We start from the raw sequence: 280392 nt of genomic DNA on the forward strand, positions 1-280392 counted from the left end.
GCAATACCTCACCTTAGAGAAAGCAGAATGCCACAGGAGGCTGGAAAACAAGACAGCCTGTACCATCGTTAGCAGTGGTGTATCGGTGCGGATCCTCAGCAACCTCAATTCTTGCGTCCTCAAAAGAGAGAATGTGACTGAGAGGCATAAGGCAGAGGGAAAGACCATGGCAGGTTTTAGAGCAGGAGTGAAAGTTTATTAAAAAGCTTTAGAATAGGAACAAAAGGAAGTAAAGTATACTTGGAAGAGGGCCAAGCAGGTGACTTGAGAGTTCAAGAACATGGTTAGACCTTTGACTTGGGGTCTCATACACTGGCATACTTCTGGGGTCTTGCATCCTTTCTTTCCTGATTCTTCCCTTAGGGTGGGATGTCTGCATGCACAGTGGCCTACCAGCACTTGGGAGGTGAGCATGCACAGTGTGTTTACTGGAGTTGTACACATGCTCACTTGAGGAGTTCTTCCCTTACCAGTCAAGGGTTCCTAGAAGAAGGTCATTTACCTGTTAAACTCTGCCATTTTGCCTCTTAGTGTGCAGGCTTGAGCCTGTTCACCCAGTTCCTGAGATCTTATCGGGAAGTTCCCGATCACCAGTTTCAGGTGTTTCTATCTGTTGGGAAACTGCCTTTTCTTGGCATTGTCTGCAGCAAATCATTATTTTAGAGAGATGGTTAACAATGGCCTGACCATTACCTGATGGTCGCCTGACATTCCTGGTGCAGGGCCCTCTCCTGACCTACTTATGTCTGCCTGACTATCTGCTGTAACACCATGGGGCAGTGAAACATTTGGGCAAAACTATCGTTTTTGATGACTAAGAAGGCAAAAGGTGTTATCTAATGAACTTGCACTGGGCAAGGAGATTCTGAATCCAAGTGTTGATAACGTGAATAGGCTGCAATTCTCAGCATTTGAACAAGTACCACAAGAGATAAGCTCAGAAAAGAATTGGCCAGTTTTCAAGCAAAATTGATAGGGAATGTAGCAAGCCTAGAAATTCCAGAAGCTGTCGAGTTGACGAATAAAGCTGTTTCTCATTTTCAATCAGTAAAATATAAAATTGAAAAATAACTTGCATTTGAAAGACTCATGAAAATAGCCTCAGAAAAATGACATAATCCAGGCGCAAACTCATCACAACAAAACCAACGTAGGTACTTTTCCCTGGACGTAACAACTTTTAAGTGGCCCAGAAAGTGGGCTCACTGATGCCTGATGCACCCAAAGTACTTGCAATTAAGTTTAGAGAGAAAGAGATGTGCCTCACAAAGAATTACAAGTGTGGCTTTTGGTACATGGAAATGTCTGGAATCAACTGCATCAAAACCCAACAGGCTTTTGAGAGAGCTGTATTTGCAAAAGTGTTGCTAGATTAAGAGACTGACTTTGAGATGAAAAAAAGAACTCTAGGCTCCTAACTTTCTATAGGTAGGAAGTGGGTGAGAGAGCTGCTTTCCCATCCTCCAATACAGTTGGCCCTCTGTATCCATGGGTTCTGCATGGGTGGATTGAACCAACTATGGATCAAAATTATTTGAAAAAGAAAACATTAAAAATAATACAACAATAAAAAAATACAAATAAAAAACCACCGTATTGTTTCCAGAGCATCTACTAGGTATTAGGTGTTATACAGAGTAACATCTATTACATAGCATTTACATTGTATTAAGTATTATAAGTAACCTAGAGATGATTTAAAGTATATAAGAGGATGTGTGCAAGTTATATACAAATCCTAGGGCATTTCTATCAGGGACTTGAGCATTCACCGATTTTGGCATCCAAAGAGAGGGTGTCCTGGAATCAATCCCCTATGGATACCGAGGAATGATTGTACTCTTTTCAGATGTGGCCAGGAAAAATAATGGAAAAGGAAGGCTGTGCCAGAGACAGAGCTGGAACATGGAGAACAGTGGACTGGGGCATTGCTCCAAAGAACAATCCCTGCCCCAGTAGGGAAACTGGTCAATACTTTCATAGCAGGATTTCAGAATTCCTATGGCCCAGTAATCACTATATATCTTCTCAGTCTTCTCCTTTTAAAAGAAGGGCATTTACTGTTATTCCTCAACCCTGTTTCACCATTGTATGTTGGGAACATAGACTGACAGATGCCTTGTCTTTTTAGTTTATGAATATCTGAATCAAGAAGAGCCACATCTCAGTGAGGAGCACAAGATTCTGAACTTTGAACCCCATGCCATGATTGGTTAAGGCTTGTGGTGTGTCTTGAGGGGCGGGGGAGCACATCACATATGGGAGCAAAGTGAATAAGTATAATCTTTTTTTTTTTTTCTGAGACAGAGTCTTGCTCTGTCACCCAGTCTGGAGTGCAGTGGCCCAGTCTTGGCTCACTGCAACCTCCGCTTCCCAGGTTCAAGCGATTCTCCTGCCTCAGCCTCTCGAGTAGCTGGGATTACAGGCGTACACTACCATACCTGGCTAATTTTTTTATTTTTAGTAGAAAGGAGGTTTTGCCATGTTGGCCAGTCTGGTCTCGAACTCCTGACTTCAAGTGATTTACCCCACCTTAGCCTCCCAAAGTGCTGGGATTACAGGCATGAGCCACCATGCCCAGCCGTGAAAAATGATAATCTAAGAAAAATGTGGATTGAACCATTGCTGCCAGTCCTTCCCTTCCTCCTGTTACAGATTTATACCGCCATGATCTTTGCCATGCATCTTTGCAATACCTCTCCCAGAGTAAGCAGAGTATACTTCCCTGACCCATTAAGGCTGGACTTGGCTGGAATATCAGTTAATGTGACACAGGAAGAGACTCTAAATGTGGATTCATAATTTGACATGGCCTCTGCGGTCTTGTGATACATCATCCAAAACAAAACAAAACAGCTATGCCTCACGTAGCCTCTGATCCTGCGACGAAAACAGAGGAAGCAGAACTGAATCTACCTGCAACCTGGTGCTAATCCTCACCTGGCCCAGCTGAGATCAGCCAAACCCTACTGTGAATAGAAAACACAAATATTTGTATTTGTAATTTACCAAGATTTCTGGGGTTGTCAGTTATGCAGCATTATGTCCATAGTAGTCAATGAATATAATTGGTATAAGAAGTTAAAATAAGCATAAAGAACTTATACCTGGATTTATGTCTATGCATAGCTCAGCAACATTAAATCAGAAAACACTTTGAATCAACACTCTAGGCATCTTTTTTTCCTTAAAGTTTCCATATATGAATAAAGTTTTAGAAATTCTGCTTTAAATAGTCCCAGTTAACCCCATTTTAGGGATGAGCAAACCGAGGCAATTCCAAGAGGTTGGTGGCTCCTTTAAGCCATAGGATCTGACTTGACATGCCGGACTTCAACATGAAGATTTTTCCACTATATGCCTGGCTGTCTTTGAAAATTAATTTTAAGTAGTTTCTCTTTTGTCTAGGTGATAATTAAATTAAAATTCTATAAAAGCATACAGAGATCAAAAGATAGAGAAAAAAAATTTTTTTAATGAAAGAAAAAGAAAGGAAAGATAGAAAGAAGATAAACTGCCAAATTCCGATGATGAAACCTGGCAGAATAACTACAAGCAAAACTGTGAGTGTCCAAATCCAGTCAGATATTTTCCCCATCAAAGGATTGACATGCAAAGCTCATGTGTCTGTGCTATTAACAGGAAACTGCTTTCAAAATACTTCAAAAACTTGTGACTGTCCACCAATAAGATTGATACTAACATCAAAGTATGCAGGACTTGAAGATCCAGCAGAATTAGACCTGGAATGAAAGGGCTTCTGGGAATAAAAGTGCAGATTACAAAACAAGTGGATTCTTTTAATGTTCAAGGGAGCTTTTTTTGTTTAAGTTTTCCTCATTGGAGTATAATTTGAGTAGTTTCAGATGTTAATCACATCACGGAGAGGAGGGAAAAACCCTCCGGAGTATTATTTTTTCATGTGGCTCAGTGTTAACAGGCCCTTTAAACCTGGAAGAAACTCATAAGCTCCCTGGGATAGTTTTCACAAACCGTCCATAAGGCCTGCCATTCAGAATCCCGTCATCCATCCGGGCAGGATGAAGGCTTTCCATTGCTTAAATCATTGCCTCTTTTTGGTGATCAGAGACCTTAAATGTTGCAGAGCCCTTGACCCTTTCCTCTCTGTCTAGGTGGATCTGTCGTGACTACACCATTTGCTTTCACAGAGACCAGTAGGTAACCAGAATGTGCCTTTTATGAGCATGACTTCCTCGAGGAATGTTGTGGGAGAAGCATAGTGATAAAAATAAGAGAAGGAAAAACTAATAAGAAAAAGAAGTTAAATCTTCTCCCTTGGCCACCGATACGAAATTTCCTTGCTTTGGAAAACTCCCGCTTGATTTCTGAAATGTCTCAAAAGATGCCCACCTGTTAAATTGACTGACCCATTTTGTGGGTAAAAGCACTCCCCTCTTTCGTAGGACACACTTAAACACATTGCTCTGGAAGAAGTTTTGAGTCAGAGAAGGACAGTTACCCCACGGATATGGGTCTCTTTGAAGAATAAAAGCAAGATGGTTCAGGCCACTGGGCTGGCTCTTGTAGACTCAGTCTCAGTCGCCTGGGAGGGTCACTGTAGTTTTGGAGGCTCTCTCAACAGAGACAGCCTGTGTCCAGGGTTCTCGGTCATTGATAGCCTTGGGTGGGGGGCCATACAAAGAGAGCAGCTGTTTAGTAAGAGCATGTTTTGCTCTGGAACATTACGAGGAAAACAGCATTTACAACAAATCAAATTAGCATCAATAAAAGTCACAGATTTTTCATCAAAATTGAGATGCATATAGATATTATTGTTATTGATTAACTGATTGGCTACTCTTTTTACAACCATAGGTGAGGCAAATTCATTTTTGTCTTTTCCTAGTTTTACATTCCTCCTACTCCTTTTCTGGGAGTACTAATCTGATCCTGCACATCATGGGATAGAGACAGAGAAAAGGGAAATAGCCACAATTTTTGGAAGGAGTTGGGGTATCAGTCTTGGTGAAGTTCTTGCAGTAGACTTTCTTTAAAAGCCATGTTTAAAACTACCATCAGAGTGAACAGGCAACCTACAGAATGGGAGAAAATTTTTGCAATCTACTCATCCGACAAAGGGCTAATATCCAGAATCTACAAAGAATTCAAACAAATATACAAGAAAAAAACAAACAACCCCATCAAAAAGTGGGCAAAGGATATGAACAGACATTTCTCAAAAGAAGACATTAATACAGCCAACAGACAGATGAGAAAATGTTCATCATCACTCGCCATCAGAGAAATGCAAATCAAAACCACAATGAGATACCATCTCACACCAGTTAGAACGGCAATCATTAAAAAGTCAGGAAACAACAGGTGTTGGAGAGGATGTGGAGAAATAGGAACACTTTTACACTGTTGGTGGGATTGTAAACTAGTTCAACCATTATGGAAAACAGTATGGCAATTCCTCAAGGATCTAGAACTAGATGTACCATATGACCCAGCCATCCCACTACCGGGTATATACCCAAAGGATTATAAATCATGCTGCTATAAAGACACATGCACACGTATGTTTATTGCGGCACTATTCACAATAGCAAAGACTTGGAATCAACCCAAATGTCCATCTGTGACAGACTGGATTAAGAAAATGTGGCACATATACACCATGGAATACTATGCAGCCATAAAAAAGGATGAGTTTGCATCCTTTGTAGGGACATGGATGCAGCTGGAGACCATCATTCTTAGCAAACTATCACAAGAACAGAAAACCAAACACCGCATGTTCTCACTCATAGGTGGGAACTGAACAATGAGATCACTTGGACTCGGGAAGGGGAACATCACACACTGGGGCCTATCATGGGGGGGGAGGGGGGAGGGATTGCATTGAGAGTTATACCTGATATAAATGATGAATTGATGGGTGCTGACGAGTTGATGGGTGCAGCACACCAACATGGCACAAGTATACATATGTAACAAACCTGCACGTTATGCACATGTACCCTAGAACTTAAAGTATAAAAAAAAAAAAAAGCCATGTTTAGTGTCTAAGATGTCTGCAACAAACTGACATGAACAAAATGGATATAAACACTTATTTTTGCCAATGTTGTGAAATATCTGAGTTTATTAATTAAATGAAATGTCAAAATGCTCTCAAAAGCTTCAAAGCACATGTCTCACATCTTTTGCATTGAATTTGACATTTTGTTTTCTCTAAACTTAGATGTGAAGTGATTATAATAACTTATGTATATCCGACAAAATACAACCTATTACTGATACATCCATCTGAAATTAACATGAAGATTAGATATAGGTATGTCTTATGTAGATCACTGCACATATCCTTATTGTTAGTCATTCATTTTGGGTGGCTATATTAGACCTTTGTATTTTAAAATCAGGAAAATTGTTCTTTATCCATCATTTTAAGAAATGTATTTTATTATAAAATAAAACTTTCTCACTGAGAGATTTCAAACTACACAGAGGTAAATACAAAACCACCCAGTGTATGGGATTTTATTACGGCAGAATGAGGAGACAAATACAAGAGTTTTCTTTTTGAATCCCTGAGAATGCTCTCACCTGCAAGCTACAGAAAGCCCAATTAAAAGGAGCTTAAACATTAAAGGCATTTAAAAAAATCTTTCTTGAGAATGTCAGAGTTTCAGGCAATTCCAGGGCGAGGTAATTCAGTGCCTCGCAGATTCATCAAGGGCTTAGGTTCTTCATCTTTTCCCTCTCCAGTTCCATTTAGATATTTCTGCCATTTGTCATGATTTTGAAGTTGCTGTCACAGTTGCCGGTGTCTCATTCAGACAACAGCTTTTGGAGGCAGAAATGAGAATATTCGTGACTTTTTCAAAGTGAGGAAATCTTTCCAACCCTCAGAAGCATATTTACACTAATGTTTTGCCGTCCAAAAGTGTCTTAAGCAATGAGATTGCCATAATTAACATGCTTCAGTGAGGATTTTCCCTTGGGTAGATAGGAAGAGTAAATTCAAGAGATCTGTTATACAACATTACACTCTGATTTCCAGACTGGAGTGCGGGTGTGCAATCCTGGCTCACTGCAACCTCTGCCTTCCGGGTTCAAGCCATTCTTGTGCCTTAGCCTCCCGAGTAGCTGGGAATACAGCTGGATGACACCACACTTGGCTAATTGTCTTATTATTAGTAGAGATGGGATTTCGCTATGTTGGCCAGACAGGTCTTGAACTGCTGCCTCAAGTGATCCACCCAGCTTGGCCTCCCAAAGTGCTGGGACCAAAGTGCTGGTGACTATAGTTAATGACAATGTATTGTATTCTGGAAAATTGCTAAGAGAGTAGATTTTAAGTGCTCTCACCACAAAAAAGATAAGTATATGAGGTAACACATAGGCTAATCAGCTCAATTTAACTGTTCCATAATGAATACATATTTTAAAACAACACATTGGTTGGGTGCAGTGGCTCACACCTATAATCCCACAAGAATGGCTTGAACCTGGAAGGCAGAGGTTGCAGGGAGCCAAGATTGCACCACTGCACTTCAGTCTGGAAAACAGAGTGTAACTGTGTCCCCCAAAAATGAAATGAAATGAAATACATGCTGTACCCAATACATTTGTACAATTTTTACTTGTCAACTTAAATAAATAAGTAATAGATTTATCCTCAGGGCTGAGAAGTCTAGCCTTTCCCAGAAGACTGTTTTAGTTATCTATTGTGACACAACAAATTACTCACATATCTCCAAATTTAGCAGCTTAGAACAACAAACTTTTATTACTTCACTCAGTTTGTGACAGTTGGAATCCAGGAATTGATTATTTGCATAGTTGTTGCTCCAGATCTTTGATGAGGTTGCAGTAAAGGTGTCAGATGGGGTGGCTGTCATCTGAAGGCTTGACTGGGGCTGGAGGATCTGCTTCCGAAACGGTTCACCAACATGGCTGTTGGCCAGGGACCTCAATTCCTTGCTGGCTGTTGGCTGATGGGCTCAGTTCTTTGCTGCCTGTTGGTTGAGGGCCACAGTTCTTTGCTGTCTATTGGCTGGGGGCCACAGTTCTTTGCTGCCTATTGGTTGGGTGTCTTAGTTCTTTGCTGCCTACTGGTCAGGGAACCACAGTTCCTTGCTACTTATTGGCTGGGAGATTCAGCTCTTTGCTGACCATTGACTGGGGTCTTCAGTTCTTTGCTGTTGGTTGGGGTCTTCAATTCTTTGCTGGTTATTGGCTGGGGGCCTCAGTTCCTTACTGTCTATTGGCTGGGGGCCTCAGTTGTTTGCTGCCTATTGGTTGTGTGCCTAAGTTCCTTGATAACTGTTGGCCGCGGTCTTCAGTTCTTTGCTGACTATTTGTTGAAGGCCTCAGTTCCTTGCTGCCTATTGGCTTGGTGCCTCAGTTCTTTGTTGGTTGTTGACTGGGAGCCTCAGTTCCTTGCTGCCTATTGACTGGGGTCTCAGTTCTTTACTGCCTATTGGTTGAGTGCCTCAGTTCTTTGCTGACTGTTGGCTGGGGTCTTCAGTTCTTTGCTGACAATTGGCTGTGGGCCTCTGTTCTTTGCTGCCTATTGGTTGGGGGGCCTCAGTTCTTTGCTGGCTTTTGGCTGGGGGCCACAATTCCTTGATGACTATTGGCTGGAGTCTTCAGTTCCTTGCCATGTGAGCGTCTCCATAGGGCTGCTCATAACATAGCAACTAACTTCCCCTAAGGAAAGCACTACAAAAGAGATCCAGGAGGGGGCTGCACTGTCACTTCCACTTGATTCATCAGAATTGAGTCACTAGTTAGGCTCTGCTTCTTGAGAGCTTGTCTGGAGATTCTAGCAGGGGAGTGCAGCTACTCATACACCCTTGACCGAAGAAGGACCTCTTCTATCAGGGAAGGTCGTCCTCTTTGATCAAGCATGCAATCCACCTCTTGAACAGAGATGTGGTAAACAATTTGTGGACATGTTTCAGAACCACCACAATTGCCGTCAGAGGAGAGTGAATAAAGGTGGGGTTCTTTTAGGAAGAAGTGAAGTTGACTGATGAGGAGACACTCATTGTTTTTTCTCTCTTCCATTCCTAATTTTCTAGGTTTATTTATTTTTAATTATGCACATTTGAATTTTCCCAAAAATTTTCTCAATGATAGAAGTGTTTTTCTACTTTAATATTTTAAGGTGTTTGATCACATAATTAGGTTTTTTTTTTCTAACATTGAAACACCTTATTATTAATGGGACATACTCTTTAATGTCATTCCGTATGAGTATTTCATACATTGCTGATTTGATTTTGCATCTATGTTCCAGGGTGGGACTAGTTTCTTCTTTACTCTTCTATCGTACTTGTCCAGTTTTGGCTTCAAGGCTATATGAGCCTTGTGAGATATTTTGGGTAGTTTTTCCTCTTTTTCGGGCTATGCCTAACTGTCTCTCTTGTTCTATGTTTTTGTTATTTTTGCTCAGCTTTTTTTGGCTAGTGGGTATCTTTTTATCTGAAAAATTTGTCTTTCTTAAGTATGGAATTTTCTTCCACTACTTTTTTCCCCGAATAACCATTTTTAGCCTTTGGCTCCACAAGGAACTCACAGTTTTCGTCCCTCTGCTTTATTTAGAGAACTGTTTTTTAGGCTTCATTCTGGTGAAAAATGCCACCATTTCTGTATGATACTAGCCTAGTACTTCTGCAACATTTTAATCAGGTATCCATTCAACAGTGTGTGGCTTATGTTGGATCCATGGCCCTGCTGACTGTAGCCTACAGTTCTTGATGGGAAGATGGCAACTTGGTTTTCTGGTGGTCCTCTGCTGTATGTGATTGGAGTTAGGAAGGCTGGGCTCTGGTTTTCCCGTAAATCCAATCGTGTTTGCTTCGTGTCCTACAGAAATTGTTCGCAGTATTTGGTTTCTTGATGCTATTCTTTGTTGGTTTGTAGCACTGTTACGGATTCATTCCTTCTACTGTTTATCTGTTTTGGAATTTCAATGAGATTTGGGGAGAAAGGGTAATAAATCCACACGTAGTTTTATTCAGTCTGCCATTTAGACTGAAAATCGCTTGCTGCTGCATACTGACCACATAGAACTTTACCTGTGTACAAGCATGTCCCACAACAGTAGCACTTAGAAACCATTATTTTTAAAAATATATGTTTTATTATGGGTTTCATTACAAAAGTAATACATGCATTTTATAGAAAACTTGTAAAATGTACAAACCTAAAAAGAAGGAAAAAAAAGATGCATTGGCCAATCACCTCAATACAATTTGATTTATTTTATTTTAATTTAATTTAATTTAATTTAATTTAATTTAATTTTATAGATGAGGTCTTGTTATGTCACCCAGGCTGATCCCAAACTCCTGGGCTCAAGGAATGCCCCAACCTCAGCTTCCTGAGAAGCCGGGATTACAGGTGAACTCCACTACACATGGCTAAAACAATTAGTTTTATCAGGCTCAGGAATTTCCTTATAATTCTATTAAATATATATCTGTAATCCTATAGTATATATGTTTGCATATCTTTCCACTTAGCACTAAACTAGAAGCCTCTTTTAGTGTTGTTGCATATTTATAATGTACTGTCATTTTTGGAATCATAATTTCCATGGTTCTAAAATATTGGTAGTTTTCCTGATCATGTCCTTTGCATGTTCTTTATAGCACATAGTCTTATTTTATACAGTTTTCTTCTGTATTGGTATTGTGTATTTTATAACCAAGGATGGCTCACATGTTATCTTTATATAATCCTTTCTATTACTTTCTTTGCTGTAGGGTATTTCTATGGTTGTGATGTTATTCCTTTACCACAGGCAGCTCCAATAAGGCTTTCTCTTTCATCTCAATGTTGGTGTGCCATCTTGGGTCTCTTCTTACTTATCTGAGACCTCAGAATGTGGAGGGCTGGGCCTGCCGTTCTGGCTCTATTTGGAAGCCCGAGGCTCTGGATGGCAAGGAAGTGCTCAGGAAGTACAAGGTTAGTCGGATTTGGTGAATGAGTTCTGACCTTTCTTCTATAATTTAATGTAAAGCCCTGTGATGGGGTTACTTATGTCTAAGCAGTGGCCTTTCTTATTCCCTTAGGTAGTTTCCTCAAGCTTCAAATTCTTTCCTCAATTCAGGATGTAGCACTTCAACTAAGAGTCACTCCCATCACTCGTGCCAGCAATCCCAGCAATCCTTCAGACGCTTCTCCCTCTTCTTCTTTTCAAATAACAGTTTTATTGTGATATAATTTACATATGACCTAGGTCATCTTTTTAAAGTGTATAATTCAGAGGGTTTTTTCCCCTATATTCACAATATTGTGCAAGCGTTACCACTAATTATTATTATTATTATTTGAAATGGAGTCTCACTCTGTCTCCCAGGCTGGAGTACAGTGGTGTGATCTTGGCTCACTGCAACCTCCACCTCCCGAGTTCAGGTGATTCTTGTGCCCCAGCCTAGGGGCTGGGATTACAGGTACCTGCCACCACACCCAGATAATTTTTGTATTTTTAATAGAGATGGGGTTTCACCATGTTGGCCAGGCTGGTCTCAAACTCCTGACCTCAATCAAGTGATCACATGCCTCGGCCTCCCAAAGTGCTGGGGTTACCAGCGTGAGCCACTGGGCCTGGCCACCACTACCTAATTTTAGAACATTTTCATCACCCCCAAAGCAACTCTGCCCGTTAGCAGTTCCTCCTATTGTCTTCTCTCCTCCAGGTCCCAAGAATCTCTAATCTACTTTCTCTCTATGGATTTGCCTATTCAGGATATTTCATATAAACGGAATCATACAGGATGTGACCTTTTGTGATGGGCTTTTTTTTTTTTCCACTTAGCATGATGTTTTCAAGTTTCACCCACGTGTAGCATGTATCAGCATTTCACCTCTTTATTTCAAATAATATTCCATTGTGTGAATACACCACATTTTGCTTATTCACCCACCAGTTAATGGGCATTTGAGTTGTTCATACACATCTTGGCTATTATGAATAATACTGTAATATCTCAGGGTTTATTTATTTATTTTTTAGAGATAAGTTCTCACTCTGTTGTCCAGGTTGGAGTGCAGTGGCATGGTCATAGCTTAATGCAGCCTCCAACTCCTAGGATTAAGCAATCTTCCTGCCTCAGCCTCCTGAGTAGGTGGGACTACAGGAATATGCCATCATGCCAAGCTCAATTTAAAAAAAATTTTGTGGGGAGCGGTCTCAAATTATTGACCTCGAGCCATCCTCCCACCTCCACCTCCTGCCTGTTGGGATTACAGGCATGAGCCACCTCACCCAGCCTCAACTCAGGGGTTTAAAAGGGAAAAATTCCACGGCTTTTGCTCCAGGTGGTCTTTTATGGGAATGGAGTGGGGCAGGAGGGCAGGAAGTGGCAGAGATTTCCCTTGGCCCCACCGCTCTATCCTTCTACTCCTGCAAACGGTCTTGCCTTCTTTTTCTCTCTTCTTTGCTTTCTGTCCTGGCAAAGTGTTGTTTATGGCTGAGCTAGTTTTCTGTGCCTCACTATTGACTGCTTACAGTCCCCTCCATGTCTTCTCCTAGTCCAGAGCGGCAAGCCATGTCAACGCTCTCTCTTCACTAGTGAGCAGCAACCTGAGTGCAAGAGACTTTCTTTTTGCAGGAGTTTGCTGCTTTTCTTTCTCCATCCTCTCCTTTTCTATCCCTATTTGCCTCTCTCCAAGCTGAGTAGGATTATCGAAGCTGCTTAGGAGCTTGGGCAACATAGTGAGATTCTGTCTCTACAAAAAAAAAAAAAAAAAGTAAATTAGCTCGGTGCAGTAGACTGAATTGTAGTCCCAGCTAGTCCTCCAGAGGCTGAAGCAGGAGAATGGTTTGAGCCTGGGAGATCAAGGCTGCAGTGAACTATGATCACTCCATTGCACTCCAGCCTGGGCGACAGAGTGAGACCATCTCAAAACAACAAAAAACTCCTTAGGATTTCATCTGCTCACCTTTCTCCGTCTCATCTCCACTGCTTGGGGATGAAGAGTTAGGAGCTAATCCAAACGACTTTTTGATTTTTCTCTCACCCTGATGCTTCTTTTCAAATGCTATTATAAGAAGTTGGTCTTCTTTCTGGGTACTGGGGTTTTGTTCCTTCTGTTTTTACCTATTTTTGCTCATTTCTTTAGTGTTAAGGGGAGGGATATTTTACAATTTGGTTTCACTCTTTCTGGGAGTGTCTTCAGTGATTTTCTAGAACCTATTACAAATTATTTATTTAATTGCTATAAATGGTCCATTAAGCGAATGTAACATGATTTATTTAAGAACTCTTCCCTATTTTTAGACATTAAATTTATTTCCATTTTTGGCTATTATAAATAATGCTGGGAGGAACAATTTTCACAAAAGGCTTTTTTTTGTTTTTTTTTTTTGCTTTGAGATCATTTTCTTAGGTCAAACTGCCAGATGTGTAAATTCCCGACTGAAGAACAGGAATGAAGAAAAGGATGATTTTAAAGTCCTTGAAACAGCTATGCCAAATTGTGTCCCCAAAAGATTCATTTGCATACCCAACAGCATGGGGTAAATGTCCCTTGCTGATCCAAACTTTCTTTTATTAAATAAATTAACCAAGCATAGGATCATTAATAACTTCTTATTGTTAGAATTAATAGCACTGTGGGTTAGAAAGAGCATAAAATCTTTGCAATTGCCTTAAAAGGCACAGAAGTGTCACAATGCTATTCGCATTTTTAAGAGACTCTATGTAAATTTTGATTGCTAGGGTTTATTTCAATCAAAAAAGTGGAAAGACACTTGCATTCGTGTGATCTTAGCAAGTTTGCATATAATTAAGCCGATTTTTTCAGAATTTTGACTAGCTGGGCCACTTTTTATTTTCAACAGTTTTATCAAGGTACACGAACATATTGAAATATGTAATATGCTGGATGATTTAAAGTGTACCCTTTGATAAATTTTGACATGTATATACATATGTGTGATGTGAAAACATCACTACAATCAAAATAATGAACATTTTCATCAGTCCCAAGTTTCCTCTTGGTCCTTTGTAATCCTTAGAGACCCTTGCTGCCTTCCCACAACTCCATCTGCTTTTTATCACTAAAGATTAGTTTTCATTTTCTAGAATTTTAAATAAATAAAATCACAAAATATGTACTCTTCTTTATCTGGATCCTTTCAATCAGTGTAACCGTATTGAGAGTCATCTAAATTGCTGCATTTCCAGGTTAGGGCCATTGCAAAAATGTCGCTAGGAACATTTGTGTACAAGTCTTTGTATGAATATAAACTTTCTGTTCTCTTTGGTAAATCCCGAGGAGTGACATGACTGGGTCAAATGGTGGGTGTATGCTTGATATTTAAAGAAACTGCCAAACTTTTCTAAAGTGGCTATGCCATGCCCCACCCTACCAGCAGGATACAAGAGCTCCATCTCCTCCACATTCTCGCCAGCACTTGGTAGGGTCAGTCTTTTTGAGTTCAGACATTCTGATTCTGATGGGTGCATAGTGGCATCTCATTGTAGTTTTAATGTCAATTTCCAGCTGGGATACTTTGCCATTATAGAGGTAGAATAAGACACTGTTATGTGTCTTATAGCTTAGTGCCTGTGGATACGTTACTTAATATCTGTATACCTTGGTTTACTCATCTAAAAAATAAAGGTAATGAAGACTGTACTACATAATTGAACATAGTTGTTAAAACTAATAGACATTATGAATATAAAAATGCTTTGTAAACTACGTAAGTACTAGATATTATCATGATGGTGGTTGAATTGCTGCATGATTTTGGGAAAATCATTTCAACTTTTTTGAGGATTCTTTTTCAGTTCTATAAATTGAGAGCTAAATAAGGTAACCTCTAAGTTTCCTTGAAGCACAAAATGTTCTTGTTTAAAAAATATACTGATGTTCCAATATCACATATATATACACACATATATATGTGCACATACATATACACATATATGTATATGTGTGTATATAACCAGCTCTTGATCTGAGTAACAAGATGTAGTTTTTTAACTTTGCAAAAATACTTTGAACTGGCTGCAGGACATTTAGTGAAATGATTGCCTTATTTTGAGGTTTGGGAATACAGAAGATGGGTTTCTGTGTAAATATTAAAATTATTTTTTCTTTGGATCAGACTACTTACAGAAACAAAAGATTTATTACTAACCACTTCCACATATAAGACACAGAAAATAGAAATCTGTAGTAGAAGTCTAAAATTTGGAGTAGCTGAGATAATAAGAACTTACAAAGTACTTTTTTTTTTAATGTTTAGCTCTCATTTTTTTCACATTAAAGAGTACTTTTCCATAAATGTGTTTATATATATATGTATATATGTGCACATATATATGTGTGTATATATATGTATATATGTGCGCATATGTACATATATATATATAAACACATTTATGGAAAATATACTCACATGTATTTACTCCCGTTTCCTTGAATAGCTTATAATTTGTCCACACTCCATAGGCTTTAACAGTTACCTTTTAGGTAGAAGAGCAATAGTAAAAAGTAGGAGGCCAGTTCCTCCCCTCATATTCTCTGGCATCTAGCCAATTAAAAGTTAACAATGCCACACCATTGGTCTCCTATTTCTGTTTAAAAATTTTATCTTTCCAGCTATTTATTTCACCATATTATCCTCTTTCTTTAGTCCCTCTACTCTATTTCAGGGTTTGATGTTATAGTGTTTTCCCAACAGTTCTTGAATTTAAATGATGGCTCCAGTTCTTTCCCCCTCCCCGTGTTCACACCTTTTGCCCTCCCACTGCAAGTGGGTGGAGTGACTGCCATCCATTAACACTGGGCTCAGCCAGGTGATTTGCTTTGGCTAATGGGATTCTAACTGACCTGTCATAGGCAAAGCCTTGAAAAGGGTTTCCATATGTGTCTTGCTCTCTGGCACCTCTGCCATCACATGAGAACATCTCTGGGCTTGCCTGCTGGAGGATGTGAGAAACGCAGGCAGAGTCAAGTCACCCCAGTCATGCCTAGTCCTGCCAGTCATTACCTGGATCAGAAAATGGTTAGCTGACTCCCACTTGAGCAAACTAGTCCAGCCAAGATTAGCAGAGCCACCAAGATTAGCAGAGCCACCAAGCCAATCCTCAACATACTTCAGACACATGAGCAATAAACACTGCCTATTAGGGTTTGCGGTTTGTTACACAGCGTTATTGTGGCAATAGATAAGGATACATTAACTAAATTCCCACTTCTAGGCAACTTCCCGTCATGTACATCATTTTTTTAATTAAACAGAATATGAACATATAGTATCTAGAACAAAAAGGCATAGCCATCATTTCACCAAGCTTTGCAACAATACCAGGAATCTGCTGCTCCATTGATAGTGAATGGGAAAAAGTTTCACGCCCATGTTGTTTGACAAGGTGGACTTACTGATACTATCAGACCTGGAAGGATAAAAACCAGAGGCAGAGTTTGATGCTTTTCTGGCTGAAAAACAAATCAGGTAGGTTTCTTATAGAAAAATGGAGTTTCATTATTAGTTTGAAGTGCAGTTTGATTGTATAGTTCTTAAGCAGTGCTTCTCAACCCTAGTTGCATATTAGAAGCACTGGGGATTGTTCTAAAAATATTCATGCCTACGCCCCATCGCAGACCAACTGAATTACCACCTCTGGGAATGAGGCCCAGACTTATATACTGTTTAACAGCTTTCCCAGGTGTTCTAATGCACAGCCTGGGCTGGCAGATGCTATTATAAGATGAACGATTCCATTATATAGGAGATAGTTCTAAATATTTCAATCTGACCTCAAAAAGCGGCTTGTTATCAAAAAAATAGCACTGAGTCACTTCTATGGTACAAGGCCTTTTCTTCCAACATGTGTAGAAATATATTCAAGCTAAATATCTTGTGACCATTCTCAGCATTATCTTATACAAACAGTGCAGCACATAGTTTGACAATCTCTTCACCTTCCAGAGCTTCTCATTGACCACTGCTCTTTAGAAATCCCAGCCTCTGCTTCCTCTAAGAATCTACTAACCAGGGCTGAAACAAAGAAGAGTACAATACCTCTAGAATTCAACAGTTGAAACCAAGACTGCTACTAGGATAAGAATTCTAGCTCCAAATTCAAATAGTCCTGGGTTCAAAATCTGGCTTTTGTGATAGGTTGGTGCAAAAGTAACTGCGGCTTTTGCCATTACTTTTACTGTTTACTAATTTTACTTTCATTATTTTCAAATGAGGATAATAATGCTCACTTATTCATGAGGCCATTGGCATATTAAATAACATAATGCAGAAAAGTGCCCTATACAGTTCTTGGCACATAGTTGCATTCAGTAAATGCTAGCTATAATAAGGATAGTACTTGCTTTAAGACAATTATAAGGTAATTCATTCCATTATAGTTATGGGGCAGCTTTTTATTCTTTTTAGACCATTATGTATTTTCTCAGAACTTCCAATGTCACTAATTTCTTTTTTTGGAGTAATATGGAATAAACTTAATCGCTCTTCTAAATGCACAAGCTTCAACTATTCTGAGAGATGTATCATGTTTTCTGTTTTAGACACATTTTCTCCTTCTTTTTGCTTTCTTTTAGTAGATTACCTCTGCTTCATTGCATGTGGTCTTAAGTAAAAAGATAAGCCAAGCTTATTTGTTTGTTAGGGTAGCAAAGTACCACAGACAGGGTGGTTTAAACAATCGGAATCTGTCTTCTCACAGTTCTGGAGTCTGGAAGTCTGAGATCAAGGTGTCAGCAAGGTTGGTTTCTTGTGTGGCCTCTCTCCCTGGCTTGCAGATGGCCATTTGGATTCACATTCACCTGGCCTTCTCCTGCTGTGTGTCTCTGTGTCCAAATTTTCTCTTCTCATAAGAATACCGGTAGGATTAGGGACCACCTGAATGACCTCATTTTAACTTAATTACTCCTTTAAAGACCCGATCTCCACATATAGTCACATTCTGAGGTTCTGGGTGTTAGGACATTAACGTATAAATTGGGGAGGACACAGTTTAGCCCATAACATCAACTTTCAGAGTCTCCTCCTAGGAGGCTGAAGATCTTAGAGCACAGTGATGAGGACAGAACATGCCAAGGGCGGATTCACAATGGCAGGGCTATTCTAAGGGTCTTTTCCCAGGGCTACCTTGCCATGACTTCTGTCCTTCCTGACACCTGGTCCTTTTGCTTACTTTTCTTTTTCTATGAGCAACCCCCATATCATTGTGATAAATTCCCTTCTTTTTCCCTTTGAGCTAGCCAGAGTCCATTTCTGTTGTTTGCAATAAACAAAAACTCTGATGTGTAGCCTTAATCATGTTCCCCAACTGGTGCTGGAAGCCAGCAGCCCCCCTTGGATGTCCTTGGTATAAGAACTGCCAAGTTCCCATTTGGTTAGACCTAAAAAAAACTCTAATTGTATATGCATGCATGCTAGCAGATATTCTGCTTTATAATTGCATTAAAGTATTTATGTGTTTACTATTAATCTGTTCAAGGAATATGTGCTGTGGAAGTATTAGGAGAAAGTATTCCATCATTTTGATTTTTTCCTTGTTCTGTTTATTATTGAAAACCTTTTGATACTGTTTGGCTGTGTCCCCACCTAAATCTCATCTTGAATTGTAGCTCCCATAATCCCCATGTGTTGTGGGAGAGATTCGGTGGGAGGTAATTAAATCATGGGAGTAGGTTTTTCCTGTGCTGTTCTAGTGATAGTGAATATATCTCACGAGATTTGATGGTTTTATAAAGGGCAGTTCCCTACACTTCTCCATGCTGCTGCCATGTGAAGAAGGACGTATTTGCTTCCCCTTCCGCCATGATTGTAAGTTTCCTGAGGCCTCCCCAGCCCCTTGGAACTGTGAGTCAATTAAACTTCTTTCCTTTATAAATTACTCAGTCTTGACTATGTCTTTATAAGCAGTGTGAGAATGGACTAATTTGCCCTTATTAGAGACAAAGTATTTATTGTCAACTATCATGATCTATGATAAAGATCAGAAAAAAAGTTGAATTGGAAACTGTTCTGATGGAACACAAGCACTATATATAAGACAGGTGCTGCTTGGGAATAAAAGGTGACAACTGAAAGTCAAACCCATTATACTTAATTCACAGGAAACTGTTGCTAGCTCTGGCAGAGACTGCTGATTGCACTCAAGAGCCATTCTTCCTTTCTTTTATGGTATTAGACTATTTTAGCTGGGTGCATGGCCACTCAGAATAAAGGCAACATTTCCCAGCATCTCTTGTAGGTAAAGTGTGGCCTATGAATGTGCTCTAATGGGTAGGAGACATGTAAAAGTGAGATGTGCAACTTCTAAGGTTTGCACCCTCCCTTTCCGTTTTCTTCCTTGCCACATAACCATGGGTCTTGTGAGCTGTTGTGGAATGTTGCAGACATGCAACATGTTAGAATGGCACTAGACCAAAAGAGAAGGAACATGGGCACCTGATAATTTAATGGAACAGCTTGGAAGTTTATGCAATAGAGAGAAATAAGCTTCTCTCTTGTTCCAGGCTCTGTATTCTGGTTTGACCTGCAGCAGTACTTATGGCTTAATTGATATAGTCACCATTAACATGCTTCCTGCTCTTGATTAAACTTGTGATCATGCTGGAAATGGGAATATAATCAGGTAATACCCAGTGGTCCTAAGCTGTATTCTGTGTGCTTAGTGAACAAATGAACAACATGTATAATAATCAGCTCTATCACATGTTAAAAGTGAGAGAAAAGGCCTCAATTTAATGAGAAATGTTGTATCATATATTTCAGTTTCACTAAAAAAGTGCCAGCAAAGAACATCTCCAAGATTCCAAGTGACTTGCTAAAGTAGCATGTATTGGAAGTATATTTGGTTTTGTTACTTGCTTGATTCTAACACATTAGAGCTAAAAAAAAAAAAAAAGAAAAAAGAAAAAAAGAAAAAAAAGAAAAAAAAAAAAAAAAGAAAAAAGAAAGAAAGAAAGAAAAAAGGAAAAAAAAAACCCTTGATTTTAACATTGGAGAGGACTTTAAGACAATCAAACTGTGTGGAAACAGCTGTATCACTGTGTGTATGACTCTCTTTAACACCAAATCTCAAATTTCTTCCTTCTTTAGAGAAAAAATAATAATAACATCATATTGAGTATATTATAAAACCACATGCATATGCTGTTAACAGAAATTATAGAACACTCTCTGGAGTCAAATGCAACCAAAAAACGGAAAACATTTACCCCACCTTCCAACTCAAAGCATACAAGAGTCCAGCTTTAGAGTGTATAGTAGTCTTCAATTGGAAATTTCTTCCTAGCTTCAATCCAAATACCCAGAACCATTTGTCAGAGCCATAAAACATTTTCTTCCAGTTCTGATGATTTATAATGTGAGTTAGAATTTTCTTATCTAGTAGAATAAAGAAGAAAAAATAAAAGCATTTGGATATGGAAACTGATCTAATGCTTTAGCTATCCATTTTTGAGATGCATGTAGATTTTTGGTAAAAAGACTGCAAAGGTCAAAATTCCTCTAAAAATTATGTGTTTTTTTCTTTAAAAATCTTCCTAGATCCTTTTTTATTCTCTTCCTCTTTCTTTCTTTGCTTTCTTTTTTTCTTTTCTTTTCTTTTTTCTAAACTACAGAGATGGAGTCTCACCATGTTGCCCAGGCTGATCTTGAACTCCTGGCCTCAAGTGATGCTCCCACCTTGGCCTCCCAAAGTGCTGGGATTATAGGCACAAGCCACTGCAGCTGGCCTAATTCTCATAAATCCTTTTTCGAAAAAAATGTACTTACAATGGATGGTCCCTGTGTACAATGAAGTTTCAATAAAAGGATTTTACATTCCAAACTTTGAAGAAAAAATACTCTTTAAGTTACCTTTTCTCCAGGGTTTGCATTATCAGATTCCTTAGGGTAAGAGTTCTCAACTGGGGTCCATGAGTGAATTTATGGGTCCATGAGTCAACTGAAATTATAGTCAAAATTTTGAGGGTTATATGCTTTGTTTTGTATTTTTGTATATAGATCCATACTTTTCATCAAATGCACATAAGGATCTATAACCCCAAAATAGGTTAAGCGTCTATAAGGTACTGAATAATAGGTACTAAATAAGAGTATCTATTATTGGAAGTTAATATAGCATTGGAAGATTAAAGCAGCTTACTCCAATTGGAAAGACAAAAGGAGAACATCTGTTGTAACAGTCCATGGTTTTCAAAACCTTGTTATTTTTTCCTCAATTCTACAGTCTTGCCTGTCCTCTGTGATTGTGGAGCCAGAGTCTTACAAAGGCTGCTTAATGGAGAGTATAATTCAAGACTACAGTAAGAGTTTGATGTTTACTGCATCAGTTTCCAAGTCCAGCTGTAAATATACTATAGTTGAGAGATGGAGCACTATAATCTGTTTGAGCTTGAAAAGACAGTGATGCATAGCCAAATACTTTGAACTGTTTGCTTGTTTAAGGAGAAATCTATTTCAAGATTTGATTACCACGAAGTCAGACAACTTTTTCATCACTAAGTCCTTTCAATTCCATATCATGTGTTTCAAATTTTGTCTGCATAACTTATTTTTGTTCTACTTTTCTGTCAAAAACAATGTGGAAATCCCAGGTTATATAATTGAGGTCTTGGAGAGGCAATATACATCTAGCCAACCAAAATAAAATGAAAGCTATTATCATGAAACATGCTTAAGGAAGTCTATCCTTTGTTCGGTTAAGAATGCCAGCATTTGTGATCTTAGGATGAATTCGAAAGGAAATAAAATGGGTTTTCCTTAATGCAACCATGTGCAAAATCATTCTTTACCATAACAGATGATCTGTACAAGTATTCATGCATTTTAACTACTCATGACAAGAAATCAACTTTAAATAAAATAATAATGTATTATTTGTATAATTAACCTGGAAGCAGAAATCTTTCTATTCATCTTTCTTATTTGGGTTTACTATCATCCCTATGAGACAAATCAAATGAAAGCTCTCTACAAACTCTCTGTACACAGGGCAGGCGGTGAAATGTTCAGTTCTTCCTCCCTCTGAATCAAGTTGAGCATGCAATTCATTAGAGTAAATGGTAAAAGAGAAATTTTGCATAGCTTTGGATTTTGAAATTCACAGAAGCAGATGTTCTATCAATAAGAGGTTACTAATGTGCAGAGTTGTGAAACTAGTGACAGAGTCCACAAGGAGATGGCCAGGTTAGCAATACTTGGAGCAATTTAGATTTCTTTGTGGAGTGGCCAGAGAGGGCAATAAGAAACTCCTCTGATAGCCACCTTACTAGCGTAAGGAAAATGTTCCCCAGTGGAGCGGGAGTGTAGAAAGGCTGACCGTTACTGGTCTGGCTATTTGAATAAAATTGCCACAAAAATGCTTAATAAAGAGAAAATAAATGGCATGTGGACTCTAACTGAGACTTCATGAAAACACTCAAGGAAAGAAAGAACAGAGGGCAGTCTTTCCAAAATACATGGAAGAAGTATAATGTTTTCCTAAATTTTCTGTCAATGTCAACGTTTTGGATGGAAATATGTTATTAGAAAAAAGACTAGCCTCAGTTGTCTCAGAAAGAATTTTCCCTGCAAATAATCCTGCATTTGTTTTTAATACGTAGGGTTTCTATTGCCAGTCAGTTCTGTTTTACAATTTTCAATATGGTTTCTTTTTTGACCCATGAATTATTTAGAAGTGGGTTTTTAAATTTCTAAATGTATTCGTTTCATGACTGTCTTTATCTATTGATTTCATTTGTAATTTTACTGCTTTGATTTTTTACTGAGTTGCGCTTTGTGGTCAAGTATGTGATCAACTTTTATAGATATTCAATATGTGCTTGAAAATATGTATTTTTTTTTGCTTGTAGCACTGTATACATACACAGTATATATATACACACACACATATATCAATTATATCAAGCTTAGTAATTCTGCAGTTCATAATTTCTCAGTTCTTACTAAGTTTTGTTCTGCTCAATGTCCTTGGAAAAAGTATGTTAAAAATCTTCCACTATGACCTAAAATTATATAAAATTATTTATATTGCCAGCTGGGTGTGGTGGCTCACGCCTGTAATCCCACCACTTTGGGAAGTTGAGGCAGGCGGATCACCTGAGGTCAGGAGTTTGAGACCAGCCTGGCTAATATGGTGAAACCGCATCTCTACTAAAAATACAAAAATTAGCTAGGTGTGGTGGTGCACTACTTGGGAGGCTGAGGCATGAGAATTGCTTGAACCTGGGAGACAGAAGTTGCAGTGAGCCAAGATCGTACCACTGCACTCCAGTCTGGGCAACAGAGAAAGACTCCGTCTCAAAAAAAAAAAAAAATTGTTTATATTACCTTATATTTCTGCTTGCTTTTTGCTTCATGTATTTTGAAGCTATGTTTTTAGGTGAATACAGCATCAGAATAATTTGTCTTCCTGGTGAATCTATCATTAAGTAAAGCAGCCCTTGATCCTTAATAATGCTTTTATGTCCTTAAGTCAGTTTAGTATACATCAACTTTCTTTTTGTCAACACTGATCTGGTGTTGTGATCATCACCGCTGGCCTGGCTAGAATGCATTTATTCCCCTTCCTTCCTAAACCTCAGATTTGTTTCGGTAGTCACTTCTTTCCCAAATAGCTAAGTGTCTCAGGCAAAGATTTGATTGGTCAAATGGTGAGTCCATTATGCTTTCCACTTGAGTGTTTATTGGGCATGAGGTCCAGTCCTGGCCAAAAGGAAGTGTGCTGGTAGCTAGGTAGCCTCTGGGAAAGTTTCCTTTTTCTGAGCAAGAGCCAGGGTCTCTTATCTCCACCTGAATATTGCTATTTCTGCCATGACACTCGAAATTGCTGCAGCTGTCTTGCTACAAGCCAAAAAAATGAAATCAACATAGAGGAGAAGGAAAGAGCTCAAGTCTTTCATGCAACCATTACCTAATTTATTTTTGCGTAGCCTTTTATTTTTATGTGTAGCTCTTCTTTTAGTGCCTTGCTTAAACTGAATAAAATTGAGTTGCTTTGGACCTAAATACAGAGGGTTGTTTTTTTGACCTCTTAAGAGGTGCATTCGTTCATTTGCATTCATTTGCTCTTCCATTCTCGTATTTTGCTATTTTCAACTTCCTTGCAGTTTCTTTTCCTTTCAACCTTTTGTTATATAGATTCGGTTTTATTTGCTTTTTTCCTTGTAATTCTTGAAAATTATAATTTTCATTCTGCAACAGTTGCCTTTGAAAATAAGATTTTTGATGTTGAATGACATTTTTGTAAAAATGAAAATGGATGCAATCTAAATATTGGCAAGAATTAAAATATTATGCATACAAATAATGAAATATTTATAAGCAATTGAAGTGGTAATATTGATATTCACCTGAAAAAACTTTCAAGTCATGCTGCTAGATGATAAAAGCAGTTTGTAAAACTGAATTTACAGTTGACCCTTCATGACTTCCTTAGTCTGTTTCCATTCCCATTATATTTAGCAGAAATTCTGTTATGTTTCTGATATGTAAATGCCACCTTTTACTATTTTCCACAGCTAGTTCAGGCTTTCTCTGATTTTTATATTCCTTTTGTCATATCATTGACCTCAGTGGTGGCGTGAGAATTAGAGTTTCTATCTTTCCTGTAAGCCTTTGTTTTTCTTTATAAATCAATGTTGTGCTTCATTCCTTCCTTCCTTCAATAAATGTTAATGACTACCTACTACGTGCCAGATGTTTAAATCTAACTGTAAGGATAGATGTTTAAGCCTACAGATTATGTAATCTGTAAACTAAACATAACAAAAGGAAGAGACTGGAAGACAGAAGTATCTGGAAAATAAACACCCAGTAGAGTAGTGTTGACCATGAATGAATAGCAGGGATAGTGTCTCATGTATGCATTTGCTGAGTTTCAGCTGAATTGGTTCAGTAACCAGAAGAAAGTTCAAGGAAAGTGTAAAAGAGATTAGCAAGTCTGAAGTTATTTTTAATGTGAATCTTAGTAACTTATGATGAAAAAGTTACACCATTTCAATACCTTGGAAACCCAATGCCTTATTTATCATCTCTTTGTGTCTCCTCTGTAAAATGTGGTAATAAACACCAACCTCCTAGGTCTAGCCTGAACATTAAGTGAAAACTAGTAAAATGAGGTAATAATGATGTTGTTATATAATAATCTTGCATATTACATATATAATAATGATATATTAGATGTGTCAGACACTGTGGTACTTACTTTTTATATGTTAAGTTCTTTTATCCTCATGACGTCCTATGAAGTAGGTGTAATTATTCTTATTTTGCAGATGAGGTTTTGAGGTTCACTCTAGACATTTCTTCTAAGAGATAAAAATGTTTTTCTAGAAATTTCAAAGACATCAATGGTAGTAATTATAGAGAAAAAAGGGCAATTATCCTTTATAGAGCAAAAATCACTTTTGTTCATTTAAGAGCATAAAAATGTGCCTGGACATTTATTCTGACCAATTAAGTTTCATTGAAATTAAAATTAAATTTATGCAGATGATAATTACACATGGAAGAACTTAATTTACTTTGAAATATTTTCAGCTTTATCACAAAGTGAGGTGTAAGCATGAGAATGTTTGACTTTTCAAAGATCCAATGTGAGAGAAGGGTATTCACGTTTCTACAAATGCAGTGGTTACAATAAATTAAAGACGGCTGCAGAGCAGCTATTCATGCTTTTAATACACAGAGCTGGTGCTTTTCTTTCAGGCAGATGTGGGATACAACCAGGCTGACATTCACCCCCTGAGAATGTTGTCTAACCTGCCATGGTTTGCTACATGTTAACCTTGTTCTGATTACGTGCCTATTAAGTCACCCAAACCAGAAGAGAATGTAACAGAGTCCTTTTCTGCTCAGACTACCTGAGGCAGGCATTTTACTGGCTTCCTGCACACTTACCCCATTGAGTATCAGCCCTGTGGGTTGGATGAGATGGAGTCCGCCATGTTCCAGTCTACACATGACCCAAGGAAGTCAGCATAAATCCATCTCCTTACCAGTGCCTGGTTCTTCAGGGATGAACACATCTAGGATCAGCCAATCCACATGGTAACGACCTGAGTCAGTTCAATCAGCATGAAGCCCAGACAGTTTGCTTTGTGGTTGGAGGAAGAGAAACTCCTCTGAACAGTGCAATGTGAGGATATGAGATTTGGAGTTGCTAGCCATTTTGCAACCATGAGGGAAACCAGCTGAGAATGAAGCCAACGTACAGAGGAGGGCACGGCCAAGATAATTTCAGACAAATAGAATTCAAAACTCGATCAAACTTTACCTAAAGATCACTGTATCTTTAGACTTTTTGTTTACATGAACCAACAAATTCCCATTATTTAAAAAGCCATTTTGGCTGGGCATGGTGGCTCACGCCTATAATTCCAGCACTTTGGGAGGCCAAGGCCAGTGGATCACCTGAGGTCAGGAGTTCTAGACCAGCCTGGCCAATATGGTAAAACCCTGTCTCTACTAAAAATACCAAAATTAGCCAGGTATGGTGGCACATGCCTGTAATCCCAGCTACTCGGGAGGCTGTGGCAGGAGAATCGCTTGAAACTTGGGAGGCAGAGGTTGCAGAGAGCCGAGATGGTGCCGCTGCACTCCAGCCTAGGTGACAGAGGAAGACTCTGTCTCAAAAAAAAAAAAAAAAAAAAAAGTAGCCGTTTGAGCTAAGGTTTTGCTATTTGCAATCAAAAACATTTTAGTCAGTGCTGATTATGGAGCCAGGCAACAGGCCAGCAGAGAAATACTGTATGTGAAATCCAGGGCTGGTTGTTTAGCCAAATGGTAACATGGTCAGGAATAACTTGGATTTTATTAATGCAGTTGATTAACAGCTTCCTGATGTCTTTTATGTCTACCCACACTGCAGTGTCTTTCTCACTTTTGATGTGGTCCCTGCACCTCCCAGTCCCTTCTTTTTGTTCTTCTTTGGTGATCTGGCTGGACATCATTTCACGGTTCTCTATTCGCCTTTCAGAACTTTGCACAGTTCTGCCTTGCCAGTTTGGCACCCTGTTCCCTGTCCTGCATTTCCCATACAGTTTGTTCACCTGTCAACATTGTTTGTTTAAAGAGTATCCATCTCTTTTGGATGGCTTTCTTCCCATTAGGTTTCCAAAATATGTATCTATTTATTTATTTATTTCGCCAGTGCCCTAAAGTTACTGAAATTTGCTTTCCTGGAACAAATTATTTTTTCCTCATCAGTTTCTTTCCTTTTCCTTAGGAAAAGAATGCTGTGCCTTTTCCCCCCTAATATATTACTTTCACAGAAGGTTCAATCCTCTTTTAGTTCTCTGTTAATTCTGCCGTTATTGAAAATGGAGTTAGAAAGGATCTTTGTCTTATGATGTATTTTGTAAAAAGTAATTATCTCCAGTGTACTTAAAAATCAGTTTCACAGTTGGTGGCTGACCCATTTTCTTCAGCAAATTTCAAGGTAGCTAGAAACTGTCTGAACATACCATACTGGGGTGTTAGGACACTTGTCCTCGTGTAATTTTGGGTGGGATGTATTACAATAAAGCAGGAGTAAATATACATTTGTATTGTTTGCTTATCTTAAAGTCCTCATAATAAAAGTTTTGAAGATAAAAATTAAATTATTACCCAGGAGCAAAAACAATTACTTTCGTTTCTTACAACTCTCCCTGTTCCCAAAACACACTCACATACTGATGTTATTTTCTTGTGATCTTGGGAAGAAAAATCACAGAAGTTTAAGAGGTGGCTGCAAAGTTCTTCCAAGAGGAAAGAAATGTATTTTAAGTAAAAACAACTTAAGGACTATTTTGATTGTGGAAAAACAAGCCCTTGGATTTGTCCTATATATATGTGTCCCCCACCCAACCCCTCCCCATATACACATCTCTTTACAAGATGACTTTGTAGCCCCCTATCAAGGGGAGACCTTGTGACTTGCTTTGACCGGTGGAATGCAGCAGAAGAAATGATGCACCAATTGTCCCTAGGTTTCAATGATCCTTACATGCTTTTGGGTGTTCTCTTGAAACTGACTGCAACCTCCATAAGCCCGGGCTTGCCTCCTAGAATGTGAGTGGAGCACATTCAGGTCAGCCCAGCTGTCCCACCTGAGGCCCCAGACAAGTGAAAGCCCGGCCAAAACAGCAAAGTCAACCTACAGGTGACAGCAGATGCATGCAGGCGCCCACCTGAGCCCAGTCCAAATTGCTGACCAGTGAAATCACGAGCTCAACAAATGGTTGTTGGCAACGGTTTGTTAAGCAGCAAAAGCGAATAGATACAGAAGTATTTAAGTTTCTGAGGATAGCACCTGGTGGGGGGTGGCGGTTCTGGAAATGGGGGGAAGTCATGGGAGAGGAAAATAGATGGTGAGAAAGAAGGAGCCCAAGGCCAGTGATGCCGGTGAGAGGTTCTCAGTTGTGAGAACAGCTGGGAGACAGAACCTAGGTGTGGGTTGACAGAGTAAAGCTTTCTTCAGTCCTGTCCTCTCTCATGGATCATCACTCCACATCTCCTACTTCTATTCGCCTGAGGCCAGTGGTATTTTTCAGAAATCAAAGAAAAAGGGTTGCGTTACATGTCTGAGATTACAAGGGCGTGAAAGAAGAAGGAAACGGGAATAATTGCAAGAGGTGAGACTAGAGAGACCTGAACATGTAGATGTGTAGATGGTCAGCCAATCATCAGGATCATGAGGTAATGTGGAAAAACAGGTCCCACTCGAGAATTCCTGGAAATACTGGAAGAATGTTGAGTTTTCCCCTCTCTGTGTGTTCAGCTGATTTTATCAAAATCTTAGTGGATAAGATCACCCCCACCACGCAGAGAATGCTCATTGACAAGGAGCTGACATCAGGTTATCCAGAACTTCTAACCTTCATGTATAATGTTTTGTCTTTTCGTCTGTTTCTCAGTGGTTGCCAGAGAAAATGTGCGGCCCACTGGTTTGGCTCTGACATCAGTAACAAGCCATTTTCACTGCTAATTTTCCTTTTAATAAATCAAGAATGAAAGGAGAAATCATTCACAACAACTAAGGCGAAAAGCCACGCAACAGACAAGCAAGTGTGACGTGAAAACTAACCCCCAGGCCTTATTCGAAGTGATGGGATCAACACAGACAAGATGTGGAAACAGCACAGTCCAGCATATTCACGGAAGAGAAGCCGTTTAGTTTGGCTGATTGAAATAGGCAATATTTTGAAATACCATATGATGTATTTTTTTTCTCTTTAGTATTTCCAGGGTCGGGTTTGTTTGTTAGTTTGGTTAGTTGGTTGTTTTTAAAGCTTTGCAGCCTCCCCTCTATTTAAGCCAAGATGCTCGCAGAAGATAATTTTCTGCAGGGAAAGGGGACAAAATGCCACCCAGAACAAAAAAGTCCTTGCTCGGCTGTGAGTTTCCAACTAGATTTTCAACATAACGTCTGCAAATAAATAATAATCTCCAAAATTAGGATTTCAAGCAGGAGTCGATGGTTTTCTCAGAACTCTAAGAGCAGGTTTTATATAAAGAAAGGAGGATTGGAGGATTGAGATCAGAAAAAAATGGAGAATTTGATTCCGAAAAAGCTCCTGCTACACAGAGGAGAGTAAAACTCCCCTGTGTTGGGAGGACAGCTTGGAAGTGCAAGAAGAGAAGGGAAGGAGGTTGCTTGGAGAGCTTGGCTTACTTTGAAGGAAATAAAAACTGGTAAAGTCAGCCTGGAGGGGTTTATGCCCCTCAGGGAAGGTCCAGTTTCTGCAAGGCACCATGTCTGGCCCGGCTAAGGGAGATTTCTAAGCCGGTGAGCTTAGGGCAGCCTTGAAAGAGCCCATGCATGATTTTGTGGTGCAGGGAAAGTAGCTAGCAGCTCCCAGCCTCCTGGGAGAGCCCAGCAGAGCTGAGACGACCCAGACACCACACAGGGCCAGGGGTTCTAAGGAGAGGTGCCAGAGGTGGAGGCTTCTTGACTAGGATCCACGAGAGACTCCGTGCATCATCAGCACAGGTGCCGGCCTACCCTGTGACCAGGACACTCAAAGCTACCCGCAGCAAGACAAGGAGGAGGCAGGCTGGGGATAAAGGAACAAAAGGGGCGTGTAACTTTCCTGGAGATTCTTACACGTCTTCCCAGAACTCAGCTCACAGGCACCCAGGAGGGCAGAAGGGAAGGAAGGGGAGAACACTTGAGAAGGGGGAACAACTTTGAGAGATGTCGCAGTGAACCAAGAGGAGCTATTTTTAATCAAAAGAGGCTAGACACTTCTAATTGGCAAAGTCAAGCTTTTCACCCATCAGTGGAAAGACATGTAAAAATTAAAGGAAGTTACGTAAATTTTTTCACATCTGAGTCAACATATGTGATTTTTTTTTTTCTGGACCAGACTACATGTAGAATATATTTGAAGGAGAATAGTGGGAGGTAAGAACGGGGAGGTAGATTGAAATTAGAATGAATTGAATTGAGGAAAGGGAAATCGAAGACATTCATATCAATTTCCTTTGATTGGCTCTGAATAGATTGGCCAGGACTACATCTGAAGAACTAAGAATAAATTGAAGGTTTTCTAGGGCTTATAAGGCATTCTTCATTCCTTCTCTGAAGCCTCAGTTCTCTGATGAAAGGGTATAAATAAAAACAATCTCCTTTCCGAGGAAATTATTAACAATATTATCCAAAAAAATGGAAAACTGAGAGGCCAAGGAGGGAGGATTCCTTGAGCCCAGGAGTTCGAGACCAGCCTGGGCAACATAGAGAGACCTCATCTCTACTAAAAATAAACAAATTTACCTGGGTGTGATGGTGCACGCCTGTGATCCCAGCTACTCAAGAAGCTGAGGTGGAAGGATTGCTTGAGTCTGGGAGGTCTGAGTTGCAGTGAGCCATGATCACACCACTGCACTTCAGCCTGGGTGGAAAAAAAAAACAAAGAAAAGAAAGAAAAGAAAAGAAAGGGAAACCTCATACAGGCACAGTGCAAGAAAAGTCGGGCTTCTATAGGCCCATGAGCAGATTCTGCATTAGAACTCCAAGCAGACCAGCCACACATCTTGGTTAAAGCACATCTGTCTCCAACATCTGTCTTGCACATTCATGACACTCATAGGCAGAAAAGCAAAGACCCTCCTTTCCTTTACACCTTCAAGTTTGTTGTTTTAGCTCATAATTAGTTCCGTTTAAGAGAATAATCTAAATAAATTGACCTCACAGATTAAAATGCATTAGCTGGTCTTCTGTTTTAAATCAGCATCAGCAGCTGTTTATTGTTTCAAACAGGACAAAATAATCAAGATGATCCCTTAATGTTTTACGCCTTGCAGTTGAAGATTAGGAATGATCATCGAAGCTTGAAAAAGCAACACATCTCCTTCAAAGCAAAACCTGGTGCTAACCGTGAGATTCTCCCCATGTGTGCACAACATTTAAAGCAAGATGAGGTTCGGCTGGAGCTACAGTTTCTCTGCAAATGAAGGGAGGGGTTATAGAGAGAGAGGGGAAGACTATGCAGAAGCAGACATTTGCAAGCAGTCAAAGAACCAGTCTCGCCATCTTCACGGGCCTGTTTGTGAATATGAATTACATCCACAATGCAAATTGAGCAGATTCTCATGGCAGCATCCCACCCAAGAAATCTTTCTCACAGCTCAAGCACAACCTTTTCAGAGGACTTCTGCCTCTTTTTCTCTCTAAAAGGGCTTAATTGCACACAGGAGTTGCAGAAAACTGACATTTGCCTTTTAGCACAATCTAAACATCACACAATAGAACTTAAGAGAGTTAGTGTCATTTTTTAAGGTCATCTTGGCACTCATAAGTGGCACAGTTACAACACCTTACTGGCGTTTCAAATGCATGACTATACCTCCTCAAATGCCTAACTTGCCAAGTTCTTACACAGCGAAGAGATGACTGTCTGCAAGCCAGGAAAAGAGGCCTCCCCAGAAACCAACCTACTGGCCCCATGATCTTGGACTTCCAGCCTCCAGAACTGTGAGAAAATACATTTCTGTAGTTTAAGCCACCCAGTCTGTGGTTGACTTTTACGACAGCTCTAGCAGACAAATACAGCTGCCATATTTAAAATGTGGGAGATTGGCTATGAAAAAATATGTATTTCTACTGAATAACTGCAAGATCTGGCAATGGTTGTCCAGCAGTGAGTAGTAATTGTCTGTATTCTCCAGTTCTCCACGGTCTCCACCCATCCCTTTTGTCTCCCAGATATGAAGGCTAAAAGTCAATTGGCAATTGTATCAGTATTATTATTATTTTTTAATCTAGCTATTTTCTCTCATTTAGATTACTTGCCTGGTGCTTACGGACATTTAGGTTTGAAATTGCTCATGTAACTAATCTAATGGCAAACAACAGCTTTTTTTTTTCTTCCCAACAGTGAGAAAGGAGTTGCACTGAACTATTCGTACTCCTTTGTCTGAACTTACTTTTCGATACATATATAGTCTTCCTCAGTGGAAAAGCCAACCAGCTGTAGAGTCTTCAAGTCTATAAGAACCACACTGATATGCACGAATGTATCTTTCAATCATGAAAATAAATTAGGATATAACTCTAAATTGTAACTACAAATCTTAACTCTGAACATCATGGGGCAATTATGTAATTTATGAAAGATGTCTTTTATCAACTAATAAATCAGAGTGGCATGAATTGGCAAAAGAAAAGCTTCCTTTTGTCTTGACAGATGCAAATAAAGAATAAGTCACTTTTACTTGAAAATTTGAAAATAATGGGTTGAGAGTATAAGGATTCCATCTGTTACACGATTTCAAGTCAGCCATGACAATTATACATCAGAAACATATTGAAATATCAACTTTACATCTTGCATTTATAGAAATTGAAGCATAAAATATTTTAAGAGCCAGAAAATGTAATAACCATTTGTCAGAGAAAATGGAAGTAGAAGCTGGAAACATGGAGATTAGACTGGAGGGAAAAAAAGAAGGGAAACAAATGTTGGAATGAGGGGAAATTAATGTAACAATCAGAGCATAAAGAAATAGCACAAAGGAGAAAAACATAATGCTTTAAGAGAGAACAGAAGTCTAGAAAACTGTCCTATATTTACTTATTGCTTGGCACAGTTTGGTTGAGAGTATACTTCTGTTAGATTTATTCAGGCAAAATATATCAAGAGACTTAGTAAATCACAATATTATTCATCTTAGGCATCTACAATGGAGTAAACAAATAAATGGGCCCAAATCATTCTTTCCTTCTCAAAACTACATTGTATGAAGCAATCTATTAATGATCTTCAGAATTGTTACATCACTTGTGTGTTTTCTATACTCCTGAGGTAGAATTCAGCTGCTTGTAATGGACAAAAACCAAATAAGGAAACAGTGAGAATTTACACATGGGCCACTTCAGCACGTTTCAGTTTGGCTGCAGCATTATTATTTGTGGGTTAAGGCTATTGCAAATACATATTTTGTAGATTATTTTTATGGTGTTTCAGAGGTTGGAGCTACTTTGCTTATATTTCCAAAAAGTGTTTTGTGTATTCCATTTGTAAACTGAGAACTTGTCTTTTAAAATTAGTGCTAGAAAGTAGCAACAATGTCTGGTTTAGAAGTTTCCAAATGATTAAAAGGTAAAATTAATTGATAATGGTTTCCCTTAAAAAAGCAGAAATTCATGTTCACTGTGAAATAGATCAGAAAACACACAGATGAGCAAAAGAGGAAACAAAAATCAATCTTATTTCAGTATTCAGGAATACGTGTGGATAACTCAGCTCTTTCTTTCATTGTAACTATTTAGCTATGTGTATATAATTTTTTAAATGTGCTCATACTGTACATACTATGTCAGAACCTGATTTTCAATTTAACAATATATTCTGAAACGTGTTTTATGTCATTAGCTATTTTATTATCCTATAATGTTTTCATTGCGTAATTGAACCATAACTGAAATAAAGCAATAGTGTATTGAGCATCATTGTAGATAAATCCTTAGACATAGCACAAAGGTATACAAAATTGTAACACTTCGGGTATGCATTGCCAAATTCACCTTGCAAAATGATTCTGCCCATTTAAGTAGGCCCTAGTCAGATATGAGAGTGTCTGTTTTATCAGTTCTCCTGTATTTTAAATGATATAATGAGTACAAAATACCTAATACAATGCTTGCATAGAGTAACGTCTTATAAAAGTTGGTTTCCTTTCGACTCCATTCTCACTTAGAGAGAGAGTTCCACTGTTTACGCTTAAGTTCATGGGGACCATTGGTTTTGGGGGTCATTTAATGAATGTGAAGCAGTGAGGCTCTTAAATAAGTGGGTGTCCTTATTTTTTTCACTGAGTTATAGGAATGAACATAGACTATTCCATTCCCAAATCTTCATGGAATGAGATTAAATGCTTTAAATTAGCTGGACTGGAGAAGTTTCTTTATTTTTGCTAACCCAATCCCACTAGGTAAGAGAAGAAGGATGGATTTACTTACAGCTCTGGTCATCATCTGTTTATCAACAACTGAGATACTTACTCTCCTGAGTAGCAATAAATTTTTTAATATTTTTAATTATAGTCTCTCAGTTCCATGCAAATGCCTTAGGGATGTATAATGGTAACATCAAACTCTATCAAAAATAACAGAATTTTCAATGCCAGGCCCTATGAAAACTATCCTCGCATTCACTTTCAGAAGCTAGAAAAGTTTTTGTAAGAAACAAGTCATTTTCAGTACAAGTCATCTTGATATTAGCAAAAGAACATTGACTGCAAAAAGCAGAAGGATCAAAGCAAGGATTTCTAGGAGGAACCCTTGCAAACTAAAGAGACTAGAACATCAAAGAATATCTGCTTAAAATTCTTTCCACCTTAAACCCCTCTCAAACTGTAGCAGCCATCAGTTACTAAGAGAGCATACTGTATTCCCTCGATGTCCTGGGGGAGAATAAAGTCTAAAAAAGAACCTTGTCCCCCAAAACTTACAAAGAATTAAGACTGTCAGCCATAAATAGCGCAAAATAAATATAACACAAAATTCCCTCATACAAAAATGAATGAAAAGGAAAAAGAGTACTTACACAGTATGGGGTAGCAAAACAATGGTGCGATCATCCGTACCTGTGTTCCCTGAAAGCTGGGGGTGTTTCCACTGGTTTTGACATTTTTCTAGCAATACTAGAGTTTTCTGTGATGCCATTTCACAACAATAAGCCAAAAATGGACCTTTACTTTCAACTTCTCATTTGTTTACTCTGAAATTACTGCATTTCTGGTGTTTAAGAATTAAAAAAAGAAAAAAATCCTACTTAGAAATATACAAGACAATCTTCATGTTAATTTTCTCTGTTTCCAAGTGCTTAGTCTTTTTTAAAACGGCACTGTTACCTTTCTTTTATGCATTTATTAACCATAAAAACAGAAGCCCTAAGTTTTCCTCCAAGCAAGCACATGGTAAAGAAACGACCCTTCCTTTCCAACATTCATATGGTTCTTTTTGTTGTTTTACCTGTTGTTTTTTTCACTCCCAGGACCACTACTGATTCAAGAACATTTTAAAATCTGAGAACAATGGTAGAAATTTCCTCTAATAATATTACAACAGCAATGTGTTTATTCTTTTCCTGTCGCTGTCATAATCCATGGCTTCTAGAAGTATTTTTAATGCCTAATGAAACAAAACTAAACAGTGACTTTAACATTAGAAATCTCTGCTGTTGAAAGTTAGGGGATTTCCTCTATTATTTACATTTCAATTTTTAGTTTGCATTCATATCATGTTCTTGTTCTTCGCATTATCCTTTTTTAGAACCTCCTTTGAAAAGTCATGACGATGAACTGGTGTTTTATAAAACCTTAACATTCTCAGAAGGGCTTTATCTTTTTTATCACAGTATCTATCCCTTGTATGATTTTCATCCTGTACAGGCTTTTCATTTCATACAAATAATTTACATTTAATTCAATTAAGTTTATGATCTTGAAATGATGACACACATATCCAGTACCTAATATTTTTCAATAAAACCTCCTTGACTGCTTTTTTAAAGCATTAGCTGAGATTGTCAGTTTATGGTGCTGATGAATACAAAGCAATTTTTCTGGCGAGTGTTACAATACTAGGGACAGTGAGTTCCCAAACATTTCAGCACACCGAGCTTACATATGTGATTCTTCTAAGTGGGTTCTAATGTTTCTATAACCTGATAAAATGCTATTATTTTTTTGTAGCCACTTTTTAAAAAGTACTTCGTGTGCTGAAAACAAGTTCAGAAATTCAAAGCAATTTTATGTGAAGTCGTATTATCCTTACATCAGTATCAATTAATTTCTTTCAAGAAAATGTTGGTAAATCTCTGTGAGAAATAAAACATATAATTGTTTATGCTCTGTAAGTCCAAGTGTAAAGCAAGAAAACTCATTGCTTACTTCTTGTGATTTGCATGATATGGTACAGTGACAGTTATACGTTGTCCTTTCAGATGTTTGCTAGTATTTAGGAGAAATTTGGGATGACCTTGGGATGATCTTTCTAAGTCCAGCTGCTTGACGCTAAATTCTATTTAATAACAGTTTGTGAAATCAGCATATCTCCTTGGAACTCTCCCGTGGGTTGCAAGTGATCAAACAGACAAAGCCGTAATGACAGGACAATTAGATTGGTTTAGCAGAAAGGGAACTGTAGAGGCGTTCATGAACAACTATGAAACTGCACATTGGGAGGGTCATATCCTTTATTACAATCACCACAAATACAAAAGCATCACTGAACTCTCTCTATATATATACTGTATACGTATATTCTCAAATTCTTAGAAACTTATCAGAGGTTTATTGGCTTTCCATCTTACTACATGCCATATCTCTAAAACATTAAATGGAAACAAAAGTCTCTATGCAATTTTCAGATGAAAAACATTCTGTGCATTTTCAATTTATGTGTTTTCATTTAAACGGTTGAAAGGGTTTGCTAATAAATGTTTCCCAATTTAGGCTTTCTGGCCATGGGAGTGACATGTCCTGTGTCATGTAGAATTTGATAGCTTGTAATGTCCATTTCAAGTGTATCTTGCCTTCTCTGTAGCAAGAGCCAGCCTGCGGATATTGGATATACAACCAGCTGCAGCTTCCTGGAGATCCTGGTCAGGGGACCCAACCATATCCAGTAGAAGCTGTCACACATAAGGAGGAGGAGAAGAGACACAAGAATAAAAACATTAATCTAAAGACATAAAGTTAGGCTATGAAAATAATTTTCAGTAGTAAATATTTTTTAAAGCCACCAAAAAAGCATAAGAAATTCCATTTAAGCAAATGTGAATATAAACAGTGCTTAATCAGATGCAGGAATTCCTCATGCACTTCTTACCATTCTGGAGCTGAATTAGACTCCTTCATCCCCACTTTCTCTGGGTATCTAACTGCTATTTTGGGGTTCTGCTTCTGAAATTTTTCTTGCATCCTTTCTGGCTTTTCCATCTCTCAGAACAAGCCAACAGCACACCATGCTTAGAGTAGCAGGGCATCCGATAAGATTAATCTCTCTGAGTCCCAATCTACCTGTTCATGTCACAACCTCATTATATCAGTCACTTAGTAGGGACTTTCAGTGACTTCCAGTGCCAACTAACTAGAGCGGATCTATTAACTGGTCCTTGAAGGGTTTGTGCACTCTGGCCTTAATGTATTTCCAGCTACTCATCTTTCTCCTCTTCTCCAAGATCACACTCTCCCACTTCTCTTGACTTTATTGATGCTCTCCCCCATCTAAAATGCCTTCCCATCCCCTTCTCTGGCTTGGTAAGTTTTATCCATCTTTCAAAACAGACCTAGCCAACTTTTCCATGAAGCCTCCAAGATTTCCATCAAACTAAATGCCATTTATTCCTCATCAGGCTCTCAGTAGCAGTTTACTCAAATGTCTGTCGCTACATGTATTTTTTCCTTTTCATAAGATAATTGGCTTAATGCTTTCCGTCCTTCTTTAGATTCTAAGTGCTTAAAAATGTACGGTATCTAATGCATAGAAGACAAATAAATGAATTAGAACATTTAAAATCTAGCAATTATGATTCTAATTAATAGTCTTGGTAAAATATTTTTAAAAGTAAATTTGAATCACATATTTTTCTACCCCATAGCATTTGAGTGAAAATGTAGATAATGCCAAAATATGAGGATGATTTGATAAGCAAAGAAATATTATAAAGAAAAATACTGTGAGATGTTTTACGTATACCAGGCTTAGGGTGTGGCTTTTACTCTATAGGTAACAAAAAGAAGTTATTTAAGCACTTTAATCAGGGGAGTGACAAGGTCATATTTGTATTTTAGAAAGGTAACTTTTACAGCAAATTATAGAATATAGACTGTAGGGAAAAGAGGTGGAAGGGCACCGTATTACTTCATGTAGAGGTGACAGGATGGAATAAAAGGTAAGGATAGTGAGGAAGGAACATATTCAAGGGATATTTGGGATAAAATAACTATTCGATAAATGGCCCCAGAACAACTGCTTATCCAAATAGAAGAAAATTAAAATGGTAATCTGACATCACACATAAATATCAATTCCAGATGGATTAATGATGTTGTAGGACTCTCTTCTTAGTTCAGCTAAAGACAGGGTCCTTTTTACAAGCCCATGAAAAATTAGGCTCACAGACAATTTGAAGGGGGAGAAAAATGGAATTTATTGGGCAAAATGGGGGAAAAAGGGAAACAGGGACTCTCCACAAAACCAGAGTCCCTGTGGGTGTGCTTCCTGCCTCGCAGATGGAATCCCAGGTATCACCTGGGAAGAGGAGGGGCCAGGCTCCTGCCTGCTGCAAACATCACGAACTTCTGTGGCTCCACCCCAGTGCACATTCCTCCACCCCAGTGCACATTCCTCCACCCCAACGCGCATTCCTTCACCCTAGCGTGCATTCCTCCCAGTGCCCATTCCTCCCAGTGCACACTCCTCCACCCCAGTGCACATTCCTCCCAATGCACATTCCTCCCAGTGTGCATTCCTCCCAGTGCACACTCCTCCACCCCAGTGCACATTCCTCCCAATGCACATTCCTCCCAGTGCGCATTCCTCCCAGTGCACATTCCTCCCAGTGTGCATTCCTCCCATTGTGCATTCCTCTCAGTGTGCATTCCTCCCAGTGTGCATTCCTCCACCCCGGTGCACATTCCTCCACCCCGGTGCACATTCCTCCACTCCTGGTGCACATTCCTCCACCCCAGTGCATATTCTTCCCAGTGCACATTCCTCCCAGTGCGCATTCCTCCCAGTGCGCATTCCTCCCAGTGCACATTCCTCCCAGTGCGCATTCTTCCCAGTGCGCATTCCTCCCAGTGTGCATTCCTCCCAGTGCACATTCCTCCCAGTGCGCATTCCTCCCAGTGTGCATTTCTCCCAGTGCGCATTCCTCCCAGTGCGCATTCCTCTCAGTGCACATTCCTCCCAGTGCACATTCCTCCACCCCAGTGCACATTCCTCCACCCCAGTGCACATTCCTCCCAGTGCACATTCCTCCACCCCAGTGCACATTCCTCCCAGTGCGCAGGCTGTTTGAAGTTTCTCTGGGGACCCCTTTCCACCTGGCTGTCTCAGTGAGATTCAATAAGAAAGGGACAATGCAAAACATTTAGAAGGTTGTGTATGAGAATATCTTGTTCAAATTGGGGCACCGAAGAATGTCTGTCCTCTCAGTTCCTTGACCTCCCATTGTCACTGATCTTCACACTTCAACCTTCCACCTTCAGGGTCTCACCTGGGCCCTGATTTTTGATCACTGTCAACAGTCTGACCTCCAAACTCTCTGACCACAATGTCTCCTCCCACAATTTGGCTATGCAACCATCTTACTTGTTTGTTCTCATCATGACCTTTTGTCCATAGGCTCACATACTTTTTCTTTAACCATCTTCTGTCTTTGCTTCCTTCATAACCAGCTTAGATTGCATAGTCCATCTTTTGGATCATTCTCTTATCAGTTTCTTAAACCTCCTTACAACATCCCTCCAGGAAAACCATAACTGTCCATAAATCCAACTCTGTTCTTCCCTGTGCCTTCACCAATAACTGAGTCCTGTGGGAGACCATATGTCAACAAGGCAAATCAATCCACTATCAGTTCAACCTCAACTGGATTCTCATTCACTGCCCAGCAATTGAAATTTGTGTCCCTCTCATTAGGTTACTTTCCCTTTTCAATGCCTATTTTAAATCTTCCTTCTTCTTCAATCTCCAGTTCTTCCTTTTAGCCACCATTTCCAGAAGATGACCAATAAGGTCTCCTTCATAAACTTGATAGAAGCCTTTAGATAGAAACTACTCTACCTAAAACGGCAACCATGCCAGCGTCTTAGCGGATCTTTTTATCCTGCCTTCCAGTTATAATGGCTCTCTCCTATCACAGGCCCACCATCCACTTGTATTCTTCATTCATTCTTCTTCTCTTAGGACATTTTACTACCAAATATTCCCTGTCTCTCTTCTACTTTAGCTTTCACCTCTTCCTTTCTAATGATTCCATTATCATTTAAACACATGTCTTACACATTAAAAACAAAACAAAACAAAAAGACACCACTTTGACCCCATTTTCTTCCCTTCATAGCCAAATTTCTTTAAAGAGTTGCTGTCTGGAATTCCTATCTCCAGTCTTAGATTCCTCCCACTCACTCCAGGCTGCTGTCTGCCTTCAGCTCTCCTCTGAAATGACCCTCTCAGAGGATGTCGGTAACTTCCTTCCATGTGGCTAAGAGTAGTGGACACTTAGGAGTTCTCATCTTATTTGACCCCTTAACAGCATTTGATATAACTGGCAACTTCCTCCTTCACTGCCACTGGCTTCTTCTACCCCTACTCCCCGACTTTTCCTCGTATCCATTCATTCTCATCTTCTCAATCTTCATCCATGGCTCTTTCTGTTTCTCCCAAACAAAAATTGTTGGAGTTCATCAGAACAAATTCCTCTTCTGCTTTCATTCTGTTCTCCCTCCCTAGATGACATCTTTCACTACCTGAATTCAAATGGCATTCATATGGAACCATCTTCTAAATTTCTGTCTCCACCCCAGAACCTTCTTTGGATTGGAACGCTTCATATCCAACACTTCTTAGCCATCTCCACTTGGAAGTCTCACAGCCACCTCAAGCTTAATAGATTCCAAATGAAATTTTTTACTTTTTCTATATAAACATGAATCTCTTTCCAAGAATTTTCCTGTATCCATAATAGATGTTATCACTTAGTTGTTCAAGACGGAAATCTGCGTGCCTCACACTCACTCCCACCCTCATCTCCCCTATGCTGCATCCAACCTATTATCATATTTTTGTGATTCAGCTGCCTACACATCTTTCAAAGTCATTCACTTCTCTTTATTGCTGTTGTCATTCACCCCAGTAAAGCCCACAACACCTTCCCACTGTCCCTGCACCCTGTCTTGTCCCCTGATTAACTATTCATACTGTATCTAGAGTAATTGCCTAAATTGCGAAATTCACTAATAAGATACAATGTTTTTGACAAACAGGAAGGAACAAGACAGGATCAATCTTCGGAGATTCAAGAGAAAGGAAGATTCTGTTCTGCATGAGGGAAACAGGGAAGTTTGGAGGGGCTCATGCCTTGGGAGTTTTGTATTATTCTTTTTCTCCAGCATTGTTCAATATCCTAGGCATAAGACAGAGGAAATAGATTATAGGAGTGTGATTCATTTGAACAGCCATATGGTCCGTGCTGGGCCGGAAGGGAAGTGAAAACAGGAGGCTACTGATCACTGGGAGAATTAGGAACTGAGGCCTCAACAATGCAGGAAAACAGTTTTGGTGGGACCAAAGCATGGGAAAAGGGTGAAAATAAGACATTCTCATCTGAGAATGAGAAATTTGGAGTTTAAGATTTTACAGATGAAGTTGCTTTGAGTATTGACAAGATCCAGGGTATGGCCATGGGAATGTAGGTCAGTATAAGATTGTTAGGCATTTTTTGTTTGTTTGTTTGTTTAGACAAGTCTCACTCTTTTGCCCAGGCTGGAGTGAAGTGGCATGATCTTGGCTCACTGCAACCTCCATCCCCCAGGGTTCAAGCGATTCTCCTGCCTCAGTCTCCCAAGTAGCTGGGATTACAGGCGCGTGCCACCACACCCAGCTAATTTTTGCATTTTTAGTAGAGACGGGGTTTTGCCATGTTGGCCAGGCTGATCTCTAATTCCTGACCTCAGGTGATTCACCTGTCTCAGCCTCCGAAAGTGCTTGGATTATAGGCATGAGCCACCGTGCCCGGCCTGTTATGCAGTTTTATACATACACACAGATGTATGCATGCATGCATACACACTTATATATTCTCATTCTCCCTTTCTCACTGTAGGAAAAGGAAATAATGGGAAAATAATGAGCAGGAAGAACAAAGTAGCCACTCTCTTTGGTTATCCTAACACATGACTTAGATGTCTTTGTATAGCTATCCACACTTAAATCCCTTTCCTAGCTTGCAACTTTTAACGCATGATCTACGGTTCAGAGTTTTTATTAATCTCTTCGTTCATACCTCACTTTACTATATAGATAGTTATAATTCTTTTCAAAAATTTTGGATGTATTTCAAGGGTACAAGTGCAAATTTCTTACATGCATATATTGCACAGTGGTGAAGTCTGGGCTTTTAATGGACCCATCATACAAAGAGTGAATATTGCACCCAATAGGTAATTTTTTAACCTTCACTCCCCCTCCCCATTTCCCATCTTTTGGAGTCCCCAATGTCTGTTATTCCATGTGTACTCATTGTTTAGCTCCCGCTAATAAGTGAGAACATGCAGTTTTGACTTTCTGTTCCTGAGTGATTTCACTTAAGATAATGGCCTCCAGTTCCATTTATGTTGCTGCAAAACACATGATTCATTCTCTTTTATGACTGAGTAGGCATTCCATGGCATATATATACCATATTTTAAAAATCCAGTTCTCTATGGATGGCCACTTAGGTTGATTCCATATCTTTGCTATTGTGAATAGTGCCACAATACACATACAAATGCAGGTATCTTTTTGACATAGTGATTTCTTTCCCTTTAGGTATATATCCATTAATGGGACTGCTGAATCGGATGGCCATTTACACACAGTTTTTAAAGCAGATACAACTTTATGAAATTTAGACAATTTCTTCTAGATACATACTTCACACCATTCACCACTTTCATACTCACATGGCTTTCACTGATCTCTTTGTAGCCCACGTCCACCATGGTAACCTTTGTTATCCTGGAGTATGGAGTGCCAACTGTAAGCCTGGAGATTTTACTCCTCCACACCACTACTACATCACTGAATGTGAGCACTGCCAGCCTGGATGCCAACGGATCCTGATATTAATATGTCTCTATGCCCAATGGGCCTGTTTTTTCCTTACTTCTGCTTTCTGATCTTTAAATTATTTCTTATATCAAAACAAAACATTCCAACGAATTTCTTGGTAAATTATATAATCAAGGGATTGACTCAATCCCTTGATTACATAATTGTATAACCCCTTGATTATAGGATTTTAAAGTTATTAATTTCCCTTTACCTGAGTTATTTTCTCACTCCTTCTCCCAAGTAGATGATTCATAAGGGTTCGTAAGTCCCCGTGTTGACTCCATTGTTGTACAAAATATAGCAGAAAAACTCTCCCAACAATCACTTTAATAGACAACAATTATTACTTTACAAATTTTGTTATTACAGCCAGGTCATCACAACGAATAATGCCAGTTACCTGTAGGTGTTTCTGGGCCCTGGATTAGAGGACCTAATGCTACACTAAAAGCTTGATTTCCACAAGCAAATGAGATTTAGAAAAAAAATCTAGTCTCCAATTGCCCTATATTTGTCGTTTAGGTAATAGGAGGAGAATAGATTGCTGGCTACAGCAATTCCACCTAACATCGACCTCCCACAGCCACCCACCTTGCTTCCGCTCCAGTCCTTGGCCTCTCCACTCATAGTTCTGGTCATTGTTGCTTTTTAAATCTGGAAAGAAGTGAAGTAAAGTCCTAGTCCATAGCTCAACTACCTGAGAAGGAATCTAGATGCCTTATACTGTTCACTCCTTCCCAGAAAAATCACTATCAAACCATAGTCAAGGGTATGGGTTTTGAGGTCACAGCATCTTGGATCTGTACTCTGACTCTCCCAGTTACAGGGCACATCACTGAACCTCTTAACCCAACCTTCTCATATGTGTAAAGGGATCACGTACCTCTGGGGGTCACTGCAAAAATGAATTAAACATACATCTTTAATAGATGTTTGAACACCTGTATTCACAGCCTCTTCCTTTCTTTATGTCCTTTGATATTTCCCCTTCCTATTTCATCTGGTGATTCCCCCACCTTCTGCAAACCCAAGTCTGCAGTGTGTGAGAGGAAAGAGTGGAGGAGCACAGGTGGGGGGAACTTACACTGGCAAGGGCAGAGGACTCCTTATGGGACAGAAAAGAGCAGCAGAAGGAGAAGGAATGAAAAAGGGGGAAGGAGAACTTCATCTTGTTTTGAAGAGTTTGAGAGGTTTGGAGTAGAAAGGTTGTTTTAAAAGCAACTCTGAGATGAGAGAATATACTGAGAAAGATTAAGAACCTAAAGCTTAATAGTGCATGATTGTACTCTCTATCTTCAAGAGAGTAAAACTAGGATTGAAATTACTTTCAGGCCAGGTGCATGCCCGTAATCCCAGTGCACTGGGAGGCCAAGGCAGGAGGACGGCTTGAAGCCAGAAGTTCAAGACCATCTTGGGCAACATAGTGAGACCCCGTCTCTAAAGAAAAAAAAAAAAAAATTAACCAGACATAGGTGTGTTCGTGTGCACCTGTAGTCTGGGTAGCTGGGTGGGTCTGAGAGGCTGAGGCAGGAGGACTGCTTGAGCCCAGTTCTTCAGGACTGCAGTGAGCTATGATTGCACCGTTGCTGTGACCTCAAAACTCATACCCTTGGCTATGGTTTGATAGTGATTTTTCTAGGAAGGAGTGAACAGCATACTGTATCTAGATTTAAGAGACCTCATCTCTTAACAAAAAAAAAAAAAAGAGAGAGAGAAAGAAAGAAAAAAAATACTTTCAAGTGCGATTGGGTTGCTAGGCTTCTGTTTCTCCGACTGCATTTTCAGGTCAGGACTGGACCATGAGGCAGCCTGGTTTCATATGGGTTACACATTTGAATCACATAGTCCAGTGTCCAATACAAAGCAAGTGCTCCATGAATGCTATTCATGCCCATGGTGATTATTTTGCCAGTTCAGAAGTCTGGTTCTGGCATTATTTCCTGGAGGCCTGGCCTGGTTAGTTTGGAAGGAAGGAGGAATTTTGGCCCAGAGGTCAGTCTAGCTTCTGTCAGCACCTGCTCCAGGCCCTGCCTTGATGCTGGTTGACCTCCATGGACACCGATGGCCCAGGCTCCACAAGGCACTGGCTGCTGCTACCCAGTACAGCTGCCTTGGAAAGGAAACCCTTGACCTGATGCCTGTCAAAATCTAGCCTGTGTTTCGCCCATCCTCCCTCAGATCTGTTCATTGTTCTGTGGTCTCTGCTTGGGCTTTCTAAGAGTCGGTTGTATTTATTCCCAACTCTTGATTCACTTACATAATTTCCCATTGCATAAACCAATGGACTGTGAGTGTCAAGCATATGAGTCATAATGTTTGGCACACAGAAAGCTGCTGTGTGTTGGCTATTCCCGGAGTCAACAGATAAGGGTTGCTGGAGGCAGCATCTCCTGTGTGTTCACAAGACTTATGTTAGAAGAAAACTTGTAATCTAAGCAGGTACCCTTTTTATGACTCTACTCTATAAATTAAATTTTTCTTTACCTGAGTAACTTCTAGTCCTGAATGTACCAAGAGGACTGCTCTTTGTTGAGGGAATTTATTTTCCCTTAAGTTTCTTACATTAACCACAAGGCTTCATTCTATATCCCATATGCTGGTTGGTTAAATTTTAGCTTAACAATTAAACCAATGAAGCCCAGCAACACTCCCCCCCTTTTTTTTTTCTTTTTGACAGAGTTTTGTTCTTGTTGCCCAGGCTAGAGTGTATGGTGTGATCTCAGTTCACTACAACCTCAGACTCCTGGATTTAAGCCATTCTCCTGCCTCAGCCTCCGAGTAGGTACGATTACAGGCATGTGTCACCGTACCCGGCTAATTTGGTATTTTTAGTAGAGACAGGGTTTTACCATGCTAGTCAGGCTGGTTTCAAACTCCTGACCTTAAGTGATCCGCCCACCTTGGCCTCCCGAAGTGCTGGGATTATAGGCATGAGCCACCGGGCCCGGCCAGCATCCCACTATTTTAAAGAACTTTACTGCTGAATTTAGCCTGCTCTGTCCATTTTACTTAGCTAAGTACAGTCTCAATCAAGGGTATAGAATTGGAAGTCTAGAATTTTCTGTGTGCTCAGGGTCTGAATAGCTTATTATTTGAGATGTACCCCCAGAACCCTCTTTGAGTTTTGCTGCTAGCTAACTGTATTGTTTTCCCGAGTTTAACTTTATTGTCAGTAAATGTTACTCATTGCTTTGTTATACACCCAGAGGCTACGCATCTAATGCTGTTTTACAAACTGAATAAGGTTATGCTACTGTCCCAAACCACCATCTGAAAAATATGTAGCATATATGTGTCTTGGTTTTGAATTGGGTTCAGGAATATGTTTTTATTTTCCTATGACCCTCACAAGCAAACTAAGGCATTAGTTTTGTTAAAACTAACAAATACTCACACAACAGAAAGTTGGTACAAAATCCTGAATTTGATGTGCAGCTAACAGAAATGAAAGGCAGTGCATGTTTTCAAATCACTAACACACGGAGCAAGGTGAGGGCGGTTTCTAATCTTTTTGTCACAATTACATAAAAGGAATAGTTTTCTTAGGAAAGAGAAATACAAATTTGGTACAAGTAAGTATGAAATTGGTATACACTTTTTCAGTGTCTATTTTTTGATCTATAGACTTTCTTTCCAACAATAAAGACATTTTTTAATATTCTAAGGGGATTACCTTTTGGAAGTCCTTGTTTCTTTCCAACTTTTCTCCTTTTAATCCTCTGCCTCCCCCAAAACACACCTAAGGACTTTAAATTTATTGGGAGTTTCATATATACACTGCAGGAAAACTAGCCCCCACGCTTTTGAAAACTTAACTGCACAGAGCACTTTAAAACAGCATTCAAACAAATAACTTTTTACAACGTTGGAGTGAACAAGAACGTGGGGAAAGGCACAAGGAGTGGTTTGTAGATTGGGTTAACACCAATGCTTCCTCCGGTGTAAAAGGCTTTGATCTTAAGGTTCATGCCCTCGGCATGCAGCTGTGACCCACAGTTCACATCTCCTGGAAGGTGTGATAAAAGTAGCATGGGAATTGGGTCTGAATTAAATTTTTACATTTCCATTTAACAGTTTATGATTTTATATAATATTTCAGTTGTATGAAAAATATGTACCAATTTGAGTGATAACAGATTTTCTTGTGGTTTGACTTGACATTGTTTGGATGAACACAGCCTGGAATTATGAGTTTTAATTAGAGCCGGATGAGCTCTGGAATGCATACCAGGCTTAGGGGTTTTCCCGAAAGATCTTAAGTCCCCAGAGCTGATTTGAACTGGGAACCCTTCTGACATTCTCCTGTTTACAAGGCATTGCAGTGACGTTGTAGCACTCATGCACAACCCAGTAACAAGAAATGCCTTTGGACTGTGTCTGCCTATGGAATGGTTTCCCAACTATTTGGGTTGGCTGGGGTTCTGCAGCTCTTCCAACAGAGAATCCACCGCAGTGTCTTGCACATCCAGACTCTGAGCCTCAGCAATTCATTTCATATGACAGCTCACCAGAGCTAGGGGCCTCAAAACATATTTAACATTTGCTGGTTGGAGCAAAACCTTTGGTTCTGTTTGGTCAGTGAAAGGAGTCAAGGGGCTTGCCTTTATTGGTATCTGTCCTCCTCAAGGTGATAGGTGTGTGTGTGTGATCTGAGGTCCATGTCTGGAAAACTTGGATCTGCTTATTGGATCCAGTACTCTTTCTGTGTGGACATTCATAAGTTTATCTTCTGGGTTTTCTTCCATGTTTCTTCACGAACCTTCTAGTAGAGAGCTTTTGTGCCCAAACAGACAGACAGGAGATTCGCATATTGGGTTAATAGTATTGGGAGTAGAAATGGGATATATAATAGAGAAAGCCCTATTGACTTTCTTCTAAAAATGCTAGAAATGAAGAATGACTTGATGACTGGTTGGTCAGGGGATTGTGGAACATTGCTCAGCACCCTATATCAGAGGAAAAGGAAGTGATAAGTTTCTGTCTGCCCAGGGCAGAAGCTCATGGTATCATTTGGAATGACCTCAAGTTGCTCTTGGATTTTTACTCCTATTAAATATAAAGAATATTGGCACACATAGGAGCTTCCTACATAAGAATGCTAAAGAAATAATAGGATAAGGATGGATTTAAAAGATCTATGTGGACAAGATTGTTCAGAATTGCATTTTGCTATTGGTTAGATCAAAGTGTAGATGGCAATTCTCTGGGAAAAAAAAAAATTCCCATAGATTATGCAGCAAAGTAGCTATGAGTTTATGCTTTGAGCTCAGACAGTCTGAATTTGAATCCTGACTTTACGTCCTCCTAACTGTATGTGACCTGAGGTAACTCTCTCTAAACCTTAGTTTTCTTATCAGTAAAGTTAGGATTTTTAATAGTACTTTCCTAATAAGATAGATGTGGGATTAAATGGGAAACTTAATGTAAAGTCCTCATGCCATGTGCCCCTAAATTATAGTTGTTATTATTATTACTCTTATTATCTTGACTTAGAGATTGTTGTTGACCAGAGGCAATAATATTTACTGTTAGCTCATTTTCTCTGCTACAGTTCCTGTTGGATTGATCCAAATAAGCAATTTTAATCTAGTTACATTGAAAATTAATACATTAACAGAAGGTTCATGGTTTCCCATTAGATGGTCAAAAACAAAAGTCAAGGCATTAGAACTAACACATCTCTATGTTCATAAAAATAGATTAATAAGTTCTTATTCAAATTACTGTTTTCTCCTGTATCAGTCTCTAGTCTAGGAGAACATCAAATCCTGCTGTGGATTGAATGTTTGTCCCCTTCTAAACTCATGCTGAAACTTAATTGGCATTGTAACAGTATTAAGAAGTAGGGCCTTTAAGAAGTGAATAAGACCTGAGGGCTCTGCCCTTATGAATGGATTAATGCTGTTACAGGGTGGTTGGGCTCCTAATAAATGGGTAAGTTTGGCCCCCATCTGCTCTCTATCTCATGTACTTGCTTCTACCTCCTGCCCTTCTGCCATGGGATGAAACTTGACAGATTCTGGTGCCATGCTCTTGAACTTCCCAGCCTCTAGAACTGTGAGAAGTAATTTTTTTCCCTCATCAATTACCCAGTCTATATAATTTTATAGCAGCAGAAAGTGGACTAAAGCCCCACAGGTAAACAAAGACATGAATTAAATTATCTGGAACAATCCATAGATCTCTTTATTAGAAACAATCCACAGGTTTCCTCCAGACTCTAAGAAAATTGCCCTCTTGATATAAACTCTGAACATAGTGCCTGCATTTAACTTGGGTTCTCTCCCATTGGTGTGAGATTGAAAGTCTGTTGGCTGTCTGTATTCTGTTGTTAGATCCATTTTTTGAGAGACTATTTGGAAATACATTTCTTGGGGAAAGGTTGTATATATAAAACGGTCAAACAGTGAAACAAGCTGGGTTTCACTGACTTCTCTGGAATTTTAAGTCTCCAACCCTGACCTGAACTCTAGACCATTCAGCTTCCTACTTGACATCTCCACTTGGATATAAAAATGGCACCTCAAAAGGGACAGAGTTGAACTCCTGATCTTCCCATTTCAAACCTTATTTCCCACAGCCTCCCCTACTCAGCTAATGCCAACTCATCTCTCTAGTTGCTGGGGCTGAAAATCTTGGCGTATCCTTGACTCCTCTCTTTCTCTCATAGCCTTTATCCAAGCCATGAACAAAAATTTATTGGCTCTACCTTCAAAAGAAACCCAGAATCTGTCCTGACATCTTCTCATTACCTTCACTGGTCTGAGCCACTACCATCTCTTGAACTGAATTTAATGATTAGGCCAAGTTTTCAATATGCAAAAAGATCTGAAGCAGACTTTAAAGGTTCGGCCTAGTGAAAGCAAAAATGCTCAGATTCAGAACGTATTAAAACCTTTCTTTCTTTTCAAGGGGAGACAGCAGAGAAGAGAAAAGACAACTTAGCGATCTGGGAGAATGGTAGCCTCATTTAGAAATGGCCATGAGTCTTTTTAAGAACTGACATGCCTAATACTCAACTCGGAAGTTGCTGGAATTGCTGCAATGCATATGTCCTTCCATCACTCCAAAACGTTGACTATTTTTGCTTTGTACATAACGACATTACAGAAATGTTTTGGTTTGGTTGTTGTCTTCATGACTAAGCTGCTAGTGAGGAGGACAGGTAAAAAGGGTTGAGTTCCAAATCTAGGTCAGCTCCACATAGGACAGGGACAACATGTGTACAGGAGTGAGACAATCCATAGCCTGGATCAGATTATCAGAAGCTGCAGATGTCTGTGGCAATATTTGGAATCCTTTACAAATCAGACTTTGCCGAGGGTATGGAAAGCAGAAGGAGACTTGAGCCAATGTTTCCTACACAATAAGTGGAATAGCAGCCCTTGTTAACACCTGAGCTACTGAATCCATGTTTTTCTAATATATGAATAAAATCATGACTGAAAATGACACCTCATCCTCACAGTAAACAAACAAGACAAAAACATTTTCCTCCAAGCACCTCACCTCTAACATCAGACCCTGACCTCCTCAACTCCATTGATCTTCACTTCAATTCCACATTAATTAATCAACCATTCTTATGGTCATACCTGGACCTTAGTAATACCAGTGACTACTTCATCTCTGCCTCTCATTGCTGTCTATCAGAAATTCTAGGTTCTGGAGAAGGCAGAATGGGATCAAGAATATCAAAAGGCACTGATCTACCAGCGCAATCTCCCTGCTCTGGTCCACTATGTCACCTGCTTTACTGTCACCAGGTTTGACTCTCTGTTCTCTATCATTCTTCTCCCATAGTGATATTACAAATTGAAATTCTGGCTCTCAACCAGGCTTCCAGATCATGTACATCCATTGCAGCAATGGCACACATATTATGATCCCTAATTTCCATCAGCTCTCCATGTTGCCCGGTCATCCACCCAGGTGTCTCTCTCATCAACTTTCTCCACAGCAGCTATTTAAAACCATCTCCACTCTCCTCAGATTACCTAACCCACCACTTCAGTTCTCTCACTCTCAAGCATATGTCTTTGCCTCCCACTTGGTGGGGAAAATAGAAATCACGAAAAGGGAAGTGGCCCAACTCACTGCCACCACACGCACAGATTCCCCGCTGCAAGTGCACGCGTCCTTTCCTCCTCCCATCTGTCATGTGGAAAAGGTGTCTCCTCCTGCCCAAGCTCATCTCCTTGCCCTCGTGCTCCGCATCCTCCTGCCTCCCTCTCCACCTCCTCTGGAACCTGACTGTGCCATTAGCCCTCTTTTTTCCGGTATCTTCACTACCTCTTTCACCCTTCTTCCTGCTCTTGCCAATTAACATTTAAACATATCTGCTATCTCAGAACAGAAACATAACAAACAATGGAAAACCACCAAGACCTCCTTTACCTCCCCTTCCAGCTAGCATCCTCACTCTCCAGCTAGCACTTTCCAGCTAGCATCCTCACTGTGCTTCTCAGTCAAACTTTTCCAAGGGTGACCTCCACTTGCTGCCCCCATTTCCTCACTTCTTATTCAAGGTATTTGTAATCGCTTTGCTATGCATCCAGGGGACACTTTTGGTTCTTGTCTTACATTACTTTTCAATAACACTTGTCCCATCAGTCATGCTATTGTGCTTAAAATATTCTCTTCTCTTGACTTTGTGAAAATAACACTTTCCTGATTGTTTGTTTGTATTTTCACCTCTTTAATATTTAATTGCTTCTTTCCAGGAATCCTCTTTCTTAACCTATTATGATATGACTCAGGACATCATGGTATGTCCTTCAACCTCATTTTTTGTCTATACACCCTCCAAAGCAAATGTCATTCACTCTCATTATTTCATGAACAACTGCTCTCAAATCTATGTCTTTAAGGACATATATACATAGCAAACACACACACACACTACATATATGTGTGTGTGTGTGTGTGTGTATATATATATATATATATTTTCTCCATGTCTCTGCTTTATGTTTTCCAAGATGTTCAAAGCCATTGTGTCCCAAATGAGCTCTCACTTCCCCCCACAAGCAGATTTCTTCTCTCCTCCTTAAATCTTGTTGTCCCAGCCAGACATTTAGACATCATCACTCTGCCCTCTTTCCCAGGCATCACATCCAAAAAGTCAAGTTGTTTTTACTTGTCAATTATCTCTTGAATCCACTCATTTCTCTTCATCTCCAGGGATATCATTTTAATTGCAATCACCATTCTCTCTCCCTGAACTACTGCCTAACTCATCTTCCAGCCCTGTTCCCATCCATTCTCAAACCAGAGTAACTTCTGAAGGGCCAATGGGACCCACTGATTCTCCAACTCAAAATATTTTAATGGCTCCCCAAAGCCAAATTTCATTCCCCAAAAAGGTTCACAGGGGTCTTCAGCAGGCTGCAGTTGACATTGTCCCCTTCTGTTCATCTTTAGCTTCTGTTCTTTTTTCTGTGACTATATATTACTTGTGCTATTTTAAAAGTTCTAGTAAGTGGATTGGCCAGAAGGAGATGCAGAGGAGATAAGGAGTCATCAGAGAGGAAGGGGAGGACCAGGAGGCCAAGAAATCATAGAAACCAGTGAAGGGTGACACTTTAAGGAAAAGGGGATGTCAGTATTGTACTATGCCTCAGGGAGGTTAAATTCCTTGAAAGATGAAAAGAATCCCTTGAATTCAGACATTTGAAAATCCTCAAGTCATTAATAGGGAAGTCTCTGAAGTTTCTAAGGCAAAAGTCAGGAGACAGTGAGCTGAAGAGCTAGGAGCAGCTGGGGAAAAGAGGCTCTTCAGAGAATGCTACTTCTTTGATATGATGATTTCTGCAGTGGGCGTGATCAATTGATAGGGAGTTAGGAAGGAAGATTAAGACTAACTACGCAGAAGTGAGAGGGAATTGCCAATGTCAGAACTTACAGCTTCTGGAGAAGTCAAAATGAGATCACCATTACAGAGGATGGGAAAGGCCAGGAGAAGGAATACTCAAAGACCAGAAGGAAGATGTTTAGACTGAAGGTAACTACGGGTAAGTTTGTAGGTGTGCGACAGGAAGTTGAGGTTTTTTCTGGCTTTAACTTCATTTTTTTAAATATCAAAGGCAAGTTCATGTGAGTAATATCCCTACTTAATGCAGACATAGGGTTACTGTTCATAATTTAACATGGAAATATTTTTAAAGCAATAAAAGATATGCACCATCTATTAGAAAACAATTACCTTAATTATATAAATAAGCTTTCCATGAAATAATTTTGTTTTGGTTGATAATTTTACTTTGGGAATGCTAAGAATTTGTGTAATCTGATGCAAAGCTGTTAAATCTTAGCAAGTAAGAGAAATTCAAAATTGTTGAATATAAGAAAAAACTCAAACAGAGAATTATCTAAATTATACCCATATTAAAAATGAATACTTAGTTCCACGGTATTCCTTAACGTTAGAAAAAGTATAATTTCTTAATGTTATGTTTGCCTTTATATTTATCTATCTTCCAAAATGGGCACATTATTAGAAGAAATTTGAAACCAAAGACAAGCCAATATTTAAAATACATTTTTGGATATAGAATTCATCCCTCATGTGGATAAAATTAGAATAGATATTATCCAGAAGAGATGAAGCCAAAGAATTAAAAAGGAAAAAAAAAAAAAAAAAGAAACAAAATCCTTTTGTTAAGCCATTTTCCCAATTTTATTTTGATTTTGGTTCGGCTTTCAAAAGCAGATTAATATAGAAAAAATAAAGTACAAGGCTGGAAAGAAGAGCACAATTTTTCTTCTTCGATGTCAAATAAATAGCTTTCCCTGCTCCTACTAAATTGGAACTAAGCTCATAAGGACGAAAATAAATGACTAATTTCTTGGGAAATAACCTTAAGTGAAAGATTCTTTTGATCCAATAATTGCTTTTTTCAAACTCCCGTTGACTTAACCTCATTCTCAAGGCCTCCTCGGCCTTTCCTTCCATTCACCCTGTTGATATCAAGTGTATCTTAAGAGTCTGTCTTGTCATTTGCTACTAGTTTGAGGAATGTTTTCCTTGTCTCATATAATTTTTTGGAAGGCATATGTCAAATGTGGTTGTTATTTCTTTTTTATAACTTATTTCTAACAGAACTTGTCTAAGACCTTTAAAAATGGAGCCTAAAAAATATTACAGTAAAATTTCACAGAGCAATGTTTCTACCCACTCTGAAAAAGTCCCGATAATCCCCTAACATTTTAATAAGCACCTAGATATTAATTTTAGTCTTTTTGCAAAGATGATATAAAACGATGCTTTTCAATTTCATCTGCATAAGAACTTCACATTTCAGTGAAAGAAACAGAATGAGTTTTAGAACAGAATGATCCTTCTTCCCCTCTGGCAAAGACTGTTCATTTCAGAGCCCATCTTACATGATTTTTGCCAATTTAGGTTTTCAGAGCTTCAAGACTGGCCCTAAGCAAGGTATTCAGACAGCGATTAAAATATATATATATATAAGCAGTGGAACCTGTTTCTTTTTTCCCCAGACAAAACTTAATTCTTCTATGAAATCCACATATATGTGAACATACATATGTAAGATAAAATGGAACATCTGAACAGTAAGTAGGGCATAGGGTCGTGGAACTTTGCTGTTCCTTCTTGTTCCCCATAGAGATCCTTGAAGTACCTTCTCCAACTCCACGATACTCTAAAAACTGTTCATCTTCATAATAGGAGCGGGGCCTAATCCTTGGTCTCCTCACCTCCTGGTTTCCTGGAATGTCTTTCTCACCGCATAACACCTCCCCTTGCTGCTCACTCCTACCTGGTGATGGTAGCCTACTCATGTTCCATTCGTTCCACACAGATCTGCGCAATCTGCACTTACTCTTCTAACAATTGCCCCAAACCACTGCACCATAGTCCCTGAAGCTCCCATTCTCTCATTGAGAGTCTCAAGTCGATGTTTAGAAGAACACAGTTTAAACATGTTCCTACCGAGTTTTAAGTGGCTGATAGATAGCCTTGCTTAATCTTCCCAGATTTAAAATGAATGTTTACAAATTTTAGAGAAGATAGTTTTCAACCAAATCTTTAGTTTATGAAGTTTCAAATTATGTGGCATTATCACATGTGCATTTCAGGCAGCCTAGTGAAATGGTTCCATTCAGGAAGGTCTTTTGGGGCCCTCTAAAATGATACATGAAGAGGAGCATCGTTTTTATGTTATACTGACTCGTCTGAATATTCTTCCTGGAACATTGGAGTGGATTGCATATCTAAGCCTTTTTCAGGACCAACCCAGAGTTCCTGTTGGAGATTTAATAAAGTCATTCCGTCAATACTGATCTTACTTTAATATTAATTTGGATCTGGGGCACTGAAATGGCTTATTCATGCCAATACTTATTTAGTGTTAATATAGCTGTCTTCAGTGCACATCTTATATCTCTGGCAAGATTCTTTAAATAATTTTTTTTTCTCTAGTACATCTTTTGGATAAGTTGGGCAGGTGGACAGGTCCTTTTTCCTTTGTTCTATCAGGTAAAGATGTTGCTGATCAGCTGTGATGTGATGTTAAAGGCATCATGAGGAAAACACAGTCTAGCCCTGAAGGAGTGGATGGGGGAGGGAAGAGGCATGAGGAGGGATGTGGAGGCCAGTGGCCCAGGGGACAGTGCTCCCAGAAGTCCATCTGCCTTGTGCTTGGATGCATCTTTACATCTGCACATAATGCTACCTCTGCCTGCAACACTGATGGACTCTGGTCTATCAGAACAATTCCTTGTTCTTTTTTGATACTAATTCAAATGTTCTACGAATTGGAGGTAACATTTATAAAATATTAAACCTGTACATTTTTTCATCATCACCGAAAATGACATTCCCCTGCCCAAATTCATCATTACAGACCCAGGAAAGGCAGAGGGGTTACAGAACCTTCAAGAAGGAAGAGGATAATAGGAAAAATAGCTAATACTTCCACAGCGAGTGCTTATCATATATCAGGCACTACTTGAAGTGCCTTATAGGATACTGATTCATTTGAAGTTCTCAACAAACCTAGCTAAATTTTATTATTAACATTCCAATGTATAGATAAGGAAACCGCAGCATAGAAAGATTAAGCAACTTGCCCAAAGTTGCAGAGCTTGGCAAAGTCAGGATTTGAACTCAAGCCCTAGATTCCATGTGCTTATCTGCCATGCAGATGGCCTCCCTTGGTGTAGGTGTCCACACAGAAGAAGCTGGACTGGCCTGGTTCCTGGATGCCTGGCATTGGCATATTCTGAGGCATAGCTGGTCCTCTCTGGCCCTTTGGCCATCATGCTCATACTCTGTAGTCCCAGCTGTGTGCCTTCATGTGTGCAACTGTTCCACTCAATGGAGCCTGTTTGTTTCTGCAAACCCTCCCGGTGGTCCATGGGCATATGTGGCTCCCGTATCCCCTGCATGCCACATGCAGTCTGTGAGGGCACCAGGACCTACCTAAGGCTCACCCTTCTAGGTGCCTGCCTTGACCCACGGTGCATCATTGTTCCTGCACCATATTGGACTCACAGCCAAGCACATCTGGGGCTTCCCCTGAAGGCTGGACCACATACTTTCATCTTTGCATCTTCAGGGGCTAACACGGAGATAACTCAATAAACAGTATTTTGAAATTCAGATGCTTGGTGTATTTCAGCTGCAGCAATAAATGAGGCTGAGAAGATTTAAAAACCACTCCTCAGAACCTTTCACTGATTTCAACTCAGAATCCTTAAAAAATATCCTTGAATAATTCTCTGGTACCCAGTGAAACTTACTAGTCACTCTTTTGCCTGGACACAATGTCTCTGGGTGTCTCTGGTTTGATTTTTCTCACACCTTTACTTGTACACTGACTTGATCTTATCACACATGCCCTCTTTCAAGTATCTTTAGCTTCTTCAATAAGATTATTCCTAGTGCCGACCCTAGAAGCATACTGCCAAAGAATATGTCACGTGCTGACTACTTTCTCTCGTCCCTTGTATCGCAGCCAGGTTCTCTAATTATCCACAAGATCAACTTTCCGCCCCCTCCTCATGTTGTTCACACACACACAGACACCCACACATGCACACAAACACACACACACACACTTCTTTTCAATTGCTTTGGTATAGAACTTTGTCAAAAACATCCTGGAAATCTACATAATGATCTGGCGGGCTCCTTTTGGTGTTACCAGTTAGCACATTTCATGAATTACCAGAGCACACATGACCAGGAATGCTATTTTTCTCCTTAAATGTTATTGCTCAACACATATGGCAAAAGGACTTAATGTTGCATTTCAGCACGATACACTCACAACGGGCATCCTATTTATCAAGGTCCCATGGTACGCTAAAGCTCTCGTGGGTTAGAACTAAACATCTCTTTTTCAGCATATCATTTTACTGTGACATAAGCAGCTACTGAGAAAATTATCCTACTTATCATGAAAGGAATAAGTAATAGGAATAATTTTTTCAAATTATTTCAGTAAAGTCGAAGGGTATAAGAGGAAAGTATCAGGGCAATATGGCTTTTCCAACTTGGCAGGGGCAGGTGGAATCCGTGATGAAATTGTTACCTTAACAGATTGGCTTTCTCCCTTGCCTGGCCATGCTTTTTGAAGTTTTTCATACACCACAAAGTACATAATAAAGGGTAGTTCAATTTACTCTGAACCCCAGCTACATGGCCATGACATATTTAGAGGTGACTCTGGGGTGCATTCTCAAATACGGTGCATGTTTTCTAAATTTACAGTCTGATTTATTGCTGCCAGTTTTGACTGCCAAAGGCTCTGACAGTGTGGCCAGTTTGTGGTGTCCATAAAAATCATCAGCAATTTGAAAACATTAGCACCCAGCAATAGTCATACTTTGCAATGATTGCCTGTATTTATCACCTTAATTTTCCAGGGTACAAACTGAAAAAAAATCAAGGAGGGAAATTAAACTTCTCTAGCAGCAGGGAAAATACAGCATTGGAAATAAAATGCATTGTAGGAACTCAGCCCCTCCCTGTATTCTTCAAAATTAAAATAAAGAATTTAAACTCTGTGGCTTATGTGGCTACACAGAAGAAAAATATTGTAAGTATGTATCTCTCCTCAAATGCTTTTTATTTTGTCTTCACATTTGAAGAGTATTTTGATATTAGGATATTATGGTTATGTGTGGGACAAAAAAATGGGGAGAATAGTTCATTGCTTCATTCAACAAATATCTGCTATGTTCTGCTCCATGGCAGGCACTGAACTAGTTCCTGGAAGTGCAGGAGTAGACAAGAAAGGCTTGACCTCCACAGGGGTCTTGCAGTTTACTGAGATGCACAATTATGTTGTTACAATGGGGAAGAAGAGACGTGCAAGTCCTGGGCGACTACAACAGCAAGGTAAAGGCAGGCCTCCCTGAAGAGCAAGAGCGAATCTGAAACCTGAAAGATGGTTATGAACAAAGCACTGTGTAACGTGGGGATTTGGAGAATATTCCAAGCCGAGGAAGGACAGTGGTGAAAGTTCCACATGGCGCCACCTTACAGGGATTTGCAGTGTGTGCAGCACCAAGGTGCTGACCAGAAGGTGAGTGACATCCAGGCCCTGCTCTGCTTTCCAGCTTGGACATCCCGGAGTGTCACTGACAACACACAAAAGGACACAAAAGTAGCAGATGATTGCCAAGACAAGTCCTATGAATGCATTGATTTGAGTCCAGGATAAACTGTTTTAACCTAAAAACTCTAAAATGTAGTGATTGAAATAATCTAGAAGGTTGTTTTCCCTGGTGTAACATTATACGTGCATGTGGTCTAGGGCTGCTAGCATCGCTCTGCCACCTTCATTATGCTGACCAATCTCAATGAGTCCAAAGCTGCTCCAAAGGCGCTATCCCTAGGCCTTCTGGGATAGAGATGGAACCCATGAAGCCACAGGCATCCCTTACATAGGGCAAGAAACACAAATAGCATGCATCACTTCTTCTCACTTCCCATTAGTAAGAAGCTAATCACACGGCCACACCAAGACTCAAGGGAAGCTGAGAAGCATCTTCTCTGGCTGGCTGCCATGTGCTCTCATCAAAGACGGGAGGATGAAGGTTTGTGGACATCCAGGAGGCTGTGCTACGAGGAAGGATGAGGGCCAAGGAGTGAGATAATGATGGAGAGGCAGGCAGGGGGCAGATCATGAAAGGGCTTGTTTAAAGCAAAGGGAAACCATGCTGGTGTTTTCAAAAGAGCAGTAATAGATGTATGGGTATATGCTTGCAGAAAAGACTATTACAGAGAAGGCTGATTGGGGTAGATACAAGCTGAGGTTTCTTAGTGATTCTCTCATTTAATTCTCAGATGTCCTTGCTTACCAACAGCCCAAATTCTGCACGCAGAAGACATCTATCTAAGTCATAGGGTCTCCAAAGAAATTGCCTGAAAGCTCCGATTTTAATGGAAAGTTTTTCTGTAGTTGTGGATGGAAACCTGAGCTATCCTACATCGTGCAGCTTTCCACTGTCAGTGACTTTGTGATGTGGCTCTGAGTTTTCACAAGGTCACCCAGGCCCGACAGAACACACGACCTAAGGTGCAGGGGTTGCTGCACCAGCACATCCGTACTTGTAGACATCGCGTGGCCCTGCGTCCTGGCCGAGCCACAGAGAACAAAACCACTCTCAAGGCTGGCACAGTCCCACCAGCAGGCCCTTGGAGGACTGTCACATCTCGCCATGGACACAGGACCCATCTACATGGCTTCTTGGCCCTAAGGAGATGGGCTGCTGGGAAGCCAGCACCTCCAATTCTGTCTACAGTGGAAAACAGAGAGGCTGAGAGCTGAATACCTGCTGTCTGAGTTGGTTCAGTGTACAGGAATGGGACTTTAATCCAGGGAGGTCAGATGTGAGAAGGAGCAACTTAGAACGTCACCCATCTCACACCTGTAGCCTGAACTTGACGATTCTACTCCTATAATAACAGCAACAGCTGCAGCAACATTCAGATGCACCCCCTGTGAGGGGTGTGTTCTCTCTCTCTGAACAATGGGATGGTTAGGGCACCACGCCCTCATACAGTCAAAAACCCACATATCACTTTTGACTGCCCCACACCTAATGACTAATAGCCTACTGTTACTCAGAAGCCTTAACAATAACATAACCAGTCAACTAACACCTAGTTTGCATATCATGTGTATTATATATTGGCTTCTTAAAATAAGAGAGGTTTAACAGAGGATAACATGTTATTAAGAAAGTCATAAGAAACAGCCTGTCCAACATGGCAAAACCCTGTCTCTACTAAAAATACAAAAATTAGCCAGGCATGGTGGCAGGCACTAGTAATCCCAGCTACTCGGGAGGCTGAGGCAGGAGAATCACTTGAACCTAGGAGGCAGGGGTGGCAGTGAGCCGAAATTGCACCACTGCACTCCAGCCTGGGTGACAAGAGTGAAACTCCCATCAAAAAAAAAGAAAAAGGAAAGAAAAGAAAATCTTAAAGAGGAGAAAATACATTTACTATACATTAAGTGGAAGTGGATCACCATAAAGGTCTTCATCCTTGTCATCTTCCCGTTGAGTAGCCTGAAGAGGAGGAGGAGGAAGAGGGGTTGGTCTTGCTGTCTCAGGGGTGGCAGAGGCAGAAGGAAATCTGCATAAAATTGGATCCATGCAGTTCAAATTCATGTTGTTCAAGGATCAATCGTATATATATTCAGTACATATACACAGTTGAATACATATGAGTGTGTATGTGTGTGTGTATACAGAAAGGTATTTCATCTTTCCTATAACTCTTTGAGGAAAATATTATCATCCTTATAGAACTGATAAGGACACAGAGCCCAGGGTTGCTGGGTGACCTGGCAGCAGAACTCGGGGCCAGAATCCAAACCCAGATCTGCTAACACCAAACACACATTCATTTCTCTGAATCCTGTCTTTTTTACTTCATTAAATAAAAAAGATGTATCCGTTTTCTAAACTTGATCAGTGAGAGAATTTGGGGACATCTTCCTAAATTATACTAATATGTAAACATATTTCTATTCCATCTAAAATGATATTTTGCAAAACCCACCTAAATTTGCAAACAAGTCACTGCTATATCCTATAAAAAAGTACATTAGAAACCTCTAATGTTTTTATTCTTGAAAAATGGCCTGTGGCAGCTTCAGCTTTAGTGCCTGTGAGCTGCAGAGTTCTTACCTTTATGGTTCACTCTCAAATCATTAGTTTTATGGTAAGACATAATTTCTTTAGGATTTCAAGGAATACGAAAAATATAGTTAAGCCATATTAGTGGTTTTGACTTAATTATAATAATTACTATCAATTGGTTAATAGTGTTGGTTAATAATCAATTGTTAATTTAATTGAACAATTATCAGAGCAGAAACTTGAAATGGTGTTGAAACACAGAGGACGGATTTCATAAGCATCAAACCTAAAGAGTATAGCTCAGTGGTTCACGACTAAGCCTCAAAGATATAAATCAAGATTTGCCCTGGCTTTGCAGGGAATGTCGCTTAAGTCAGGCTCTCAAGTTGCCTTTCCAGATCCTCAACTGCTCACTGTGAGGATTTCTGGGACTCGTAGGAGTATAACTGAAAACAAATTTTGATGCAAGAAAGGTCATATTCATCCTGAGGGATAACTTGTTGTCCACACAATTCCACTGTAAAAGACACCAGCATCTCTGCTGCCTCTCTGGGTCACAGCGAGGATGCTCCCATCCTCATCTCTGCTCCCGTGACCACACAGTCCCATGCTGCTGTCACTCAGAGTGAGACCTATCGTGGTGGCCATCTTGGCCACACATCTTAGATGAGCGTTTCTTCACTTCTTTGATAAAGACAGTTCATTCCCAAGGAGGTTTCTGTTTTTACTTCTCTGCATGCAAAATGGCATGAAAGAAAATATCAAGTTGACACTCTGGCAAGTCATTTCCTAGGCAAGTGATCATCTAAGAAAAAATACCATAGAAATTTATTTTCACAGAAATTTGATCAGATTTCCACAATCAGAAAATCATGGGTCTAGAGAAAATATCAGCATTTTCAGTCACTAGTGTGTATATTTTATGTTCTTATGATAAGCAGAGGTATAAATACAGACTATAAATACAGACTAAGGCATCAAACTGAACGATGGTTTTCATTGCTGTAAATGGAACATTGGGGTGCTTTTCTAATTCCCTCTCTCTGCCGGGATTCAAAATTTAAACGTGGGTCATAATGAATGATAAAATAAACTTTACAGATATTTCTATTACTTTTGCTCCTGGGTGAACAAAGATGTAGAGAATCAAGTGCTTTTATCCACAAGCATATTATAAACGAACACAGCATCCGCAAGCCCTGACTTGTTAACCTTATAAGGATGAGCCATTATGCTCCATCACTCCGGAGCACACAGAGTTGTTCTGATCGAAATCTGCATAAGCTGTAATTAATTTGATTTTTAATGTAACTTTTTTTTAGCTCCTCTATTTTTATTTCTGAAGACATTTCAAAGAGGGACATCTTACTCCATGGCGATGGGTTGGGAAACACAAAAAACAAAGCTCCTAAGAATCTAAGATTTTTGTATTTTTTTAAATAACAAAACTGGATTAATCCTGAAGAAATTGAAAAAAAAGGGAGTCTTAGAAGGGAATATTAATGCTGCATATTTTTGGTACGTTAAAAACTCCAACATACTAATTCAAGCACTGTTTACTTTTTGTATATAACAGGATTGCTATTTTCAAGGGAAAAACAGAAGATATTTTCTGAGTGCCAAGAACTACTTACTCATGAAGTCTGAAATACCATTATTATTAGTAGTAATTCTTACATTCAGCATTTGTGAATAACTTCTTATACGAGAACACTATTTTGGGTCAGCTGAAGGCTAAAAATAATGAGTTGGCTTTCTGCCTTTGTGTACTGAGTCAAATAGCTGCCAATTAATATAATGGATTTTTTTTTGTTCCTGTGATAAATTTCAGAAAATGGGAACAAATAGTTGTTGATGTTTCATAATTTCCAATGGAAAGAATATATTTCTCACAAGTTTAAAGACTGACTGCACTCTAAGTAACCAAACAACTACAAGAAGCTGCCGGTGTATTTCTGTGGTTTAGCAAAAGGGCCAAGTCGGAAGGAAAAGACATTCCCAGCATTTTCTAAAGCTAGATAAATACAGAAACGAAATATAGATGAAAGATGGAACTGCTCTCTGTAGCATCTGCCAGATTCCTCGACTTTTTGGCACGCTGATTGAATTTGGCAAAGGTACCCAGTAGCAATCTTTTCCATTAAAAGGAGCAGCATATACTTTATTTTACCATACTGTTTGTGTATTTTTGACCCTTCCAAAGTCTCTTTTTTAGAAGGCAATTATTTCTACAGAGTTGGCTGCAATTACATTTATTTGAAACGGATCATTTATCAACAAAAAAGGCTGCGGGGCACAGCTGCTGTTGAACAGATCCAGCGGACCTACAGCTCGGCAGGAAAGCGTCTTTCTTTGAAACCAAGAGATGCTTTAACATGTGCCCGCATCATCTTATGCCAATCTGACACTTTTGATATCCAAACCTATTTAAATGTGGAGGAACCCTGGACTGTTCAATTTAGGCAAGATAAGCTACCCAGCTCTGTCGTTTTTTCTATTTGTGATCAGAAAAACTGTAACGGAGTCCAACATTCCTAATTTTGGTAACATGATGATGTTAAGAAAAGGAATAACTCTCCCGTCCAAAATCAAATTTTTGTGGAATCCAATACTTCTTAACCCTGAATTTTTTTCTGAGCTGGCAGTGATTCTATAGTAAACTTCTGAGGATAGATAAGTAACAATCTCTAAAAATATGACACGCGGCAGCAAGTATGAAGGCAATGGTTTCTGGCTTCACTCAACTCAGGAAAGAGAGGCTCACACCTGATAAGCTTTTTATGTAACTCAGAGGAAATGACTTTTTGTTTTCAGATTTCATTGGTTTCTTCTAAACCAAATAAAAGCAAAAAATGAGGGGTGTTCACCTGTTGCTATGAAGTTTTTGACTGCAACATTATGGTCAGGTATTTGGTTTTCAAACAGCCCCAAATTGAGGCAGATTGTATAGTTGACAGTGACCTGGATATATTATTGTTACTAATGTTATTTGCCATCTAGTGCACTCTTTCTTAATCACTAAGTAGCAGCTAATTTAAAGCAGGGAAAAAGTATTAGCTTCACGTGAGTGCCAGAAAAACGCTGTGGTTTCAATATAAAGTTGGGAGCCAACAGCAACAGATATAAAATATCAAGATGTATAATTTGACAAGTTTAAAATCCCCAAACCAACATGGGAATGCTTCACAGGTTTACATGTGCATAAAGTGAAGACTGTTTTGCACAGATTTAAAATGGTGAAGGAGTGTATCTTTTCTTAAACTTAGGTTGACAGTGTAATAGTTCACCTCATATAATCACAAAGTATTTGACAAAAAAGAGCCAACTGTTATTCTGTTTAAATTTCGGGATGCTGAATCCATACCAGCAGCTGGCAGTAGCTGAGTCTGGAATATTTTCAAAAAATATATAAATGATTACCTTTCACATTTATAATTTACATCGATTTAACTCACAAAGCTTGCCTTATGGAAGAGTTCTTTAATAAAAATAAAACAATAATAATAAATAAAACTAGCCAAAGCTGTCAGAAAGAATTTGTCATTTTCACAAATGAGGTAGAATATTCTACAAGTTAAATATTGGGTAAAATGTCCTCTGTACCTTTTTTTTTTGTATCTTTATTGACCTATTTGTACATATTTATGTACATCTTTAAAACAAGTGCAATAACAACCTCATAATAAAAGCATATATTTGACTCTAAAACAGCCTAGACAACAGTATGACAAAAGATAATGAATATCAACTGACCTAAGAATTTCTCACGTCAGTTGCTTCAGAAATTTAAATTCTGATTTGTCATATTTGTGCACATCTTTTGGAATGCCTTTCCAGCATATCATGAAGGCCTTTGACTGCCCTTGTGTTTCACCTCCAGTGGCAAGTCTTGGAAGCCGTCTTGTAAAATATCACGTTTCCTTGTCCACCACTGATTGGACAAGGGGCGGGTACTTTTCCTAAACTGGGCCAATCAGCTTCCCTTGTCTGAGATTTTTGAACTGAAACTGGGGGTGGGGAAAATATGTGGCCTCTTTGGGGTGGCTGGATGTGTAAATCCAGGAGAAGCAGTAAAGAAAACAGTGGCAAAAGAGAGGAAGTCAACTTGCAGAGAAAGAATAAAAGGAAACAAATAAGAAAAGAGGAGAGATTACAGATGGAAAAAAGATGCTAAAGGCTTTGGAGCTCAGCACCTTCTTAGGGCTCTGCTGCTTTCTTGCCCATGGGAATTCTCTTTGGTGCATAAGTTTATTTGAGTTATGAAGTAATTTACTGATTTATAGCGGATCATGCATTGTATCTGTAGGACTTTGGATGCATCACTTAGACTATCGAGCTAAAGCCTCCCAATCTTTAAAATGGGAGAGTAATGCCTGCACCAGGGTGTTACAGTGAAGATTAAATGAAATAAGGAATAAAGCACATAGGCCACGGGTGAAGGCTTAGTAATTGATTGTTATTCTTTTTAAAATAGATCAATCTGAAATACACATTTTGTAACATATATATGAGCTATTTATATTGGCTATTTGCTAGTGTAATTATTAAGCCTAATATTCTAATATTGGATAATTATTCACTTAATGGGTGACTCCAAGTTATCTAATGAAATTTAAAATAAAAATAGGCTTGCTAGCAACTGTTATTACTATGATTATTTCCCTCCTTGTGGTAGAAAAAAGGTTTGTGAATGGATTCTTAATTCTTCCTGTTCCTTTACTCTCTCATCCAATCTGTAACAAGCCTTGTCTAGGCCACTATGTCTCATGCGCTTACAGCTCACCAGCCTCATAGACAGATCAGCTTCCAGTTTTTCTTTTCTTTCCTTTCTTCCCCACCCCCCCACCCCCCCCCCACCCCCGCCCCCGGAGTCTTGCTCTGTCACCCAGGCTGGAGTGCAGTGGTACGATCTCATCTCACAGTAACCTCCGTCTCCCAAGTTCAAGCAATTCTCCTGCTTTGGCCTCCTGAGTAGCTGGGATTACAGGTGCCTGCCACCATGCCTGGCTACTTTTTGTATTTTTAGTAAAGACGGGTTTCACCATGTTGGCCAGGCTGGTTGAAATCCTGACCTCAGGTGATCTGCCTGCCTCAGCCTCCCAAAGTGCTGGGATTACAGGCATGAGCCACCACCCCTGGCGGATCTGCTTCCAGTCTTTCTGATATTGTCCATACACACCTCCAAGAGTGATCTTCTTTTTTTGTTTGTTTTTTGTTTAGAGAAAGGATCTTGCTCTGTCACTCAGGCTGGACTATGGTGGTGCATTCACAGCTCACTGCAGCCTCGACCTCCCAGGCTAAAGTGACCCTCCAACCTGAGCCTCCTGAGTAGCTGGGACTACAGGTAGGCACCACCATGCCCAGCTTATTTATTTTTATTTTTTGTGGAGATAGGGTCTCTGTATGTTGCCCAGGCTAGTCCTCAGAAATTCTAGGCGCATTCCTACCCTATGGCTGCTGAACACTTTCCCTCTGGCTGCAAATTCTTCTCATTTCATCCTCCTTAGCTAAGATGCATCTCTTCAAAGATGCCTTCTCTGACTTCCCTGTATAAAATGGGTTTTCCCTTCATTAGTCTTCATTTGACTCCTTTGTTTCCTTTACAGCATTCAGTACACTTGGTAATTATTTTGTTCATTTACATGTTTTTGACCAGTCTCTTCTTAAATGGTTGAGAGGATTATGAGAGCCTTGGGCTTGCTCTTTCCTCCTGAATTCTGGGGATGGTGAATGGAAGGACAGGTCCTGCCCATGTGGAGAATCTCTACACTGTATCTTTATTTCATTCCTTTGAAAAAAGGGTGCAGTTGTGAAGAATGTCATTTTCTGGATAAACACTAAGCATACATGATCATTCTTGACCACACTTTTCAAGAGATTGTGCCTCCAGTTAGCAATACATATTTTTCTCTGATTACAATAAATTAACAGCCAATATATGGGAATAGATTGGATAACTATTTTTCACAAATAGTTATCAATCTTCTACCATTTGAAAGATTAATTTGTTAAACAGAAAATTCAAAAACATATCAAATTGAGGGGGCGGAGCAAGATGGCCGAATAGGAACAGCTCCAGTCTCCAACTCCCAGCGCGAGCGACACAGAAGACCGGTGATTTCTGCATTTTCAACTGAGGTACTGGGGTCATCTCTCTAGGGAGTGCCGGACAATCGGTGCGGGTCAGCTGCTGCAGCCTGACCAGCGTGAGCTGAAGCAGGGCGAGGCATCGCCTCACCTGGAAGCGCAAGGGGGAAGGAAATCCCTTTCCTAGCCAGGGGAACTGAGACACACAACACCTGGAAAATCGGGTAACTCCCACCCCAATACTGCGCTTTAAGGAAACAGGCACACCAGGAGAATATATCCCACACCTGGCGGGAGGGTCCACGCCCACCGAGCCTCCCTCACTGCTAACACAGCCGTCTGCGGCGATCTATCCGTAAGGCAGCAGCGAGGCTGGGGGAGGGGCGCCCGCCATTGCTGAGGCTTAAGTAGGTAAACAAAGCCGCTGGGAAGCTCGAACTGGGTGGAGCTCACAGCAGCTCAAGGAAGCCTGCCTGTCTCTGTAGACTCTACCGCTGCGGACAGCGCACAGCTGCAGTCCATTAGGGGAAAGAGCGGGGCGCTGCAGACCGAACGACTCTGTCTGACAGCTTTGGGGAGAGCCGTGGATCTCTCAACGCGGAGGTTGAGATCTGAGAACGGACAGACTGCCTGCTCAGGTGGGTCCCTGACCCCTGAGTAGCCTAGCTGGGAGACATCCCCCACTAGGGGCAGTCTGATACCCACACCTCACAGGGTGGCGTCACCCCTGAGAGGAAACTTCCAAAGAAAGAATCAGACAGGTACACTCGCTGTTCAGCAATATTCTATCTTCGGCAACCTCTGCTGCTGATACCAGGCAAACAGGGTCTGGAGTGGACCTCAAGCAATCTCTAACAGACCAACAGACAGTCCTTCTGACTGTCAGACGGAAAACTATCAAACAGGAAGGACACCTATACCAAAACCCCATCAGTACGTCACCATCATCAAAGTCCAGAGACAGATAAAACCACAAAGATGGGGAAGAAGCAGGGCAGAAAAGCTGGAAATTCAAAAAATAAGAGCGCATCTCCCCCTGCAAAGGAGCGCAGCCCATCGCCAGCAACGGATCAAAGCTGGTCAGAGAATGACTTTGACGAGATGAGAGAAGAAGGCTTCAGTCCATCAAAACTCTCAGAGCTAAAGGAGGAATTACGTACCCAGCGCAAAGAAACTAAAAATCTTGAAAAAAAAGTGGAAGAATTGACAGCTAGACTAATTAATGCAGAGAAGATCATAAACGAAATGACAGAGATGAAAACCATGACACGAGAAATACGTGACAAATGCACAAGCTTCGGTAACCGACTCGATCAACTGGAGGAAAGAGTATCAGCGATTGAGGATCAAATGAATGAAATGAAGCGAGAAGAGAAACCAAAAGAAAAAGAAGAAAAAAAGAAATGAACAAAGCCTGCAAGAAGTATGGGATTATGTAAAAAGACCAAATCTACGTCTGATTGGGGTGCCTGAAAGTGAGGGGGAAAATGGAACCAAGTTGGAAAACACTCTTCAGGATATCATCCAGGAGAACTTCCCCAACCTAGTAGGGCAGGCCAACATTCAAATTCAGGAAATACAGAGAACGCCACAAAGATACTCCTCCAGAAGAGCAACTCCAAGACACATAATTGCCAGATTCACCAAAGTTGAAATGAAGGAAAAAATCTTAAGGGCAGCCAGAGAGAAAGGTCGGGTTACCCACAAAGGGAAGCCCATCAGAATAACAGCAGACCTCTCGGCAGAAAACTCTACAAGCCAGAAGAGAGTGGGGGCCAATATTCAACGTTCTTAAAGAAAAGAATTTTCAACCGAGAATTTCATATCCAGCCAAACTAAGCTTCATCAGTGAAGGAGAAATAAAATCCTTTACAGATAAGCAAATGCTTAGAGATTTTGTCACCACCAGGCCTGCCTTACAAGACACCCTGAAGGAAGCCCTAAACATGGAAAGGAACAACCGGTACCAGACATTGCAAAAACATGCCAAAATGTAAAGACCATCGAGGCTAGGAAGAAACTGCATCAACTAACGAGCAAAATAACCAGTTAATATCATAATGACAGGATCAAGTTCACACATAACAATATTAACTTTAAATGTCAATGGACTAAATGCTCCAATTAAAAGACACAGACTGGCAAACTGGATAAAGAGTCAAGACCCATCAGTCTGCTGTATTCAGGAGACCCATCTCACATGCAGAGACATACATAGGCTCAAAATAAAGGGATGGAGGAAGATCTACCAAGCAAATGGAGAACAAAAAAAAGCAGGGGTTGCAATCCTAGTCTCTGATAAAACAGACTTTAAACCATCAAAGATCAAAAGAGACAAAGAAGGCCATTACATAATGGTAAAGGGATCAATTCAACAGGAAGAGCTAACTCTCCTAAATATATATGCACCCAATACAGGAGCACCCAGATTCATAAAGCAAGTCCTTAGAGACCTACAAAGAGACTTAGACTCCCATACAATAATAATGGGAGACTTCAACACTCCACTGTCAACATTAGACAGATCAACCAGACAGAAAGTTAACAAGGATATCCAGGAATTGAACTCATCTCTGCACCAAGCGGACCTAATAGACATCTATAGAACTCTCCACCCCAAATCAACAGAATATACATTCTTCTCAGCACCACATCACACTTATTCCAAAATTGACCACATAATTGGAAGTAAAGCACTCCTCAGCAAATGTACAAGAACTGAAATTATAACAAACTGTCTCTCAGACCACAGTGCAATCAAACTAGAACTCAGGACTAAGAAACTCAATCAAAACCGCTCAACTACATGGAAACTGAACAACCTGCTCCTGAATGACTACTGGGTACATAACGAAATGAAAGCAGAAATAAAGATGTTCTTTGAAACCAATGAGAACAAAGATACAACATACCAGAATCTCTGGGACACATTTAAAGCAGTGTGTAGAGGGAAATTTATAGCACTAAATGCCCACAAGAGAAAGCAGGAGAGATCTAAAATTGACACTCTAACATCACATTAAAAGAACTAGAGAGGCAAGAGCAAACACATTCAAAAGCTAGCAGAAGGCAAGAAATAACTAAGATCAGAGCAGAACTGAAGGAGATAGAGACACAAAAAACCCTCCAAAAAATCAATGAATCCAGGAGTTGGTTTTTTGAAAAGATCACAAAATTGACAGACCGCTAGCTAGACTAATAAAGAAGAAAAGAGAGAAGAATCAAATAGACGCAATAAAAAATGATAAAGGGGATATCACCACCGACCCCACAGAAATACAAACAACCATCAGAGAATACTATAAATGCCTCTACGCAAATCAACTAGAAAATCTAGAAGAAATGGATAATTTCCTGGACACTTACACTCTTCCAAGACTAAACCAGGAAGAAGTTGAATCCCTGAATAGACCAATAGCAGGCTCTGAAATTGAGGCAACAATTAATAGCCTACCCACCAAAAAAAGTCCAGGACCAGATGGATTCACAGCTGAATTCTACCAGAGGTACAAGGAGGAGCTGGTACCATTCCTTCTGAAACTATTTCAATCAATAGAAAAAGAGGGAATCCTCCCTAACTCTTTTTATGAGGCCAACATCATCCTGATACCAAAGCCTGGCAGAGACACAACAAAAAAAGAGAATTTTAGACCAATATCCCTGATGAACATCGATGCAAAAATCTCAATAAAATACTGGCAAACCGGATTCAGCAGCAGCACATCAAAAAGCTTATCCACCATGATCAAGTGGGCTTCATCCCTGGGATGCAAGGCTGGTTCAACATTCGCAAATCAATAAACGTAATCCAGCATATAAACAGAACCAAAGACAAGAACCACATGATTATCTCAATAGATGCAGAAAAGGCTTTTGACAAAATTCAACAGCCCTTATGCTAAAAACGCTCAATAAATGGTATTGATGGAACGTACCTCAAAATAATAAGAGCTATTTATGACAAACCACAGCTAATATCATACTGAATGGGCAAAAACTGGAAAAATTCCCTTTGAAAACTGGCACAAGACAGGGATGCCCTCTCTCACCACTCCTATTCAACATAGTGTGGAAGTTCTGGCTAGGGCAATCAGGCAAGAGAAAGAAATCAAGGGTATCCAGTTAGGAAAAGAAGAAGTCAAATTGTCCCTGTTTGCAGATGACATGATTGTATATTTAGAAAACCCCATCGTCTCAGCCCAAAATCTCCTTAAGCTGATAAGCAACTTCAGCAAAGTCTCAGGATAAAAATTAATGTGCAAAAATCACAAGCATTCTTATACACCAGTAACAGACAAGCAGAGAGCCAAATCAGGAATGAACTTCCATTCACAATTGCTTCAAAGAGAATAAAATACCTAGGAATCCAGCTTACAAGGGATGTCAAGGACCTCTTCAAGGAGAACTACAAACCACTGCTCAGTGAAATCAAAGAGGACACAAACAAATGGAGAGAACATACCATGCTCATGGATAGGAAGAATCAATATCGTGAAAATGGCCATACTGCCAAGGTTATTTATAGATTTAATGCCATCCCCATCAAGCTACCAATGACTTTCTTCACAGAATTGGAAAAAAACTGCTTTAAAGTTCATATGGAACCAAAAAAGAGCCCGCATTGCCAAGACAATCCTAAGTCAAAAGGACAAAGCTGGAGGCGTCACGCTACCTGACTTCAAACTATACTACAAGGCTACAGTAACCAAAACAGCATGGTACTGGTACCACAACAGAGATCTAGACCAATGGAACAGAACAGAGTCCTCAGAAATAATACCACACATCTACAGCCATCTGATCTTTGACAAACCTGAGAGAAACAAGAAATGGGGAAAGGATTCCCTATTTAATAAATGGTGCTGGGAAAATTGGCTAGCCATAAGTAGAAAGCTGAAACTGGATCCTTTCCTTACCCCTTATACGAAAATTAATTCAAGATGGATTAGAGACTTAAATGTTAGACCTAATACCATAAAAACCCTAGAAGAAAATAGGTAGTACCATTCAGGACATAGGCATGGGCAAGGACTTCATGTCTAAAACACCAAAAGCAACGGCAGCAAAAGCAAAAATTGACACATGGGATCTAATTAAACTAAGAGCTTTTGCACAGCTAAAGAAACTACCATCAGAGTGAACAGGCAACCTACAGAATGGGAGAAAATTTTTGCAACCTACTCATCTGACAAAGGGCTAATATCCAGAATCTACAAAGAACTCAAACAAATATACAAGAAAAAAACAAACAACCCCATCAAAAAGTGGGCAAAGGATATGAACAGACATTTCTCAAAAGAAGACATCCATACAGCCAACAGACACATGAAAAAATGCTCGTCATCACTCGCCATCAGAGAAATGCAAATCAAAACTACAATGAGATACCATCTCACACCAGTTAGAATGGCAATCATTAAGAAGTCAGGAAACAACAGGTGTTGGAGAGGATGTGGAGAAATAGGAACACTTTTACACTGTTGGTGGGATTGTAAACTAGTTCAACCATTATGGAAAACAGTATGGCGATTCCTCAAGGATCTAGAACTAGATGTACCATATGACCCAGCCATCCCACTACTGGGTATATACCCAAAGGATTATAAATTACTCTACTACAAAGACACATGCACACGTATGTTTATTGCGGCACTATTCACAATAGCAAAGACTTGGAATCAACCCAAATGTCCATCTGTGACAGACTGGATTAAGAAAATGTGGCACATATACACCATGGAATACTATGCAGCCATAAAAAAGGATGAGTTTGCATCCTTTGTAGGGACATGGATGCAGCTGGAAACCATCATTCTTAGCAAACTATCACAAGAAGAGAAAACCAAACACCGCATGTTCTCACTCATAGGTGGGAACTGAACAATGAGATCACTTGGACTCGGGAAGGGGAACATCACACACTGGGGCCTATCATGGGGAGGGGGGAGGAGGGAGGGATTGCATGGGGGAGTATACATGATATAAACGTCATGCACATGTACCCTAGAACTTAAAGTATAATAAAAAAAAAAAAAAAAGAAAAAAAAAAAAAAAACATATCAAATTGTCTTTAAGAAGATTCTATAAAGCCATGGGCCATGTCCAGATCTACTAAAAGTAGAAGCCAAAATAATTCCCTACAATAAAATCTTTGAATTCAAATAAACTGAAAGAAAAAGTCAAGTCAGTTGATTGATTAAAATTCTGAACAGACAAAATATTTATCCAGGTTTTATATCTGAACCCTCATCTGGCATGAAATCAATGGAGTAAAAATAATAATTTAATAATAATTACTAAAGCTAATTGTACATATACCCTTTGATCCAGCAATTCTGCTCCTGGGCATATACTCAACATCAGTTGGTGCTTATATGCACCAAAATACATGTCCAGAAGCTCATAGCAGCACTATTTTTAATAGACCCTTTTAATATGTAGAGGATCCTAAAACAAAAGATTCATGTTCAAATTATCCTTCATAAATTTCTCAAGATGTTGGATAAGTGCTGTATGATTTGTAAACAATATCTGTGATTACATTTAAGGCAACATGTTATATATTCCCTAGAATAAACTAGCAACTTGTATCTAAAATAAATTAGAAAACCATATCTGGAAAAAATTAGAAACTGGTGTCACAGTTTGTTTTTTTTAAAAATAAGCTGAAGCTATTTACTGTGGAGTGCAAAGTCTAAAATAAAAACAGCCTATCTGCAACAAATCTGGGCATGAAAATCCTGAAGGTTCAGAAAAGATCGAGCTGAATCAATAGTAATGTACAAACCATTCCAGTGATCTATAAAAATATACAAAGCTTGAATACAATTGTAGCGGATGCTGTAGTGTGCCACCCAGCATAACTGGGTAGAAAAGCAACGGGCTGAAGCAGAGTGGCTCTACATATTCCTGATTAACTGAAAGGTAACTGTAAAACTTAGCATTGAGGGCCGGGCATGGTGGCTCATGCCTGTAATCCCAGCACTTTGAGAAGCCAAGGCAAGTGGATCACTTGAGGTCAGGAGTTTGAGACCAGCCTGACCAACATGATGAAACACTGCCTACACTAAAAATACAGAAAAGTTAGCTGGATGTGGTGGCATGTGCCTGTAATCCCAGGCACTCAGGAGGCTGAGGCAGAAGAATCTCTTGAACTTGGGAGGCAGAGATGCAGTGAGCCAAGATCATGCCACTGCACTCCTACCTGGGTGACAGAGCAATACTCTGTCTCAAAACAAAACAAAACAAAACAAAACAAAAAACTTAGCATTGAAAATTAAGAATATTAATAGCCTGAAGATGCAATAGACATAAATATAAAGATTTGCTTTTTTTTTTTTTTTTTTGAGACGGAGTCTAGCTCTGTCGCCCAGGCTGGAGTGCAGTGGCGCGATCTCGGCTCACTGCAAGCTCCGCCTCCTGGGTTTACGCCATTCTCCTGCCTCAGCCTCCCAAGTAGCTGGGACTACAGGCGCCCGCCATCTCGCCCGGCTAGTTTTTGTATTTTTTAGTAGAGACGGGGTTTCACCGTGTAGACCAGGATGGTCTCGATCTCCTGACCTCGTGATCCACCCGTCTCGGCCTCCCAAAGTGCTGGGATTACAGGCTTGAGCCACCGCGCCCGGCCCCCAAGATTTGCTTTTTTAAAAAATCATAAAGAATCTGGTTTAAACTTCATATACTATAACTACTACTAACAACATTTAATTCTGCCCATCATGGTCACACCTGTAATCCCAGCACTTTGGGAAGCTGAGGTGGGAGGATCGCCTGAGGCTGAGTTCAAGACTGACCTGGGCAACACAACAAGACCCCATCTCTACAAACAATAAAAAAATTAGCCAGGTATGCTGACATGCACCTGCAGTCCCAGCTACTGGGGAGGCCAAGGCATATAGACCACTTGACAGGAGTTAGAGGCTTCAGTGAACTATGATCATGCCACTGTACTCCAACCTGGACAACAGCGCAAGACCCTGTTTCAAACCAAAAAAGTTTAATTGGCATAAATTAAGAATATACACCAGCTGCAAGAGCAGCAAGGGGGTTGGAAAATTGCTAAAACGGAAAAGAGAAATGGAGCCCTTGGGGTGGATTTTCAAAAGAGGATGTGGGAGTTTTAACAGGAAGGGCAGACATCATTCCAACATGAAGCAAGCAAACTCTCTGCCAAGTCCCCCTCCTTTTTGTGCTCTCTCCTATAAAGCAGAGTTTCTCAACCAGGCTCAGTCCTTCAGAAACAACCACAAGCCTAGGAGTCCACACACGTGTGCATTGGGCACTTGAGCTTTACCTTCCAATGGTGGTTCAGAGAACAGCCTCTAAACCCACGTTTCTTGAGTCCTTTCCTTATGACCTGAGTGATTTGGGGAAAGTTATTTAATCTTTATGAAACTCAGTTTCTTTATCTGTAAAACTGAGATAATAACAATTTCCAACTCAATAGGTTATGGAGAAGATTGAATAAAAGACTCTGTGTATGACAAGGGTTCCAAGATGGCTGAATAGGAACAGCTCCAGTCTACAGCTCCCAGTGTGAGCAACACAGAAGACGGGTGATTTCTGCATTTCCAACTGAGGTACTGGGTTCATCTCACTGGGGCGTGTTGGACAGTGGGTACAGGACAGTGGGTGCAGCCCACTGAGCGAGAGCCAAAGCAGGGCAAGGCATCCCCTCACCCGGGAAGTACAAGGGATAAGGGAATTCCCTTTCCTAGTCAAGAGAAACTGTGACACACAGCACCTGGAAAATTGGGTCACTCCCACCCTAATACTGTGCTTTTCCAAGGGTCTTAGCTAATGGCTCACCAGGAGATTATATCCCGTGCCTGGCTAGGAAGGTCCCATGCCCACGGGGCTCCCTCATTGCTAGCACAGCAGTCTGAGATCTAACTGCAAGGTGGCAGTGAGGTTGGGGGTGGGGTGCCTGCCATTGCTGAGGCTTGAGTAGGTAAACAAAGCGGCCAGGAAGCTGGAACTGGGTGGAGCCCACCACAGCTTAAGGAAGCCTGCCTGCCTCTGTAGACTTCACCTCTGGGGACAGGGCATAGCCAAACAAAAGGCAGCATAAACCTCTGCAGATTTAAATGTACCTGTCTGACAGCTTTGAAGAGAGTAGTGGTTCTCGCCAGCAATGAAACAAAGCTGGATGGAGAATGACTTTGACAAGTTGAGAGAAGAAGGCTCGAGAAACTCAAACATCTGGGAGCTGAAGGAAGAAGTTCGAACCCATCTCAAAGAAGCTAAAAACCTTGAAAAAAGATTAGACGAATGGCTAACTAGAATAACCAATGTAGAGAAGTCCTTAAATGACCTGATAGAGCTGAAAACCATGGCACGAGAACTATATGACAAATGCACAAGCTTCAGTAACTGATTCGATCAACTGGAAGAAAGGGTATGAATGACTAAAGATCAAATGAATGAAATGAAGTGAGAAGAGAAGTTTAGAGAAAAAAGAGTAAAAAGAAATGAACAAAGCCTCCAGGAAATATGGGACTATGTGAAAATACCAAATCTACGTCTGATTAGTGTACCTGAAAGTGATGCGGAGAATGGAACCAAGTTGGAAAACTCTCTGCAGGTTATTATCCAGGAGAACTTCCCCAATCTAGCAAGGCAGGCCAACATTCAAATTCAGGAAATACAGAGAATGCCACAAAGATACTCCTCGAGAAGAGCAATTCCAAGACACATAATTGTCAGATTCACCAAACTTGAAATGAAGGAAAAAATGTTAAGGACAGCCAGAGAGAAAGATCAGGTTACTCACAAAGGGAAGCCCATCAGACTAAGAGTGGATCTCTCAGCAGAAACTCTACAAGCCAGAAGAGAGTGGGGGCCAATATTCAACATTCCAAAAGGAAAGAATTTTCAACCCAGAATTTCATATCCAGCCAAACTAAGTTTCATAAGTGAAGGAGAAATAAAATCCTTTACAGACAAGCAAATGCTGAGAGATTTTGTCACCACCAGGCCTGCCCTACAAGAGCTCCTGAAGGAAGCGCTAAACATGGAAAGGAACAACCGGTACCAGTCACTGCAAAAACATGCTAAAGACCAGCAGTGCTAGGAAGAAACTGCATCAACTAACGAGCAAAACAGCCAGCTAACATCATACTGACAGGATCAAATTCACACATAACAATTAACCTTATTAACAATATTAACCTTAAATGTAAATGGATTAAATGCTCCAATTAAAAGACACAGATTGGCAAATTGGATAAAGAGTCAAGACCCATCAATGTGCTGTATTCAGGAGACCCATCTCACGTGCAGAGACACACATAGGCTCAAAATGGATGGAGGAAGATCTACCAAGCAAATGGAAAACAAAAAAAGGCAGGGGTTACAATCCTAGTCTCTGATAAAACAGATTTTAAACCAACAAAGATCAAAAGAGACAAAGACGGCCATTACATAATGGTAAAGGGATCAATTCAACAAGAAGAGCCTAAATATATATATTTTTATATATATATCCTAAATATATATGCACCCAATACAGGAGCACCCAGATTCATAAAGCAAGTCCTTAGAGACTTACAAAGAGAATTAGACTCCGACACAATAGTAATGGGAGACTTTAACACCCCACTGTCAACATTAGACAGATCAGTGAGACAGAAAGTTAACAAGGATATCCAGGAATTGAACTCAGCTCTTCACCAAGCAGACCTAATAGACATCAACAGAACTCTCCACCCAAAATCAACAGAATATACATTCTTCTCAGCACCACATCGCACTTATTCCAAAACTGACCACACAGTTGAAAGTAAAGCACTCCTCAGCAAATGTAAAAGAACAGAAATTATAACAAACTGTCTCTCAGACCACGGTGGAATCAAAGTAGAACTCAAGATTAAGAAACTCACTCAAAACTGCACAACTACGTGGAAACTGAACAACCTGCTCCTGAATGACTACTGGGTACATAACAAAATGAAGGCAGAAGTAAAGATGTTCTTTGAAACCAATGAGAACAAAATACAACATACCAGAATCTCTGGGACACATTTAAAGCAGTGTGTAGAGGGAAATTTATAGCACTAAATGCCCACAAGAGAAAGCAGGAAAGATCTAAAATTGACAACCTAACATCACAATTAAAAGAACCAGTGAAACAAGAGCAAACACATTCAAAAGCTAGCAGAAGGCAAGAAATAACTAAGATCAGAGCAGAACTGAAGGAGATAGAGACACAAAAAACCCTCCAAAAAATCAATGAATCCAGGAGCTGGTTTTTTGAAAAGATCAACAAAATTGATAGACTGCTGGCAAGACTAATAAAAAAGAAAAGAGAGAAGAATCAAATAGACGTAACAAAAAATGATAAAGGGGGTATCACCACTGACCCCACAGAAATACAAACTACCATCAGAGAATACTATAAACACCTCTATGCAAATAAACTAGAAAACCTAGAAGAAATGGATAAATTCCTGGACACATACACTCTCCCAAGACTAAACCAGGAAGAAGTTGAATCCCTGAATAGACCAATAATAGGCTCTGAAATTGAGGCAATAATTATAGCCTACCAACCAAAAAAAGTCCAGGACCAGATGGATTCACAGCTGAATTCTACCAGAGGTACAAGGAGGAGCTGGTACCATTCCTTCTGAAACTATTCCAATCAATAGAAAAAGAGGGAATCCTCCCTAACTCATTTTATGAGGCCAACATCATCCTGATACCAAAGTCTGGCAGAGACACAACAAAAAAAGAGAATTTTAGACCAATATCCCTGATGAACATCGATGCAAAAATCCTCAATAAAATACTGGCAAACCGAATCCAGCAGCACATCAAAAAGCTTATCCACCACGATCAAGTGGGCTTCATCCCTGGGATGCAAGACTGGTTCAACATATGCAAATCAATAAACATGATCCAGCATATAAACAGAACCAAAGACAAAAACCACATGATTAAGAACATTCCATGCTCATGGATAGGAAACATCAATATTGTGAAAATGGCCATACTGCCCAAAGTAATTTATAGATTCAATGCCATCCCCATCAAGCTACCAATGACTTTCTTCACAGAATTGGAAAAAACTACTTTAAAGTTCACATGGAACCAAAAAAGAGCCCACAGTGCCAAGACAAACCTAAGTCAAAAGAACAAAACTGGAGGTATCATGCTACCTGACTTCAAACTATACTATAAGGCTACAGTAACCATAACAGCATGGTACTGGTGCCAAAACAGAGATATAGACCAATGGAACAGAACAGAGCCCTCAGAAATAATACCAGACATCTACAACCATCTGATCTTTGACAAACCTGACCAAAACAAGAAATAGGGAAATGATTCCCTATTTAATAAATGGTGCTGGGAAAACTGGCTAGCCATATGTAGAAAGCTGAAACTGGATCCCTTCCTTACACCTTATACGAAAATTAATTCAAGATGGTTTAGAGACTTAAATGTTAGACCTAAAACCATAAAAACCCTAGAAGAAAACCTAGGTAACACCATTCAGGACATAGGCCTAGGCAAGGACTTCCTGTCTAAAACACCAAAAGCAATGGCAACAAAAGCCAAAACTGACAAATGGGATCTAATTAAACTAAAGAGCTTCTGCACAGCAAAAGAAACTACCATCAGAGTGAACAGGGAACCTACAGAATGGGAGAAAATTTTTGCAATCTACTCATCTGACAAAGGGCTAATATCTAGAGCCTATAAAGAACTCAATCAAATTTACAAGAAAAAAAAAACCCCATCAAAAAGTGGGCAAAGGATATGAACAGACACTTATCAAAAGAAGACATTTATGTAGCCAACAGACACATGAAAAAATGCTCATCATCACTCGCCATCAGAGAAATGCAAATCAAAACCACAATGAGATACCATCTCACACCAGTTAGAATGGCGATCATTAAAAAGTCAGGAAACAACAGGTGCTGGAGAGGATGTGGAGAAATAGAAGCAATTTTACACTGTTGGTGGGACTGTAAACTAGGTCAACCATTGTGGAAGACAGTGTGGCAATTCCTCAAGGATCTAGAACTAGAAATACCATTTGACCCAGTGATCCCATTACTATGTATATACCCAAAGGATTATAAATCATGCTGCCACAAAGACAAATGCACATGTATGTTTATTGCAGCACTATTCACAATAGCAAAGACTCGGAACCAAGCCAAATGTACATCGATGATAGACTGGATTAAGAAAATATGGCACATAAATACCATGGAATACTATGCAGCCATAAAAAAGGATGAGTTCATGTCTTTTGTAGGGACATGGATGCAGCTGGAAACCATCATTCTCAGCAAACTGTTGCAAGAATGAAAAAACCAAACACCGCATGTTCTCACTCACAGGTGGGAATTGAACAATAAGAACACTTGGACACAGGAAGGGGAACATCACACACCAGGGCCTCTCGTGGGGTGGGGGTAGAGGGGAGGGATAGCATCAGGAGATATACCTAATGTAAATGACGAGTTAATGGGTGCAGCACACCAACATGGCACATGTATACATATGTAACAAACCTACATGTTGTGCACATGTATCCTGTGAACTTAAAGTATAATAAAAAAATTAAAAAAAATACTCGTGTAAATATGCTTTTAGAATAAATGTCTGGCACCCAGGAAGCTGAAAAAGCAAAAATGATATGACTTTCATTATTATCTTGCTCTTTTGCTACACTTAGGCTTTTCTTTTTCATTTCTTCTCACTTGTAGCTCTAAGAATGGGAGGAAGATGTATTTGGCTAGCGATGGGGTGGTGGCGAAGGAGTTGGATTGGACTTAGCAGAAGCAAGGTGGATCCATTATAGTGAAGCAGAGCTTGCTTGGATGAAGAAGACAAGTATTCTATTAGCTCAGCCCCTCCTAGGCACATTCAATTTTCCTAAGTGCTCCTGGATATTTTAGAAGTCAGCTGAATCATCTCAGAGGTAAAAGCATTGCCTAGCGCTCCCCAAGGAAAAATGAAAAAAAGAGGGGAAAAAGTGGCTTTAAAGAATCATCCTCTGGTATAAAAATCAAGATGAGAATTCTTCATTCCTACTGAAGAGTATCTGATTTTGCAAACTTCTCTATCATAGAGGAGCAAAGTGCTAAATAAATGTGAAAAAAAAGCTCCTAATGGGTTTCATAAACAGAACCATTAAAGGGCAGCATGGCCAAGTGCAGTAATTTTCAATTCTTTTTAAAGTCGCAAAAACTACTCTAAAATAGGAGCTTGTGCACGATTCTAATGTGTAAAATAGAAAAAGTAGCTGCTCTAATTGCAGTGGGTGAACCACCCAGCAACAGCTCTGAGTACCAGCCCCTGATCTCTGTCAGGGGAACCCAGAGCTCCTTGAGTCATGGTTCAAAATCTACTAATCAAATGGACACAACACTAAAGTGAACATTACAATAATGTATGATGTTACATCATATATTGATTGTGTAGGTTTAGATACTTCATTAATTTGGGACTTAGTTTCCTCATCTGTAAACTGTGTGTTTAAAATGAAAACATTTGCTGGGCGCAGTGGCTCACACCTGTCATTCCAACACTTTGGGAGGCCAAGGCGGGTGAATCACTTGGAGTCAGGAGTTTGAGACCAGCCTGGCCAACATGGTGAAACCCCATCTCTATTAAAAACACAAAAATTAGACAGCCGTGGTGGCAGGCGCCTATAATCCCAGCTACTCAGGAGGCTGAGGCATAAGAATCGCTTGAATCTGGGAGGTGGAGGTTGCAGTGAGCTGATATCGTGCCACTACACTCCAGCCTGGGTGACAGAGCAAGACTCCGTCTCAATAAATAAACAAACACCTACATAAATAAGTAAATAAATAAATAAATAAATAAATAAAATGGAAACCTTGGCTTTGCCAGCCCTAACTTTCTATGAATTTATTCTCTAAGAGAAAATATCAAAAGAAAAGACTGCTTCATGTTAAGATGGAGTAACAGGGACTGGATTTACCTTCCTGTCTAAAATAATTTTAAAATGGAAAAAAATCTGTGAAACAACAACTTTTAAAATATTGGAAGTCAGACAACCAAAGATAGTGATTCTTGAGAGAAGGAAAACAAAAAAAGTAAGCCCTAAGATTGACCCAGACTAACTAACTCCAGGGAGAATGTTTATAGGCTACAGCACAGGGAAGGAGAGCCCAGACAAAGTTTGACAGTCTCTCCAAGTTGAGGAGACAGAGCTGGAAGTCTGGGAGAACCACAACCACTAGAGTCTTCAGGGCAGATAATGGAGATTGGGGAGCCAAACAGAGAACCCCGGGGTCTGCAGAAGGTACCTCTTGAATATTCGGCTCAGTAGTGATTAGCACCTGTATGAGGAGAAACTGTTTGAGGGCAGGAAAAGAATAATCTTCTAAACTTCTACAAGGGGAGGGACAGTGTCCATCCACCACCCAGAGTGGAAGACTTCATAATGCACAGGTAGAGTAGCCAGAGGTCTCGCCTCAGTAGTGGGAAAAAAATTATCCCTACCCTAGTCTTGCTAACAAAGCATAAAAGTAAGAACTGAAAGGATCAAATTGTTTCAAAATAGCGATCTGCGTCTTAGAACAAAGCTCGGGAATATTTATAGATATCCTGTTCCCCCAAAAAACAAAAACCGAGCACTCAACATGCTAACATTCAAGGAACTGAAAGCAACCCAGAAATGATAAATGATATTAGAATTGGATTACGTATGAAATTAGAAAAAGACTCAACATGTCAAGTAGAGACACGAAAAATGTGAAAGGAGATCCAAATCAAATGTCGATAGTATTGCAGATGTAAAACACACTAGATAGCAAAAAAGGCAAATTAAACATTGCAGGAAAAAAAAATAGTGAGCTTGAACACAAATAAAAAATTCCTAATTTAAAACGTAGAAAAAATGTAACAAAATAAACGAAGTCTCAGGGAGCTGTGGGAAAACTTTCAGCGACTAAGAGAGCTGTGGGAAAACATTTACCTATATTTTCACCAAATATAGGTGATAGTGGAGTTTGCAAGGACAGTAAAAAGGGAAGAGGATGGAAACATATTTGAAGAAATAATGGCTGAAAATTTTCTAAATGTGATGAAAACCATAAGACCACACATCTCAGAAGCTTAGCAAACTCCAAGCACAAGAAACATGAAGGAAACTACACAAGGCCCATCATAATCAAATTTCTCAAAACCAGCGAAAATTATGAAATCTTAAAAACAGCCAACACAAAAAGATGCATGACATACAGAGGAACAAGCACAAGGATGATAACAGATTTCCTCTCTTAAACAATGCAAGTGAGAATAAAATGGAGCGCCATGTTTAAAGTTAGGAAAGAAAAAATTTCAGCATAAAATTCTATACCTAGCAAAAATATTTTTCGAAAACAAAGACAAAATAAAAAGTCTTTTTTAGATATATAAGACCTGAACGAATTCATCATAAACAAGATTGCACTACCAGGAATGTTAAAAGTCTTTTAGGCAGAAGGAAAATGATACCAGAAGAAAATCTGCATTTACAGAAAGGAATAAATGGCACTGGAAAAAATAACTATGAAGGTAAGTAGAAAAGATATTTTCCTGTCTATTTAAATCTCTGGGAAAGACAATTGTTTACAGTCAAAAACAAGAACAATACAGTTGAGCTTATAATGCTTGTAGGAATCAAATGTATGATAAAAATAGCATAAAAGCGAGGAGGGCAAAAATGGAAGCATATGGTTGTACAATTCTTAAATTATATGTTACTATGTATAACATTACTAGAAGTTACATTATACTGAATTAAATACATATGCCATGAACTCTAAAGCAATCACTAAATGACAACACGGAATAATAACTAATAAGCCAAACAAGAGATAAAATGAAATGATAAAATCTTCAAATAATCCAAGAGGAGATACAAAAAGAGGAGTAAAGAGAAAGAGCAGACGGGGAAAAATAGAAAACAAATAACAAAATGGTACATTTAAAGCTAACCATGGCTGGGCACAGTGGCTCACGCCTGTAATCCCAGCACTTTCAGAGGCGGAGGTGGGTGGATCACCTGAGGTCAGGAGTTTGAGACCAGCCTGACCAACATGGCGAAATCCCGTCTCTACTAAAAATACAAAAAGTAGCCAGGCGTGGTGGCACCAGCCTGTAATCCCAGCTACTCAAGAGGCTGAGGCAGGAGAATCGCTTGAACCCAGGAGGCGGAAGTTGCAGTGAGCTGAGATTGCACCACTGTACTCCAGCCTGGGTGACAGAGTAAGACTCAGTCTCAGGAAAAAAAAAGCTAACCGTGTCAATATCACATTAAATGTAAATAGTGTAACCACTTCCCCTCCCAATAAAGGCAGAGGTTGTATAAAAGGTTGAATAAAAAAGTAAGCCCTGGCCAGGTGTGGTGGCTCACACCTGTAATCCCAGCACTTTGGGGGGCCGAGGCCAGCAGATCATGAGGTCAGCAGATTGAGAACATCCTGGCTAACATGGTGAAACCCCTTCTCTACCAAAAATACAAAAATTAGCTGGGCATGGTGGTGCGTGCCTGTAATCCCAGCTACTCAGGAGGCTGAGGCGGGAGAATCGCTTGAATCCGGGAGGTGGAGGTTGCAGTAAGCTGAGATCGCGTCACTGCACTCCAGCCTGGTGACATGACGAGACGCTGTCTCTAAATAAATAAACAAATAAATAAATAGTAAGCCCTAACTATATGCTGCCTACAATTATCCACTTTAAGTAAAAAGATACAAATATGATTAAAGGATAGAAAAAGGTATAAAACTTTAGTATGCTAATTAATATTAGTACCCTCTCAAAAAAAAGGGTGTCTATATTAGTATCGAAAATGATTTCAAAACAAAGAATATGACCAAGAATAAAGATGACCATTTTATAACAATAAAGAAGGATTTGAGAGAACATAATATTTCTAAATATATACGCACCTAATAAAAGAGCTTCAAAATATATAAAGAAAAAACTGATATAACTTCAGAGAGAAATGGACAAATCCACAATAATTGATAGAACAAGTAGGAAATCAATAAAGATGTAGAATGATTGAATAATATCGACCAACTTAATCTTAGTAAACTTCACAGAACACTATACTCAACTATATTAGAATACTCAACCATATCAGAATACTCATTCTTTTTCAAGTACATGTTGAACAATAACAAGATAAATAATGTTCCAGGTCATTTCAAAAAATTTTTAAATATTCAAGTAATACAATGCATGTTTTCCAACTATAATGTAATTATGTAAATCAATAACAGAAAGGTCACTGGAAAATCCCCAAATGGTTGGAAACTAAATGACACAGTTCTAAAAACACACTTCTAAATAATTCATAGGTCAAAGAAGAAATCAAACAGGAAATTATATAAAGTGTTTTTACTGATTGAAAATGAAACACAACATATAAAAATTTCTGGGATGCAACTAGAGCAGCATTAGAGATAAAGTGCTAGCACTAAGTGCCTCTGTTAGAAAAGAATACGTGTCTGATAATTCTCTTAGTTTTCATCTTAAGAAACCAGACGAAGGATAGCAAATAAAACCCTACATTGGCCGGGTGCTGTGGCTTACACCTGTAATCCCAGAATTTTGGGAGGCCGAGGCAGGTGGATCATCTAGGTCAGGAATTCGAGATCAGTCTGACCAACATGATGAAAACCCGACTCTACTAAAAATAGAAAAGTTAGCCAGGCATGGTGGCACATGCCTGTAATCCCAGCTACTTGGGAGTCTGAGGCAGGAGAATTCCTTGAACCCAGGAGGCGGAGGTTGCAGTGAGCCAAAATCACGCCACTGTACTCCAGCCTGGGCAACAAAGAGTGAAACTCCACCTCAAAAACAAAACAAAACAACAACAACAACAACAACAAAAACCCTACATTAAGCAGAAGAAAGGAAGAAAGAATGATCATGTTGGAAATCAGTGAAATAGAAAACAGAAAAATAGAGAAAATCAATAAAACCAAAAGTGATTATTTCAAAAGATCAATACAATTGATAGAGTTCTAGCTAGAATTTTTGTCTTCTCTTTGATCCTAAGCAAAGAAAAGACAAGTTTACCAATATCAGAAATAAAAAAGGTTCCATAGCTATAGATTCTACATACAATAAACGAATAAAGGATTATTATGAACAGTGTTATGCCAATACGTTTGACAACTTAGGTAAAATAAACTAAATTCTTGAAAGACATAAGCTACCAAATCTCATTTAAGAAGAAGTAACCTGAATAGCCCTACATTGGTTAAAGAAATTAGATTTGTAATTTAAAACATTCCACAAACAAAAACGTTATGTTCAGATGGCTTTACTTGTGAATTGTACCAAATATCTACAATATTTAAGGAGAAAAAAATAGCAGTACTATAAATCTTTTCCAGAAAATTGCAGAGGAAGGGACGCTTCCTGACTCATTCATTGAAGCCAGCATGACCTGATACAAAACAAAGACACTGCAAGGAAAGAATACCACACATCAATATCTCTCATGAGCATAGATTCAAAATTCTGAACAACATTTTTGCAAATTGAGTTCAATAATGTATAAAAAGAGTAACATATCATGGTCAAGTAGGTTTTTCCCAACAATAGTGAGTTGGTTTAACATTCGGGCACCAATCAATATGATCATGATAGTAACAAACCAAAAAAGAAACAATAATAAGATAATCTCAATAGATACAGAAAAAGCATTTGAGAAAATCTAGTATATATATTCTTGATTTCTAGAATTCTCATCAAAGTAGTAATAGAAGGGAACTTTCCAACATGATAGAGGTCACCTAAAAAAACTGAAAGCTAACATAAAGCTTAATGGTGAAAGACTGAATGCACTCCCCCAAGATAAGGAATAAGATGAGGGTATTTGTTCTTATCACTTCTTCTCAATATTGTGTAGGTCAACTATCACTACGCAAAATGCTTGGGACTAAAAGTGTTTCAAATTTTCAGATTTCAGCATATTTGCATATACAGAATATCTTGGGTGTGGGACATGAGTCTAAACACAAAATTCATTTATGTTTTGTATGTACCTTATATACACATAGCCTGAAGGTAACTTGATATAATATTTTATTTTATTTTATTTTATTTTTTATTTTTTGAGACGGAGTCTCGCTCTGTTGCCCAGGCTGGAGTACAGTGGCTGGATCTCAGCTCACTGCAAGCTCCGCCTCCCGGGTTTATGCCATTCTCCTGCCTCAGCCTCCCGAGTAGCTGGGACTACAGGCGCCCGCCACCTCGCCCGGCTAGTTTTTTTGTATTTTTTAGTAGAGACGGGGTTTCACCGTGTTAGCCAGGATGGTCTCGGTCTCCTGACCTCGTGATCCGCCCGTCTCGGCCTCCCAAAGTGCTGGGATTACAGGCTTGAGCCACCGCGCCCGGCCGATATAATATTTTAAATAATACTGTATGTGAAACAAAGTTTCACTGTGTTTTGACTGCAGTTAGTCATGTGACATCAAGTGTGGAATCTTCCCCTTGTGGCATCATACTGGCACTCAAAGAAATTCAGATTTTGGAGAATTTTGGATGTCAGATTTTAGATTAGGGATGTTCAACCTGCATAGGAGTTTCCAGCCAGTGCAATCTGGCAAGAAAAATAATTAAAAGGCAGTCAGGTTTAAAAGGAAAAAGAAAAACTGTTTATTCACAGATAACATGATTGTTTATGTGACATGCTGAGAAACTACAATGTGTTTTTGTATAGCTCAAAATCACAAAACGAAACGTGATTTTTACATTTTTGTATTGTTGTAAATAATAAAAATAATAGCAACAGTAACAGTAAAACAAAGAAGATTCTGCAACAGGGACTCTATTGACCCATAAAACCTAAAATATTACATTGCCTTTTAGAGAAAAGGTTTGTTGACTTCTGGTCTATGTAGAAAGTTTGATGGAATCTAAAAACCTACTAGAATAAGTGAGTTCAGCAAGATTGGAAGATATGAGATTAACATACATATTCTATTTCTACATCATACCAATAAACAATCAGAAATTGACATTTTAATAATACCATTTACAGTAACATCAAAATGTTAAACATATATGGATAAATCTGACAAAGATTTGAATAACCTGTACACTCTAAACTATAAAATGTTACTGAAAGGTACGACTTGAATTAACAAGAGTATCCCTTGTTCGTGATTGGGGAAAGTTAATATTGTTAAGACATCGATATTTCCCCCAAAATACATAAATTCAACAGCATTCCAATCAAAATCCCAGAAAGCATTTCCTGTATAACTTGGCTAACTGATTTTAAAATTCCTGTGGAAATGTAAGGGCACTAGAGTAACCCAAACAACTTTGAATAAAGAATTAGGTAGGAAGACTTATCCTACCTAATTTTACTTTTGTAAAGCCACAGTAATTAAAACTGTGTGGTACTGGCATAAATATAGGCAACTATAACGATGGAACAAAACGTATATCAAATTGATTTTTATTTTTGTTAATTAATTAATTAATTTAATTTTTTTTGAGACAGGACCTGACTCTGTTGCCCAGGCTGGAATGCAGTGGTGTGATCATGGCTTACCACAGCCTCAACTTCCCAGGCTCAAGTGATCCCCCACTTCAGCCTTCCTGCTAGCTTGGACTACTGGTGTACAACACCATGCGTGGCTAATATTTTGTGTGTGGAGGTCAGGGGGATGGGGTCTTACTATGTTGCCCAGGCTGGTCTCAAACTCCTAAGGCTAATCAATCCTCCTGCCTTGGCTTCCCAAAGTACTGGGATTACAGGCATGAGCCACTGTGCCTGGCTCAGTTGTTTTTGTTAATTGCAAAAGAAATTCAGTGAGAAAAGGGCAAACAGTTTTTTCAATAAATGCTGCTAATACGCCCTCCAAATGAACTTTGATTCATAATTAGCATCACAAGAAAGTTTACTTAAATGAGTCATAGACTAAAAGTGAAAAACCAAAAATTATAAAATTTCAGAAGAAAGCATGAAATCCTTGTGACCATGTGCTAGGCAAATATTTCTTGGATATGCAACCAAAAACACAATTCATTAAAAAAAAAAAGGACTTCATCAACCTTAAAAACTTCTGCTCTTGAAAAGACACAGTTAAGAGAATGAAAGACTAGCTACTGACTGGGAGAAAATATTTGCAAATTACACATCTGGTAAGCAACCGGAATGCATACAGAACTCTCAAAACTCAATAATAAGAAAACAACCCAATCAAAAAGTGATCAAAAAATGTGAACACTTTGCCCAAGGAGTTATACAGCTGATATACAAGCACGTAAGAAGATGTCCACATCATTAATTATTAGGAAAATTGAAATTGAAATCATAAGATACCATGATATACCTATCAGAACATCTAAAATCAAAAAGACTGGCCATACCAAGTGTTGGCAGGGATGCTTTCCTATACAGCTGGTGGGAATGCAAAAATGGCACGCTTTGGAAAACGGTCTGGCAATTCTTTAAAAAGTTAAAGGTACACATACTGTATGATCCAGCCATTCACTCCTGGGTATTTACCTAAGAGAAGAGGAAGCAAATGTCCACCCAATGACTTGTACATGAATGTTTGTAGCAGCTTTATTTGTAACAACCCAAATTGGAAATAAATATTCATTAACAAATGAAAGGCGATTGGGCACAGTGGCTTACACCTGTAATCCCAGCATTTTGGGAGGACGAGGCGGGCAGATCGCTTGAGGTCAAAAGTTCGAGACCAGTCTGGCCAACCTGGCAAAACCCAGTCTCTACCAAAAATATAAAAATTAGCCCGGTGTGGTGGTGCACGCCTGAAACCCCAGCTACTCGGGAGGCTGAGGCACGAGAATTGCTTGAGCCAAGAAGGTAGAGGTTGCAGTGAGTCCAGATCGCGCCACTGCACTCCAGCCTGGGCCACAGAGAGAGAGTCTGTCACAAAACAAAACTAAACAAAACAAAAAAGAAAGGATAACCAAATTATGATAATTTCATACAACGGACTACCACTCAGCGATAAAAGAGTTGATTGATCCACGTAAGAACGTGAATGAATGTGAAAATAAGTAAGCTGAGTGAAGGAAACCAAACAAAAAACCAAGTACTTACAGTAGGAACCCATTTTTCTTAAGTTCTAGAAAATGAAAACTTATCTATATTGACAGAAAGCAGACCAGTGATTGGCCCAGGCAGAGTGGAGCAGGAGACAGGGATTATGAAAGGGTACTGGGAAATTTTGGGTGATCATCATTTTGGTTTGGTAATAGTTTCATGTGTATGTGTGGGTATATGCATATATATGTCAAAATCCATCAAACTGTACACCTTAAATATGTGCATGTGTATGTCAATTATTCCTTAAAGCTGTCAAGATTTCTCAAAATTAAAAAAAATGAAATAAAAGCATTTGATGTACGTATGATATTAAAGTTGAACATGATGAACTAAACTCTAACTTACTGGACCCCTTCAGTAATCATGAACTTCTTTCTCACTTTACAGGAGAAATACAAATAAAAAGAAAAAAGCCAATCAGAAACAAGTCTGTTTATTACTCTGTATTAGTATATATTCATCGATACCAATTGATTAGGATCAGTAAAAGATTTCATCTAGTTATTAAGTTATTTAATAGCACATCACCTAGTAAACTCTTCTCGGCACTCCAAGGAAAGTCTGGAATGGGAGAAAAGCACTCAAAACTACAGCGACATTAAGAGTTTTAATTAACAGAAAATATATTTAGATAAAAAATTAAGTATACGGGCACTTAATGAGTGTTTCTAGGTGATCTTAGTATCTAAAATCCGTTTACTTGACTCGCAAACATTAGCGGTATTTTTTTTTTTTTTTTCCTGTGCTAGGCTTCAAAAATGATGGGTGTGTTTGCATCTGGGATCATCTTTCTGGCCCTCTGGAACGCCAGTACATGTACTGAGCCTAGGAGGCAGCGAGCCTGTTGGCTGTACCAATTCAGCAGTTCCAGTTGAACTGCTCTCCACTCACTCTGCCAATGCTGGACATACTTCTGATTGTATTTGTCTGCAATCTCTTCAATTTCCTGTCTTTCAGAAAGTTATAAGCCATGATGTAGTTTTCACTTGCCTGGTATAGACATTTGCAAAAACAAATCCAATGTCACCATGGGGAAAGAAGCTTGACGCCTTTAATAGGTGCTCATCAGTTTTCTACTTGATCACTTTTTCTGTCCTAGGAAAGGGCTTGCCTTGATGAATTTTTTCCTGCAATTTATTCTTCCCCATTACTCTCCTATGCTACAGTTTTGTTATAATTAGCAAATAACTCGGGTACCTCTTAGACTTCTCATATTTTCCACAGTTTCCAACAAATTTGCATCCATATTCACAAGGTTTTGTAATGGTACAAATCCCTGGGCTGATACATTTGAAAAGGAGGTCTGTGCAAAATCATAAAGAGAATAGGATTGAATACTCCTATCATACTGTATTAGAGGGAATTGATTAACACATTTAGAAGAGATTTTTACCTCTTCTAAAACACAAGCTGATTTTTCAACATAATTGGATCAGAAAATCCTTGTTGACCTCTTAGCAGTATTTAAATACAAACTCTTCTGAAACTTGCTCTTCCTTTGGCTTCTAGAACTCCTGGTTAACCTCCTAACTTCTCCAGTCTAGTCTGACAGCACTTCTTCCTAGTTTACATGCCCCGAAAGTGAAAATGTAGAAATTTCCCAGGCTTCTCTAAACTCTCTGCCAAAAACATCTCCTCCACTCTCATTAATGGTTTAATAACCCCTGTTGATAATTTCCAAATCTCTCCACTCTCCCCTCTGGAATTGCACGGTCCGGCAAGGAAACCACTAGCCACTGGTGTGCTCTTAAAATGTGGCTAGTGCGGCCGGGCGCGGTGGCTCACACCTGTAATCCCAGCACTTTAGGAGGCCGAGGCGGGCGGATTACGAGGTCAGGAGACCGAGACCATCCTGGCTAACACGGTGAAACCCCGTCTCTACTAAAGAATACAAAAAATTAGCCAGGCGTAGTGGCAAGTGCCTATAGTCCCAGCTACTCGGGAGGCTGAGACAGGAGAATGGGGTGAACCCAGGAGGCGGAGGTTGCGGTGAGCCGAGATTGCGCCACTGCACTCCAGCCTGGGGCAGAGCAAGACTCTGTCTCAAAAAAAAAAAAAAAAAAAAAATGTGGCTAGCGCAAGCTGAGATATACTGGTGGGTGGATCACCTGAGGTCAGGAGTTCGAGACCGGCCTGGCCAACATGGTGAAACCCTGTTTCTACTAAAAATACAAAAATTAGTCGGGCATCGTGGCGGGTGCCTGTAATCCCAGCTACTCAGGAGGCTGAGGCAGGAGAATCGCTCAAACCCAGGAGACGGGGGTTGCAGTGAGCCGAGACTGAGCCATTGCACTCCAGCCTGGGCAACAAGACTGAAACTCCATCTCAAAAATAAATAAATAATAATAATATAAAATATCTTAAGTAATTTTTATATTGATTATATGTTGAAATAACAATATTTTGGATATACACAGTTTATCCTTGAACAACAAAAGTTTAAACTGCACGAGTCCACTTATATGTGGATTTTCTTCAGCCTCTGCCACTCCTGAGACAGTGAGACCAACCCCTCTTCTTCCTCCTCCTCTTCAGCCTACTCTACGTGAAGATGACAAGGATGAAGACCTTTATGATGATCTACTTCCACTTAATAAACAGTAAATAGATTTTCTCTTCCTTATGATTCCCTTAACACTTTTCTTCCTCTAGCTAATTTTATTGTACTAATACATAATACATATAATATACGAAATACGTATTAATCATCTGTTGATGTTTTTGATCAACAGTAGGCTATTAGCAGTTAAGTTCTGGGACAGTCAAAAGTTATAAGTGGATTTTGACAGTGTAGTGGGTCATCACCCCTAACTCCTGCATTGTTCAAGTGTCAAGTGTATCGGGTTAAATATATTACTAAAATTAATTTCACCTTTTCCTTTTATCTTTTCTTAAAGTGTGGCTGCTAGAAAATTTAATATTACATACGGGGCACATGTGACATTTCTGCCAGGCAGCGCTGCTCTGCACCTAAAATTCAAACTGATGATTCAAACTGAACACATTAGAAACTGACTCATCATATTCCAGACCCTGCTCCGTCACCGTCAGGGCAGAATAAGCCTCAGCCTTCAGGAGACAGACACACCGCATTACATCGGCCACTGCTGTTGAGGAAATTGTCTAACAAAGCAGCTAATCCTAGGATCAATTACTTATGAATAGGTGACAGGGTGACTCTGGTCATTGTCAAAGAGCCTGTCAACATTCAGTCATTGGCAGCTGCAGCAGGAATGTTTGTACAACTGGAAAATAACACGACAAGCATTTGACAAGAAGCGGGCAGCAGGAGTTAGGAACAAAGACAGCCAGGGTTTTGCCAAAATACTGGATAAAATTTACCTGCATTCAAAGTCAGAAATGTTAGCAGTCACACATGTAATTGTGACACATTCTTTGCAGGTAATTGAACCACCCCGATGTGCCAAAATATTTTGCTCATGAACTCTTCCTCTTCCTCTTCATCTAGACTGAAATCTGGAATCATTTTTTACTAGGCTTTCCTTTATTCCCATATCCAAGCAACTATCAAATTATGATTCTACCAACACCCAATATGCCACACCTACATTTTTTCCTCCTTAAAGAAAACCAGAGAAAGGAAACACAGGTTGTTATGCTTCCCCCATGACCCCACAAGTTCTGGGGCTCAGAACAGAGTAGGAAAAAGAGGTTGAGAGAGACAATCTCCAGGTTGCATATTTTTGCTGGTAACACAGCATGGTAAGGCCTGCCTCTATGTTATTGCAGAGTAATTTACAAAAAAAGTACCCCATTCTTTACAGTTTTCCCCAGTAGAAATAACAGGTTGTTGGAAATGCAAACAGACTAAAGAGAAAGGCCCCCAAGAAACCCAAGGATAATCTGGGAAAGGCTCTAGAACACAACAGACACCATTTTCCTTCTTTGCTTTTTTCTTTTCTGTCCTTCACTCTAAATCTTTCTTATTGCCTTACTTTTCTAATTCTACAGTTTCTCTTTACAGAAACTTTCCTAACTGTGTGGGTGGGCAAACACAGTTTGATCACTTTACAAGGTAGGATAATATTCATAAATGATTTTGGATTATCTATTGGCTTGCATCTGAAGAAATCATTGTGAGTTGCATATACACCAGGCATTTATGTCAACTGAACCATTACATGTACACCTTAATACTTTTTTTTTTTTTTTTGAGACAGAGTCTCACTCTATCACCCAGGCTGGAGTACAGTGGCAGTGGTGCACTCAGCTTACTGCAACCTCCACCTCCCAGGTTCAAGCAATTCTCCTGCCTCAGTCTCCCGAGTAGCTGGGACTACAGGTGCGTGTCAATACATTTTAAAACTTTTTGAGCTTAAACTAACTGGCAGTTGTCTAAGCATATGCTATATGTCAGACATTTCTACCCAGCTACTTAAATAGTTTTCTTTTTTTTTTTAAGACTGCATACTTAGGTTGTGCAAGTCCCTGTTCAATAAAAGTATGTATACTTTTAAATTAGAAATATCTTCCTTTTTGAAATGAGAACACAGTCATATTGAGACAATGGCCTTTTTAGCATTCTTGAACAACTGGAAGTTAATGTTCCAATATGGTTTTTATAATCTACTTTTAAAAATTGTTACTTAGTTTAAAAGATGGGGTTTTTTGCCAGATTTTTGCTTGAAGAAACTAATCTGGCCTAATTTACATGCTGTAAAAACAGATTTATAATGGAAAGGTTGACACATTCAAACATAAATTGAGTTGAATTTCAGAAAAATTAACATCATATTCTCCCACTGGAATAGATTTCAAGAATTAATTAAAATAATTGCCTCAAAAATTACCAATTGGTATGTTAAGAGTACGATTCCTCCTAAGATGTTTCATATCTGGCATATCTAGATTTGACTAGATATGACTAACTGGAGTTTTTAACTCTTAGCTGAAACAACAAGTCCACTTTGGGCATCTATTTTAAGATGTAAATGCATCTGGTTGTCATAGGCTCCAAATGAAGGTAATAAACAGTAAAATGATATTGTACAAGGAAACAGGCTATAGAAAAGAACTAATATTTTAAATCAATTTTCCTAATACATGTAAGCTGTTCATGTACTCTAAATATTTTTATATTTATTGCCAGCAGAATATTCTAGGTAGTTTGCAATGTGTAGATAAGTTAGAGTCTCTTTACAGAAACTTTCCTAATTGTCTGCTGATGCACAGATTTAAACAAACGAACATGTCTTTGAATCTATCCATTGTCGTTATGGTTTAGACTGACAAGCTCCACCTATTTATTGTTTCAGCCAGTTCCTCTGGTGTTTAGTTGGTGCCTATGGTTGTCTCTATCCTTTATTATTTATGTGTTAAGTAAACACTATAGCCAATAGAATTGTGAATACTACTGTTTGTTCATATGCTGTACATTTTCTTTCATCAATATCAAATTATGGAATGATTATTTTACTAAGGACATTTCTATGCTTTAATTTAGAAAAATTCTATCTCCATACAACTTTTCTGCAGCATAAATCAGCATAACACACTGGCTGGGCATTGTGGCTCACTCCTGTAATGCCAGCACTTTGGGAGGCCAAAGCGGGAGGATCACTTGAGGCCAGCAGTTCAAGATCAGCCAGGGCTGTATGGCAAGACCCTGTCTGTATACAAAATTAAAAGAATTAGCCAGGTATGGTGGCATGCACCTGTAGTCCTTGCTACTTGGGAGGGTGAGGCAGGAGGATCACTTGAGCCCAGGAGTTCAAGGCTGCAGTGAACTATGATTGCACCACTATACTCCAGCCTGGGCAACCCAGTGAGACCTTGTTTAAAAAGGAAAAAAAAAAAAAATCTTGGTAATGCATGGCTTGAGTGCAGCCATGATGCAGCAGGCAGGCACTTTTGTATCCCTGAATACCTCCTTCAGAGAAATCTTAGTGATGCCTAAGTTTCTTTCCAGCCTACATTTACCACCAAACTTGGACTAAACCACAAAGTCATTCAACTGTACCTTTACTGCACCGTTCTCATGCATGGTGATGCAGTTATCAGCATCTTCGGAGAGTTGGTACAAGGCCTGAGCGGTCGCCCGATGCACGTTGGTGTCATTCGATTTCAAGTAACGCACTAGTGGAGCCACTGCTTTGTGCTCACCGAAGGCCACTCTATTCCTGCCCCACATACAGCAACGTGAAATAGCTTCTGCTAGATGATGTCTCAATTTATTGTTATTCTGTGCAAAGGAAAATGAATTGGGATCTGTGCATTGTAATGACCCTGCAAGATCATGTCAATAAGCACTTTATGTTTATTAACCATTAAGACACCAATGAGTGTAGAGAGAAGGGCCAGCTGGCTGACTACCTAGGTGATGTCTTGAAGGAACTAGTCTTTTTTAGATGGAGTCTCACTCTGTTGCCCAGGCTGAAGTGCTGTGGTGCAATCACAGCTCACTGCAACCCGCCTTCTGGGTTCAAGTGATTCTCATGCCTCAGCCTCCCAAGTAGCTGGGATTACAAGTGTCCACCACCACGTCCAGCTAATTTTTGTATTTTTAGTAGAGAAGGGGTTTCACCATGTTGGCCAGGCTGGTCTTGAACACCTGGCCTCAAGTGATCCGCTCGCCTTGGCCTCCAAAAGTGCTGAGATTACAGGCGTGAGCCACTGCACCCAGCTGAAGGAACTAGACTTTTGGTAGGGTCACCCATGGACCAACGTTCAATCTTGAGTTGTCTTCTTATGAACTGAATGTAGTCAGTGCACTCAAAGGTGACCAAGCATCTGACATCAGTCATTAGCTCAAGGCTAGATTTTCTTTAGAGTAAGTCTACTACACAACACAAAATTATAGATTAGCAAGTTGTTTTGTAATCCAAATATTTAAAGAATATTGGATATTCTTAAAGGGATTCTGCACTTAACTGGGATAAGTGGACTGACTCGATTTCTCCACCCTAGGAATACATCAGTATCAGTAATACACCTTGGTTCCCTTGGCTCCTAAGAGGGAGAAGAGAGTGCAGCAAATCTGAAGACACATTTTGGGTCTTCCATTTTTCTTTCCGTATTTTTTGATGCAGCCTATATCCTTCTTCGTATATGCAATAGCCTTGTATGGGCATACTATAACTGAATCGGATGGTTTTGTGTTTATTAAGAGTACTGTTCTCTTGATTCAGGCAACAACTTGGTGTCCTTAACTGAATCTGACAGATACTCTTAGGAACTCGAAGTCTTCTAGACCAACCATCCTTCCAGGGTTTGAATTTCTGCTCTATGACTTTTCTGCCAAGTATAGTGCAAGCTATGCTCAAATACCTCTGGTCATGGTGAAGTCATTGTCTCTCAAGGCCGCTTATTCTGTCTGGCCCAGCTCTGGATAAACAATGCAATCATTGCCAAAGTCTTCCAGCTCAAGAATGCCATGGACTGAAGCTTGTTAAGCTGGAGGAGGCACATTTGACTTCTAACGTTGGCATGAACAACCATCAAGAGTCATAACCACGATGGTGGTGGTGAAGATGACAGTTAACACTTACATAGTAGCGCTTGCGTTTGCCACTTTGCTTGCCAGTGGCAAATAAAAAACAGCTTCTATTTTACAAGGATCTTGCAATATTAACATTTTATAGTTTAAAATACACTTTCACATATGTTAGTCTCAGAGAAACTAAATGAGTTGACCAAATCTCAGACCTCATTAGCAATGGGTATTAAACTTGAATCCAGGTTTCTGGACTGAAAACTCATTGTTTTCATCACTACACCATGATATCTCAGGACAACATGCATGTAAAACAAAAAGATACGTTACTTACTGTATTGGCCAGCTTGGACAACAAAGGAACAACTCCATGATCTGTAATAACAGCTAAATTTTCTTGATCTTTTGCTATGTTGGTAATGGCAGCACATACACTTGCCAAAACTTCTTTGTTATCTGATTTCAGTAAATTGACAATAAGTTCCAAACCACCAACAAAGGAACGAACCATTTCCCCAGCATCCTAGACAAAAATAAAAATAAAGGTAGTATCAAAACTAAGCCTACATTTAAGTATTTTTTAAGGGGCAAAAAGTAACAATACAGCTGTGAGGCACATCTTTGGCATGAAAGACTACTTCAGCTTAATTTATTTCTATATTACATATTATTTCTACATGTATATGTATAAAGTATGTGTGTGTACATATGTATAAGTCTATATACATATACAGTACATACAAAAATTCAGTTTCAACAAATATTTATTGAATAACTATTACATGAGAGTCACTGTGTTAGCTACTGAGGATATCAAAGTTATTAAAGTACAGTTGATTCTTACTATTTGCGATAGCTTTGTTCTGTAAAGTAACTGCAAACACTGGATTAGCCAATACTAAACTGTTTCTCTTAGGAGAAATATAGGATTAGGTTCCTGCAAGCCTCTGGCTACAACATTTTCATCAGTTGATGGATGCATAACCTTGTTTTATGTGTATTTCTGTTTGAAGACACCTGATTTCATATATATTGTTCATTCATTCACATTGAACTCATGGCCAAGAGCATTACAGCTCATGCAGTGGAGCTTATTTAACACAGATATTTTCTCTTTCAGGCACACCACAGCCTTCTTGCGCTTACAAAGCATAGGCAGCACCTCAGCACCACATCTGGGGGCCATTGCGAACAGTGAAATAACCAACAAAAATAAAAATCCAAAAATTATGGCACTAAATGGACTGCAAAATGGACACTTGCTTACAGTATGAGAACTGAAACAAGAAGGCAGAGAATCGCCTTCTTCAACCTCAGCTGAGAACGTGTGCATTGGACAACTCACATATTTCACTTCTCTGCGCACGTCCAAGAATGACCGTATTGATTAGGGGGTTACAAGTAAATTTGAGCAAGTAGGCAAATTCCCAAGGAGAATCTGAATAATGTGGATCGACTCTATATATTCTTTTGCCACCATGTTGCTTACAACTGGTGGGGAGGACGGACATTAAGAAATTACAAGAATAACAAATAGCACTGGAGGGAGGAGGAGATGAAGAGATGACACATCCATACAATGATAGAACCTCAACTAATATAAAGGTTCAAGGGCTGACTCCCCAAGGCCTAAGGGACAAAGAGTTATCCAGCATGAAAGGGATTCTGATTGGACAAATCATCATGTTGCATAGATCTGAGAGTGAGAGAGAAGGTGATTTTTTTTTTTTCTAGTTCAGAATGACTGGAGTAAAAAATAGAAAAGGCAGCATGGGAGAAAGTGAGACTTAAGAGGTGAGATCTTGAACGGTCTCACCTTTAAGATCCTTCGGGAGGCATCTTGGTAAAGAGTTTGGAGTTCCTTTTTAAGGGCATTAGAAGGCCCCTGAAGAGGCTGAAGTGTGGGGGGAGGATTTTTATAAATTTTGTATCTTAGAAGATTTCTCAGAATTACAGGGTGCAGGGTTGGGTGGACGCAAAAAATGGTATAGGGAACATGGGGCTATTTCACTAGTCCATATGGGAAGTGGTGACGGTTTGGGTAGAGGGTGGTGGTCTCTGCCTGGAGAGAAGAGTGTGGATTTGGGAAGCTTGCTTGGAGAAGATAGAAATGAGTGATTCGAGATGATTCCCACGTCTCTGGCTCAACTTAGTAGGGCTAATGTTGGAAAAGTTGGTTTGGTTTTGCTTGGTTTGGTTTTCTTGGGGGTGGCATATGGTATTAGAAGACCTAATTTGAACGAAGTACCCATAGACGTTTAAGTGGAACTATCTAGGATGCAGATGAATGTATGGGTTTCTGGAGCCTAGGAAAAAAAAAAAAAGCAAAAAAACAGGCTGGAAGTGGACATTTGGAATTCATCAGAATAAAGACTGTAACTAAAGTCATGCAAATTAGAGAGTGGGGAGTGAGGTGAGAGTGGGGAGTGAGGCGTGAGTGGGGAGTGAGGTGAGTAGGGAGTGAGGTGTGAGTGGGGAGTGAAGTGAGTGGGGAGTGAAGTGAGTGGGGAGTGATGTGTGAGTGGGGAGTGAGGTGGGAGTGGGGAGTGAGGTGAGAGTGGGGAGTGAAGTGAGTGGGGAGTGAGGTGGGAGTGGGGAGTGAGGTGAGAGTGGGGAGTGAAGTGAGTGGGGAGTGAGGTGAGAGTGAGGAGTGAGGTGAGAGGGGAGTGAGGTGTGAATGGGGAGTGAGGTGTGAGTGGGAGGTGAGGTGAGAGTGGGGAGTGAGGTGAGAGTGGGGAGTGAGGTGGGAGTGAGGTGTGAGTGGGGAGTGAGGTGAGAGGGGAGTGAGGTGTGAGTGGGGAGTGAGGTGTGAGTGGGAGTGAGGTGTGAGTGGGGAGTGAGGTGTGAGTGGGAGTGAGGTGTGAGTGGGGAGTGGGTGAGGGGGAGTGAGGTGTGAGTGGAGAGTGAGGTGAGTAGGGAGTGAAGTGAGTGGGGAATGAGGTGAGAGTGGGGAGTGAGGTGAGTGGGGAGTGAGGTATGAGTGGAGAGTGAGGTGAGAGGGGAGTGAGTTGTGAGTGGGGAGTGAGGTGAGTGGGGAGTGAGGTGTGAGTGGGGAGTGAGGTGTGAATGGGGAGTGAGGTGAGAGTGGGGAGTGAGGTGAGTGGGGAGTGAGGTGAGAGTGGGGAGTGAGGTGAGTGCATAGTGAGGTGTGAGTGGAGAGTGAGGTGAGAGGGGAGTGAGTTGTGAGTGGAGAGTGAGGTGAGAGGGGAGTGAGGTGAGTGGAGAGTGAGGTGAGAGGGGAGTGAGGTGAGTGGAGAGTGAGGTGAGTGGGGAGTGAGGTGTGAGTGGGGAGTGAGGTGTGAATGGGGTGTGAGGTGAGTGGGGAGTGAGGTGAGAGTGGGGAGTGAGGTGAGTGGGGAGTGAGGTGAGAGTGGGGAGTGAGGTGAGTGCATAGTGAGGTGTGAGTGGAGAGTGAGGCGGTGAGAGGGAAGTGGTTGTGAGTGGAGAGTGAGGTGAGAGGGAGTGAGGAGTGATGTGAGTGGAGAGGAGGTGAGGGGGAGTGAGGTGAGTGGAGAGTGAGGTGAGTGGGGAGTGAGGTGTGAGTGGGGAGTGAGGTGTGACGGGGTGTGTGAGGTGAGTGGGGAGTGAGGTGAGAGTGGGGAGTGAGGTGAGTGGGGAGTGAGGTGAGAGTGGGGAGTGAGGTGAGTGCATAGTGAGGTGTGAGTGGAGAGTGAGGTGAGAGGGGAGTGAGTTGTGAGTGGAGAGTGAGGTGAGAGGGGAGTGAGGTGAGTGGAGAGTGAGGTGAGAGGGGAGTGAGGTTGAGTGGAGAGTGAGGTGAGTGGGGAGGTGAGGGGGAGTGGGGAGTGAGTTGTGAATGGGGTGTGAGTGTGAGTGGGGAGTGGAGTGAGGTGAGAGTGGGAGTAGTGAGGTGAGTGCATAGTGAGGTGTGAGTGGAGAGTGAGGTGAGAGGGGAGTGAGTTGTGAGTGGAGAGTGAGGTGAGAGGGGAGTGAGGTGAGTGGAGAGTGAGGTGAGAGGGGAGTGAGGTGAGTGGAGAGTGAGGTGAGTGGGGAGTGAGGTGTGAGTGGGGAGTGAGGTGTGAATGGGGTGTGAGGTGAGTGGGGAGTGAGGTGAGAGTGGGGAGTGAGGTGAGTGCATAGTGAGGTGTGAGTGGGGAGTGAGGCGAGTGGGGAGTGAGGTGAGAGTGGGCTCTTTCTGGTGTCCCAGGTGTGGGCCAAGGAAAAGGATGTGTCAGAAGATCCTGGAGTCAGGTCTCCTCCTTCCCTGAGGTCGTATGGGGGTGAGTGTAACGTCCACCAAGCATTTGGCTCTATCACTTTCTCAAATAATAATAATTCACATCTTTTGCCTCCCAGCAGTGTATCGGGCGTGGTACTAAGCACTTCACATAAGTTATTTCAGTTAAACCTCACAGGAATCATGCAAAGTGAGTATTATTTCCATTTTAGATTTTTTAAAGTGAGGCTCAAAGAGATTGAACCTTATAAACTAGATTATATCCCTCATGAAGGTAGGCACCATGTCTAAACTGAGTGATCACTAGAAACTGTAAATCTGATCATCTCATCTCCGTGCTCACCAAATTCTTCCACAGCTCCCCCTGCCCTTAGGATAAAATTCAAACTCCACAACATTGTTTGCAAACCCTTCAAGGTGCACCCCTGGTTTATCTCTCCAGCCTCAACTTCCCTGCCTTGACACCTCTTCTCCAACCTCCCCTACACACACCCTGAGCCAGTGGCTCCCTATATGAGCTAGTAATAACAACCCTGGCACTCATTCCCTGAGAATGTGATTCATTAAGTCTGGGTGGGGTCCATTAAAATATTTGTATTTTAAAAAGCTCTCCAGCCAGTATTGGGAATACTACTTTATGAATTAGTCCTTCAGGTTTCATGTCCTCAAATGTGCATGTCTCCACAAGTCTGCACAAACCTTTTCTGTCTATCTTTCTCTTAGCTTGGGAATTCCTACACATCTTCAGCTGCCAGCGAAGGTATGCTTTTCTTCAAGAAACCTTTCCTAAACCTGAAGTCTGGGTTAAGCGGCATCTTCCATCATACCTGGTTCTTCTGTATTACAGCATCTATTCATTCCTCATAGTTGTGGTTTCTTTGTTTGCCTTTGACCCTGAACTGTAAGTTCCAGGAGGGCGAGGACTCTTTCTGTCTCGTTCATTGTTGCATGCCTGGTACCTATGTCAGTTTCTAGCAGTTAGTAGATACTCAATTAACATTCATTGAATTTTAATGTTTGCAAACTCATAGCCTTAAAAGAAAGCTTTCACTGTGGGTACAACAAACCAAACTAAACGCCTCCTAAATGGTGAAGGCAGGACATGACTCAGGTTCCACCCAAGTGGGAGGGCAAAGCCACCTTCTCTCTGTAACATGTTGCCTTACCTGATTGCTGAGGGAAGTGACAGCAGCAATATTGGTGGCCCGGTTCTCAATACTAAATCTAAATACAATTTCTGATAGTTAGGACATACTTCTAAATTCTGTTGTATTCTTAAGCTTATTTGGAAAATAGTTAATTGCTGTTCTTTGTAAAATTCTACAATAAGGACTTTTATGTAGTACTAAAGAAATTATTATATTTTCAATTGTCTTCTATACTGTTACTTTATTACAATTCTATGCATTAGGATGCTCTCAAATCAAAATGCTATAAACATGAATGTATTAACCTTGAAATATCCAACGCTACTTAATCCTGATTACCCTTTGAAGCAGTTAGTGGTGGTAGTTGGAGCAGTAGTATTTGCATGTCACAGATGAAGAAAACTCAGAGGAATTAATATGTAAAGGGTAAAATGACAGAGTGGCAGAAGCAGGATTTGATTCCAGATCTGTCTGAACCCAGAGCCCCTTCACAATATTGAGATTTGTAAATCCTAACCACATACTTGGCTCAAATGAGGCCATGCACATGTAAATTCAAAAGCAGAAACAGCAGCTCTTGGAATTTCAGGGGACTTCAAAAGCATAGCCCCAAAGCTCAACTTTTCCAAGGATCATCTTGGTCCAACTGTGTTGCTATAAAGGAATACTTCATACATTACTGGGTAATTTATAAAGATGATGAGTTTATTTGGCTTATGGTTCTGCAGGCTTTACAAGAAACATGGTATTAGCATCTGCTTCTGGTGAGGGCCTCAGGAAGCTTCCATTCATGGTAGGAGGTGAAAGGGAGCAGGCATCACATGGTAAAAGGAAGGAGGCAAGAGATGGGAGGGAGGTGCCAGACTTTTAAAAAGACTTTTAACAATCAGTTCTGGTGGAAACTAATAGAACAAGAACTCACTCACTAGGAAGCTGGCACCAAGGCATTCATAAGGGATCAACCCCCATGACCAAAACTCCTCCCATTAGGCTCCACTCCAACAATGGGGATCAAATTTCAACATGAGATTTGGAGGGGAAATTATCCCAACTATCTCAGTGATGTTGTATGCGTCAATAGTCTCATACATTTGTCAATAACAAAATCACAGAACTTCTTTTTTTTCTCAAGAAAAATGGGAGGAATTCTGGACAGATGATAGTGGCAAAGGGTTTGAATCTTACTCTCCCTATGAAAACAGTGCAGATAGTAGAGCAAAACAAAAACCACAACGGACAATATACACTATAGTAGGTGAACGAGGTATCCCCACTGACCCCAAAGCACAAGCAGACTTGGCGGGACAAACTAGCAACCACAGTGGGAAGGCAGAGGCATTTGTGAAGGTCTTGAGAGCCAAGAAACCCCAAAGGGCCATGAAATTCTCACTGAAGTTCCAGAACAGCAGCAGAAGCAGCTGGGAATGGACTTTTCAGGCTGTGATGAACGGATAAAACTACACCGCCACAAAGTCTGATGGTGCTGGGGCATTCTGTTAGGCCTGAGTTCCATGAATTCGTAAAACTAGAAACTGAAGCCTTTTCTGGGACAAAGGCCTGCACGGAAGAGAAACTACAGGGAATTGCATCATCCAAATTGAGCAAGGCAGGGACACTGGGATGAAGGACTAAGAAAGTTCAGATAAAAAGAGACGGAGGAAGCAGAGGGGCCAGAATGCACCCTGCATCACTGTGAAGATGACGATAGAATCCTGGGAATCAAGAAAGTAGCAGTGCCATCCTGGTCCACATCTCCCTTCTAAAAGACCAGGGAAACGCATTTCACTTACAAATGAGCAAGGGCCAGGTGCGGCGGCTCATGCCTGTAATCTCAGCACTTTGGGAGGCTGAGGCAAGCAGATCACTTGAGGTCAGCAGGTTGAGACCAGCCTGGCCAACACAGTGAAATTCCGTCTCTACTATAATACAAAAATTAGCTGGGCATGGTGGCGTGCACCTGTAATCCCCACTGTGGAGTCTGAGGCATGAGAATCTCTTGAACTCGGGAGGCGGAGGTTGCAGTGAGCTGAGATTATGCCACTGCACTCCAGCTTGGGCGACTGAGCAAGACTCTGCCTCAAAAAAGAAAAAAAAAAAAAAAAAAAAAGGAACATAAAAAAGACTCCAGTCAATTTCCATATAGAGTTATTATAAGAAATAAAAAACACGAACAGACACTTATCAAAAGAAGACATGTATGCAGCCAACACACATGAAAAAATGCTCAGCATCACTGATTGTTAGAGAAATGCAAATCAAAATCAATGAGGTACCATCTCATGCCAGTCAGAATGATGATCATTAAAAAGTCAAGAAACAACATGTTCTTGAGTCTGTGGAGAAATAAGAACGCTTGTACACTGTTGGTGGGAGTGTAAATTAGTTCAACCATTGTGGAAGACAGTGTGGTGGTTTCTCAAGGATCTAGAACCAGAAATACCATTTGACCTAGAGATCCCATTACTGAGTATATACCCAAAGTAATATAAATCATTCTATTATAAAGATACATGCACACATATGTTTATCACAGCACTATTCACAAGAGCAAAGACATGGAATCAACACAAATGCCCATCAGTGATACACTTGATAAAGAAAATATGGTACATATATATACCATGGAATATTATGCAGCCATAAAAAGGAATGAGATCATGTCCTTTGCAGGGACATGGATGAAGCTGGAAGCCATCATCCTCAGCAAACTAACACAGGAATAGAAAACCAAACACCACATGTACTCACTAATAAGTGGGAGTTGAACAGTGAGAACACATGGACACAGGGAGGGGAACAACACACACGGGGGCCTGTTGGAGCATGGAGGGCGGGAGAGTATCAGGATAAATAACTAAGGCATGCAGGGCTTAATACCTAGGTGATGGGTTAATAGGTGCAGCAAACCACCATGGCACTCATTTACCTATGTAACAAACCTGCACATTCTGCACATGTATATTGGAACTTAGAATAAAAGAAAAGAAAAGAAAAATAATAAAATAAAATTTCCCTGTAAACATAAAAAAAAATAAGGAGCAAAATCATGCTCTTATGTAATGAAAGCACATTAGAAAGACATGCCTACAAAACAGATGAAAACTGTGAGATAAAATTTCAATAGGAGCTAAAGGAAAATAATAAAAGCAATGAGGGAAAAACCTAAATTAGAATTGCTGAAGTTGTAATTAGGTGATTAATTTGAAAAGCAACTTTTTAAAAGACAGATGAAAGACATCCATAAAGAATTAAATATAAAATAAAAATGTATTTTTGAAATGAAGAGTGAACTAGAAGGAGCACAAGAACAAATAAATATAATGGATAATCTTTTTCAACAGAAGATGTGAAAACTGAAAGATAATGTAAAAATAGTTAACAAAAAATTCAAGGCAACAAATAGGCAGAGAAGATCTAACACATGTATGTAAGAGTCCCCAAGAAAGAAAACAAACCTCTACAATAGGGCATATTTTAAAATCTAGAATAAAAAAATCTTTGTCCTGAAATAAATAAAACCTGAGAGTATATTGAAAAAGTTATATATTTGGAAAAATTGGCCCAGAATGGGGTAATATAAAGATATATTCTGGTATAACTTCTGGACTTTAAAAAAAAATTCTATAATCAGCCAAGCAAAAAGACCAAGTCACTTTTTTTTTTTTTTTTTGAGATGGGGTTTTGCTCTTTTGCCCAGGCCAGAGTGAACTGGCACGATCTCAGCTCACTGCAACCTCCGCCCCCCAGGTTCAAGTGATTCTCCTGCCTCAGCCTCCCGAGTAGCTGGGATTACAGGCGCATGACACCACGCCCAGCTAATTTTTGTATTTTTAGTAGAGATGGGGTTTCACCATATTGGCCAGGCTGGTCCCGAACTCTTGACCTCAGGTGATCCACCCACCTCGGCCTCCCAAAGTCCTAGGATTACAGGCATGAGCCACCATGCCTGGCCAACCAAGTCACTTCTAAGGGAAAGAATAAGACATTATCATTAGACTTTCCAATAGTAATGTTTGATGATGAGGGGAAGGGAGTGACACCTCTAAGCTACTCCAGGAGAGAAAATGCAAATCAATGTTCTCATATTGAGTCAAAATGACCTTCAAAGTAAAAAAAATATATACATATATAGTTGAAAATATACAACTTTTATAAACATGGAAGGTTTCCAGGAATGATGTTAACACAGGCCCTTGACTTGAGAATGAATATCAGATCTCCAAAAAGTCTAGAAGGCCATTAACGAAAGGGCTGTCAATGTCTTAAAATCCTCTATTGGCTTCATTTTTCTTCAGAATAATCATTAGCATGACATTCAGGCATTTTCCTGATTTGACCCAACCTCACTCTCTTCTCTCCCAGTCTTCTCTTTGGCATAATCTACACTCCAGCCTCCTGGCCTCCTGGGATACTGTCTCCTAAAGTCGCCGGTTCCTGTACACCTTTGAATCTCTTATTTTCTTTACTGGGATTCCCTTTCAAACTCCCACAAACTCCTACTTAGCCCTGCAAACTCTAACTCAACTTCTAATAGCAGCCAATTATTTGCTCAGGGCCCAATTACAGGCAATGAGGTCTGAGATGATGTCTCCGAAGAATCCTCTGGGAGTTCTCCTACTTACGGGCAGGAATCATCACTGGTCACAGCAAGAATGGCCAAATCGAAAGGAAAATAGCCGGGGTCTGCTACACTTCGGTTTGTCCAAGCGCACTTTCCAGTATGCTTACCATGTTACAACTCATCTCCTCTATACGCATGTTCCCTGGTGACCTTTTTGAGCTGCAGAATTGACTAATCCTAAAATCTGATGTGGTCATTCACAGCTAAGGGCATCTGTAGTCTTTTGTTCTTCATATTGTAATAATTTTCTTACAGATACTCCCCCTGTTAATTATTGGGATCTTCCAGGACAAAGAGACCCAGTCTTCTTGATCTTTGATTCTCCCTTGGGATATAGACTTATGTCTATCACTCAGTGAACATTCAATAAATATTTGTTGAATGGTGAAAAATAAAAAAGGGGATTTTAACTTTAAAATACTTAGCCATAGTTACAAACACTTAAAAGGAACAGAGTATTAGCTATGTCTGATGGAATATAAATTGATGAAATCAGTTCAACAAGCCAAATTCCAAATCAGTTTTGCTCCTCTGAAGTTGACCTCACAGCGTCTAATGACTTCCGATTCTCCGGTTGCTTCATCAGTAGGGACAATCAACCATAGCACTGGGGCCGTACTGGGAAAAATGACAAAAGTGATCACATATGCCTCCGATCCAAGAACTTCCTAAGGTACATGGTATGAGATAACAGGAGCCAAAGTCCCAATGAGATCATGGGCACAGCTCAACAGGGTCCCATAAGGTTCCTAATGGTTCCTAATCTGTGGGACAGGGAAACATTAGGCTCAAAACCCTGCAGGTCCCTCCAAAGTGTATTTGTTTTGAAGGTGAGATTTCTTTCTTTTCTTTTTTCCTTTTTAGATTTAAAGATTTTAAACATATGACGTCTTCCCTCACATAGTTTCTATGGAAAGGGAGGCAGTATATCAAAGATGGAAAAAGTAATTATTCTGCCAAAACTGTCTTTCACTAATGCTGAACAACTGGGCAAATTCACCACATTTTCCACCTTCTCACATGTCTTAAAAACCTAGTCTTTGCCAGTTTCACCACTGGTACAATGTTGGTTATGCACAATTCAAATGTTCATCTGTAATGGCAAAATCCTTAATAGTAACAATGATAGTAAAAATAACAAAAGGTTAAATTTTGCAATTTATAAAGGACTTCTCCACATGTATTATCTCATATGATCTTCACAACGTTGTCTTAAGGAGGCATGAAATTTTTGTTCTATAGACACAAAGACTTGAGGTTCATGAATAGTTAGTGACAAAACAAAAAGCTGACCTTAGATTTTCTGAAATCTTGTTTAACATTTTTTCAATATACACTGTGCACTTAAGACTTGGAAGCACCCACAATTATTTATTAGATTAAATCTAGTTCACAGAGATTCAAAAGAACCTTCACTACTTATGAGATTAATAATTTTAAAAAAGGTGAAGTTATTTTTACCAAGATCATTCCCTAAGACAAACAAAAACAGTCACTGAGAAACAGAATATGAAATGCCTTCATAATGGTACTAAAGTAAAGGTTGGATGGTTAAATAAGTAGGAAAAGGTGTCAAGTTCAAAGCAAACAAAATCAAATAGAATACACAAATATGATGAAAAATACAAAACAGCAAATACATTTGGTTAAAATTCAACTAATGGGAAAAATATTGAGACATTATTTACAGATTAATGAATAAAACAGAAAACTGGGTGTTTTGGCATAGAGCAATTAAATTAATGGGTATGAAATTCCTTCTCTTGCCTCCAGCGAAAAGCACTGGCAGTTTTCTGATGAGGTGAGATATACATAATGCAACTTTAAAGCACCTACAAGGCAAGCGTAACATGACTCAAGACAAAAATTTTTAACCAGAAGAGCTATAAAAACACCGCTCTGGGCCATATAGAGACCACAGGATGCATAATATAGTATTTGAAAAAGAGTTTAAAATATAGCACATCACATACAAAAAATTTTTAAATCCTACACTTACATTAGAATAGCATGTCAGAGAAGTGAAAACTGAACAGGCAAATCTTGCCCTCAAAAGTATATTTAATAAATTAAATCCTTTAAAAATTCTCAATACAGCCTATATATCCTCAAGCACAGAGAGTTTGTTTGTGTTCCTCTATCACAATAAGATCCTTGTTCTGTTCCCAGTAAACAAGTTCTACAACTTAAAAAAAAAATTATTGCTGATTTAGACTTACCTTAACCTACCAAATGTAGTACTTCAAAAATCAAAATTAGAATATCAATTATTACCCTTGTCCTTGTGAACCGAAGGAAAGGAAAATTAGCTTGGGAGAAAGAAATGATGCCGTCGTTATAGTCTAGATTTCCATAGCAAAAAACGCATTACCTGTTGATGGTAGCTTTATCCAATTGAACCACAAGAAAAGCAAAAAATAAATGGAATGGTTCTGATTTGTTTCTGCTTCCCTAGCCTGATTTGAGATAACTTTCTTAAATATCACAGATGAGTGTGATTTTTCCATTTTACCATGCCCTGTGTTGATTCTGCTTTAGATGTACTATTCCATTAATGAGGAGGTCTAAATTGTGAGGTACCATTGTGTAACCAGAGTTAATTACATGACATTCTTAACCAATGATGTATTTGGAAGACCTTTATAACAAGTATAAGGTGCTAAACAAATGCAAGTCATATATTATCATAAAATAGCTATTATTTATAAATCTATGTGTGTATATCTATGCATACATCTTTTATATAGGAATATATGTATATATTAAAGAATTTAAAATGTATATATATTTAAATGTCTTTCCTGCTTATATTCAGTAACGCACAGATTAAGAAGAGTAAAGTAATTTCCTGTTCAGATTCAGACAGATGCTTCTAAACAATGAGTTGCACGGATTAGGCAAAGAACAACACTTGAAACCATAATTACAAGAAAAAAATCTAACCATATGACATATTATACTCCAAAAACAAAGAGTCTTCAATTTACGAAGAGATTGTTTTCCAAAAGTTTACTTGTTGGATCTGTTACATAACATTTTTCTGTAGATATGTGGTTAGCTTCCCAACTTGGTAGATAAGAGTCTACTAACTCATAATGAATGTAAACTATAACATTATATTAACTGTAACTAATCTTCATCTTTACGAATGCTCTCCTAATATTCCAAGCCAGCTCTCTGGTCTCCCTCATCCTTTCTGCTGTGTACCTTTAGCCAATTTTCACATTAAATAGTTTGCATAGGCCTACCCTCTCATTTATCAAAGTTCCTCTGAAAATAAATGCAGAGTTTAATGCAGAATTCCAGATGTGGTCCAACTAGAGCAGAGTGTAGTGGAATTCTTATCTTCTGTGATCAAGACATGGTACTTCTGCTGGTGTGGCAAACTCCATAAGCTATTTCAGCCTCATGTTACTCTATTTGTTCACATTAAGCTTCAAAGTCAGCTGAAATCCCTGTATCTTTAACAAGTGAATTACTATACAGCCAGGACTCCTCTGTCCTGCCCCTATGGGATTTCTAGCTACTCTTTATTGCATTAATTAAGTTGAACAATTTTCATATAAAAGAGAATCTTTTAGATGTAAATTTCACCTTGTGAAACTTTTCTAAATCTATGTAATACTTAGAGAAACCAGTTGAGCTATCTGGATGTCTTGAAGTAAATAATTTATCTGAGCATTCTTATGTCTAAGACAATTCCTTTGGGAGGCAGAAAATATAGTTTTCAAGACAGTGGGTCTCAAATTTTACTCTATATTGGAATTACCTGGAGAGTTTTAAAACTTCCTAAGTTCAAATGCTATGGTTAGAATATTTATGTCTACTCCAAAATCAATGTGTTGAAACTTAATTGCCAATGTAACAATATTAAGAGGCGAGACCTTTAGGAGATGATTAAGTCATGAGGATGGAGCTGTAGTGAGTAGAATTAATGTCTTTATAAAAGAGGCTACACATAGCAAGAGGCCCTATTGCCCTTCCCGCTTCTGCCACGTGAGGACACAGTAACCAATCTTGGAAGCAGAGAGCAGCCCTCACCAGACACCAATGCCAGTGCCTTGATCTTGGACTTCTCAGCCTCCAGAATTGTAAGATATAAATTTCTGTTCTTTGTAAATTATCCAGTCTGTGGTATTTTGTTATAGGAGCACAAATGGATCAAGTCACCCAAGTTGCACCAATCTCAATTTATTCAGAATATATCCATTGGTGGGTGGGGATGGGAGCCAGCATCATGAAGATTTCTACGTGAACCCAGTGCTTGGAAACTACTGGCTTAAGAGTAAGTCCCATAGTGAAAAAATTTGGGAGCACATTCCAGCATCATCATTATTAGCAATGTGGCTTTCAGCAAACAATTTCTCTAAGCTTCAATTTCCTCATCTGTAAAATGGAGCTAACACACTTTTACTCTTCAGGATTGTTAAAAAGATACATGTTAAACATATAGCAAGATGCCTGGCATATGATAATAGTGTTTTTTATTATTATTTTTAGATAGTTTACATAACTAAAAAAATCAATTTAATGAATAGCCACTTGAAATGTATTTCATTCCACATGTCATTAACCCTTATGAATGTGTTCAAAATATATAACTTGGATAACAACACACATTATACTGTATATTAAATGCCACTTTAAAACCCAAAGAAGGGCCAGGAGTGGTGGCTTATACCTATAATCCCAATACATTGGGAGGCCAAGGCGGGAGAATTGAGACCAGCCTGGGCAACATAACAAGACTTCTGCTTTTACAAAAAAATTTAAAAATTAACTGGACATAGTGGCATGCACCTGTAGTCCCATTTACTTGGGAGGCTGAGGTGGGAGGATCACTTGAGCCCAGGAGTTTGAGACTACAGTGAGCTATAATCACATCATTGCACTCCAACCTGGGCAACAGAGCAAAATCCTGTATCAAAAAAACACTGAAAAGAATGAGTTGGCAAAAATACACCCTTGACTATTATTAGATAATAAGTTTATGTTTATATACCTAAAACCACTTTTATTCATTAATTCATTTATTCATTCAGTAAATTAGGAGTCTCAGAAATACAAGGTACTATATGTTGTACATTGTGAGATTCAAAAATAAATAAAACCTAGATCAGTGGTTCTCAGCACTGCTTTCACATTATAATCACTTGGGGTGATTTCTTAGAAATATGAATGCTCAAACTGGGCATGGTGGCTCACACCTGTAATCCCAGCATTTTGGGAGGTTGAAGCGGGCAGATTGCTTGAGCCCAGAAGTTCGAGACAAGACTGGGCAACATGGTGAAATCCTTCTCTCCTGAAAGTACAAAAAAAATTAACTGGGCATCGTGGCATGTGCCTACAGTCCCAGCTACTCAGGAGGCTGAGGTGGGAGGATCATTTGAGCCCAGGAGACAGAGGTTGTATTGAGCCACAATTGCCCCATAGCACCCCAGCCTAGGTGACAGAGTCAGACCTTGTCTCAGAAAAAATAAAAAGGTTAAAAAAAGAAAGAAAGAAAGAAAGAGAAAGAAATAAAGAAATAAAGAAAGAAAGAAAGAAAGAAAGGAAGGAAGGAAGGAAGGAAGGAAGGAAGAAAGGAAGGAAGGAAGGAAAGAACATATTTCATTCTCAATGATACAGCTTTACTGAACAGGGAGAAGACTCTGGAATAAGAATTTCTTTTAAGCTCTGAAGTTTATTTTAATGTGTAGCCAGGGCAGAGGATTACCTATCTGGATAATTTCCAAAATGTGGTGCTGTTACGTCCAAAATTATAGCATACTGTCAACAACTGCATATATTTAGTTTAAGAATAAACAGAGAAGAAGCATGTCTGAAATGGTGGAATAATGACTTCCAAAAATCTTATCCTCCATAACAAAAAGAACACTGGCAAAAAGTGGTAAAAATCAACATTTTCCAGAACTCTCAAATTTAATAAAAGGTTTGCAACAAACAGCATCTATTCAAGAAAAACGCCTGAATCTCAGTTAGAAAAGTGAGCTTTGTAGTATTTTAACTTTCTCTATTCCAATCTCCCTCTCTCCAGCTCTATAGTAGCCTTGAAGATCAGCAACCTTGCAACCATGGAATCTGGGGAAATCTGCAGCCTAGAAACCACAGGAGGGACAGAATGGGTTTGGAGCCCCCCAAAAGCTCCATTCTAAAAACTGCCTGTATGGCAATTCCTAGGAAAAGCACCATTCACAAGCCTTGTCTTTACTTGACCTAAGACTTCACACAGTGAGTAAAGTCTTATCCCTAAAGTGTTTGTTATACAAAATCAGTGGCAATTATTTAACAAACAAAAAGTTGCTGAGATGAGCATACCAGTTATGGTAAATAAGACGCTGGTCAAAAAAATTAAAAGAAAAATCTTAGAAGTGCGAAGTCTGTACAGAGCTTTGAAAAACAACATATTCCTGGGAATCTAAAATGCTACAGACATGTGTCGGGTTGTGTGCATGCTCAGAAAAGATCTCAGAAGGCCTCAGTTTCTCGCCTCTGGCTGACCTTGAGGTTCTATACAAGCAGAAGTGAAGTCTGAGAGTTGTAAACTGTAGTAATATTAAATGTGTGCCACAACATGCACACAGAACCCTCATCACAGGGTAGGAGACTTAATGGTGCAAGGCATTTAAGGAAATATCTGTCAACTCATTTGTTGACCAATAAGCTGAGTAGAAACTTCTGGAGTCATGCATGACAAAAAATGCATACTTTACAGAATTAGCCTAAGGTAGTTAATAACAAAATAAACAATAGCAAAAGCAACAAGAAAGAGCAACAAATACAGACCACGGGAAGGGGAGAGTCTGACTTCTAGGATTTTCATACTTAATTATTTAAAATATTGTTTTTAACAAAAATATGATACATACAACAAAGGAGAAAAGTATGCCTCAAAGTATGCACCAGGGGAAAAAGTATTCAAGAGATTCTGACCCTAAGGAAGCCTGTATAATGTTGGCCTCATTAGAAAAACTTGAAAATCAGTTATTATAAATATATTTGCAAAACTAAAGGAAACTATGCCCCAAAAAGTTTGAGAACAACTTTTCAGGAAGTAGTGTGCATCAATAAATAGAATTAAATTGTATTAAAAATTAAATAGAAATTCTGGAGTTGAATTTCCTCAGTTTAGTTGAAAGTACAATAACTGAAATGAAAAATTCATTAGATGGGCTCAACAGCAGATTTCAGCAAGCAGAAGAGACACTCAGTGAGCATGATAGATGGGTCAATTCAGATTATCCAATGTGAAGAGGCAGAAGAAATGAATGAAGAAACATGAGCATAGCTTCAGAGACCTGGGGGACATCAGCAAGTATGACAACATACACATATGAGCATTCTAGAAAAAAGGAGAAAGAGAAAGAGGCAGAAAGGATATTTGACAAAATAATGGCCAAAAATTCTCCAAATCTGATGAGAAACTTTAACTACATAATCAAGTATCTTAATGAATTTTATGTAGAATATACTTAAAGAGATCCCCAGTTAGGCACATCACAGTCAAACTATTGAAAGACAAAGAATCTTGAAAGTTGCAAGAGAAAATGACTCAAACAAGGGAACCTCATTAAGATCGACAGCTGACTTCTCATCAGAAAGTGTGGAGATGTTACCAAGATGGTGAACTTGGAAGCTCCAGACCCTTGTTCTCCTATGAAAACATTAAATAAACAACTATAGACAGACTCAACTTTATAAAGGCTTTGAAAATCAGCTCAGATATCTAAAGAAAATGCCAAACCACAAAAAATCCACATTTGACCTATAAAATTTCCTGGCACTTTTATTTGCACTTTCTCCACCCCTTCTCTGGCACAGTATGGGGCAGTCAGGAGGCATTACTTTAAGTCTTATTTCCTTCCTTCAGCCAGAAGGACCAAAGTGGACATTGTTTGCCATGTTTTGGCCTATCTGTGGGCTACTTGAGGGACTGGCTTCTGTTTTATCTGACTCAGAACTCAGACAGAACACCATGGCAGAGTCTAGATTTCAGCTAGCAGAAGCTGTGAAAGGCAAAGGCAGACACTGAGGCCTATGAAAACTTCAGGGAGACTGCAGACTCACAGACACCTGGGAGCAAGAGATTACAGGCACAGAAGTACAATAGAATGCCTAAGATCCCAAGAAGAAGCTGGGGTGAGCTTCTTTGGAAAATTAAGGCGTTTAAGAACAGCCATGTATATGGGGGAAAAAATTAAAAGCATACATACCAGCTCAGATAGGATGAATGCTCATAAAAGACCCAAGAAAGACCTTCTGCTTTTACTCTGGGATGATCCCAGGCTTAGGAACTTGTTAATTAGTGAAGGTCTTCTGAGCTGATCTGCAAAAACTGGGAGAAGTGGCTGTTTCTTTAAATGCCCAGTTTTCAACAAAAGATCTGAAGACATATGAAGAAACAGGAAAGCATGGCTTATGTAAAGGAACAAGTCTCCCAAAACTGAAAAAAGAAAATACATCATAATAGACAAAGACGTTAAAACAACTGTCTTAAGTATATTGAAGGAGCTAAAGGAAAACACAAAGAATTAAAATAAATAAGGAAAACTATCTATAAACAAAATGAGAATATAAACAAGGAGACAGAAAAAATAGGCTTGGCATGGTGGCTCACGCCTGTAATCCCAGCATTTTGGGAGGCTGAGGTGGGTGGATCATGAGGTCAAAAGATAGAAACCATCCTGGCCAACATGCTGAAACCCTGTCTTTACTAAAAATACAAAAGTTAGCCAAGCATGGCGGCATGTGCCTGTAATCCCAGCTATGTGGGAGGCTGAGGCAGGAGAATGGCTTGATCCTGGGAAGTACAGATTGCAGTGAGCCAAGATCTCACCACTGCACTTCAGGCTGGGTGACAGAGTGAGACTCCATCTCATAAAACAAAAACAAAAACAAAAAAAACCATATATATATATCCAAACAAATTCTGGAACTGAAAAATACAATAACTGAATTGAAAAATTCACTATAGGATATAGCAGCAGCAGAAGAAATCAGTGAACACGAACATAGGTCATTTGAAATCATCAAGTCTGAAAAGCAAAAACCAAAATAACAAACAAAAAGAATGTGAGAAATGGACAGGAAAATTATTTAAAGTAATAATGACCAAAAATGTCCCAAATTTATGGAAAGAGATAGATATACAAATCCAATAATTCAAACAATTCCTAGCAGGACAAACAAAAAGAATCACACTGAGACAGCACGTCTGCAAGTTGTTGAAAGACAAAGAGGTTCTTGAAAGTGGCAAAAGAAAAGCAACATGTCATGTACAAGGGATCTCAACAATATAAATATCAGTAGATTTCTCCAGAGAAGCTTTGCAGGCCAAAAGACAGTGAAATTATATATTTAAAGTGATAATAAAACTATAAACTGAACATTTGATATTGATTGAAACTGTCTTTCAAGAATGAAGAAAAAAATTAGACTAACCTAGAAAAACAGACGTTGAGAGATTTATTACTAGACTTGTCATACAAGAGATGCAAAAGAGAGTCCTACAAGTTGAAATAAAAGGATTGTACACAGTAACTTGAAGCCATACAAAAATACAAAGTTCTTTAGTAAAAATAAATAGATGAACAAATATAAATAACAGTATTACAGTAATTTTGTAACTCCATTTTTTATTTTCTACAGGATTTAAAAGATAAATGCATAAAAATTATGCAAGTCAATGAGTATGCAATATATAAAGATTTTTAAGTGAGATTGTTGTAACTTTAGAATGGTATATGTAATCTCCATGGTAGTAACCACAAAGAAAATAACCATAAAATATACACAAAAGGAAATGAGAAGGAAATCAAAATGTGCCAGTATAAAAAAATCAACTAAGCACAAAGAAAAGCAGTAATGAAGAAAATGAGGAATAAAAGGCTATAAAACATACAGAGAACAAAGCACAAAATAGCAAAAATAAGTGCTTTCCTATACTTTAAATGTAAATAGAATAAAGTCCCTAATCAAAATAGATTGGCAAAATAGATTTAAAAAAAACAATTCTACAATATATTGTTTACAAGAGAATCATTTGAGATTTAAGGATACACATAGGTTGAAAGTGAAATGTTGAAATACGATACTCCAAGCAAATAGTAATCAAAAGAGAGCAAGATTGTCCATACCGATAACAGACAATATAGCCTTAAATCAAAAACTGTTGCAAGACACAAAGAAGGATATTATATAAAGGTTAATTCAAGAAGATGTAATAATTACAAACATATATGCACCAAACATCAAAGTTCTGAAATAAATGAAGCAAACATTGACAGAGTTGAAGGGAAAAATAGGCAACTTCAATATCCCATTTCCCAACATGCATAGAACAACTAGAGAGGGGGGGGGGGGGGCACCCAAGATGGCTGAATACAAACAGCTCCAGCCTCCAGCTCCCAGCATGAATGACACAGAAGACGGGTGATTTCTGCATTTTCAACTGAGGTGCAGACCGACACCTCACACCTCACACGGCTGGGTATACCTGAGACGAAGCTTCCAGAGCAAGAATCAGACAGCAACACTCGCTGTTCAGCAATATTCTATCTTCTGCAGCCTCTGCTGCTGATACCCAGGCAAACAGGGTCTGAAGTGGACCTCAAGCAAACTTCAACAGACCTGCAACTGAGGGTCCTGACTGTTAGAAGGAAAACTAACAAACAGAAAGACACCCACATCAAAACCCCATCAGTACGTCACCATTATCAAAGACCAAAGGCAGATAAAACCACAAAGATGGGAGAAAAGCAGTGCAGAAAAGCTGGAAATTCAAAAAATCAGAGTGCATCTCCCCCTTCAAAGGAACGCAGCTCATCACCAGCAATGGAACAAAGTTGGACAGAGAATGACTTTGACAAGTTGAGAGAAGAAGGCTTCAGTCGATCAAACTTCTCAGAGCTAAAGGAGGAACTATATACCCAGCACAAAGAAACTAAAAACCTTGAAAAAAGAATGGATGAATGGATAACTAGAATAATCAATGCAGAGAAGACCTTAAAAGAACTGATAGAGATGAAAACCATGACACAAGAACTACATGACAAATGCACAAGCTTCAGTAACTGACTCGATCAACTGGAAGAAAGAGTATCAGTGATTGAAGATCAACTGAATGAAATGAAGCGAGAAGAGAAGTGTAGAGAAAAAAGAGTAAAAAGAAATGAACAAAGCCTCCAAGAAATATGGGATTATGTGAAAAGACCAAATCTACAACTGATTGGTGTGCTGAAAGTGATGGGGAAAATGGGACCAAGTTGGAAATCACTCTGCAGGATATCATCCAGGAGAACTTCCCCAACCTAGTAAGGCAGGCCAACATTCAAATTCAGGAAATACAGAGAATGCCACAAAGATATTCCTCAAGAAGAGCAACTCCAAGACACATAATTGTCAGATTCACCAAAGTTGAAATGAAGGAAAAAATGTTACGGGCAGCCAGAGAGAAAGGTCGGGTTACCCACAAAGGGAAGCCCATCAGACTAACAGCAGATCTCTCGGTAGAAACTCTATAAGCCAGAAGAGAGTGGGGGCCAATATTCAACATTCTTAAAGAAAAGAATTTTCAACCCAGAATTTCATATCCAGCCAAACTAAGTTTCATAAGCGAAGGAGAAATGAAATCCTTTACAGATAAGCATATGCCCAGTACCAACCATTGCAAAAACATGCCAAAATGTAAAGACCATCGATGCTAGGAAGAAACTGCGTCAACTAATGAGCAAAATAACCAGTTAATATCATAATGGCAGGATCAAGTTCACACATAACAATATTAACCTTAAAAGTAAATGGACTAAATGGTCCAATTAAAGACATAGACTGGGAAATTGAATAAAGAATCAAGACCCATCAGTTTGCTGTATTCAGGAGACCCATCTCACATACAGAGACACACATAGGCTCAAAATAAAGGGATGGAGGAAGATCTACCAAGCAAATGGAAAACAAAAAAAAGCAGGGGTTGCAATCCTAGTCTCTGATAAAACAGACTTTAAATCATCAAAGACCAAAAGAGACAAAGAGGGCATTACATAACGGTAAAAGGATCAATTCATCAGGAAGAGCTAACTATCCTAAATATATATGCACCTAATATAGGAGCACCTAGATTCATAAACCAAGTCCTTAGAGACTTACAAGGAGAATTATACTTCCATACAATAATAATGGGAGACTTTAACATCCCACTGTCAGCATTAGACAGATCAACGAGACAGAAAGTTAACAAGGATATCTAGGAATTGAACTCAACTCTGCACCATGTGAAGCTAATAGACATCTACAGAAGCTCTCCAACCCAAATCAACAGAATATACATTCTTCTCAGCACCACATCGCACTTATTCCAAAACTGACCACAGAGTTGGAAGTAAAGCACTCCTCAGCAAACGTAAAAGAACAGAAATTAAAACAAACTGTCTCTCAGACCACAATGCAATCAAACTAGAACTCAGGACTAAGAAACTCACTCAAAACCACTCAACTACATGGAAACTGAACAACCTGCTCCTGAATGACTACTGGGTACATAACAAAATGAAGGCAGAAATACAGATGTTCTTTGAAACCAATGAGAACAAAGACACAACATACCAGAATCTCTGGGACACACTTAAAACAGTGGGTAGAGGGAAATTTATAGCACTAAATGCCCACAAGAGAAAGCAGAAAAGATCTAAAATTGACACCCTAACATCACAATTAAAAGAAACTAGAGAAGCAAGAGCAAACACGTTCAAAAGTTAGCAGAAGGCAAGAAATAACTAAGATCAGAGCAGAACTGAAGGAGATAGAGACACAAAAAGCCCTCCAAAAAATCAATGAATCCAGAAGCTGGTTTTGAAAAGATCAACAAAATTGACAGACCGCTAGCAAGACTAATAAAGAAGAAAAGAGAGAAGAATCAAATAGATGCAATAAAAAATGATAAAGGGGATATCACCACCGACCCCACAGAAATACAAACTACCATCAGAGAATACTATAAACACCTCTACGCAAATCAACTAGAAAATCTAGAAGAAATGGATAATTTCCTGGACACTTACAGTCTCCCAAGACTAAACCAGGAAGAAGTTGAATCCCTGAATAGACCAATAGCAGGCTCTGAAATGGAGGCAATAATTAATAGTCTACCAACCAGAAAAAGTCCAGGACCAGATGGATTCACAGCCAAATTCTACCAGAGGTACAAGGAGGAGCTGGTACCATTCCTTCTGAAACTATTCCAATCAAAAGAAAAAGAGGGAATCCTCCCTAACTCATTTTATAAGGCCAACATCATCCTGATACCAAAGCCTGGCAGAGACACAACAAAAAAAGAGAATTTTAGACCAATATCCCTGATGAACATCGATGCAAAAATCCTCAATAAAATACTGGCAAACCGAATCCAGCAGCACATCGAAAAGCTTATCCACCATGATCAAGTGGGCTTCATCCCTGGGATGCAGGGCTGGCTCAACATACGCAAATGGATAAATGTAATCCAGCATGTAAATAGAACCAAAGACAAAAACCACATGATTATCTCAATAGATGCAGAAAAGGCTTTTGACAAAATTCAACAGCCCTTCATGCTAAAAACGCTCAATAAATTCGGTATTGGTGGAACGTATCTCAAAATAATAAGAGCTATTTATGACAAACCCATAGCCAATATCATACTGAATGGGCAAAAACTGGAAGCATTCCCTTTGAAAACTGGCACAAGACAGGGGTGCCTTCTCTCACCACTCCTATTCAACATAGTGTTGAAAGTTCTGACCAGGGCAATCAGGCAAAAGAAAGAAATAAAGAGTATTCAGTTAAGAAAAGAAGAAGTCAAATTGCCCTTATTTGCAGATGACATGATTGTATATTTAGAAAACCCCATCGTCTCTGCCCAAAATCTCCTTAAGCTGATAAGCAACTTCAGCAAAGTCTCAGGACACAAAATCAATGTGAAAAAATCACAAGCATTCTTATACACCAATAACAGACAAATAGAGAGCCAAATCATGAATGAACTCCCATTCAAAATAGCTTCAAAGAGAATAAAATACCTAGGAATCCAACTTACAAGGGATGTAAAGGACCTCTTCAAGGAGAACTACAAACCACTGTTCAGTGAAATAAAAGAGGACACAAACGAATAGAAGAACATACCATGCTCATGGATAGGAAGAATCAATATTGTGAAAATGGCATACTGCCCTAGGTAATTTATAGATTCAATGCCATCCCCATTAAGCTACCAATGACTTTCTTCACAGAATTGGAAAAAAGTGCTTTAAAGTTCATATGGAACCAAAAGAGACCCCACATTGCCAAGACAATCCTAAGCCAAAGGAACAAAGCTGGAGGCATCACACTACCTGACTTCAAACTATACTATAAGGCTACAGTAACCAAAACAGCACAGTACTGGTACCAAAACAGAGACATAGACCAATGGAACAGAACAGAGCCCTCAGAAATAATACCACACATCTACAGCCATCTGATCTTTGACAAACCTGACAAAAACAAGAAATGGGGAAATGATTCCCTATTTAATAAATGGTGCTGGGAAAATTGGCTAGCCATAAATAGAAAGCTGAAACTGGATCCTTTCCTTACTCCTTATATGAAAATTAATGCAAGATGGATTAGAGACTTAAATGTTAGACCTAAAACCATAAAAACCCTAGAAGAAAACCTAGGTAATACCATTCAGGACATAGGCATGGGGAAGGACTTCATGTCTAAAACACTAAAAGCAACGGCAACAAAAGCCAAAATTGACAAATGGGATCTAATTAAACTAAAGAGCTTCTGCACAGCAAAAGAAACTACCATCAGAGTGAACAGGCAACCTACAGAATGGGAGAAAATTTTTGCAATCTACTCATCTGACAAAGGGCTAATATCCAGAACCTACAAAGAACTCAAACAAATTTACAAGAAAAAAAACAAACAACCCCATCAAAAAGTGGGCAAAGAATATGAACAGACACTTCTCAAAAGAAGACATTCATACAGCCAACAGACACATGAAAAAATGCTCATCATCACTGGCCATCAGAGAAATGCAAATCAAAACCACAATGAGATACCATCTCACACCAGTTAGAACGGCAATCATTAAAAAGTCAGGAAACAACAGGTGCTGGGGAGGATGTGGAGAAATAGGAACACTTTCACACTGTTGGTGGGACTGTAAACTAGTTCAACCATTCTGGAAAACAGTGTGGCGATTCCTCAAGGATCTAGAACTAGAAATACCATTTGACCCAGTCATCCCATTACTGAGTATACACCCAAAGGATTATAAATCATGCTGCTATAAAGACACATGCACACGCATGTTTATTGGAGCACTATTCACAATAGCAAAGACTTGGAATCAACCCAAATGTCCATCAATGATAGACTGGATTAAGAAAATGTGGCACATAAACCCCATGGAATACTATGCAGTCATAAAAAAGATGAGTTCGTGTCCTTTGTAGGGACACGGATGCAGCTGGGAACCATCATTCTCAGCAAACTATCGCAAGAACAGAAAACCAAACACTGCATGTTCTCACTCATAGGTGGGAGTTGAACAATGAGATCAACTGGACACAGGAAGGGGAATAGCACACACTGGGGCCTATTGTGGGAGGGGGGAGGGGGGAGGGATAGCATTAGGAGATATACCTAATGTAAATGACGAGTTAATGGGTGCAGCACACCAATATGGCACATGTATACATATGTAACACACCTGCACGTTGTGCACATGTACCCTAGAACTTAAAGTATAATAATAATAATAATAAAAGAATAAAGGAACAACTAGAGAGAACATAAATAAGGAAATAGAAGACTTCAACAACACTACAGACCAACTGTACCTAATGGACACATACAAAACACTCCATCCAACAACAGCAGAATACTCATTTTTCTGAAGTGCACAATAAGCATTCTCCAGGATAGACCATGTATGAGGCCACAAAACAAGCCTTTAAAAATAAAAAAGATTGAAGTCATACAAAGTATCTCTTCTGAACACAATGGAATGAAACTAGAAATTTGCAGCAGAAGGAAAAGTGGAAAATTCACAAATATGTGGAAATTAAACAACATACTTGTAAGCAACCAATGTGTCAAAGAAGAAATCATACAAAAATAGAAAAACAACATATAAAATCAATGAAAGCAAGAGTTGGTTACTCAAAAAGATAAAAAAAATTCATAGACTTTAGATTAGAAAAAAAGTGAGAAGACCCAAATAACTAAAATTAGAAATAGAAAAAGATTGTAAGAGAATAATATGAACAGTTGTACACCAACAAGTTGGACAACCTAGATGAAATAGACAAATTTCTAGAAACAAACAACCTACCAAGACTGAATCATGAAGAAACAGAAAAGCTGAACAGATCAGTAAGGAGTAAGGAGATTTAAACAATAATAAAAAGCCTCCCAACAAAGAAAAGGACACTTCAGGTGATTCCATATCTTTGCTATTGTGAAATAGTGCTGTGATAAACACAGAAGTACATGTATCTTTTTGATATGACAAATTATTTGCTTTAGGTAGATTCCCAGTAGTGGTATTGCTGGATCAAATGGTAGTTCTATTTTTAGTTCTTTGCGAAATCTCCATACTGTTTTTTATAGAAGTTGCACTAATTTACATTCCCCACCAACAGTGTGTAAGTGTTCCCTTTTCTCCCCACCCTTGCCAACATACATTGTTTTTGTTTGTTTGTTTTACTTTTTAATAGTAGCCATCCTGAATGGGGTAAGATGATATCTCACTGTGGTTTTCATTTGCATTTCTCTGAAGATTGGTGATATTGAGCAGTTTTTCATATTCCTGTTGGCTATTTGTATGTCTTCTTTTGAAAAATGTCTATTCATGTTCTTTGCCCTCTTTTTAATGGGATTATTTTGCTGTTGAGTTGTTTGAGTTCCTTGTAGATTCTGAATATTAGTCCCTTGTCGGATATGCACTTGGCAAATATTTTCTCTTATTCTGTAGGTTGTCTATTCACTCTGTTAATTATTACTTTGGCTGTGTAAAAGCTTTTTAATTTAATTAAGTCCCATTTGTCTATTACTGAGTTTGTGCCCACAATATATCCACATAACAAAACTTTACAGTACCCCTTAAGTTTATATAAATAAAAAATTTTTAAAAAGATTTTCAACAAGGGTGTCAAAACTATTCAATGAGGGAAGTCTTTTCAACAAATATTGTTGGGAAAATAAATGGTGTTGGATGTTCAGATGCAAAAGAGTAAATTTGAACTCCTACCTTACACCATATGCAAAAATGTAACTCAAAATGGATTAAAGACCTAAACATAAGACATGAAACTATAAAACTTTTAGAAGAAAACATCCAAAACACAATGTATCTGAAGTTCTAAGCATGTTGAGTTTAGGTCCAGAAACAGACAAAGCCTCATTTAGTTTAGATTTTACAGGACAATAAAACAAAAGTGTTTCAGGCAGGGGAGCCAAATCTAGTTCACTTCTTGAAAACAGGTATACAAAGGGGCTTTCACATTCATGAAAGGAGACAGAAAAACATTATTACTAAAGGTTGCCTGTGGCTGCTTCTTGTATCAAGCTGTGTGCCTAGAGAGATCAAGTTGGACCCAACCTTCCGACCAGAAACCGAGCAAGGGATAAGGACGATTTCACACTTGGGGCAGTTGCTAAAGCAGGGGCTTCTTGGGTAGAGAAGCAGGCATGCTGGAGAAGGACAGTCTGCCTGAAAGAAGAGAAAACAGCCATACTTTGATGGACACAGCATATCAAATTCGAATCAGAATAATTCCCAAGCACAGAGATAATCATCATAAGTGATTCTCTCACACAGGAATTTTGCTCAGTAAGAAAGCTGGGGGGCCAGGCTGGAAAACGGAGAGGGATTTCCCAATCCCACTATCTCTTAGTCTTATGATATCATGGGTCTCTACTGGTGGTGTTGAAGCTCTACAACCTCAAAGTCTCTGCAGTCCCACATTTTGGTGTGCTGTCCCTCAGTCCCACTGTCCCACATTCTGATCTCACAGTCTCACACACAGACACTCCCATGGACTTCAAGTCTCCCAGCCCTGTATACTCAATGATGACTGCAGCTTTGCAGTTATGCATTCTCACAGTCTAACTAGTCTCATGGTTAAGTAGCTGGTGACCTCAGTTATGTCGGCCAGTTTGAGATTGGTGATCACATGTTGATAATAATGGTAACTGGCCCAGTTACATGATTTTCTCCTGCAACATTCACCACCCAGACTACAGTCATGGACAAGAAGGATAAATGCTCTTTCCAGGGTTGAGACTTCATTAGGCAGGTACCATGGAAAGAAAGAGAGTATATGGACTTGAGGGTATTTGAAATGCAGTGAGTGCTATGCAATATATCCATGGAACAAAACTGCACTTGTACCCCATTTATACAAATAAAAAATGCATAGCCAAAAAAATAGAGCAAGTATAATGATAGATCATGGAACTAATGTGTGCAGTGAGGGAACTGAAGATAACAAAAGGCTGGTGGATAGAAAAGACAGTGAGGTCAATGGGCAGGGGGCCTGATGGGGTCATAGTGCAATAGGCGTGCTTAAGCAATTGAAATGGAAGAAGAGGCCATCTGGGGTCCCAGTCAGATGTCTGAATCAATGAATTTTGACATGGCACAGTTTCTGATCTGATCACGACAAGTGCATTGTTTGATGCTGGGCACTCTTGGCTGAGGTGAATATAATGACATGATTAATTTAATAGATGAAGTTATTAATTTAATAAGTAACTGAAAACTGATAAACAACTGTGCTTTCAAAATTAAGTGGTTAAGTGGTTTCATGAATAGTTAGTGGCTGGTACATAATTCTGTATATTCCTGTTTAGAATAGGCAATGCTTTTCATTGTAAGTTACCATTTTGTACACTGTGTTACTCTTCTGTCAATTTCATCCCTTTGTAGACTAGCAGCCTCCATTGCAGTCCTCTGTGGAGTAGGGAATGGGAAGGGAGTAGTGGGGAGATGGGGAGGAGAAAGGAAAGTGATAGATTTGAGCTATGGCCAGTGATTCTTCCAGCTGTGCTCTGAAGACAGGCTTTTTAAGGCCCTCCTTTTGTTTGGACCTCTCATGTCCCCGCTTGAAAATATGGTATATACATTTAAAAAACCCAAAAACTTGTATTATAGTTTGTTACTCTAATCTTTTAGGATTTTAGAATCTAGGGGCCAGATGGGTACATACTTAGAACTATTTGGTGACTGAAAATGACAGCTGACCCCAAACAGGGAGGCAGAACCCAAATGCGGATTACATTTTAAAGATGTTTTGGATTTAGAAAAAAAAGTTGATTATTTGGCACCATGTCGGACAGCGATATATTCAACAGCCCAAACATGGCTAAATCAGAGCTTGTGTTTATAGCAGTATTCCTAGTATGAAACTAAACCCCTCCAAATGCCTTCTCAAAGTTCTCATTGGCTTCCTGATTGGGCATGGCCCACTGGGCAGCTGAAGTTAAACAGAGGGTGATGTCGAATTCCTGTCCTGTTTGATCAGCTGTGTTCTGTCACACCTGTGGTCAGGAAGTTGGCCTCATCCATTCTCAGTCCTCAACATTCCTGGCTAAATTGCCCAAGCATGTATTATAACCTCACAGAAATTAACTTCTCTTCTCTTTTGGGGAATCATTCTCAAATTCCTGATTGGCTTCTTAGTTTGGAGGAGAGCTTTAGGTCATTGGTTTTCAAATTACTAGAGTTTTTTTTTTTTTTTTCCTTTCAATATCAAAACCAGACATTGTCTAAACAAGTAGCAAAATTAAATGATCTCATGGATATATATTACTGATTTGGAAGACATATTGAGTTTTCTTCCTAACCCAACGACTGACTTATTATACATTCAGAGTATTTACTCTAAAATAAGAATACTTGTTTTCTGTCTAATGCATAAGGAAATGGTGATCACACATTAATATGAACTATACTAATTGCTTCTTACGAAAATGCAAATATAGTTGAACATCTATTTTTTCTTTTTTTTTTTTTTTTTTTTGTTGAGACGGAGTCTCGCTCTGTCACCCAGGCTGGAGTGCAGTGGCCCGATCTCAGCTCACTGCAAGCTCCGCCTCCCGGGTCCACGCCATTCTCCTGCCTCAGCCTCCCGAGTAGCTGGGACTACAGGCGCCCGCCACCTCGCCCAGCTAGTTTTTTTTTTTTTTTTAGTAGAGACGGGGTTTCACTGTGTTAGCCAGGATGGTCTCGATCTCCTGACCTCGTGATTCGCCCGTCTCGGCCTCCCAAAGTGCTGGGATTACAGGCTTGAGCCACCGCGCCCGGCCAGAACATCTATTTTTTCTTAATAAAAACTTTTAAAAACTCATTAATGAAAGGAAACAGAATTAAGGAAATTAAGCACTATCTTGTGATATTCACAGAACAAATAATATTAAAAACACAATGATATTTAAGAAAAATATGTTTCTTACAAATGTTGACAAAAGGCATGAAAATAATTGTGTGATATGGCACAATTACATTTTTATATAAACTTTTATATTTTTCAGTATCAATGTTCATGGAGTACAAATTTGAGTAGAGTTTCTGCAGCAGAGAGGTTTGCTTCTTAAGAACAAAGAATTTAATATATGGATTTTTGCCAGATTCGGTTGCATTCTTCACATCACAACTTCATAATACTGAACACCTGTTCAACCACCCTTTTTCTCCAAAAATGTGTTTGATCATTCAGCTCGAAAGAAACAGTTTTTCACTTCCATTTACAAATCTCACATTTTTCACAAAGCAGTTATTAGTCTGCAACCAGACTTACAGCTCTTGAAATTTACACATAACATCACTACAGAGATTGAATCTTAGGATCTCTGTCCTTTTTAGCAATCTTAATAGGAAAAAAGAACTTTTCTTAGACCTAACACAGAAAATATCTTAAAGGGTAAATGTTCAAATAAAACTTGTTTAAAAATATGCAGATTGAGCAGTGGAGCAAGATGGCCGAATAGGAACAGCTCCAGTCTCCAACTCCCAGCGCGAGCGACACAGAAGACAGTGATTTCTGCATTTTCAACTGAGGTACTGGGGTCATCTCACTAGGGAGTGCCGGACAATTGGTGCTGGTCAGCTGCTGCAGCCCGACCAGTGAGAGCTGAAGCAGGGCGAGGCATCGCCTCACCTGGGAAGCGCAAGGGGAAGGGAATCCCTTTTCCTAGCCAGGGGAACTGAGACACACAACACCTGGAAAATCGGGTAACTCCCACCCCAATACTGCGCTTTAAGCAAACGGGCACACAAGGAGAATATATCCCACATCTGGCCGGGAGGGTCCCACGCCCACGGAGCCTCCCTCATTGCTAACACAGCAGTCTGCGATCTAACCGCAAGGCAGCAGCAAGGCTGGGGGAGGGGCGCCCACCATTGCTGAGGCTTAAGTAGGTAAATAAAGCCGCTGGGAAGCTCGAACTGGGTGGAGCTCACAGCAGCTCAAGGAAACCTGCCTGTCTCTGTAGACTCCACCTCTGGGGACAGGGCACAGATAAATAACAACAACAAAAAAGCAGCAGAACCTCTGCAGATGCAAATGACTCTGTCTGACAGCTTTGCAGAGAGCAGTGGATCTCCCAACACGGAGGTTGAGATCTGAGAGGGGACAGACTGCCTGCTCAAGTGGGTCCCTGACCCCTGAGTAGCCTAATTGGGAGACATCCCCCACTAGGGGCAGTCTGACACCCCACACCTCACAGGGTGGAGTACACCCCTGAGAGGAAGCTTCCAAGGAAGAATCAGACAGGTACACTCGCTGTTCAACAATATTCTATCTTCTGCAACCTCTGCTGCTGATACCCAGGCAAACAGGGTCTGGAGTGGACCTCAAGCAATCTCCAACAGACCTACAGCTGAGGGTCCTGACTGTCAGAAGGAAAACTATCAAACAGGAAGGACACCTATACCAAAACCCCATCAGTACGTCACCATCATCAAAGACCAGAGACAGATAAAACCACAAAGATGGGGAAGAAGCAGAGCAGAAAAGCTGGAAATTCAAAAAATAAGAGCGCATCTCCCCCTGCAAAGGAGCGCAGCACATCGCCAGCAACAGATCAAAGCTGGTCAGAGAATAACTTTGACGACATGAGAGAAGAAGGCTTCAGTCCATCAAACTTCTCAGAGCTAAAGGAGGAATTATGTACCCAGTGCAAAGAAACTAAAAGTCTTGAAAAAAGAGTGGAAGAATTGACAGCTAGACTAATTAATGCAGAGAAGGTCATAAACGAAATGACAGAGATGAAAACCATGACACGAGAAATACGTGACAAATACACAAGGTTCAGTAACCGACTCGATCAACTGGAAGAAAGAGTATCAGCGATTGAGGATCAAATGAATGAAATGAAGTGAGAAGAGAAACCAAAAGAAAAAAGAAGAAAAAGAAATGAACAAAGCCTGCAAGAAGTATGGGATTATGTAAAAAGACCAAATCTACGTCTGATTGGGGTGCCTGAAAGTGAGGGGGAAAATGGAACCAAGGTGGAAAACACTCTTCAGGATATCATCCAGGAGAACTTCCCCAACCTAGTAGGGCAGGCCAACATTCAAATTCAGGAAAGACAGAGAACGCCACAAAGATACTCCTCGAGAAGAGCAACTCCAAGACACATAATTGCCAGATTCACCAAAGTGTAAATGAAGGAAAAAATCTTAAGGGCAGCCAGAGAGAAAGGTCAGGTTACCCACAAAAGGAAGCCCATCAGACTAACAGCAGATCTCTCGGCAGAAACTCTACAAGCCAGAAGAGAGTGGGGGCCAATATTCAACGTTCTTAAAGAAAAGAATTTTAAACCCAGAATTTCATATCCAGCCAAACTAAGTTTCATCAGTGAAGGAGAAATAAAATCCTTTACAGATAAGCAAATGCTTAGAGATTTTGTCACCACCAGGCCTGCCTTACAAGAGACCCTGAAAGAAGCCCTAAACATGGAAAGGAACAACCGGTACCAGCCATTGCAAAAACATGCCAAAATGTAAAGACCATCGAGGCTAGGAAGAAACTGCATCAACTAACGAGCAAAATAACCAGTTAATATCATAATGGCAGGATCAAGTTCACACATAACAATATTAACCTTAAATGTAAATGGACTAAATGCTCCAATGAAAAGACACAGACTGGCAAACTGGATAAAGAGTCAAGACCCATCAGTCTGCTGTATTCAGGAGACCCATCTCACATGCAGAGACATACATAGGCTCAAAATCAAGGGATGGAGGAAGATCTACCAAGCAAATGGAGAACAAAAAAAAGCAGGGGTTGCAGTCCTAGTCTCTGATAAAACAGACTTTAAACCGTCAAAGATCAAAAGAGACAAAGAAGGTCATTACATAATGGTAAAGGGATCAATTCAACAGGAAGAGCTAATTATCCTAAATATATATGCACCCAATACAGGAGCACCCAGATTCATAAAGCAAGTCCTTAGAGACTTACAAAGAGACTTAGACTCCCATACAATAATAATGGGAGACTTCAACACTCCACTGTCAACATTAGACAGATCAACGAGACAGAAAGTTAATAAGGATATCTAGGAATTGAACTCATCTCTGCACCAAGTGGACCTAATAGACATCTATAGAAATCTCCAACCCAAATCAACAGAATATACATTCTTCTCAGCACCACATCGCACTTATTCCAAAATTGACCACATAATTGGAAGTAAAGCACTCCTCAGCAAATGTCAAAGAACAGAAATTATAACAAACTGTCTCTCAGACCACAGTGCAATCAAACTAGAACTCAGAACTAAGAAACTCAATCAAAACCACTCAACTACATGGAAACTGAACAACCTGCTCCTGAATGACTACTGGGTACATAACAAAACAAAGGCAAAAATAAAGGTGTTCTTTGAAACCAATGAGAACAAAGATACAACATACCAGAATCTCTGGGACACATTTAAAGCAGTGTATAGAGGGAAATTTATAGCACTAAATGCCCACAAGAGAAAGCAGGAAAGATCTAAAATTGACACCCTAACATCACAATTAAAAGAATACGAAAGGCAAGAGCAAACACATTCAAAAGCTAGCAGAAGGCAAGAAATAACTAAGATCAGAGCAGAACTGAAGGAGATAGAGACACAAAAAACCCTCCAAAAAATCAATGAATCCAGGAGTTGGTCTTTTGAAAAGATCAACAAAATTGACAGACCGCTAGCTAGACTAATAAAGAAAAGAGAGAGGAATCAAATAGACGCAATAAAAAATGATAGAGGGGATATCACCACCGACCCCACAGAAATACAAACTACCATCAGAGAATACTATAAACACCTCTATGCAAATCAACTAGAAAATCTAGAAGAAATGGATAATTTCCTGGACACTTACACTCTCCCAAGACTAAACCAGGAAGAAGTTGAATCCCTGAATAGACCAATAGCAGGCTCTGAAACTGAGGCAATAATTAATAGCCTACCCACCAAAAAAAGTCCAGGATCAGATGGATTCACAGCTGAATTCTACCAGAGGTACAAGGAGGAGCTGGTACCATTCCTTCTGAAACTATTCCAATCAAAAGAAAAAGAGGGAATCCTCCCTAACTCATTTTATGAGGCCAACATCATCCTGATACCAAAGCCTGGCAGAGACACAACAAAAAAAGAGAATTTTAGACCAATATCTCTGATGAACATCGATGCAAAAATCCTCAATAAAATACTGGCAAACCGGATTCAGCAGCACATCAAAAGCTTATCCACCATGATCAAGTGGGCTTCATCCCTGGGATGCAAGGCTGGTTCAACATTCGCAAATCAATAAACGTATCCAGCATATAAACAGAACCAAAGACAAGACCACATGATTATCTCAATTGATGCAGAAAAGGCTTTTGACAAAATTCAACAGCCCTTCATGCTAAAAACGCTCAATAAATTCGGTATTGATGGAACGTACCTCAAAATAATAAGAGCTATTTATGACAAACCCACAGCCAATATCATACTGAATGGGCAAAAACTGGAAAAATTCCCTTTGAAAACTGGCACAAGACAGGGATGCCCTCTCTCACCACTCCTATTCAACATAGTGTTGGAAGTTCTGGCTAGGGCAATCAGGCAAGAGAAAGAAATCAAGGGTATTCAGTTAGGAAAAGAAGAAGTCAAATTGTCCCTGTTTGCAGATGACATGATTGTATATTTAGAAAACCCCATTGTCTCAGCCCAAAATCTCCTTAAGCTGATAAGCAACTTCAGCAAAGTCTCAGGATACAAAATCAATGTGCAAAAATCACAAGCATTCTTATACACCAGTAACAGACAGAGAGCCAAATCAGGAATGAACTTCCATTCACAATTGCTTCAAAGAGAATCAAATACCTAAGAATCCAACTTACAAGGGATGTAAAGGACCTCTTCAAGGAGAACTACAAACCACTGCTCAGTGAAATCAAAGAGGACACAAACAAATGGAAGAACATACCATGCTCATGGATAGGAAGAATCAATATCGTGAAAATGGCCATACTGCCCAAGGTTATTTATAGATTCAATGCCATCCCCATCAAGCTACCAATGAGTTTCTTCACAGAATTGGAAAAAACGGCTTTAAAGTTCATATGGAACCAAAAAAGAGCCCGCATTTCCAAGACAATCCTAAGTCAAAAGGACAAAGCTGGAGGCGTCACGCTACCTGACTTCAAACTATACTACAAGGCTACAGTAACCAAAACAGCATGGTACTGGTACCAAAACAGAGATCTAGACCAATGGAACAGAACAGAGTCCTCAGAAATAATACCACACATCTACAGCCAACTGATCTTTGACAAACCTGACAAAAACAAGAAATGGGGAAAGGATTCCCTATTTAATAAATGGTGCTGGGAAAATTGGCTAGCCATAAGAAGAAAGCTGAAACTGGATCCTTTCCTTACTCCTTATATAAAGATTAATTCAAGATGGATTAGAGACTTAAATGTTAAACCTAATACCATAGAAACCCTAGAAGAAAATCTAGGTAATACCATTCAGGACATAGGCATGGGCAAGGACTTCATGTCTAAAACAACAAAAGCAATGGCAACAAAAGCCAAAATTGACAAATGGGATCTAATTAAACTAAAGAGCTTCTGCACAGCAAGAGAAACTACCATCAGAGTGAACAGGCAACCTACAGAATGGGAGAAAATTTTTGCAATCTACTCATCTGACAAAGGGCTAATATCCAGAATCTACAAAGAACTCAAACAAATATACAAGAAAAAAACAAACAACCCCATCAAAAAGTGGGCAAAGGATATGAACAGACATTTCTCAAAGAAGACATTCATACAGCCAACAGACACATGAAAAAATGCTCATCATCACTCGCCATCAGAGAAATGCAAATCAAAACCACAATGAGATACCATCTCACACCAGTTACAATGGCAATCATTAAGAAGTCAGGAAACAACAGGTGTTGGAGAGGATGTGGAGAAATAGGAACACTTTTACACTGTTGGTGGGATTGTAAACTAGTTCAACCATTATGGAAAACAGTATGGCAATTCCTCAAGGATCTAGAACTAGATGTACCATATGACCCAGCCATCCCACTACTGGGTATATACCCAAAGGATTATAAATTATTCTACTACAAAGACACATGCACACGTATGTTTATTGCGGCACTATTCACAATAGCAAAGACTTGGAATCAATCCAAATGTCCATCTGTGACAGACTGGATTAAGAAAATGTGGCACATATACACCATGGAATACTATGCAGCCATAAAAAAGGATGAGTTTGCGTCCTTCGTAGGGACATGGATGCAGCTGGAAACCATCATTCTCAGCAAACTATCACAAGAACAGAAAACCAAACACCGCATGTTCTCACTCATAGGTGGGAACTGAACAATGAGATCACTTGGACTCGGGAAGGGGAACATCACACACTGGGGCCTATCATGGGGGTGGGGAGGGGGGAGGTATTGCATTGGGGAGTTATACATGATATAAATGATGAATTGATGGGTGCTGACAAGTTGATGGGTGCAGCACACCAACATGGCACAAGTATACATATGTAACAAACCTGCACGTTATGCACATGTACCCTAGAACTTAAAGTATAATAAAAAAATAAAAAAAAAAAGAAAAGTGAAAAAAAATGCAGATTATTTTTTATGACTAGTTCACTTTAGTTTGACCTTCTTTTCTTGGGTTCTAGATAGACTAAAAAAGACCGTGTGGCTTTCTAAGTGAAGCTGCTTATTTCCTGTCTTAAATTATTTTGAGTTTTACAAAGATCATAAAACAGACTCTCATTTCACACTGCGATTTTCCAATCAGATAACGAATGCACAGATAATTTTTAAGCTGGAAAAACATATCTGTTTCACCTAGTACATTTTACTTATCACCAATAAGCTATCAATAACTATTACATACATACTTTCTCCAAAATGAAGTAAAGTTTTAAACTTAACTGAAATGCCAGTCTACTACCAAAAAGGTCAATATTTCTTATTACCAAAGTCCCACATTCCATTTGTTTTATGCATTTAATAACAAAATAATTATAATGCAAAGGCAACGTCAACTTACACTGTGAATCTTTATTTCTCTCAATTATCCTGTAATTCATTACAGAAGTCTTCGATTCTGCTACTTGGTTGCCTGGCTCTGTCACTGATAGGCAGCTTTAAATGTTTCCCAACAAGAAAAGATGTACTACGGCCAGGCGTGGTAACTCACGCCTGTAATCGCAGCACTTTGGGAGGCCAAGGCGAGCAGATCACTTGTGGTCAGGAGTTCGAGACTAGCCTGACCAACATGGCAAAACCCCGTCTCTACTAAAAGTACAAAAATCAGCCAGGCATGGGAGCGAATGCCTGTCCATTCCTATAATCCCAGCTACTTGGGAGGCTGAGGGAGGAGAATCACTTGAACTCGGGAGGCAGAGGTTGCAGTGAGCCAAGATCACACTACTGCCCTCCAACCTGGGCGACAGAGCCAAACTCCGTCACAAAAAAGAAAAAAGAAAGAAAAGAAAAAGAAAAGAGAGAAAAGATGTACTACATTCACTAGAAACAATATTCACATCTTATTTTCTTAACAGATACATCTGAAAATGTGTTCTAATGTGTATGATAACAATATAAAAAAATGGATATCTGGTTTGAACAGTTGACATTTCACCATGTCCACACCACATGGACACACATATACATGGTGAACTTAGGTTTCATGATGCCTGGTAGACGTGGCAGGGGCCCTGAAGTAGCAACAGTTTGTCTAAAGGCATAACTGGTACTTTCTTTCCTTTCATGTGGCTCTCAGCTATAATTAAAATAGCTGGTTTCTGCAGCATTACTGTCAGTGCCATTAATCCAAACAAAGACGTTATTTATTTCAAAATGATGCCAAATCCTATGACTCATAAGTTAGTATGTCTAAAGTTACTTGCAAAAGCATTGTATGTGAAAACAATGTAGAAATGCTTCCGTACATAATAAAAGGCAATTCTTTCCTAAAAAGCTGAGCCATTAACTTACCGAAATAGGAAAGGGGCAGTGAGGGGGAGAAAGAAAGGGCTATACTATTTGGTAGGATCTCTTCTTCTAGTCCCACTGTTTTATTGCAAGCTGGATGTCCCAGCATATTCAAAAAACATTTCCCATCCCTACTCTCCCTCAGAATTTACAACCTTATTAGAAGGCCGAGTGTGGTGGCTCAGGCCTGTAATCCCAGGGCTTTGGGAAGCCGAGGTGGGAGGATCACCTGGAGCCAGGAGTTTGAGACCATCCTGGGCAACAGAGCAAGACCCTATCTTGATCTGAAAAAGTTAGCCAGGCATAGTGGCTCAGGCCTGGAGTCCTAATTACTCTGGAGGCTGAGGCAGTAGGACTGCTTGAGCCCAGGAGATTGACACTGTAGTGAGCAAATGTGCCACTGTGCTCCAGCCTGGGCCAAGAGTGAGACCCTGTCTCTAAAAAATACATGTATAAATAAATAAATAAATAATCTTATTAGAAAACAAGTTTAATTCTTCTAATATAGAACATACAAAATATTCATTGAAAATGCTAAATTTAATATAACCAAGTGGGGAAAGTTTTGTATAGTGATATAAACACAACACGAGACCTTAAAAAAATTCCAAGTACACATAACCTCCACGGATATACATTTACATGTATCTTTGGCCATATTATTTTCCACTAATCCAAAAGGCAGTTGATTGTAAAATAAACTATTATTTTATGTACCACCAAGAAAATCATCACTGATTAACCTATGATATAATGTTACTGGTAAAACAAATATCAATAAAACAATATTTTTTGGTAAAAACAAAAATTTTTACCAAAGGGTCAGCGGTAACTATTTTCTTTCCCTATGTGAAAGAACATTCTAGAAAAGCTTAAAATAATTTTTTTTTTGAGACAGGGTCTTGCTTGCCCAGGCTTGAGTGCAGTGGCGCAATCACGGCTCACTGAAGCCTCAACCTCCCAGGCTCAAGCAATCCTCCCACCTCAGTCTCCAGAGTAGCTGGGACCACAGGCATGTGCATTTAAAAAAAAAAAAATTTGTTGTAGAGAAGGAGTCACCCTATGCTCCCCTAGCTGACCTCAAAATCCTGAGCTGAAGCAATGCTCCCCACTTGGCCTCTCAAGTTCCGGGGTCACAGGTGTGAGCCACTTTGCCCGCCTTCAAATGAAGTTTTTGTTTCACTCAGCCTCACTGTTCCTTAACCTGGAAACTTAATTACGAAAATGAATTATGATATATCCACACAATATAATACTATATAGCCAAAGAAAATTAGACAGGGATATGGAAAGACATACAGAGAGAATTAGAGAGAGACGCATTAGTCATCGGTTAAAAAAAAAAAAAAGTTGGCTCTTAATATCAGTTATCCCAAAGTGCTAAAATTACAGGTGATTTTTTTTTATTTGCTTTTCTTTAGTTTCTAAAACTTACATAATGAATATGTAAGCACACAAACTCATTTAATTCTTGAGATTTACAATTTTTCATAGCAGATGGCTTACAGAAACAACTCTCTCTTACTTGCATATCTCAGACCTGGGCACCAAAACAATAGCCACTAACTACATGTAACTATTTATACTTTTTTATTTTTATTTCTTATTCGAGATGGAATCTAGCTCTGTCACCCAGTGCACTGGAGCAATTTCGGCTCACTACAACTGCAGCCTCACGGGTTCAAATGATTTTTGTGCCTCCCGAGTACCTGGGATTACAGGCGTGCACCACCACGCCTGGCTAATTTTTGTATTTTTAGTAGAGGTGGGGTTTTGCCATGTTGGCCGGGCTGGGTCTTGAACTCCTGGCTCCAAGCTATTTAACCGCCTCGGCCTCCCAAAGTGCTGGGATTATAGATGTGAGCCACCACACCTGGCCTAAACTTTAATTAAAACTGAATATAACTAAAAATTCAGTTCTTTGGCCCTACTAGTCACATTTCAAGCACTGAGTAGCCACATGTGGCTAGTAATTGCCATATCAGAACAATACCTTTTCATCATCACACAAAGTGCTATTAATAGAGTTGCCCTAACCATGGTTTGATTGGGATCAATAATGTGTAAATAATGAGATGCTATTCTTAAATATTATAAATGTGCTTTCTTTCCTTTTGCCTTTCCAAGCACATGACCTCCGTCATATTCTACTCCTGAAGTACCCTTCTGCCTTGGAAGAATGAGATTTGTTGTAGAAGGATGCAAGGTGGGAGACGAATATAATATTCAGCTTCTGACCCTGAAAAACAGGACCTTTTAAGAAGAAAGAGCCTTGCAAGTCAGGTCACTTTCTTAAGGAAAGACGCTTTAAATTTCCCTCTCTCTCATTTCAAGCGTTTACTAGACAAGTGTCTTCAACATTTTGCTCACATATCTCCTTGCACTTTTGAAAAGCTGTGCATCATCTTCATCTGTTTTGAATTGACATCTAAAAATGTTCATCATGAATTTAGCCACAAAGAGTTACTTTCTGATATTATACATGTCAATGAAATTTTGTCCCTGCATATTTAGTTAATTCAATATATGGAAATATCTTCCTTATTACCTAATCATAAAAGCCAGTGCTCACTGTTGAAATAATCAGCCAAATTAGCAATCTGCTAGGAAAAGTCTGACTTTGATTTTTTAAATACATATTAAGGTATTAATTAGGACCCCTTTGATAACTTTCTCACTTCTGGATTCAAATTCAGCGATATTGATGGGTAGGTAATATTTAAATTCAAAGACATAGATTGATAGGTAATAGATGGATGACTGACTGAAAAATAGACAGACAAATAAGTAGGCCATGCGCTTATTGTCTGGATGAAATAAGGAGGTGCCTCTTTCAGAATTCCTTTCTATTCTTGCTCTTCTGGTTTTGTTCTTCCTGGACTCGCCCTCAGGAATTAGGCATTCTAGAACCATCCTTTTGCTTGGTGCTCTAGAAATCGTTTACAGTACTCAGAGCAATGTGCTTATAGGATTAAGGAACAGTGAGAGCCATGCCTGTCCTTTTTTCTCCATCTGTGCTTGTGTGTGTGCACTCTCTCTACATAAATATAGGTATATAGATATAGATATATAGATACACGCACACAATCACACACACACATGCCTCTTCCATATTTTTTATTTCTTAAACCTGAGCTATCTTCTGGGTTTCATAATAGCCTCCTTCTCTTAATAGCTGAGCCTCTAGAAAAAGCTATGAATCGTCTTTTCCTCTATTTCCTCCCCTCAATTCATTTTTCCCTCCAGTGCCATCCAGCTTAAGCTCTCACCTCTCAGTGGAAATGGCTATGACCACGACCACCTAGTTCCTGTATTTAATGTACTCTTTTCACATTTCAAGGGAAATTGTCCTCTTAGGGGTAAATAATACTGTTGAACATTCTCCCTCCCTCTTGATCTCTCTCCTTTCTTGGCTTTTTGGTAATCAAGTTCTACTGGTTTTCCCATCCCCTCCCCACCCACCTGCCTTCCCTCTTTACTTCACTCTGTCATTGGTGGTCTCCTCTCACTCCACTCCCTCTCCCTTCCATCTACTCTCAGACCTCCACTACCTCCTAAACGCTGATGACCCTACACATATATCTCCATCCAGAATTCTCTCCTGACATCCAGATTCATGTATTCAAATGACTGGACATATCTACCTGGAGGAAGGCAACTCCATCACCTTTTCTTCAGACCACGTTATTCCCATGTTTGGTAAAAATTCTATCATGTTCCTAGCTGTCAACGTTAAAGAAAAAAAAAATTCAAACATCCAATCACTCATCAATTCCTGATTCTACTTTTCAATTCTTTCTTATATTGTCTCTTCTCTCCATCCACACTGCCATGGTGTTAGGTCAAATTTTAATCATTTTCATCTGAACTACCGTAATAGCCTAATTTGTCACCCACTCTTACATGGCTAATTTTCTAATTAGCCATGTGGCTTACATCACTTCCTTGTTGATGATTCTTCAAATGTTTGTGTTGCCTCAATGATAAATGCATACAAGAGAGGGCAGTTCTTGGTGAGAGATGTGATCAAGCAGAGATCTTTTTCAGGAGCCTGTCCTTCCCTCGAGATAAGCAAGAAGGCGGCTAGAGGCAAGGAGTATTCAGAGGGTAGGTGAAGTTCAATAGAAATGGAACAGGAAGTAGCTCTTTTGGGAGCCTTGGATCTGGTTTAGACCTTGGGGACAAGAGCAAAGAGAGAGGTGGGCTGAGTCATATTTTAGGCTGCTTGCATAGGAGACCAGCCAGATATTCAAGAAAGAAAGCCTATGTGAAAATAATGAATATGAAAATACTGAAAAATCTTTTAAGCCCAATAATAGATCATTAGATTTAGAGTTGAAATTTATAAGAAGACAGAACACACTTTACATATAACAACAGCACTAAGCAGAAATAATATCTATCAAAATGGCAACTCACCAATGATAACATTAAATTTGACATTTAAATATAGATTTTCAATGACCATTGAGAGTTAATCAGTATCTATAACATCCTTTTCTAGGAAAGGGAAAGGACTTTAGTTATTATTATATTAGTTATAATTATTTAGCCTTATTCATGTTAGTATTCATCCTTTCTACTAAATTTGTGGTTTTGCCAAATATATTTTCAGTTTCCAAAAAAATCCGTTTTAAGCCTACGAATTTTTAATAACGGTGTTTAGTAATAACCCTTAGGTGTTTCTGAAAATAATAGTTTTTAAATTATTTCATTCCTTACATTATCTCTGTTTCTTCTGAAGTCAGTTCTGCTAGTTCATGTGGGTGTGTGTCTTTACCATGGTTAGTATTCCTTAAATATATAGTGATCTTTGATTGTTTAAATTTATGAATGAAGGGCTGGGCTGATTAGTGAAAGTGACTAATGAAGACTATCCTTCAAGGATTTGTATCAGTCTTTCCCCAGTTGGCTTCTTTCTTTCTCTGTAAACAATATTATTTAAATTTGGCACTTTAAAAAATATATTTGAACTTTAATAGGAATTATATATCTATTTCTGCAAGTTTTTATTTTGTTCAATATATTTGTGATATATATTGATATTAATGAATACATTGCCAAAATACATTGATTTTTCGCTGCTGCAATGTATAACGTAGTGTGATTCCTGTAAAGATTTGAGATCTTTTTAATTTTTTGGCTGTGATAACAAATGATTCTATTAATGGGTTTATAATAGGTCTCCTCTATTCCAAACACACATTACGATTCACTTTTTTAAAAAATTATATTTAGGATGGTATTTAGAGTCAAGTTAAATTTATTGTAGAACTATCCCTTCTATAAAAATATTCAGCAAGACCTGGGCAAGATGGCCAAATAGGAACAGCTCTGGTCTGCAGCTCCCAGTGAGATTGACGCAGAAAGCAGGTGATTTCTGCATTTCCAACTGAGGTACCCAGCTCATCTCACTGGGACTGGTTAGACAGTGGGTATAGGCCACGGAGGATGAGCAGAAGCAGGTTGGGGCGTCACCTCACCTGGGAAGCGCAAGGGGTCAGGGAAATCCCTCCCCTAGCCAAGGGAAGTGATGAGGGACTGTGCCATGAGGATCAGTACACTCTGGCCCAGATACTACACTTTTCCCACAGTCTTTGCAACCCACAGACCAGGAGATTCCCTCAGGTGCCCACACTACCAGGACCATGGGTTTCAAGCACAAAACTGGGCAGCCATTTGGGCAGACACTCAACTAGCTACAGGAGGGTTTTTTTTCATATCCCAGTGGCACCTGGAATGCCAGGAAGACAGAACTGTTCATTCTCCTGGAAAGGAGGCTGAAGCCAGGGAGCCAAGTGGTCTAGCTCAGCAGATCCCACTCCCACAGAGCCCAGCAACCTAAGATCCACTGGCTTGAAATTCTCGCTGCAAGCATAGCAATGTGAAGTCGTTCTGGCATGCTCAAGCTTGGTGCGGGAAGGGTGTCTGCCATTACTGAGGCTTGAGTAGGCGGTTTTCCCCTCACAGTGTAAACAAAGCCTTCAGGAAGTTCGAACTGAGCGGAGCCCAACGCAGCTCAGCAAAGCCACTGTAGCCAGACTGCCTTTCTAGATTCCTCCTCTCTGGGCAGGGCATCTCTGAAAGAAAGGCAGCAGCTCCAGTCAGGAGCTTATACATAAAACCCCTCATCTCCCTGGGAGAGAACACCTGGGGGAAGAGGTGGCTGTGGGCACAGCTTCATCAGACTTACACATTCCTGTCTGCTGGCTCTGAAGAGAGCAGTGGATCTCTCAGCACAGCGCTCAAGCTCTGCTAAGGAACAGACTGTCTCCTCAAGTGGGTCCCTGACCCCAGTGCCTCCTGAGTGGGAGACACCTTCCAGCAGGGGTCGACAGAAACCTCATATAGGAGAGCTCTGGCTGGCATTTGGCAGCTGCCCCTCTGGGACAAAGCCTCCAGAGGAAGGGACAGGCAGCAATCTTTGCTGTTGTGCAGCCTCTGCTCATGATACCCAGGCAAACAGGGTCTGGAGTGGGCCTCCAGCAACCTCGAGCAGACCTACAGCAGAGGGGCCTGACTGTTAGAAGGAAAACTAACAAACAGAAAGGAATAGCATCAACATCAACAAAAAGGACATCCACTCAAAATCCACATCCAAAGGTCACCAACATCAAAGACCAAAGGTAGATAAATCCACAAAGATGGGGAAAAACCAGCACAAAAAGGCTGAAAATTCCAAAAACCAGAATGTCTCTTCTCCTCCAAAGGATCACAACTCCTCATCAGCAAGAGAACAAAACTGGAAGGAGAATGAGTTTGATGAATTGACAGAAGTAGGCTTTAGAAGGTGGGTAATAACAAACTCCTCTGAGCTAAAGGAGCATGTTCTAACCCAATGCAAGGAAGCTAAGAACCTTTAAAAACAGGTTAGAGAAATTGCTAACTAGAATAATCAGTTTAGAGAAGAACAGAAATGACCTGATGGAGCTGAAAAACACAGCACAAGAACTTCAAGAAGCATACACAAATATCAACAGCCAAATCAATCAGGCGGAAGAAAGGTTATCAGATATTGAAGATCATCTTAGTGAAATAAACCATGAAGACAAGATTAGAGAAAAAAGAATGAAAAGCAACAAACAAAGCCTCCAAGAAATACGGGACTATGTGAAAAGACCAAACCTACTTTTGATTGGTGTACCTGAAAGTGATGCAGAGAATGGAACCAAGTTGGAAAACACTCTTCAGGATATTATCCAGGAGAACTTCCCCAACCTAGCAAGACAGGCCAACATTCAAATTCAGGAAATACAGAGAACACCACAAAGATACTCCTTGAGAAGAGCAACCCCAAGACACCTAATCATCAGATTCATCAAGGTTGAAATGAAGGAAAAAATGTTAAGGGCAGACAGACAGAAAGGTTGGGTTACCCACAAAGGGAAGTGCATCAGACTAACAGTGGATCTCTCTGCAGAAACCCTATAAGCCAAAAGAGAGTGGAGGCCAATATTCAACATTCTTAAAGAAAAGAATTTTCAACCCAGAGTTTCATATCCAGCCAAACTAAGCTTCACAAGTGGAGGAGAAATAAAATCCTGTACAGACAAGCAAATGCTGAGAGATTTTGTCACCACTAGGCCTGCCTTATGAGAGCTCCTGAAGGAAGCACTAAATATAGAAAGGAAAAACCAGTACCAGCCACTGCAAAAACATATCAAATTGTAAAGACTATCAACACTATGAAGAAACTACATCAACTAATGGGCAAAATAACCGGCTAGCATCAAAATGACAGGATCAAATTCACACATAACAACATTAACCTTTATTAAATGTAAATGAGCTAAATGCCCCAATTAAAAGACACAGATTGGCAAATTGGATAAAGATCAAGACCCATTGGTGTACTGTATTCAGAAGACCCATCTTGCGTGCACAGACAGACATAGGCTCAAAATAAAGGAATAGAGGAATGCTTACCAAGCAAATGGAAAGTAAAAAAAAAGCAGGGGTTGCAATCCTAGTCTAATAAAACAGACTTTAAACCAACAAAGATCAAAAAAGACAAAAAGGGGTACTACATAATGGTAAAGGGATCAATGCAACAAGAAGAGTTAACTACCCTAAATATATATGCATCCAGTACAGGAGCACTCAGATTCATAAAGCAAGTTCTTGGAGACCTACAAAGAGACTTATACTCCAACACAGTAATACTGGGAGACTTCAACACCCATTGTCAGTATTAGCCAGATCAACGAGACAGAAAATTAACAAGGATATTCAGGACTTGAACTCAGTTCTGGAACAAGCGAACCTAATAGACATCTACATAACTCTCCACCCCAAATCAACAGAATATACATTCTTCTCAGCATGGCATCACACTTATGCTAAAATTGACCACAAAATTGGAAGTAAAACACTCCCCAGCAAATGCAAAAGAACGGAAATTATAACAAACAGTCTCTCAGACCACAGTGCCATCAAATTAGAACTCAGGATTAAGAAACTTACTCAAAACCACACAACTAAATGGAAACTGAACATCCTACTCCTGAACGATACTGTGTAAATAACAAAATTAAGGCAGAAATAAATAAGTTCTTTGAAACCAATGAGACCACGACACAACATACCAGAATCTATGGGAAACAGCTAAAGTAGTGTTTAGAGGGAAATTTATAGCACTAAATGCCCACAGGGGAAAGCAGAAAAGATCTAAAATTGACACCCTAGCATCACAATTAGAAGAACTAGATAAGCAAGAGCAAACAAATTCAAAAGCTAACAGAAGACAAGAAATAACTAAGATCAGAGGAGAACTGAAGTGATACACAAAAAACCCTTCAAAGAATCAATGAATCCAGCAGCTGATGTTTTGAGAAGATTAACAAAATAAATAGACCACTAGCCAGACTAATAAAAAAGAAAAGAGAGAAGAATCAAATAGACACAATAAAAAATGATAAAGGGGAGATCACCACTGATTCCACAGAAATACAAACTACCATAAGAGAATACTATGAAAACCTCTATGCAAGTAAACTAGAAAATCCAGAAGAAATGGATAAATTCCTGGACACATACACCCTCCCAATTCTAAACCAGGAAGAAATCAAATCACAGATTAGACCAATAACAAATTCTAAAATTGAGGCAGTAATTAATAACCCATTAACCAAAAAAAGCCCAAGATCAGATGGATTCACAGCGGAATTCTACCAGAGGTACAAAGAGGAGCTGGTACCTGGTTTCCTTCTGAAACCATTCCAAACCACAGAAAAAGAGGAACTCCTCCCTGACTCATTTTTTGAGACCAGTATCATCCTCATACCAAAACCTGACAGAGACACAACAAAAAAAGAAAATTTCAGACCAGTATCCCTGAAGAACATCGATGCGAAAATCCTCAATAAAATACTGGCAAACCGAATCCAGCAGCACATCAAAAAGCTTATCCAACACCATCAAATCAGCTTCATCCCTGGGATGCAAGGCTGGTTCAACATATGCAAACCAATAAACGTAATCCACCACATAAACAGAACCAAGAAGAAAAACCACATGATTATCTCATTAGATGCAGAAAAGGCCTTCGATAAAATTCAACATTCCTTCATGCTAAAAACTCTAAATAAACTAAGTATATATGGAATGCATCTCAAAATAATAAGAGCTATTTATGACAAACCCACAGCCAATATCATACTCAATGGGCAAAAGCTGTAAGCATTCCCTTTGAAAACCAGCACAAGACAAGGATGCCCTCTCTCACCACTGCTATTCAATATAGTATTGGAAGTTCTGGCCAGGGCAATCAGGCAAGAGAAAGCAATAAAGGTATTCAAATAGGAAGAGAGGAAGTCAAATTGTCTCTGTCTGCAGATGACACGATTGTATATTTAGAAAACCACATTGTCTCAGCCTAAAATCTCCTTAAGCTGATAAGCAACTTCAGCAAAGTCTCAGGATACAAAATCAATGTGCAAAAATCATAAGCATTCCTATAGACCAATAATAGACAAAGAGAGAGCCAAATCATGAGTGAACTCCCATTCACAATTGCTACAAAGAGAATAAAATACCTAGGAATAGGACCATCTGAGGCCTCCAGTGCAATACCTCCTATTAGATACAGCTGAGGCCCCACCAATACATGCAAGAAACCCTTCTCCTCTGAAAAGCTGGTGTCCCAGGCCGTCTGTCATTTCCATGAGTTCTATGATCACACCAAGACAAGGGTGTCCACCCCACCAGGGAGACCACTGCCCCAACCAGAAAGACTTCCTGTGTCTCCTCTTCCTCTCCTCTGTGGTTCCCTTTAGAACTTCTCAAGATAATACAATCTATGTTTTCTCCAAATAAGAACTACCTTTTGCCCAAAATGGTATATGCAGACAACAATCAGAGGTTTGGAGTTTTAAAAAACTCTTTTGACCACTATGTTAACTATTCCCCAAACTGTTTCCTACTACAGAATGACCCACACCTCAGTTTAGCTCCTATCAGCTCTGTAAGCATAAATGACTTGGAAATTAACAATAGCTTTCCATGCAATGGGGCTCCTGCAATGTGGTGCACGTTCCTAAAGCCTTCCAGACTTTCTGTAAGAAGTGTGGCAAGCACCAACCCCAAAAAGTGGCACAGGACAAGAAGGGCAAGGATGCTGTGTATGCATGGGGAACATGGTATCATGGCAGGAAGCAGAGTGGCAATCTTGGGCTGAGCACTCAGGAGGCTGAGGCATCAGAATTGCTTAAGCCCAGCAGGTAGAGGTTGCAGTGAGCTGAGATCATGCCACTGCACTCCAGCCTGGGTGACAGAGTGAGACTCCATCTCAATAAATACAAAATATAAATAAAGAATTACAAAAAAATCCATCACTGCCTCTGAGATTTGATATGCCACCTTTATCATATACTAAATTCCCATTTGTACTTAGGTCTATTCTGTACTTTCTATCCTATTCCATTGGTCTGTCTGCCTGTTCACATGGTCAATGCCACACTGTTCTAAATACAGGGGCTTTATAGTTTGTTTTAATAGCCCATAGGGCTAGCCCCCCATTTTGTGTCACTATTCCAGCATGTTTATTTTCCATAGAAACTTTAGTATCAACTTACCAACTCCATGAAACAAAGCTTATTGGTATTTTTATAGGAATGGCATTCAATTTATTAATCAGCCTGGAGGGAATGGGCATCTTGATGATGAGTCCTGATAGCCAAAAACAAGGGATGTCTTCCCACTCTACATGCTTTTGTGTTTTCCAGAAGTATTTCCCCTTTATAGATTTTGCACATTTCTTAATAAGTTTGTCTCTAAATATTTAATCTTCTTTGTTGCTATTATACATGGGGTTTTCTGAAGACTCCTCACCTAAGTATTGTTTGTGTATATCAAGGCCATTGATTTCTGTAAGTAAGCTGATTTTCCAGAAAAAGGCTAAAACTACAAAGGAGATGGTGCCAAGGCTTGAGCACTGAGCCCAGCTGCAGATCTAAGACGATGCTGGCTATGAAGACATGCAAGCATTTTGAACTGGGAGGAGATATGAAGAGAAAGGGCCAAGTGATTCAGTTCTAAATTTCATCTTTTGTTTTATTATGAAGACAATAAAATCTTGAGGTTATGTTCAGTTCAAAAAAAGAAATGTATGATAAATTTTACACTGTAAATAAATTCTTTTTTGTGGGTGAAAAAAAATATCTAGGAATATAACTTACAAGGGATGTGAAGGACCTCTTCAAGGAGAACTGCAAACCACTGCTCAAGGAAATAAGAGAGGACACAAACAAATGGAAAAATGTTCCATGCTCATGGTTAGGAAGAAACAATATTGTGAAAATGGCCATACTGCCTAAAGTAACTTATACATTAAATGCTATCCCCATCAAGCTACCATTGGAGTTCTTCACAGAATTACAAAAGCTACTTCAAATTTCATATGTAACCAAAAAAGAGCCTATATATCCAAGACAATATTAAGCAAAAAGAACAAGGCTAGAGGCATCACACTTCCTGGCTTCAAACTATACTACAAGGCTACAGTAACTAAAACAGCATGGTACTGGTACCAAAACAGAGATATAGACCAATGGAACAGAGGTCTCAGAAATAATGCCACACAACAATCTAATCTTTGATAAACCTGAAAAAAACAAGAAATGGGGAAAGGATTCCCTATTTAATAAAAGGTGTTGGGAAAACTTGCTAGCCATATGCAGAAAACTGAAACTGGACCTCTTCCTTACATCTTATACAAAAATTAACTCAAGATGGATTAAGGACTTACATGTAAGGCCTAAAACCATAAAAACTCTAGAAGAAAACCTAGGCAATACCATCCAGGACATAGGCATGGGCAAAGCTTTCATGACTAAAACACCAAAAGCAATGGCAACAAAAGCCAAAATTGACAAATGGGATAGAATTAAACTAAAAAGTTCTGCACAGCAAAAGAAACTGCCATCAGAGTGAGCAGGCAACCTACAAAATGGGAAAAAATTTTTGCAATCCATCTGACAAAGGGCTAATATCCAGAATCTACAAGGGACTTAAACATTTACAAGAGAAAACAAACAACTCCATCAAAAAGTGGGGAAAAGATATGAAAAGACACTTCTTAAAAAAAGACATTTATGTGACCAACAAACATATGAAAAAAAGTTCATCATCACTGGTCATTAGAGAAATGCAAATCAAAACCACAATGAGATACCATCTCACACCAGTTAGAATGGCGATCACTAAAAAGTCAGGAAACAACAGATGCTGGAGAGGATGTGAAGAAATAGAAATGCTTTTACACTGTTGGTGGGAGTGTAAATTAGTTCAACCATTGTGGAAGACAGTGTGGCAATTCCTCAAGGATCTAGAACCATGAATACCATTTTACCCAGCAATCCCATTACTGGGTATATACCTAAAGGATTATAAATCAGTCTACTATAAAGACACATGCACATTTATATGTTTATTGCAGCACTACTTGCAATAGCAAAGACTTGGAACCAACCCAAATGCCCATCAATGATAGACTGGATAAAGAAAAGGTGGCATATATACACCATGTAATACTATGCAGCCATAAAAAAGGATGAGTTCATGTCCTTTGCAGGGACATGAATGAAGCTGGAAACCATCATTCTCAGCAAACTAACACAGGAACAGAAAACCAAACGCTGTATGTTCTCACTCATAAGTGGGAGCTGAACAATGAGAATGCAATGGACACGGAAAGAAACATCACACACTGGGGCCTGTCAGATGGTGGGGGACTAGGGGAGGAATAGCATTAGGAGAAATACCTAATGTAGATGATGGGTTGATGGGTGGAGCAAACCACCATGGCATGTGTATAGCTATGTAACAAATGTGCACATTCTACACATGTATCCCAGAACTTAAAGTATAATTTAAAAAAATATTCAACAGGCAGAAATAACTTCAGCAACAAGGATCTTAAAGGGCAATCTCTAAACCTATAGAAAAAATGTTAAGAGAAATAAGCTGAAAAGTGATCTTCAAAGAAAATAATAAAATTTACAAATCAAGGGCTAAAATTGATTTCAGAAACTTCTGGTCTCCTCTTTTTAGTGACAGATAAGAAAAGTAAGTCATTGACATCATGTGACCTTTTCAAAGCAACACAGAACATAGTGCTCTCTCACTGCAGGCTGTAACAAGAGAAGCAGTCATGTCTCCCCAGAGGCTGCGCTCTCTCTACATAGCAGGTAAATGCAGACAATTTCCTTATCCCTCAAGAGACAAGAACAGTCAACTTGTCCTCACTCTGATTTACCTGAGATGCTTGCTTCCATTGCACCAATCAGCTAGAACTTGGCAAGCACTGCCATCTTTGGCTAGTTTTGCTTTGCATTTTAAAACTGACCAGAAAAAAGGCAATGCTCCAAAATTATTTTGGCATAAACATTGTGCAACACTCTCTCCCACCAGATAAATCTGACTTATAATAAGTAAAAAGCAATTAGTAACCTGTGGTGGCATTTTTCAGTATAGTATTAGAGATTCTAGAAGAGACTGACTTGCAGTCCGTTCTTACCTTTGCATTTTCGATGCATGGACAGAGTGCCCACGCTGCGCTGGCCTTCACGTCTGGGTGAGGATTTTTCAGCAGGGACCACAACAAACGAACTCCATCTAAGCGATCAATTATGCTATCATGGAACCCAAAATCATGATATAAACTGTCATTAATATGTGAAGACAAACATTTTAATGACCCACTTATTTACACAATTTTAATTATTTTTTTCAACTTCTGATATTTTGCTTAGTTTTTTTTTTTTTTGCAAAACTTCATCAACAGTAGAGAGGTAACATGCTGAATTGTCAGCCCTCTGATTTCAGTTTTAAATCCATTACACAAAAAACAAGCTGCATGATGATTCACATCAACTGAAAATCAAGCCATGTAATTTTTTAATTAGCTGTACACAGACTGTTACCTAAATGTAAAAATACTAGTTTCTTTCATATAGTAACATCTAAATACTTTCCAAAACAAATATTTATGCCTCAAAACTGTGCCGTTACCTTTTTTATTTGGTCCATGTTTAATTGACTTACCTTACTGTATGACATATTTTAAACGCTTTCAGTCCTAATCTAGCATTAGGAATTAAAATCATTACACCACAGTGCATCCTTTGTTGGGCATGAATAACACGTAACTTGTTTTCCATGTGCACCCTTCCCAGCAAGACTAACATTGCAGACTGTGTTATAATTACTTAAACACACTGTAATCAAAATAGCTTCATGACTAGCTGAAAAATGAATTATCATCAGAGCTATCTCTACACCATCTGTCTTCTGTTTATATATCAATCAGTCCAGGAGCATAACCTCGCAGTAAGGTCCACTGGGTACTCACAGCAGAGAAGAAGGCCAAACAAAACTTAATAACCTTTACAAACATGGCTTTCTTCAGAAAGGTATATTAAACTCAAAGCAGATGAAAAAAGATAAAGGACATCGAAATTCCTTTGATTTTTAATCTCAAGTTGAATTAAACACACGTAGTATTGAGCCACAGATAGAATAAATACTAGCTTAAAATGCCATTCAAATTCTTCCTTGAAAATTGACATAAAAACATCTAGATGTCTTGATTATCTTAGATGAGTTTACCAGGGGGGAAAAATCGTATTATTCCAAAGTTTTCAAGTAGGAGATCAGTTTTGCATAACCTTATAAAATTGGTGATGCTGACAAAGAGCATTGAAAAACCCTGGTGATGCAAATAGCCTATATCAGGATAAAAACAGTCTTAAAAAAGGACTTCTAATAAGAAAAAATACACTGAAAAATTATTTTAAAGTAAAGCTTAAGTAAATAGATTCTCAAATCTGAAACTTTCATACCATGCTGAGAGAAAGCAAAGTTTTATTTCTCAATTAATGGAAACTCTAAAGAAACATACTGGCACTTCACAATGAAGAATTTGCTTTTCAAATTTAAACTGAAAAGTCATATTGCCTTCCATATGCTACTTAAAATATAACTAATGCTGATCTCTGAGCCTCTATTTTTTTCATATAAAATGTCATAATGAACAACAGTGAATAATGGTCTGCCCTATCTTCTTGTAAATTTCACAGCAAACTTGGCATTAGTGATATGTAACTGTATACTGCTGGCCAGAAATAACTTGTCATTACAGTGGAAGTCATTTGGATGGGACAAATTTGCAATTTTAAAAAAAAGGATCGTTCAATACTGGACATAATTTCACAATTAACTTTAAATTATAGACAAAATTTCACAACTACAAAAATTCACTATAATTGTAAAATTAGATCTACAATGTAAAATGGTAAATATAATTTACCATTTTCAACCCAAACCCTACTTAGTTCATCAGCTACTTAGTTATAACGAGTGAGGATTTTGGTCCCATTACTGGTATCTTAAAAGAAGACTCAGGGGCAGGGCCCAGTGACTCACACCTGTAATCCCAACAGTTTGGGAGGTGAGGGCAGACAGATCACTTGAGGTCAGGAGTTCAAGACCAACCTGGCCAAAGTGGCTAAATCCTGTCTCTACTAAAAATACAAAAATAAATCAGGCATGGTGGCATGCACCTGTAGTCTCAGCTACTCAGGAGGCTGAGGCAGGACAATCGCTTGAACCCAGGAGGCGGAGGTTGCAGTGAGCCGAGATTGCACCACTGCACTCCAGCCTGGGTGACAGAGTGAGTCTTCATTTGGGAAAAAAAAGAATCAGAACAGTACAGAATGATAACTTCCTATGACAAGAACATGATTGAAAAACATTTGCCACCACAGGAACTAACAAAGTCAGGAGTAGTAAACTTCAGAGTTTAACTTTATCCCTTCCATCTCCCTCATCCTCTGCATGAACTCATTTATTGCTAAATTTTACTTCATAATAACTTAAGTATCTGCCCATTTCCCTGTTTTGTATTTGAGCACCCAAATCCCAGTCTTTACCATTTCATCTCAGGATCATTGTGTGGGAGAATAACTTGGTTTTGTGTCTTCAGTTTTTCTCAATTTCAATCCATCTTACAAATCCCTGCAAATTAATCTTCCTAAAGACACTTTTAGGGTTTCTGCAATAGCTCCTTGAGAGCAGGGTGCCAGGGATATTCATTCTGTTCATGACACTAGCTAGCACATTTAATCAGCGCTTGTTAAACAATTCACAACCCAAAGATCACTCCTGGGGAAAAAAGTCTCCAATGGCCTCCCGTTGCCTTCATGGTATTAAGCTGCAATTCCAAAGTTCGGTATTTAAATTTTTTAGGGAGCTGGAATTTCTCATAAGACTCCTTGACTATTTACTAAACACTAAGTACTAGGCATACAGAAATAACTGATATACTTGGGTCAGAAACGGTGGCTCACGCCTGTAATCCTAACACTTTGGGAGGCCAAGGTGGGTGGATCGCATGAGCTCAGGAGTTCAAGACTAGCCCAGGCAACAAAGGACCCTGTCTCTACAAAAAATACAAAACAAACAAACAAACAAACAAAAATTGGCCAGGCATGGTGGCGCATGACTCTAATCTCAGCTACTTGGAAGGCTGAGGTAGGAGGATGACTTGAGCCCAGGAATCGGAGGTTGCAGTGAACCCAGATTGCACCACTGCACTCTAACCTGGATGACAGAGCCAGACCCTGTCTCAAAAACAAACAAACAAACAAAATGGATACAGTCAATTCTCATCAGGGGAAGTTATGTTCTATCAAGTCACTGCAAACCTTAGATGAACAAATACTGAACTACTGCTCCTAGGGTATATATAAAGTGGGTTCCCATGAGCCACTGGTCAGAACATTTTCATCAACCAATCAATGTATAACGTTGTTTCACGTGTATTTCTCTTTAAAGACACCTTATTTGGTACAGATTGTTGAATCATGAATATTGGACTTATGGCCAACAGCTCTATAACTTGTGCCTGAACGGCATTTAGGGAATACACAGATTTTTTCCAAAAGGAACATCGCAACCTTTCTGCACTTAGGAACACTGGGCAGCACTTCAGCACTATGCTTAGGGACCATATTAAAACAGCAAAATCACCATCTGAGAGCACAGACTGTGAAAAATGTGGCACTAAACAGACTGCCAAATGGACGAGCTATTCAGTGTGAGAGCTGGAACGAAAAGTCAAAATGTTACCTTTTTGGACCTCAGCAGAGAACATGTGCACCAGGTGACTCAAAATGTGTCCCTGAATTTTGTCAAAAGCCTTTTCTGCATCTATTGAGATAATCATGTGGTTCTTGTCTTTGGTTCTGTTTATATGCTGGATTACGTTTATTGATTTGCGAACGTTAAATCAGCCTTGCATCCCAGGGATGAAGCCCACTTGATCATGGTGGATAAGCTTTTTGATGTGCTGCTGAATCCGGTTTGCCAGTATTTTATTGAGGATTTTTGCATCGATGTTCATCAGGGATATTGGTCTAAAATTTTCTCTTTTTGTTGTGTCTCTGCCAGGCTTTGGTATCAGGATGATGTTGGTCTCAAAGGATTATAAATCATGCTGCTATAAAGACACATGCACACTTATGTTTATTGCGGCACTATTCACAATAGCAAAAACTTGGAATCAACCCAAATGTCCATCTGTGACAGACTGGATTAAGAAAATGTGGCACATATACACCATGGAATATTATGCAGCCATAAAAAAGGATGAGTTTGCATCCTTTGTAGGGACATGGATGCAGCTAGAAACCATCATTCTTAGCAAACTATCACAAGAAGAGAAAACCAAACACCGCATGTTCTCACTCATAGGTGGGAACTGAACAATGAGATCACTTGGACTTGGGAACAGGAACATCACACATCGGGGCCTATCATGGGCAGGGCGTAGCGGGGAGGGATTGCATTGGGAGTTATACCTGATATAAATGACGAATTGATGGATGCTGATGAGTTGATGGGTGCAGCACACCAACATGGCACAAGTATACATATGTAACAAACCTGCACGTTATGCACATGCACCCTAGAACTTAAAGTATAATTAAAAAAAAAAAAATGTGTCCCTGCTTTGCATGTGTCCAGGAATGACAGCGCAACTGATGTGACTACTGATTTAGGGGTTATAAATAAAGTTTAGAGAGTATATGAATTCGTCAACTCAGAATCTGCAAATAATGTGGACTGACTGTGTTTTAATTGACCATTGGGAAACTACAGTCTCGTGAGGGTGATAAACAGACCATTATAATCTGTAATAAATACTGCAATAAATGGAGCACGGAGTTTCACATGACCACAGACAGAAGACACCAGTTTACTCACAGACCACAGAGATTCTCCCCCTGTTATACTTTTCAACTATAGTTGTTTCCCAGTCATCTCCATATTTTACTTAATAATCCATCACTTAAGGTCTACAAAAAAACCTCTTTCACAAATCCTTTGGCATCTTCCTCCTTTATTAAGTTTCTTTTTAATTTTGCTCTCCCTTTACCTGCACCTCATACCACATTACTTTGCCTTGTAGTCATGTGTTGTGTGCTTCTTATCTCCCAAATTACCATGTAATCTCCATGATAGCAGGAATTCTGTGTTTCCCACCACACTCCCAGCAGGCTACCACACCAGCGAATATTGGTGAAATGGATCTGAAATTTGCTTACTCTTCTTCAATGAATCAAAAATCTCTCCCAACACAAGTACATTCCTCCTTAAACCTCATACTTGCAAAATACATCTTCAAATTCTAAATGTAAGCAGTAAAGTTTTCATTTGAAGTTATCTCTAAGTGGAAAGTGTATTTTCTCAGAATTTCTTGACAACTTCATTGCTTTCTGCATATACAGTGATGGGCTTATAGGTGGTGTTAATTTATACCACTATCCATTTTCAACAGGTCTACCCCTTACATAGTTCTCTTACTTGATTAGCATCTTGCTCTGAATTCATTTCCAGCAGTATGGTAGCTCTTCTCATTTTGTATAGCAATAGAATCCTACATTAATTTCTTGACATTATAAAAACAAAACTGAATTACATGCTTTCAAGATCTTCAGCTATATCCCAGAAATCAAACTGCCTGGCTGGCAAAATAACAGCTCTAGAAAGATGAATCCATGTACGTATTTTTGGTTATTTAAAAAAAATAAACAAACCAAAAAGATGCAGCTGCTTGCTCTGTTTCTCAGGCTCTTGTTATATTAACATTTTCCAGGACTGCTATGAAGTTTGGCTGGCTCGCCTGCCCATTGAGGCCACATATATGAACAAATGTGAACAGTTTGTGCCCATACTGTGGGCACAGGCAAGATTGCAGGGTTTCTTTCTGGCAATATCAACATATCTATTTTGAAACCATAATTTTTCATGTTTTCTAAAAACTTCACAGTATTTGCTGAAAATTACACTAATAAATATTATTGAATGACAGTGGCTCAAACTAAGTGTGGTTTGCTTAAAAGAACATGACGTTCTTAAACCACAACATTAAAAGATGCGACTGTCATCTACAAGTTTTGAAACCAAGTTGGCAATTCAATAAAATGGGAAACATAAATGTATGTCAGAATTAAAATGATCATCCCTGGGAAAAACAGATTAGAAGAGAATTTTACCTTTAAAAAAATCCTTAAGGTTTTTTACATTTCTGCCTCTATGTGTTATTCCAAAGAGGCTATGGGATAATAAATTTGGAGAAAAGATGTGAATGTGGCAGTCTTGGGAAAAGTATGTCAGAAATTCTTTGGCCTTTGGAAAGCAGGAAGATAGTCTATGCTTTTATACTTGGTATAAGCAATATGATTAGAAAGACTCTAGAAACCTTTCTTGTCAGAAAAATTATTCATCATATAGTAAATATGTTTTTCCCTCTTTTTCTAAACTTTTATTTTAGCTTCGGGGCTACATGTGCAGGTTTGTTACACAGGTAAATTCCATGTCACGGGGTTTGGTGTACAGATTATTTTGTTACCCAGATAATAAGCATGCACCTGATAGGTAGTTTTTCAATCCTCACCCTCCACCCACCCTCCACCTTCAAGTAGGCCCTGGAGTGTGTTGTTTCCTTCTTTGTGTCCATGTGTACTCAGTGTTTGCTTCCCACTGACAAGTGAGAACATGCGGTATTTGGTTTTCTATCCCTCCATTAATTTGCTTACGGTAATGGTCTCCAGCTGTATGCATGTTGTTGCAAAAACAATTACAACAAAATAAAAATGAACAAATGAGACCTAATTACACTAAAGACAGCTTTTGAGTAAACAGATAAACCCACAGAATGGGAGAAAATATATGCAAACTATGCATCTGACAAAAATCTAATATCCACAATCTATAAGGAACTTAAATTAACAAGCAAAAACTGAATTACCCCATTGAAAAGTGGTCAAAGCACATGAACAGATCCGTCTCAAAAGAAGACATACACGCGGCCAGCAAGCACATTGAAAAATGTTCAACATCACTGATCATTAGAGAACTGCAAATGAAAACCACAAGGAGATACCATCTCACATCAGTCAGAATGGCTATCATGACAAAGTCGAAAAATAACAGATGCTGTACAAGGTTGTGGAGAAAAGGGAAAATAATTCAAAACCTGAATTATTTTTCCTATAATTTGCATTGTAGGAATGCAAATTAGTTCAGGCACTGTGGAAAGCAGTTCGGAGATTTCTCAAAGAACTTAAAACAATGAACATTCAACCCAGCAATCCCATTATTAGGTATAAACCCAAAGGAATATAAATCACTCTACCATAAAGATACATGCATGTCTTTGTTTACTGCAGCAAAATTCACAGTAGCAAAGACATAGAATCAATCTAAATGCCCATCAATGGTAGACTGGATAAAGAAAATGTATATATACACCATGGAGTACTATGCAGCCATATAAAAGAATGAGATCAAACAATAAATACTAAGTGAGAGCCAATTATATCCCATGCATTGCAACACATCAAGAGACACAAAACATCTAGTTGTCCAACTTTTAAGCAGTGCTAAAAGTTGTCCAACTTTTAGCAATGCTGAGTTAGCAATGCTGAATTTAATTATGCTGGTGACCACCAGATCTTTCCATTGTAAAGATGCCATTTTTTCTTTTCATTGTATAACAATCTGTGGGGTCATATTGTGTCACCCTGAGAAAGTCCTATTCCAACAATCATTCCCTATTTTAAGTTTTAGCATCCATTCATTATCCTTGCCTAAAATAATTATTTTATTGGGAGTTGTAAAATAGTGATTTTTCTAATTCTGTTTATTTTCTCAATTTGTTACTTGGCATTATTCTATGAAAAAGAGCTTTTCTTTCATTAACTACAGCTCAGTTACAGTTCCTCCATACAGGCAGAATAAATGTTTAATCTGTTCCCTTTAATGACCAATTTGTGGTTATCTCCTCTGTAGGCAAAGGAGAAATATAGCATTTCCATTATTTATAAACATGGATGTATGTGTGTGTATATATATATGTGTGTGTATAAATATGCATGTATACACATACTTTATATATGTATACAAAGTAGAAATGCTATATTTGAAAACTACAGTATTAGAAATGAAGAATTCATTAGATGGGCTTAACAGTAAACTAGACACAGAAGAGAAAGGGATCTGTGAATTCAAGGCAATAAAATATATCCAAACAGAAAAACAGAAAAGCCTGACCTTTCCTCCTTTGAAAAAGAAGTAACAGAGTTCAGTCTCTGTGAAATATTATTAAATGAAACAACATATGTGTGATTGGAATACCAAGAAGAGGACAGAGAGAGAAAAGGACCCAAGAATATCTGTGAAGGCAATAATCGCAATCTTCTCCAAAACTGATGACAGACATTAATCCATAGGTCCAAGAAGCTCAGTAAACCCTAAATGAAAGTAAAAACCACAATATAAATGAAAGTAAAACCACACTTACACACATCATAATCAAATGGCTGAAACCCAAAGGTAAAAAGGCAATCTTAAAAGCAACCAAAAAAAAAAAAAAAATACATGTGGCTTAGTCCCTTCAGGCTACAATAACAGAATGCCATAGGCTGGGTGGCTTGTAAACAATACACATTTATTTCTCACAGTTCTGGAGGCTGGGAGGTCAAAGATAAAGGCAGACAGATTCAGTGTCTAGTGAGGGCCTGCTTACTGGTTCATAGACAACCATATTTTCACCTTAACTTCACATGGTAGAAGGGGCAAAGGAGCTCTCTGGGGACTCTTTTAAAGGGCATTAATTTCATTCATGAGGCCTCTACCCTCATGTCCTAATCACTTCCCAAAAGTCTCAGCTCTAAATTTGCTCACAATGGGGATTAAGTTTCAACATGTAAATGTGAGGGAACAGTACACATAGCACAGTAGTTATAGGGAATTATGACATGATTGAATTCAGACTTCTCGTAAGAAACAGTGAGGGCAAGAAGACAATAGAATGGCATTTATAAAATGCTAGAAGAAAAAGAACTGTCAACCTAGACTTCTGTGTCCAGTGAAAACATCCTTCAAAAGGGATAGTAAATCCCCTTGCCTTAGCCCTAAAGTCAGTAAGTAGAGCACAGCAAAGCCACTGTGTGGGGCAGAACAAAGTAGTCATCCATGATATTGCCAGAAAGAAACTCTATGACCTTAACCATGCCTACAATATGGCACAAACTGTTCACGTTTGTTCATATATATGGACTCAATTGGCAGGTGAGCCAACAAGGTTGCTTTAATGGTCCAGCATGGAGTGTTAGAGCACAAGAAGGATGAGGAGAGAATCTTTCTAAGTGTAGGGAGAAACAGTCACAAGATATTAGAACCTAAATAGAGTGACTGAAGCAATCTTTAGTGGTGCAACCCAATGCGGGAAGCAGAACTCTGGCAGAATAAGGTGAATATCCTCATTGAGAATCAGCCGGTATGTGGGGACAGAGATTGAAAAGTGTGAAAGAAAGTGCCAATATAGTGGAGCAGCGTGGCACAAGAGGTCAAAAGCTGAGCAGGGTGAGGAGGGCAGACATACTAGGGGAAGGTGGCCTAACATGGTGAACTAGAGCCTGAATGGAGTGAAGAGAACATTTTGGTAGCTGGGTAATCCAGTATGGTAAATCAGAACCAGCACAGGGTGAGGAGAGCATCTACAAAGGGGAGGAGGTGGGGATGCTTGGTGAATGAAAGCTTGGTTACATACAGGGAAATTGATCAAATAAGTAAGGACAGTAAGAACAGAAGTCAGTTTCTCACTGTCAATGAAGAGAATTATAAATACAGTTGACCCTTGAATAACATGGATTTGAGCTCTGTGGGACCACTTACATGTGAATTTCCTTCACCTCTGCCACCCCTGAGACAGCAAGGCCAACACCTCTTCTTCCTCCTCCTCCTCAGCCTGATCAACATGAAAACAACCAAGATGAAGACCTTTATGATGATTCACTTCCACTTAATGAATAGTAATTATATTTTCTCTTCCTTAGAATTTTCTTTATAATATTTTCTTTTCTCTAGCTTACATTATTGTAAGAAATCAGTATATAACATACAAAATACATGCTAATTGTTTATGTTATTGGTAAGGCTTCTGGTCAACAGTAGGCTATTAGTAGCTAAGTTTTGGGGAAGCCAAAATTATACACAGATTTTTGACTGCATGGAGGGTTAGTGTCTCTAACCCCTGTGTTGTTCAAAGGACAACTCTAGGGAGAGAAAACTAGAAATAAACAAATCTATAGTCATGACTGAAAATTTTCACACCCCTTTCTGAGGAATTGATAAAATAAAATTTAAAAAATGGTAAAGATAGAAAAGACTGAAAAACACACTTAACCAATTTAACTTAATCAACGTTTAAAAACATTGCAGACAACTACTGCAGAATACACAGTTTTCTCTCAGTGCAAACGGAATATTGATAAATACAGACCAGATGGCTGAGTCGTAAAGCCAAATATGAAAGAACTGAAATCACATATAATATCATCCCTGACCTTGTGGTTTTAAACTAGAAATCAATAACAACATGGGATCTGGAAAATAACCAGTTTTAGAAATTAAGCAGCACTTGCAAATAATCCCTGGGTCCAAGGTAAATCACATAAAAAATAGAAACCATTTTGAATTAAATAAAAATGAAATCACAACTTATGTTTGTGGGATTGAGGCTAACACTGTGCTTAAAGAAAAATATTACATATTTTTATTATGTACGAAATACATACGAAACATGTATGGACGAAAGAGTGAAACTCTGCCTCAAAAAAAAAAAAAAAAGAAAAAGAAAAAAAGAAAACAACAACAAATAAAAGAACTTTATATCTAGCATATATATATAATATATATGAAAAGAAAACAATAAAATAACTTTATATCTAAAATAAATAAAATAAAATGAGCATATTTCTTGAGAAACACAAATTACCAAAACTGACCCAAGAAGGAATTGAAAACCACATAGTGCCATATCTTTAAGTAAATTGAATTTGTAATTTCAAAAACTAATTAAAAAGGAATGTTTTTCACAAAGAAAACTCCAACTTAGATAATTTTGCTAAGTGAATTATGTCAATATTCAAGAAAAAATAATCCTACACAAAATCTATCAGAAAATAAAGAGAAAAAATAATTTCTCAACTTGCCCTATAAGGCCTACATAACCCTGATACTAACACTGATAAAGATATTGCAAGGAAAGAAAACTATACACCGACATATCTCATGAACATAAACACAAAATATAAAATATCAGCAACTTGAACACAAGAATGCATGAAAAAGGTAACGCAACATGATCAGAGTGATTTTATCCAAGGAATGGAAGGTTGGCTCATCCTTCCAAAACAAATCAAGGTAAGTCACTTTATTAATACAACAAAAGAAAAATCATCCGATCATCTCAATAGATATAGAAGAGCATCGTATAAAATTCAAAAATCCATTTTTATTAAAATGTAAGTCTCACAGCAAACTAGGAATAGAAAGAAACTTTTGCAATCTGATAAAACATCTACAAAAACCTACCGCTAACATCACGCTTAAAAACGGAATGCTTTCTCCCAGATTAGGTACAGAACATATATATTTGCACTCACTTGATTGTAACAGAGGTCTTGGCCTGCTTAATAAAGCACACACAAAAAAGAAATAACAGGCATAAGGATTGTGGGGGGAAGTGAACTGTCATTATTTGCAGACTATGGATTTCTACATGTAGAAAACCCTATGGTATCTACACGAAAAATTAGAAAAAATAAAGTTAGCAAGTTTGTCAGCATACATAAAGGTATATTCAAAATTTAATTACATACCCATTACTTGTAACAAACAAGTGGCAAAATATTAAAAATGATTATCAATCACAAAACCACAAGTAAGTAGATAACTAGAAAAAGTATAAAGCAAAATGTGCAATACTCTACATTGCAACTACAAGGTATTGCTGACAGAAATGGAAGACCCAAATAAATGGCAATATATACCTTATTAATGGATCGACATTCTCAATATCATTAAGATTTCCATTTTCCTTAAATTAGTTCAGAAATAGACCCATTCATTTACAGTCACTTGAATTTCAACTGAGATACCAAGATAATCAAATGAAAAATTGTGTTTTCAATAAACGGTACTGGGACAAATGGATACTGTATGAAACAATTAATTTTGACTCCCTTTCAAGCCATCCTTAAAAACTAGTTTGATCACAGACAGGACAGAATCCCACGAACCTTAAAGGACAATTGAAAACCATATTAAAGATTTCTGCTCAAAAGGAAATCTTAATGCTTATTGGGGAAAAATTACTCCACAGTACATATATCTAATAATGCAAACGTATTCAGAATATGTAATGGACTGCAACAAAAGAGAAGCAATCCAATTAAAAATGGGCAAAAGACTTTAACAGGCCACAAAACAATATATACAAGTTGGTAATAAAGATATGGAAAGTTACTCAATATCATTAGTTATCAGAAAAATGAAAATGAAATCTACAATGACATACCATTTCATCCTATTGGAATGACTAAATTTTTTTTAAAAAGACTGACAGCACTAAGTATTGGCACTGGTAGGAGTGTAAAATCGTATAATCACTTTTGTGTACTATTTGGAAGTTGTTAGTAAAGTGAAACGCGTACTCTGTGATGACTCAGAAGTTCCAGTGCAAGAATATGCAATTCTAACCTATAGTGACGGAAATAAAAAAGTGGTTGCTTAGAGTGGGCATGAAAATTGATTGAAACATAACATGAGAAAACTTTCCTGGATGAAGGACATGTTTTATAATTACTTTTGCCTGCTGGTTATATGGCTGTATACAATTATGAAAACTCACTAAACAATTAAGTGTAAAAATAACCCGTAATTTAGAACAAAATGTCAGACAAAACACTTTATGCTTTCATTCAAATACACTCCAAATAGAAACAAAACCAAGCTGCAGTTTATAGAGATGCATTCTCAAGTATAAAATTATGAAAAAGAAGCAAGATCCTAATTACAATAAAGGCAAAAAAAGGAGTCATCCCCAGAGTAAAGAAAGGTGGCATTTGGGTGGGCTGTGAGGACAGGCAGTCAGGGGGTTTATAATAATGACAATATTCTATTTCTTGACTTGGATGGCAGTCACATAAGTGTTTCCCTTCCAATAATTTACTAATGTTTTAATTTTCATTATGCACTTCATTTATGTCTATTTTACAAATTTAAAAAATTTTAAAGGCTTTTTATTTTATTGTGAACACACCGATCCACATATGTGCTCCCTCAGTAAATAGTACTTAGAAGAAGCCCATTCTTTCAGCTATTAATATAAGTGCATATCATAACTGGCTGGATGAGATACAGAATGTGGAAAAATAAAACCCACATAATCCTCAAATTTAAAAATCCCTAGAGCCTGTTTTAAAATGAGAAAACCAAGATTTGGAAGATTAAATGATTCAGGTAATTACTCTCCATTTGACACTTTTGTATCTCAGTTAAATCTACATGTTTTTAAAAGTATGCAGATGAAAAACAAAAATGAAAACGTGAAAGAAAACTGTTCTTGTTGATACAAACATGTAAAACATATATTCTATTTTATGTTTCGCATAAACCCTGAAAGGTCACAAAGACTGGTTCTGTGGCAAAAGAAGTATCTGGGCAGCCACAAAGAGATTAAATCTCTTCTGTATACAAACACGCATAGCTTTACTTTTTTCCCCTTTTTACAAAGAACAAATAAACCCAATGTAAAAACTGAAAAAAAAAAAAAAACTATGTAAATGCAACATAATTATGTTTCAACCACAGAAGAGAGGAAATTTAGAGTTACAGATTCCATGGTAAGTTTTAATTCTATCCTTGTGTATATGAAAGAGTCTTTCATTACACGATCACGTAACACTGGGCCATGTAACCATCAGTCCAACAAATGTTTACTTTACAACGTGTGGAAGGAAAATGTTTTGTAACAGAAATTGTAGGAAATTAGTATATTATTTATGTAAATTATTAGGTAACCTTTCTTAGAATCCTGGGCACTTACAAAATATTAATAGAAATACCTGTTCCTTAATTTCCTTGATCTGAAGAACATGAAATTTGAAGGATTGCTTGAGCCCAGGAGTTTAAGGCTGCAGTGACCCCTCATCATGCCACTGCACTTTAGGCTGGGTGACAGAGTAAGACCCCATCTCCAATGAAGAAAAGAAAAAAACATGTAATTTAACTCTTTTATAGGCAGGCACTTACTTATGTTGAAAGCTAACCTTTAAATTTTAAGGATATTTTGAAGTAATGGAAAATTTATAGCATTAGACTTTTAGTATGTTTTGAATCATGTATGCCAGGTAGTTTGTACTAAAGAACAGTAGAGACTGAGTAACTCATGAAGATGCATGAATCCAAATAATTTTTAAAAAGGGGCCGAGTGCAATGGCTCATGCCTGTAATCCCAGCACTTTGGGAGGTCAAGGAGGGTGGATCACAAGATCAGGAGATCGAGACCATCCTGGCTAACATGGTGAAACCCCGTCTCTACTAAAAATACAAAAAATTAGCCAGGCGTGGTGGCGGGCGCCTGTAGTCCCAGCTACTCAGGAGTCTGAGGCAGGAGAATGGTGTGAACCCAGGAGGCGGGGCTTGCAGTGAGCCGAGATTGCACCACTGCACTACAGCCTGGGCGACATAGCGGGACTCCATCTCAAAAAAAAAAAAAAAAAGGAAAAACAGTCCTTATCAGTCGGAGTTTGCTGGGATTCCTGACAACTCACATATCTATATGTACATATAAATGGATTTTTTTTTAAAAAAAAGGAGGAATAAATTATTTATCCTTCCTTATTTGTATGAGTTATATTTCAGGTTAACAAACAGCAATCAATTCTGAGACAAACCTAGCAAAATTTTTAGATTACAAAGATAAAAATCCCCAGTCCCCCTCCCAAAAAAATCAGGTGATTTACAAAGGCAAAATAATTAGACTAGCATCAGACTTTTCAAAAAAATGTTATGAAGCAAGGCAATGGAGCAGTTTTGTTGTTGTTGTTGTTATTTTGGTTTTTGGTTGTTGTTGTTGTTGTTTTGTAATTTCATGAAAGAACTTGGGAATCAAGAACTTTAGGGCGGGCGCCTTGGCCCATGCCTGTAATCCCAGTATTTTGGGAGGCCAAGGAGGATGGATTGCTTGAGCTCAGGGGTTCAAGACACGCGTGGGCAACATGGTAAAACCCTGTCTCTACAAAAACTACAAAAATTAGCCAGGCATGGTTGCAGGGGCCTGTAGTCCTAACTACTTGGTAGGCTGAGGGGGGAGGATCGCTTGAGTCCAGAAGGTCAAGGCTGTAGTGCCACTGCCTTCCAGCCTGGATGAAAGAGTGAAACTCTGCCTCAAAAGAAAAGAAAAGAAAAGAAAAGAAAACAACAACAATAAAAGAACTTTATATCTAGCAAGGCTGTCCATGAGTATTTTTAGAAAGTTTCAACATGTAAGAATTTAGGGAATTCTACACCCATGAGCCCTTTTTGAAGATTCTCCTAGAGGATGAGCTCCAAACTAAGACTACAGAACTGAAGCTAATTGAATCTCATATGCATAGATTATATAAGCAAATATATACGTAACTGTTGATCTGAGTTTAAAACAAAGGCAGGGTCAATGGTGAAATAATAATGTTTGAATGTCATATATAACAAAACAGAAATAATGCACTTTAAAAATGGGAGGAAAAGGAAGGGAGAAAAAGAAAAATAGAACGATCCCATTGATCACCATACAGGCAACAGGTGAGAATTAAAAGAAACCAATAAAAACTGAAAAACTAAATACTGAATGGGCTGGGCACGGTGGCTCATGCCTGTAGTCCCAGCAATTTGGAAGGCTGAGGTGGGTGGATCATTTGAGGTCAGGAATTCAAGACTAGCCTGGTCAACATGGTGAAACCCTGTCTCTACTAAAAACACAAAAATTAGCTGGGCTTAGTGGTGCGCGCCTATAATCCCAGCTACTATGGTGGCTGAGGCAGGAGAATCATTTGAACCCAGGAGGCAGAGGTTGCAGTGAGCCAAGATCGTACCACTGCACTTCAGCCTGGGCAACAAAGTGAGACTCTGTCTCAAAAAACAGAAACAAACAACCAAAAAAAAAAAAAAAAAAACACTAAATAGTGAATGATTAAATAAGGAGGAGGATGAGGGCACTGGAAAAATTTATAGGCACAAAGATAACCACTAGAACAAAAATGCAAACCTTTCTAAAGAACACAAATTAAAGAGCAAGCAACAAAAAATTAAAGAACAAAGGCTACAAATCTTATAAGCAAAATATAATTATAAAAAATTGACATTGTTGAAACTAAACATTATTCATATCAATGAATGTTAATACATTTAACTCATTAAAACAAAGACTTTTTAATTGACTCACAAAACACGACCCAATTTATATACTGCATGCAAGGGCACATCTAAAACAATGTGATTCAGAAAGAGTAAGAGGGGTAGATCAAGATATACTAAGCAAATGGAAACAACAAGAAAGCAGGGATAAATATTCTGTTATCAGACAAAGTAGAAATCAAGCCAAAACACTTTGAACCTGACAAAGAACAGCACTTGAAATATCAAAAGTCGTAATTCATAACCATTAGAAACATTTATGCACAAAATAATACAGCACCTACTATAGAAGATGTAAGAAGATTCAGATAAAAGTGCACTAATGGTAAAAGAATTTTATATAGCAGTTATAGCATAAGATAGATCAAATTCACACAAAATAATAAGATAGAAAACATAAGTAACATAAAGTAGATCTAGAGAATACATATCAAACTCTACACTCTGTTGATAAAGAATCCCAAGCACTGGCAGGGTACGGTTACTCACACCTGTAATCTCAGTGCTTGGAGAAGCCAAGGTGTAAGAATCACTTGAGAACAGGAGTTCAAGACCAGTCTGGACAACAGAGCAAGACCACATCTCTACAAAAAATGTTTGAAATTAGCTGGATGTGGTGACACATACCTGTAGTCCTAGCTACCTGGGAGGCTGAGTTGGTAGGATAGATTGAGTCCAGTTCAAGGCTGCAGTAAGCTATGATTGCACCACTGCATTCCAGGTGATAGAAAGAGACCCTGTCTCATAAAAAGAAAGAAAGGAAGAAAGAAGGAAAAGAAGGAAAGAAGGAAGGAAGGAAGGAAGGAAGGAAGGAAGGAAAAAAAGAAAGAAAAATAATCCCAGTACCCATAAAACACAAAAATTCATCTTCTATTAAGTCATAAAGAAAGCATCAATAAGCTTCATTAACAGTTGAAATCAAAAAGTCAGCACACTCTAATCAAAATGTAGTGTGAGAAATATCTCACAAAAGCAAAAAGTAAAATTCTTTGTGTAGTTAAAAAAATTTTAAACAAAAATTTCTCATTAATTCTATTAAGCAAATGGGCTAACAGGGAAATACAAAGTGAAATTAAGATACTTCTAAAAATGATGATAATGAAAGTATTACACATCAAAATTACAGGATACATTTAAAGCAATGTCAAAGGAAAATTTATAACATAAGCAACTTTTATTATTTTAAAAAAGAATGAAAATAATTAGAAAAATAGCTACAATATAAAGCAATAGAGACCAAAATGAATAAAGATAAAAGCAGAAATGTATGTGGTGGAAGATAAAAGCACAGTACATCCAGTCAGTAAAATAAAAACTTTTACAGGAAAAAGAAAATCAAAACAGAGAAACCATACTAGCTAAATTGATTGGGAGGAAAAAAATCAACAGAATAAAGCTCACATACACAAAAATTTAAAATGACAAGGAAAAAAAAAAAAACATTGAACCAGGCAAACTTTAAACATCATTAAGAGATTAGTTTGCAGGCCACTATTCAAATAAATTTGAAAGTTTAAAGGAAATTGCACATTTCCTAAAAAAATGCAGATTTCTAAAACTGAGCTCAGTAGAATAAAAAGCATAAATAGACCAGTTTCCACAGAAGAACTAGAGAAAGCTATTAAATAATTTTTTAAAACACAGTAGGTCCATATAATTGCATAGGAGACTTCTAACAAATCTTCAAAGCTCAGGTAGTCCCATTGCTCAATAAAATATTTCAGAGTATTGAAAATGAAAAAAAAAAAATTCCTGATTCCTTTTGTGAAGTAAGTATAACATTGATAACTAGATTTGATAAAGAGCCAGAAAACAAAAACAGAAAAAAGAAAAACTACAGACCAATATCACTCACGAATACTATTATAAAAATGCTAAATATTAGCTGACAGAGTCCTACATCACATTAAGAAAAACAGTACACTATGACTAAGTGAGACTTATTCCAGGAATGCAAGGTTAGTTCAAAGTTTGAAAATGCATTAATAATTCCCTATATTAATAAGAATAAGAAAAAAATCATAATGAAACATATAGAGCACAATTGCCACAAATGCTCAGAAAGCCTTTGACAAAATTCAATATCCAATCCTAATAAAAACACTTTCTTTAAAAAAAATTATTTTTGAGTCAGGGTCTCACTCTGTCACCCAGGCTGGAGTACAATGATGCAACCATGGCTTACTACAGCCTCAAACTCCTGGTCTCAAACAATCCTCCCACCTCAACCTCCTGAGAGGCTGGAATTACAGGTGCACACTACCATGCTCAGCTAATTTTTAAAGTTTTTATAGAAACAGGACCTCATTATGTTTTCCAGGCAGGTCTCAAACTCCTTGCCTCAAGTGATTCTCCCGCCCTGGCCTTCCAAAGTGCTGGGATTACAGGCATGAGCCATCACACAAAAAACACTTTAAACATAGAAATTGAGAGATAATTTTAATATGATAAAATATATACACTTTAAACCTAAGGTTATTCTTTTACTTCATAGAGAGACACTAGAGGCATACGCACTAATATTAGGGACAAGACAAAGAGGATCCCTGTCTCCACTGTAGCAGGACAAGTTGCAGACAAAACCCGTCAGACACTGAGTTAAAGAAGGATGGGCTTGGCCGGGCGCGGTGGCTCAAGCCTGTAATCCCAGCACTTTGGGAGGCCGAGACGGGTGGATCACGAGGTCAGGAGATCGAGACCATCCTGGCTAACACGGCGAAACCCCGTCTCTACTAAAAATACAAAAAAATTAGCCGGGCGAGGTGGCGGGCGCCTGTAGTCCCAGCTACTCCGGAGGCTGAGGCAGGAGAATGGCGTGAACCCGGGAGGCGGAGCTTGCAGTGAGCTGAGATCCGGCCACTGCACTCCAGCCTGGGTGACAGAGCAAGACTCCGTCTCAAAAAAAAAAAGAAGGATGGGCTTTATTTGGCCGGCAGCTTCGGCAAGACTCATGTCTCCAACAACCGAGCTCCTGGAGTCAGCAATTCCTGTCCCTTTTAAAGGCTCACAACTCTAAGGGGGTCCGTGTGAGAGGGTCGTGATCGATTGAGCAAGCAGTGGGTACGTGACTGGGGGCTGCATACACTGGTAATTAGAAAGGAACCGAACAGGACAGGGATCTTCACAGTGCCTGTTTTAAGCAAATAACTGATTAGGTCAGGGATCCATCTTTAACTACCACTCCCAGGGTATGGCACTGGGCTGTCTGCTTGTGGATTTCATTTCTGCCTTTTAGTTTTTACTTCTTCTTTCTTTGGAGGCAGAAATTGGGCATAAGACAATATGAGAGGTGGTCTCCTCCCTTACCACTACTATTCAAGAAGGTACTAGGGAATTAGCTAATGAAATTAGAGGAGATAATTCAATTTAAAGAATAAGAATTTTAAAGGTGTAACATTTGGGAGGCTGAGACAGGAGTATTGCTTGAGCCTGGGAAGCAACGGTTGCAGTGAGCCGAGATGGTGCTACTGCACTCCAACCTGGGTGACAGAGTAAGACTCCAACTTAAAAAAAAAAAAAAAAATTAACACTTTCTCTAACCCTAGAGCAGAGGCGAACAAATTTTTCTGTAAGGAGCTAGATATTATTTCAGTCTTTGCAGGCCATCCAATCTCTGCCACAGCTACCCAACTCTGCAATTGTAGCACAAATGCAGCCAAAAGCAATATATAAATTAATGATGGTAACTACGTTCTAATAAAACTTTATTTATAAGAGTAAGATTTAGCCCATAAGCCATAGTTTATCAAACACTGGCCTGGAGACTTAACAATAAAAGGAACTCAACCAATAAGAGAATTCTGTAAGGTGGCAGGATATAGAATTATCATACAGAATTCAGTGGAGCTCATTAAAAACAACAAATCAGTCTGAGGACATGATGACAGGTGGAAAAAAAAACATTTCCACAATCCACAAAGAGGACAAAATACTTAGGAATTAACTGGACAAAAAAAAAAACAACCCAAAATTCGTGTGAAGAAACCTTTAAAACGTTCTTCAAAGTCAAAAATCTGGACTTGAATAATGGAAGGTTTCTGAAATGTACTATGACTATGTAAGATGTTAAGGTTAAGGGAAGTTGAGTAAAGGGCATGGGAATTCTGTGTTCTGTGTTGTCTCTCTGCTTTTTCAGCTTTTCCATAAGTCCAATGCTATTTCAAAGTAAAATTTAGCAGAAAAATTTTTTACAAAGAAAGTAAAGATCCAGAGGTGTGGAAAAATAAATCATAGCTATTTCTGAAGTTTTGACTTCAATTTTTTTAGTTGTTTGACATTTTATAATATTTTATCAGAAAATCTGCTCCCCAAAACACAAATGTTAATGGTTTTTTGCAATGTTGGTGTGATTTTATATACCTGAAGGCCAGATTACCTCCAGATGAATTTTGTAAGTATCAAATAGACATTACTTGATACTTACAAAACAAGAAAGGAAAATTCAGCACACATAAATCTACTTTTTCATAAACTTAATGTGTCAGGATACCTATTGTCCCATTTTAGATCTGGTGGTGGGGCATAGGGTATAATTAGTATGAAATAATTTATATTGAATTTTTAAAAGAAGTAGTCTGGAGTACTAAAAAAAGTCAATAGAGTTTTACAAAATCATTGGTTTTATAAAAATCACTTTTACTTCAGTAGCCAAACTATTAATATTAAGATGATATTTCTTATTCTTACTGAGAAATATGTGAAGGAAGAGAGTTGCTATGAATTCTACTCCACAAAGTTAATAAAACTGTGCTAAGGGTTTATATATTTATTCTGATATGCAACCCAAGTTTTTGCCACAGCCACAGTCAAGTTACTAAAACATAAAGCTGCTAGTCATTAAAACAAGTTCCTAACCCATGAATTATAGAAGATTTACATAGGAGAGAGGGACTTATCATTTCCTTACCGTGTAAGACTTAAAGCTCAGAGATGTAGTAAGTCCTATAAATCTAGCAATAATAGCCATGCCTGAAACATAATGCAAAGAGTAATGCTGTTTTATTTCTTATCAAAGTTAAAATACTGTTTTCTGAAACTTAGTGTGTTTATAAAAACACATGTGGGACGTCTATGTTCTCAGGTACAAAAGGATTCACTAACCTCCTTGTTGCACAAAAAAGGGCAGTTTAGTCCTTATCTTACCAGGCCTTGCTATAGAATTTAACATGTTTGACCTCTTCATCTCCTTTAAACACTCTCTTGCCTGTTTTTTCTATAACTCACTCTTCTAGTTCCCCTCACAACTCTCTGGCTGATGCCTCTCAGTTTCTTTACCGAGACTCTTTCTTGTGTCCATTCATTCTCCTTAAATGATTGAGTTCAATAAGCTTCTGTTTTTGTCTTTCTCTTTTCGCTCTTTCTCTTCCTCATAACCTCTTACATATATCCATGACATCAGTTACCAAATATTAATAATATTATACACCCAACCCACCCCTCTAATTTAACTAAGCTTTAGACATGAATACCCAATTGACGAGTTGCCATCACCACTTGGATGTCCCATAGGAAACTCAGAGTCTCTAAACAACCACAACTGAACTCACCATTCATCCGTTATACAATAAGCGTTTGTCAGGTGCCTACCCTGATCATTGTCCTGGGTTAGGCAATGGAGGTATAATAATGAACATACTGACTTTGTCTCTCCTCTCACAAAGTTCACTCTTTCTTCAACCATCTTCTACCAGTAAGTGGTACCAATATCCATATGGTTACCCAAGCCAGCAAACCAAACATCATCTATGACTCCTCCCTATTCTTTGTAACTCATGTTCAATCATTCACTTGTTCCCATCCATTCTCTTCCATCATAGGTCTTTATTTAACCTGTCAATTTCTCTATTTTTATTACATTGTATTTTACAGCGTTAGTTTAAGCCACCTTCACCTCTCACCTATGATGATCCCCTAACAAGGTTTCCTGCCAGCATTAATGCTAAAATCCTTCAATGATCCTCAGCTGACCTCAAAACAAAATCCAAATTAGTATGACACACAAAGGCCTGAATTATCCATTGCCTATTCACATGTCTATGACATGCCTTCAAAGCTCCTTTACTGCAGGTGAGTGTTTAATGGAAATTATTTACCATTTAGGGCCCCTTGTTTGAATTTATGGCAAATTAAATAACATATCTTGATATAAGAGAAACACAATCAAAAGACAAAGTCATCTTATACAGATGAATATATATACTAAGCAATCTGACTTTCATTTTCTAGTTATGTATTATCTTTTAAAATTTCTATTCATTGAAGCTACTGCTACCTCAACAATACTAGTATATATTTACACATAGCACTTATTATGTGTCAGTCACTTTACATATATAAATTTGCTTAATCATCTCAACAACCCAATGACATAGGTACCATACTATCCCCATTTTATGTATATGGTGACCAAGACACTGAGTCATTTACAACTTGCCAAAGGAAAAATAGTTGGTGAATGATGAGACTGGTATTGCAGGCAATGGTTCCAGAATCCATATGTTTAGCTATTATACACTACACGTATGAACAAAATGGGATTGTACAAGTTGTTAAATAAGAAATTTGATTTTGTAAAGGTGACATATTTATCATGTAGACTGTACAGAAAAATACAAAGCATTAACAAATAATCCCAAAATCCTACCATACTGAAATAATAATCACTAGCTGCTAATGTAAATTATTCTGGATATCTCTTTATGTCTTTAGGTAGATAGAAGGATTGATGGATAGATAAGACAGATAGATAAAACAGAGGAATATATGAGAGATGATTGATTGATAAAATAATGTTTTGTACCATGTCTATTGACTTTTTATATGAAAGATGATAAAATTTGCATACTTACACATCTGCCCTGAAATGACGTTGATTTTTGTCAGTTGTATTATTAAATTATAATTATCCATTTCTATAAAATATAGATGACTCTCCCTAATGATGATTCGTTCATTGTTTTATCTTAGCTTAATATTTAAATGAATTCAAAGGTTTCCACTGGTATCTTTTAGCCATAGTTTTACCATTTTAAAATACTTTGAGTAATTTCTTGGTTGACTGGGATTTTGTCATCAAGTAGTCTTTGCAGGGAGAGCTAGAGAATACTACATTCACTAATCCTGTATGCTTAAGAATATGTTATTGCCTTCACATTGGAAGGATAACTTGGCTAATATGAAATTCTCGGACAATATTTTTTCTCTCTCAGGATGTTTTAATCAATGGCTTGTGACATTAAAAGAAGATACAGAGTTTAAAGCCAGTGGTTTGCTTCTTTTGCCTAGATGTACTTATTTTTTCCCTTCTGAAATGCAAGTAATTTTATCAGGATATGTGTTGCTGTTGGTCATTTTGTGTCAATATTACTAAGATCTCTTGGGGTCTTTTTGACATAGAGATTCACAGCGAAGTTTTCTTCTGTTATATCCATACTTAAGGTCATATTCCATTGGTTCCAACCTCTTCTTGAGGAATACCAATTACGTTTATGTTGGATCTCCCTGGGTTTCATATTTATCCATTTTTTCTATTAACTTTTTATATATTTTTATTTTTTATTTCCTGTACATCACATTCCTGACTGTGTTTTTAGTTGTGTTTATTATATTTCTTTTACTCCTATCCAGGCTTTTTGTTCAATAATTTTCCTATTTCTTTTCTCAGCTCCGACTACTTGCTTTTAAAACTACTTAGGTTGCCTTATAAAATCTTTTGCAAAACTATCTATGATTTTGACCAGGCCTGGTGGCCCACACCTGTAATCCTAAGCACTTTGGAAGTCTGAGGCGGGAGGACTGCTTGAGGACAGGAGCTTAAGAGCCTGTCTTTACAAAAAAAATTTTTGAAAAAAATTAGCACACCTGTAGTCCTAGCTACTTGGGAGACTGAGGGAGGAGGATTGCTTGAGCCCAAGGGTTCGAGGCTGCAGTGAACAACGATGGCACCACTGCACTCCAGCCTGGGTGATAGAGTGAGACCTTGTCTCTGAAAAACAAAAAACAGGCCGGGCGCAGTGGCTCATGCCCCTAATCTCAGCATTTTGGGAGGTCGAGGCCAGCGGATCACGAGGTCAAGAGATGGAGACCATCCTGGCTAACATGGTGAAACCCCGTCTCTACTAAAAATACAAAAAGTTAGCAGGGTGTGGTGGCGGGCGCCTGTGGTCCTAGCTACTCGGGAGGCTGAGGCAGGAGAATGGCGTGAACCTGGGAGGCGGAGCTTGCAGTGAGCCAAGATCGTGCCACTGCACTCCAGCGTAGGCGACAGAGAGAGACTCCGTCGCAAGCAAATCTTTATATAATTTTTGGACTCTCTTATTAAGAAACAATATACTGTTTTAACAGCCGTGTGACTGTAAGGAAGTTATTTGAATTTATCTGTTTGCTTTTGTGATGGAATCACCTCAAATACAATCACACAACAACCTGCAATCCCTTTCACCCTGAGAACACATTGTCATTCAGTTTTGAGCATTTAAACAGTCAATCTGGTTTACTCCAAATCTCTAAAAGTTTACAGCTTCTTTTTGTGTTATAATCTGGCAATCATTGTCTCTAATACCCTTTTCACTCTGAAATGTCTCCAGTAATCCCCCTGGGCTGGAAGGCTGTTGTAGACAAAACAAAATGACATGTCCATATGACTTTTCCCAGGGCTCCACTTCTGATGCCTCATAATGCAAAACTGGGTCTCTGATGGCAAAGTCTTCACCTCTTCCAAGACACATTCAATTCCCCTAATCCCTGCTCTCTTAAAAAAGAAAAAAGAAAAAAAAAAGGTCGACTGTGCTTCGAATGACCATGACACTTATTTGGGAGGAAATCTTGACATCTGAAGAGGCATGTGTTAAAAGTCAGCATATTACAGATGAGTCAATAATTCATAGCATTTTGCAGATGTGTTTTACATTTTAAAATTTGGAGTTGTGGCCATTCCCCTGTTTGTGTGAATATAATTTTTTCTCTACTTTTGCTCTCTTTTTGTAGGTTTCATGCCGTTAACTAGAAGTCAAGCTGCTCATAAAACTCCACAAACTAGTTTTGTGCATTACTGATAAGTGTTTACTGCCTTATCATCATCTAATTACTATTTTAAAATTATCACCTCACTTGTCTGTCTCCCCAGCTCAATCAAGTCCTTCAGGCTTGCTGTTTATCAATTATTTTTTTTTTCATTTCCATTTTATTGTTTCAAAATTTGATAGGTTCTTTAAGAGTCAGAATATGAAAAGAAGATAGCTGTTTTCTCTGGCCTTCAATGGATACAACTGAAAAGTCAATAAATCTAATACTTGCTTAAAGTAGTTACATTAATGAGAATTTAAAGACCCATTTCGAAAAGTAATGCAATGATAACATTTAGAAGGAATTTCAAGGTGGCAACTAGATAACCTGGTAATGACTTACACAGAAATCATGAAAGCTGAGATACAGAATAGAAGTAGAGGCTTTGCAAGAGTAAGTTCTAATCTATAATAAATACAATTCAATGCAGACACTCCTCACCTCACAATGGGGTTATGTCCCAATAAACCCATCATAAGTTGAAAATACATAAATCAAAAGTGCATTTAATATACCTAACCTACTGCACATCAGAGCTTAGACTAGCCCACCTTAGATATGCTCAGAACATTACTGCAGCCTCAAACTCATGGGCTCAAGCAATCCTCCACCCTCACACCCTCTAATTCTTTACATTTTTTATAGAGACAGGGGTCTTGCTATGTTGCTTAGGCTGGTTTTGAACTCCTGGCCTCAAGCAATTCTTCTGCCTCCGCCTCCCAAAGTACTGGGATTACAGATGCAAGCCACCATGTCATTAGCCTATAGTGGGGCAAAATCATCTAACATAAAGCCTATCTTATAATAAAGTATTGAAATCTCATGTAAGTTATTGAATACTGTACTGAAATTGAAAAAAAGAATGGTTGTAGAGGTACTTGAAGTATAGTTTCTACTGACTGCATATCATTTTGGCACCATCATAAATTAAAAATTTCTAAGTTGAACCATCATAAGTTGGGACTATCTGTATATTTATTAAGAATTAATAGTCACTAAAAGATTAAAAGATGATTTGTGACACAGACTATCAAGTCATACAAAAATATTATTACTAACAAGGGAGGCAATGATAAATTCTATATGAAAAATATTTGAAAATTTTAAGGCAGTTTCTCAAGTGAAGCCCAATTCCATCTCAGTTCCTCCATGTTGGCTACTGCTGTCTGAGATGTTCATGCAAGCTGCCTTCTCAGTTTTTAGGTCTCGGTTTAAATATTATCCTCCCTGATTCTACATTCCTGACTGCTTGAACTAAGGTAGCAAACTCCCACCCAGTCACTCTCTTTCAATCACACTGTTTTCTTATCTTCATAGCTTTTAACACAATGGAAGTCATTTTATTTGTTTATTGATTGAATGTATAGTCAATGTTCCACACATATAATAGAATGTAAGCCCCATGACAGCAGGAGCTTTGTTTGGTTACCATTATAAATCCAGTGGCTAGCACAAAAGATGCTCAATAAATATGTGTTTAATGTAAAGGAATAAATAAGGAGCTGGGTGTGGTGGCTCACACCTGTAATCCCAGTACTTGGGAGGCTGAGGCAGAAGGATTGCTTGAGACCAGGGGTTCAAGACTAACTTGGGCAACATAGCAAGATACCCATCTCCACAAAAAAATTCAAAGAATTAGAGGGCATGGTGATGTAGTCCCAGCTACTAAGGAAGCTAAGATGGGAGGATTGCTTGAGCCCATGAGTTTGGAGTTGCTGCAAGCTATGATCGCATCACCGCATTTCAGCCTGGGTGAACGCCTGAGACCTGTCTCTAAAAAAAAAACTAAACAAAACAAACAAGAATGTAACTCCAGACAACTGATATTTGCAAATAAAAGATGAAAAGCAGAGAAGTTAAATGGGGCCACAAGACAAAATGCTTTGAATAGCAAGTTAAGTACCTTAGCATTAAAACGGTTTTCAGCATTGAAGTCACTCAAGGTTTTGTGGGCCAAGAAAACAACATTATCAGATATGCAGTTTAGAAAAGTAAATGTCAATGTCATTCAGGAACAAACTGAAAAGGGTGGGGGAGGCTAGAGGTGATGCCAGATAGGACCAATTTCAGTAGTTCAGGTGAAAGATGATGGAGCCCAACTGAGAGCAGAGAGGAGGAAATGTGTTTAAAGAACGTCAGAGGTAGCTGGTGACAAGGAGATTTGGGTAGACAAAAAATAAAGAGGAACCAAAGATCAAAAGAAATACATGCAGCCATTTCTGGCAAGTGTTTATAAGATTCTAATGAATAGCAAAGCATGTTTCCAAAACATAAATACATTAGAAAATCATTTTATAAGTCCAGCCAGTATTCTTCCCTTAAAGTAATCACATATGCAACTTGTATTCCTTAGTGTCTGAAACACTGGAGACTAAGGTTCCAATAACCAAATTCAAAAGGAGTTACGGAGGTGTTAGGATTTGTGTATAAGAGATGTGGTTAGCCGAAGCCCCCTCATATGCTTTGGCTGTGTCCCCACCCAAATCTCATCCTGAATTCCCCACGTGTTGTGGGAGGGACCCAATGGGAGTTAATTAAATTATGGGGGCAGGTCTTTCCCATGCTGTTCTCATGATAGTGAGTAAGTCTCATGAGATCCGACCATTTTAAAAAGCAGAGTTTCCCTGCACAAGCTCTCTTCTCTCTTCCCTGCCACCATGTAAGATGTGACTTGCTCCTCCTTGCCTTCCGCCATGATTATGAGGCCATGTGGAACTGTGAGTGAATTAAACCTCTTTCCTTTATAATTACCCAGTTTCGGGTATGTCTTTATCAGCAGCATGAAAATGGACTAACATCCTTACCTCCCCACACTTCCTGTTGGTTCTGTTTCTCTGGAGAGCCCTAATAAAACAGCTTTAAGTCAACTGGGTTCCTCCTTTTTTGGAGTAAAGATATATATCTTTATATAATATAAAGATATAAGTCTTTATACATATATGAATATATACATATCTTTTAATATACGAATATATATCTTTATATATGGATCTATCTCTCTCTATATATTTTTGTTCTATTGTTCTTAAATTGTCTTTTCTTCCTAATTAGACAATAAGGAGAAACACCATCACTTAAAATCCTTGTCTCTTCCCCTCATCAGTTCACAGTTCTTGCTAGGTGCTCAAAATACATTTGCTGAATAGGTGAGAAACAAGAAAGCTACTATGAGAATGTACCTGGCACTCTCCAGGAGCCTAGTTAGACAGATGCATAATACTTCTCTAGGAGACAGAGAAAAGTTTTGTTGATTGAATAAAGGTTTCCACATGGGAAATTGATTACCATGTATTGTAAATCCTCCCAATATGCCCAACTTAGCCCTCCATCTCATATAAGGTAATATTTTGGCTCTGTAACTCATGATTTGGTAAACTTGTGATTATTTACATGATACACTGTATTTTTCATCATTTATGCACATCAGTTCTAAGTGATGACACTATTCTGTGACCTCCCAAGTGTTTTCCCTAACACTTTTATAAAATCTTTCCATCTCCAGGGCCACTTACGTCATACTTTCAGGTTCTACTGCACAAGCACCAACTGCTTTTGTAACATTCACAAGAAGAGCTTGGTTGATTCCAACAAGGAGGTTCACAAGTGGTTGAATGCCACCACATTTCCGGACAATGACGCGGTTTTCATGTTCTTGGCAGCATTCTCCCAAGGCCCCAACCACATTCACAAGTACTTCTTCAGGCTGATCTGTTGAAAGTCCCACCAAGGTTTCAATGACTTTGTATTCCCGAAACCTAAGTTCATCATAAGAAAGAGAGAGAGAGAATTGTTTTTCGTATAAAATTACTAAATTTTCATTTAATCCTTACTAAAAATTACTAAATGTTCATTTAATCCTTACAACAACTCAATTATGCAAATATTATTTAATCCCCATTACTGGATGGTTAATCTGAAGCTTGGTAAATAGTAGAGCTGACATCTACACCCAGCCATCTGCTCCAGACCTGCGCCCTTAATCACCATGCAGTACAGCCTCTAAGAAAACCACAGCTTCTTCTAAACCTGAGGGTCTAAGATTCCACTCTACTAGGGTTTTTCCCCCCTATCTTCCAGAGACTACTTTACCTGAATGAAGTCTTTTAAATGTTTTATAAAAATAAATTATATGTTATATATTTTTTGTTTTCAAATGCATCAAACATGGCTCTATTGTACCTGTTTGGATTTAATAGGTCTCTTGAAATGAGTAGTAGCTTGTGCTACTTGGATAAAAAAAAAAGTCACTGTCAAGTATCTTCCATATTAACCACTAATACATTTTAGTCATAAAATTTCACTCTGATATATATGTATATGTGTATGTGTGCATATATATACAAATACACACACACACATACATCAAAAGTAAGCATGCTACATAAAGGCAAATATTTGAAAATTACTAGTTTCTATACAGAACATTTTCCCTTTCTAATAAATTTCAGCAGTATTTAAGTACCATGATGCAGTTTTTAATTAAGATAAAAGTTCCATTAGCCAAGGTTACTTTTAATCTAGCCATGTCTTCACTATGCCTTATTTATTAAGTCAACTTATTTTGTGTTAAATGGTCGGGATGTGAATTTCTTGTTAAAGGAAATAATCAGATGGAGTCAAGGAGAAGCTGCCTCAGAATACCCATTATTGAGAATGTAAGCTGTCAAAAATAGGAAGAGATAGATTAGAAAATTAAAATAAATCAAATGGTGATAACGTTTATACTTTAAAATCAAATCCGATGAAATCATGTTTGAAAATGACCACTCTTTAAAGAGTAACTGGTTAGTTGACATTTGGCTGATTCATCTTATTTATCTTTAGAAAAGGAAAAAGAATAAAATCACTTCCATCTCTAAAGATTCCATGGGAAATCCACCCATCCTCCTTGATAGATTCCCACAGAAAATATCAAAGATATTTCTAATTCAAATGGCTGCCCATATGCAAAATAGAGAGATCATGTCAGCAAGCCTCTTAGTACCACTGAGGCACAGAAAAAGTCATTGCCAGGTGGTGGGCAATTTCTATTCTTTTCTTTTCTATTCCAAGAATCCCTTCATTCAGCTAACTTCATCCAGAATATACATCTACGACTAACATTAGAATCAATTCCTTACTAGAACGGTATTAAATGACAAGAAGGTGTTTCAGAACCCATATCTTCATTTCAGAATATTAAGCACCTTCTCTTACTTGGTCACATTCTCTTTGCTGATGGAACATTTCCATATTGCCCCTGTGACAGCAGCTAACCTCTCTTTATTGTCAGTGTTATTGAGTAGACTGGCCAAGGGCTTAAGTCCTCCGTGCAGCCTAACGAGGTCTCGGGTTTCCTTATCTTCAGCACACTGCACAAAAAGTCAAATCAGAGGCTGTCAGTGATCAAGGAATATCAAGCTTTCGATGATTGCTAAAAAGGCTGCCATTCTACTAGGTATGAAACTTCTTTCTAGAGAGATCATTTTCTAAAGATGCCTCCAAGTAAAACATAAAATATAATTTGTCTTTCTACTGGTAACTTTCTGACAGTATGTCTCTCCCTTTATGTGGCTTTGGGAATGGATAGCAGTTTCTATGTACTTGGCAATTCTCCCAAGCCAGTTTTGAGATGGCCTGAGCATCTCTTGAGGCGAAGGTCAGTGAAAAACCTACAACTCCACTGGCAAGGAATGGGGGATTTCTACAGTGATGCAACTCAGAGTCTTGGGAAAATGTAGTAGAGAAAACAGATGAGTGAAAGGGATTTGGTCAGCTCTTCAATGGCCCCTGAAATCTAGAGACAAATACATTTTCTTTTTTTTGAGACAGAGTCTCACTCTGTCACCTAAGGTGGAGTACAGTGGCATGATCTCAACACACTGCAACCTCCACCTCCTGGGTTCAGGTGATTAGAGACAAAGAATTTCTCCAATCAAGTTTCTATGCCCAGAGCAGTGGGTGATATCAATACTACCTGACATTTTATTCAAATATGCTTATCCATGTTTGTCATCCTTTGAAATAAATATTTCCCACACAGATGGTCTCAACTGATCATTCTTCCCAGGCTCTAGAGCCAACAGATGATACAATTAGCAGAGACTTGGCTATTACTCCAAGTGCACAGTTGTTTTTTGATGCCATGAGATGCAGATGTGTCATGTGTCACCCATGGAGGCCACTAGAAGAAATCCTCATCACAATGCACCATACAGGCACCTGCCATGTTTATCCTCTACATGTGATTTTCAATTCCGGATTAGAGGCACCTCCTAAAAATTAATCCCTATTTCTAATCAACTCAGTGGTTACTCCGATGAGGCATATATACAAATATGTACAAGTCAGGGCCATATATGATTGTTATGGGCCAAATTGTGTCCCCTCAAAAGTCACATATAGAGGTTTTTTGTTTTTTGTTTTTCAGATCAAGGTGCTCTCTGTTGCCCAGGCTGGAGTACAGTGGCACAGTCTCAGCTAACTGCAACCTCTACCTCCTGGGTTCAAGTGATTCTCGTGCCTCCGCCTCCAGAGTAGCTGGGATGACACCACCATAACTGGCCAATTGTTTTTGTATTTTTAGTAGAGATGGGGTTTCGCCATGTTGGCCAGGCTGGTCTCGAACTCCTGACCTCAGGTAATCCGCACACCTCGGCCTCTCAAAATGCTAGGACTACAGGCTTGAGCCACCGTGCCTGGCCCATATATTGAAGTCTTAATTCCCAGTACCTCAGAATTGACTGTATTTGGAGACAGAGTTTTTAAAGAGGTTATTAAGGCTAAAGGACCTCTTCAAAATTACTTGGGTAGGCCCTGCTCCAATAGGACTGCTGTCCGAGGGGAGACGATGACACCGGCATACACTAAGGAAAGATAATAGGAGGACACAGGGAAAAGGCAGCCATCCGCAAGCTGAGGAGAGAGGCCTCAGAAGAAACTAACTTTGGTCTGAGACTTCTAGCCTCCAGGGCTGCGAGGAAATAAATTTCGGCTGTTCAAGCCACCCAGTCTGTGGTATTTTGTTATGGCAGCCCTCCCTCACAACCTAATACAATTCTCTACTGAAATGAATCCCTGTATCTCAGGCTGGAGTCCAGTGGCGTGATCTCGGCTCACTGCAACCTCCACCTCCCGGGTTCAAGTGATTCTCCTGCCTCAGCCTCCTGAGTAACTGGGATTACAGGCACACACAACCACACCCAGCTAATTTTTGTATTTTTGGTAGAGACAGGGTTTCACCATGTTGGCCAGGCAGGTCTTGAACCCCTGACCTCAAGTGACCTGCCCATCTCAGCCTCCAAAGTGCTGGGAATAGAGGGATTACAGGGATTACAGGGCCGCGTCCGGCTCCTTGTATCTTTTTGGCATACTCTCTGATTATGCACATCTTAATTGCATTCCTCTAGCAAATCCACTGTGATTAGGTAGAAGCAGACGTGAATAGTAACCAGCCATCCACAACTTTGTCAAGGCCATTTTTCTCCCTTTACCATTCTAATCTGTTTTCTGGCATACTATGAAGTGTACCATACACAAAAAGTTAGTGTAGATTACAATAAGTAAACCAGTAAAAAGATAAAACAGGAACACACACACACACATACCCATTCCTCTGGCTAGTCTTGGTAGGAGATAAATGCCCCAAGATTATTTAAACAAGGCATATTAAAAGCAATATAGAAGCATCATGTACTTATTTATGTATTTTCCACTAAGTACATTATTTTAGGAGACAAAGACGCATATGTGTCTTCTAGAAACAAATTGTCACAGATGTCAAAGCAGGTTTCTCTGACTTATATAAGTTGTCTGTCATTACCACAGGACAATGGTTCTTAGACCTAACTGTGTATGAAAATCCAATGGGGTACTTGTTAAAAATGCAGACTGGGCACGGTGGCTCATGCCTGTAATCCCAGCACTTTGGGAGGCTGAGGAGGGAGAATCACTTGAAGCCAGGGGTTTGAGAGCAGCCTGGGCAACATAGAGAGATCACTGTCTCAGAAAAAATAAAAATAAAGAACATTAGCGAGACATGGTGGTAAATGCTCTAGTGTGCGCTACTTGGGAGGCAGAGATGGGAGGATCACTTCAGCCAGGAGATTGAAGTGACAGTGAGCTATAATTGTGCCATTACCCTCCAGCCTGGGCAACAGAGCAAGACCCTATCTCTAAAAAAAATAAAATTAAAACTTAAAGAAAAAATAACTAAATAAAGTGCAGATTCCTGAGTCCCATTCTCACAGAAGGAAACCACATGGTTAGAAAACTACCTTAAACTATGTGAGAAAGAATGCCAACAATCGCTGGAAGAGTTCATCGCACCTGGTAAATGGCCATGGCGCAGTGTTCCTGCAGCTCCTCGTTCTCACTACTTAGGTTCTTGACAAGGTTTTCAATGATCCTTTCTGCTTTGATTGCAGCCCGGTAGTTTTCCTAGGAATAAAAATCTACGTATTTATGTGTCTAAGGCATGAATATAAGTATCTGTTTACATTTAGTAATAAACATGCTGAACAAACTTTCTTAGGAAATAATCACCAAAGAAAATACATATATCTTATTGATATCCCTACATCTATAAGAGAATTAACTGAATTAATATATGTGTGTGTGTATATATATATATAGTGTGTAGATATATATGTCAGCATATATATGTGTGATATATATAATGTCAGTATATGTGAGATATATAAATACATATGTGTGTGTATATATATGTATCACAGATATTGATTTCATTAATGTCCTATCAGTTGGATCTTCTCTTTCTCATAGAATGCTGACTTCTTAAAAAAAAATGTCCTTGAGCCATCAAGATAACCTTAAAAACAACTTTTGGACTAAAGAAAGTCAAGTTGAGAAGGCAAGGGAAGCAGAACTGGCATGAGTACCTCTGATGCACACTCTTGCAATGTCCCCACCACTGGAATTAGCATGTTTTCATGAGAAGTCTTCAGCAGCCGAGCCAACAGAGGAATGCCCCCAGCTTTGCGGATGGCTTCTTTATTCGTATGACTCTTACTGCAGCTCCACAGAGCCAGTGCCCCACAGCGAGCCACTTCCACATCTCTGGCCTCATACAGACTCGATTGGGCAGGTTTTGTGGAATCATGTGCACAGTCCAGTAGAGCAACCTACAATAATACATAAATCCAATGTTCATGGAAATCTTAAAAAGGACATTTAAGTCATTCTTCAATAGCTACAGGGTTGCTTACCAAGCTCACCTCCATCAAAAACAAGAATGCTTTAAAAAATCAATTTTCATACTCCATAGCAGCCAGGGAAAGCAAACAAACAAAACCCTACAAAAAAACTTTCCTCCAGATTTGGGAGCTTATACATTTCCTTCCCACAAGAAATGTAAGCCCACCAAGATAGTATTTTCTTAACATGGCTCTAATATTTACATTAATCATATTTGTAAACCACATCCTCAGCCCAAACATCTCAGAAAACCAGCTTCCCTAAAACCATCAGCACTTTCTAAGGAGAAATGAATGGACTATACACTATTAAAGCCACAAGACCTAACCAGGAACAGTGGTTGATGCTTGTAATCCCAACACTTTAGGAGGCCGAGGTGGGAGGATCATTTGAGACCAGGAATTAGAGACCAGCCTGAACAACATAGCAAGATCCTGTTTCTACAAAAAAAAAAAAAAAAAAAAACCGCTGGATGCACGCCTGTAGTCCCAGCTACTCAGAAGGCTGACGTGGGAGGACTGTTTGGGTCCAGGAGTTCAAGTCTGCAGTGAGTTATGATATCAACACTGCACTCCAGCCTGGGCAACAAAGCAAGATCCTGCCTCCAAAAACAAACAAACAAACAAACAACAACAACAACAAAAAAAACATGAGATCTCTTTGGAGGACACAGCCTACCTCATATGCTACCGAAACCAACCAAACCAAACAGCACAACTGCTAGCATCCAGTTTTTTTCTTTACAATAACTAAAGCCACTGAAGAGCTTAAGGGGAAGGCAATTTACTACAAGAATTAAGCAGTATGTCAGGTTGCCCCACGGAAGAGGGAAGCCAGACCTCCCTAGAGCTGTGATTGGCTGTCAGCCATCCTTGCAGGCTCACTGTCTCTATCTGGGGCTTGGGAGCAATCATCTATGCATGTCTACTCCATTATTCTCTCCCTGAAGGTCAAATTCCACAGATACTGCCCATAACCATCAATCTCAAATTTATAAGGGAATAATAGCCCAGGCTAGGTAGAGTCTCTCAATTCCAATTCCAAGTTCCTGGGAGAGAGATCCAGTGGGACTGGCTTGAGTCAGGTGGAAACTCCTGGTCTAATTAGTTATGGCCCCAGGAAAGATGGGGATGGTGGTACGGAGGCTTCCAGGTACTGACTGCAGATGGAATAGCAACGTGGGAAAAACTCGAAGACCGTGGGATTGAACACAGATGCACAACAATAAATGATGCAGTATGGAAATGCTCAGAAAGCCCGTACCATTTGTGACTGTTTTGGAACTGCGTGGTGGTTAGGAGGTGCTCCTCACAATCTTTGCCTTCCAAAACTTTATTCCTTGATTTAACCCACTGCCACTATGACCAGCACGACTGGCTGATTCACCAAAAAGTGGTTAAATAATTGTCTTACTTGTTTTGATGAATCTTTCTTAAATGTATGTATAGATCATAGTTATTTCAATGAATTTTTTTTTTTTTTTTTTTTGGAGATGGAGTCTTGCTTTGTCACCCAGGCTGGAGTGCAGTGGCATGATCTCAGCTCACTGCAAGCTCCACCTCCTGGGTTCACACCATCCTCCTGCCTCAGCCTCCCAAGTTGCTGGGACTACAGGCGCCTGCCACAATGCCCAGCTAATTTTTTGTATTTTTAGTAGAGACAGGGTTTCACTGTGTTAGCCAGGATGGTCTCGATCTCCTGACCTCGTGATCCACCCGCCTCAGCCTCCCAAAATGCTGGGATTACAGGCGTGAGCCACCGCGCTCGGCCTTCAATTTTTAATGTTGGATGTGTTGGGGTCTTCATTTAGAAGTCTGGTGATACTTTTGTGACCAGAAAAATGCCATAGGAACTTAGTTCTTGTTTATATCAGTTAGTCTATTAGGAAAACTGGTTTTGTTACATCTTGTTTTGCTTAAAGTCACAATTTGTAAGAACCTGTTGATATTGAATGAAGACTTACTGTACTAGGTTCTTGAATGTGATGCATAAAACATATTTTATATTACATTATCCATTCTTATAATTTAATGGGAGTAGTGTCAGTAGACAGTCACATCAACCTACCAAATTGTTTCATTATTTAAGCAGAATAATGATAATCATAGTAATAACTACATTTTCTGTACCATTTTAATGAAAATTTTCAAACAGAAAAGCTTAAAGAACTATACAATGATTGCACACAAACCTCCCTACATCCACCACCTGGAGTCTCTAATTAACATTCTGCCACATTCGTTTTATTACATATTTCACCATCTATTCATCCATCTACCCAACCGTAAGTCTATCTTATTTTTGAAACAAATACATGTATAGTGCTTTACAGATGACAAGTGAAAACACAGAATGTCTTTTGGAAAGTTTCTGAACACATTTTTCAGTGTACCTATTTACATTAAAATTCATATTTACCCAACAGGTATTTATTAACCCTTTATATGGGTAAGGTACTGGGCTAAGTGCTGTGAAAGACACTAGGATGAATAAGGCCTGTCACCTAAAGTGCAGAAGTGGAAACAATACAGTAAGATAACAGCTCTGGGTGAGACACAAGATCTATTGATCCTTACTAAGAAGGTGAAAACATGTTGACTTTTTAAAGATCTTTCCTAATGATGGCAAAGGTGGTAAGCAGGGTTCTGGTATTTTTCTTTTGATGCCAGCTATTGAGAAAATCATTGTTTCTGATTATAAAAGCAAGACTTAGACAAAGAAGACAAATTGGCAAATGTAGAAAAGCAGGCAGAAAAATCAGTCATCGATTCAGAGAAAACTCCTGAGAGCAATTTGTGTGCTTATTTCCAGTGGGTTTTTTTTTTTTCTGCACTGGTGGGTACATCTTTAAAAATTGGGATCATAGATAACAACAGTTTTTAATCCTGTCATAATTTTATACAATATTAAATATTATATATTTTATTCCTTGCTATTAAATATACTTTCAGGCTGGGTGTGATGGCTCACGCCTGTAATCCCAGCACTTTGGGAGGCCAAGGCAGGCAGATTGCCTGAGCTCAAGAGTTCAAGACCAGCCTGACCAATATAGTGAAACCCCGTCTCTACTAAAAATAAAAATATTGGCCGGGCTTGGTGGCATGCACCTATAGTCTCAGCTACTCAGGGGCTGAGAGAGGAAAATTGCTTGAACCCCAGAGGCGGAGGATGCAGTGAGCCAAGATCGTGCCACTGCACGCCAGCCTGGGCAATAGAGTGAGACTCCATCCATCTCAAAATAATAATAAATAAATAAACTTTCAACACACAATAGTGATAGCTATCTCTACAGACGTTTCTCATGGACACACTGCAGACTATTTCACTGAGCACATACTGCTAAACACCCAGGTTGTTTTCAGCTCTCAGTCTTCTAACAATGAGATGAACAAGAGCCTGCAGCTCTGACTGTCTCCTTGGAAGACAGTTCTCCCAGTAAGGTCCCATCAGAGGCCATGGACCACCAGTAAGACTTACACATACAAGGCAAATTGGCAAATGCAGAAAAATAGGAAGAAAAATCAGTCATGTCTTCTCCTGAGAGCAATTTTGTGTGTTTATTTCTAGTGGATTTACTTTTTATACTGGTGGGTAGATCTTTAAAAAGTGGCATCGTAGGCCAGGCATGGTGGCTCATGCCTGTAATCCCAGCACTTTGAGAAGCCAAGGCAGGTGGATCACTTGAGGTGATCTATCTCTACTAAAAATACAAAAATTAGTCAGCCATGGTGGCAGGTGGCTGTAATCCCAGCTGCTTGGGAGGCTGAGGCAAGAGAATTGCTTGAACTTGGGAGGCTGAGGTTGCAGTGAGCCAAGATGGCACCACTGCCCTCCAGCCTGAGCCACAGAAGTGAGACTGTCAAGAAAAAAAAAAAAAAAAAATTTGCATCAGAGTTGTCAACAGCTTTTAAGTTGTAAAGTTTTTGACGTTTTAAAGTTTTCAGCTCTCCACCGAGCAGCAGGTCTCACTATCTCTTAGCTCCCCTGCATCTACACATGGATGCATTCCTACCAATGTACCATAGGTGGTGACATGTTCCAAAGAGTTACATCTGCTTTAAAACTTTCCTATTTATTTGAAAAATGAGTTTGAAGATGTTTTTGTTTTGGACACTCACTAATATAAATATGCAAAAATAATTCTTAAGGACAAGTGATACAGAGAGAAGGCTCCCAGAACACACTCTCGTGGCTATGGAATGTTCAGTGTGGCCAGAAGGGACAGCAAGGAGCTGTGTGCGGTGGCGGCTGGCACTCAATGACGATGATGACGTCAGGGCTACTCACCAGTTTGGTGATACCCCCGTGCTGCCTCACCACCCGCCGTGCTCTTTTAAACTTGGCGACATTCGCAATAGTCTCGGCTGCCAAACATTTCAGACTCTTGTGTGGAGAATCAAGTATATTCACCATAATTGGTAAGCCCCCAAGGTCAACAATATTACGTCTGATTTGAGGATTATCACTGATTTCCTTCAGTATTTTTAATGAACCAATCTGCATGAGAAAAAAAAAAAAAAGGATGAGTGGTGAATATGTAACCCGTGCTATGTTTTTAAAAATTCCGAGTCTACCTAAAATCCTTCCCCAGTTAAGTTTTTTAAGAAATAGTTTCCATTCCCAGAGGTTACACACATCCGGCATATTATCTTTCATTTAAGTAAACAATCCTCATTCAGGAAGCATGAGAGAGGAATGGAGAAGAGCAAAAGAAAGAAGAAAAGCAGAGAAAAGAGAAAGTGCGTGAATAGAATTAGCGGGTCATCAGCAATAACAGCAGATAAAGACAAGAACCAGGCAGCAAGGAATGGCAGAAACCTAGAGCTAAGAAGAGAGCTGCAGCAAGGTGGGAACAAGACTCCGCATCCGAGGTGACAGAGCCACTCACCTTACATTTGACTTCATCGGTTTCAAGCAAATTTATCAGCACTTCCAGGCCTCCAACGTCTCTGATGGCCAACTGGCAGGTTTCTTGAGCTAAGTTGAAATCCCTCATTGAACACAACGCAATCACTGTAGCTGTCTGATTTCCTCCCTATAAAGATGCAATGCCAGAGAAAGGTTAAGTAACACCACGTTCCCATAGAAATGCACTAAGTAGTTATGAATCCATGAACTAGAAAACGTGTCTCTGAGTGGGCTAGAATTTGTTAAATGAATTGGGTGGAGCTGAAGCTTGGAAAAGCTGTACAGAGCATCATAAAACATTGTTCCAAGAGTCAACATTTAAAGATGGGCTCCTGTAATCCCAGCACTTTGGGAGGCCGAGACGGGTGGATCACGAGGTCAGGAGATCGAGACCATCCTGGCTAACACGGTGAGACCCCGTCTCTACTAAAAAAATACAAAAAACTAGCCGGGCGAGGTGGTGGGCACCTGTAGTCCCAGCTACTTGAGAGGCTGAGGCAGGAGAATGGCGTAAACTCGGGAGGCGGAGCTTGCAGTGAGCTGAGATCCGGCCACTGCACTCCAGCCTGGGCGACAGAGCGAGACTCCGTCTCAAAAAAAATAAAAAATAAAAAAAAAAATAAAGATGGGCTGTCTCCTTTAAACAGCTGTAACATCAGGCAGTATCACCTATTAAAGAGAGTCATGGGGCCAGCCTTGACTCTTATCAGCTGGTTGATAAGAGTTCTGGCATCAGCACTGAAGTAGCTCATCACACACAAAAGCCAAGAAGGCTGTTCATTTTTGTAAAAGGTCCTGGTAATAGACAAGCCTTTGATCCCTGCTTCAAACATAGTACCAATGTTTTAAGGGAAGACACTTTAAATTATGTTTATTTGCACTTAGTAAGCATTATATTTCCCCTATCTACTTGTATATATATAATTAGGTATACAAATAGATCATATATATATTAGATAAGGTAAACATAATCTATTTTGTAAATTTATTCATTATCTACTACCCATTATCTATTGTATAATTTTAAAATACATTTTTAAATATACAAAATATTGTACATTATGTTTATACAGAAATTTAAAATTTTAAATATATTACACATAATATATAAATATAAAAAATATAAACATAAAAATGTATATTTCTATATATATATAGATAATACATAATAGGCTTAGAACAGATCATGGAAGTTACATGCCAGCTGTCAAACTCCCTCCTCCATAGTACGAGCTTGTGCATGTGCAAATCTTCTTGTGAATTCAACATAAAAGGTTAATTTTTAATTTTTTAAAATTTATATATAATAGTTGTACATATTTTGGGGGTACATGTGATATTCTGATGCATGTATAAATTGTGTAGTGATCAAATCAGGATAATTGAGATATTTATCACCTTAAACACCTATCTTTTTTTTATGATGGCAACTTTACAATTTCTCTCTTCTAGCTGTTTTGAAATACATAATAAGTTATTCTTAACTATAATTTCTTTACTGTACTATAATAGGGAACTTGAACTTAGTTATACTATCTCACTGTACTTTGTACCTCTTAGCCAATTTATCTTCATCTCTTCATACCATGTCTTATATATAATAGGGTTAGCACAGAAAATGGAAATTACATACAAGCTTCCCTCCTTCATATCACACTTGTACATATATGCACACCTTCTTGTGAATTCAACACAAGGCTTTTAAAATAAGAAACCGAAATGGGATTATTAGAGGATCCCAAGTGAAGACAGAAAGATTTAGATGTCAGTCTTTCTTCTTACTCCTTTTAAGAAAATTTCTTCTTGCCTCTAGAAATGTCCTCAACAACTGTCCCATGAAGATGTCACTGACAATTTCCATTCCCCACATGAATGCTCCCAATGGCTGCACCAGGCTGTCCTGTACATTCACGATTAAGTTCAGAATGACAAGAGCCTTAATTTTACTATTTACACATAAAATAAGTCATGTTCTTACAGCTCTTAGTGTCTTTTCTGCTTCCCATCAAGGAGAAAAGTTACCATCACCAATACCACCAATTTTCATACAGTTGGTTTTAAAATAATGAAATTTAAAAATCCTCTCTTAATAACTGTCACATTCATAAACTCCCATGTTTGGGTGCATGTGGCTCCCACAAGCCAATACTTCAATTTCCTCTTTTAAAAAACAAAAAGCAGATATTTTGTAAGCCATAAAGAAGAAGCTAGTCTGAGTGTGGAGGCATGCACCTGTAATCTCAGCTACTCAGAAGGCTGTGGTAGAGGGATCGCTTGAGCCTGGGAGTTGGAGGCTGCAGTGATCTATGATCACACCACCACACTTGAGCCTGGGCAACAGAGTGAGACTCTGTCTCTAAAAATAAATTTTTAAAAATAATGATAATAAAGGAGAATCTACATGCTAACCATAATTAATTAAAGGAAATTAAATCAGCACAAAAAGAAAGAAAAAAGAAAATAAGAAAAGCAATGCATTTGAATAAAGCTCTTTTTTTTCCTTTCTGAATTTAAATGGTTAAAAGGAGCCAGAAACCTCCCCAGGAGTGTCTGAAGGAGCAGAGCAGGGTTCCTATATTAAGGGTTTGGAAATCCAAACCAAGTACTTCAGCAAGAGAGAGTTCTTTAGGCAGAGGCTTCAGACTTAAGCATGACTAGAAAGTGCAAAAAGACATGGAACAGTGTGTCATGCCTTGGTTAAGCCAAGAGCCTCCTCCTGCCCCAGGTCCACTCGGTGAAGAAGACTGTCCCATCCTGACACTCTTAATTGCACATGCTGAGGACTTGCTTGACTGCTATTCTTGCATTACAATGTTTTCTTTGGTAGCAATTTTCGGGCTTATACACTCAGCATAATCTTTGTTTCCTATTTCAAGTTGTCTTAATTTTTCTCTTCTAGACAATTTCCCCATCTTTTGAGCTTTGTTTCATTACTTTTACTATAATCAATGACATAAATTCTTAAAGGCCATTTAATTGCAGCAGATGTCCCAAAGGTAAGAGTTTATAGCTTTCCGAATTATCTCTAGGTTAATTTGGAATGCAAAAGACTGACAATTTACAGTTATCATCAAGAAGTTAGACCCTTATAGAAAAAAAATTCTGTAAATCATCAGCTTTTTTTCTGAAAATCTGGAAACATATTCATAGGCTTGAGGGATTTTTTTAGAACAGTTTTATATTAGGGAAAGTTAGTTTTTCCACATTTCAGGATTTAGTTCTACTCTTGTCACTGACCACACTCCCAAAAGGATTATAAATCTTTCAGAATGAATACCAGAGGACAGGAGCCAAAATATTCAACATACAGAGCCACAAATGTTAGCCAATTGCTATTCTTTAAATACCAGCTATGTCAAAGGATTTTTGAATGTTTGTTCCACTTTGTTCAGATGCCATAAATATCGAACTGAGAAGAAACCATGCAAATACACTCCTTTTTCAATTAAATCTCCCCTGAGAACATAATTATTTACCAATACTTATTTTCACATTTTATCATGCATTTGCATTTCTGAGGTTTTAAGAGCTGGAGAAAATACAGTAAAATATGATTTTACTAGCTTCTGAAGGGCTTCGAAAAATGCTTCCAATAAGTGTTTCCACTTCTTAAATTAATGCAATTCTTTTGCTAGTTGTCTCCCTGCCCCGTTGCTTTTCAAACATCTCCAGGCTCTGTCGGCCTTTGGATTTTTTTTTTTTTTTTTTTTTTTTTTTTGCAATTGACATTTCTTCCGATGACCAGGAGGCATTTGTTCATTGTTACCATTAGGTTTTAAACGTGCAGAGATTGAGTAAAAGTCGCTGTCTTTCCCTTTTCTTAAAATCTCTTTTTGAAAGACAAGACGAATTAAAGATAATTTCCTCAACTATGATTTTGCTTTATTACTTCAAATAAAATATTTGAAATAAGCAAGTATTACCCCGTTTGGTATACAGAGCAATGCCCCTCCCTTACCATTGATAAGGAAGAAATAAACATTTGCTAAGTTGAAATGAGCAATGTATTTAAGAGTAAAACAGGAAGTGAGCTGCCTCAAATCACTTTTGTGTTATTTCATTCAACAAATGCACTGCACGCTTCCTATTTGCCATGCTGGATGGTCGGCACTAGAGACACGGCAGTTTACAAAAACAGACACTGCACTTGCCTTCATGAAGCTTATAATGTCGTGGAGGAGAAAGTTTTTTAACTTTTTTAAGCTCACCCAAATAAACAGAAACTATAAATCTGAGAACTGCTACATGGGACAGGGGCATGGAGCTGTGGACGCACATCACAGGGAACTTTGACCTAACTTGGAGCATCATCCACCAGGAAAGAACATCCGAGCTGAGATCTGGACAGAAAATAGGTGATTTCCCAGGCAGAGAAGGAGGGGATGTGATGAAATGTCCACCAGTCAGAGCAGACAGTATATGCAAAAACCCGGGGGAGTAGAGCATGGCATGTTTAGTACCTAAAGAAGGCCAGAGCCCAGGGTGGGAGCGTGGTGCAAGATGAGCTGAAAACCAGCTGGGCTACTGAGCCCAGAGTCTGGGCTGAGAATTTTCATCTTTATTTCAAGATTGGCCAATGTAATTTACCATGATGCCATTTATAAAAGATCACTCTGGCTGCAGAGGCCGTTGGTTGGAGGGGGCAAGCATGGATGGATGCAGTCAGGTTACTTCAGTGATCCAGAGAATAGAAGATGACTTGGAGTAGGAGAGGAGGGTGACTCATCCGGAATCATAAAGAAACTTTTGAAAGGTTTTTATCAACTTGGTTCAGGAAAGGACGCTATAAGTGTAGATGAAACTCCAACTCTGTTGGGCAACAAGCTTGCAGGGTCATCATTGGAAGTTATTATCAGAGTCCCACATGACCACAGTGAGACAGGAAAGCAGGTAGAGAATGATCAGGACCAGAGAGGCCTCTTCTTCTATCCCTACCCCACACGGCTTCTCCATCTGCAATCAAGAAGCAGCCGGTGAGACTTGGAGAGGCGGCACAATTATCACATGGCCATGCAGCTGGCTTTGAACATTCTCAGCATTTTTTCCTTCAAACATGCCACTCAGAGCAAGAAAAACGAACCCCTGCCAGTAACTGCTCATTAACAATCACAGAGGACCTGGTGCCCAGCATGAAGGTTGGCTTAGAGATACTCTTCTCCCGGGATCAGACATGGTACAAGGTGGGTGCTCACAGTGAGTAGTGGTAGACAACCATGTGAGTCAAAGCAGAAAAATACACTGCTTTTCTTCTGTTTATTTGCAAGTCTATTTTATACTGATGACTTAGCACTCAAAAACCTAAGACTCAACAGAACCCTGAGAAGAGAAAATATTGTTTCCAGAAGAAAAATATACAAATATCCTTAAATAAATTAGACTCAGGTTGTTGCATTACAAGCTGCTAAGAATGTTTTATCAGGAAAGGGTAAGGAACAATGCAAGGAGGTTACATACATTCTTTTAATTGTATTTATTTATTTATTTTCAGACAGAGTCTTCTCTGTCATGCAGGTTGGAGTGCAATGGTGTGATCTTGGCTCACTGCAACCTCCATCTCCCAGGTTCAGGAGATCCTCCTGCCTTAGCCTCCCAAGTAGCTAGTACTACAGGCATGTACCACCATGCCTGACACATATGCATTCTTTTTAATTTGCTATGGAACATTTACAGGAATTGACAGTTATTGGAATGCTGTAGTAGTCATTGCAATGCAGAAAAATTTATAGCAAATATAATTATCTTACTAAAAAGATTCAGAAGAATGAGCTGAATAATTATGATAATAAAAATAGTTCAATAAAGTGACTGGATACAAGAGCAGCACTTTAAAGTGGTATTTATACACTAGCAATAACAAATCAAAATGTTTAACTTGAAAAAAGTTCCCATGTTGAAATTAGCAAAATAATAATAAAAATATCTATGACTAAATCTCACAGGAAATGTTTTAGATACACATGAAAAAAAGCTATTAAGTATTACTAAATTATGTAAAAGATTAAATGGATGAATGGTCATACCACGTGCCTAAACAGGATAATTCAACATTATTTAAATTGCAGTTAATCCAAAAATAATTTATAAATTCATGTAAACCAACCAAAATGCCCACAGAATTCTGAGGTTTTGTTAACGTGATTTTCAACTCATTCTAAGATGATCTAGAATGAAAAATCCAAAAAAATTATAAGTTTTAAAAATGTTAAGGTACCTATCTGGTCTACCAAATATCAAAATATACCAAAGCTATAGTAATTAAAACAGCATGTAACTAGCATGGGAACATCCAAATAAGTTAACGCAGAGAAAGATCCAGAAACAAACTCTCACGTGTGAGATTGCAGAATCTGATGAAGGTGGTATCCCAGATTATTGGAGGGAAGAGGAGATAGGCCAATAATCTGTATTGATACAGCTGACTGTCCCTCTAGAGAAAAAGAAGTGAAGTTAGATGCTTACCTTCTATTATACATAAAGTGAATTCCAGCATTAATAATTTGAACTTTAAAAAAAGCTATAAAACTAACAGAGGGAACTAGAAAGTATTTTTGTCCTCTTGGAATGGCTTCAGAAAAAACCTTCCTAGTTCCTAAGAAACAAAACCGATAAGCCATGAAGAAATAGAAGACACTTATTAATGTACAAAAGAGTAGACAAAAAGACGTCCAGCTGGGCACAGTGGCTCACATCTGTAATCCCAGCACTTTGGGAGGCCAAGGCAGGTGGATCATCTGAGGTGAAGAGTTCAAGACCAGCCTGACCAAAATGGTGAAACCTCATCTCTACTAAAAATACAAAAATTAGCCAGGTGTAGTGGCATGCTCCTGTAGTCCCAGCTACTTAGGAGGCTGAGACAGGAGAATTGCTTGAACTGGGGAGGCAGAGGTTGCAGTGAGCCAAGATTGTGCCACTGCACTCCAGCCTGAGCAACAAAGTGAGACTCCATCTCAAAAAAGTAAATAAATAAAAAATAAAAAAAGACATCTGACACACTAAGAAAAAAATAAATATCTGCAATTAGTATAACAGCCAAAGGATTAATTTGCATCATCAAGAATTAAAAAGACAAACAACCACAAAGAAAAATAGGCAAAGGACATAATACAATGGCTATTTGACATATAAAAAAATTGTTAACCTCACTAGTAACTAGAAATATGAAAATTCAAACAAGGTACATTTTGCCCCATGAGAATTGTCCAAAATCAAAAATAACAAAAAGACGACACATCGATGAGAATCTACAACAATGGATTCCAATCCTGTATTAACAACTTTTTTTTATTTTTTATTTTCTATTTTTTTTTTTTTACTTTAAGTTCCAGGATACATGTACAGAACGTGCAGGTTTGTGACATAGGTAAACGTGTGCCATGTGGTTTGCTGCACCTATCAACCCATCACCTAGATTTTCAGCCCCGCATGCATGAGTTGTTTGTCCTAATGTTCCCCCATCCTCTTGGCCACCTCCCCTGACAGGCCCCGGGGTTTGTTGTTCCCCTCCCTGCGTCCATGTGTTCTCATTGTAGATGAACAGTTTCATTACTATGGGGAGGTTTAAAAGTCTATCAATGCCTAGACTCCACCCTGAACCAATTCAATCAAAACTTCCAAAAATGGTACCTGGGCATCAGGGTCTTTTGTTTATTTGCTCCTTCATTTAACAGCCCTGGCTAGTATCACTCTGAGGTTGAAGGTCCAAGGTTGAAAACTATTGGTATGTTACTGGTAGAGTGTAAATTGATAGTTGCTTTCTGTAAGGAACTATGAAACTTTTTTTTTACATAAACTAAGTTTGTTTTGTTTATTACTCTTCATTATTTCTCTTTAAATTGAAAATTTTTTAATGGAAGTCATCTCAAATTGTAGTGTGCATATATTATTTCTCTCTTTGTTTTAAACAGCTTTATTGACATGTAATTGATACAAAAATCTGCACATCTTTAATGTATACAATTTGATGAGTTTAGATATATGCATATACATCTAACACCTGTGAAATCATTACTACAGTGAAAGTAATAAATGTATCCATCAGCTGAAAATATGTCCTTTGTCTCTGCCTTTCTTGTGGTAAGAACACTTCATATGAGATTTACTTCTTAAATGTTTTAAGTGCACAATATATATTGTTAACTATAGGTACTATGTTGTACAGCAGATATCTAGAACTTATTCATCTTTCATAAATGAAATTTTATACCCAGTGAACAATTACATGAAACTGCCTTAGCTATCACAGTTCATTCCAATCAAAAATCTTATAACTATCTTGGCATGTATATAGAGCTCCCTATTAGTGCTATCAAAAATGTAAATGTGCATTCTCTTTGACCCAAGGAATTCCATTTCAAAGAATCCATCCTATAGAAATAATGTATATATCCAAAGAATATGTAAAAATATTAGCTGCAGCATTGTTTGTAGTACCAAAACTGATTTGAGTGACAACTTAAATGTTATCAATAAGGCAATTGTTCAATAACTTAATGATATACACCTTTAATGAAATACTATGTAGTAATTAAAAGGAATGACGCAGATATGAAAGATCACCAAGACAGAATATTAAATACAAAAAGCAAAATGTAGAATAAGAAATAGTAGGATTTCATTTATGTATATAAACAGAGAAACATCTAGAAGGGAGCTTTCACTTTGCATGGTTTGAAGTTTCACATTAAGCATATATGAGTGTGTTATTTGTATAATATTTAAAGATTTTAAACACAGAAGGGAGTAAGGGAAACAGGGAAAGAATACCATGTTCTTCTGCTATGCCCTGTGTCACAGAAACATCAGCAGCCACACCAGACAGCCACACCCACCCAGGGAGCAAGAGCTGGGAAAAACCACAGCCCTCCAACAGAAATCTCAAAGGCCAATGGACCAAAAAGGGACATGGAATTCAGTAATTTTCCTGCTACTATGCAATTTTAAATAATGATGACAATAGATCCATATAAAGATGTAAAATGAAAAATCATTTATACCAAATCTTATGCCTCTTATTCACTCCTTAACTCATATATTTAGAAATTCTTCAGCATGCAGACGCTGTAACAGGCCATGAGTGTGTGTTTTTGAAGCAGAAAGCAAAGCAGCCTAGCACATTATAGAAACTGGGAACTAGCCAGTACTACTACTCTTCTCCAATCTACTTAGCTTTCTCAAATGCATTTTAGGGGAAAAGTGTATTTTAAGGAACAAAAGTAAGTGTTGCTGCAAATACACGGGGCAAGAAATTCCCTGAAAAGTTCTACTACATAAAACTGCCTTAGATATCACAGTTCATTCCAATCAAAAATCTTATAAATAACTAGATGGGTATGTGTATCATATCATTATGCTCTAGCTGTGCTGGCTCATAGCAAACGTTCATGAATAAACACATTAGTGAATGAATGAATGAATGAATGAGTTAAAGCTTAGGGGAACTCCCCTGAGATTTTTAATATTGTCATTTTTCAGTTGGTAAGTTGATGTGGTAGCATAGAGCTAGCTAGTGGTCATATAAACTGTTAGGAGTCAGTAGCATTGTATTATCATACTGATCTAATTGTCTTTACTCTGCTTTTTCTCCACACGTATTTATTTGTGACTGCCAAGAGACAAGGAAAGTTTAAAGCTCAAAAATGTAAATACAGATTTCCCTTTAGGAAAGACAGAGAGGAGTCTCCATTTCTTCCACAATCTCCTTCATAACAAAAATAAAAGATGACAAATTCTTTTGTGAGCAATATAAGCACACAAGTACCACACATTACCGGTAATCCAAATACTTTAAATGGATTCACTTCTTATACTACAATATTTATGAAAGCATAAATGCAGATTCTGAGTAGACTTTTTTTAGCTGACGGAATTTAAATATGTTATGATTTCAAACAGGCAATTTTAAAAAAATAGTCACAAAAGTTGTCCTATTCATTTGTCACTGACTTTTTTAAGAAAGTCAACCCACATCAATGTAGCAACACATGTACTAACTTAAAGAATGTTCCTCAGGAACATGGTACTCATTTGCCTTTCTAACTACTGGAGTTGATTTGAGTGGATGAACAGTGACCATTGTTTTCCATTTTCGAAATACTCTTTTTAACGAGAATAGCTCTGCGTCATCACATTCTTTTCCATTTTTTTTAAGTAAAAACTTAGCAAAAGAGCACAGTCTAATATGGCCCTCCAAACGTGAATACTGAGTTCCTTTATGGGAAGGGCTCCCTGTTGACTCTTACTCGAATGAAGAAATCCAAACAAGAGAAAAGACAGGAAGGTACAACAGCAAGTTCTGCAGGCCTCCTGGGTCCTGAATTTCTTGACAGTGGAATAGAACAACCAGGCAATGGGCAATAAAGATAGAAGCCTGGACTCCGTCCCAGCCCGCAGCTGCCTTCTGTGTGGCCTGGAGCAAAGAATTTCTCAGCTTTTCCACCAATGAAACAAGGATCAAACTACCTGCCACTCCATACCCAAAACTCAAATAATGGGAAAGGAATTTAATTAACTGTAATTGATTGCAAAGCACATCAAATTCCTACAACAGAAACTCATACAACTTCCAATTACCACTCGAAAGAACTCTTTAACCAATTAAAGTGTGTGTGTGTGTGTGTTTAATCAGTTTATGTAAGATCATTAAGGAACTGAGCCTCACAAATGCAGTCTTTAACAAAGGTTTTCAAGTCTGAGAAATGTCCTTGCCAAGAATCCACCTCCAGAGAAGAAACCCAAAACCTGCCAAGGAGAGAGCTCTGGGGTGTCCCTTCTGAAGCTGGCAGCCCAGTGGCATTTCTGATGTGAATGTCTTTGAAATGTCACTCTGGAATACAGTATTGACCACTGCTAAGCTGGGATCCACCAGGCCTCTTCACTTTTCATGGCCTGAAAATTCTCAATTTGTAGTTTCAGAGCAGAAGCATGGCAAGCAATCTGGCTCATGTGAAAGGTGAAATCAATGCCAGTGTTTGATGAATTTGATGATATAGAACGAACAAATTAGGTTACCCCTCACCAATCCGTTGTGGGTCAGGGGAGAGGATGAATGTGTGGTAATGCCCATCCTTTCTAGCAATGTAACCCCATTGTCACTGTCTTCTCGTCCCTTCCCATCAGATTCACTTGGCATATCACCTGCTGCTGGATTCATCTTTCCAAATCAATGCTTTCATCATCCTTTTCCCCACTCTCCCACCTGGACTCTAATCAAAATCCCAGGTGCAGCTGGCTTCCCACAGGGAGGAGGTACACATGGAGAAATGGCCCTGGGAATGAGCCCTAGAGGCATCCATCATTGCAGCAAGTACTCAGGAATAAGACCGGCTGAATGAAGCACTTCAAAGTATGGGCAGATATCCAACTGTGCTTGCCAATATAACCCTTGTTGAACCTAGAGCTGGTGCCTGGATAATATGGGCATCTTACCCTCTAGTGACAGCTCTAGGAAATATCTTCAAGGGAAAGAAAGCATAGTTCTAGGCCCAGCCTCTGATATGCCTCTAAACTACCAAAAGCTGACTAACCAACCACGTTCTCGGCATTATTCTAGTCTTCTCAATGTTTTCTTGGATTTACTGATCCTATAGTGTTAAATACCATACCCACGCCACCTTTAATCCACATTGAAATGGATTTCAACATGTTTTTGACCTTGGGTCCAGAAATTCTTTTTCATTATAACATGTATAAAATGCAAATCTACTTATAATTATGACCTTTCAATATTTTACCCCACTCTACTGAAGAATACCCATTTGCATGAATTTATAACATATAGTACTTGTAACTAATATTAATTTCCACATTTCCAAACAAAGAAAATATCCTACATCCCTTCTCCTATTTCACAAAGGGGCTCTCCACATACCTTATTTAGAAATGAGCACGATTTCACTGAAGTGTTAGAGAGACTCATAGATTTAGTATGGAGCACAGAGACATTAACAAACCATCTCCTTTAATCGCTCGAGTTGATCAAAATCAAGACATTTTCCTTGCGAGATTTTAAAACAATTTTGGCCAGGGAAGAAAATAATATCCATATAAAGTCAGCAAATACAGCAATCAACTAGTATGTCTACAAGAAAGACGGCAGTAACAGGAAGAGAAAGGGATGCAAGAAAAGTGGGAAAGAAGTCAGCAGCAGAAGGCAGGACAGGCTCAGAGGCAGGAAGAACTGCTTTCAGGGGGCTGAGAGTGAAAATAGCAAAGCCCTGCCACTAAGGAACCTCGTCCTCTCCCCTTCGCACCATCAGGGCAGAGGTGGGGAGGTGAGTTTGTGCCCATTAGCAAGATGCCGTGCAAGATACAGCAATAAATTTGATGTGGTCTCTCTACTCAAGAAGTAGGTATTAAGGCAGACAACCTGAACCATTAGGATAGCAGAAGACAGAACATAAGTGCTTATCAGTAAGGTAGCTGAAAAGGAGGTTCATTGCTTCCTTTAGAATTAGGGTACAGCATCATCAGCTACGGGGGAGAAAAGCTGGAAGGTTGGTGAGTAAAAATATGATACATTCATTAATTTAAAAATTAAATTGTGTTCAAAAATTCCAGATGAAAAGAATATATACATATATAAAACTTGCAGGTTGAAATTAACATATGTCAAACCAAATAATGAAATACAAACTCTATTTATGTGCCAAGATATGAGCTCATAGCTCTGGACGAAGAATAAGCTATAGTTCATTGACCTCTTTGGGTATTAATGAGCTCATTAAATCTTTTTTTTTTCCAACAATCACAGACATTACTCTACTTGGAAAATGGTAAACAGAAACTCAGGTCAACATGAACATTTCTCTGCTAGCTTAAATCTACATTTAAGCCATAATTTCATAAATTAAAATGTCAGGTGTATTTATTTTGAGATTACCTAGAGATATTCAATTTTGCATTTCATAGACTTTTAATATCATTTTGTGTCTCCATATAAAATATTTATCTGTGTCAAAAACCTTGAAATCATTTATAGATATGCTTTTCCTTTTATTGGCTATGTGAAGACTATTTACCTGTGGGAACTATAAGAATTCCAGGCAATTTACTGTCTGGCCAAGAATATCACATTTGCACATGATTTATTGATGAATAACTTGTGCAAATTTAAGTAGCACTTCATCAATAAATGTTTTCTTTAGCTGTACTGGGACAGAAATAGTGCATCTCTTTTTGGCCTAATGCTATATGGACTTATCCTAAATAGTTGAAAAACTCAAGACAGTTATCCAGTAATTAGGCTATTATGAGAAACTCTCTTTGCCATGTTCACTGGGAGGATATTATTGAGGCTGTTCACTCTCTCACTCCATGCCTGCCCCATTAAATCCTAAGGGAGAAAATTCTTTCTGCTCTTAGCACCAGGATCAGTTATACTCATTGGCAACTGGTTTGTTTTTATTTTAAGATGCTGAGAGACTTTCCCTCTCTGTACTAACTCACTCTATTTCCCTCCTTTTATTGGTTGCTAGAGAACTGAAAGTTGAAGGCCACCTGCACAAGTCAGTTAAGCCTCCATGCCACACATTTTCTACAGTAATAATAAGCAATAGAAATGATTATCATTGCCAACAGTTACTAAGTACTTTGTGCTAAGCACTTTACATGTGTTATATTTCATTTAACATTCTTAGTAATCCTAATATAACTTTTATTTTTCCATCTTCACCAATGAGGAAACTGAAGCTTAGAGGGGTTAGTCAACTCACCCAAGGCCACTGAGTAAGCGGCAGAATTTCAACTCAACTGGTCTTTCCAACGTCAAAGATCATGCTTCTAATTACTCGGTATTCTGCTTCCTGATCCATCTTTTGTTTCTGCCATTTTGACTCGTTTCCTTTTGCTAATGAAATAAAGATAATGGACCAGGACTCTTGGGAAAAACTCAAGACTCTCTTAATTCATCTTCTGAAAGGCTATGTCTTGGATGGGCGTAGAGGCTCATGCCTGTAATCCCAGCGCTTTGGGAGGCCAAGGCGGGAAGATTGCTTGAGGCCAGGAGTTCAAGAGCAGCCTGGGAAAAAGAAAAGGAAAGAGGAGAGGAGAGGGGAAGGGAGGGGAGGGGAAGACAGGAGAGGGGAGAGGAAGACAGGGAAAGGGAGGAGGGGAGGAAGAAGGAAAGGAAGGAAGGGAAGGGAAGGAAGGGAAGGGAAGGGAAGGGAAGGGAAAGGAAGGGAAGGGAAGGGAAAAGTCAGGAAGTCTAAGCCCCAATGGCCCTGTCTAGAGCTGCCCACCACAGAGAGAGTTGTGTTGGCAAAGTTCTCCACTGCCAGTTCTTTTTTTTTTCCCCCTAGATGACATGCTTTTTGAGAGTCTAGGTGAGGCACTCACAGGAGGCCCTGCGGTTCAGTAAAGATGCACAGGCACCGTTGCAAGCGTGTCCTAAATGTCCCAAAGCTGGACATGGTTGCCATGCGTGCCAGGCTGGACCGCTGTATTGAACTATGTGGTTTGTGCACAAATACTCCTGCCAAAGGGGAGTGCAGGAGCATGTGGCCTGAATCTAGCTTGTGCTCCATGCTGGTGTTTCCAAATTCCCGACAGGTTAATCTTCAAGATTCAGCAATATGCAATCAAAATTCCTAGAAATTTTCATGAGTTCCCAAAATTATATTATTCTGTATTTTTCCTAACATTTCATTACATATCTTTCAATAATAATGAATGCCTATAATAATACTGAATCATTTCTATCATAATAAACATTGAATCATTTTTTGTGGTAGAGTTATGCTAAAAGTTTCAGAGGTTTTCTGTAAAAAAAAAGTAATAAATGCATGATTTATTATTATGAGCCATAATATATGACATAATTATATACTGCAACATGTAAAAACAATGTGCACCTGATATAGAAATTTCATAATACAGAACACTAAATGAGGGAAATATTAACCCAAAATAAATGCCAATAAAAAAATATTTTAAAAATTGACAGATGCCATAAAAAGACTTACTATTTAATAAAGTATCACGCTTAAAATAAAATTTTAAAACTCACAAAATATTAACTGTTCTGTCCAATGCCCTAGAGGTTTGTTTCATGACAATTAGTCCAGACTAAAAAAAAAATTTTCATTTTGCATTGATGTTGGTCAAATCATTAGGAGCCTGCCAAAAGGATCTCCAAGTTGAGCATTAGGGCTTGTTTCGTATAAGGTCATGTCCTTTTTGAAATATGAAAATATTATTTATTTATTTATTTTATTATTATTATTATTTTTTGAGACGGACTGTTACTCTTATTGCCCAGGCTGCAGTACAATGGCATGAACTCGGCTCACTGCAACCTCTGCCTCCTGGGTTCAAGCGATTCTCCTGCCTTAGCATCCCCAGTAGCTGGGATTACAGGTGTGCGCCATCACATCCGGCTAATTTTTTTTGTATTTTTAGTCAAGACAGGGTTTCACCATGTTGGCCAGGCTGGTCTCGAACTCCTGACCTCAGATGATCCACTCTCCTCGGCCTCCCAAGCTGGGATTACAGGTGTGAGCCACTGCACCCGGCCAAAATATTATTTATTTTTAATTGACAAAAAACAATTGTATATTTTTGTGGGGTACAATGTGATGTTTTGATAAATGTTTATATTGTGCAATGATTAAATCAAGCAAAGCCATTGGCAAATGCCCTTGGTTGATTTGACCAAAGACATGGAAAAGCAGAAAGAAAACATGAGTTGAGTCAAATGCTTTTTCACAAATACTTCTGGATGTCGGCTTTACACAAGGCCTAGATATCATCAATATTTGCTATCTGACGTCAGAAATGAATATTAATCTGGGTTTTGGTGAGCCATTCCCCTTGCCCTCCTGCAAATTCAAATACTTAAATATATGATGTGGGCCAATTATTACGTAAAATGTTCTCATAAATGCTATTTGACTTGAGAGAAATGAAAATGGACCAATCCACACTATAAGCACCCACAATGTCTCAGAAACCATGCTATGTTTCAAGTGTGTTTTATTAAACACTTTATAATAGTCCTGTAGTACAGGTATGTTAATTTTATTTCATGGGTTGAGAAAATTAGGACTCAAAACTGTAACATTTCAACAGCTACGTTGCTAGTAAGTGAAACAGCCTGGAGTTTAACCAAAGTCTAGCTTTAAAAATCCGTGTTATTTCTTCCACACCATACAACAAATCATCAAATGGCAGCAAGTCACAGTGTCAGTTGTTTACCATGCCCACTCCCCAGCCAGGAGACAGGGTTGGTACCAAGTAGCCTGGTTGCTCCATGAGGATGAATCTTGCATCCTCAGGGTAATAAGACCTTGCCCTGCACAGCCTTAGATAAAACAACAGGAACGCTTACTACTCTTATTTGAAAGAAACATAAAGTAAACTTGGAAGCAGCATATACATCTTTGGGAAAGTATTTTAAATGAACGTTGCAAACATACTGCCATAGACTTTTCTTACCTTTAAATATTTCACCAGCTTCTGAATTTGCCAGTATTCTGATGGCAAATCTGCACTTGCTTCCTGACGATGGTCAGGTGGCTCTTCATCTTCCTCACTTTCTGACGAGCTATCACTAATAATTTCCTCTATCTTTTCCGCACTCTTTCTAAGAACAATAACAACATACATACACATGTAAGCTACAGTGTGGAGATGGTTATAATCACATTTAGGCAACATGGGCACAAGCAATGGATCAGATACCAACACCTTCTGAGTTCTAGTAAATCTCTATTTTATTTTATTTATTTATTTTTTTTTGAGACGGAGTCTCACTCTGTCGCCCAGGCTGGAGTGCAGTGGCCGGATCTCAGCTCACTGCAAGCTCTGCCTCCCGGGTTCACGCCATTCTCCTGCCTCAGCCTCCCGAGTAGCTGGGACTACAGGCGCCCGCCACCTTGCCCGGCTAGTTTTTTGTATTTTTTAGTAGAGACGGGGTTTCACCGTGTTAGCCAGGATGGTCTCGATCTCCTGACCTCGTGATCCACCCGTCTCGGCCTCCCAAAGTGCTGGGATTACAGGCTTGAGCCACCGCGCCCGGCCGTAAATCTCTATTAAGATCTACATGAGGCCAGGTTCAGTGGCTCATGCCTATAATCCCAGTGCTTTGGGAGGCTGAGGTGGGAGGATTACTTGAGGCCAAGAGTTCAACACCAGCCTGGACAACATAGCAAGGCTCTGTCTCTACCAAAAAAAACCCAAAAAACCTTAATTAGCCAGACATGGTGGTGCGTGCCTGTAATCCCAGCTACTCAGGAGGCTTGACGCTGGAGGATCACTTGAGCCCAGGAGTTTCAGCTGCAGTAAACCATTATTACATTATCACACCACTGCACTCCAGCCTGGGAGACAGAGAGAGACCTTGTCTCAAAAAAAATAAAAATAAAAATAAAAATAAGAAGGAACTGAGGGCGATGAATAAACCTGTCTCTATTCCAGGTGCAATTGCTCTGGGTACAATAATCATAATAAAGAAAATAGTGAGAAATAAACAAGGCTTTTCAGTGAATGTCCTAAGGCTGTGCTTTTCAATAAGACTGCCACTCATTGCATGTGGTCATCTATATTTACAGATATTTGAACTTATTTAACTAAAATTAAAGAAAATTAAAAATCCAGTTCTCCAGTCACACTAGCTACATTTCAAATGCTCAATGGCCCACATGCCTTGTGGTGACCACACCAGACAGCCCAGATATTGACTATTTCTATTATTCCAGTAAGTTCAACTGGGCAGTGCCGCAAGGCCCTAAAGTGAAAGTCTCTGTTACCCAGGAGAGTCAGTATTCAGCACAGCCCTCCGTAATGCCTACACTGAAGTACTTGCAATGGCACAAGGTGGCAAAGAACAGCAATGACATGAACATAATCAGGTTCAGGACCAAAGAGTCAACCACCAACTCTGAGAGGCATCACCATGCAAAGTGTTGAGTTCCACAGAAGTACACCACATTCTGTGGTTGGATGCACGGACAACAGTATTACAAGAGCCTTCTGGAATCCAATATAGGCCCCATGTCCCTGCAGAGGTCCCTCGTGCACACGCACACTCATCACACCAGCTTGTCTCCACCTCCCACCGCCGGATGACAGGTTACTGCCATTGGGTCACCAAACCCACAATGATTTCTCAGGAACTGCTCATCCATCACTCACACGTGGAGAGGTGGTGATCCCAGGATATTTATCCTGATATTGTTTCCCACACATTCCTCATCTCACAGGACAGAAGCAAACCTTTAAATCTTCTAGCTAATTTTAATATTAAATAATATCAACAGCAGCTACCAGTTTTGTCTATTTTGTCCTAGGTACTTCTATTTTTTTGAAATGGGATCTCGCTCTGTTACCCAGGCTGGAGTGCAGTGGTGCGATCTTGGCTCACTGCAACCTCTGCCTCCCGGGTTCAAGTCATTCTCCTGCCTCAGCCTCCTGAGTAGCTGGGCTTACAGGCACGTGCCACCACATCTGGCTAATTTTTGTATTTTTAGTAGTGACAGGGTTTTCACCATGTTGGCCAGGCTGGTCTCGAACTCTTGACCTCGTGATCCTCCCATCTCAGCCTCCCAAAGTGCTAGGATTATAGGCGTGAGCCATTGCACCCGGCCTGTCCCAGGCACTTTATATTCATTGTTTCCAAACTTCACAACCCCCTTGCTAAGCGGGCTCTATTCTTCCCATTCTACAAGCAAGGAAACATCAGAGAAATTAAGAGGAGAAAAAAAATCATTCACTTTGAAGGATCCAGAATTACTTAAAATATGACTCTCGCCAATCACATATTAAGGTGTCCTTAAATATCAAAGTCACAAAGTGAATGACCATTATAGATCACACAAGTTCACAATACTTTTCCTCTAACTCTGAAATCCAAAAAGCTGTGAAAACTATTTTCCCCCCACTGGACTTAACTTGTTGCTAAGGCCTTAGATGAACTGATACTAGACTATTTATGGTCTTTATTCATCTCATCAGTGTGAATATTCATGTTTCACTATAGAAATACTCATGTTTTTGATTATAGGGTATTGGCTCACACTCCAATAGAGGTTATCATAATATACGCTACATAAATTTCATCACCCTTTTTTAAAGTGAGTTTTTCAGAACCCCATGCATTTGGCCACGAGAGTTCAGGACAACAGACCATGGGTTAAATGTCTCATTTGAATTCTCTCAGCAATCTATGAGGTTGTCATTACTCTCATTATAGAGATAACAAGTTAAAAATAATTTGGGCCGGGCGTGGTGGCTCACGCCTGTAATCCCAGCACTTTGGGAGGCCGAGGTGAGTGGATTGCTTGAGGTCAGGAGTTTGAGACCAGCCTAGCCAACACGGTGAAACCCTGTCTCTACTAAAAATACAAAAATTAGCTGGGTGTGGTGGCATGCGCCTCTTGTCCAGTTACTCGAGAGGCTGAGGTAGGAGAATCACTTGAACCTGGAAGGCGGAGGTTGCAGTGAGGCAAGATCATGCTACTGCACTCCAGCCTGGATGACAGAGCAAGACTCTGTAGTAATAATAATAATAATAATAATAATAATAATAATGATGATAATAATTTGAACAAAACTCCATGGTTAGTGAAGTGGCTTTGCTAAAACAAATAGTTGTAATGGGAGCTGTTCATCTTGGTTCCTAGAGGAGTTGGGGTAGTCATTTAACTTACTTGTGCCTCAGTTTCCTCACCTGCAAATTGGGGATGATAATAGCAATTAGTATGTAAAAAGCTTATAACAATGCCTGGCACAGAGAGAGTGTGAAATACGTGTTAGATAGTTCTGTATTATCATGCATATTCATTCAACAAACATGCATGGAGGGCCTGTTGGCTGCCAGGTATCGAGGGCATGCTATTGAAGAACGCGGTCTTTCAGTATCTTTCTTAAACTCCAAGGAAAAGCTGTGGTTTTGTTTTTGAAAATCTGATCTGTTTTAATCTTAGGGCCCACATAAATTAAGTAACTGGTTAGGTTTTTGTCTTTACCTCGATCTTCAGCAAGAACAGAATCAAATCTGTGGTCTATGAGTAATTATGTAAGTTCCCATTATTTTGTAGCTCAGTACCTTGTCCACTTTGGTCACCATCAGAAAATTTTTATTTCTGTGTTTTCTTGTATTGTCTTAGTAAGTTCCATGAAGGCAAGGACCATTTCTGTCTTTCATACTGTCTCCCCTAGCACGAGGAAGGCACTCAATAAATATTTGCTAGGAGAATTAATAAATTAAAGCAGGTATGAATAAGTGAATGAACAAATGAATTTATTCTAGGTTAAGATTTTGGAAGAAGGGTATTTCTGGTGGTAATTCCAGGAAATGGCAGTAGCAGTAGCTTGATAGAGAGGAGGCAACAGTCAGTGAGACTGAAACCACGGAGTGTGTAGGCCAAGATTTGGTACTGGTCTTCCTCTTGGGGTTTCAGGTTTTTCAAATGATGATTGGACGTAGGATGAAAGTGATAGTAAGTCAATGTCAAAGTTGTCAGTAAACATGGATCCATAGAAAACAGCAACCAGGAAAGACAGAGGGTTACATCAGCCTCATAGGAAAGGAGGTCTAAGCTGAAGAGGAAGGTAGTTTGAAGCAATAAAGAGGAGATTTCTGCTTATGGTCCCCATGCCCTGTATTTTTACACATGCCCTGTACAGTTACACAGGGCCTGGGAAAAGAAGATCTGAAGGAGAATCGCTGCTGTCATGGAAAAGTTTCAATAAATGCAAGAAGGAGACAGTGGAGGCTTTGGTGCATAGGGTGAGGATATAAGGAAATTCATTTCCTAATAGTATGAGGGGGGTCAAGGAAAAAATTTAGAAGAAAGAGCAAAGTGGAAGAATGATTCATTTGGGATACTGCAGAGCAAGACAGGGATGAGAGTCCAGGAGGAGACAGGACTCATTAGGGTTTGCATTTAGAGTGGTGTCCATGGGTAAGAGAAACCCAAGAATCCTGCCAGCCACCCCCTGGAGTAGTGTATTCATTCTGGGTTCCCATTAATCTTTAGAAAATGTATCTGGGTCCCCAGTAATCCATAAAAGGGTTATTGACACCCTACACAGCGTAAACCTGGAGTGAAATCAACCAGGGCTGAAAACGGGCCATCTGCAGATGTTTAACTTGGATTTACAAAAATAGAATTAGTGGAATCACGATCATTGTGCTCTAATTATAAAAAGACTTATGAGAAAGTACACTTTATTCCTCATCGCTCTAGAAGTTTCTAACTCAACATTAAGCTCATGGGCAAGGACTAGTCCATTTAAGCCTTCATGCTCATGTCTAATTCATTCTCATTTTCTTTGTTTCTCTCCCTTCTCTGCTGTCTCCAACTCCCAGTGGGTTCTCGTGCATAAAAGTCTTTTCTAGTCTATTCCATTTTGGAGCATAGAAAGAGGATGGACAATTTTTAAATTTTATTAATTTGTAAGATTCCATGATTCTCTTAACTTCTTACAGGTTTTTTGGCACAGAAAACCAATTTTTGCACTTCCAAAAGCCAATTTGTGTGTAAAACACTATGATTATGCTCTCTGGACCATGGAACAGGGAAAGCCTGAATTGAAGCATCTGTTCCCATTTAATGAGACACCAGAGTGAAGTTTCTAATAAATCAGGTCTATTCAAGAAGTGACTAAAACTTAACTCAAAGATTCCAGATTGAAGCATATAGTAGAATACACCTAAATTCTTTGGGAAAAGCCTAAATTTACCTTCCCTTAGCCTAACAAGCTCCTGGAGTTGAGGGCAGAGTGAATTAGGTCTACCCAGTCACTCCACAATCCCATTTTACAAAGCAGCGCCCCAAAGAAAAGCTGTCTCTTTTTTTTCCCAATTGATGAATCCTTTGATAGCTAACTTTAAAGTATTTTTCCTATTTGATATGATTCTTCCAATCCTGTCCCATGGCAACTGTAAAGTCAGGAGGTAAAAAGAAGCAAACATCAATGTTGAATTGATCTACAAACTGCACCTTAAGAAATACTTCTCTACCACAGAATTCTATCCACTTAGGCAAGATTAGACCCAGAGAAATTTCATTTTTATCATTGAGTAATAGCTGTTGCTTGGATACATTACAACTTTACCTTATCTATTACCCTAAGCTCCCTAGCTCACTAAAAATTGAAATACTTTCGGCCCAGTATCTATTTCAGGAAAGATGAAGTAGATATACTTTTCCCTATTTCCCCCACCAAGTACAACTAAAAATCTGGATGTTGTAAATAAAACAAACATAAAGTGACTCTGAAAGGTAAAGAAAAAGAAGAGGACTACCTAGGGATCTGAAGACCTGTGGATCAACATAGTGGTGCATTCCCTGGGTTTTCTTTTTCTCATTCATCCTAGACTGGGTACTAGAAAAGGCAGCAAAGCAGAAACTCCAGGAGGTGCAGGCAAATAAAGGACCTAAGAAAGTCCTGCTCTGTCTAATTCTAAGGGTCAGAAAAGGAAAGCCTAATAAGACAGAAAATGTTTAGACAACAAATGATCTATGTCAGTCAAGACCACAGATAACAGCATGGCCCAAATCTACCTCTTACAGCAAAGGCCAAGTGAAGAGCCTAGGGTTCCACCTTTATCAGACTGTAAGAAAGCACTGCAACCCACCTGCTGGGGTGGCCTCAGAGAAGGCCTGACAGAGAGTCAGATGCTCACTACCTCATGGTAAAAATGAAGTCACTCCCCAAACTGTGATGTCAGTAGAGCCCACAGACAAACCAAGGACTCCCCCATCACACTGTTCAGCTGGTATCAGCAGAGGCATAGGTGGAGCATGAACTCCCACTACCCTCCAGAAATAATGAGGACTCCTTTGCCTGACCCTCCAGGCATCAATGAAGGCCTATGGGAAAATCTGCCATTTCAATTCCTCACCAGCCTGGAGAAGCAACACATACCTCATCCTGCCAATATGGGAGCAGAGAAGGCCTTCTAAAATATAAGATTTAGGCCGGGGCAGTGGCTCACATCTGTAATCCCAGCACTTTGGGAGGCCGAGGCAGGCAGATCACTTGAGGTCAGGAGTTCAAGATCAGCCTGGCCAACAAGGCAAAACCCCGTATCTACTAAAAATAAAAAAATTAGCTGGATGTGGTAGTGCACTCCTGTAATCACAACTACTCAGGAGGCTGAGGCAGAAGAACTGCTTGAACTCAGGAGGTGGAGGTTGCAGTGAACCGAGATTGCACTACTGCACTCCAGCCTGGGTGACAGACAAGACTCTGTCTCAAATAAATAAATCAATAATTTAAATAAGATCCAGAGTCTCATAATAACCAAAATGACTACATTTCAACTGAAAATTATTTGTCATACCAAGAATGGAGAAGATCTCATCTTAAATGAGAAAAGACAATTTTAAAATGCCAATATCAAGGTGATGGAGATGTATGAATTATCTGACAAAGATATGAAAGCCTCACCATCGTAACAATATTTCAACAAGCAATATGAACATGTTTGAAACAAATGAAAAAAATAGAAAGTCTCAGCAAAGAAACAGAAGATAGAAAAGAAAAACCAAACGGAAATTTTGGAACTAAAAATCGTAAGTGAAATTAAAAACTCACTGAATGAAATTAGCAGAAGAATAGGAGAGAAGAAAAAATAAATGAACATGAAGATGGAACAACAGAATTGGCTCAATCTGAACAACCTAGAGAAAAAAGTAACTGAAAAAACCAATGAACGCAGCCTCAAGGACCTATGAGATTGTTACAAAAGTGCTAATATCCACCACTCTGAAGCTAATAGAAGTGGCTGACCCTTATTTTCCAGACATGTCACCTTTTTTGTCAAACTGAAAATGAAATAAGAAGTTTACTAGTTGGCCTCATGTTTAATTTTTAATTGTTTTCATTAGCAATAACTTACACCACTTCAAAATCGGCAGTCATTTGTGATCAGCAAAGGGAGGCTCAGACAGATGACATAACTTTGCCAGGACATGATTGTTCAGAGGCAAGACATCAGTTAGGAGCCCAGTGTTCCTAAACTTAGTTCACTGCTCTTTGCATTAAACACATTTCTTTTCCCACAGTCAACTAATACTAGTAAATCACTGTATTTCGGGTAACTCTGCATTAGAAGAATATCTTGAAAAAGTATTTAAAGAAATCCGGTGTGACCACTTTTACTAACATTTCTAGTAACTGTCAGTGTAAACATCTTGGGATCCTAACAGTAAGAATGGCATTAATTTGCATGCTCAGTAGCCCACTGAGGGTGGCTTTAGGGAACTTGTCATGCTGACCAGAAACATACCGAAGTAATTGTGCTCTTCCGTGTGAAACAGATGGTCTTGATTTTTCAAGTCTTCCTGTGCGTTTGTCCTCTTGGATTTCTTTTGCTGAGCCTTTGCTTCTAAAAAATATGTACAAATATATCAGCTTTATCACTTTTTGCTAATTAATGAAAAATAAAAAACGGCAATGTAGATATATACTCCATTATTTCCATGTGCTCAAATGATGTGTGTTCCTGACAGATGTGTGATTCTGACACTTAGAGTTGTCTCACTCTTTCAGCACAGCCCTATGTTTTACATATCGAAGAAACTTTCTGTCCAGCACCTAGGAACAGGTCTTCACAGACTGCCACTGTTGGTGTGAATCCTGCACCCAATGCCTTCTACTCTAGGTACGTATCACCCCCAATTATAGTTGTCTATTTTCTTATCTTCCCTACTCAACATTGCAACAGGGCTTGCACCTGGTTTTCCAGGTATTCGCAGGCTTTGCATAGTCCTTGACATTCTGTGTCCTCCCTTCAATACCTGCTAAGGAATCTCATGCTTGAAAGAGTAAGCATATGGAAAAAGCAGTATTTTAAAACTCACTTGCCAGTTAACAGAGTTGCCCATGCATTTTTCATTTTCACATTGACTCTTTCAAACAGAGGCACAAAAGTCAAACACTCCCAAATTGATGAGAATCAATCAGAGGAGCTAGTGTCTCCCCTCTCCATAGGACTCCGTTCTTCAAACAGCTCTCTGGGTTTGCTTCCAAAACACAATCACCCTGTGGTTCTCAGAATCCCTGCAGGAGAAGGTGCCCATGTGATCAACCAGGGGCCAGTTCTTAACCCAAAACTGGGACAACATAGAATATCACTTATAGGCCACGACTTGTAAACTATTTGTTAAATTTTAAAAAGTGGGCAGGGTGCAGTGGCTCACACCTGTAATCCCAGCACTTTGGGAGGCCAAAGTGGGTGGATTGAGCTCAGGAGTTTGAGACTAGCCTGGCCAACATGGCAAAACCCCATCTCTACTAAAAATATAAAAATTAACCAGGCATGGTGTCACACACCTGTAATCCCAGCTACTCGGGAGGCTGAGGCAAGGGAATCACTTGAACCCAAGAGTCGGAGGTTGCAGTGAGTCAAGTTCGTGCCACTGCAGCCTGGGTGACAGCAAGACTCTGCCGAAAGGAAGGAAGGAAGGAAGGAAGGAAGGAAGGAAGGAAGGAAGGAAGGAAGGAAGGAAACTAGCTCTAGGTGTTTCAGACTGCCCCAGCATTTAAGTAGCATTGGCCCTCGATTTTTGCTTTGATGCCTGTCTATAGAGGGTCCTAATCGGCACTGTTTTGTGTATTTCGTACATTCATCAAGCCGGTGTCCACTTTATATAGGCCCATTCATATTTTTGAGACTCTAGCCTTTTCATAGTATTAAAGTTCTGTTAAAAGAGAAGACATTCTCTCTATGACAGTTTCCCTGCTTAACTCCATACAATTTTCACCATTCCACATTCTCCTAGTGTTTACTTAACTAGGTCTCTACCATGATTTTTACATTTCCCCTATGACTTTTCCAAGTGTTTTATCATCTTATCTGCATATTATTTGTCCTGACTCACCAACTATATGAAAGTGAATTGTTCTTCTCTTCCCTTCATGGTGCTACACACACAAATTCTATCAAATCTTTCCTCTTGGAATACAAAGAGGAACAGAAAGGAATCCAACCTGTGCCTTGGAAGGACATGTAAATATCTACTCAGTATTTTTCCATTATAAAATAAAGTTCTGGCCGGACGCAGTGACTCATGCCTGTAATCCCAGCATTTTGGGAGGATGAGGTGAGCAGATCACTTGAGGTCAGGAGTTTGAGACCAGTCTGGCCAACATGGTGTAACCCTGTCTCTACTAAAATTACAAAAAAAGAAAAAAAATTAGCCAGGTGTGGTGGCACATGCCTGTAATCCCAGTTACTCAGGAGGCTGAGGCAGGAGAATCACCCGAACTCGGGAGGTTGAGGTTGCAGTGAGCCGAGATTGCACCACTGCACTCCTGTCTGGGCAACAGAGCAAGACTCCATCTCAAAAAAAAAATTAATTAATTTAATTAAATTAAATAAAGTTCTGTGAAAAATTAGGTGAATATGGTTACTAAAGATGCATCTGAAAACAAATGCAATTGTCTACATACTCTTTGTAATTAACAGTGGTCTTCCAGTTTAAGCTTGGTTCCCATCTCTTGGTCGTTTGATTCCTCCCGAAATTAATTTGGTTCTTCTCCAGTGACCTCTTGTCTGAACCAGAAATGTCTTTGCGGAAGGCAGCTGCTTCTTCCTTCTTGGGGGCTTTGCCCAGCTGATCATTTTCCTTTTGCTGGTCTTCATTGACGCTAATCCCCTTTATTGAAAAAATGAGAATAATTTTTAATGATATCTGAATTATCTAGTGTTCTCTGAAACATTATGCCAGTGGTAAATTCAGGAAAGGAAGTCTCAGGTGCATCTAACTTGTGGTCCTTAGTAACAGCTAAATAAGGGCAGTGTCAAGACTAAGGCTTCTGTTGGAGTTAGGTGGACAGTAACGCAATGTTTTTAAAATCACTCCTCTGTTGCAGCACACACAGGTACAACACCAGGGCTGGACCTGTTCATTCCTCACCACTACCAAAAAATTCAACTAAAACCCTCTATTGACTAAAACACATCATATTTAAATTGCTTGAACCAAAGATAAAGGGAACATCTTGAAAGTAGACAGGTATGACATATTAAACACAGAGGAATGAACATAAGAATTTTAAGAGGCCTCTCATCAGAAACACTGCAAACCAGAGAAAAAGAGAGTAATCTATTTAAAGCACTAAAAAGGAAAAAACAAAAAACCATGTCAAACCAAAATTCTATACTAAGAATAAAACAAAAATCTTTCAAAAATAAAAGCAAAATAAAAACCTTCACAGATGAACAAAAACAGAGAATTAACCAGAAGACCTGTGCTAGAAATGTTAAATAAAATTATTCAGTCAGGAATAAAATCATGCCAGACAGAAACATGAATCTATGCAAAAAATTTGAAAGCTGCAGAAATGGTAAAAATAAATATGCAAGACTTTGTGTATTATTTTTAATCATTCTCACGTATAATTGACTATCTAAAGCAAAAATAGTAACAATGTTTTGAGGGGTTTATGACATGTAGAAATAAAATGTGTAAGGACAATAATACAAAGTACAGGGAGGGGTATTCAAGATATATTGTTGTAAGTTTCTTAAACTATTTGTGAATTTTAGAACCTTACTTAAAGGAGACATGACAAATTCGAGATATATATTATAAGCCAGAGGGCAGCTAAGAAACTTTTAATAAGAAATATACCTAGTAAAGCAATAGCACAAACAAAATGGAATCATTTTAAAAGGCTCAATTCAAAAGGGGTGGAGAAAGGAAAAAAATCACAAAGAACTGATGAAACAGAAAACAAGTAGCAAGACAGTAAATTTAGATTTAATTATATTAGTAGTTACATCAAATGAAAGGCTTTACACACATCAGTTGAATGAGAAATCATCAAATTGGATGAAAAAGGAGACTTAACTATTTGTGGCCTAAAGAAACTATTTTATATGTAAAGATACAAATACATCAGAAGTAAAAGGCTGGAGAAGAATAGTTTATGCAAACAATAATCAAAAGAAAGCAGGAATGGCCATATTAAAAACAGACAATATCGACTCCAAAGCAATAAATAAAATCTAAATAAATATTATTATTTACTGGGACAAAGAGGAGCACACATACTAATAAAGAATCAATTAGCACACAGTCGTAATTGTGTATTCACCAAGCAACAGAACTTCGTTATATATGAAGGCAACACAGAGCTAAAAGGAAACATAGATAAATCCATAATTGATGGACTTCAAAACTCTCTCAGCAATCAATAAAATGAGCAGAAAAAACATCAGTAATGATATAGAAGACCTGAGCAACACAATCAGACAAGTTGGCTTTATGGACATTTAAAAGACACACCTCTCAATAACACCAGAATATAGTCTCCTCAAATGTACAAGGAAAAAAAATCACCAAAATAGATCATATTCTGGGCCATAAAATGAACATTAAAAAGTTTAAAGTAACTAAAATAAAATATCTTAAAACATTGGAATTTAACTAGAAATTGGTAAAAGATCTACAGAAACTCCTCATATATATTGAATAAAAACATCACGTATCAAAATCTGTGGAACAGTCTACACAATGAATGCAGCATGAATTCTCATGGTCAAAAATAATAAATAAATAAATAGGTTAGACAGGCAGATCACTTGAAGCCAGGAGTTCAAGACCAGCCTGGCCAACATGGCAAAACCCCATCTGTGCCAAAAATAAAATAATTTATTTTGGGTTCAGGGGTACAGGTGCAGGTCTGTTATATAGATAAACTCATGTCACAGGGGTTTGCTGTACAGATGATTTAATCATTCAGGTACTAAGCCTAGTATCCAATAGTTATTTTTTCTGATCTTATACACTGATACATTGATTTTGTATCCTGAAACATTACTGAAGTTGTTTATCAGCTAAAGCAGGTTTTGGGCTGAGGATCCCTTGTTTAATATGCTCCAAGTAAAACATTATTCACAACTGAATTCATCAAAATTTCTTCAAATGCAAATATGACTAGATTAAATTAAATGTATCATGACATTTTTTAGAAACTGGAGAAATAAGAGTAAATAAACCCAAAATAAAACCACATAAACATCAAAGTAAAGTAGAAAAGATAAAAATTAAACCTAAAGTTAGCTCCTTGAGAAAATTTAGTAAATCTATAGTCCTATCGTTATAGGTGGATCAAAATTAAAAAACCACAAATGACCAATATTAGGAATGAGAGAGGTAACAATGACTACAAATTCTACAGATATTAAAAAGTCAGTAAGAGAATACTATGAAAAAAGTTTATGCCAATAAATCTGGCAACTTACACCAAATGAAAAAATTTCCTTAAGGACAATCTAATCTACCAAAGCTCCCTCAGGAAGAAATAGACAACGGTATAGTGTCATAACTATCAAATAAATTGAATTTGTAGTTAAAATATTTCCCATAAAGAATATTCCAGGCCCAGATGGCTTTCACCAAACATTTCTACCAAACATTTAATAAACCTACCAACATTTAATAAACCTACCAAACATTTAATAAACAAACAATATTAATTCTATACAAACTCTTCCAAAAAATTGAAGAGAAGATAAAACTTTCCACATCATTCTATAATGTCAATATTACTTCAATACCAAAACCAGACAAAGATACTAAAGAAAACAAAGCTACACACTAATAACTTTATGAATATAGGTGCAAAACTTAACAAAATCTTAGCAGATTAAATCTGATAATGTACATAAAAGATTCAAGTGGGGTTTGTCTCAGAAGTGTAAGGTTGGTTTGTCACTTGAAAAATTAATCAATGTAATTAATCACATTAACAAACTAAAAGAGGAAAAAAACACATGATTCTCTCCACAGTACACAAAGAAACATTTGATAAAATCCAGCATTCATTCCTAATAAAAGTTCTCAATGATTCAGAATAGAAGCCTTAACCTTGTAAATGGTTAGCATCAAACTTAACTGAAAGATTTCCCTGCAATATCAGGAAGAAGAGACCATTTCTATTCAATGTTTTACTGGTGATTGCAGCTAGTGCATTAAGGAAATAAAAAGAAATAAAAAACTGTTGAGACTGGGAAGGAATAGTTGAGATTAGGAAGGAAGAAGTAAGAAAATGATCTTTATTCACTGACAATATCTACATAGAAAACCCTCTGGAATGTACAAACAAGATACTAGAACTAATAAGGGAGTTTAGCAAAATTTCAGGATATAAAATCAGTATACAAAAATCAAGTACATATTTATACAATAGCAACAAATGACTAGAAATAGAAAAGCTAAAACTCATTAACAATAGACCCAAAATATGAAACACAGATAAGTTTCAAAAGAGATGTATAAGACCTGTATATTGAAAGCTATAAAGCACTGGTGAGAGAAATTAAGACCTAAATAAATGAAGAGATATACTATGTTCATGGATTAGAAAACTCAATATTGTTAAGATGCCTATTTTTCCTAAATTCATCTATAAATTCAAGGCAAAAATTCCGTTAGACCTTTTTTAAGAAATTGACATGCTAGCTCCAATATTCTTATGGACATGCGAAAGACCTATAATAGCCAAAAAACTTTTTTAAAGAACACTATTGGAGGATTTAAACTAAACAACTTCAAGACTTATCATAAAGCTACAGTAATCAAGACAGTGTGGTATTGGTGTAAAGATACAGAAATCAAAGTTACAATATGAAGTGTTCAGAAATACATTCACAGACAAATGGACTACTAATTTTTGACAAAGTTATAAAGGTAATTCAGTGGCAAAACAATAGGTTTATTTTTGACAAATGATGCTGGAACAACTAGATAAGCAAAAAAAAAAAAAAAAAATGAACTTTGATCCATACCTCATATACACAAACCAAATTAAAGTGGATCGTAGACATAGATTGGAATGGTAAAATTGAAAAATCTCTAGAAGAAAACATTGGAGAAATTCTTCATTATACTGGGTTTGGAAAAGCATTATAAGATAAAACACTGTAAGGAAAAAATGAGTTGGACTTTATCAAAATTGAAGACACTTGCTCTTTGAAAGACACTGTTTGGAGAATAAAAATACAAGACCCGGCAGGGCACAGTGGCTCACGCCTGTAATCCCAGCACTTTGGGAGGCCAAGTTGGACGGATCATGAGGTAAGGTGATCGAGACCAACCTGGCTAACACGGTGAAATCCCGTCTCTACTAAAAATACAAAAAAAAAAATTAGCCGGGCACAGTGGTGGACGCCTGTAGTCCCAGCTACTCAGAAGGCTGAGGCAGGAGAAAGGTGTGAACCCGGGAGGCGGAGCTTGCAACAAACCAAGATCGCACCACTGCACTCCAGCCTGGGCGACAGAGCGAGACTCCGTCTCAAAAATAAATAAATAAATAAAAAATACAAGACCCAGATTGGGAGGAAATATTTATATTTCATATATCTAACAGAATATATAAGCCAAGAACATAATAAAGATCTGTTGCAACTCAATAAAAAACTGAATATCCCAATGAAAAAATGCACAGAGTCTGAATAGACACTTTACCACATAAGATAATGTGAATGGCCAATAAGCACATGAAAAGATGCATTCAAGAAATGCAAATTAAAACCAAAGGAGATACCAGTACACACCTATTAGAATGCCTGTAGTTAAAGGACTGACCATAATGGTTAGTGATGAGTATGTGGAAGAACTGGGACTCTCATACATTGCCTACACCAATGTAAAATATTACAACCACTATGGAGAGCAGTTTACCGGTTGCTTAAAAAGTTAAACATACAACTACCATATGACCTTACCATTTCATTCTTAGGTTTTTAACCTAGGCACAATGAGACTATATGATCATACAAATCTTTGTATTGTACAAAAATGTTCTTAGTAGTCTTATTTGTAATAGCCCAAAACCTGAAATAACCACACATCCATTAACAGGTAAGTGGATAAACAAATAGTGGCATACCCATACAATGGAATAATACACATCCATAAAAGCAATAAATTAATGATAGATGCAAAAGCATAGATGAATCTCAAAAAGAAACAAAAATCTGCACAAACCATACCACAAAAATTACAGAACACCAAAGAAGATCCTAAAGGTCTCCAAAGAGGGGAAAAAGCCAAAACAGTTTGCGTGGAAATATAAGCCTTTGAAATGCTAACTAAAAATTAATTTCAAATCATTACTCTACAAACAACTGAGAGAAAATAATAAAGGTATTCTCTGACACCCAAATCCTCAATTTTTCCCTCCAATGTGCATCTTTTACTCAGGAGGGTCTACCAAATGATGGGTGCACCAAGAAAAGGAAAACTGGAGCCGGGATGGTGGCTCACACCTGTAATCCCAGCACTTTGGGAGGCTGAGACAGGTGGAACACCTGAGGTTAGGAGTTTGAGACCAGCTTGGCCAACATGCAAAACCCCATCTCTACTAAAAATACAAAAATTAGCCGGCTGTGATGGTGTGTACCTGGAATCCCAGCTACTAGGGAGGTTGAGGAAGAAGAATAGCATGAACTCGGGAGGTGGAGGTTGCAGTGAGCCAAGATCACACCACTGCACTCCAGCCTGGGTGACACAGCAAGACTCCATCTCAAAAAAAGAAAAGAAAAGGAAAACTGAATAGAAGGCAACTTCCTCAACATGCTAAAGGCCATATAGGAAAATCCCATAGCTAACATCAGGCTCAATAGTGAAAGCCTAAAAGTTTTTTAATTAAGATCAGGAGTCAGGCTAGGCATGGTGGCTCACAGCTGTAATCCCAGCATTTTGGGAGGCCGAGGCAGGCAGATTACTTAAGGTCAAGAGTTCGAGACCAGCCTGGCCAACATGGTGAAAACCCATCTCTACTAAAAATCTAAAAATTCACAGAGCATGGTTGCAGGTGCCTGTGAACCCAGCTACTCAGGAGCCTAAGGCGCAAGAATCACCTGAACCCAGGAGGAGAGGTGAAGGTTGCAGTGCGCCAAAATCACAACACTGCACTCCAGCCTGGGTGACAGAGTGAAACTCCATCTCAAAAAAAAAAAAAAAAATCAGGAATCAGACAAGGATGCCTGCTGTTACCACTCTTATTCAACATAGTCCAGGAAGTCCTAGCCACAGTAATAAGTAAAGAAAAAGAAATTGTAAAAGCGTCTAAATCGGAAAGGAAGAAGTAAAACTATCTGTATGCAGATGGCATGATCTTGTATGCAGAAAAACCTAAGATACACACACACAAACACACACACACAGAGTTAAATGAATTCAGTGAAGTTGTGAAATTCAATCTTGACTTTAACACTCAAAAATTAGATCTGATTTGATCACTCAAAAGTTGCATTGCTACACACTAGCAGTGAATAATCAAAAATAAAATTTAGAAAATAATTTCATTTACAGTAGCATCAAAAATAAAATGTTAATGAGTAAATATAACAAAGGAGAAAAACTTGTACACTGAAAACTTCTAAACATTGCTGAAAGTCATTAAATATACAACTAAATGGAAAGATATCTCCTGTTCATAAACTGGAGGACTTAATATGGTTAAGATGGCAATACTATTTAAAGCAATTCATAAATTCAATGAAATCTCTATCAAAATCCCAATGACACTTTTTGCAGAAATGTAAAACCAAGCCTAAAATTCATATAGAGTGTCAAGGAAAACCAAATAGCCAAAACAGTATTAAAAAACAGGAACAAAGTTTGAGGACTCACACTTCCTGATGTCAAAACTACTATAACTATAGTAATCAAACCAGTGTGATACTGACATAAAGAAAGACATACAGACCAATGGAATAGAATTAAAAGTCCCCAAGTAAACTCTTCCATCTATGATCAATTGATTTTCAACAAGAATGCTAAGACCACCCAAAGGAGAAAGAACAATCTCTTCAACGAATGGTGCTGGGAAAACTGAATATCCATATGCAAAAGAATGAAATTGGACCCTAAATTTCATTAGTCTCCAAATGGACACAAATCAACTCAAAAGAGATCAAGGGCCTAAATTTAAGAGCTAAAACTATACAATCCTTAGAGGAAAAACAGGGGCAAATTTTTCATGACCTTGGATTTGGCAATGATTTCTTAAATATGACTTCAAAAGCACAGGCAACATAAGAAAAAAGAGGCAAATTAGGCTTCATCAAAAGTAAAAATGTTTCTGCATCAAAGGACACTATCAAGAAAGTTAAAAGGCAATCTGCATAACAAGAGAAAAATTTGCAAACCTTGTATCTGATAAGGGGTTAATATCGGGTGTATACAAAAACTACAACAACAAAAAGATTCAACTTAAAATATAAGCTAAGGACTCAAGCAGACATTTCTTCAAAGAAGATATACAAATAACCAACAAATACATGAAAATATGGTTGACATCACTAATCGTTATGGAAATGCAAATCAAATTCCTAATGACACTGACTATTTGTAATTATATTTGTAATTATATTTGTAATTATATTTGTAAATATATGATGTTTGTAATTAAAAAACAACCTAGAAAATAAGAAGTGTTAACAAGGATGTGAAGAAAGTGGAATCTTTGGATAATGCTGGTGAGAATGAAATCGGTGTGGCCCCGTGGAAAACACGTTGGCAGTTCCTCCAAAAGTTAAATACAGAATTGCCATATGACCCAGAAATTCCACTTTTAGGAAAAGAGCCAAAAGAATTGAAAATAGTAACTCAACAGATACCCGTACACCAATATTCATAGCAGCATATTAACCATACCTGAAAGGTGGAAACAACCCAAATGTCCGTCAATGATGAATGCATAAACCAAATATGGTCTACACATAAACAAAATATTATTCTACCATGAAAGAATGAAATTATCATACATGCTATAGCATGGATTAGCCTTGAAAACACTGTGCTAAGCGAAAGAAGCCAGACACAAAAGGACAAATATTATATCATTCCAGTGACAATAAATATCTAAAATAAGCAAACTGATAGAAATAGCAGATCAGAGTTAACCAGGAAGTCAGGAAAGAAGGAATGGGGAATTACTACTTAATGGGTGTAGAGTTTAAGCTGGAGAGATGAAAAAGACTTGGAAATTGACAATAGTGATATTTGTACAACATTGTGAATGTAATTAATGGCACTGAACCCTGAACAATGATACTACATTTACAATATTTTTATGTTACGTTATATTGTAAAAAAAAAAACACTAATAACAAAAAGTGTCCAAAAATAGGCAAAGTTACTATTTTCCTTGTACCATAGAAAGTTGTAGTTTAGTAACATAATGCTATGAAAGCTCAAAAGAAACCATAAAACTTACCTGTTTAAACATATTTTCTGAAAATTTTGGTGATTTTTCTCTTAAAAATGTGACAAGGTCTTTATAAATTGAACTTTTTCTCTCATAATTAACGTCCCCTTCATCATCTGTTTTGCCCTTTGGGAAAAAACAAGTTTCGTTCTACATTTAACATAAGAACAATTATAAGATCCTGATCAGTACATCACAAGCTAAGCACACGTATTGTTTTCATCTCTGAAGGATCTATATGGTAGCCTTTATACATGAAATGTATAGGCAAAATCCTTCCCCCTTAATTTAATGTTATCTACTTTTCCATTCATTCACTCATTCCTTCCTTCATTCAATTGTTCAATCATTCAGCAAGGCTTTACTGAGTACCTCCTGTATGCATGTAAGGCACTCTGCTATTGAGCAGAGAAGTGAGAGCTTCCTTCTCTCCGCTCTCCTCTACTCTGAAAATGCATTATGACCTCACGAGCCTTAGCTGACGATGTCATAAAAGTCTTCAAGGTTAGAATTTAACTATGGAAAAGCCTATGTTTCTGCTTGTCACACTCTGTTCTTCTGTGGCATGGCTGCTATAGGCTTATTTTCTAGATCTCTATGTAACAATCTGTCCACACACCCATGTGCTCTTTCTCTTCTTGTCTCTTTCCTTCCATATTTTCCTTTTCTTCCCTACCTCTGTTGTTCTTCCATAACAGAATATATATGTACACACACATCACATAACTGTATATATATAAATACATATAACTGCAGTGTGTTATATATAACTGTACACAAAAGCATTTCTATACATATGACTAGTGTGTTTTAAATTTTGTTGTAATTATTGAGTAGCTTTATCGTCCTCATCTTTCACTTTTTTAAAACTTAAAGGGTACTTAGATATCTCCATGCCAAATAAGTTATATGTATGTAGATCAATAATAATCTCTGATAGAAATAAAGACTCCCTGCCCCCCTCCAGACGGTCAAAGAAAATCATTCCTTCTTTTGTCCCTTTATTCCTAATTAGAGATTTTGTTTTTCTAAAATATCATGACAAATCAAAGCAAAATCTTATTTGTCTACTTCCTCTTTGTAGAAACAAGCTCAGTGTCATGCTAACAAGAAAAGCACCAAAAGGCATGTCAGAAAGATGATTACAGGTAATCAGAAAGGAGGCTCCAGCATTTTGGTACCAACCGAAGCCAACATGTAACAACCCTCCAGGCAGTCCCCTGTGATGGCTGGGTCCCCATTAAGGACTTGGGTCCTCATTATAGAATTTTGTTTCTAAGTTCCAAATTTATGTTGAAGATACTGAGGGCAGGATGTTGCAGAGGTGAAAGCTAAGCTCCTTCCAGGTGGTTCTGTGAATAGGGATGAGACTAAAAGTGTTTTAATCCAGAACACTGTGTGCTGTTTATCACTCAGCTCAAAGCCCAGTCACCCAGCCTCTACTTTGTGCTACTCACGCGGGAGTCTGCAATGTCGTATTTCTCCTTTGCCAGGCTAGGTTAGGCTCCGTCATTAGAATCAGCTAAAGGAAGACTGAAAGGCTGGGAGAGGGAGGAGGGACCTGCTGCTTCCTGCTGGCCCACTGGCCCTGTTAGAGTCACCCCAGCAACGGCCCTTCCTTCCACGCAGTGGCAGTTGCTTCCAGTAGCAACAGTTGGTTCCAGTTTCCAGGTTTGTTTATTTTTCACAGTCCCAGAAACAGGCTCACCACACCCCCTGGGAAATATCACTATCAGCCATCCAGTGCTCCACTTTCACAGGTCCGGGTCCCAGCTCTGCCAGCTCTACAAGGATCCTCTTCCCGAGGTACAAGCATTAACTGGGCAGTGCCCACTCGCCAGAGATCTGCAGCCCTGCCTCATGGAGATGGTCTGAACTCTGTGGGGACCAGCACAGCCTGGAAGTGGACCCTCCCCAGCGGTCTGGGTCCCAGCTTAATGGGGCACTGTCTCCAACCTTCTACGTTTAGATAAGCCCCTCTCTTTCCCTCTGTCCCTAAGAGTAATGCACAACTCTTAGGATGCAAGCTGCAGTTAGGACATCTGTATTATCTCAGTGTTCCTTTTTTGACCTTTCTATCCTTTGGTTGCTGTGTAACAAATCAGTGAAGTGATTATGTTAAAGACATTTATAAAGTGGAATGGGTCACTTTGAAGCCCATTTCTTATCAGATTGGCTTAATGACCTGCAGTGGAGAATAAGAGAGCTTATTCTGAAGCTACTTTGGATTTGCCCAGCAAGCATATATCAAAGGAACCTGCTTCTATCCTACAGAACAGTAATTCATTCTCTGTGGTCATTGGGACACACCCTTGAGACATCTACAGCTACCAGCCAAAGTCCACTGGTTTTAGTTATGTTTTTAAAAATGTACTTACACCATTTAAAAATACTCCTCCTGCACTGCAAGTAATGCACAGAGTCTCACCATCGTGAGGTTTCACCAGCACATAACAAATTTCCCCGTGAGTTTGTCTCCATGGTGGGGCTCGACATCCATTTGAAAATTCATAATCTGAAATCAATCATCAAGCAATTAACAGTTCTTTAACCTGGAGTTTGGTAAAAAGTGTGGGCTTCCACAAAATAAATATTGTGGAAATTTTCAGCTTTCCCCTTCTTAAACCTTCTCTTGTATTGTAGACATTGAAAGCATTATGCAAATGTAATTATGAAAACGTAAATAACATAAAATGAGCCTCAGAAAACATCAAACCTGAGGTATATTCAATAGATTCCAAGACTGTTTGGTCTCCTTTTCCTGAGAAACGTTTGAGCAGTTCTATATTCTTCTTCACCGCCACAGGACTTAAACTTATTTCTCTGAAATAAATGTTTAAAATGTCAGCTTAAATACTTTAAACAGAATCTAGGAAACACATGAACACATTTCATTGTATCAGGAGAAATATCTTTTTTGTAATTAAAACTGCAGTTAATTTTAGCCATGCCATAATTTTATAACAGCACTGTCAACACATCAAGTAATCAGTGATTCATGTTTAATGCAACATTAAATATACTCCACTAAATATTCACTTTATTTCATGCTGATAATATTCTAATACTAAAAATATTAGAAAATGAACATGCTTTGGACTATACAAACTCTACATGATATCTGCATTATAATTTAATAATTTGTGCAATAGTCTTGAGAGCCTTTGAAAATAACAAGGCCACCTAATGTCTTCAGAATTTCATGAAACCTCACCAGAATGTTTTAGCAATGTTACCTGCAATTTTTAATTTTTAGAACTGGAATAAATGAATCCGAAGAAAATTGTTTGTTCCAATAAAATGTAAAGTTAAATCCATAGCAATAACTTCCATGCTTTATTTTTTGTGTCTTTTTTTTCTAAAACTCTGAAAGCAACTTTGTAACTAATTTTTAAAGCTTCCTTTTTAATTTTTAATTTTAATATTTTATTATTTATTTATGTATCTATTTTGAGAGACAGTCTTGCTCTGTCACCCAGGCTGGAGTTCAGTGGCACAATCTTTGCTCAATACAATAGAGGTTCCTTTTTGAAAAACACTCACAAGGAAATACGTTTTAGAGAATGATTGAGAAGGTGCAGATCCAACTGCTTAAGCAGCATAGCAATCTTCATCTTAATTTCACTTTCAGGATCATCATCTCTGGTAATTTTACCAAGATTATTTAATGCAATTGAGTCTCCTTTCATTGTATTATAATCGGAGCCCAGGATTTTTACTATGGGGTCTCTGTTAGCTGCCAAAAAAAAAAAAAAGGAAGACAAATAAAAATTATCCTCTTGTCTTCTAGCACAAGAAACATTAAAACTAATAAATCCTTCAAAATCCATTCAAATGTGTTTCTTTCATTAAGCTCTTTCTAATCGACCCAATTAGAATTCATCTCTACGTCTGAGATTCCATTGCTTTTAGGAACTTTCTTCTATTTCATGAGATGCTCTAGTTTCTATTGTAATATCATCTATATATCTCCCTAATAGCACAAAGACCAAGACAGTCATTCTTTCTTTCTTTTTTAATTGGCTGTGGGGCTTTGTTCAGAATGCACATTCAATTAATATATTCAGAATTTATTTGAAGATAGAGAAATAGTGATCTCCTTAAAAGAATCATCACTAGAACTATACGGGCATGTGTATATGTGTGTGTGTAGCAGGGCTGGGTATTTATAAAGGCTTTCTTTCCAAAATAGCATGCTTTCCTAAGGCTACAGACCCCCTAGCACTCTTTTGCACCTATTCAAACTGCTTAATATTTGCAATGCCATGTGATCTTACAGCTGCAAAACACATCTAGCCATATATATATATATATATATATATATATATATGTATAATGCAATTATATATATATTAAAATTATAGTGAAAAATAAATACCAATTCATGATCAAGGCTGATAAAGATGTGAAAATTGAACCTAGAGATGCTGAAAACAGAATTTGGTTAATGTTAAAAACTAATATGGTTGAAAATGAAGGAGAAAGGGGAAAACCCTTGTTTAGAATGGAGAAATTTGAGAAAATGAAAGTATATATGCATTGAGATGAGAGTGGAGAGGAAGGCCTGTAAGACTGATTCAGAAAGCTTAACTTAAATGAAATGAAGAAAAGTACAGTGAAGGCATTAACCTTCCAATGTGGTCATGGGATATTCCACAGACTTAGGGCTGAGAAAAGGACTTCACTGGGGGAGAAGAGCAACAAAAAGGAGACCAAGGAATCAATCATTTATTGAGCATCTCAACTTAACAACCTTATGACTGTCATCACACAGAGATTTACAAAAAGACAGAGCAGGTGGATTCTGAGGAATGGCATAAACCTGACTACCAAATTGCCATGTACTACGCAACTTGGACGTGAAACTAAGGGTTATACCAAAATTCTTGCAGAAATGGCAAAAAGCAGCAAAGGATAAGTATTTAGTTAATGGATAAGTATTTAGCTATATAGAAATCTATGTATTATGTCTACCAATTAAGTTGAATTGAATGAACAATCCTTCATCTATTAACTACCTTCTTGAATTCAGCTTTACTCTTCAAGACATGATACCCTCACCTAATAAGGAGTAATAGTTAAGGCATAAAAAGAGGTTGCTGTCCTGAGGTTGGCATCTTTAAAATAAAATTAAAAAAAGACCCTCTTCCCATCTCACACAGAAATGGGCAGAATTCAAGTACCTTGTGCCAGAAACTCATTAGTCACAGAATTCCAATAAAGCAAAACACATACATTGTCACCTATGATTAGATATTTCTACTCATAAGAAACATTTACAACACAATTATAGCAGGCAACCACATTCATTTTTTGCATGTTAGATGATTAGATGATAGTGCAAACATCACATATCTTTAAGAAGAAGAAAGATATTTGTCACAGATTTGAATGACTGTAACTATTCACAGAAGGCTGTGAAGCCCACAGCAGAATATGGCTGAGAAAAGTGGAAAGGGAGGGCCGGGCGCGGTGGCTCAAGCCTGTAATCCCAGCTCTTTGGGAGGCCGAGACGGGCGGATCACGAGGTCAGGAGATCGAGACCATCCTGGCTAACATGGTGAAACCCCGTCTCTACTAAAAAATACAAAAATCTAGCCGGGCGAGGTGGCTGGCGCCTGTAGTCCCAGCTACTTGGGAGGCTGAGGCAGGAGAATGGCGTAAACCCGGGAGGCGGAGCTTGCAGTGAGCTGAGATCCGGCCACTGCACTCCAGCCCGGGCGACAGAGCGAGACTCCGTCTCAAAAAAAAAAAAAAGAAAAGTGGAAAGGGAGATGATTAAAGTCTGTCTCTGCTAAAGAAAGAGCCTATGTTCATTTGAAAGGAAATAGATTGTAATCATTCAATCTATTCCTTGGCAGTAGGCTGAGAGAGAGTGGATTCAGAGGCCGGCCCTTGTCATCTGTCTTCTCTCCTGACGCTGACCTAACAGGCTACAGCCCCCTGTGCTTTCCAGAAGCTGAGAAGGTTCTCTTTCAAACCACATGCTAAAATCAGAAACCTAGAAATTTACCAGTGGTAAGGTAACAGGCCTTTCATTTTAAAGCTGAAATTTGATAGGAGCATAATATTGCAGCCAAGGAAAATTAATAACATTTTCATGAAGTTGTACATTTGACTTTTTACCTTGTAGATTGTAGAAATTTTTTCAAGAGACTCTAACAAATGATTCTCCCACCCTTTCCCCACTTCCCCAGCAAGATTATTTCTAAAAGTTCAAATCACAGACTGGAGCATTAAGATCACCTTCAACACATGCTTGGGCTTCCTTCAACTTCGCAGTTTTGGCAATAAGTAACAAGCGTGACAGCTGCCCAAAGCTCCTAATTTTAATTTGTGGTACAGAGAGAAATAGCAAAGGCTGTCCATTTTTATCAACTTCTTCTGATTTGACTGTTGTTTCACTAAAAATAAAAATAAAAAAATGGAAAGCCTCATGCTACCTGGAGGCCAGTAGAAGTTAAATTTAAGACATGTAGACAGATTATTCCTATATCTCATTATAAAATACAGAAAATATAAATACATCTGGTTAGTAGCTCATCTATTTTCCCACTTTCTTCCACTTAAATCCTCAAACTTACCAGCAACCCTAGTGACCAATAGGATATAAGCAAGGAATATTTTTTTTTTAGCAATTTCTTGAATTCACAATTGGACTCAAATAGTCACAGTTTTTGTTTTCTAAAACGTGTTGATTTCTGGCATCTTTTTAAAAATCATTGGTTCTGCAAAACCATTCATGCTTTGGAGATTTCTAATGTTATTTTATTTATAAAATTTTTACACCACAGTAACTAGTGGTTAGAAGTTTTCTTGGCTACACTGTGTTTATGAATAAAAAAGCTATGAAAAAATAAAAAGCAAATTCAAGGCAAACTGGATCCTCTCTGTGAATTCCTTTCCCACTCTAAACTCCTTTATTTGGTTTGCCTCGGGATAACAGGCAGTTTTTCTCAACGGACTCTTTCTGATCAAAAGTTATTGAGTCTCCTAGCTTTGTGTTTCTATCCATTTTAATGATTTTTTTTCAGGTTGGCATTTAAAAAAATATTAAGATGTTTTCAAGGAAGTGATTTCTATAGATTTCTACCACTTACAACATTAACTAAACTGTCTAGGTTTTGTATTACAGGAGGCTATCTCTGATGAAACTCCTGACACCTTAACACCTGATCTAGCCTTTTTTTTTTTTTTTGAAACAGGGTATCACTCTGTCACCCAGGTTGGAGTGCAGTGGCATGATCTCGGGTCACTGCAACATCTGCCTCCTGAGCTCAAGCAATCCTCCCACCTCAGCCTCCAAGTAGCTGGAACTAGAGGTGTGCGCCACTATGCCTCACTAATTTTTGTATTTTTAGTAGACACAGGGTTACACCATGTTGACCAGGCTAGTCTTGAATTCCTGAGCTTAAGGGATCCACACACCTCAGCCTCCCAGAGTACTGGGATTACAGGCGTGAGCCACCACTGGCCTAATCTAATATATTTTGAATTGCAATGTAGATACATAGATATAAAATGTTGCTAGTTCATCAGAAAAAGTAAATCTGACTGACCCAGATTACTTATTACTGATGATCTCACTAGATTAAAAACAAGAGGATAGGAACTAAGGGAGACAGAATAATGTTCACATCCGAATCTCCAAAACCTACGAACATGTCACCTTACATGGCAAAAGGGACTTTGCATAGAAATTAAGTCAAGGATCCTGAGATGGGGAGACTATTCTGGGTATCTGGAGGGAGCCAAACATAATCACCAGGGTTCTTATAAGAGGAAGACAGGAGGGACAGAGGCAGTGACACGGATATGCTGATGGAAGCAGTGGTCAGAGTGATGTGGGGCCTTGAGCCAAGGAGCCATGAGCCAAGGAGCCATGAGCTATGAGTCATGAGCCAAGGAACATAGGGGCCTCTAGAAGTTGGAAAAGCAAAGAATAAATTCTCCTTAAGCCTCCAGAAGGAATGCAACCCTGCCAATACCTTGATTTTAGCCCTGCAGATTCATTTTAGACTTCTGACCTCTAGAACTATCAGAAAATACATTTGTGTGTGTTAAGCCATTAGATTTGTGGCAATGTGTTACAGCAGCAAAAGAGGGCTCACAGAAGGACTTGATGAGTCTGATTCTGCTGGGTGCAGATAGGAACTGCCCCTATCTCCAGCACTTCATATAGGAAATGCACATAGAAGACATTTGGTAAACATCTGTGGAATAAATGAATGAATAAAATATTTCTAGACTTGGCAATGACATGCATTGTTGACAAAATGTATATTTTCTCTAAAATTAAGCTTCTGGAATAATGTCCTTAGGACTGAAGAGATTTCTTAAAGGCCTGTTACCTAAAAGTTACTCACATCAAGGGCTGGCCACCTACACTAAGTGGATGGTGAGAGGGCGAAGTAATAGGCTGACCGAATGCCAAAGATACCAAGCTACTTAACTAGAGAGACTGAAACTTCTGGTGAGAAAGCAAAGGGTACGGGTGACATTTTTCATTGCTCCTACCAGTTGAAGCCTGTAACTTAACAGAGAAGTAAGAAATAAAATGCCAGCTACATTAACCAGTCATGGTGGCATGTGCTTGTGGTCCCAGCTACTTGGGAGGCTGAGGTGGAAGGATCACTTGAGCCTGGGAGGTGGAGGTTGCAGTGAGCCAACATCACACCACTGTACTCCAACCTGAGTGACAGAGTGAGACTCCATCTCAAAAAATAAAATAAAAATAGATTTAAAAAATAAAAAACACCAGCTATCGACAAGATTTTGAAGAGGAAGTTTCAGTTTTTAGGCTCACAGTTTCTAATACCTGAAGAATGAGCTCTTGGAAAGAAAAATGCTGCACCCACCTTGTGAATGTCAGGAAGAATGAGCTATCAAAAACTCCAGTGACCTGATGGAGACACTTTTAAACCAGAGCCATGGAAGGGTGCTAATAATTCTGTTTATACTCTACAGTAAGAAAACAGAAAAATGTCTTTTTTCTTTAATCCCCAGTATCGAGTTTAGTGTCCCTTTTTTTTAAGAGACAAGATCTTGCTCTGTCACCCAGGCTGGAGTGCAGTGGCACAGTCATAGCTCCCTGCAGCCTCAAACTCCTGGGCTCAAGGGATCCTTCTCCCTCAGCCTCCCAAGTTGATAGGACTACAGCCGCACACCACCACACCTGGCTGTTTATTTATTTATTGGTCTGTTTAATTATTATTTATTTTTTAGAGACAGGGTCTTGCTATGTTGCCTAGGCTAGCCTTCGACTCATCCTTCCATCGCCACCTCCCAAAGTGCTGGGATTACTGGCATGGGCCACAACACCTGGCCTCATTTAGTGTCTTATTACTTAATAAATGTATGTCTAAATAGTAATATAGAAAATAAGGCTATAGCTAAGAAACTAGCAGTTCTCAGAGACAAAAAATAAAGAACTCAGTAACAAAACTTATGGCCACTGACCCTACTACTGTGACTTAGAAATTTTACCAAAATGCAATAATTACTGTCTCATAAAACAATATTATTTTATAAGTTGAGTGTAACCTTAGAGATCATGTAAATTCAGCCTTTCATGACATTGATCATAAAGCTAAGGTCCAGAAATGTATGAATTGTGTGTGAATTGTGCATTCTTGCGGGGAAGAGAGCTATTGCTCAGGCGATCTGACTTCCTGTCCCAACTCCTACCAGAATATATTTTTATCTCAATGCATATATATCACTGAGATGCAGCAGAGTGAGATTTAAAACTAAAATATGACAATATTATAGCACATTTGATTCAAAATCATACTGTAGTTCTACCAGAGAAGGAAAAAAAATCACGTCACAACATTTTCACTACGTGATTCTAAGCACTTATCCAATTTATAAATTTCCCAAGCTACATTCAAATGAATCAGTGCCTCAGTTCTACGCACCACAGATGGTACTGCCATTGAGTGGCGTCATTTGTTCTTCGTTTACAGCATATTTAGGCTTCATTCTGAGGTGTTTTAGGAAGATTATTAATTTCATCCGGTCTGACAAGAACAAAAGCAATTGCAAATGATAATACAAAGAGACCTACAATTTCCATGAAATGAAAGTAGAGCTATTTGATCCCCAGCCCCCACCCCAAGAGGGAACATGGAGAGATGATGACAAATGTTATAACAGGGTGAAAACACTGGAATGATTCTAAGGAAAAGACAATCATGTAACATGAACAGGGCTATGCCCATCTATTCAATCAATAACAATCTGCACAAAAGGACAGAAGGCGGTTGATGAAACATAAAACCTTTCCAGTGTGTGACTGAAATATCAGTTTCAGTATCAGATGCTCATTAGCCTAATCAGAAAAAGGATGATCAAACTTTTATTGACTGTTGCCCACAGTGCATTTGGAATGTGCAACATCACATGAGAACTAAGGCCACAAATATAAATATATTCCCATCAATGTCTGCAGAGACTAACAAAAAAGGGGCAATTTATCTACTTTGGCAGAATTCCAGTGTAGATAAAACTTAACTTGTTTTGGAATAGGAGGCCTGAGAGGTCAACCCACAAGGAGAGGCATCCACCTTTACTTTAAAAGATCCAAGGACATTCCTATTTGGTAGAAACACATCCAGAGACTCCAAGCTCAAATCCTTCAGGATAATCTTGGTCTTACACATGGATGCCCAGACCTGAGTCCTGTCTGGAAGGAAAGTAGCTTCCCCACTTTCAATAAATGTATAAGTAGTGTACTAACAGCAGAGAAGTCAAAAGAGTGTGCTTGGTCCAAAGGGCAATGAATGAGATCATGGGGACTGTTTTGATAATAAATTATTTGGGCAATTGAGAATATTTCTGGTTGACATCACTTGTTGTCGTAGCAAACACCGAGTGGCTACAGGTTACTGAACTTTCTTTGGTTTGGGGAGTAGATCAAGGGGTATAGTCAAGATCTGAATGTTAAAGCATCTGGTATTGTCCATTATGACCAAAATCTCAGCTGTACCCTTTGCCGTCTTCAAGGTGATCTTGGTTTTCATCAGAGCCAGGCAAGCACAGTTTCCTTCAGATACAACGGCAATACCTCTCTCTACCCTTCCAACATCAAAGATATCATCAATAACGGTCAGACACAAAAAGAACGGACTGAGAAATTAGCCCAAGGAAAAGTTGCACAGTAAACGTGACAGAAGTATAAAAATCAAGGGGTAATTGTTTCAAAATGTAAAAATGTCCTTCTCAGGAGGGAACACTGTGCATAAAGACTGTATGCAGAGCTGGGCACAGCGGCTCAGGTCTGAAATGCCAGCAGTTCAGGGGGCCAAGGTAGAAGGATCTCTTGAGGCCAAAAGTACAAGAAGGGTCAGAGCAACATGGTGAGATCCTGTCTCTACAAAAAATTAGAAAAATTGACCAGGCATAGTAGTATGTGCCTATGGTCCTAGCTGCTCGAGGGGCTGAGGTGGGAGGATCCATTGAACCCAGGAGTTTGAGCTGCAGTGAGCTATGATCACACCACTGCAGTCCAGCCTGGGCAACAGAGCCAGACCCTGTCTTAAATAAATACAAACATAATTGTGTGCTGAGATATAAGAATGGAAACAAAGCAAAAAGAATCTAGACAAGAATAGAGGGGAAATAGTGATAGATTTGAGTGGTGTGTGTCACAGCCAACCTAACCAGGGGTCAGATTGTGGTCATGTTTGTGCTTGGAGCACAAAATTTGTACAGAGGCAAAGCAGTTACAATCATGATATTCTTTTCTGTCATCTGCTTTAAATGCATTTTTATTTAAAAAAATTAATTTTTTTTTTGAGATGGATTTTCTCTCTGTCGCCCAGGTTGGAGTTCTGTGGCACAATCTGGGCTCACTGCAATCTCCACCTCCCAGATTCAAGCAATTCTCCTGCCTCAGCCTCCTTGGTAGCTGGGATTATAGGAACACGCTACCACACCCAGCTAGTTTTTGTCTTTTCAGTAGAGACGGGGTTTCACCATGTTGGCTAGTCTGGTCTTGAACTCCTAATCTCTGGTGATCGGCCCACCTCGGCCTCTCAAAGTGTTGGGATTACAGGTGTGAGCCATGTGATCAGCCAAGTAGTTAATATGTTTTAAATTTGTTTTACATAGAAGACCATATTTCAAAGGTTAGGAAAAAAGCTGAACAATACAGAAATAACAAGCACTTCTGGAGAAAGTTACCACTGGCACAGTTAGAAATAAAATGCACCATTAAAAAAAAAATAAGATTTCAGGCTGGGCTTGGTGGTTCACATCTGTAATCCTAACCCTTTGGGAGGCTGAGGCAGGAGGGTTGCCTGAGCTCAGGAGTTCAAGACCAGCCTGGGCAACACAGTGAAACCCCATCTCTACTAAAATACAAAAAATTAGCCAGGCGTGGTGGCGGGCGCCTATATTCCCAGCTACTTAGGAGGCTGAGGCAGGAGAACCACTTGAATCTGAGAGGCAGAAGTTGCAGTGAGCCGACACTGCACCACTGCATTCCAGTTTGGGCGAAAGAGCGAGACCCCGTCTCCAGAAAAAATAAATAAATATGACTTCAAACAACTCAGAGAGGCCAAGCAATATAAGAATTAAAGAGCTCTTGAAATACAGTTTAAGAATGGTTTTGCTGCAGTTCTAAAAATGAAATTCTGACTTTATTATCACAAATAATCCCAAAGGGAGAAAAGGGAAAAGACATCTACAGGAAGCTTTGGCTAGCTAGGGAACTGTTTTTCATATGATTGGACTTTAAAAGTTCATATCCAAACCAAAGAAGAACAAGGTGGTAGAAAATAGAATGCCTAAAGTGCAAAACAAACTGCGACTGGCAAAAATATATGTGTGTGTGTGTGTGTGTGTGTATGTGTGTGTGTGTTAGCTTTCTTATTGTATAATTATGCTTAATGAAATAATACATTCTTATATAATTATATTTAATTGTTCACATAATTTATGCATTTTTTTGTGTGTGTATGTATTTTTTAGCCATGTTTGAATGAGATAGATTGAGAGTTCACTGTTTGAGACAGAAGTACATTTTTTTTCATCTCAGATTTGAAAGATTCTCATCTGAGGACAACAGTAATTCTTAAGAATTCTCTCCCTTATATTGAACAAAATCAAAATTCATTATTCATCACCCCTCCCCGCCGCCTCCTGCTTCTATCCCAGGAACTGATCAATTTAAATACCAGAAGAGATATCATCTACATCAGAGGCCACAAAACCAACGGCTCCTGGCATCTGGCAGGTAATACAGAAGTACCCTACACATTTATAGAAATAAAATTCAGAAGAATATGGATGACCTGGGGTGGTGGCTCATGCCTGTAATCCTAGCATTTTAGAAGGCTCCGACAGGAGAATCACTTGAGGCCAGAAATTTGAGACCACCCTGGGCAACATAGCGAGACCCTATCTCCTATATATATATATACACACACACACACACACACACACACACACACATATGGGTGGAGAGGCCAGGCATAAAGCAGCAATAAATGTTGGCAGTGTAGTGACTTGGATAATGGATACCTTGTCCAAAGAAATTTACCCACGAAAATTAAAATTGTGTTTAATTTAAAAACTTAAATTTAAAACTTAGAAAGATAATGTTTTGGCCAAGCTGAATATCCTGACTTCACCTGTGTATCTCTGGTTCACAATCCCTGGTTTAGAGGGCTTGTGAGGTTCAGAGAGGTTAGGTGACTTACCCCCATACCTGGAACCAATTGATAAAAATATGTACAAAGAAGATATCAAATCCTAGAAGCAAGTGACTGGCTTACCTGACAACATAACCTGATTCAAATGCTGAGGGCGCCAAACTTGTGTTCCACTCAAGTGGTTCCGCAAAAACAAATTTTGCCTCTTGAGGATGTTTATAGATAAAACTCTCCACAAACATAATAATTTCTTTCAATATCGCTTCATTTAGAGGGGTGATTTCGAGGGTTCTAGTTCCATGCCCAGCAGCAGTCCACTGCGCCGATTTTGTCAGAGCCACACCCATGGGATCCGCCAGTGCTCAGACCTGAGCTTAGCACATGCACTACATCAGAGTAGAAAGAGAAAGAGACAATAGCATCCACCTTGGAACATTTTTCATTCTCAAGACTTTAAACTAGTACTCCCCATCCCACATTCTGCTTATTAATCTTGGAAGATTGACTTTTTAAAATTATCTAATTGCTCTTCAGTTCAATGAAGTAGCAAACCAGCACTAGGTAAAATTGACTAGTATTTAAGAAATTTCCAGTATTTTCCCTGAAATTAATAACTTCTTTCTAATTTCCCTGGGGCCTAAGAGAGAGGATTCAAACAGATCCTAAAACCCAAACAGAAAACTCCAAGAGTGGAAAACAAAGAAGTGGAAGAGGTTAGTATTAAGGGCTTTTGTTCACAGCTCTGTTGGGAGCCAGCAGTTTCAGGGACAAACGCTCCTGTGAGCCAGGACACACACTGTTTAGAATTATACTGTCAAACTGAATACTGTTACCCCGACTTTCTTATAGTGATAATATCTGCATCATCACAATGATGACTGAAGAACATGATTCTGATAGCTCCGGGTTCCCCAAGTGCCTTCTGAGTTAAAGAAATACAATAAGAACAGTATTGTGAAATATAATTTTTTTCTTAAAATTGATATAGGACACATTGATCCTATTACCAGAATATCTGGACAATCCAAATACTATTTTCCCTGCCTGTATATCCTGCCCATAATGACATTTTACTGTAATTCACAACCTTCTTAAGAGTTAATGTGAGAGATGTAGGAATAAGTGAAAGTCTTTCAGACTTTTTATCTGAATTAGTTATCGGAAGAGTCTAGCAGTAAAATTTAAAACAAATTCAAGTGAGACAAATTTCACACTGGCTAAATAGAAATTAGTCTGTAAAAGAAGATCTTTTAAAAAGTAACAATATCTGTAACATTAAATAAAAGCCAAGTTAGAAAGCAAGTTCTGACTTCATAATGAACACTGAAGGCTTTTTTGGCAGACAATCTATACTCGTCTCTTTTCTCATTTGTAATAACACTTACTGATAAAATCTTTCTTCCAGAATATTAGAAGAATGGTTATACAGTTAAATATAGAAAAAAATTAGCTTTTTTCTCCCATCATTATTACAAAGGCTTAAAGTGCAAAGATTGGACTTGAAGATTTTACTTTCTGTACTGTATTAAATCTTAGAACTATCTATTAAATTCAATCACAGAAGATCATTGGATCACAACAGGACAGTACTTCCTGCTGATAAAGAGTATAGAAATATTATAGAGATGTGTAGTTATCAACATGATAGGAAAGGGGGCATTATCGGCCTTTAGTGTTGAGGACGGACAATGTAAAATATCCTTCTGTGCAAGACAGTACGTCAGAAGGAAGAATTCTGCTGTAACCTCCAGGCATCTGGTAAGTGAAAAACTTCAGCTAAGCACTACCTGAGCCTAGAATTTTTCTGCACTTCGCAAAAATTGCGGAGTATTTTGTCACAGTTTTAATACACCCTGAATTTTCCAGAATTGTAGCTATCATAAATGAAAGGAAGGTTGTACATATTTTGTTTTACATGGAATTTTACCAAGAGCTCAGCATTTTGGAAAATGACACCATTGATGGCAATGTTATTTGAGAAATTTAAGTTGCATGGCGTGTCTGTATCAGTCTGCATTTGGGGCTGCTGTGTTCAGTCATTCTGTGTAAGGCTGGACATCTGACTACTTCCTTACATATTCTAGTGTAGTGGTACTTGAGTGTTTACATGCCGGTATTTTCTTACAATTATTTTCTTTCATTTTATAGTTAGCATGCTACCAATATTTAAAACTACATTCAATATGTAAGATTATAATCTACGATCTTGATTTCAGGATAGCAAAGCAGCATTACAACATATTTGTTTTAAAACCCAAGTACTGGATCAGATAGGTTTGAGAACAACTGATCCAGACATATATACCAAAGTGTTCATGAAATAAAGCATAGAAGTTAGTGCACGAGTTTGTTCTGGGCGTTTGTCTTAGTATTCCAGCATTTTGTTTCAATTGCTAACCGATGAGACATGCTTTAGATTTAAACACATAAATATGTCCTGATGTGTATGTGTGAGACTCTTGAGTTTCCCATTGTTGCATAAAATAAGTGCAAATCAGTGTAAAATAGTGTGAAATAAATGCAAATAGCTTTATCTTACACAGAAAGACTTAGGTGAACAGTTCTGTCTGTCTTTAATCTCAAGCATAACATTTGTTTTGGTAATCTTATAAAGACTGCTTCTTGCACATTTTTAAAGAAAAAATGTGAAATTAAATAGATTATGTAACGCTATGGTAGTCAACATACCATATAGCAACTTCTTGAAGGACCCTTCGCACAGAATTAAGAAATGCAAAATCATTATTTTCGTCAAGATAAATTTTGACAGAAATGGAACATTTGAATCTATTCAAATCGTATTTCCAAGTCTAGTGAACCGTAGCAGTACACAAGTTTTATTCAAGAAGGTTGGTCAGCTTAAGAAAACCTCAGGGTGGCCTATGACAATCCAGAAGGCAAGTTCAATGTTATTAGCAAATAAATAAATTAATTAATTAATTAAATAAATAAATGGTGTTCAAAAATGGTCAGTATAACTCAAAACTGAGATTTTAAAATTAAGACCAGTTGCTCCCCAGTTTCTACCCTTTGCCAAGCTCTTTTGGCTTAAGAACCATAGTTAAAATAAATCCATGTAAATACACAGCACATACCTTTGAAGTAAAGAAAGTAAGTTTAAAGATTAAAAGGGAAAAAGTTTTGGTTACGTGTTTACATAAACTGGAATGTTTACATAAACTGGGAATCTCTTTATCCAATGGATACCATAGATTGTTTTTCTTTCTAAGGGTCAATTTCAAGCTTCCAGCATCATTAGTGAAATAAAACCCATTCGGGAATCACGTCATTAAGACTTAAACAGAAGCACAACCGAATTCTTTAGGGGGCTATGGAAAGGCAGCCATCAGCTCTGAGATCTGTGAATGTGGTTGGTAACATCCACCGGGAGTCCGCGCACACACGGCTTTCCAAGAATGCAGAAGTTATTCAGTGAGACCTGCAGAAAATCGAACTTTCAGAACTGGCATGAACAGGGCCCTAAATAAAACTAAAGCTAAGCCTAGTGTGGGATGACGGCCCCCAGTAGACTCTTTACAAGAAGTGGGCGTCAGAGCTGGGACCCTAAGTTTCCAGGGATGGATTCACTAAGGGGACGAGGAGGGAAGGGACGGCGAAGACCATGGTGGGAGAGGGAGGCCGAGCCGCAAGGCCGGAGGAGAGAGACGGGCTGGGGGAAGGAGAGGCAGGGAAGCGGCGGGAGAAGTGGAGAGCGGATCCGGGAGGTGAAGGGGTCGGGGTAGTGCAGAGCGGGGCACGAGGACAGAGGAGCAGACGGTCCTCAACCTAGGGCGGAGGCAGGGTCTCGCGGGGAGGAAGGTGCGAGATGGGCCTGGGAGAGAGAAAGAAAGGGGGCGGGTCTTGGTCCCCAAGAGGGAAAGGGGAGCAGGCGAGAGCAGCAGCGGCGGGGCCAGAGAGCTGCCTCGGTTTCCCGATCCTTGCGGCCTGCTGCAGAGCCCCCGCGGGGGTGGGCGTGGAGACCCCCAGCCGCACTCACCTGCAGCGCCCTGCCCCGCCGCAGTCGGCGCCCGCCTGTTGCTAGGACGCGCGCGGGTCAACACTGCGCGCCCGGGCGCAGCGCACGGCTGCGCCCTTGTCGGAGGCCTCCAGTGCCGGTGCCCTCCGCCGGGCGCCGCCGCCGCCTTCCGCTCCCAATCTCACCCGGCCGCAGTCGCAGCCCAGTCCGTCACCCAGTCCCGGGACTTCCGCGCATCCAAGGTTCCCGCGGACCCGCTGCACCGAATACCCGCGCCAGAGATACTCTGCGCCCGCGCTGGGTTCCCCCCGCCCCGGCCACCTGCTGCTTTCCGCTCGGCCCCCCACCCCCCGGGAAACACTTTTGTTCAACTCTGCATCTCCCTTTCTCAAACACTTTTATGCAACTCCCGGTATGCATCCCAACTCACTACACGCAGTGGGAAAGGTTGACTTTGACGGAGGTCGTGAGCAGTTGCGGGGTCGGGGGCAAGTTAGCAGAAACTTAAAATGAAGCAGAAAGGAAACAGAAAATAATTCCCTAGAAACCCCTTTTTACATTTGTCCACAGGCTTCCAGACAAGTGCACTGTATGTACCTGAAATCTTCACTGAGTACCCTCAAGTAGCATAGGGCCTCTCGTAGGATATTTGAGGCTTACATGTTTCTCTCCAGAAAACGAATATGTTAGAATACTCTGATACTCACCGGGAAAGCAGAAAGCGCTCTTCAATAGGGCAGATGATCGGAGTGAAAGGAAAACATGTCCTCTATCTCTTTCTTTAAATGGCTTTTACCTTTGTACGTTTTGAACCCACCTCTAGACACCATACCAGCAACAGTCCCAACTGGAACACCAGTGAGGGACAAGGGAGTAGGACTATTGGCGGGCGGTGGGGTAGGGGGGTGAGGAGAAGAATGCACTATCTTGGGGTGGGGGGACACGGTGTTTAAGGACCAGTGTCGGAGCGTTTAGGATGATGGGGTGTTCGGAATTAAAACTGGATTATTTTCCGGATGCCAAAGAGGCAAATGTGGAATGATGTTAGGATATCACCTGTCATAGTATTATACGGATCCAGCTCAAAGCAGAACCTTTCTGCAAACATGTACGGATATGAGGTATAGATATTTGTCCTTTGTTTTGGGTTTTTTGGAGGGTGGGGGACGGAGTCTGGCTCTGTCACCCAGGCTGAAGGGCAGTGGCACGATCTCTGCTCACCACAACCTCTGCCTCTGGAGTTCAAGAGATCCTCCCCCCTCAGCATCCTGAGTAGCTGGGATTACAAGAATGCGCCGCCACGCCTGGCTAATTTTTGTACTTTTAGTAGAGACGAAGTTTCACCATGTTGGCCAGGTGGGTCTCGAACTCCTGACCTCAAGTGATCCACCCACCTCGGCCTCCCAAAAGTGCTAGGATTACAGGCATGAGCCACCGCGCCCAGCCTGTTTTGGGTTCTTTTCTTTCTTTTTTAAAGTGCAAAAGTTGTTAGGAATGGAATAGTTTCGCCTAAAGGAGCTGCTACCCGCAGAGAAGATTAGACTTGCAACCAGTGAGAAAGGGGCTTATGCTAATAGGTATATAGAGAAGCCCTTTTAAAAATGGGTGGATTACAGTCTGAGACAACAACATCACACCTGTGGCAGTAATGCAGGTCACAACCTGGTGAGGAGCAGCGAGCATCTTTCAGAAGGATCCTGGAGTAGTCCCAGTCCTGGAAGCAGGGAAGCTTCTGTGGGTACTTTAGTTCCTCTGCACATTTTAATCAGCTATATCACATGAGGGAGCATTACTGGGTCCAATGTGGATGCCAGCCAGAGATATTCCAAGTTCAGGACATTTCACCTTGGTTTGCAAAGCTGGAAAGAGCCAGAACCCACCAAGATCTGAGCAACTATATCTTCGTTTGCCAAATATATGCTAAGTGTCAAAATCTAACATTGCTTAATCTGATGCCAAAATGTGAATTTATTTTACCTGAGACTTTCCAAGCAAAAATGACTTAATAATATTTAAATTTGAAGGAGTCCCAGTCTCCTCTTTCCAATTTTTCCTTGCCGTGATTAAACACTACCTGAGCCAAGTCACTCTCTGAAGGATTTATCATGACTTGTCTTTTTTTTTTTTTTTAAGACAAGGTCACACTCTGTCATCCAGGCTGGAGTGCAGTGACATAATCATAATCATAGCTCACTGCAGCCTCTAATTCCTGGGCTCAAGTGATCCTCCAGCCATGGCCTCCAAAAGCACTGGGATTATAGCCATGAGCCATTATACCTGGCGATAACTTGTCTTTGTCTTGTTGCCCATCTGCTACCCCTACAAGGTAAGCTTTATGAAAATAGGGAGCTTTTCTGCCTCCTTCAGGTCTGTACTCCTAAGATCTAGAAGGATGACTGACACGTAGAAGGAGCTAAATTCATGAATCGCGTAGTCAAAGATTCCTTGCTTCCTGACACTCTTCACCAAGCCCCAGAAAGGCAAGGCCTGCATTTTCTTAGGGTTGGTAGAACCAGCCTGAGGATTCTAAGTAGGCATGATCTTGGAAAGAGCCTGCATCACTGAGAGCACACCCAAGGTTTGCTGTACCAGAGGCCTTTACCAGCCCTGCCTATGGCTAGAGCACAAGCACATGGTGCAGCGCTGTCTGCTGAAACTTTAGAGAAAATCTGCCACGGGCTCCTGGCAAAGACTTGATAGTTTTTGGTCCACCTCTGCAGCACTACGTCATCCTCAGCAGGGGTTCCCCACCCCCGCACCACACCTTCTGTCAGATCAGCAGTGGCATTAGGTTCTTATAGAAGCATGAACCCTATTGTGAACTGTGCATGCGAAGGATCTAGGTTACAAGCTCCTAATGGGAATCTGATGCCTGATCTGTCCCTGTCACTCATTACCCCCAGATGGGACTATCTAGTTGCAGGAAAACCAGCTCAGGGCTCCCACTGATTCTACATTATGGTGAGTTGTATAACTATTTCATTATATATTACAATGTAATAATAGTAGAAATAAAGTGCACAAGAAATGTAATGAGCTTAAATCATCCTGAAACCATCCCCTGCCCCACACCCTATCCATGGAAGAATTGTCAGCCATGAAACCGGTCCCTGGGGACTGCTGATCTACAGGGATTCTTATGAAACCATCCACCCTGGCTTGGGCAAATCTGTTCCTCTCATGTATCAGAGAGCTCAGACACAGATTGCACACATTAGTTTGCTAGGGCTTTTGTAACAAAGTATCGCAGACTGGGTGGCTTAAATATCAGAAATGTCTTATCTCACAGTGCTGGAGGCTAGAAGTCCAAGATCAAGGTGTTGGTAGGATTGATCCCTTCTGAGAGCTATGGGGAATGGATCTATTCTAGGCTCTTCTCCTCAGCTTGTAGATGGCTGTTTTCACATTCATATGATGTTATCCCTGTGTGCTTGTCTCTGTACGCAAATTTCTGCACTTGAGGCAGGACCCAGGCTGGAGTGCAATAGCGCAATCACGGCTCACTGTAGCCTCGACCTCCCAGACTCAAGTGATCCCCTGCCTCATCCTCCCAAGTAGTTGAGACTGCAGGCATGCACCACCATACTCAGCTAAGTTTTATGGGGTTTTTTTGTTTTTGTTTTTGTTTTTGTTTTGGTAGAGATGGGGTCTTGTCATCTTCCCGAGGCTGGTCTTGAACTCCTGGGTTCCAGTGATATGCCTGCCTCAGCCTCCCAGAGTGCTGGGATTATAGGTGTGAGACACTCCTCCTGGCTTATTTCCTCCTTTTTTTATGAACACCAGTCACATTGGATCAGGACTCACCCTCATAAACTCATTTTAACTTGATTACTTCTATAAAAATCCTATGTTCAGTACGGTTGCACTCTGAGGTACTGGAGGTTAGGACTTCAGCATACGATTTTAGGGGGAAACAAAGTCACACATAGCATTCTGTAAAGATGTGATCAGCAGGCTTCCAGGGCCCATTCATCCATGTTAGAGTGAAGCCAACTAAGAATTTATAGGCCATAACCAGGGAGAAAGTAAGAGGCAAGGTTGGTTTCAGCATCCAGTACCTCAATCAGTAAAGGACTAAGACAAATGAAATAAACCTCCTGAGGTTTGCAGGGAATTACAGTCATTTATATTGTGTCATAATGGGGGTAAGTCTCATTATAGGACAGAATTCCCTCTCTGCGGAATTTTTCCAGTTTTTCAATAGAAATTCCAATAAGAGAAAATTGCATGAAGTCTTATGAAGTCCTAAAGACCAAATTCACCAGATTCTACCTTCTCTCATAGATAAAGACAAAATGTCAAAGAAGTGCAGCCTCAGCTGCCTCCCTGGGCCCTCTGATATTTCTCAGTGATGCATTGTGGACCAAGGCCCACGGCCTGGAAATCAAATGGCTCCTTCTTCTCAGATTCTAATCTCCTAGACATTCATTTACTCAATAAATACTTTTTGGATGCCAATTTGTGCCAGGCACTCCACTGGCAGAACTCGATTATCCAGTTCAAGTCCTGGCCAAAAAAGGAGCCTACTAAACTCAACTCAGAATTCCTGGACTAGAAGGAGAGCCACTGACATGAAGCACAGTAGCAAAGGAGAGAAAGGAGAAGAGACTGAATCAGTGGGAAGGATTGCACGAGGTGGAGCCTTTAAGGCATGATAATGATTGAAATATTCTTCCAAGAACAAATGAAAGTTACTGGAAGATTTTTAGCAGGGAGTGACATGCTCTGATTTCTGTTGTTAAGAAGCTGTTCTGGTTACATGGTGGAAGTAAACTAGAGAAATGCATGAGTAGAAAGAAAGAGACTATTAATAAGACACCTGGACTCAGGTTCCCCTGAGAAATAGACTCTGAGATAGAGAAGGGCATGTGAGAAATGTATTGAGAAGTGCTCTCAGGAGAGTGAAGGCAAGAAGATTAGACCAAGAGAGAAGCTGAACTGCCGTGCAGTCACAACAATTCCACGGAGAACTCTGAAGCTGGGACGGCCCAATAGTTTTCCCATATTGAGGCAAAGGCGCTGGACCTTTAGATCTTCTCATCAACTGATCATTATCAGCCAGTCCCTGGGTGCAGGCTGTCCCCAGGACGAGGGCATAACCTTACTCTTTCAGTTGAGGGCTATCAGCTGCCCATACTCCCCAGTAGCTGAGGGCAGGAGTGCTTCAGTCTTAGAGAGGTGGGAAGGGGTCAGATATCTGGACAGTCCACAGCATCCCCTACTGTCCACCCCTTGCACAGCTGAGATCACTAGCATCATGCAATACAGCTCTGAGAGCGGTATCTGGGAGCAACTCTTCCGGGATTCTGGTGGTCAGCTTTCCCTGGGGAAACTTACAAGTGAAAGATGAGACAAAATTGCAAGCCCTGGCTCTGCAGTTGGTCTCCATGCCAAAACGTATCCATTTCTGCCCTCCTCTTCTGCCCATTCCAGATTCCCGGCATGTTTCACTAGCACTTTTGCTAATCTAGATGGTTTCCTTGGTGGGGGTGATCCTGACCCTCACTACTGAGTTTCTGGTATCATGACCTTCTCAAGTGGTGACTACTCTATGCCTTTACCATCAAAACTGGGCAAAGACATCCTTACCCCACTTTGCAACAGCAACTTCCCTCTTCCTGATGATCTAGGTCAGTTTCTCCTATAGGGATCATGACTCCTTTACTTGCCTCTTTGTCTCACGTAAAGAGTCCAAAGTTACAACATAGCCACCATAACTTAAAGTTTTATGTCTCTTGGTGGAACATTCTCCTCTCCGAGCCAGGACCTCTAAATGTGCAGAATAGGCATCAGGTTCACTGGAATCTGGGTGCATGAGGCCCTGCAGAGTGGAGACTTAAATCCAAGGTCATGACAAAACATCTGAAGTTCATTGCTGGGACTATGATTGTACAGGAAGGACCGTGGAGGGTACAAGACCCTCGATGGAATCCTCACCGTAGATGGACTCATTGAGGACATTAAGCATCGGGGATAGCATCACGGGTACTATGAGAAGCCATGCCGCCGTTGACAGCAGGAAAGCCGTGAAACCTGCCGGCAGTCCTATAGCACTGAAATGACTCGCAAGATCAAATTCCTGATGCAAAAGAATTGGACAGACCTGTGGCAGGACTGCTAAGGCCTTTGGACAGGACGCCCAGCATGAAAACCCTTGTCCAGTTTGTGTCTCCACCACCTGCTTTCTTTCTACAACTCTATTTTCTAGTACCTTTCTCTACAATAAATGCAATCACATAGATGAAAGAAAGCCTGCACATAGAGAACTATCCCATTAGCCAGCAGTGCACCCTCTCTTTTACTAAGTGAAAGATGAAACTGAGTCCGAAACACAATGGTGTTTGCCAGGGACTGGAAGAGGGGATAGTGGGGAGTTATTGTTTAATAAGTACAGAGTTTCAGTTTGGGAAGATGAAAAAGTTCTGGAAATGGATGGTGGTGATGGTTGCGCAAAAATGTGAATGTACTTAATCCCACTGAACTGTAGACTTGAATGGTTAAGATGGTAAATTTTACATTTTTACTACAATAAAAATTTTTTATGTCTAAAGAAAATAGAAATGTGCAGAGCCCAGATCTGTGGTGACAGGAAGCACAAATTTTCCCAAATGATGGGTAAACATGGCCACTTATTCCATTTCTTGGTTCTAGAATTGGTGCAATTTACCCTTAGGAGTCATACCCCATAGAATGGCTGTTGATATGGGGCACATACTGCAGCCTGTAGGATGGCACCTCACCCCCATGGGGCCCCACCACCAAACTGGCATTTCAGCCACACCTCCAAAAAGGCTCCACGGCTCTATCAGAGCAGTAGCTGACAGTAGAAATGGTGAAGATCTACTTTGTTGTAGATCTAAGTGCCCCTTCACTGAAAGTGTTGAGACTGGATGACCAAATGTAAGAGAAGAGATGTAGAAGAAATTGACAGGGGTGGAGGCTATGCATGGGTCCAGCAATGTGAGTCCCTTCTTGCTGACACCAGTCTGACCAATGACACTGATAGTTTCCAGCCTGCCAACAGCAGAAACTGACACCAAGCCCTTAATATGGCACCATTCCTGGAGAGACCAACCAGGCCCTGGTAGCAGGTCAATTACATCATACCCCTTCTACCTTGGAGGTGGCAAAAAACTTCCTCCCTACTAGGGCTGACATGTCTTCCAAATGTGAGTTTGCTTTCTCTGCACACAGTGCTTCCACCAGCACCACCATCAAAATGCCTGCATCATGGGAGGATCGCTTCAAGTCAGGAGTTCGAGACAATCCTGGGACGCATAGTATGACCTCTTCTCTACAAAACATTGTTTAAATAGCTGGGCATGGTGGCATATGTCTGTAGTCCTAACTATGCAGAAGATTACTTGAACCCAGAAGTTCAAGGCTACAGTGAGATGTGATTGCACCACCACACTCTAGCCTGGGCAACAGAGCAAGATCCTGTCTTAAAAAAAAAAAAAAAAAGCCTGATTCACCCACATGATTACCTCAGATTCACCACAGCAATGTATGCCTCAGAAAAAGAGACTCATTTGAGAGCAGCAAAGATGCAACAATGAAAGACATGGAATCAACCCAGATGCCCATCTGAGTTGGATAAAGTTGGTTGGATTGGATAAAGAAAATGTGGTACATACACAACGTGGGATACTACACAGCCAAAAAGAAGAATGAAATCATGTTCTTCGCAATTGCAGACCATTATTCTAAGTGAATTATTGCATAAACAGAAAACCATGTAGCACATGTTCTCACTTATAAATGAGAGCTAAATATTGGGCACCACAGACACAAATATGAGAACAATAAACACTGGGAATTCAAAAATGGGGAGGGAGGGGGCAAGGGTTAAAAACTACCTATCAGGTACTGTATTTACTACTTGGTCTATGGGATTATTAGAAGCTCAAATCTCAGCATCATGCAATGTATCCATGTACCAAACTCTTACATGTACTTTCTGAATCTAAAATAAAACAAACACACAAAAAGAAAGATACAACAATAGGCTCATGACTGTGAGAGCCACCAGTCTTACCTCGGACCATATCACCTAGAAACAGACAGCCTGATAGCACAGAAGAATGATACGCTGAGGACTCAGGTAAGGTGCTAGTATGGCAGAACTCTTTTTAGGGCTGGGTCTTCATCCTCCAAGATGTGGCATATGCTCAGAATTAACAGTGGATGTGTGATACACAGTGCTGTTTTCCTTCATTGCTGGAATTCCTAGGTGTGCAAAACAAGGAGTGAATCTTATCACCGGAGCTCTCAGTGACCTACCTACTTATGGAATTTGAGCTTCCAGTTATCACCAATCTTGGGCTCTGCCAGCCTAGAAGCTCTACTTGTCATGGGGAGACTCCATCCATCAGGGAATAGAGTAAGGGTTCCATTGAACTTGAGGCTGTTACTACCACCTGGCTATGTTGGACTCCTCATGCAAGTAAACCAGTAGGCCAAAAAAAAGGGGCGGGTGGGGGAGTTGTTACACCCATCAGGTCATGATTGGCCATGATTGCATGGGAGCTAGGGTGCGACCACCAGGAAAGAGGATGTTTAGAACCCAGGGACCCTGAGAATTCACTTCATTGCTCCTCCATGACTTACAGTAACCACAGCCTGATCAAGACAAGGCAGCTAAGGACTCAAACCCCTCAGAAACAGAGATCTGGGTCCCATCAGGCAAGCATCCCAGACCAGACAAAGTGTCAGCCTGAGGGCAAAGGACATTTATAATGTGTGATCACTTTCTTCTTTCTAGCTTGTCTTCGCCATTTCCTACCTGGGAGTTCACTCTAACCCTTCAGGTGAAAAGGGACAGGGAAGGGGAAAAAAAAAGGAACAAGGAACCTGTTAAATTGTCTGGTCCTGCCATAAGCTGGTTTTGCATTCTCTGAACAAAGCCTAGGCTGGCTGTCTCTCTTGTGGGTATTTTTCTTGGCTATTCAGAAATCTTGCTGGTTGGTGTCCTTTCCCTTGTGTTTTGCTCCATCCCAGAACAAGCTTCTCTATTCTGGCTGTAGTCCTGGGAATCTGGCAGTTCACTACATAGGTCCTATAGCTGCCATCCCACCTCCATCTCCCCCAACCAATGAATTTCCCTCCCCCTACCCAAGGTCCTATAGCTGCCATCCCAAGGTCCTATAGCTGCCATTCCACCTCCATCTCCCCCAACCAGTGAATTTCCCTCCCCCTACCCCAACAGCCTAAATCTGATCCATGGGAAGCACTCACACATTATTTGCCCAGCAAATTCTAGCAGTGCAGGTCAATCCCATCACTATAGAAGCTCTCTTGCTCTTTTCCACCAAAGCTACCAGACCCAGCCTGTCTCTTAACCCCAAGACTTCTCAGCTGGGAGTCAGACATTTGTCCACTCTGTCCTCTCCGACCCCCAGCCGCACAGGACATATATTTTGCTCTCTGAGTAGTCCCTTGAAGTCCCTTTTCTCCTTTCCCCTCTAAATTGATGTTGGGAGCCAAGAGAGCAGCAAGTAGAGAGGCAATGCCTAGAATGACTCTCCAAAGAACTCCTCCCTGGAAATCCACTCATTTCCCTTCTATAACTTCAGTGTGAGTGAGTCAGGTAATTGACTTTCCAGTTATTTTACAGTTTTATATCTTAGCCTTGTACCCCACTGTGGAATGAATTGTCTATTGTATCTTGAACTAGTGAAACAATTCTAACATCCTATTTCTTAGGTATACGTACAAACTATGAATGGTTATGCAACAGATCAATAATGTATATATATTGCCTTAGGAAGTGAATGGATGGGGAAAAACTGTTAATTTTTGAATTTATTTACCTCTTTATCTTTCAACATGTTACAATGAGCCTATGTTCCTGTAGTAACAAAAATTAGGATGGTATAAGAGACAATGAACATAGAACCTATGAGTAAATTTAAATTTTGTATATAATTAAAATTAGGCCATCTGTCAAATATCCAGGTATTGGGTTATTTCATATATGTCAAACAAAATGATTCTGGTTCTGAAATAAAGCTGTAGAATTGCCTTAAACATTTTGGCTTGAAGAAACTTCATAGAGAAAAGGTGTTCTCTCTAATCCTTATCTAGTATTTACATGTGATGTAGTTGGCTGAACTTCTGACTAGAAAACTTGGGCAAGAAAATAATCAAAATGACTGGAATCTGAAATTGAATTTTGAGGGACAGGATAAGGATGTTATGAGCTTCAGTACTCTATATAAAAAAGAAGGAAATAAACCCAGGAAAGTATATTCTCTTCTCAGTTTGGTCAACACCTCTAGAAATGATGAAAGTGGTCATGGGCTCAATGGTATTTTAAACCCACATGCAACATTACGAAACATCCAGTCAAATACAGTTATTGGGCGCATTCCAAAAGCCCACTAAAATGACAGTGGGGGAAGAAAATGGGAGGAAAGAAGAAGTAGACAAAACATGTCAACAAAATGTGAGCGATAGAAATCAAAGGTGTTGAACTAGCTTAGCAGATCAGAGGGAGATGAAATCTAAATGCTCTAAGGGGTAAAAGCCAACAAAAATATATTTGCAAATCAGACTCCGGGAAGGCTCAGAATTTCCAGGCATCCTTCTCTTTTTCCAGTTAACTGCAAATTAAATTTTCTTTGCCCAGTCATCAAGTTTGACATAAACAATTTTGATATTTACAAAGATTCTTTCATACAAATGCGTCATAATTTCATATTGCTAGACATTGAGTTTAGTTGATTTTTATTAGCAATAACCCAGAAATGAGTATATTTATTCTCAAATATTTATTGTTATTTGGAAGTATATGATCCTAGAAGTTGAGTTGAGTCAAGGGACATAAATACTTCTAAAGTTTTTAATGAATTTCACCAGATTGCTTCTCAGAGTTTTAGTCAATTCGTTCTCTATCTTCAGTGTTGGAGCTTTTCTTTTCTCACCATGAACTATCCAGCACTGAAGTAGTCTTCTGAATTTCAGAGCTCATTCTTGCTCTAATTTGAATTTATTTGATTATATTACTGTTAATTTGTTGCAATTTCAAGATACTTTTAATTTTAGTATTTTGTCTTCTGTAAATTTTCTGTTCATGCTTTTGTGAATCATCTCTTAAGGCCAGGATAGAGGTGGGCTGAAAACGAAAACCGCTTGAAAGCCTTGTTCAAAGGGTAGTTGGACCCCATATGCTTTTTATCAATAGACAAGTTTATAACTCAGAGCACCAAGCACAACCATGAACACTGTACTAACATAACTGGCATGCTGAATGCTAGGAGCCCCTCAACCCCTTCTCTTGGTCACCTTCCTTGCACTAGAAACCCAGTATATATCAGCAGGCAGATCTGAGTCTGACCAGCCTGAAAGCAAAGATCTATAGGTGCTCACACTTAAGAGTCTTTTCAATCAAATATGCAGGTCTTGGAATAGGGCAAGTGTGTGGGTAGAGTGGGGAAGGTGTGATGGAACAGAATTATACCCTCTTCTTCCAGAGTAAGAAGTCAATGATAATCTCTTAAAAAGAAAAATCAGGGCTGGATACAATGGGACATTCCTGTAATCCCAGCACCTAGGGAGGCTGAGGCAGGAGGATCACTCGAGCCCAAGAGTTCAAGGCTGCAGTGAGCTATGATTGCACCACTGCACTCCAGCCTCAGCAACAGAGCAAGACCTTGTCTCTTAAAAAAAGATTAAAATTAAACAAATAAAATAAAGAAAACAATAGCAGTTTAAGCATGTAATTTAGAAATGCAGAAATGTTTGAACAATGTTGAAGACAATGGTAAGAGTTGTTGCCCATCACTACGACTTTCAGGAAAAGAACAACCAGGGGCAAATCAACTTCTCGAGAAGAACCAGCATCGACCAATTTGTAGCAGCCTTGCTCTCCATTATCCAGGCCTGGCTAATCATCACAAAGGCTTAAATACATTCAGTCCTGATGAACACAGATCATCAAAGGAGCTGAAGCTTCTGTGACAGTGAATGACAGGTACAACAATGTTGCGTAACAAACTGCCCCAAAACTCAGTAGCATGTGTGTATTTATGCTCACACTCCAGAATCTACAGGCCATTCAGAGTTTCAATTGCAGTTTGGCTGATATAGGTTGAGCCCGACTCAGGCTCTGCTTCAGGCTGTGTTTCTTCTGGGCTTGGTTGCAGGTTGTGAATCTGCTCCACAGGTCTCACTCTGGATTCAGAGGCAGTGACTACTGGTGACATGTTCTTGTCATGGTGGATCACTTCCGTGGACATTCCAAATCTTTGATTGCATCATATCCACTGACATCCCATTGACCAAATCAAGTCATATGTCAAGCCCAAAGTCAAAGTGTGGGGAACTATTATTTGTCCACCATGAAGCCATGGCAAGAGTGTAGAGAGATGACATCACCATGAGAGAGTGAAAAAAATCATTGAGACCAGCAATTCAATCTGCCAAAGCACCCTTCTTCATCACATCATTCATCATTTATTAAATATATTCTGATCTTGGTCATCATTTCCATTATATTACCATGGTGGTTTGGTCATTTTATCCTATTCCATCCTCTTAGCAAGAATATCTAGGATGAACAGCAGAATTAATGACTAAGTGTACGAATTTGCTTCTTTTTTATGCAGTTATTTAAAATCTTATTTAATATTGTTATAAATTGTTGTATTTAAACACTGTTTTATTCTAAGCTCTCTCTTTTATCTAAAGAATAAATAGGAATACATTTTACTCTTTAAAAATGTTTGAATTCATTTTATGTCAAGTGGCACTTGTTCTGGATGTTTTAAAAGTCGAAACTCACAGCAAAATACCTTGGAATGTAGGGAAAGTTATTTGATATAGAAAATGTGTAGTCTAGCCAAGAAGTGATTACTCCAGAAAACCTCATGGAGGATAAAGGATTTAATGTGAGACTTGATATTTTGGAAAAACAAACCGAGGATTAATAATATCCGGGTGATGTCTCCCAATAACACCAAAGGAAACACTGAAGACGTCTTAAAGGAATGGCTTCCAGATGCCTAGTAAATCAAGTGTCCATACCAAATGAGAACATGGCTAAGGGAGAATGTTTCTTATTTTGAGAAGGGATGCATTCTTTGGGTGACTAGTAGTATTTTGCACTTCAACTTTGTAATATTATTAAAGAGAGAAAAGCCAAAGGCATTATCCTTTTCAAATAATGAAATGATGAATAAACTATTTGCAATGAAAATCAGTTTTACCATTCAATGTGATTTATTCGTAAGAACATAAGTAAATCAGGGTTTATGGTGAGATGATTTGTTTATTTCACTGACTGGAATATAGTTCAAAGTCTTGTACAGTGGAAGGAGGATGATTGTAAAAAGGAAGGTAGAACAAGAAAACCGGGATGACGCTTTGCACACAGGAACGTTCTTAGAAACATAAATTTTTGAAAGAACTGGAATCTGGAAATTGATTTCCCATAAACCATCTTATACCCCCATAACCTTTGAAAAAAGTTCATGTGTACCTCAGTTTGTAGACCACTTACTTAGTTCATTGATAGAATTCCCGTATTTCTACGCCCTTCAAGGTCTTAAGTCATTTCCTCCTACACACTCCATTATAGATTTGCACCAATCAAAATGCACCAGAACCTATTAGCTTTCAGAGCTAGCATCATGAAATGCGTTTAGTGAGGTCACTGGCTTTTAGTTTTCTATATTGAAATCTTCCTTTGACTTACTCTGTGGTTAATTTTCACATCTCTTTATTACCTGGCAAGAGTTTGCGCTTGAACAATTCTATGGGTCTTGTCACTGGATTGAAAAACAACAGCAGCAGCAACAGCAGCAGGGGCAAAATGAGGTTTTAAGGAACACAAACAGATTGTAATCCGATATTATAGAACAGAAATTCGAATGTGTGCATTCTCTGAGGGATAGTTCTCTTACTCAATTAAATTTCCTATAGAGGATATTAAGCACAAATGGATCATTTGGCAATTTCCATGGATATTAAGTGCTTGAAGAAGAAAGAAAAAAAATGGAAGTCTAAATGAACCAAACTAATCTTCTAATTTTCTATTTCCTTCTTAACTGGTAAGTCAGCTGAAAGGGGGCAGAGCATAGATTAATAACCATATGCAATATATTGCCAGTTGTCATTTGAGGGAACTATTTTTCTTCTGTCATATTGATTACCTAAGTGTTATAATAATGTCTCAGGAGTACTTTGGAATTAGGAAAGCAATGATGATTTTTTGCCTTCCTTTGCAAAAGTATCCACTTCCTTGGCTTCTGTAAACTCACTCTGTGTTAATTAAGATTAGGTTCCGGTGTGAGAAACAGACTTAAAAACAGAGCCTTTCAAAAGACAGAAATTGATTACTTACAACAATCGTCTGGAGTTAACAGTTAAGGTCTGCAGCAGTGGCTTGACTCTGCAGAGTCACAAGGGACCTAAGCTCCTCCTCCACTGTGCAAGACCCAGGTTTCCAAGATGTGCTTTGTCTCCAGCCATCATGACTACATCTGGCCAGGAGGAGAGAAGCCTCAAGAGAAGGGGCAAAAGTCACAAACTGACTTTCTTTCTGGAAATTGTTACACCACAATTCTATTTGTATCTCTTTAGCCAAAATGAATCATATGAAATGTTTTTGGTTTTTGTATTTTGAATACTTGGAAGCTATGTCTTTTTTTTTTTTTTTTTTTTTTTTTTTGAGGGAGGATATCACTCTGTCATCCAGGCTGGAGTAGAATGAGGCAATCATGGCAGCCTCAACCTCCTGAGCTCAAGCAATTCTCCTGCCTCAGCCTCCTCACTAGCTAGGGCTACAGGCTTGAGCCACCACATAGAGACAGGGTCTCACTATGTTGCCCAGTCTTGACACTGTATAACAGGTACACAGAAATTTAAATTTGTTATATTTTCATGGGATTGATCCTATTATCAATATAAAGTGACCCTATTTTTCTCTAGTAATGATTTTTGCCTGAAAGTCTAATTTTTCTGATTTTAATAGAGGTACACCAGCTTTCTTTTTGGTGTTTTCCAGGTATGTCTTTTCCTGTCTTTTACTTTTAACTTCCAGAAACTTATATTTTAGACATGTTTATTGTAACAGAATATAGGAGCTTTTTAAAAAAAATCTGGCCTGACAATCTTGGTGTTTAATGTTGACATTAATTTATTTGCACTAAGTGCAATCTTGTTATGTGCTATTTGTTCTACCTTTTCTTTGATTCTTTTTCTCTCCTCTGTTGCCTTCGGGTTGGATTGACTATTTTTTCTACATTTTACTTTGTCTGCTACTATTTGGAAGTCATGCAGTCTGATACTATTCTTTTAGTGTTTACTGCCAAAATAACATGCATCATTAATTTATCAAAGATTGAAGTTAATCAATACCTACCTACGGAACATTGCTTTCACCCCTATTAGAATTATGTCTCCCTCTGGAATAAGATGCCATTGTGGTCATGCAATTAAATTCTTTTTTTTTTTTCACTCGAAACACAGAGATCGCTGTTTTATACAATCATTATTTTGTTTATATTTATCCATATGTTCTCCAAATTCTCTGGCCTTCCATTTCTTTTAAAAATAGAATCGTTGAGGCATGAATGACATACAATAAACTGCACGTATTTAAATTGCCCAATTTCATAAGTTTTGACATATGTGAAACAATTGCTACAATCAAGAGAATGATCATCTCCTCACCTCCAAAAGATTTCTTAGGTCCGCTGCAAACCATCATTCTCAGCAAACTATCGCAAGGACAAAACACCAAACACCGCAAGTTCTCACTCATAGGTGGGAATTGAACAATGAAAACACTTGGACACAGGAAGGGGAACATCACACACTGGGGCTTGTTGTGGAGAGGAAGGAGGGAGGAGGGCTAGCATTAGAAGATATACCTAATGTAAATGACGAGTTAATGGGTGCAGCACAACAACAGGACACATGTATACATACGTAACAAACCTGCACGTTGTGCACATGTACCCTAGAACTTCAAGTATAATTTAAAAAAAAAAGATTTCTTAGGTCCTTTTTCAATCTGTCACTTCTGCCACTGCACTCTATTTTGGTAGTGGAGGTGTTTCAGGCAGAAGCCTAAAGCCAAATCCTGTTACTCTATCTTGGCTGTTAGTGAAAGTCCCTCTCCATTATTGTTTGTGTCTCAGACTTGGAATATGAGATCACTTTCTTTTCATCTTTAGTACACCCTTTAGATTTTCCTTTAGCAAAGATCTGCTAATGGCAAACTCCCCTAAGTTTTTGATGGATTTAGAATGTCATCAGTTTGGCTCTATGTAGAAAAGAAAGTTTTGTACATTTGGATTGAAGACAGTTTTTCCTTTGCATATTGAATATGTTATTCCACTGTCTCTTGGAGGTTTCCCTTGTTGTGGTCAAGAAATGAGCTGTCAGTTTGTTGTTTCTGTGAAGGTAACATATCTCCTTCAAGACCCCTGCATCTTCTTGGCTCTCCAGTTTCACCATGAGTTATGTAGCTTTTACGTTTCTTTATATTTATTCTGTCTGATTCTTGCTGTGCTCTTAAATCTAGAAGAATATATTTTTGATACATTCTGGAAAATTCTTAGTCATCTTTTCTCAAATATTACATCTGTCCTCCTTTTCTCTCTCTTTTCCATCTAAAATTTCAGTTAGGCACATTTCCACTCTATCCACCATTTTTCTTAGCTACCCCCCTCCAAAAACCATTTTGCATCTCATTTCTGTGCAACATTTTGGGTAACTTCTTCACACCTCTTTGTCTTCAAGATCACTCATTCTTTCTTCATCCACATCTAATCTACTGTCAAGTCCATCCACTGAGATTTTTGTTCATTTTAGTTAATGTATTTTTCATTTCTAGGTGCTCTGTTTGGTTCTTTCTCAAATGTGGTTGATCACTCTATACAGTTTATTATTCTCTATAAGGATTTTTAAACTTTATTTATTTAAACACACTAAACATAATTATTTTATCATCTTCATCTCATTATACAATATCTGAAGTATTTTTTAGTTTGTTTCTGTTGCTTGTATTCTTGCTGCTTTTTACTCTTTGTACCTTGTTTCCCTATATTTTGAAAGTCTTTTTGGCTGTAAGCTGTTCATTTACTTGGAAATTTGTTTTTCAAGGAAATTCCTTAAGAACTGGGAAGAATAAGTTGCCTCTAAACAGGATTGGCGTTTGCTTCTGCCAGACACTACATATTTATGACCACTTTAAACTATTGGTGTCATTTTATGCATGTGGTCTGCAATTTTTCACTTAACAATGTATCATGAAATGGTTGTCATTGAAAGTAAATTTATCTACTCATTATTTTGGCTGCATAGAATTCTGTAATAAAGATATATTGTAATTGATTTAACCCTTCAACTGTTGGTGGACTTTTAAGTGATTTCTAAGTTTTTGCTATTAAAAACAGACATCACTTCAAATGTGCATTTCTTCTTATAGACACATACACACATATATGTCCGTATAAACATTCCTAAAAGTGGGAGTGCTATGGCAAAGAGAATGTGCATTAAAAAATTTAATTGGCCGGGTGCGGTGGCTCACGCCTGTAATCCCAGCAAGAACAAATGCTCTGTCTCAGACAAGGCCATGAGTTGGTTCTTATGCCCTCCCTGAGAACTTGTTAAAAATATATTTTAAACATTAAAGAACTTTGGGAGGCTGAGGCAGGTGGATCACGAGGTCAGGAGATCAAGACCATCCCGGCTAACACGGTGAAACCCCGTCTCTACTAAAAATACAAAAAAATTAGCCGGGCGTGGTGGCGGGCCCCCGTGGTCCCAGCTCCTCCGGAGGCTGAGGCAGGAGAATGGCGTGAACCCAGGAGGCGGAGCTTGCATTGAGCCGAGATTGCACCACTGCACTCCAGCCTGGGCGAGAGTAGGCCTCCATCTCAAAAAAAAAAAAAAAAAAAAAAAAGGAAAAAAAAGAAAAAAATTTAATTACACACAATTTTCAAAAAGACTCTTTTAACAGCCCACCAATGTATAACCAGGTTCTTGAAATCACTGGATGTCATTAATCTTTACATTTTGCTGATCTGATGAGAATCTTACTGTTTTAATCTGCTAATGTCTTACTACCAATTAGGCTGAACATATTTGCATATATCCATAGACCATTTGCTTATCTTCTGTGAAATTGCTGCTCATTCACTCTGCCCATTTTTATAATTTTTATTCTGGACTATTTTCTCATTAATTTGAACTTTAAACTTCAGAATTGTAATATCTTACTTTTAAACATTTTACTGAGGAATAACTTTTAAAATATAAATATAAGCTAGTATAAATTAGTATTGAAGATTTTTCATAATAGATACTGTTTTAATGCAAAGATAAGCATTGTATAATTGTCTTAAATGGTGCACATTATAATAATTTCCTCCATTAGTTCTTTGCTATTCTTCTCAAGTTTTACAACAGTGCTTTTTGTGGCTACTTTTGGAATTGATATTTTTAAAATTCCTGTTTCTGGTCATTACCTAAAATGAGTGCTTTACTTGAAATGTGTGGGTATGCTAGTTGAGGCAAAAAAGCCTACAAGTTAGTAGTGATTGTATATGTTATTGCTGAGAAAAATTCAATCTAATTACTTCTTCAGTCTTTAAAGTGTTGGAGATTTGTGTACTAATAATCATAATTAGAGATTTCTAATCAGGTTCTGTTTTTCTGTTTTACTAGACGAATACTTATTTTCAAAGAGATATATTTTTTTCATTTCAAGGGCTTAACATATAACCAATTTTCACCAGCTATTTCCATCTTCTTTGTTTATCTAGAGCAGTTACGTTTATATTTTAAAACTATGCAGGTGGGAGTTAATAGCATTGTTGAAATTTGAAGTTTTACTAATTAATATTTTACTGTTTTCGAAAATTTGCATGACAGTCAGCCCTTCATATCTGTGGGTTCCGCAGATTCAACCAACTGTGGATCAACCAACTGCAGATTGAAAATATTTTTTAAAAACAGTAAAAAATAATACAAATAAGGTCAGGTACAATGGCTCATACCTGTAATCCCAGTGCTTTGGGATGCCAAGGCAGGGAGATTGCTTGAGCCCAGCAGCTTGAGGCGAAACTAACTAACAGAAACAAGGGCCCATCTCTACAAAAACATTTTTTAAATGAGGTAGGCATGGTGGTGGCATGTACCTGTAGTCCCAGCTACTCAGGAGGCTGAGCCAGGAGGATCACTCAATCCCAGGGGTTAGAGGTTACAGTGAGCTATGATTTCATCACTGCACTCCAACCTGTGTAACAGGGCAAGACTCTAGCTCTAGAAAAGAAAATTAATTTAATCTGATTAAAAACCAAAATACTAACTTTTGTTAATGTAGCTGCAGAAGTTATATCTGCAAAAGTTGAAGGAGTAGATGTTTCAGTCAATACCATTTTCTATATTTACAACTGAAAAGTGACATCAACAGCCCTCAGCAACTTACTTATTGTCATATTTTTTATCTCCAAACAAGGCCATGTAACATATGCACTGAACTTTCAGCCATGAGAACAGAATCCCAAACATTCACTATATACATATGTCTATAATTACTTCTGGCCACAATAAAACCTACGAATAAAATGAAAAATAAGAATATAAAAGATTTGTTTCTCCATCTTGTAATTTTGTCTTATAAGTACACACATACACCTTAATAACAAATTTACAAAGCAGGATGCAAAATTGCATATAGACTGTGATTACAACTATGTAAACATGCATAGGAAAATGAATGGATGGCCAGGAACCCAATAAAATTATAGTCATGCTTATGTTGGGGTTATAGAACCATGGCTGTTTTGCTTGCCTTTGCCTTGATTTTCCAAATGAAATGCAATGTAGTCAAACTACTGTAATGCTGATGCCTAATGCTCCTTTGTCTTTTTGGCTGGGCTTTCTCAGAAGAATTTACTGAAAAAATAAGTTAACGATGAACATGCAGTTTATTGACAATTTGGTAACAGAGAAGAGATATTTAACATTATCTTCTGTGGGACAGAAGAGATGTCCCACATCAGAGAATTTGAAAGCCCCTTTGAGAGCCTTTTTCCCAGAATCTCTTCTGTGCTGTCGTGCCATGAAAACCATTCTTTCTTCTGTCCTTCAAGCACCACATCACCACAGGTCTAGATCTTACTCCAGTCTTTGACCTCCAGAATTCCACCTCTCCCTTTGGGTTTCTTTCCCCTGAAATTATTCAAGAAGATTTAACTGTGCCTTAGTTCCTGCCTCTAAACTTGCTTACCAGCCGGGCGCACTGACTCACTCCTGTAATCGCAGCACTTTGGGAGGCCGAGGCAGGTTGATCATTTGAGGTCAGGAGTTCGAGACCAGCCTGACCAACATGGTGAAACTCCATCTCTACTAACAATACCAAAAAGAAAAAAAAAAAAATTAGCAGGGCATGGTGGCACATACCTGTAGTCCCAGTTACTTGGGAGGCTGAAGCAGGAGAATAGCTTAAGCCCAGGAGGCGGAGGTTGTAGTGAGCCAAGATCACACCCCTGCACTCCAGTCTGGGCAACAGAGTGAGACTCTGTCTCAAAAAATAAAATAAAATAAAAATTTAAAAATTTAAACTTGCTTACCAAACCAATCTTATAAGGCATTCAGAAAACAAAAGGATTCTGCAATTTTCAGGAACCACTCTCCTTTAAAACTGATTTTAAATAACCAAGCTACGCAACTTTGAAAACTAAAAGGAAATAATAATGTTTACAAACACGCTATGTTTGTATGAGTATAAAATGGCCTAATATGCCACAAATACACTGCACAATATCTATCAAAATGTAAAATGTTTATACCCTTTGACCCTGAAATTCCACTGCTAGAAGTTCATCTCATAGAAGTAGTAAGTTCACTAAAGAAAAATGTTCATAGATATTTACTGCAACTGTGTATGTAATAGTAAAAAATGAGAAAAATCCTAAGTGTTCACCAATATGCCATAAATTTAAACAAATACTTTATATCCAGGTGAAAAACTATTACACAGCCATTTTTTTTTTAAACAGAGTCTCACTCTGTCGCCCAGACTGGAGTGCAGTGGCATGATCTCGGCTCATTGCAACCTCCACCTCCCAGGTCCAAGCAATTCTCCTGCCTCTGCCTCCCCAGTAGCTGGGATTACAGGCTTGCACCACCACACCTGGCTAATTTTGTATTTTTAGTAGAGATGGGGTTTCTGCATGTCAGTCATGCTGGTCTCAAACTCCTGACCTCATGATCCTCCCACCTCAGCCTCCCAAAGTGCTGGGATTACAGGCATGAACCACCATACCCAGCCTCCACAGTTATTTTAAAAGATGACAGAAATCATATAGACTAATATAGAAAGCTGGCATATATGTGTGTGTATATATATATACACACACACACACAGAGTCAAGATTAACAGTCTTAAAGTATTTTTAATTTTTAATTAATTTATTTGTTTATTTAGAAACAGGGTCTCATTGTGTTACCCAGGCTGGGGTGCACTGGTGGGATCACAGCTCACTGAAGCCTTGATCTCCTAGGCTCAAGAAATCCTCCTGTCACAGCCTTCCAAGTAGCTGGGACTACAAGAGCATACCTCTGTGCCCAGCAAATTTAAAAAATGTTTTTCGTAGAGACATGGACTTGCTATTTGCCCAGGCTGGTCTTGAACTCCTGGCCTCAAGCAATCCTCCCACCTCGACCTCCCAAAGCACTGGGACTACAACTGTGAGACACTGGTGAATCTTCAAGCATTTTTTAGAGGGTGAAGTGCAAACTATCTACTAAATCAAAGACACTAGAGAAAAAGACGGTCTATGGAGAAATACAGCTGGCCCAAAGGCACAAGTCAATAAGGAAGTCCCTTGGTGCTGAACAATATACAGACTGAAGAGAAAAGCAAGGCTTGAGGGGTCTCCTAGCCTTTTTGGCCCAAGCGATGTGACCATGTAATCTCCCTTGGGGACAATAAGTAGCACTGGTGGTACAAATGGCTGATGTGCAGTCAGTCACAAAGGTGAGGAAATCCCACATCTGCAGACTGCTCTCTGGCTGTCCTATGGGGACTCACAGAGAGGCACCGTGGCCAGCATGGAAGCAGATTGAGGCCTGCCCCCAGAGAAAGGGTCTGATGAATTCTGCCATGATGGGCACTTTCATTTCTTTGGCGGGCCTTGGACATTCCTGTTTTGTGCAGAGGCCAGATGGGCTTGATTTCTTTGGTGAGTTACTGTAAAACATGTGACCTGTGTTCTTCGGTTTCTTTCATTCTATCCCTTTGAGATGGTGAAACATCAACCCTCTGCTTTAACAAATAGCACCTGGACTTTCTCGTCTTGTTTCTTTCTTAAGCAATCACAAAACACTTTAGTATAAAAGATTTATGACAACTTTTCTGGGTTTTTTTCCATTTTATACGTCTGCTAAATTCCATTTTTTAAACATTATGAAGAAAGCCACTGGTGGAATCACCATGTCTAGAAATGTTAACTTCTCTGTAAAAAATAAGGCCACTCAAATCTTGTTAAACTGATATTGTATTCATTGTGCCTCTTAATGCCCACGTTCATTCCAAAGGACTTATAAAATGAAATCATCAAAAAGTTCCCAGCTGCACAAGTCTTTTGAAACTGTTCTGTCGTAACGAAGTCTGCGTTCCACATTACAAAAACACGCAAGGAGGCTTAAAGATAGTTTAACAAAAAGACTAGAAAGGGAGAATATCCAGGTGGCTTTTTAAGTGTGAAACATAATAAAACAGTGTTTGGAAACTATTATGCCAAGATGTAATAACTAGAAAACAAGAAAGTCCGTTTATAAGATGAAGTGCAACTTCAAGTCGTAAATAGAAGAAATGTTGAGAATGCAAGGGGAAAATAATAACATGAGCACTTATGAAACGGGAAACAAACAGACTGAAAATCTTCAGATTTAGAATAGCAACATGACGATATATTTTGGACCCATCCTTCTGAAGTTCTATACTAAGATTTTGCATTATCTACTTACCAGTCAGGGTCCTCTCAAGAAAGAGAACACACTTGAGTATTTAAAACAGAGGGGTCTGGTGCAGGAAACTGATCGCCCAGGAGAAGGAAGAGCTGAAATGCTCAGCAGCAAACAGGGAGAGAACCTAGAGGTAAACACTCCCAGAAAACCACAACCTTCTCTGGGCCAGAGTGAGGAGGCAGAGAGCTAAGGTCCTTAGATGGGAGCTAGAAGAGACTCAACTATTGCATCAGATGTTGCCAAAAACAGAGAGTGGGAGAAAAACCCTGGCTTCTCTCTCCAGCCTACTCCCCCATCTGCCTCTAGTGTCTACCTGGGCCATTTCCATCCAGGAAAATAGTCTGCAGTGTTATTTTCTTGTGCAAGGGGATGGGTGAGGAATGGATCCAAAGGCAATCAGGCCTGGGACCAGCACAAGTATTGTCTGCATGAGCAGAGGCACGACTCTATGTTCTGGTGAGGACATCCCCCTGGGAGAGTTTGCATCATACCAGGATGACCACAGGACTCCCTCCTGATGCACAAGGCCTTTGCTCAAAGTAAGTAGATTCAGCCCAACTTCTCCTTGTGATCTTGACAGCACTGGTCTGCTGCATTGCTTAAAGTAATGTTTCATTTTGTCCATACACATTTTCAAAGGTGCCATTAGGCTGATAGTCTGGGTGTCCCACTATAATTCATCCACTGGTCTTTGGGCAGAGCAAACTTTATAACAACATCAGAGACAGGTTAAGTGGAAGTCCAGCTGGGCAGTTGTCCATGGTACTAACCTATGAAGGGCACTGAGAGACCTGGGGTGCATTTAAACCTCTGGAAATGTTTCTAGCTGGCAACAAACAAACAAACTTGCATTTCTTAAAATTCCTCTAAAGGAGATATGCACTTTATCTGGTTGGACTTTTCAATCCACTTTTAGACACTTTCTCCCCACCACGCCCCAAACCAAAAAACTGCTCTGTGTAACTGTTTGGAAACGAACAGAACACCAAATCCAAACAGTGAAGGAAATATGTTGGCTCATGTAATTTAAAAAGCAAGCATCTGGGTTAACTTCAGGCTGGTCTTAATCCACAGCCCAATGATGTCATCAAAGGTCCTGCCTTCTTCATTGTAGGATGTAGGATGGCTCCCAACTGCAAGCCCAGGAGGAGAAAGAGAATGTCTCTTTCCTCAACACTATACCTTGAAGACCACCAATATTTATTAGCCAGGCTTGGAATTCCTTTGGAAATAACACTTCTTCAGAAATTTAGCAATTTCCTGCCTCTGCCATTCATATGGTCACTAATGCGTAACTTAAGGATTTTGAAATGAATATGGGGCATGGAAGCATGGGTGTCCGGCCAAAGTTATTTGCTATTACAGATAATTCCCACTTTTCTGCTTTCTCTAGGACCAACCTTAGTTTGTGAAGGAGAATTAAGCTTTTCCAACCTTGAAAGCCTTCAGATTACGGGATCCCCAGATGCTATGGATGGCCAGCTCCATAGAAAGGTACCTCTTAGTGAAGCCAGAAAGTAGAAGCCTCTTACCCAAAGTGGTAGAACTACATGTTGGTCTATTTAAGTTCAAAGGGAAGCATAAATGGGTCAATATTTTATTTTAACTCATCTCCTATTCACTAATATTTTGGTATGGGACCAAGGCCTCTTCTTTGAGCATGGGTCTTTTTCGCATAAACCTTAGCCACAATGCATCAGAGTATCTAAGGTTTCTAGTTTCAGTTTCTTTTTTTTAAATGTGGAGTGAGAATGTAAAGACCCTTGTGAAATACATGAGAGTAGAATCTTTTTACATGTTCATAATTTCTCTCCAATTTTTATAATTTGAGGACAATTTTTAAGCAATTGACCTTTATCAAGTCTTTCCAGAGCATTTAATTTAGTGCTCATAGGAAGAAACCTCCTGTTTTCATAATCATAGTTTCTTGGTTTCTGTAATATTGACTTAAATTATTTAATCACAATAAATATAATTGCCATAAATAAGTTTGGAAACAAATAAAGTAGCTAGTCATAAAACTCAGTTTGTGGGAACAGATGTGCTTGTAGGTTAAAGGTGGTACCCATAGCCAAGAACATCTGATGACCATGGGATATAGTCAGGATGTTTTAGAGAAGTGTGGAACATGTTAGGTGACTAGCAAGCCTGTTCAATAGAGACTGGTTAAGAAAGTAACTATTAGATTAGGTTCCTTTCTGCTTTAAGAAGAGGCACTTGTAGTCTAAACTTGTATTGCTTGTATAAGACCTAACTCAAAGCCAAAAGTTGTATTCAAAATCTCCAAAATCCGATTTTTTTTTCCTCTTCCAGATGTCTTAATGCTATAGTCCCGGTAGAAATGTGGTCAGCAGTCCAACGTATGATAGAAAAGATTTTAAGCAGCTCTTTTGTTGCAACACACAAAGGTCACCAACTTTCCTGCTTGGAGTAGGTAAAATCATTCTCATTACCTTCCAGCCTACCTTATTAGTTCAGATAAGTACACATTTTAGGATCTATTATTTGTAACATCCCATTTTCTAATAGCAAATTCCCTATGATTGTGCTACTTTTGATTGCAAGTAATATAAAAGACCTACTCAAACTGACTTGATCAATAAAATGTATTAGTTCATGTAAAAACTCCAGAGGAGAGCAGGTTTCAAGGCTCAGAGATCCAGTGTTTGTTTGCGTAGATTATGTCCTGCACGGAGGTGCCTGGGTAAGAGGTCAAGTGGGAGCTAAATCTAAGCTTGGGGCTGCATCCAACCCTGAAAACAGGGTACCATTTTAATTACATCGAGAAGCCTCTAATTAATCACAAAGCCATGTTCCTGCAAGTTACTTTGCTCAGTTAATCCATCCAAAAGTGACTTATGCTAACGGTGGGACCCTTGAGCTCAGCAATGTCAGCCAAGAATCAGTTTATTTTCACTTATCAGTTCTGCTTTTCCTTATGTCAGCTACATCCACAGGGAACTACATTCGTAGATAGGCTCCACTCATGTTTGCCAGAGGGATGGCAGCATCAACCAAGTCTTCCTTTTTCTTGTTCAGTAGGAGGCTGAGCTCCCCAATCACCGAATAGGCTAACCTCACATTAAATCAACCTGTGTCACATGCCCATTGCTAAATAATCCATGTCAGAGGGACTAGAAATATGCTGATTAACTGAAGTCGAATTTACGTCTGCCATGTTGCTACTTGTTTTCTTTCATTGTCTTTCTTTGTTTCTCTGTTCTTCAGTGCTGCCTTCTTTTGTGTGAAATAAATATTTTCTAGCCATTTTAATTTCCTTGTCGCTTCTTAGAGTATATTTGTCTACTTATTTTCCTCTTGGATTGCCTTAGGGTTTGCAATTAACATTTAATTTAAAATGATCTAGCTCAGATTAATACCAATTTAATTTCAATAATATCTTAAAAGCTTGTTCTAATATACTTCTGTGACCTTCCTCTTTGTACCATTATTATTATATGAATTACATTTTTATACACGATAAACTCATCAGCACAGTTTTACTATTGCATTGTGTGTTTTTCTTTCTTTTCTTCTTCTTTTTTTTTTTTTTTTTTTTTTTTTTTTTAGTTTTGAGATAAGCATAGATTCCCATGCAGGTGTAAGAAATAATAATAGAGGTCTCATGCACCTGTTACCCAGCTTTTCCCAGCTGTTCCCAGCTTTTCTCATGTACCTGTTACCCAGCTTTTCCCAGCGATTCCCGGCTTTTCTCATCTACCTGTTACCCAACTTCTTCTCACTACCCACCTTCAAAACTGTAGTATAATATCACACTCAGGATATTGACATTGATAGTGTCAAGATACAGAATACGCCATCTCCACGAAGATCCTTCTTATTGTCCATGTATAGCCACATGCACTTCCCTCCAATTTCTATCTTCCCCTTAACTTCTGGCAACCATTAATTTGTTCTCTGTTTATACAATGTTGTTATTTCAATAATTTTATATAAATAAATTGTTTTGTTATGAAACCATTTAGAATTGGCTTGTTTCACTCAGCAGAAGTCTCTGGAGAGTCATCCAAACTGTTGTGTGTATTGAGAGATTGTTACCTTTTAATGATGCAGAGTAATATCCAATGGTATAGATGTACTTCAGTTTGTTTAACTGTGTACCTACTTAAGGACATTAGAGTTGCCTCTAGCTTTTGGCTATTACAAGGAAAACTTCTATAAACCATCATATATAGGTTTTTCTGTAGACATAACTCTATCTTTTCTGAGATAAATGGCCAAGAATGCAGTTCCTCCATAGTATGGATCTTGCATGTTTACTTTGAAAACTGCCAAACTGTTTTCTGGAATAATTTTGCCATTTTACAATTCCATCAGCAGTGCATGGAAACGCACTTTCTCTGCATCCATACCAGTGTTTTTTGTTTGGGCTGCTATAACAAAAATAACCATGGGCCCTCTCTCTGACTTGCAGACAGCTATCTTCTTACTGTGTCCTCACATGGTGGAGCAAAAACAATCTCTTTCTCTTCCTCTTCTTATAAAGCCACTAATCTCATTATGAGGGTCCCACCTTCGTGATTCATCTAACTCTAATTACCTCCCAAAGGCCCATCTCCAAATATCTTCACATTAGGGGTCAGGTCTTCAACATCTGGATTTAGGGGGATACCATTCATGAAGCCCATAGCTTTCTGCACCCGGCCCCTCAAACATCATGCCCCTCTCACAAGCAAAATTCCATCCCAACATCTCCAAAGATCTTAACTCATTCCACCATCAACTCCAAAAGTACAAAATCTACCAAAATATCTAAATCAGATATGGGTAATACTCAAGGTACAAATCATCCTGAGGCAAAATTTCTCCCCAATGGTGAACCTGTATGAAATCAGACAAGTATGTGCTTCCAAACATAATGGTAGGACAGCTGTAAAATAAACATTTCCCTTCCAAAGGAGAAAGAAAGAGGTGGTGAATCCCAAGCAAGTCCCACACCTAGCAAGGCAAACTCTGTCTGAAGGTGTGAGACTAATCCTATTTGCCTTTTTGTCACTTTCTGGACCTACCGAGTTGGTGGTCCCACCTCCTTGGCTCTGCTGGGTGGAGGTCACACCACCAAGGCTCCAGGTGTTCTGCCCCCAAGGTTCTACAGGGTAGTGCTTAAAACAACTGATTTTGTCACCCAAAGCTCCTAGTATACAAAAGGGTTCACTCTTGTTGCTGTACATTCTTTGGGTATTGACAAATGTGTAAAGTATCTGCAATAATAGTATCACATGTAATTATTTCACTACCCTAAAAGTCTTCTGTGCTCCACCTACTCATCCCTCTCTACCACCAATCATGGATCTTGTCACTGTCTCCGCACATTTGCCTTTTCTAGAATGTTATGCTTTCTAGAATGCATAGAATGCATAGAATGTTTTCTAGAATGTTATGCCTTTTCTAGAATGTTATGTATAGTTGGGATTATACAGTATGTAGTCTTTTCAGACTGACTTCTTTTGCTTAATAGTGTGCATTTAAGGTTCTCCCAATTTTCATGTTGAAATCCAACCACCACAGTGATTGTATTAGGATTTAGGGAGGTGATTAGGCCATAATGGCTTCAACCTTTATGAATCGAATTAGTACCCTTATAAAAGAGATTTCAAAGAATTCGTTCATGAATTCTTCCAGGTGAGGTTACAGAAAAAGATGGTTGTCTAGAAAGTAGGCCTTCACCAGATACCAAATCTGCCAGTGCTTTGATCTTGGACTTCCCAGCCTCGAGAACCATGAGAAATACATTTCTGTTATTTATAAGTTACCCAGTTTATGGGTTTTTGTTTGTTTGTTTGTTTTTGAGATAGAGTCTTGCTCTATCGCAGACTAGAGCGATCTTGGCTCACTGCAACCTCTGGCACCAGGTTCAAGCAATTCTCCTGCCTCGGCCTCCTGAGTAGCTGGGACTACAGGTGCACGCCACCATGCCCAGCTAATTTTTGTATTTTTAGTAGAGACGGGGTTTCAGCATGTTAGTCAGAATGGTCTCGATCTCTTGACCTCATGATTCGTCTGGCCTGCTTCCCAAAGTGCTGGGATTATAGGCGTGAGCCACCACGCCCAGCCTATGGTGTTTTTTTATAGTAGCCCAAATAGACTAAGACACTCCGTGTCTTTTCATGGCTTGATAGTTCATTCTTTCTCAGTGCTAAAGAATATCCCGTTGTCTACATGTACCATAGTTTATTAATTCATTACTGAAGGATATCTTGGTTGCTTCCAAGTTTTGGCAATAATGAGTAAAGCTGCTATACGCAATCAGCCTTTCACATGAAGTGTGATGCTGGCTATAGTTTTCTGTACATATACTTTATCATACGAAGAAAGTTCCCCTCTCTTCCCATTTTTCTGAGAGTTTTTTAAAAATTATGAATTTGTGTGAGATTTTATCAAATACTCTTTCTGCATCAATAGATAGGATCATGTAATTTTTCTGCTTCAGCCTGTTAATGTGGTGGACACATTGATTGATGTTTTTAATATTAAACCAACCTTGCTTCTTGGAAATAAACCTCACTTGCTCATGTGTATATTCTTTTTGTATGTTACTGAATTCTATCTGCTAATATTTTGTTAAAATATCTGTGTCTATATTTATAAGAAATATTGGTCTATAATATTCTTTTTAAAAAAATGTATCTTTCATTTTGGTGTGAGGAGAATAATAGCTTAACAAAATAAATTGACAAGGGTTCCCTCCCTTCTGTTTTTTGGAAGACAATGTAGAATTCATTTTAATGTTTTAAAGTATTCTCTAGTGAAATGATCTGGATATGGAAATTTCTTTCCTGGGAGTTTTTAAATTTGACTTCAGTTTCCTTAATAGTTATAAGGCTACTCTAATTATCCATTTTATAATTCATAAGAGTTATGCTCATTTTTATTTTTCAAAGACTTAGTCCATTTCATCTAAGTTGTCAAATGTATATGTTTAGAGTTATTTGATATATCCCTCATTATCTTGTAAAATCTGCATGGTTTGTAGCGATAGCCCACTATTTTCTTCTGTACATTGGTCTTCAGTCTTTTTATCTTTGTCAATCTTGTTAGAGGTTTGTCAATTTTGTTGATTTTTTTAAAGAATGAGCTCTTTGTTTCATTGATTTTTCTTTATTTTTTCAGTTTTTAATTTCATTGATTTCTGCTCTTAATTTTATTAGTTCCTTCCTTGTGCTTGATTTGGGATTTTTTTTGCTCTTCTTTTTCTAGTTCTTAAAATGAGAATTTAGATTATTAATTTCAAACCTTTCCTTTTTTTCTACTGCATGCATAAAGTGCTATATATTTCCCTCTCTGCACTGTCTTTAGTTGCATTCCACACATTTTGTTATGCTGTATTTTCATCCAGTTTAACATACTTTTTAAGAAATTGAAGAAGACACCAAAAATTGAAAGATATTACATGTCCAGGGATTGGAAGAATCAATATTGTTAAAATGTCCTTACTACCCAAAGCAATCTACACATTTAATGCAATCCCTATCAAAATACCAATCACATTCTTCACAGAGGCAGAAAAAGTAATCATAAAATTTATATGGAATGACAAAAGACCCACAATAACCAAAGCTATCCTGAGTAAAAAGAACAAAACCAGAAGAATCGCATTACTTAACTTCAAATTACAGTGCAGCTACAGAAACAAAAACAGCATGGTACTGACATAAAAACAAACACATACACCGATGGACCAGAATAGAGAACATGGAAATAAATCCACACATCTACAGTGCTCGTTTTCAACAAAGGTCCCAAGAACATACACTGGGGGAATGGACAGTCTTTTTAATAAATGGTGCTGGAAAAACTGGATATCCAAATACAGAAAAATGAAACTAGACCACATCAGTCTAGTTTCTAGAATCATAAATCATTCTACAAAAATGACACAGACATTTGTATGTTCACTGCAAAGCTATTCACAATAGCAAAGTAGTGGAATCAATCTAGGTGCCCATCAATGGTGGATTGGATAAAGAAAATGGGATACATATACAGCATGAATACTATGCAATCATAAAAAGGAATGAAATAATGTCCTTTATGTCAACATGGATGGGATGCAGCTGGAGGCCATTAATTATCCTAAAAGAATTAACACAGGAACAGAAAACCAAATACTGTGTGTTCTCTCTTATAAGTGGAAGCTAAACATTGGGTACACAAGAACATAAAGATGGGAACAATAGACCCTGGGGACTACCAGAAGTGGGAGAGAGGAAGGGCACGAGGAGGTGGAAAACTACCTGTCAGGTACTATGCTCACTACTTGGGTGATAGGTGATAGAATCAAACCTTGGCCTCATGCAATAAACCCATGTAACAAACCTGCACATATACCCTCAAATCTGAAATAAAAATAGAAAAAATTTTTAAAACTTATATAATATAGTTAATTTTTAAAAATTATTTTTGTACACATAAGGTATTAGAACAGTAATTACAAGTGTAGAATTGTAATAACTTTCATTTTCTAAGCAAAAGTAAAACTACTGTTTTCTAACATTCACAATGGCCTTTTTCTGAGACCAGGTCTCGTGGATTCTAAAACAAGTATTTGGTATCATTCTTGTGCTTTGGAAATGCTGAATTCATTTTTTTACTCTATAATTTTTTGTTGTTTTCAGTCTGAAAAAGAAAGAGAGAAAATACAGATTAGCATAAGAAAAGGAAAGATCATCTCTGAATAATTTCACCACTCAAATTTAGTTATAATTAATATTTTTGTGTTTCCCCCAAAAGAATAATAGGCAAAAGATCTGAATAGATACTTCTCAAAAGAAGGCCTACAAATGGCTAACAGTATATGAAAATTTGCTCAATATCATTGACCATCAAAGAAATGCAAATCAAAACCACAATGAGATATCATCTCACCCCAGTAAAATGGCTTATATCTAAAAGACTGGCAATAGCAAATGGTGGCAAGGATGTGGAAAAAGTGGAGCCTTCCTACACTGTTGGTGGGAATGTAAATTAGTACAACCACTATGGAGAACAATATGGAGGTTTCTGAAAAAAACTAAATAAAACTACCATATGATCCAGCAATTCCACTGCTAGGTATATATTCTAAAGAAAGGAAATCAGTGTATTGAAGAGATATCTCCACTCCCATGTTTATTACAGCACTATTCACAATAGCGAAGATTTGGAATCAACCTGTGTCCACCAATAAGTGAATGGATAAAGAAAGTATGGTGTATATACATGATAGAATATTATTCAGCCATACAAAAAAGTGAAATCCTGTCATTTGCAACAACATAGATAAAACTGGAGGACATTATGTTAAATGAAATAACAAGCACAGAAAGACAAATTTCACATGTTCTCACTCATATGTGGGAGCTTAAAAAAACAACTGATCTCATGGAAATAGAGAATAGAGTGATGGAAAAGGTAGCAGGGAGAAGGAGGTTAAGTTGGGGATGATTAATGATTATAAAAACATAGGCAGATTGAATAAGATATAGTATTTGAAAGCACAAAAGAGTGAGTATAGTCAACAATAATTTATTGTACATTTTTAAATAACTGAAATAGTAGAATTGGAATATTTCTAACAAAAAAAGGTAAATGCTTGAGATGATGGATACCCAAATTACTCTAATTTAACTATTACACATTGTGGGCCTGTATCAAAATATCACATATACCTCATAAATACATTCAACTGTTATGTGCCCATAATAATTAAAATTTATTTTTAAAAAGGAAAACATTTCAAAAATAAGGTTAAGAAGAAGTAAAAGTAAACTTTGCTTTTACAAATCAGGCTCGTGTTCACTGTGGGCATGAGTAAGTAATTAAAGGGATAGAAAGGGCCTCTGGAAATTGTAATATTCTAAGCCTTTGTTTAGAGGGTGTGTTCTTGCTATTGTCTGAATGTATCTCTCCAAATTCAAATTCATGTGTTGGAAACCTAATCCCCAATGCAACAATGCTGAGAGGTGGGGCCTAATGGGAAGTGTTTAGGCCATAAGGGCTCTGCCCTCATTAACGAAGTAATACCACCATGAAGGGCTTGTGGGAGTAGTTTCACCTCCTTCCGCCGTCAACCATGTGAGGATACAGACAGTGCCTTGATCTTGGACTTCTCAGCCTCCAGAACTGTGAGAAATAAATTTCTGTTCTTTATAACTATATACAGTTGTAACTATATATAACTATATATAGTATATTTTAAAATTGTGTAATGTCATATACAATTATATATAATTAATACATTAAATATATTATATAATTAATGAATATTATACTATAAATATAAAATATGTGATTAATAATCTGTCATATATCATATTGTCAATACTATATAAATTACTAATATATAATCAATAATATATATTAATAGAGAAATATATAGTTATAAAGAATTATATAGTCACGACTACATATAGTTATAAAGAACAGTTAATGCATAGTTATAAAGAACTATATATTAATAGTGAACCAAGTTCTTTTTTCTATAACTATAGTTATATATATGTTATATATGGTTATAACATATATAGTTATATATATATTAGTTATATATAGTTATAACTTTATATATACTCCTTTTTATTTCTCTTGAGAATTCGTGTTTGATCCATGGCTTATTTAGAAGGACGTCATTTAGTTTCAAGTTTTTGGAGTTCTTAAAATAATGTCTGTTACTGATTTGTAGTTTGATTCCATTGTGTTCAGAGAACACAGCCCTGTGATGTCAATTCTTTTCAACTCATTGAGGTGTTTTGTTTTGTTTTGTTTTGTTGATAGCCCAGCATGTGATATATCTTGGCACGCACATTCCACGGCTGCTTAAAAAGAATGTGTATTCTGATGTTATTGGGTGGAGCATTCTCTAAATATGGATTCCATCTTGTTGATTGGTGGTTTTTCAATTTCATAATGGCATATCTTGTGTCTAGTTGTTCTATCAATTGTTGAAACAGGTTTTGTTATATCAATTGTTGAGACAGAGGTTTTGAAGGTTTCAACTATAATTGTCGAGTTGTTTACTTCTCTTTGTATCTGTTTTAGTTTCATATAATTGGAATCCTATTTTTTTGTTTCATGCACACTTAGAATTGCTAGATTTTCTTGGTGGATTGATTCTTTCATCATTATACCATTCCCGTCTCTCTTCCTGATAATGTTTTTTGCTCTGAAGTTCATTTGATCTGCTGTTAAGCCACTCTGCTGTCCTTTAATTAATACATGTTTAATATAATTTTTCTACTCTTTCACTTTCACTGTGTCTGTATTATAATATTGAAGTAAGTTGTTTGTAGACAGCATACTGTTAGATCATGTTTTTCAATCATCTCTGTTAACCTATCTTTTGATTAGTGCATTTAGATCATTTTCATGTAACATAATTATTGATATGCTTGTAGACGTAAGTCTATGATTTTATTTTTAATGTTTTTTATTTCTCTGTCTTATCTCACTTCCTATGAGTTACTTAAGTATGTTTTAGAATTCCATTTTATCTATGAGGTTTTTGAGTATATTTCTTTACATAGCAGTTTCAGCAGTTGCTGTGTATGTTACAGAACTTATACATAACTTCTCACAGTCTATGAGTGTCATCAATTTACCAATTTTAATGAAATTTATCAGTTTTAGTGAAGTATAGAAATTTTTACCTTTCTTAGGCCGGGCGCAGTGGCTCAAGCCTGTAATCCTAGCACTTTGGGAGGCCGAGACGGGCGGATCACAAGGTCAGGAGATCGAGACCACCCTGGCTAATACGGTGAAACCCCGTCTCTATTAAAGAATACAAAAAACTAGCCGGGCGACGAGGCGGGCGCCTGTAGTCCCAGCTACTTGGGAGGCGGAGGCAGGAGAATGGTGTAAATCCGGGAGGCGGAGCTTGCAGTGAGCTGAGATCCGTCCACTGCACTCCAGCCTGGGCGACAGAGCCAGACTCCGTCTCAAAAAAAAAAAAAAAAAAAGGAAATTTTTACCTTTCTTTTAACCCCTTTACCTTTCAGATAATTTCATTATCTTAAAAATATTTTTTCTATATACATTTAGGACCACGTCAGAGAGTGTTATAATTTTTTGAAGTGTTAAATAATCTTTGATATTACACATAAACCACACTGAAATGCCTTTCAATAAGTAAAAGGAACCATTTTAGATACACGGAATTCTAATTAGATGGCATAAGGCCAAAAATATAAAGTTGATATTGCTACCTTGTTTTCAGCCCTTGCCTTTAAGGGAGGCAAATGAACACAAAACACAGGTGAATCTTGCTTTGTTAAAAGACATTGAAGGAATTTCTCCGGTATTTAAATGTATTCATATAACCAATTAGATACATATAAATATAAAACCAATCTCCAATAGGTTTTAAGATCTCTGTGAACAGCTGAACTTTACTAAAATGATCTTTGCTGGCATTAAGATGAAGTAGAAAGGGCGGACCTGATAGCTTACCTCAAAAAAGCTACTGAGTAATAATTGGGGATTGTGTTTGAAGTAGTGCTTCTACCAACATGTCCCGTGGTTCTAGTGCCGGTTTTGACCGCCACATTACTATTTTTTCACCCGAGGGTCGGCTCTACTAAGTAGAATATGCTTTTAAGGCTATTAACCAGGGTGGCCTTACATCAGTAGCTGTCAGAGGGAAAGACTGTGCAGTAATTGTCACACAGAAGAAAGTACCTGACAAATTATTGGATTCCAGCACAGTGACTCACTTATTCAAGATAACTGAAAACATTGGTTGTGTGATGACCGGAATGAGAGCTGACAGCAGATCCCAGGTACAGAGGGCACGCTATGAGGCAGCTAACTGGAAATACAAGTATGGCTATGAGATTCCTGTGGACATGCTGTGTAAAAGAATTGCCGATATTTCTCAGGTCTGCACACAGAATGCTGAAATGAGGCCTCTTGGTTGTTGTATGATTTTAATTGGTATAGATGAAGAGCAAGGCCCTCAGGTATATAAGTGTGATCCTGCAGGTCACTACTGTGGGTTTAAAGCCACCGCAGCAGGAGTTAAACAAACTGAGTCAACCAGCTTCCTTGAAAAGAAAGTGAAGAAGAAATTTGATTGGACATTTGAACAGACAGTGGAAACTGCAATTACATGCCTGTCTACTGTTCTATCAATTGATTTCAAACCTTCAGAAATAGAAGTTGGAGTAGTGACAGTTGAAAATCCTAAATTCAGGATTCTTAAGGAAGCAGAGACTGATGCTCACCTTGTTGCTCTAGCAGAGAGAGACTAAACATTGTCGTTAGTTTACCAGATCCGTGATGCCACTTACCTGTGTGTTTGGTAACAACAAACCAACATTATGGAGGTCCCTGGATTGAAAAAGGAACCTCTCCCACTCCTCCTGCCACTGAAGTGGTTAGGACTCTATATAAATAAAAACAAGGCTTTTGGAAAATTAAAAAAATAATAATAATAATTGGCTACTGCCTTATTTATTTCAAAACAGAACTGTCTCATGACTTTTCCATGCATAGCATAATTTAATAGCTATCCTATGCCAGAATTCAGATCATGAATGACTTACAAAATATTTTTGTTGGGCAGTCCTGATTTAACTAAGACTGGCTTATGGTTAAAAGAATGTGTTCAGTTTTTTGAATTTTAATAGTAATTACAATTCAGTAAATGCTATCACTTTTCACCCATTCCAAAGATATTTTTTGTTTTAGTCACCAAATATAATTTTGAAAATTCAAAAGGATAAGGAAAGTCTATTTATTACTCATATTTTTGCTTACTGTGGCCTCTCCCTTTAAAGTTCCAAGTTTCCTCCTTTTTTTTTTTTTTCTGTTCAGAGAACTTCCTTCAGCCATTTTTTTAGAGTAAGTCTGACGGTGATTTCTCTTAGCTTTCCATCATTTCAGAATGTCTTGATTTCCCCTTTATTCCTGGATATTTTTACTGGGTATAATATTTGGATTGACAGTACTTTTTTTTTTATTACTTGGAAAATATTTTGTCACTTTTGGCCTGACAGTTTTGATAGAAAACCATTATTGCGTTGTTTGTTCCCTGTAAGCAAGGTTTTGTTTGTCTCTGGCTGCTTTCAGGATTTTTTTTCTTTGCCTTTTCATTTTCAGAACTTTAATTTTGATGTGTATTGGCATGAATTTCTTTGGGTTTATTCTGTTTGTCATTTGCTTAGCTTTTGAATTACTTCTCTTGCCATATTTAGGAAATTTTCAGGCATTTTATCTTTGAGTATGTTTTTCAACTCCACCTTTTTTCTCTCCTCCTTTGGGACTCTGATGAAATATATGTCAACTCTTTTGTTATCACACAGTTCCCTGAAAGGTCTTTTATTTTTTTAACTCTACTTTATCTCTGTAGTCTAGATTAATTCATTTTTATTGTTCTATTCTCTAGTTTACTGATTCTATTCTCTGTCTCTCCATTCTGCAATAGAGTCCATTAACAACTTTCTACCTGGGTTATTGCATTTTTCACTTCTAAAATTTCCTTTAGGTTCTTCATTATATGCTCTATCAGTTTACCAAGGTCTTCTATTTCCTTTTTGAGACTTGTTTTTTTTTTTTTTT

General features: G+C 38.9%; 1 protein-coding gene and 1 pseudogene across 4 annotated transcripts; one reads left to right on the forward strand and one right to left on the reverse strand.

The window, feature by feature from the left end:
• Positions 1-36646: 36646 nt before the first annotated feature.
• On the reverse strand, positions 36647-242965 carry ARMC4 (armadillo repeat containing 4). Of its 3 annotated transcripts, XM_033208995.1 has the most exons (15): positions 226671-226844; positions 225223-225339; positions 216439-216644; positions 214274-214372; positions 206470-206617; positions 190022-190168; positions 189421-189630; positions 184818-185060; positions 184246-184356; positions 181135-181289; positions 179451-179693; positions 150584-150698; positions 98379-98567; positions 96572-96793; positions 36647-37104 (listed from the first exon to the last, which is right to left on the reverse strand). In XM_033208995.1, exons 2-15 carry the CDS (start codon positions 225232-225234, stop codon positions 36991-36993), a joined length of 2214 nt encoding a protein of 737 aa, XP_033064886.1. In that variant the 5' UTR covers positions 225235-225339; positions 226671-226844; the 3' UTR covers positions 36647-36990. The 3 variants fall into 3 exon arrangements, with proteins under 3 accessions (XP_033064886.1, XP_033064887.1, XP_033064888.1); XM_033208996.1 differs by lacking the exon at positions 226671-226844 and having other exon boundaries at positions 225223-225557; XM_033208997.1 differs by lacking the exons at positions 214274-214372; positions 216439-216644; positions 225223-225339; positions 226671-226844 and adding an exon at positions 242869-242965.
• Positions 242966-278342: 35377 nt separating this feature from the next.
• Positions 278343-279249, forward strand: LOC117082457 (annotated as a pseudogene). Its single transcript, XR_004436617.1, has one exon. The product of XR_004436617.1 is annotated as a proteasome subunit alpha type-6-like (transcript).
• Positions 279250-280392: the final 1143 nt, after the last annotated feature.

The sequence above is a fragment of the Trachypithecus francoisi genome, unplaced genomic scaffold (genome assembly GCF_009764315.1).
Source record: "Trachypithecus francoisi isolate TF-2019V2 unplaced genomic scaffold, Tfra_2.0 Lachesis_group9, whole genome shotgun sequence".
NCBI classification, from domain to species: Eukaryota; Metazoa; Chordata; class Mammalia; order Primates; family Cercopithecidae; genus Trachypithecus; species Trachypithecus francoisi.

Bases quoted from the DNA above. Each gene is read 5' to 3' on its own strand.
- ARMC4 (XM_033208995.1), bottom strand. The intron at 214,373-216,438 runs GTATGTAGACAA...CATATTTTTTAG, and splicing joins ACCACTGTTAATTACAAAGA to AAGCAAAGGCTCAGCAAAAG. The intron at 185,061-189,420 runs GTGAGTAGCCCT...GTATTATTGTAG, and splicing joins ACGGGGGTATCACCAAACTG to GTTGCTCTACTGGACTGTGC.